The 286,747-nt window shown below is 47.7% G+C and overlaps 7 protein-coding genes and 1 pseudogene across 11 annotated transcripts; 3 read left to right on the top strand and 5 right to left on the bottom strand.

Moving 5' to 3' along the window:
• Nucleotides 1–4,830, bottom strand: part of LOC147002336 (translation machinery-associated protein 7 pseudogene) — a 5,584-nt pseudogene extending 754 nt beyond the window's left edge.
• Nucleotides 4,831–56,798: 51,968 nt separating this feature from the next.
• On the bottom strand, nt 56,799–79,898 carry Cmc2 (C-X9-C motif containing 2). Its single transcript, XM_021169832.3, has 4 exons — nt 79,787–79,898; nt 70,012–70,118; nt 61,984–62,055; nt 56,799–57,140 (listed from the first exon to the last, which is right to left on the bottom strand). Exons 2-4 carry the CDS (start codon nt 70,090–70,092, stop codon nt 57,054–57,056), a joined length of 240 nt encoding a protein of 79 aa, XP_021025491.1. The 5' UTR covers nt 70,093–70,118; nt 79,787–79,898; the 3' UTR covers nt 56,799–57,053.
• A 244-nt stretch (nt 79,899–80,142) lies between these two features.
• Cenpn (centromere protein N) lies at nt 80,143–100,647 on the top strand. Its single transcript, XM_021169831.3, has 12 exons — nt 80,143–80,222; nt 80,770–80,879; nt 84,506–84,686; nt 87,344–87,389; nt 89,884–89,943; nt 90,393–90,469; nt 92,414–92,590; nt 93,472–93,573; nt 95,022–95,079; nt 95,991–96,103; nt 99,562–99,688; nt 99,948–100,647. Exons 3-12 carry the CDS (start codon nt 84,516–84,518, stop codon nt 100,028–100,030), a joined length of 1,014 nt encoding a protein of 337 aa, XP_021025490.1. The 5' UTR covers nt 80,143–80,222; nt 80,770–80,879; nt 84,506–84,515; the 3' UTR covers nt 100,031–100,647.
• Nucleotides 100,648–102,500: 1,853 nt separating this feature from the next.
• Atmin (ATM interactor) lies at nt 102,501–118,811 on the top strand. The gene is made up of 4 exons (XM_021170704.2): nt 102,501–102,859; nt 111,251–111,376; nt 113,084–113,283; nt 114,622–118,811. Exons 1-4 carry the CDS (start codon nt 102,536–102,538, stop codon nt 116,426–116,428), a joined length of 2,457 nt encoding a protein of 818 aa, XP_021026363.1. The 5' UTR covers nt 102,501–102,535; the 3' UTR covers nt 116,429–118,811.
• Nucleotides 118,812–127,975: 9,164 nt separating this feature from the next.
• Nucleotides 127,976–137,148, bottom strand: CUNH16orf46 (chromosome unknown C16orf46 homolog). 5 transcript variants are annotated; one of them, XM_021171006.3, is made up of 4 exons: nt 136,951–137,148; nt 136,021–136,120; nt 131,755–132,002; nt 127,976–130,511 (listed from the first exon to the last, which is right to left on the bottom strand). In XM_021171006.3, exons 3-4 carry the CDS (start codon nt 131,962–131,964, stop codon nt 129,492–129,494), a joined length of 1,230 nt encoding a protein of 409 aa, XP_021026665.1. In that variant the 5' UTR covers nt 131,965–132,002; nt 136,021–136,120; nt 136,951–137,148; the 3' UTR covers nt 127,976–129,491. The 5 variants fall into 5 exon arrangements, with proteins under 5 accessions (XP_021026665.1, XP_021026666.1, XP_021026667.1 ...); XM_021171007.3 differs by having other exon boundaries at nt 136,955–137,148; XM_021171008.3 differs by lacking the exon at nt 136,951–137,148 and adding an exon at nt 136,780–136,852.
• Nucleotides 137,149–140,336: 3,188 nt separating this feature from the next.
• Nucleotides 140,337–151,709, bottom strand: Gcsh (glycine cleavage system protein H). The gene is made up of 5 exons (XM_021170307.3): nt 151,464–151,709; nt 147,361–147,440; nt 145,553–145,616; nt 142,238–142,369; nt 140,337–141,091 (listed from the first exon to the last, which is right to left on the bottom strand). Exons 1-5 carry the CDS (start codon nt 151,600–151,602, stop codon nt 140,994–140,996), a joined length of 513 nt encoding a protein of 170 aa, XP_021025966.1. The 5' UTR covers nt 151,603–151,709; the 3' UTR covers nt 140,337–140,993.
• A 2,522-nt stretch (nt 151,710–154,231) lies between these two features.
• LOC110300494 (polycystin-1-like protein 2) lies at nt 154,232–235,549 on the bottom strand. Its single transcript, XM_085844258.1, is given in 44 exon segments — nt 154,232–154,282; nt 154,284–154,394; nt 156,106–156,237; nt 156,651–156,752; nt 158,356–158,566; nt 162,960–163,120; nt 164,933–165,060; nt 167,229–167,362; nt 168,222–168,549; nt 170,144–170,329; nt 172,733–172,870; nt 174,314–174,407; nt 176,036–176,240; nt 178,101–178,329; nt 180,956–181,172; nt 182,231–182,445; nt 183,273–183,472; nt 185,611–185,757; nt 187,971–188,149; nt 188,718–188,819; nt 190,994–191,224; nt 193,644–193,837; nt 195,162–195,381; nt 196,383–196,514; nt 197,634–197,760; nt 199,191–199,315; nt 200,424–200,606; nt 202,819–202,950; nt 203,907–204,098; nt 204,522–204,667; nt 207,768–207,944; nt 209,255–209,396; nt 210,237–210,357; nt 212,283–212,490; nt 213,279–213,396; nt 215,772–215,821; nt 216,593–216,670; nt 218,041–218,448; nt 220,592–220,821; nt 225,254–225,401; nt 228,901–229,011; nt 233,732–233,917; nt 234,403–234,567; nt 235,249–235,549. Coding segments are annotated over 44 exon segments (7,395 nt in total).
• Nucleotides 235,550–248,740: 13,191 nt separating this feature from the next.
• Nucleotides 248,741–286,286, top strand: Bco1 (beta-carotene oxygenase 1). Its single transcript, XM_029481013.2, has 11 exons — nt 248,741–248,978; nt 250,424–250,552; nt 258,096–258,225; nt 261,102–261,249; nt 263,282–263,429; nt 265,819–266,042; nt 269,824–270,081; nt 279,912–280,017; nt 281,629–281,723; nt 283,008–283,119; nt 285,368–286,286. The coding sequence occupies exons 1-11, from the start codon at nt 248,915–248,917 to the stop codon at nt 285,652–285,654; spliced, it is 1,701 nt and encodes a 566-aa protein (XP_029336873.1). The 5' UTR covers nt 248,741–248,914; the 3' UTR covers nt 285,655–286,286.
• The last annotated feature ends 461 nt before the right edge of the window (nt 286,287–286,747 follow it).

The raw sequence follows: 286,747 nt of genomic DNA, 5'->3' as shown, positions 1-286,747 counted from the left end.
TTGATTCACACATCTCAACCATCTGCTATTCCTACAAATGTAGGCAGCATTTCTCACTGTCTAACAGTTCAGTCATGTGTGTTCTGGCTGGGGCTGCCCTGAATACTGTAGGTGATACCATTGTGATTTGGATGTCAAATGTCCAACAGGCTCATGTCTTTGAATACTTGGTCTTCAGCTGGCACTATTGTTTCAGAAGGTTGTGTAACCTCTTGGAGACTCATTGGAAGAAGAGGGGAGGGGTCACTGAGTGGACAGTTGGTTTTGCAGACCACACCGACTTTCTGTCTAATTTCTGCTTCCTAGCTTTGGACACTGGTCCAGACTCCTAATGTTTCTGCCATTCTCTGCCACAATAGGATATCTTCCATTTAGGATAAGTTACAAATAAACCTTTCTAGGACAGGAGAGATTGGTCAGCAGTTAAGAACACTGGCTGCTCTTCCAGAGGACCCTAGTTCAATTCCCAGCAACCACACAGGCACTTACAACTGTCTATAAGCCATCTCCAAGCTATTTAACACCCTCATACAGACATACATGCAAGCAAAACACCAATGCACATAAAACAAAAATGAATAAACCATTAAAAAAAAAATAAACCCTTCACTGGACCAAAGAGACAGTTCCACAGTTAAGAATAGTTGCTGCTCTTGTAGAGGGCCAGAGTTCAGTCCCCGGCACATAAGTTGGATGGCTCACAACCATCTATTATCTCAGCTCCAGAGAATCCAACCTCCTCTTCTGACCTCTTCAGGCATCTGGACCCATATGCTTATACATGCACACAGACATAGACATGCACATAAATAGGTAATTTATTTTTTCTAATAAGTCCTTCTGGTTGGGTATTCGGTCACAGCAGTGAGAAAAGTAACTGAATGGAGATGTTTGTATCTCTGCTGGTAGGGTGCTCACCTAGCATGTGAGAAGCCTTTGGTTCAATACCAGGCAGGACTGCTGAAATGGACAGGATAGCACATACCTGGTCAGGAGGTAGAAGTACAGGCAGGATGACCACCTTTAAGGTCACCTTCGGCTGCCATTCTATCCGGTGCTTAAACTAAAAGTCTGTGACTTCAAGGACACCTCAGTCTCAGAGCCCTGAAGTATATGTTCATCTTGAAGCACTCATTCCCTGGGTTCTGAGGAGTCCATATACCACTGCAAAGCCCCAGATTTCTCTTGGTACCCAGGTCTAGAGGGAGGCTATGAAGAGCACCCTGAAGTGGAGCTATGCATAAGTCTTTGAGACATTCCACCCAAGGAGTCCAGGAAGGTGTGAGCACCCACCCTAGCACAGTGTGAGTTCCATAAGGGCAGACTGACAATACCCCAGAATCCATCATAAAAACCTGTGATATGTGATCAAGAAGTATTTTCTAAGTGTGTGGTGGAGGTAGACAGATAATCCAATAGACAAACAGGTGGTTAAATGGACAAATGAATAGCAGAGACAACACCTAAGGAACTGCAGTTGGGTTACCCAGCCTTTCAAAGTTCCAGCATTACCACACATATAGACTGTGGATAGCAAGCCCTTCTGCACAGGCTGATGGAAAGATTAAATGGGAGACTGAAGTGCTGTGTATAGCTTCCAGCATGAAAAATGTTTAATGAAGTGTCTGGCACACAGCAAACGCTGGCTCCCTTCTGTCTTTTCCAGGGTCCAGAGAACAAATTAAATTTAATTAAATGGTTCTAAGATATGGAGAAAGATAGGAGAGGTTCTCACAACGCTCCCAATGCAGACAGGCAGGAGCAAGGAATTATAAACACTCATATCTTTCTGCCTGCCTCATAGTCATAACTTCACATTATCCCTAACTCAGATAATGGATGCAATAAATTGAGATGCCACAGTGCCTTGCCAAGCACTCTGTCTGTGTGCCCTGGCACCTGGGAACCTTCAGTAAGCATCCCTCTATATATTAGGCTCTTCTGCCTCTGAGCCATTCACTCTTGACACGTGGGTCTCAGTGTTAACACAAAAGCCAGAGGATGAGGAATACAGAAGGAGACAACATCACAGCCTTTACTTAACACTATAAACCCAGAGAGTCTTCCTTGGCTCAGGTGTCCCTGGTGTTGATCAACACTAGCAGATGTGAGTGCTGGGAACTGAACTCAGGTCCTCTGTAAGAACATCAAGTGCCCTTACCCACAGAGCCACCTCTCCAGCCTTTCATACTGCATTAACTTTTAAGCTCTACTCTTTTCAGTCTTGGCAGTCTATACCCGTTGCCCCAATCCTTGGAGGAAAGGGTAAACTGAGGTAGAAGGATCTTGAGTTGGAAGCCAGCCTGGGCTACAGAGCACTTTGAAAAAAAAAAAAGGCCTATTTTCAGTTTCAAGAACACAGTAAAGTTTTATTAACTCTGTTTTCCATGACGTCACTCGATCTCCAGAGCTGACCTTGTCTACATGACTGAAATGTCACAGCCTTGTATCATCACCCCCCCCAGTCCCGAATCCCCTTCCTTAGAGCAGAGAGGGAGAAGGAGACATCATCAGAAAGATTTTTATGGAGTTGTCAAACGTGAATTTAAAAAGAACTTCAATGAGCCTCAACTCCTAGTACTTAAGGAGACAGAACAAGGTCATATCCAGATGGAGACATCTCTCGTGAGAGCTTGAGACATTATAAGTCAAAGCTTCCCTTTCCCACGCATGCAATAGCACAACTAGTACTTGCTGGATGAGTGAATGAATGAATGAATGGTCATCCTTGGCTGATCCTTCTCTCCCACACCTTCTTTTGCTATCAAGGGGAACAGACAGAAATGGCTTATATGCTCCTGTTTGGGGATCATGCAGTCTTCAACAATTTATACCGTATTAGTGGGGGGGGACGACAAAAGAGCCAAATCCTATGGCCTGCTCCAAAGCCATCTGGAGAGATTTCCAAATTTAGACTGAGAAAGACACTGGCCTCGGGTACCTGTCGCTAAAGCAGGTACTCCATGTCTGCTCCACATAATTACCTTCCGAAATGGCCAGATTCCCTCCTGGGAGACCAGAAACCTGAGCCTCTCCCACTGCCTGTTCTTTAAAGGGTAGGCACACATGTGGTTGGGGGTGCTGCTGCACACATGTATGTGCCCATGCATGTGGTGGCCAGGCTAAGCTCTGCGTTTCTTCAGGAGCCACCCACCTTGTTTCTGGAGTTGCTCTTCCAAAGGCTTTGTAGCTCATTGAGTAGGGTGGGCTTCCTGGTCACCAAGCCCCAGGAATCCTCCTGCCTCTTCAGCACTGGGATAATTTCTATATGGGTTCTGGTGATCGGGCTCTACTTGTAAGCATTTTGTGAACCGAGCCACCTCTCCTGCCTTAGTACCCATTCTTTCAACACGTTATGAAGACACATTTTCTTACCAGGTTGGGGCAAAGGCCATTCAGGGACTGAGAATTTGGTGGCCACAGTACAGCATGGCCCGGTTCTCCTGTGTGAGAACAGCTGACTGAAGCTGCGCTTACTTCTCTCAGATGCCTCCCCACACCCTCAGTGGTTGGGCACAGGCAAGGCACAGAGCCAGAAGCCCCTTCCCATAGGCCTCTTCTACAGAGTGACTTTGGCAGGCACACCCCTAGTCAAGCACAATCCGCTCTGTGGCTTCTCCATGCACCAGCCCTCATTTCCCACCCTCCTTCAACAGGCATCAGACTTGTCTCTGACAAGATGACTTGTCCCGTCCCTTCCCTTTTTTCTTCCCCTGTAACTGGCTTCCACAGCCAAGTCTCCTAACATATCCTTTGCTCCTTTGCATGTCTGATCCTATCTGGGCGCCTTCTTCCTGGAGTGCTGGCCTGGCCCAGACAGCCTGGCTGTTTAACACATCAGAAAGGCTGTTGATGCTGTTTGATGCTGTTTGTTTTTAGTTTGCATGTTACCAAATGCAAGCAGGCTTTGATCAGCTTGTTATTTTTATTGTGTTGTTGTTGTTGAAAAGAGACTGGTGGGATTTAGAGTTTGGAGAGCAGAGAGAGCAGGCAGATGGAGGGTTGCCATGGCAACTGTCTCCTTGACCAGCAAACGGTAGGGAAGACAGTGTACAAGTTATGTGGGAGATGGGGATAATGACCAAAGTTGAAAAAAGTGAATTCAAAAGAGACAGCATGAGAAGTTATCCATGCCCAAATGTGACAGAGAGTTAGGAAAGCCAGCAGTCATCCTCATCACTGACCACAGAAGCAGCTTTGCCCTGTAGAATCTCCTTCGCCGATGATTGTGCCAGCTAGCTTCCGCTGTGTAACAAATTTGCCTCAGACTTAGAACAGCTCATCACTGTTCATATGTCTACACAGCAGCCTGACTTTGGCTGATCTAGGCTGAGCTTCACTGAGGCATCTTTGCTCTATACATCCCTCATCCTTCGCTTTGAACTACCTGGTTCTCCTGGGAATGTTCCTTTCATGGTGACAGTAGAATAGAGGAGGGGAAAGAAAAGAAAGAAATGTGTAAGATCCAATGTGTATCATTGCGCCCAAAGGAAATCATCTGCTCACGGGTTCCATTAAAAACCCTTCACCGCTAAGGAGGCCTTGCAAAGATCATGGGGAAGGAACAAATGTGAAGGTTCCCTCACTAAGGTACCAGCAAGGAAGAAAGGATCCATGAGGGAAAGTCAACCAAGAAAATTCACGACAGTTGTTTGATCCTCTACAATGGGAAACTTTGCCTCTCACCAACTCTGAAGATGTGCGTCGAAGCCTTACCTTTAACATAGCTTTACTACGTGGTAAGAATCGCCCTGCCTCAGTCTCTCCATGGTGCTCGCAGTGATACCTTCTTTTGAACATCAGCTCTGTCCTCTTGTTAACTATCATCATGGTGAAGAGATGGCTGCAGGCAGATCAGAAGACACGCCCCCAACCATCCAATAAAGATTCGGCGTTGCCTTTTAGAAAGGCCAACTAAAAGGCTTGAAGGACAGACCAGAAGGAGCCAGGTTTAATGCCCAGCACCCACATGGAAGCTCACAATTGACTGTAACTCCATGTCAAGATGTCTGACACCCTCTTCTGGCACACATGGTGCATGGACATGTTTGAAGGCAAACAGTCATATGCATAAAATAAAACATTTTAAATCAACCATGCATGACCAGGAAAAGAGCACCTCAAAATGCACTATACCATATTCCCGACAGTGCCAGCCACTGTGACAAGGACAAGAGTTCCTGTTAGCCATACAAAAGGGCAGAGTTGATCTCACAAAGGAAATGATGGCTGCTCTTAGAAAGGGCCAGGGGACCGGGCGTGGTGGCGCACGCCTTTAATCCCAGCACTCGGGAGGCAGAGGCAGGCGGATTTCTGAGTTCGAGGCCAGCCTGGTCTACAAAGTGAGCTCCAGGACAGCCAGAGCTATAAAGAGAAACCCTGTCTCAAAAAACCAAAAAAAAAAAAAAAAAAAGAAAGAAAGAAAGGGCCAGGGGGGAAAGAAATGGGGAAGTCAGGTAACCAGCATTCACTAGAAGCAGCCAGCGCGTGCATCTTTGTCCTCACGGAAGGCAGAGAGGCAGGTCAGAGGATTGCAGAAGTGTATCATTGCAAACTGCTATGTCCCACACAGGGAAGGGATAATGGTGACATTGACACAGATGACTGGGAGACTCCTGATACCTACAGAAGGATTATTTGAAAAAGTAGGCATGGTAAATTAGACAAAAGAGGTTGGGGGTTGGGGGGAGGGGTGCAGAAGAGAGGTATGGTTAGAACATCCCATGTAGAGGAATATGGTATGGGACCAAAGGGATAGTGACATAGGAAGGCCGAAAAGAGTCCAGGGTGGCTAGAAGTCAAAGATAAAGAGGAGAGATGTGAGTTCCAGGGCTACAGAGAGGAGACAGCAGAGAGGCAAAGTATGCATGGCACCATACTTTGCAGGGGATTTGCTTTTGACTCCAAAGGAGGATGGGATTTTTGGAAGTTTCTGAGTGAGTATGGGGGTATGGTTCAGTGGTAGAACAGAGTTTGTCTAATATAGTATTGCCAAAAAGAAAGAGGGGGGGGAGAAATAGAAATAAAGAGGGAGGAAGAAAAGGCAGGAGGAGGAGAGGTGTTAGATAAACAAAAAGGGGGGGGGGAGATCCAGTTTATATTCACTTTGCTCCCACACACTGAGAAGGGAGTGTTGGAGGAGTTGGGGCTGCAGATCTGGAGCCAGGGTGCTTGCCTAATGTGCACAAGGCCCTGGGTTCTAGCCTGAGCAAAGCATAAACCAGGTGTGGCACCTCACAGATATAATCCCAGCACTCAAAGGAGGGAGGTAGCAGGATCAGTGTTCATCCTTGACTCCCTAGTGAGTTCGAGGCCAGCCTGAGCTACATGAGACCCTGTTCCCTCCTCACTGAATAAAGAACGAGAAAGTGGGATGCAGTTGGCAAGAGTGGCAGCAGAGAGGGCTGTGGAGACATGCCATTCATGGTCCGTGAAAACAAGAAACAGAGTTTGGAGATGAAACCAAATAGTCAGACCTGAAGGGAAAGATAGAATCAGCAAGGGTTGAAGAGCCATGGAGGGAGAGCAAGTGGTGGTCTTTAGCTCTTGGCACCATATCCTGCATTGCGGGGACTCTGGCTTGACTACGAATCTTATTTGGGGGCCCACAGATGCCACAGGGATGACCTTGATGTATATAAACTGGACTTCTGAATCAAAGTCCACCTAACTCTGCTACAAACACTCGCACTGCTGTGTTTTATAAAAAACAGAGAGAAGGAGTATGTTTGGTGGAGGTGCAGTCAGGTGTAGGGGAAGAGGGTGCCTCTGCAGGCCCATGCTGAGGTATCCCTTCCCCCTGAGGGACAGGTATAGTATAGAATAGAGTTTATTCAGGGCATGGTGAGGAGAGTTGAGGGAGTAGTAGAGGCAGAGAAATGCAGAGAGAGGGGGGAGAAGAAGAAGAGGAAGAAGAAGAAGAAGAAGAAGAAGAAGAAGAAGAAGAAGAAGAAGAAGAAGAAGAAGAAGAAGAAGAAGAAGAAGAAGAAGAAGGAGGAGGAGGAGGAGGTGGAGGAGGAGGAGGAGGAGAGGAGGAGGAGAGGGAGAAGGAGAAGAAGAAGGAGAAGAAGAAGAAGAAGAAGATTAAGAAGAAGAAGAAGAAGAAATAGAAGAAGAAGAAATAGAAGAAGGAGAAGAAGAAGAAGAAGAAGAAATAGAAGAAGAAGAAATAGAAGAAGAAGAAGAAGAAGAAGAAGAAGAAGAAGAAGAAGAAGAAGAAGAAGAAGAAGAAGAAGAAGAAGAAGAAAAAAAAAGAAGAAGAAAGAGGAAGAGGCTGTGAGCACATGGAGAGGGAGAGGAAGGGAAATGGGGAGAGAGGGAGAGGAGAAAGGGGACAGAGCAAGAAGGAGAGGGAGAGAGAGAGAGAGAGAGGAGAGAGAGAAGGAGGAGGAGGAGGAGGAGGAGGAGGCAAGCAGCCCCTTTTATAGTGAGTCAGGCACACTATTGCCAGGTGAACTGGTTGGTTTTGTGTCAACTTGACACAAGCTGGAGTTATCACAGAGAAAGGAGCTTCAGTTGAGGAAGTGCCTCCATGAGATCCAGCTGTGGGGCATTTTCTCAATTAGTGATCTAGAGGAGAAGGCTCCTAGCAGGTGGTACCATCCCTGAGCTGGTAATCCTGGGTTCTATAAGAAAGCAAGCTGAGCAAGCCAGGGGAAACAAGCCAGTAAGCAACATCCCTCCATGGCCTTTGCATTCAGCTCCTGTTTCCTGACCTGCTTGAGTTCCGGTCCTGACTTCCTTTGGTGATGAACAGCAGTGTGGAAATGTAAGCTGAATAAACCTTTTCCTCCCCAACTTGTTTCTTGGTCATGTTTGTGCAGGAATAGAAACCCTGACTAAGGCACCAGGTAACTGTGGGGCAGAGCCTAGACAAAATGACAACACTCACTCTGCCTTCAGGGGATTCTCAATAAAAGAAAGCCACAAGCTGGGGCTTGATCCATCTCATTACATGTCCGTTTCTAGATCCATAGAAGAGGGGGACACACATCTCTGTGGTGGACCTAACCTGGGAGAGTTCAGTTAGATGATGTATAGGAAAACCTCATGTCTCTTCCATGGTCAGGTGAGGTGTTTGGCTAAAGCCCAATCTCTCTCCCTCCACTCACAGGTTTGAGTGAGATCCAAACCAGAGATCATCATTATGTCTTTGAGGCGAAACAGGCAGTTAGAGAATTTAACTTGTAGGGCTGGGGATATAGCTCAGTTGGTATAAAATACTTGCTTCAGTTCTATCTCCCGGAACTCATGGGATAAAATCAAAATAAAACATCCAGGTGTGTCTGTTTCCTTTCTGTTTCTGGGATAAAATGCCCTGATCAAGGCAGCTCGAGAGATTTTTCTTTTGGCTCACAGTCGCAGAGGGATACAGTCCATCCTGGTTTAAGAAAAAAATAGGGGGAGAGGAGTTAGGCTACCGATATCTGAAATCAATTTATATCAGCAATCAAGAGGTGAATCAGGCTATGAAGCCTCTAAGACCCAGTTTGCCAAGGGTAGAGGATTCTGATGTAGTGATTAGTTTTATATAATCCTAAGTGAAGTCACTGTCTCACAAGCACATTCACCCAACACATGGGATGCTGGAAACAACCGGTCTTGTAATTGTTCATCCCCCAAAAGGGAAAATTGTTTCACAGGCCTTTGTTTCTATGCCGTGCCCCTACAAACTCCGGGGCTGAAGCCTCTCGGTGTGGCTTGACAATGAAGGATTTCAAATGGAAAAATACAAAGTGTGCTATTTTGGGCAGAGCTCAGGAAAACCTGTCGCCAGTGATCTGTCACCTGTGTCTAAAGCCCTCTTTGATAAATTACACAGGTGTTAAAGCCACAGGCAAGCAAATGTTCAAGGCACAATGGGGGTCAAAGAGATCAAGCAAGGGGTTGGGTTGGGTTTCCGCAAAGACCTTAAATCATTTTAGCAAAAAAAGAAAAAGAAAAGGAACTCTTTAACATGAGATGGTAAAACTCGGGGTGTGCAGGAGATTGAAAGAGGATGGTTCTGGGAGTTACACAACGCCAACAGCTGCTCTCTATCTCTCAGGTCTGCTTGTATCACCTGCTGCCCATCTTCCCCGCCCATGCCCCCAGGTTCAACTCCAACAGAAAAAAGAGAGAGAAATTTCCTTTCCGGGAGTTCTTGGGTTAAGCCCTAGGTTTCAGTCTGATTAAACTAACTTGAGTCACATTTTCATTCTTGAAAGGGGGTGGGGGTGAGGTTGCACTTGTGTATCTGGGTATGGGAGCCTATATAGCCCATATTCTCAAGCTCCACCCACCTTACCTTGTTCTTTGAGACAGAGTCTCTCCCTAGCCTGAAACTTAACCAGATGGGCTAGGTTGGCAGGCCAGCAAGTTCCAAATCCATATTAAAGTTTACCTGATTGTACTCTGTGGTGTGGTCTGAGTGTAAAGTGGGCCCCTATAGACTCATGTTTGAACAGTTGGTCCCCAGGTGGTGACGGTGTTTAGGGGGAAAACTATGGAATCTTTAGAAGGAATCTTTAGATTACAAAACCCTGCTGGAGAAAGTATGTCACCACCAGAGTAGCTTTTGGGGTTTTGTAGCCTTGGCCCGGCTTCCTGCTCATTCTCTCGCTCTGGCTCCCCACCCCATTCCCCACCCCTGACAGCCAATGCGATGCGACTGAGCTGGCTTCACATTCCCGGCACCATGCCTTCCCACCACAGTGGAATTTCCCTCAGGAACTGTGAGTCAAAATAAACTCCTTATCCCCCAAGCTGCTCCTGTCGTGTGTCTTATCGCAGTGACAGAAATAAAATCTTTGCACCAATTGTTTTTAACAGAGGTTCTGGGTAATCAGACTGGAGCAAGCAGTTGACACCAAGTACGCTATTGCCTCAGGCCCAACATGTCCCACCCCCCACCCACCCACCACGCCCCCAAAGTCATTTGGCCTAGAAAGAATGGTTCTGACTGTTTTGGATCTCAGGACCCGAGTGGAGGGAGAGAGAGAGAGAAGGCTCTAGCCACAAACATGAGCTTGGGAGAGAGAGATGTGGCCATCACACCACCCAGAGATGACTGCAGAGGAATGGTGTGGAGACTCTCACCCAAGACAGGTGTGGGGACCCTCACCCATCCTCACCGGGGCCTCTCCTTTCATCTTTGTTCCCATTCTGGCCTCGTGTCTTTGGGCTATGCCAAAATTAACTTTATCCCATAATGATAATTTTACATGGCGGCGATACTTCCTTTCAGCCCTCAGGGTCTGTCACATTTCCTCTTCCCCTCGCCCTGTACTTCTTTACTAAATAAGTGTATCAGACCTCGGGTAGAACAGACACAGCACTCGGAACTGCTTGCCTCTTCTGATTGCTTTCTTCTCCCAGAAAGCTTTGACAGCTCCCTCTCTGAAGGTCATCCAGAACATCGTGTCTCAGACTCCCCAGGTCTCCAGCCTCTCTGTGACTTCTCTACTTCCTGAGTCTGAAATATAGAATTTCACCCGCATGTGGTCCAGGCCTCTGTCTGCTCCTTATACACTCTAGGCTCCTGATGGATGATCCTGTCCTGCCTTCCACCTCCGTGCATCTCACCATCTGCTGGCTCCAGACCCCTTGAAGCTCTGGATTCCTGTCTACATCTGGACAGGACCCAGAAGGGTCATCTTCACTTGGACAACCCATGGGCAGCTTCCAACACATCCCACCTGGAACCTGAGCTTGTCAGGAAGGACCCCCACTAACCAGAAGTAATAATCTTAGGGTTACGGAGGCCAGCAAGTCCCACAGCTTGCTTTCTGTAAGCTGAGATCCAGGAACACTGGTGATATAATTAAATTTGAGGCCAAAATTCAGAGAATTAAATACAAATTGAGTCGTGACGTCAAAGACCTGAAAACCAGGGCTTCTCACATCCAAGGTGAGGAAGGATGGATGCCCCAGCTCAAGAGGACAGAACCCGTTCTTCTCCTGACTTTTTGTTTCATTCAACCTTCAACAAAGTGGTCAGTACCGGCCTGGATTGACGGGGGTTGATCTTCACTCGGTCCATGGACTCAAATTCTAACATTTTCTGGAAAGACCCTCACAAACACCCCAGAAACACCATGCTACTGTAAAGTTCTCAGGCACCTTTATCCCTGCTACACAACAGAATTTCTGTCCACCACTGTCTTAGTCAGAATTTCTATTGCTGGGATGAAACGCTATGACCAAGAAGCAAGTTGGGGAGGAAAGGGTATATGTACCATGTTGCTGTTCATCACAGAAGAAAGTCTGGGCAAGAACTCACACAGGGCAGGAACCTGGAGGCCATGGAGGAATGCTGCTTACTGGCTTGCTTCCCCTGGCTTGCTCAGCCTGCTTTCTTATAGAACCCAGGCCCACCAGCCCCTGGGATGGCACTACTCACAGTGGCCTGGGCCCTCCCGCCTTGATCCCTAATTGAGAAAATGCCTTACAGTTGGATCTCATGGGGGCATTTCCACAATGAGGCTCCGTGATGACTCCAGCTGGTGTCAAGTTGACACTCAAAACCAGCCAGTACACCCACCACCTCCATTCCTCTGTCCATGTTGCCAGCTTCCATCTGAGACATTCCCGCTATCTCATGGGTATGGTTCCATGAGGCCAATGTCCAGGGTGGCATGGCTTCACCCCTGCCTTCTCTGCCTGCTCTATGGGTATGCACTGTCCTGGTGATGCTCAGACAATGTGTAAACCTGTCCTTTCCAAACCTAACAGGCCAAACTGACCAAGAGTACTAAAATCATGGATCACTAGGCCTCACCCAGCCACTGCTAAGTAGATCCAGGGGTGAAACCTATGTTTATGTTTTTGCATATATATATATGCAAAATATATATTTATAATTTATATATACACAACATATACACTATATATATACACAATATATATATATATACAATATATATACTATATATATGCTATATATATGCCATATTCAATACCATTACCCTCTTTTGCGGATTTCCTTCTGTGGATTTCCCTTCCCCTTCTCAGCTAATGCCTCTTCAACTTCCACAGGTTTTACTTGTGGGTTATGTTTTGTTTTATTTTTTGGTGACCCGATGACTTTAATTAGGGTTGCTTAGAGCAGCGTGGGCAATGTACTAGGAGACACATTTTTTGTTTTGTTTTGTTTTGTTTTGTTTTGTTTTGTTTTGTTTTGTTGAGACAGGGTTTCTCTGTGTAGCCCTAGAACTCACTCTGTAGACCAGGCTCGCCTCAAACTCAGAAATCTGCCTGCCTCTGCCTCCCAAGTGCTGGGATTAAAGGCCTGCGCCAGAGACACATTGCTGAAGAAAATGGTTCCCTCTTACTTAACAACCATAAACTGACTACAGATCTTGAAAGAAGAGAGGCGGGAAAGGTGGGGTCATCCTATTCTACAATGGAATGCTCCCTGCCTGATATTGTGCAGGTAATCACTGCCAGAAGGCCCTGTTTTCTAACACTGGGCCCATTCCTTTGGCTCTGACATTCTTCCTACCCTTTCTCCCAAGCCTTGGAGGTGATACAGATGACCCACTTATAGCTGAGCATCCAACCACTTAGTCTCATCCCATTGACTTCACAGGAGTCTCCACAGTATCTAGGAGTCACCTAGTACAAAAAGGTACTTCTCTGAAGTTGACAGCATCACTAATTTGGGGGCATAAATGCAAATAGTTTGCAGGCAGTCTGGCAGGCATATCATGTAAATTTAGCAAAATAACAATAGAAGCTTCCCCCTCAAGAGCCCAAAAGCTGCCGTCTTTTGACCAGTTTTATAACAGAAGATGGGCGCTCTCACCAGTGAAGCAGACCCCATCCAGCTAAAAAGTGATTGGTTACCACCAAATCAGCCATGCCACTATTGTACCAAAAGCTCACCTTGCTCCAAAGCTTCTAACTTTAAGGCAGAGCTTCACCAATGGTAAATGAGAACTTATGTAGGGTACTATGGCATTCCTGACTAAACCTGTGGGCAACAAGATAGGAGAGAGAGAGAGAGAGAGAGAGAGAGAGAGAGAGAGAGAGAGAGAGAGAGTTATGCTGGGGGAGGGGAAGAAAAGAAATAAGGAATAGGAAGACTTCATAATATAGAATACTAAACCACTCATCTTTTAATCAAGACAAACAACTGTAGCACTTACTAAGATGAGGTGAATTGAGAGGCCAAGATGTCAAGATCTATGAACAGGTCGGCCAGCCACTTCTCTAAATAGACATCCGTGGCTCTCAATGCGTTTAGCCTGCTTCTGTTTTTGTTTTCCCATGATTTACCAGATGCAATTTCCCCTTGTGAGCCACTCAGAGCTTGAGAGCGTTCTTAGGCTGGCACACAACATCTTGGAGCTAACGCTCACCGTCCGTTTTTGAAGCACTCGGTCTAAACTGTTCTCTCTAAAAATAACTTAAGTGGACTTTGGTACCTGCTTTCAGCCTCTCGAAAGGAATATTCCATTTTTCTTCCTAATTTCCATAATTATTCTTCCTCCAGGACTCAGACAAAGGAGAATGGGGCCTCTTGAGGCAATTGTACCTGCAACCTCTGCTTTGAAATCTACCAAACACTGTATCCCCTCAGAACAGCAGCTGAGATCACTGTCCCAAGCTGGCTAGTACAGAAGTCGATCCTCCTGCCTCCAAGGCCCTAGACCATTTAGGCACTGTCTACCTAAGGGCCTGGAATCACTGTTGGGTTGGAATTCTATCTCTAAGCAGTAACATACACTCAAGGCTCTTATACCTCAGCCTGAGGAAGCACAAATGAGCTCATGAATCTGCATGTTGCTGGGAGCTCGCCCTTCCATGTCCTATTTCAGACCAGACCCGAAAAGAATTCTGGGAAGCTGGAGGACTGTCTAATCTCCTCAGCAAAGTCTAGGCAGCACTAGGCTCCCATCCAGCTTCCCTATTATTGTATTTGCCCTTTCCTTGCAATGGGTAAAAGGCACTGCTCTGACGGAATCTAACCTGGCTCACTAGTAACAGATAGGAATTGCTACACACTCAAGGAAGACCTGTTGACCTGGTGAAGTTCAACCTCCTTTCCCCTGATGTCTCCTCCCCCTTGAATGTGTTCTCTCTGGTGCAAGCTACGAAAGGTTGGTGAGTTTAGATGGGGCTTCAAAGGCATCTCCAGCAAGGGACAGAGGCAAAGCCAGAGTTCCTAGCTCTCAGCTTAGTAGTGAGCATCTTGTATTAGTCAAGGTTCTCCAGAAAAATAGGTGTGGATAAAATTAGTCATCGGTGGGGATGACTCAGGAGCTCTGTTCAGGTTGGCGTCTCTGTAAACCAGCCATCTGGTGAAGCTGTAGATTCCCAAGTGGAGTTTAAAGAAGACATAGAAATCAGGGTGTAGCAGAGTGGCCTGCGGGGACAAAGGACTGGATAAGATCATCTAAAAGAAGACAGTACCTACAGAGAAGAGACCCGAGGCCTGAGCCAGGAGGGCCTCAGCATTATAGAGCTAAAGAATGGCAAAGGTCAACAAGACTGACTACCCAGAAACGGGAGGAGGACCAAGGGGAGGAGGCTATCCCAGAAGCAAAGAAGAGAACATGAATGACTGTTTCAAATACTACATACAGAATTTAGCCACAAGGATGTTACTGGAGCCTGGGCAAGTGCAGTTGCAGGGAGTGGAGGCATGCAAGCTTGATGGGGGTGAGATAAGAATGGATGAGCAGAAGAGAGAGATTTGAGGCAGCCAGTCCGAACAAGCCTTGCAGAAATCCTCTGAAGTCATGGGGTTTGTATTTTTCCTTAGCATACTATGCATTAACTTTCTTTTAAAATTTCTTTCATTTTCAAAAATTTTAGGTGTATAAGTGTTTTTCCTTAAACGCACATATATGTACTATGTGTGTGTGCCCAGTACCTTCGAGGATCAGAGAAAGGCACCAGATCCCCCTGGAACTAGAGTTAAAGGTGGTTGTGAGCCACCATGATGCTTGGAATTAAACCTGTGTCCTCTGCAAGAGCAGCCAGTGCTCTTAACCTCTGAGCTATGTGTCCAGCACCTGAATTAACTTTCCAGTATTCATAATCCGATCCCTCACCCCAAAATCCAGACCTATAGAGGAGGAAGGCGGGAGGTGGACCAAGGATGCTATATCTATTGAGTGTTTCCTGTGTGCCGGGAATTTCATATGCACCACCTCATTTAATTTTTACTTAATTATACTCATGTCCCAAGCATTACAGGTAAGGAAACCGAGGCTCACGGAAATGAGCGACTTTTGCTTCTCAGTTTGCATCCAGACTCAGAATTCCACAGCATAAGCACTGCACACTGAACGAGACTAAGAGAACCGAGCCCCCATTTTTACCCGGATCCACGGCAGCTACCCTCAGAAACATCTGGAGAAAGTGTAAAACACAGACCGGGGGCTGGGAGGATGTCAGTGCTTACCACGTGTCCCTGTGGCTGAGATGAAAACCATGAGCAACTTGGCGAGCTGAGGGTTTACTTCAGGTTCCAAATCTTAGGTCTCACTCCATCACTGAGAGCAGTCAGGGCAGGAACCTTGAGGCAGGAACTGAAGCAGAACTGTGGATGGATGCTGCTTACTGGCTTGCTCCTCCTGGCTTTCTCAGCCTGCTTTCTTATACAACCCTGGACCACCCATCTAGGGGTGGCTTCACCAATGGTGGGATTTATCCTCCTCACATTAATTATTTGTCAGGCCAATCTGTTGGGGCATTTTTCCCAGTTGAAGTTCCTTCTTCTCCAATGACTCCATCTGTGTCAAGTCAACAAAAAGCTAAACGGGACTTTACATAGGCATAAGGACCAGAGTTTGGATTTCTGAGTGTGTGTGTGTGTGTGTGTGTGTGAGTGTGAGTGTGTGAGAGTGTGTTTATGTGTGAGTGTGTGTGTGTATGTGTGTGTGTGTGTGTGAGAGAGAGAGAGAGAGAGAGTAGTGCCAGGTAGTATAGCTGACCACCAGTCTCTGAAGGTGGAGGAGAAGCTCTGAGCAAGGTTGCCAGGGAAACTATGCATATCTGTGAGTTCAGAATCCGGTTGAGAGACGCTGCCTCAACAGAGTTGAGGATGGTTCCTGACTTTCAACCACAACCAGCCAAAAATAATGATATCACTCTACAGTAAACAAAGTGAACTAGGGTCCTGGAGGGAAGGTTGCACTATTAAATAGGAAGATCAGGCCCGGATGCGCAGAGTTGAGCAAAGACTGGAAGAGGAGGAAGTGAACTGGGAAGACTCAGAGCAAATGTCCTTGGGGCAGCAGCAACAGTATGTGCAAAGGCCCTGGGGTGGGGGCTTCTGAAAATGAGCAAAACAGTCACAGGACCCAGTGAAGGAGAGTCGGTTCACAGTGAAATCAGAGCATGATTGTATGAGCTTTATTCCTGGAAGCCAGAAGCCAAAGCATGTCACAAACACTATCTGAGTTGTTTTCCTGTTGCTGTGGGAAAACATCCTGACCAGAAGCAGCTTGTAGAAGGAAGAGTTTATTGGGGGCAGTTCTGTATAGGGTAAGAGTCCATCATGAGGAGGCGGGACACAGACACAGGATCAGGAAGCAGAGAGCTTCCAACCTCAGCCATAAGCACGAAGCAGAGAGGACTGGAAGGGATGAGGCTATAAACCCCCCAAAGCTCACCCCCAAGGACTTTCTTCAGCGAGTCCACGCCTCCTAAACCTTGCCAAATAGCGCCACCAACTGAGGACCCAGTATTCCAGTACCTGAGACAGTGAGGGGCATTTCTCACGCAAACCACCTACAGCGTGTAAGTGAATTTGCCTGGGAACAGCGACCAAATCACAATCTTAATATTCGCAATATTTTTACATAACACTACAGTCTTGGCAAACACAGTTGTGTCGAGTCTGGTTTTCTATTGCCAACTGTAATTTTATAAGAAAGAGAAAAAAAAGCGCAACCTTGACTAATACCAATCAAACCCAGATTCCCAGAGGGAGAAATAGCAAACAAATCTCCATGAATCTGCTCAAGCAGAAGGGCTGCCGGACCTCTGAACACACTCACTGCATGCGTCTTCTTTCTGGAATCCATCGCAGCCCACCAGCTCTCTGGCTGCAAGAGGATGTTGCTTAGCGCTTCTCGCCCTCCTGCCTTGAGAAGGAGCCTCGCTGCTGTTCACTTCCCTGAACACAGTTGGGCTAAGCCTGGAGGGCAGGCTGAAGCTGTCGAGTAAGTACCTGGACAGAACAGAAGCGATGGGAGCGCAGGGACCTATGGGTCACGTGACTGCCTGGGCTACAGTCTCAGGCAGCTTCTCTTCATTTAACAAACCCCGAACAGGGATGGATGTCATGTTAGGCAACATGGATATCCTTTGAACAAACTAGAGACAGCTCTCCCTGTCAGCCATTCCTCTGAGAGAAACAACTTAATAAAGGAAAGATTCATTTTGGCTGACGGTTTCAGGGGTTTCGGCCCCTGGCTAGTGACCACCTCTGCTCCTGGTTCAAAGCAAGGCAAAACGTCACAAACAATCCACGGTAGAACAAAGCTGTCCACCATGTACTGCACGGGAAGCTGAGAAAGAATGGGGGAGGCGGACGGGCACAAGATAAGCCCTCAATTACACACCTTGGCAACCTACTTCCTCCAGTCAGACCCCTTCCTCCCAAAAGCCCCTTCAGTTATGAGGTCATCTGTGGGTTAATTCGTCAATGACTTCAGAGTCCTCTTGATTCTGTTACATCCCCTACTTCTAAACACTGCTTACACCAGGGGCCGAACCCCTCAATACTTGAGTCTTTCGGATTATTAACAAGATTGGCAGATAAACCCAAAGTGGGATAGAGCAATAATGGAAATGAGCATCGGAGCCAGGCAGGGCGATGGGGAAAAGCCACTGAAAGACAACCCTGTAATCTAAGATGAGAAGGACCCAGCCTTGCCAAGATAAAAGGGACCTGTAGGGCAGGCCTGGGTGGAACGGGACCTAGTTGTGTTACAGGCCCTGGGAGGAAGCCAGGAGGCAGCTCAGTGGTAACAGGCAATGGAGATTTATGGGATTTATTTTGGGATATATTCCTAACGTGCAACGGAATGCCACTGGAATCTTGAAGCAGGGGAGCTCCTCATTGACGTGGAATCACCCAACCCATGCGCATGCCCCTTGAATCCACCCCTCCGATCAGCTGTTGTCTGCAGCTGTTCTTCCCCGGTGGAGGAGGGGCCATCCTGACTCTAAGGAGGCTTTCGGCCAATGGTAGCCGCAGGAACTGATCAAAATGAGTAAATGATTAGGAAACTGAGATAGATTCTCAAATACAAGGAAATCGCTCCCTAAGAAGCAAAGAGACACAACCTATAAGAGGAAGGGGGAAAAGATTTGCTAGAGATATGTTTGATTGAAGAGAGGCTAAAATCCCACTTTCCACCACAGAGAGAGGGCAACGTTCTGCATCTGAGTGTAAGCCAAATCAAGACAGAAGGGCCTCAGTCTTGAGGACAAGGGATGGGGCATTACAGACTTCTTCCTCTTGGGACAAATTAGTCTCACCTGTCTCCGGAAGCTCGCAGGTGGAGTAGCTAGCTACCTTCTCATTGTTGTGATCAAGTACACGGAGCAGGTTAAGTGAGGGAGGGTTTCTTTGGCTGTGTTTTGAGGGCTCAATACATCATGGTAGGACAGGCGTGGTAGCGAGGAATCGAAAAGACTCTCAGCTGTGGTAGGGGAGCATCAGGCTGCCTGTTCACATCTGGGTGGGTCAAAAGCAAAGAGAGAAAGTTTTTTACAAGATTAACCATTTAAGGATGAGTGTCTGAGTTGGGGTCTTCATTACTATGAAGAGACACCAAGGCAACTCTCTTTTGGGGAGTGGGGCTGGGGAAAGGGTTTATTTCATCTTATATCTTACAATACATTATGAATGGTAGTCAGGACAGGAAATCGAACATGAACTTGGAGGCAGGCACTGAAGAAGAGGTCATGAAGGAATAGAATTACTCTCTTGTGCAGACTGATTTCTTATTCCAGCTGTTCAGGGATGGCACTTGCAATAGTAAATCATCAGTCAAGAAAATACTCAATGATCTTTTGCCTACTGGACAGTCTGATGGAGACATTTTCTCAACTGAAGTTTCCTTTTCCAGTTTGACACCTGTTAGACTATATTTGATTTTTTAAAAAAATGAAACAAAAAAAAAACAAAGAAAGAAGGAAATAATGGAAGAAAAAACAAAAAGAGAAAAAATATAGAGAAAAAATTGATTGATTGATTTATGATTTTCTCAGAGAACCAGCTCCTGGTTTGGTTGATTCTTTGTATAGTTCTTTTTGTTTCTACTTGGTTGATTTCAGCCCTGGGTTTGATTATTTCCTGCCGTCTACTCCTCTTGTGTGAATTTGCTTCTTCTTGTTCTAGAACTTTCAGATGTGCTGCTAAGCTGCTAAGTATGCTCTCTCCAGTTTCTTTTTAGAGGCACTCAGAGCTATGAGTTTTCCTCTTAGCACTGCATTCATTGTGTCCCATAAGTTTGGGTATGTTGTGCCTTCATTTCATTAAATTCTAAAGTCTTTAACTTCTTTCTTTATTTCTTCCTTGACCAAGTTATCACTGAGTAAGGGAGTTGTTCACCTTCCATGTGTATGTGGGCTTTCTGTTGTTTTTGTTGTTATTGAAGTCTGGGGTGATCTGATAGGATGCATGGGATTATTTCAATCTTCTTGTATCTGTTGAGTCCTGTTTTGTGACCAATTATATGGTCAGTTTTGGAGAGGGTACCATGAGGTGCTGAGAAGAAGGTACATTCTTTAGTTTTAGGATGGAATGTTCTATAAATATATGTTAACTACATTTGGTTCATAATTTCTGTTAGTTTCACTGTGTCTCTGTTTAGTTTCTGTTTCCGTGATCTGTCCATTGCTGAGAGTGGAGTGTTGGAGCCTCCCACTATTACTGTGTGAGATGTAATGTGTGCTTTGAGCTTTAGTAAAGTTTCTTTTATGAATGTGGATGCCCTGGCATTTGTAGCATAGATGTTCAGAATTGAGAGTTCTTCTTGATAGATTTTTTTCCTTTGATGAGTATGAAGTGTCTTTCCTTATCTTTTTTGCTAACTTTTGGCAGAAAGTTGATTTTATTCGATATTAGAATGGCTACTCCAGCTTTTTGCTTGGGACCATTTGCTTGGATTTCTTTTCCAGCCTTTTACTCTAAGGTAGTGTCTGTCTTTGTCACTGAGGTGCACTTTCTGTATGCAGCAAAATGCTGGGTCCTGTTTACATATCCAGTTAAATCTTGTAACAGTCTCCATTTTCCAGATTTCTTTCTGATAATGAAAATGGGTGTATTCCAGGGAGAGTGAGACTCTACCAAATGTCCTGCTTCTAACTGCTCTTGCACTAGCAAAGAAGCGGCCTCTATTTTCTCTTTTGGTAAAGACCACTGATCTACCCACACCGGAATATCATTACGCCATTGAATTTTTTCTGCGTGGGATGCAGGCAAGATAGTGGTCGCTATTGAAAATACTTTAAACCTCTCAAGTTAGAGTGGGGTTTAAGATCTTTAAAGGTCTTTTTACTGGGGAACTGAGTCCACTGATATTAAGAGATATTAAGGAATAGTGACTGTTGCTTCCTGTTATTTTTGTTGTTAGAGGTGAAATTATTGAAGCAGGGTCAATCATAGCTCACCGATATGGCTAGTCACTTTGCTCTTGAGACCCCCTGTCTCTGCTTTCTGAAGATGGAATTACAGATCGACCACCACACCCACCAGGCATTTACGTGGCTTTTTAGAGATCAAACTCTGGTCCTCATACTCTCATGGCAAGTGCTTTAACTGATGAGCCATCCCCCAGCCTCCGTTTTTGCTTCTGTGGTGTCTCCACCACTAGACTATACACTCTCTGAGTACAGGAACCTTGTCTGTCCTATTCAGTGTGGAAACCACAGGACATACATACACTGTGCCTTTCATGTGATAAAGAGTCAAAAAAAAAAAAAAGCTTATTTGGATGAATTGGATTGGTCAAACACTTTGAAAACACATTTCCACATATACACTGGAAATGGACTCTTCCCTCCTCTGCCTTTCCTGCTTGCTCTGTCAAGAGGCTGGAGTGACAAGGGGGAGCAATGCAGAGATACTACAGTAGCCATGACAGTGTAGAGCCTTGTAGAGGCAAAGTGGGTGGACTCAGGAGTGTGCTGGTGTCAACCCCTGCTCAGCTGGCTAGCTCACAAGAATGTCTGGCTCTGCAATTTTGTGTCCAGTGACATCATACTGATAGTTTAGGTGTCAAGGGTGAAAATAAATTTACAAAATTTTGAGGAAACTGCCTCAAGGTGAGATGAATCATTGAGATCTCAGGAGGGAGAAATGATCCTTTGATGCTTGGTCCCTTCCTATACAGAGGATGTGAGAGGCCCTAGGTGAACAGGTCCACTGGCACTCAACTTCTCCCACATATCTCTCAGGGAACCAAGAAGCTCAATCTTAGCACTGGACATCATTTTTGAGATACTCTAAGTTGACAAGCAGTGCCTGCATTCTCAACTCACCCAAAAACAAACTACTCCATTGAACCTTAAGTTGTAGTCATTGCTGTGTGTGCATCTTGGCATCTTGGCCAGGTGAGATGCCACCTCCCATCTCCCCCTTCTCAGTGGTGCAACATCTTCATGATACCAGGTACTCATCATCGCCTCTGGGACAACATATTTACTTTCAGCATCTTTATTTCTGCCACTAACAAAACTCTATTAAAATCAAGAGCTCACAGCAAGTGTACTCTCAGGGTTGCCTCACATTACCCAGGATGACCCAAATTTGGCCCAAAGTGGCAGAAGATGGGATTCAGACAGTCAGCCACCTTAGGAAAGGACAATGACTAAACATGGCGCTCTCAGGGTTCTCTTATTTGCAAAAGGAGCCGCAGAAGTGATCTCAAACGGGAAAGACCGATGACAGACACAAATACTTAAAACTAGGAAGGAAGATGTCGCAAAGCTAAAACGGTAAGGTTTGGAGAGATGGGGACGCACCATGTGACAGCCACATAGTAACTTAGGCTACAGTGAAGAAAACTCAGAGAATGCTGGGAACAGAGAGGTTCACACTCAGGTGATGCTGCTAGACTCAAAAGGGCTGCATGCTGCCATTTCCATTCCCATAGCATCCTGGGAAGGGGGAGACCATGACACAGAAGCATAGAGCCCTGGATGCCAGGGCCTGAGCTTCGGGATGTGGTTTGGGGGTGGGGGGGAAATCAAGTGTCATGGGGTAGGTGAAACTGTTCTTGGCTGTGTTTTGGTGAAAGGACTGTGTGCATTTGTCAAGACCCTTTAAACGTGAGTTTTTATCATAGGGTTAGGGCTACTGCGCTGATGAAAGGGATATAGGACTAGGTCCTCTGCATATATATCAGCATCCTAATGGAACCAACTGGGCATATCTGCAAGAGTCTCTCAATGAGGTCTTGCCTGTTATAAAAGGAGGCAGTAGAGAGGCCACTAGACTCTAGCCTGGGACTATAGCCATACCTTCCTGAATCCCGCTCTGAGATGTATATAATTCTGTCCCCACTGCATGTGTTCTTGGCGTATGCTACAGAGGTGGAAAGTTAACCAAAGTGAAGACTTCATATATGCAGTCTTGGGGGTGTCATCACAGGTGGGAATTTTCATTGATGCAACTGTGATGGGGTTAATCACTTTCTTGTAAGTAACCCCAATAAACTTGTTGGTTCATCAAGCTAGACTTATAAGGGACTTTCTCTTTGATGTGTCATGGGTGCCCCATCTGGAGTGAGTAGATAGCTGTTCACACCACAAAGATAGAGTAGACAGCTGTTCACACAACAAAGATATTTAGATGACACGTGTCAATTTTTGAGGTAATTCAGAATTGAATAAGCACTTTAAGACCCAATGAATAGAGGCTGGAGAGATGGCTCAGTGGTTAAGAGCACTGTTCTTCCAGAGGTCCTGAGTTGAATTCCCTGCGACCACATGGTGGCTTACGACCATCTGTAATTGGATCCAATGCCATCTTCTGGTGTGTCTGAAGAAAGCTACAGTATACTCACATACAGTTAATAAATAAATAAACAAATAAATAAACAAATAAATATTTAAAAGACCCAGTGAATAGCTACAGCTATAACCTCTAAAAAAATTTTTTTCCCCTATGGGACAATATAAGTTGTTTAGACAGGCATAGGAGGAAAGCTAAACTGTTGAATGTTAGATTTTTATTGTTTGTGTTTATTTATGTGTGTAGGTATATGCATGTCGTGGTGTGTTTGTAGAGGTCAGAGGACAAGTTGCAGGAGCACTTCATACATCATGAATCCTGGGAACTGAACCCAAGTTCTCAAGCTTGACAGCAAGCACCTTTACCCTCTGTTTACTTTCCTGTGACAAAATATCCTGCCAAGGCAATTCATAAAAGAAAGCCTTACATTGTGCTTACTGTTTCAGGGGGTTAGGGTCCATGGTGGTGGAGCTGAGGCATGGTGGTAGGCACAGCTGAGAATGAATATCTTGATCCATAATCACGAGGCAGAGAGAACTCACTGAGAACTTTGTCTTTTGAAACATCAAACCTCAGTGCCAGTGACATACCTCTAACAAGGCCACGCCTCCTCATCCTTCCCAAACAGTTCTACCAACTGAGCGCCACGATTCAGACAAACCGGCCTGTGGAGGCCATTTTTATCCACACAACCACACTGTGGTGATTCTTGCTGGAGAAAGCATGTCATGGGGGTGAGCTTTAGGAGATGATAGCCTTAGCTCAGGTCCAGTTCACTCTCTTGGTGTCCTGGTGACAAGATGTCCTGATGACTGGCTTTCTGCCCAGCTACCTGCTGCCATGGTTTCCCCACTAGTGTATAGTCTAACTGTCTGGAATTGTTAAGTTGCTTCTGGTCTTGGTATTTTATCACAGCAACAGGGAAGTAACTAATACAAGCTCTGAGCGACCACCTGATCCCCGTTAAGTCTCAGTGCGGTGCCAAGGAAACCTGGACAAGTCACTTACAAACTCCCCGATTTGGTGAAATTTCACAAAATAACCAATATGCTTAGCAGGCCGGGTGATAATAAAAAGAAGACCTACGTTCATTACAGGTATTGAACATCTCCCATAATTTCAGCCTTGGGAATGTATTCTAAAAGAAATAATTCAGCAAAAATCAAAACGCCACGTGTCACAAATATGCTCATTACATTGTCAGCTAATACAGAAAAATAACAATGACTAGAAATTGGATATCTAACACCAGTAAAATGGGATGATAAATTATGGCATATCCACTAGAAATGACACCTGAAAAGCTGAAGAGACTATAAAAATGCTAATGAGTATTGCTGGGTTTAAAAAATAATACAAATTTCATGTGCAATAGCTTTTCACTGCAAACAAGAACGGAATTTTATTGTCTGTAAACAAGAACAGCCTATATATTTCAAGATAACAGAAGCCAGCAGCATTTGAAAAACAAGAATAGGATGGCATCCAATTCCATTTCTGCCGGGCTCCCTTTCCCTATCAGCTGTGTAGGAGAGTCACACCCCTTGAGTGTCTGCTCCTGGCTTGTAACCTAGGTAAATTGCAAGTGTGGAGGTGGAGAAAGGTAAAGGAGAACCCTTCCTGTCAGGGATGAGGGCACAGGGACACAGCTCATTGTTAGCAACCTGAGGAGCCCCCCCCCCAATCTTTTAAGACCCTCAATGCTGATAAACCCAGATTTGCATCTTTTTTTTTTTTTTTGGTTTTTCCAGACAGGGTTTCTCTGTGTAGTCCTGGCTGTCCTGGAACTCACTTTGTAGACCAGGCTGGCCTCGAACTCAGAAATCTGCCTGCCTCTGCCTCCCAAGTGCTGGGATTAAAGGCGTGCGCCACCACGCCCAGCTTGCATCTTTGATACAGAAAAGAAATGCAGGGCTGGGCCATGTGAGACAGACTTGGATATTTAATGAAGGAGATTTTAATATAGGCTTTCAGCGTGAGAGTTAGATGAAGAGGTGTGCGGAGAAGGAACAGCATCCCTCAGACCAGGGCATAGGCTTCCAGAGAGCTACCAAAAGTAAGGCAGGCTCAAGTGTGGGTACCACTCAAAGAAGAGTACAACTGTCTTCAGCAGGACTGTTGGGTGAGGCGCTCCTTTCACTTCTCCCTGTGGCCTGCTTCTAACCTGTAATGTACTATACAAGAAGAGAGTGTAAATGACCAGGAAATTCAAAAAGTTAAGAGTTCAGCATGAAGGTGGAAGCTGAACCACGGCTTACTGATGATGGAAGTTCTAAAAGCCTCAAGAGAGCCCTGGTGCATGTGTGTGTGCCTGTGTGTGTCTGTGTGCAAGTGTGTGTGTGTGCACGTGTACATGTGTGTGTGTGCCTGTGTGTGTGTGTGCATGTGTATGTGTGTGTGTGTGCATGCGCATGTGTGCATGTACATGTGTGCATGTCTATGTATGTGCAAGTCTCTGTATGCTTACATGTGCACAGGTGCCTTTGGAGGCCAGAGAGGGTATTGGATCAGGGTCCTAGAGCTGGAGATATAAGTCATTGTCCTGTGGGTGCTGCAAACCAAACCCTGGTCCTCTGCAAGAGCAGCAAGCACTCTTAAGCACTGAGTCATCTCTTCCTACCCCAAAGAGAGTAGTGACACCTGTGTCTCAGGGTTTCTATTGCTGTGAAGAGATACCATGACCACAGCAACTCTTAGAAAAGACATCATTTAATTGGAGCTGGCTTATAGCTTCAGAGATTCAGTCCATTATCATCATGGTGGTATGCATGAGGGCACACAGGCAGACATGGTGCTGCAGAGGCAGCTGAGAGTTCTACATTCAGATTGGCAGGAAGAGAGAGTGATACTGGTCCTGGCTTGAGCATCTGAAACCTCAAAGTCCACCCCCAGTGACACACTTCTTCCAACACGGCCACACCTACTCCAACAAGACCATACCTCCTAATAGTGTTACTCCCTATGAGCCTACAGGGGCCATTTTTATTCAAACCACCACAACCAGCAAAAGAAAATGTTATCCATATCAAGGAAGGATGATCTAAGCTATAAAGTTAAAAAAAAATCAATTACAAAGAAAAAAATCAGGAGGGCTGGGAGGAGGATGGATCAATGGGTCAAGCACTTGGCACTCATGCCAACTGAGCAAAGTTTGGATCCCCAGAACTCACACAAAAGCCTGGCACAGTAGTGCAAGGGTCTGTAACCCCTTCACTACTGTGACAAAGTGGGAGGCAGACACAAGAACATCTCCATAAGCTCCCAGGCAGCTAAGCTAGGGAGATCCTGTCTCAAAGCACGGTGAGAAGGGACCAAGGCTGGTCTCTGACTTCTCACTCTATGGTGTGCATGCACCCATACCTGCACTCATCACACACACACACACACACACACACACACACACACACCTCTGAAGTAAAACAAAAAGAATCACATGACCTTGCTTGCAAGCCACCCTCTCCCTGATTAAGTCTTGACAGTAAATCAACAGTTTCCACGCATGCCTTATGTATCAAAAGCTAACTCATCTTGTCACTGATATAGAAACAGAAGAAATGTTTGCTGGGAAGAAATAGAGAGAGGGTGAGGAACACGAGAGAAAAAAAGAATAGATAGAGATGAAATTTGGAGGAAGGAAAGAGAAGGGAGAAGTGATATAATTTTATTATAATCTCCAAAAGCAGAATCTTAAAAAGAAAAGAAATAAAGGTTCCAAATGAAGATGCTGACTGGACTCCCCACCCTCCCCACCTTCACCCACTCTGGTCCCACCCACTCCAGTCCCACCCACTCCAGTCCCAACCTTATCTGCCTATCCAACTGCCCAGGTTCAGTCCTGCTGCCTCTGCCAACCCCACCTCAGGAACCCATACAGAGTCACCCAGCTGAGTGGCATACTCTTGATGACTGGAGGTGTCTGGCAACCTCTGATGTCTCTCTCTCTCCCCGCCCACCATCTCCCCAGGCCACAGACCAGTGGTTGGAACAAACACCTCGTACTCAAAACACAGTCCTCAGAAGAAACAGCTGGTTTTGTGGAAGGGTAGGAAGAGAGTCCAGAAAATGTTCAGTATATGATCACAAAGCTGGATCCATTTCCAAAGCATGAGCCAGCATAAGACAGGAAAGAAAAGAGTGATGTGGAGATGGAGTCAGGGAAGAGGTGTGGAGGAAGGGAGGGAGGGAGGGAGGGAGGGAGGGAGGGAGGGAGACGGAGGGGGACGGAGGGGGACGAAAGGAAGGAGGGAAGGAGGGAGCAAGTTCAGACTACAGAACAACAAATACAAGTACAAATCTCAATTTTAAAAAATAAATTCCAAAGAAGTGGATAAAAACAACACTATGCTTTTTTTTTTAAATTGAGGTAGAGTTTTGATAAATAAGTTTAGCTTGACCTCGAACTTGTGTGGTCCTCCTGTCTCAGCCTCTTGGTTACAGGTGTGTACATCAGGCCCCGCTAAGATGGTTTTTAATGGAGATTTTAGGAAACACGTTGAGGATTCACACAACAGCACTCTGGAAGTAATAAATTACAGAGGCCAACAACGAAAAGATCTGTATTACAATTAAAATGCGAAGTAGGTTAGAACTGTTAGAGAAGTTAACAGAAACAATAGAGAAAACGTCTACTGTGTTTGAATGATTTTTTTTTTAGATAGACAATCCAACAGATATAAGATATACCTGGAGATACACATATTATTTTCCTAAAATGTAAACAAAAGAAAAAAAAAGAACCCATACTAGGATAACGGTCACAAAGGTCTAAGTACGGGAAGCGGGAGGTTAACTTGAAAATATTATACCCAGCCCAATATTCCTTCCTCAAGATAAACAAGATTCATGGATCATTACTGAACAATTTTAAAATGTAATCCAGGTATTAGGAGATGGCAATTCACTGGGCAGTGGTGGGGCACGCCTTTAATCCCAGCACTTGGGAGGCAAAGGCAGGCAGATTTCTGAATTCGAGGCCAGCCTGGTCTACAGAGTGAGTTCCAGGACATCCAGGCCTATACAGAGAAACTCTGTCTTCGAAGACAGAGAGAGAGAGAGAGAGAGAGAGAGACTCTCAGGAATACAAACCGAGGAAACCTGGGATGCTGATAAACACCCAGAATTCCAGCACTCAGAGGTGGAAGGATTAGAAGTTCCAGGTCCTCCTTAGCTATATAGCAAATCTAAAACCAGCCTGGGCTTCACGAGAGCCTGTTTTGCAAACCACGACAGTATCCACCTCACAAAACAAAAACTGAGGGTGAGTGATAAGGAGTGTGTCTAAACACAGATTATGGAGCTCTTGGCATGGCTCAGGTAGGTAAAAGCCCTTGCCAACAAGTCTGTGCCAACTTGTCCTTTGACCTCTAAAACCAAGCAGCAGGAGAGCAAGAGAACCAGAGAGGGAGAGAGAGAGGGAGGGAAGGGAGAGAGGAAGAGGAGAGGGAGAGGACACGGTGGTCTATAACTTTAGTTCCAGGGTATCCAATACCCTCTTCTAGCCTCTGCTGGCACCAGACAAATGCATGGTGCACAGACATATGTGCAGGCAAGACGCCCATACACATAAAATAAAAATAATAATTAAAAGAAAATTTAAGTGGAGGCAAAAGGACAGAGGTTCAAGGCCAGCCTGTCTTTTTAAAAATACAGATAAGTAAATAACCAACAGTAAAGAAGGATGGGAAATACATTTATGAAACTCAACATTGATGTTATAAAAGTGAAAAATTAAAAGTAACCATAATATAACTTACAAATCAAGAAGCAAAAGAAGGGGAAGGAGGAAAGATTCGTGCTAAATGCTTTCTCGTCCCCTAGCAGGAATTAATTAACTAGCTAAAATTGAAACCCTGAGCTTTAAAAAAAAAAAAATCTCCAGCCACTTAATTCACCCCTTTCTGTCTCCTCCCCCTTCTCAATTTTCTTTTTGAGTCCTTCTCAAAGGAATAAAGAATATTTTATTGTACATCCTGTAGTAAAATTAATTTACTTAAAATTCAACAATTCTCATTTCACTGTAGTTTCTTGGATCCAAATAAAATCTCTAAAGTGATTCCTTTTTTTTTTTTTTTCATCTTAAAAGCACCTATTTTAAGTCTCGTTTTAATAAGATAGTTATTCTTTTCCTCTAACTGCATATACCCATACAATAAGATACACCTGCTTGATGTCCGTTCTCTGTTAACTATGGTACTTCCTCCTCCGTAGTGAGATTTTTGGTTTTCTCCAGTGTGAAGTTTATTGCATCTTTTGATTTTTCTTTACACAAGCGCTTTGCCTCCCCAAAGGTGGTGACTGGCTGCCTGGGGTTGATGGAGCCGAGGCGGGAGGGAACAGCAGAGGAGGAGGCTTGGCAGGGGAGGGAGCCCGGGCTCCGGAGAGGCAGGAACCTGTCCAGGAGGCTGCTGGCCGCAGGCTGACCTACTTTCTCGGTCGGGTTTGCAGCCAGCGCTACCGCGCAGCCTGAAGCGGAGCAGGAGCCGCGGAGGGAGCCAGGCGGGCTGCGCGCCAGGGTTTTCTGCGGGCGCCAAGGGCTGTGGGCTCCTTCCAACCCGCTTGCTTCCTGGCGGGACATCCCCTGAAGATGGAGGCCAGGCTTCGAGAAAGAGGAACAACCATCTTCCTCCCGCCTACTGCGGTAGCCCCACGGACCTCTCCTTTCACCTCGGAGAAGACTAGACTCTCGCGGAGACTCTGGGGCCCTGACCTCTTCAGTCCAGGTCCCCTCTGATTTCCATGGCCTAAGGACATCCTCATGGCCACAGCACAAGCCCAGGTCCTTCCGGGTCGGGTGGCTCAGAGCACCTGCTACAAGACTAGGAAGCTGCTGGACTTGTCCCAAAGGTGCTGGCTCTTTCCAGCCCTTGTCCTTGGACGAATCAGTGGCACCTGGGAGTCTCTGTTTGTTTCTTCCTTCCTTTCTTTCTTTCTTTTTTTTTTTTACTCCTTCTTGCAGTATTCCTTATGAGATACTTTGGCCTCCTGTCCAGTGCCTAAAGATGTATGTTGTGGGTTATTGGTATCGAAATAAAAAATAAAAGGCCAGCTGGCCTGACAACCTGAGTTCCAACACCTTTAAGGTGCCTAGCATGGAATGTGCCCATAAGAAAGAAAGGTTGGTCACAAATGGGTGATAGGCAGAGAAGGGACCATACAAGAAGAGTGGGTAGTGGCCATCCACACACCCCACATGGCAGTGGATGCTGGTCTGGGTTTTCTTGGCAAGATGACATATTTAATGTTCGAGAGCTGAACCTAGTGTTCCATGGATGGTTTCCTAGAGCTCCGTGAACCTCCCCAAAGAGTATGTGTGATAGAACACATTTCTGAAGAACAGTGCCCGTACCTTCACTGAGATTTCCAGAGGGACTCATTGTGCCAAAGGCTGAAAGCTGTTAACAGCATGATTTCAAGTAAGCCTGGGAAGTCTTAGTATATCCCAGCATCACTGCCAGGACACTAGCCTCTGGTTATATGGTTTCCCATCTGGCTTGCCTCTAGGAAGAGAACACAGGAAGCTGTTTATAAGGGTCATTCGGGCCTCATGAGAGCTGTATTTCTCACTGCAAAGAGAAAGAGAGATAAGAGACAGTCAGATATGGAGACAGAAACAGAATCAGAAACGGAGACAGAGAGAAACAGGGAGAGAAACAGAGACAGAGAGACAGAGAGGGGCAGAGAGAGACAGAGTCAGAGACAGAGACAGAGTCAGAAATGGAGACAGAGAGAGAAATGGAGACAGAGAGAGAAAGGGAGAGAAACAGAGAGACAGAGAGACAGAGATAGACAGAGAGGGGGGCAGAGAGAGACAGAGACAGAGATGGAGATGGAGATGGAGACCCAGAGGAAAGAAACTACATAGCCCTAGGTAAAGAGCAGCAAAACCCGGGGTAATAACTAACCACCTAAGTGTGTGTTCTGAGGTGTTCCTGTAAGGTAGAAAAGCTATGTTCTCAGGGACTCGAGATTTATTGAGATAAAATTACCTCATTCCCATGGCTGCCTTCCCTCCAATACAGTGAGCTCTTCACACTGACACCAAGCATTGCAAATGCCACCTGTTCCAGTAGCTGTGGGTATTGGGATACAATCTAGATGCCCCCTCCCATGATCCTGGCAAGAACCCCGCCTCCACATCTGACCACATCAAGTGAGTACAGAATCAACTTCTTGGAAGACCCCTCTGGACAGAGAGGTTAGGCATAGAAGTACAAACCACATCAGATCCACCATCATTGCAAATGATGATGACAACATAGGAGTGAACAGAGACTCGAGTCACAGAAGCTGGAAGAGGTAAGGGGTGAACAGCGGGGTCTCCAGACCCTCGTTAAGTTCTTCTCCACATTCTGTGAACATCCGTCACCACATCCTCGGCGGCGTTAGCAAGGCACTTAGAGCGAAGCTAAAGACCTGAGATCCACCTCAGAGCCTCAAATAGTGGGAGGAGAAAACCAACTCACACAGAGAGAAACCTACACAGAGAGAGAGAGATATACAAAATAAATAAATATAACTGTATTTTGTTGTTAATTTTATTTTATTAGACAAGACGCGTATGGGCGTCTTGTCTGCTTTGATGTACTCCACATGTATGCAGTACCGGACATGGCCAGAAGGGGGCGTCAGAGACCCTGGAACTGCAAACAGTTGTGCCTGCCGATTCAACCCAGATGTTCCATAAGAATACAAAGTGCTCTTAACCACCAAGCTAAACTAGCTATCTCTTCAGCCCCTAGATTTGCTTGAAAGCTTATTTCTTGCACTTAAGTTAGCTGCTGAGGTAGGTATGTTCAGCATGGCTCCGGGAGCCTCTTACTCCGGGACTCAGATAGAAAGAAGGTAGAAGGAACAGCCACACTGTGGCTTACTAATCTTGTAAAACAGGATAAGGCTGAAGACAGGCTAGCAAGAGACAGACAGAGCTTGACTCTGCAGGGAAAGCAAGAGACAGACAGCCCAGCTCTGCAAGCTCACGGAAGATTCTGCTCGGGCCCTGAGTAAACCATACCCACTGAAATGCCGTTGGCCCAGATATACAGATGGACGGTCCACCTACTGGAATTACTCCTGAAAGAAATCATGTCTGCTTCCGGGAGTATTCTGTAATGGCTCCAGGTAACCACAGGACAAAGTGAGAGAGAAAAAAAGGAGGGAGGAGGGAGGAGGGAGAAGAGAAGAGCAGACAATGGCATTGCAGATTAAACACAAACAGCACGTGGGCAAAGACTCCATATCCTCAAGAAGTCTAGCCAGCGGGACTGGTGGAGGGAGAACAGAGGAAACTCCCAGATCCTGGAACAGAGTCCTGGCTGCGGACAGGGTGGGTTCCACTGGCAAAAACAAGATCTTGAGCACTAGAGATTTCAACATCTGGGGCCCAACTGGGGATCTAAGGATCCATCCGAACGCAAGGACCCCAGTCGGTGCATGAGTGTATCGGGCACCGTTAAAGAGTAATTTCCCCCTGTGCTCTATTGTGCTACTTTCATAATTGTTATATTAAAGGAGGAGGAGGAGGAGGGAGGAGGGAGGAGGGAGGAGCAGCTCCAAGGTTGTTATTGTTTTTAAACCACATGCCCTTCCTGAAGCTCCGAACGTGACCCAGCCACCAAAGGTGGCTGCTTTTCTCTGCCAGACCTGGGGATAGAGAAGGTTTCCCTTTCAAATGAGGCAATGAGGCGCCCATTTCAGTCGCAAACGGTCCTGCCCAGCACACCTGACAATGGGACTGGCAACAACAGGGTAACAGGTTCCTCTGTGTTTTTGGTGTTTTTGTTAACTTGCTTACTTTGGTAGCTGGGTTTTTTTTTTGGGGGGGGGGTGATAAACAAATTAGATTTTACTCCCCAGTCAAGACTTTCCTGGAATTTTCCACGTGCAGATTCTGCCTGGGGTTGAAGGAAGAGCAAGGCCACCATGAGTTCATTATCCAGGATATCCTGAATCTTTTCCGGGCCCGCGGCAGATTAGGGAACAGGGACTTTTAAGTGTCCTGGCTGGCAGGGAACCTGTGGCCAGTCAGCCCTGTGGCTTTGTTAAACATCAGCCAGAATTAAGATGAACAGTGACTTGAGCCCTGGGCTTTTAGTTACGCAGACCTTTGACACTTGGTCTTTTCTCATAGCTCTGCAACTTTGGGCAAATGATTTAACTCTTTGAGCCTCCATTTTCTCCTTTAAAAATGGGATGCTAGGGTTGGGGATACAGCTCAACTGCAGAATGCCTGCCTAGGAGGCATGAGGGCCCTAAATTCAATCCCCTAGAATCAGCAAGAGAAAGAGAGGCAGGAGGGAGAGAAGGAGAAAGGGAAGGAGAGAAACACTGGGGTCGGGATTTTAGAATAAAATACAGACTTACATTGAGGACATTGGCAGTTTTGATACTAAGTCGTAATAGGGAAAAAAACTTGACTCATGGATGAATGTTTGTGGTGTTCCCTCCCCCACTTAAAAAAAAAAAGTTAACATTAATTATGCTTCCTTTCTCCCGCACATCATCCTTGCTCCTGGAGTCTTACTAGGGAGATCAGACAATGATTGGAAGAGCCAGAGAACTAAGAACAGGGATTTGCAATAGAATAAGCTAAACAGAATAAAAATAAGGGGCTGGTGAAATGGCTCAGTGGTTAAGAGCACTGACTGCTCTACCGAAGGTCGTGAGTTCAAATCCTAACAACCACATGGTAGCTCACCACCATCCATAATGAGATCTGACGCCCTCTTCTGGTAAGTCTGAAATCAGCTACAGTGTGCTTACATATAATAAATAAATAATTAAAAAAAAAAAGAATAAAAGTAAGAAGAGCTTAGGGAGGGGGCGTGGATACAGTGGGAGTGAGGGGTGGGGGAGTCTGGGAAAGCAGCAGGGGCAGGAAACAAGCTGATAGACTGAGGACAATTCCATAGGGTGAGGAAAGCTAAATCAGAGAAGGAGACAGACTTGGTCATCTGCAGCTGCAAAGCCACCCCAAGACTAAGACAATGAGGATTTATTATCTCCTGCTTCCTGCAGATCAGGGGCTTCAGAGAAGCTTAGCTCAGTTTCTGTGGCTCTAGGTGTCTTGTCCTTAGTCCTTAGGCTCAGGATGCCTTCCTGTGGGACTGGAGGCCGTGGAGAGCTTGACTGACAGATCATCTCAGAAGGTGGCTCACCCAGGGCCTCATCTCTAACCACACAGGCTCTCTCTCCACTGGTGAGGGTTAGAGGAGAGGTATTAGTGAGGGCTGGACCGGCCACTTGCTGGTTAAGAGCCACTGCTGTGCTACCAATGAAGATCCAGTGGATCTGATGCCCTCTGCTGGACTGCGTGGGCACACATGTACATATGTGTGCACAGGCAAGTAAAGATAAATCTTTGGAGGAAAAACAGGATGAGTGTTATTGAGTTCGCCGCATACTGAAGGAGAAGGAAAATATCCTTCATTTTTGTTGGGGCAGACATAGTGGGTGGATGGATGGATGGATGGATGGTTGTACAGCATTTAAATCTCTTTGGGAATTTTAGGGAACATGGCTATAGGTTATAAATTTACTTCCCTTGAGTATTTTTAGGAGGCCACATATAAAGCTCCGGATTGTATCTAGTTCCAGTTCTGCAGTTGTCCTGGCCGAGTTGTTGTGACCCTTAGGTTGGTCTACCTCCAGCCCGCGGATCCATCCTAGAAATATTAATATTAATAAGTTTCAATGTCACTGCTACAGATGAACGCACAAAAGGAGAGAACCCGGTACCTGGGAACTTGCAACAGAGGAGAAAGTGGCCAATCTTTCCCCCTCACGGAATGTGCTGTCAGAAACAAGGTAAAGAAAATAAGTCCCCAGCAGGGTTGGGAGAGTGGTGTCCAGTCCGCCCAGGAACAACTCACTGTTTAAAGTGACTGCCAGCTTGCTACCTTCACCCCGTTCCTTCCTACATATACTGGCCCCTCTGCCCAGAATCCTCCTGCCTCCAACCTTCCCATCCGGATTTCTAAAGACACAGTCTCACAAAAGTGGTCCCTGATCTGGGGTTAGAAGCTCATCCCTTCCATCACCTGTTTGCTGTTGCTTTTTTTAACTTTAACATTGTGTCTTTAATCCCAGGATTTGGGAGGCAGAGGCTACGTGGATCTCTGTCAGATCAAAGCCGGTTTAGCCTGCAGAGTAATCTCTGGAGTACTCGGGGCTACATTGTGAGACCCTGTCTCAAAAAGCAAAGCAAAACAAACCAACAAAAGAACCCAAGCTTTAACTTTTAAGATTATATTTATTTGCTGGTTGCAGTAATGCATGGCTTTAAAACCAGAACTCGGGAAGCAGAGGCAGGTGGATTTCTGAGTTCCAGACCAGCCTGGTCTAGGACAGCAAGAGCTATATAATGAGATCCTGTTTCATATATGAGTGATATATATATAGATATATAGATATAGATATAGATATAGATATAGATATAGATATAGATATAGATATAGATATAGATATAGATATAGATATAGATATAGATATAGATATAGATATAGATATAAAATCAGAGTGCATGTTGGGAGAGCAGGAATTGGTTCTCTCCTTCCACCTTGTGGGTTCCAGGGATCACACTCAGGCTGTCAGGCTTGGCAGCAGGCACCTTTACCCACTAACCCATCTTGCCAATCCAAAGAAACCCCGTCGTTACTATTACAATTACTACAAAGGATGATATTCGGTTGAATGACTGCTGATGCGCAGACAAGATGATCTGTACCTAGATCTCTGGAAGCTGGCAATAAACATATCTATGTTTGGAAATCAGTGCTTGAAAACCAAGAGCAAAGTAAGGTCCTTATGGGGTCATCCTGGATTGTCCAGGTGGATCTACATCCACAACAAGTGTCCTGCATCAGACAGAAGAGGAAAGGGGCTGGAGAGATGGCTCAGTGGTTAAGAGCACTGACTGTTCTTCCAGAGGTCCTGAATTCAATTCCCAGCAACCACATGGGCTCACAACCATCTGTAACAGGATCCCATGCCCTCTTCTGGTCTGTCTGAAGACAGTGAGAGTGTACCCACATATATAAAATAAATAAATCTTAAAAGAAAAAAAACAGAAGAGGAAAAGACAGTGGGAAATGGAGGCAAAGGGGGCAGGCTTCTGGGGCTGGTGGGGGAAGGAGTTGTGATACCGACAGCCACCAAGGAGCTGAGGAAACCAAAGAACGGACTCTTTGGAGGGAATGGGCCTGCTAGTCTCTCATCAGACTTGTAGTCTCCAAAACAGAGAGAGAATAGATTCTACTCAGCAAAGCTACCTAGTTGGGGATCATTTGTTGCAGCAGATAGATACAAATGAAGAGCAAGGGAAGAACACCTGTTCTCAGAAGACAAGCTGATCTTGGTCTCTCCAACAAGGTCTAGTTTCCTTTGTGCTCATGAGTCTCAGTGACTAACTCCTGTTAGTACTTACCTACTCCTTAGGGGTCTGTCCCCCAGTGTCACGTACTGGAAACGTGGTCCACAATGTGATAGTATTGAGAAGAGGCGAAGCTAGGTGGAATGAGCGTTGTTTACAGGATCACAGGATTGATGCGGGTCTGGTGCAGGCAGGAGAGAGCTTGTTGTTACAAAAGAGTAGTTTGGAGACAGTAAGATGGCTCTGTGAGGAAAGGCTCCTGCAGCTAAGCCTGATGATCTGATTTCCATCTCCAGAACTGCAGATGAAAGAAGTGTGAGCTCCTACAAGTTGTAATCTGACCTACATGTGAACATGTTTTGAGCTCACTCACACACACACACACACACGTAAAAATAAATGAGTAAGCTTGAGTATCTCTCTGACTTTCTGTCTTGCCAGGATCACTCCTCCTCACCCCCATTTTCATCTTTATCCCACCCGCCATGTTCAGAGGCCACCAAAGGAGCCCTCACCAGAAGCCAAACAGATGGGGCTGCCTAATTTGAGGCTTCATATATAACTTGAACAAACTTCTTTATTTTGCAAAGCACCTAGCTTCTAGTATTCTGTTACAGAAACAGAAAACAGACTAATACAAAGATAAACATTTAAGTTAAAAAAAAAAAAAACAAGGAATAATTACAAGGCCAAGTACCTTCAGCCTCAAGAATATTTCCTTCCAGAAAAGCATAAATGGCCTGGGCTTGGGGCGATACATTAGCACAGGCTTGCCCTCTTGCTTACAGTGTCTTGTCCGCTGCTTCCTAGGTCTGTCCCCATGAGGGAGCAGAGCTGCATGTAGCTCCAGCAAGTTGAGAAAGGAGGCTGAGAAGGACCGGTGGCTGGGCGGTGCTTGGGCTTTGTTTCTGCTGCTCTGACTTGGAAACCTACCGAACTCTCTGTCTCTTGTCCTTGTGTGTGTTTGTATCTCCCCTTCTGCTCATCTCTCTAGTGCTTATCTGTTTAAGATTACTAGGACTGCGGCAGCCTGGGCTCTGTCCTGACAGCTCTGGTCACACAGGCATTCTGGGATAGTCACTGAAGGGCTTTAACCAGCCCAAGTATGACAAACACGGCAGACATGTTGATGGCAAGTTTTACCTTTTGCCCTTCTACCATATCCCCTCTGCCTTGGCCACTTCCTTCTCCTAAGGCTGATTACCAAGGTTCAGCTATCAAAGCATTGAAGTCCAGCAATCAAAAGCCCCCTTTGGCTCACCTAATTAACACGCCCAATTAAAATTAAACAGCTCATCCGAACACAAGATTTCCTCTTTTATCTTTATAAACTGCCATTCGCCTATGGGCCGTGTCTGTCTCATCTCTATCCAGAGGCAGTTCTTTGTCCATCCAGTGCAAATATCCCTTCTGCCTCCCTTGTTCCCTTCCCCTTCTCCCTCATCTTCTATCTCCTGTCTTTGTCTCTTAATACCCATCCTCTGTCCCTCTGGAGCAAATCAATCTCCTTTGTGCTGAGAACTTGGTCTTAGGGCGGGGAGGGGGGGTGTGGTCTTGTGCCCAATTCAAGGTCCTTACATCACCTGTTAGGAAGGCCAAAAGAGGGCATCAGATAGCCCAGAACCGGAGCTATGAATGGTTGTGAGCCACCTTCTGGATGCTGGGAATTGAGCCTGGGTGCTCTGCAAGAGCAACAAGTGCTCTAAGCTGCTGAGCCATCTCCAGCCCCGCACATCTAGCTTTTTATGAAAATGCTGGGTATTTAAACTCTTCATGTTTCTTCATCAAGCACTTTGCCACTGAGCCACCTCTCCAATTCTTTTCAAACTCCTTCTTACACTGTCCTAGGCATGGGACAAATCCCTAGAGTAAAGACCAACACCCACCCTACCCAAGACAGAACCTGATGTTGACTCCACCCACACATAATCTGTTAAAAGGCCAACTCTCTTTTGTGTTTTTCAATGAGGGACTGTAGTGCCCCCTGGAGGACATAGAGATGTGTGGCGACATTTGCTTGGGAACTTTCAAGGGGTAGAGGGTGGACAGGTTAGCAGGGTGGTGTCCAGCTCGAATATTGAATAGACTGCAGTGGAGGAGCTGCCTGGCTTAAAAACTAGACAATAGGACTGGAGAGGTGGCTCAGTGGTTAAGAACACTGACTGCTCTTCCAGAGGTCCTGAGTTCAATTCCCAGAAACCACATGGTGGCTCATAAGCATCTGAAATGAGATCTGGTGCCCTCTTCTGGCCTGCAGGCATGTATGCAGGCCAAATATGTGTAATAATAAGTAAATGAATCTTTTAAAAAAGAAAGAAATTAGACAATAACCTTTCTGAACCCTGTCAATGGTGGAAGGCCAAGGACATAGCCTGATATCTTCAGAGCTGTGGTTCCAGGCCTGGACTGGACCCTGGCAGGGAGAGGTTCCATAGATCTTTATTGAAGAAACAACAGGGAATATAGAACTCTATGTACTGTCTCGGGGAACTAGGGCACCTGCTGCACACACACTGTAAAATGGAGGTGTTAATATATCAGTGAGAACCTGAAGGGGAAAACCGTATCTTGTTAGGAAACAAGCTGGAACTCCCTTTACGTGTGTGGATAATATACTGCTCTCTCTTCCTAGGAAGCTACTGGACGCTGTCCTGAAGCCTCACTTAGAAATATGAAAGAGTTGAAGAGAGGCAGGCAGTGAGAAACTCATAAATACCCACTGCCACTCGACAGCTCAGCTCTGCACATGGATCCTTTCCCCTGAGGCTGATCCCCATTGCTGTGGCCAGACGGATTCTGCCACAGCAGTTTGTAACTGGGGTGGGGAGGAGAAGGGGGTGAGTCTCACCCGACAGGACAATAAGGCAAGTGATTGACAGCTGAACTCATGGTCACGGCTCATGACACCTACGGGCTGAGACTGACTTCAGGTAGGAGGCCAAGCTTCCTAATCTTCAGCCTCCTCGTCTCTAATACGGAGAGAATTACACTTTTCTTAAGGGTAACAGGGGGATGAACCAAGTCAAGGAGAGCTCAGTGCTTGGTGCCCGGCCCTTAGTGGGCATTATGAGTGTCGTTAATACATTGAAAAGGAGCCTCAGACAAACGGCAAGTCATAAAGCCTGTGGCCACCTCAGACCAGAACTGACACTTGGCCTTTTACCCCAAGGGCACAAGCAGACAGAGAACATCATGTGCTTAAGAGCTACAAATGAAATAACTTTATTCTGCCTCGAAGTCACTTGGTTCTCTGGTTGAACAAGAGGGTGGTGACTCACGCTTCCCATTATAACTGTGTTTCTGTATCCCTCTGGTGATAAATAGATCATTTTGTAGCCACTTTTGCTAAAATGAAAGTCTTCCCCAACGGCAAACTGCGCACAGGCTTTACAGATTCCCATTTCCCATCCCACTGCCTCCCCCCTCTCCCTGGCCTTCCTAGGCATCTTGGCTCTACCAAGGAGTGGGTTTGTGTTTTGTTCCGATGACTCTGAACAGCCCCACTAATGGGGATGCCTGGCATCTGTTTCCTATTGAAACGTAAATGCTTTGGAGCAATATTTACCAAACCCACTTGCCAACCGCTGCTCCTAGATTCGACAAAGTGGCAATAAAGGCTGCCATTGCACACCAGAGCTCTCCTCAGGCCATGCTGGGCAGAATCTTTAGGTTCTCAAATGAATGAGTCCATTGCTTAAGAGATAATCGCTTGTCCAGCTGAGGGGGCAAAGGCGCCCTTGTCTGGTTTCCATGCTGTATTGTTCGGGTTCTCCTGGCTCAAACCCAGAGCCCTTCTATTCAGTCTGGAGGTCAAGAGTGAGTCAAATATTAGTAGAGTGTGCCCTGGAACATACCCACAAGTTGGCCTTTTAGTGAAAAATGATCTGATATTAAACAAATCAAGATAATTCACAGTAGGACCGAGATGAGGAGCAGCTCACCTCTCTCTCTCTCTCTCTCTCTCTCTCTCTCTCTCTCTCTCTCTCTCTCTCTCATGCTCTCTGATCAAATTCTCAGTATCCATTCAGAATGCTAAGTAAATGCTTTCCCTGGTAGGCAGGCCGGCCGGCCAGCAGACAAGCAGGCAGCAGGGTCCACACAAGCAGCAACAGCAGTCACTGTCTGCCCACTTTTGAGAACGCGCTATTACGATGTGGCAGGCTGGGTAGGAGCCTTCAGAGATTCAGTTCCCAGAACCCATCTGTTGGAGCGGAATAAGAAAAGGATCTCTGTAGGTATAAACTCAGGATCTTATGCTGAGGCCATGGGTTGTCTCCAAGGGGACCATCACAAGGGTTTCACATGAGAGATGGAGTGCAAGAGAGGTCAAAGTTGGCTAAGGCAAAGGCCACAGACTCGGAGGGACCAGTTGCTATACAGATCCCCAACAGGCAGACAGGTAAGAAAAGGGTCACAGACAGGTAAGGAAGATGGTGAACTTCTGGCTTCTTCCTCGCCCACCAGGAGATTTGGATTTTGGTACCCTCTCTGCCCTGGGTAGGTGAGAGTGGGGGACATTTTTCTCTGTGTGCGCTTTTGTTTTGCAAGTGAGTGTGTGTGTGTTGTATGTGTGCATGCACCATCATTCCACATGAGCACTACTTCATTTGTAATAATGTCTGTTAGTACCTGCTGTGTCCGAATTTTTTTCCAGAGATTTAATTGGTGGAGAAAATGAACCCAATCAAGATCCTAGACGGTCACAAATGACTGTCCCGTTAGCCAAGGAGCACCAGCCACCATCAGAATAGGAAGAAGCCAGAATGGATCCCCAGATCCTCTAGGGAACACAGCCTCTGAATGCATTTCAACCGTTAACATCCTCTTCAGAGTTAAAAAAAAAAAAAAAAAAACGAACTGTAGTTTCAAGGCCAACCACAATTGTGGTGATGTTACAGATGTCACAGGACCAGAACACACTGTACAGGCATGGCGTCTCACACCAGTGACTTTCCTTTACAGCGCACATGTCCCAGGCCGTCTTGAGCACACGTCTGGCAGTGCTTGCTTCAACCGTCTGCACACATTACCTCCAGAGGAGTAATTCCTCACACTGAAACAGTTCTGTGTCTTAGCTGGGGTTTATGGGAAGACAGAAGGCGTGTGGCAACTGCCAACGGTTCATGTGTGTGCTTCCAGTACATTCTGTGTGTCTCTGTGTGCACACACACACACTTAGGCTTCCAGAAAAACTATGCTAAGCAATTTAAACCTCACCGCGTATGAACCACGATTGAAGTAGTTCTCATCACGAGCCAATGAAGCAGATGCTGTTAACTAATGACTCCTGTGTCCGTGGAAGAAACTCAGGTTCAGAGTTTACGTTTGTTTTCTATCACACTAGCTAGCTCATAGGTGAGAGCTAAGACCTGGATATAGATCTGTTTCCAACTCTCTAGCCGATCCCTGAAGAAAATCTGAGGGCCAATGAGATGACCCGGTCTGTAAATGTGCTCGCTGCCAAGCCTAAGTACCTGTAGTTAAGCCCCAGGAACTACATGGCAGAATGAAAAAACTGACTCTTCTTTTTTTTTTTTTTGAAATTAATCCCCTTTCATTAAACCCAAAGACTTAGTTTCATTTTTTTTTATTTATTTATTATATGTAAGTACACTGTAGCTGTCTTCAGACATTCCAGAAGAGGGCGCCAGATCTCGTTACGGATGGTTGTGAGCCACCATGTGGTTGCTGGGATTTGAACTCTGGACCTTCGGAAGAGCAGTCGGGTGCTCTTACCCACTGAGCCATCTCACCAGCCCCAAAACTGACTCTTCTGATTGACATATGTGCAGCATGATGGATGGGCATGTACACACACGTGCGCGCACAATCATACACGGAGAGAAATAAACTCAATTTAAGATTTAAAAAAAAAAACAAAAAGAACATCTGGGAGAAAAAAAGAAAGAGGAAATTTAGATCCATTTTTAAAATATGGATCCCTGGAGTGGACAAACATCTTCAAGGAAGTTTTGAGTATGTCTTCATGTAGGAGGAATACACGTTCATATTTGACCGTCTTCATTTTCCATGCTGGCATTTTCATTGCTAACAATTGTTTTGGTTTTCTTTGGTGTGTGTGTAGGGGGGAGGGGAGGTATTTGAATGTCTGTCTTTGTCTTTAGCAAAAGACCCCAGAACTTTTCAGAGTCAAAAAGACCAAAACAAATCTTAACAATTTTTTTTTTTTTTTTTTTTTTTTTTTTTTTTTTTTTTGGTTTTTCGAGACAGGGTTTCTCTTTATAGCTCTGGCTGTCCTGGAGCTCACTCTGTAGACCAGGCTGGCTTCGAACTCAGAAATCCGCCTGCCTCTGCCTCCCGAGTGCTGGGATTAAAATCTTAACAATTTAAGAAAGGGGGGAAAATCAGTTAAAAATTTATTTTTCTCAGAAAAGTGTATCCTTCTGACAAGCTGTATTTCTATATAAAATTGCTTGTGGACCTCACAAACCTCAGATGGTTGAGGTTTGTTTTATTTTTATGTATATGGGTGTGTGCTTGCATGTATGTAATTGCACTGTGTGTGTGTGCACTGCCCATGGAGGCCAGGAGAGGGCATCTGATTCCATAGTACTGTCGCAGGCAATCGTAAGATGCCACGTAGGTGCTGCGAACTGGATCCAGGTCCTCTGCAAGAACTTCAGATGCTCTCAACCACTGAGCCAATACTCCGATCTCTTGATATTTTGCTGTTGTTGTTGCTGGTGGTGGTGGTGGTGGTGGTGGTGGTGGTGGTGGTGGTGGTGGTGGAGGTGGTGGTGGTGGTGGTGGTGGAGGTGGTGGTGGTGGTGGTGGTGGTGGAGGTGGTGGTGGTGGTGGTGGTGGTGGTGGTGGTGGAGGTGGTGGTGGTGGTGGTGGTGGTGGTGGAGGTGGTGGTGGTGGTGGTGGAGGTGGTGGTGGTGGTGGTGGAGGTGGTGGTGGTGGTGGTGGTGGTGGTGGAGGTGGTGGTGGTGGTGGTGGTGGTGGAGGTGGTGGTGGTGGTAGTGGAGGTGGTGGTGGTGGTGTGGTGGTGGTGGTGGTGGTGGTGGTGGTGGTGGTGGTGGTGGTGGTGGTGGTGGTGGAGGAGGAGGAGGTGGTGGTGGTGGTGGTGGTGGTGGTGGTGGTGGTGGTGGTGGTGGTGGAGGTGGTGGTGGTGGTGGTGGTGGTGGAGGTGGTGGTGGTGGTGGTGGAGGTGGTGGTGGTGGTGGTGGAGGTGGTGGTGGTGGTGGTGGTGGTGGTGGTGGTGGTGGTGGTGGTTTCCCTGAGACAGGGTTTCTCTGTGTAGCCCTGGCCATCCTCAGAGATCCACCTGCCTCTGCCTCCCGAGGCAGGGATTAAAGGTGTGCACCACCACACCTGGCTGTTTTTTTTTTTTTTTTTTTTAAGAAACTGTCATGGAAATTTCGAGCATTCCTTATAGAAAAGTGTATAGAAAAGCCTTCTCAGTTTCACAGTATTAAGAGCCATCTCCTTGAGACCAGCCTTGCTGCCTCTAATCCCTCTCTAGCAGCTTCATTTGCAGAACCACACACATCTATCACACGCACACACACACACACGCACACACACACACACACACACACACACACACACACATCTATCACACACACACACACACACCGCCATGAGTACCTTAGTGTATCTTCAGTAACGAGACCACTTTGCTGAACATAACTGAAAAGTCATTATCACTCTAACACAATTACAGCCATTGCTTAACATCACCCCGTAGGGGCGGGTCTGTTGCTAAGGTCCTGTTCCCCAATTGGTTCTTGATCTGTCAGTTAAGAAAGTCATGGGCCAAACGCTGGGTGGAAAGGATAGGTGGGACTTCCGAGAGTTCTCTGTACTACTGATGAAGAAAAGTCAAAAAAATTTGAAATGGAATGGCCGCATAGGCCGCTCCTACAGGGGGTGTTTAGCAGGGACTAGATTCAACTGAACAACTAGAGTTAGGGCAGGTGGGAGGTGCAGAGCCAAGAGTAGTAATGAAGGCTGGCTTTTCCAGGCGGGATATAGTAGCACCCAGCAAGTGTGCCTAGAAGACAAGTTGGAAATGAAAAACCGTGTGTCTGTGTCTTTTATCTGTGGGCAAAGGGAACCTGGGTGGTAGTTGGTAGTGCGGCCCATTCCCAGAGCTAAGACAGGATAACGAAACAACATCACCCAAAACCCTATCATGCTCAGATTTTTCCAACAGTCTCAAAAAAAAGCTTTTTTCTTGTCAGTTTGTTTCCATCAGAACCCATATTCATATTGCATTTGGTTCTTTTTTTAAAAAATTAAAAATAAATTTATTATTAGTGTGTCAGTTTGGGTATTCATCAGGGGAGTCAGGAGACAACCTTCAGGAATCAGGTCTCTCTTTCCACTGTGGGTCCTAGAGACCAAATTCAGGTTGTCAGACCTACACAGCAGGTGCCTTTACCTGGTGATCCATCCCACTGGCCCACCCTCATCCTTTAAGTGTTGAGAGCTTTTGGTGCCACTTCTAGGAATTTGGCATTTGTCACGGAGCTCCAACAAGGAAGTAGGCTCAGGTAAGAATGTCAGAAACAGTGACCATGGGGCTCTGTTTACTACTTTGCTTGACTCCTTTGTCTTTGATCTAAGAACTGACCATGTATTTTGGATGTGCCTAGGATGATATAAAAGCAGGCTGGAGAGACATAGAGCTGCGTCAGCCTCAGGTCTGATGGAGTCAGGCTATCATTTTTGTCTAATTGGTTTTCTTTTTCGATCCTCCCTCCCTCCCTTGAGAACCGGTTGACCGACTGAGCTGGCTTGGTCATCTAAGCCAAGCCTCACCCCCTCTGTTCTATACCATATCTTTACTATATAGCACTACTGTACAGTGACTCCTGTGGCAGCTGCAGAGCCTGCTGCCCCCAGCTCCTGAATTCCTAAGTGGGAAACTAAACCCAGACAGAGGCTGATCAGATTTTGGAAACTATGGCCGGCAATTCATCCTTTTAAAGAATGCACACAGCTCACCTCTCTGTCGTCGGTGACGTACGGAACACAGGACTGATCCACGTGCTTAGGATTCACTGGTCTGATGCGCTCATTTTTCATTTACCCACTAATATTTCTCTTTGACCTACCGGTTCCAATCACACCGGTTTTAAACATCACTGATCTTGTTACTGTATTAAGGCGCTGCAAAGTGGTACTTTTCTGTCAGTCACTCTTTGTTTATAACTGAGAATCTTCAAGAATGAGCTTTGACACTATTCAGCAATATAAATAGAATGAAGAGCCGACCGCACATGGATGAACCTTGAGAAGGTTGGGCTAGCTGAAAAAACCTCACAAAGGAATATATATTATTTGCATTTTTTTTTAAATTTAAGGGCCTGGAAAAGGAAACCCACAGCCAGAGCAGAGATTGGTGGATACTGTAACTAGAGAGATGGAGAATGACTACTTACAGGTTCAGAGCATCTTCTAAGGATGGCAATATTCTAGAAGTGGGATATGGTAAATGCTCGTAACAGCTTTATTGTGAGGCTCCCTTCTCCCTGGGTCCTTAGCCACTGGCCCACAGGGACAAAGGGAACAGAGTCAATAAACAGGGTTTCAGATAGCCCATGAGTATGAAGGGAAATTATGTTATTCTGGGATCAATTTTGGGGAGACAGGTCAACTTTACTGGGGCTGAATCAAGGATTATATACTGTTTGGGGAGGGGCTAGGAACATCCAGGGTGGGCAAAGGTCATTGGCCGAAGGCTAACATACTGAGGTGCCTCGTTCGCACGGGAAGACATTCCAGGAATCTCAGGTGTTTGCTGATCAGGCTATTACTGGAAGAAAGGAAGCTGACCCTGTAACCTAACCAAGAGTAAGGGACATTCCACAGGTGGAGGGTGTGGGGCCTGGGACCCCCAGGTTGAGAAGAGGAAGCCTCATCAATGAACAGAGTCTGACATTCTGCACTGAGCTCAGGGCTTTCCCATAATGTCATATTTTGATTCGCAGGGCATATCTTAGTTCGCAGGGCAACATTTCATGAATATAGCAAAACCATTACGTTAAATGGGTGTGTTTTATGGCATGTGCAGAATTATAGTCCAAGAAACATATAAAACAGCTTTCCTTTTGGGGGCTGGAGCTCAGTGGAAAAGTACTAGCCTAGCCTGCTTGAGGCCCTGGGTTCAATTTCCAATATCAAGGATTTTTTTTTCTTTTGAATATGGCTTATCTAGTAAAGTCAGTATAATTCTTTCTTTCCCTTCCGAGTAATGAGCTGGGTGCTCTCACAGCCCCCTGTGATGTCACTGCCTTTTACAGTATTTCCGCAGCTCAAGGATATTTATTCAATGTATTCAAGTCTCATGTCTGTTATTGTTGGGAGCTCACGATTGTCCGTCCATAGTGAGTGGGTGCTCCTATGTCTGGTGTGACCTCAGTAGTCTTTAACAGGGTCCTCGTTTTCTGGTCCAAGAGAGCCAGATGTTGCTGCCCAGGACCTGGACTAGCCTTTCTCAGAGGCCTGGTGTCTTCTAGGGACAGAACTTTGCAAAGCATCGCCTGAGGTCTGAAGGTGGTAATCACTGCTCTTGGGACTGCACACACCACTTTAGTGGGCTGAACGGCTGAATTGGGGAAAGTGTGTTTTAGGAAGAGAGAAATCATCAATCCAAAGTCCTATTTCCAATTCAAATGGATGATTACAGTGTTCTGACTTGGGTTTCATTCTTGTTCTTTGTTTTGTATTTGGCTGGAAACCCTGGTTTCTACTGATACTACCATGGTCATTATTTTCTGATATGTTTTATAGAAATGATATAAAATAAAAGTATCCAAAAAGCCGGGAGCTCCATTTATTTTTTTTTTTTTAGATTTTATTAATTATATGTGTCACTGTGTAGATATGCCATGCACATACAGATGCATACAGAGCCTGGATCTCTGGGTCCCCAGTGGATCCAGATCCCCCGGAGCAGGAGGTACAGGTGACTGTGAACCACCTGGCATGGATGCTGGGAACCAAAGTCCCGTCCTCAGCAAGAACAGTGCTTGTTCTTTGTGGCTGAGCTGTCTCTCTAGTGCTAGCAGGATCATTATTATAAGTGAATAATCTCAGATTATGCTGGCTTTTTGCTCTCAGAATGGCTTTTTATCTCCTAGAATGTATCTCCTAGGGATGGGTAGTCAAGACTGTTTGAACACCAAATAATCCTCTGTGGTTGCTTTCAAAACTAGGCAATTTATTTTTTACATAGTTGCTACTACTATGTAACCAAACCCACACAGGAGCACACAGAAAAGGGCCGTTCCTTTTACACCTTTGCACTAAACTTACTTTTTTTTTTTTTTTTTTTTTTTTTTACTTTTTAGAGACAGGGTTTCTCCGTGTAGCCTTGGCTGTCCTGGAACTCACTCTGTAGACCAGGCTGGCCTCGAACTCAGAAATCCGCCTGCCTCTGCCTCCCGAGTGCTGGGACTAAAGGCATGCGCCACCACGCCCGGCTGCACTACACTTCTGTGTAAATGTGATGCTTAGGGTTTTTTGTTTGACGCAGTCTCACTACAAACTCGCCAGACAGTGACCTCCAACTCTTGGTCCTCTTGCCTGCACATCGTGCATCCCAAGCGTGTGCCTCGGTGCCTGGCTGAACGATCGCACCATTGTTTCCTTACTCCCCTAGAAGCACACAAAGGGAGCCCTTCTCACTTTGACTGTAAAATACCCCAAAATGTGCCTATCCAGTAATCTACAGGAGAGTAAAAGAATTGTAAGGTTCTCCAGGCTCATTCAATATTTCATTCCTCTGTCTATTAAGACTTTAACCCAGATATTAAGAAGACTTGTGCCAGGCGTGGTGGCACACGCCTTTAATCCCAGCACTCGGGAGGCAGAGGCAGGCGGATTTCTGAGTTCGAGGCCAGCCTGGTCTACAAAGTGAGTTCCAGGACAGCCAGGGCTATACAGAGAAACCCTGTCTCGAAAAAACAAGAAGGAGGAGGAGGAGGAGGAAGAGGAGGAGGAGGAAGAGGAGGAAGAGGAGGAGGGGAGGAGTAGGAGGAAGAGGGGAGGAGGAGGAGGGAGGACTTGCTGCTTGTGGTGGTTTGACTAAGAATGGCTCCCATAGAGTCAGATATTTGAGTACTTAGTCACCAGGGAGTAGCACTATTTGAAAGGAGGCATGGTTTTGTTCAGGAAAGTGTGTCACTGGGAGTGGACTTTGAGGGGTCAAAAATCACATGCAAGATCCAGGTGCATCTCTCTCTCCCCCCCCCCCCTTCTCTCTTTCTTCCATATCAGGATGTTGCTCTCAACTACACCTCCAGCAACACACCTGGCTTGTCTGGTGATAATGGACTAAGCTTCTTAAACTGTAAGCAAGCCCCAATTTAATGCTTGCCTTGGTCACGGTGTCTCTTCACCACAGTAGCACTTCATCGTCCAGCTCCTAGCACCCGCATCAGAGGACTCACAAGTGCCTATAGCTGCAGTTCCTGGGGATCTAGTGACGCCCTCTTCCTCCTTCCATGGGCATTTGAATCACGTGACGGGACATGCTCACAGAAATATACATAAACCTTTTAAGACAACTTACGTCATCAGCATCAGTGTGGCAAGCATGGCAAGTTACAGGTACGGCTTCTCTATGAACAGAGAAGACGCAGGCACACTGCCACAGAGCTTTCTAGTCTAGAGTTCATCTCAACTTCAAAGACCCCAGTCATACCAAATTACCTGCAAATGGGAGTAAATTACAATTTCGGCAGATGAGGCCAACACAGCATCTTAGATCGTCCCTATGGTGATTTTCTGATCTGCTTTATTATATTATCTTTCCATATTTTTGGAATATTGCTTGTAAGTCTAACGGAACAGACCAACAGTCGAGGGATGGGGTATACATGGATATCCATTGAAATGGTCTATCTAAAGCAAGCACCTTTAATTAAAAACATTTTTTTTTTAGAGGCACAAGTGCATACAAAGACCAGAAGAGGGCATTGGATCGATTGGGTTACAGGCATTTGTGAGCCAGCATGGATGCTGGGATCCAGAGTCAGGTCCTCCTGATGGAACAGTGAGCCCTCTTAGCCACTGAGCCATCTCTTCAGCCCCAAGGCCTACACTTTGTGTATGGAAGTCTGTACGGCTCTACCTCTCGGTTCTCTGCTTTCTGTAGGTGAGAGATGATGGCCCAAGAACTTCAGAATGGTTTTGGATCTCTAGGAAGACTTTTGCTATCCCATTCAATGTGAGCAATATAATATATCACTACAAAGAACTTTTCTCCAAAACACTTGATATGAACACTGTCCCCTACATATAAAAGCCTTGGCCATCTCAATCAAAAACAGCTGTAACGGTTCACTAGAGACCTTCAACAAGTTGGGTGTATGGATGGATGCTCCCTCATAGGAGGGAGTGGTGGAATAGTGTGTGTGTGTGTGTACTTAGAGACATAGATTTGGTTAAAATGAGTAATTGACAAAAGTAAGCTATAAATACTATACTACATATAGTGTGTTGCCTAAATAAAATGTTCTTTAATGTAAAATAATACTCTGCTTATGAAAACTCAGATATGTAATAAGGTAAAACCATACATGAAAACGAGCTACATCTGTGTCTATCAGCTGTCTCTGACAAGAGCAGACATGGGATAGGAGACACAGGGGATTCACTCACATTTGCAAAGTATTATGTCTTCAAAAAGAAAGAAAACCTGGACGAGGAAGACGGTTTAGCAACAGGTAAGAGCACGCAAGTCTTGTGGAGGACCCGTTTGGTTCCCAGCACCTGTGTCAGGCAGCTCACAACCGCCCACAACTCTTAATTTCAGGGGAACTGATGCCTCCGGCTCCAGGTGCACATACTTGAGACACATGCACATCATAATAATAATTAATAATAATAATAGCTAGGCTGAGGATATGCCTCTGTTGGTAAAGTGCTTGCTATGAACTGAGTTCAATTTCCAAACTCCTTCAGACAGGTGTGGCAGTGCGTGCTTGCAATCGCAGAGCAGGGAGGTGGGGAGGTGAATCTCAGGGCTCTCTCGCCAGCCCATGTAGCCAGCAGCACCTCAGGCCAGCTGAGGGCGTTCTCCGGCTCCATCAGCACAGAGGGAATGTAATGTATGTTCTCGGTTGTCAACTTGACTATATCTAGGATTATCTACGGGGCTGGGCACAACTCCGAGGACTCTTTCTTAAATCTTTTGAGGTAGAAAGAGACACCTTTAATCTGTATCTTTTGAGATGGGAAGACCCACTTTAAATCTGCAACACACCTTCTGGTAGCAGCACATATAACGGACATAGAAGAAGGAAGCTTTTCCTTTTTGCCTGGTGCTTGCCCTTGCTCTTTCTGGCAAGCCTATTCCTTCACTGGTATTACAGCCATTTTTGTTTTTCTCTCGAGACAAGGGTTTCTCTGTGTAGCCATAGCTGACCTGGAACTCGCTCTGTAGACCAAGCTGGCCTCAAATTCACAGAGATCCGACTGCCTCTGCCGCCCGGGTACTAGGATTAAAGGTGTGTGCCATCATCCCGGGCTAAAGCCTACTTTTATTTGGGAAACTGGCATATATTGAAGACTAGTGGAGACATCCACTATTGTGGACTGAACAACTACTGGATTCTTAGGCTTTCTGTTGGTAGACAGACATCGTTGGACTATCTGGGCTACAGCTTGTAAGCCACTCTAATAAATCTCCTTTTACATACATATTAGGTAGATTAGATTAGATGGGTGGGTGGATGGATGGATGGATGGATGGATTCATTCATTCATTCACTCATTCACTCATCCATTCATTCATATCTCCCTAAAAACAAAGCATTTTATCTTTAAAGGGCAATATTCATGTAAAAAGGTCTATTGCAAGGGGTAGCATTTCCTCCTCTCTTGCTGATTCAGAAAGGAAAGACACCCTGAGCTAACTTCCACGACTAGCCCACTCACCCCACTCTCTCTTGTCTACTAACACCCTCCTGTTTAGTCTCCCATCTCCCCATGTACCAACTGTTAGTGAGATCAGGCTTGGGTCCAGCAGAAGAGTGCCCTGGCCAGCAGACCACAGTTTATCTCCATCCTCAATACAGTGAGACAGGCGATGGGGACGACCAAGCATCAGTATTAGTTTCTTTCATAGCACTGTGATAAAAAAAAAAAAAAAAAAAAAAAAAACACTTATAGAAGAAGGCTTATTTGGGCTTATAGTTTTCGAGTATTAGAGTCCACTTTGGCAGAGCAGAGGGAGCAGGCAGCAGGCATGGAGGCTGGAGCAGCGAGCCAAGGGCTCACATTTTACATCATAAGTGTGAAGCAGAGCACAAATAAGAAATGGCAGGAGTCCTTGACACTCCCAAAGCCGATCTCCAGTGTCCAACTTGCTCCAACATGGCCACAACTTCTGACGCTCTCCACCACCAGCAGCAGCTGAGGTCGAAGAATGTAAATGCCTGAGATCCATCTCATTCAAACCATCACCGCATTTTCACATCTCTTCCCATGGGTCCTCAGTGCCTTCAGTGAACTCTCTCAGGGAGTAACAGGCTACGGATTGAGGAAGCACTGGGGCAAATCTAAGCTAAGGGATTGGAGACTTAGCTTGGTGGTAGCAAGCACAACGCCTTGAATTCATTCTCTGTCCCCAGCACCAGAAAATGAAGAAGGGGGGTATGTGATACAAATGAAGGGAGGGAGGGAGGGAGGGAGGGAGGGAGGGAGGGAGGGAGGGAGGGAGGGAGGGAGGGAGGGAAGAAAGGAAGGAAAATGGGCCATTCAGCAGACCCCAACTTGTTTCAGGCTGTGGCAGAAAAGGCAGTGCCTTCATGCCTGTGAGACATGTTTTGTCTGTCTTTGCAAAGTACAAAATGAACAGTCTAGCAGGCAAGTCAGGGGCACAGTTGATTTGGTTCATGCCAAGATTTGTCAGGAAAACTTTGTGCATTCAGCTAAAACCTCGGGAGATTAACCCGATTTTAAACTCCATTTACAAAAGGTCGGAAACAGCTCAGCGTTCTGTCTTCACTCTTAAATAAAAGTCTTTCTGTTTCTTGCAATAAGAGTTAGGAAATCTTTTATGAGTAGAGCATCAGGGTTCAATGTTCAACAAAATTAGATTTCTCAGGAAAGCCTTGGCCTGAGCCCTTCAACTTCCAAGAGATTGTACCTTATGACCGAAAGGGGCAGAAGGTCAAAAAGTCAATCTATTCACCTATTGCATCCCGCAGACCAAACATTTCTGCAGCTCCCAAGAAGGAACAGCTAAACCCCGGAAGCTGACTTGGTCGCACTTGCAGTCACCCCTCACATCCTCCCTGTCCCTCTTCCCTTCTCTGCAGCATCCAGCAGTACCAAAGGCACTGTTCCCCAAAGGCCAGAAGATGGATCTGCTCTTTTTCCACCAAGAGGAAAAAAAAAAATCAGCTCTTGTTTACTCTACGTAGAGTAACAGGGAGACTCCAATTTCATCTACATGATGCTGAAGAAAATCGGGGAAGTACAGATATGGTATAAGCCAGAGGTCACGGTGTGATTGTGGATGGAGGGAGTCAAGGAGCTGGGGAAGAAGGTTAGGTTGGGGTATGTGGGGTTTTCGACTTGACCAAAGCTTGAGTAACGGATGTATTCATTGCTGTGATAAAACGCCATGACCAGAGCAACTTATAGAAGGGTTTATTTGGGGTTTCGTTTCAGAGGGTCAGTACCAAATAGGAGTGCAAACTAGGCATGAGCTTTTGAGACGTCCAAGTTCACCCCTGCCACGGCATACCTCCTCCACCGAGGCTACACCTCCTTCACCGAGGCCACACCTCCTCCTCTGAGGCCACACCTCCTTCACCGAGGCCACACCTCCTCCTCCGAGGCCACACCTCCTAAAGAGGCCCCCAAGAGCACCACCAACTGCAGACCACATATTCAAATGCCCAAGAACATGGGGGCCAACTCATTCAAACCACATTTGGTAAGATGGAACCTCAGCTGAGAAAATTCCTATAGGCAAATCTGTGGCGCATTTTCTTGGTTCAGGATTGATGTGGGAACGATCCAGGATGAGTGCTGTCCCCCTTGGGCAGGGGGTACTTACTGAGTTGTATAAGAAAGCAGGTTGAGAAAGCCATGAGGAGGACAGACAGTGAACAGCAGCGTTACTCCATGGCTTCTGCTTCGGTTCCTGCCTCCAGGTTACTGTCCTGACGTTCCTGCGTGATACACTGTGCCTGCAAGGTGAAATGAAGTCTGTCTTCCCTAAGTTACATTGGTGTTTTGTCAAAGCAATAGAAAGCAAACGTGATCAGAGTGGGTTGCCCCAGGAACAGTGGGTTCCTGTCCAATATACCCAAGTGGTATAGTGTACACCACAGACATGGGGGGAACTGTTTCTGACAACCTACTTTGTATGCAGTTATAAGAACAACAATGTTGACACAACAATGTTGCTCTTCTACACATGTCAATGAAGCCTCACTTTAACTCTTTACGGCAGGCACTGTCACTGGCTTGAGTTCCTTCACCTCTCACCATGCTTTCCCAGAAGGCATAAAGATAAGAGTCTAAGGAAGGTCAAGGTGAAAAGCATTCCACACAATAGTGTGTAATAAATAATATCTATGTTGCATGCTGTGGTTCCTAAGACCTGGGCAGCATGGCTCCACCCCCTCCCTTTGTCTCACCTGGCCTTGTTCACACTGCTCAACCCTATGGTATTTTCTCCTCCTCAAGCTCCAAGACTGACAGAACCCATGCTGCCAAGGCCTTGAGTCCTTTACTTCACAGGGATTGAGAATGGCTGGGAGACCTTACCCATGGCTTATGAGCTGTCAAAGGATTCCCCGGGGCAGCACTGCAGACAGCCCAGACGGAACCCTGACGAGAGCAGAGTCATCCTGCATAGGACTCAACCTCTCTGCAGAACCTTAATATTAATACTACGATGACAACAATAAATTCGGATTGGTAAAGTGGCTCCGACTCGCTGAGGGATCAGAAGGGAAATAAGACAAAACAAACAGAACCCTGACCAAACTGCTCCTGATGACAAACCTCATTAGGTTAACTCAGCCTGAGAGGAAACGGGGCGGATCGTAGTGCTTGCCTGTGGGAAGCCACATGTGCCCTTGCAGAGTGGCGCAGGCTACTGCTGGCCACCACACATAAGTTTGGGCAAACGACCAATGCTTACTTATGCAGTAAAGTTTTTCGCCAAAACACTGCCTGGCCCTGGCATGATAATGAGGCTCTGCAAAGTACTGAGAGAATAACCAATCAGATGTGAGACATGCAAATGAGGTATGTTAATGAGGTACTGTGAGATACTGAGAGTAACCAATCAGATGAGGAACATGCAAATGAGGTATAGTGCATAACCAATCCGGGTGTGAGACACACCTCTCCTAGGCCTATATAAGCAGCACCAGTTCTGGGCTCGGGGTCTCTTTGCCTCTACAATCAAGCTCTCCCAATAAACGTGTGCAGAAGGATCCTGTTGCAGTGTCGTTCTTGCTGGTCTAGTCGGATGCGCTCAAGACTTGCCTATCTTGTACAAGACACTGGGCACATGGATGCACACACAGAAAGCTCCCTCCTGCTTCTCTCTACTCATGATGTAGCACCCAGGCTTAAAGTGCTTTGGAGTCTGCCAACATCTGGTCTCTATATACATAAACACACATATGTACGTGTAGCTTTACACGAGGTGTATACACACATGCATATGCCTCGCCCCTCAAAAACCAAAACCCTCACCAACATGAGAGTTGAGCCTGAGGCTGAAGTGGCATAATTTATGAACTTAGAGATAGCCAATGGCCACTTGTAGGACTTAGCCGGAGCTGGAGCTGCTAATCGAATGTGATCACGAAAAGTTAGGCTTAGGACTAGGAGCCTCTGAGTCCTTGCTCCTAGGCCACAAACCCAGGCAGGTCTAACAAGACCTCAACCCACTTAGCATGTCTCAGCCTTCAACAAGATGTCTTGCCCAAGGAGCCTTTTAGGACTGAGAGAGAGCAGCAGGGATACCCCTGGGGTTGTGAGCAGGTGTTACAGTTAGTGCTAACTGCAAGTTCTGTCAGCTCCCATCACCAGCACTCCTCTGACGTGCATTTCCTGTAATCGGGCAGATCCTGGGAGCAGGCCAGGACAGCTGCCCCCTTAGCACCACTGGACTCTCTCTTGCTGTTCTGGCTGCCTTGAGCAAGAGGATAGATTTTTTTTTTTTGTCCCTGAAACTATAATAATAATAAAAAAAAATCTCATTAAGACACAAACTGAAACAGCTCACTCTTGCAACTCTCTCCACAAGTCCCTGCAGACAAACATAGAATTCAGAGCTTTCTAAGACCTTCGTTCTTCACCATTAGGTCCATCCCCCAGTGACACTGATGCCCTGCTGGTGTCATGGTGGTGTCCCAGTTTACCTTGCCAAAAGTCACCTTCACCACATAGCCTTCCTGTAATGATTCCATGAACCTGGAGTACAAGTTCTCTTGCTGTGTTTTCTTTAAAGCCTCCCTGATCACGGGGCTTCTGTGATGATAGCTGACTATGGTTGAGCCAGTTTATTGGTTTGCTACAAGATTCTACTAGTAAAATTTCTTGTTTTGATAGACTGTATAAAATGTATTCGCCGTGGTTCTGGCTCCGCCCCTTTCATCAGCCGTTATCCTGTTAAGTCACTCTATAAATTGAATTGATTAGCTTCTCCTGCAATAGGAAAATCATTTATTAAACACCAATGGGGTCTCATACATACATTATATACACCAAACACTACGAGAAGCTTATAGCTTCGTCTGTCTTGCGGCTCCTGAGAAGGCCCGAGACACCCTGATGTGGCTCCGGCTGAAGCTGCTGGGTTTCTAACTGTCACAGGTCTCAGAAACCATGGGGAGTAGTATTTGTGAGGTGGGGATGGTGTGTGTGTGTGTGTGTGTGTGTGTGTGTGTGTGTACCTCTAGGTTAGAGCCCAGGAGTTAACTGGTACCTGTGGTATTTAACCAAACGATGGGGCCCTAGCTGGATGCGATCTTACCTACATCATTAGTCATCACTCCAGAGGGTCAGGCAGTGCTGCTTCTTGAACCCTCTCTCCTCAAATCTTAAAAGCAAAGTATCTGCATAAAACCTACACACTTCCACCCATGGCCACACTAGCTCTAGCTTAGTTAATGCCTAATAGATGGACTGTAAAGTGATAGCTGTGCTGTGTTATTTAAAGAATGGTAAGGAACACGTACGTGGTCACTACAGGTTTGTTGAGTTTTTTTTTTTTTCAAATAATTTCCATCCAGAATTTGAAAGCTAACTAACAATATCTGACCTTTCAGAAAGTGGCTCTTTAAAACAATAAAATAGGGAACTTTGGTATAGTTGACTCTGCTGGAATGTCCCTGGAATTCCCATGTTAGTTTGTGTCTTCACTGCATAACCTTCAACCACCATGTTCTCAGACAGAGGAACCTACAGGCGTCACTTCCGCTCCAGCCCTGAGGAGGTTAAAGAAAGGGAGGCCCACGCTGTCCAGTGACTTTATTGCAGGAGGCGAGTCAGGACTGGGTGGATGCAGATTCAGGGCAGCAGCAGAGGAAACTCTCCCTGGCACAGCGCATGGCACTCAAGTTCAGCAGGTACTGAGAAGCCATTCTCCTGATTCTCTATGGTTCCGTTCTTCAGGGCACTTTTCATACAAAGAGTCCTAGAGCCCAAAAAGAAAGGATATTCTTCGGCCACCAGCCACCTTCAGGTCTCCCAGCCGAGGCCCCAGTAAGCCTATCTCCCAACTTCCTCTGGAGGATCAGAAAGCCTCCGTCGCATGGCGGCACCGTGCTCCCTGCTCCTGGTCCTCCTCTCTGAGTACTGGAAGGAGGAAGAGATGAGACAACAGGTCAGCACTGGATCAGCTAAGCTACAATGCACTCAAGGACACTCTGCTCTTTCGCTCACTGAGATCAGAGGCAGGGTCCCGAGGAACTTGTGGCACTTGCTTGTTCAACACACTTGTCAACAGCCACATTGAGCTCCTCCCAAAGAAGTCAGGGGGTGTTTGGACAGATGCATTCTGTCCCTGTCCCCAGCAGCTCCTCTGTCTAATCTACCTTGAGAGCAGCCTCTTCAGCTGCTGGGTGGCTCTGCTTATCCAAAGTTGTGGCAGTGAACCGAATACCGGCAAACACCCCTCCTGCCTTCTATTATTCTTGCTTTAAGCAACTTTAAAGTAACCTTCAGGTACCTGATGACCAATGGTGGCCCTCTTTCCCTCATTTCTAGCCCAAATGTTTCTCCAATTGTTTAGAGGGCTTGGCCCCTTTCTTCTGACCCTGCAAATTGGCATGTCTTGCAGGCCACTTTAATAGCAACACCTTTATTAAAAGTTCAGAATGGGGCTGGCGAGATGGCTCAGCGGGTAAGAGCACTGACTGCTCTTCCAAAGGTCCTGAGTTCAAATCCCAGCAACCACACGGTGGCTCACAACCATCCGTAATGAGATCTGACGCCCTCTTCTGGAATGTCTGAAGACAGCTACAGTGTACTTACATATGATAAATAAATAAATCCTTTAAAAAAAAAAAGTTCAGAACAAGAATTGAACAAACTACTCAAGCCAGTGGCTGACAGATGGGTGAGGGAGCCTACTCCTCATGTGTCTCTCTAACATTATCAAGAGTACACAGCCCTTTGTCATAACCCTCCCCCTACCACCCCCGTTGAAAGAGCACTTAGATTTTCTCAAATGCTTATTAACCTATATTCAAAACAGAATGTCTTAATACACATATCATCAATAGACAAATATGGACATATTTTAAAAATAAATTATTCTTCTCTAGGGAGGGGACAAGACGGAAAGTAAATTAAAATGTGACCGTAAGAGAACAATGGGACTTTTTTTAGGGGCCATAGACACGGAAAGAACAAACACAAAAATAGAAGATTTAGTAGCATTCAACTGGAACCTGACTGGGATTCCTCCCCAACTTCTAAAGAAAAAATGTGTACATTTTTCAACCTCTGAACTCCTCTGTTCATCTGGGACACAAACAGAAAGAGCCACGCCACATGATCGTTATGAAGTTTCAATCAATACAATTTCAAACTAAAGATGTTGGTTGAGGAGCTGTATAAATCTTTGAATGGCAGTTTTTAAAATTGACATTTATTGTCAGGCGTAGTGGCACACACCAGCGCTTGAAAGGCAGAAGCATGTGGGTCACTGTGAGTTAGAGGCCAGCCTGGTCTACAGAGTGAATTCTAAGTCAGCCAGAGCTGCACAGTGAGACCCTGTGTCAAGTACACACATATACACATTTGTTTTATGTCTATGTGTTTTAGGACTTCTCTCCTCCACCATGTGTGTCCCAGGGATGGAGCTGAGGTGGTCCACTTGGCCTCAAGCATCCTCACCAGATGAGCCATGTTCTCAGGCCTTAAATAACAGTTTCCTATTATTCTTCATCAAAACACTACTCCAGCCTGGGTACGGTAGATCACACTGTTAATTCTGCTGAGTCTGGGTATGGTAGATCACACTGTTAATTCTGCTGAGACTGGGTATGGTAGATCACACTGTTAATTCTGCTGAGTCTGGGTATGGTAGATCACACTGTTAATTCTGCTGAGTCTGGGTATGGTAGATCACACTGTTAATTCTGCTGAGTCTGGGTATGGTAGATCACACTGTTAATTCTGCTGAGTCTGGGTATGGTAGATCACACTGTTAATTCTGCTGAGCCTGGGTATGGTAGATCACACTGTTAATTCTGCTGAGTCTGGGTATGGTAGATCACATTGTTAATTCTGCTGAGTCTGGGTATGGTAGATCACACTGTTAATTCTGCTGAGTCTGGGTATGGTAGATCACATTGTTAATTCTGCTGAGTCTGGGTATGGTAGATCACACTGTTAATTCTGCTGAGTCTGGGTATGGTAGATCACACTGTTAATTCTGCTGAGTCTGGGTATGGTAGATCACACTGTTAATTCTGCTGAGTATGGGTATGGTAGATCACACTGTTAATTCTGCTGAGTCTGGGTATGGTAGATCACACTGTTAATTCTGGCTGAATAGAGAGGGCTGTGAGTCCTAGGATAACCTGGGCAACACAGCAAAAACAAAACAATAAACAAACCAAAACCAACACCAGGGAAGAGGTGAGGAAGGACAGGCACAGGGGCTCTTCAAACAAATCTGTGGATGCAGGAGGCCACGATGGGGGCCGTGTGAGACCCTGTCTCAAAGACCAAACAGAGCAAAAGGACCACCTGGGAGAAACGATATGAAGCACTGCTCCGGAAAGCGGAGTGATGTGTGCTCTAGGGAGGAAGAGCTGACCCTGGATGGTCCATGACAACCACAAGACGAGGGGTCAAAGGTGATGTGTGGCAGGCATGAGAATGAATCATAGAGCACACTGAGCCAAGTCTGTGCTGACGGAGGAAGTCGAGATGGCCTTGAACACAAGGGAAAGATTGACGGTGAAGTCACTGACAAAGACGTCATCTAACAGCACAGACTAGAGGACAGCTAACTCCACAATGAAGGGACTGGACACAGGATGTGCAAGGGCAGTGCCTGCAAAGGAGAAGGCAGCAGAGAGGGGCAGACACAAGCAGACGCCTTAAAGTGGCGAGCAATATTCCAACACACTGGGGCTGAGGATGGCTCACACATGGTACAGAGCCTGTGCAGCTCTTGCAGAGGACCCAATCTCAGTCCCCAGCACCCATGTGAGGCACAGCTCCAGCTCCAGGGAATCCACCACCTGCAACACATCCACACGTGTGCACACACCACACACATACACACATGGGAGGCAGGGTCAGGGGAATCGGACTTAGAGGCCAGCCTGGTCTACAGAGCAAGTTCTAGGACAGCCAGGGCGACACAGAGAAACCTTGTCTTGGAAAAAAAATACCCAAACCACCAAAATAAATAAATAAATAAACCAAAGCCAAAACCAAAAGTAAAACCAAAACCAAAAGAACAGGAAATGTAAAAAGAGCAGAGCAGACTTGGGAGTGGAGAAATCAGGGGGAGCCTTCATAAGCTGCAGAAGTGAAGCAACATTAAACATGGGGAGGTGCGCTGGCTAGTTTTATGTCAACTTGACACAAGCTAGAGTTATCAGAGAGAAAGGAGCTTCAATTGAGAAAATCTCTATGAGATCAGATACAGATGAGCCTGCAAAAATTTTCTCAATTAGTGATTAGAGGTGGTGGGCCCAGCCCATTATGGGTAGTGCCATCCCTGGGCTGGTGGCCTTTGGTTTCTATAAGAAAGACGGCCAAGAGAGCCAGCAAGCAGCACTTCTCCATGGCCTCTGCATCAGACCCTGCCTCCAGGTTCCTGCCTGAATTCAGCTCCTGTCCTGACTTCTTTCACTGATGAACTGTGGTGTGGAAGTGTAAGCCAAATAAACCCTCTCCTCCCCAAGTTGCTCTGTCATGGTGCTTCATCACAGCGATGGAAACCCTAACTGAGACAGAAGGAAACAGGAAATCTTAGGAAAACAAATACGGACAGGAAGTTGCTAGGGCAGCCGCTGACGAGTCACTAACAACATTCAGGACCGTCTGGGAAGAAGAGATCATGGGAGGTTTTAGTCATCAAAACAATGGCAAAATTACTCAACTACACAGGGACAATACATCTAAACATAAGCAAAAATCTATAAATTTGAATATATGGAAACAAAAAGGTTTGTTTTCTGCAAGCATATCCCGAAGCACTAGGTTTAGTGGCCACACAAGCCAGCCCCTGAACATGATGGAAAAACACTTTTCAGGAATCATCTCTAAATCCTAACATATACATTTGTTATCACAAAGACAATCACCCTGGATACAGCCCCTGGGTGTGGCAGCACATGCCTTTCTTTATTCAGCAAGCTGAGATGGGAGAATTGAGAGTTTAAAACTCAGACTGGGCTATTTAAAAATGGGTCACACCCCCTATATAGAGTTATTCAAATAATAACTGAAATTAATGAAGGGTGGAGAGGCACTTCAAACATACACACACACACACACAATTAAAATTGGAAAATGGATCTTTCAGTCCACACAGAAAAAAAAATATATATATATATACACACACACACATATGCACATAGACATGTAATCATTATTTACTTTAAAAGGCTCTGGATATAAAGTAGACAATCTATAAAACAGAAATATTAGTACCTTATTTTCAAACGTTTAAAGTGAATCTGCTTGGTTAGTACCTGGAAAGAGACAATGCCTGGTACTTTAGCTCTTGGCCCATGTCCCGGTCCATGGTGCAGCCTACACCAGTGTCATGTGATCACACAAGATCCCTGTTGCTGTTCACAGCACAAAGACTCTAAGCGTCTCACTAAAGATGGAACAGGCCTAAGTTATCCCCCTCCCTTTACTTAAGGAAACTGTGGCTCAAAGACTCTTGGTCACCTAAGAAGCAGTTCATCAATGTCACCAAAGCACCTGCTTGAGGCCAGGGGCTAGATTTCTCAATGAAAGCAAAGATGCTTTCTCCCCTTGTGTCCAAGGAAGAAAGGGGACAACATTCTAAAACTGCTCCCTCAGCAAGCTCGGTCCTTTTGGTTTTAAAGAGAATACATGTAAAGTTGATTTGCTCTTAGACCAAAAGTATAGGAAACCTCACAACAACAACAACAGAATATCCACAAAGGCTCTGCTTAACTCTGGACACCGGGCTCACCTCATTCTTCAAGCACTTCCTCATTTCCCGATCGAGGTCGTTGCAATGACCAAAAAACTTCAGAATGTTGTGCTAAAGGGAAGAGAAAGGGGGAAACAGTTCAGCTCTCTATCTGCCAACGTCTCTGAAACACAGACTGTAAGAGGATGCTGCTGTAGAGATGTCGCCGACTGGGTTGCTCTGTGAGTAATAAGTTAAACAAGATTCCTAAAGAAGCCTCGCTCATCCTTTAAAAATGTCTGCAGGACAGAATCCAAACAAATCTGAATGATGAGATGACGTGACAGGTCATCTTGTAATACGTGTGAGGTCAAAGACCCAAGCTACACCTCCAGGATCCACATCAAAGCCAGGCAGGCAGCCCGGGAAGAGGGGACTGGAAGACCCCAGGACCGCTGATCAGCCCACCCAGCTGAATCCACGAGCTCCACAGTCAGTGAGAGATTTGTCTCAGAACAAGACTGCAATGATTGAAAAAGACATCCAACACTGACCTCTGGCCTCCACACTCACGTACACACACACACACACAAATGAACACACAAACACACAATACACATTTTTCTTAGTTTGAAAACACAAAATAGCCTCCTAACCCATTAAAACCTTACCTAGTGAAAGAGTAGAAAAGTTTAACCGCAAAGCAGGAGAGAAGACTCGGCAGTTAAGAGCACTTGCTACTCTTCCAGGACCCAGGTTCAGTTCTTAGCACACACACACACACACACACACACACAGACACACACAGACACACATACACACACAGACACAGACACACACATACACACACACACACACACACAGACACAGACACACACAGACACAAACACACACACACACACAGACACAGACACACAGAGACACAGACACAGACACAGACACACACAGACACACACAGACACCCCCCTCTGCTGAGAGCTTTGGGTGCCACTTCTCATTTGTCACTGGGCTCAGACAAGGAAGTAGGCTCAGGTAAGAATGTCAGAAACACTGACCGTGGGGCTCTGTTTACAGCTTTACTTAATTATTATCCTGTGTGATCTCCTGTTCCCAGCACCCACATAGCAGCTAAGGAGCTGTAACTCCAGTTTCAAGGAATATAACAGCCTTGTCTGGACTCTGCAGGCACTGCATGCCTATGGTACACACATACATACAGGCAAAACCCCCATACACATAAATAAACCTCAAAATAAAGATAAACAAACCTCAAAAATGTAAAAAAAAAATGTGTCTCAAGTTCAAAGTCTGCTTCATTGGAAAAGCAAAAGTAAAAATCTCATCTGTGTTTCTAACCCTGCTGCCAAAACTATGGCTGCTGCTTGGCAGATGCCCAGGCTGGCACTAAGGAGAGCTTGCGCATCTCAGGGTTTAAGGTGGGCCGGGCAGCACAGTGATCCGCTCTAAACGCTGAACCTGTGGCTGTAATAGGCAGGCTTCTCCTTCTCTTGCTAATTATAGTTTTCACGGGAACCAGACAACACATGATTAGTAAGCTACTCCTTGCTGTATTTCTCTGGTCTCCAGGGCCGCTGTAGAGGCACTTGTCAGGGTCACACTGAATAAACGGTCTGAGTTGTTTCAATAAACACTTCCAACAGTCCGGGATTTCCTCTGTCACCCACTGGCCTTCCTCTCTGTCACCCACTGGCCTTCCTCTCTGTCACCCACTGGCCTTCCTCTCTGTCACCCACTGGCCTTCCTCTCTGTCACCCACTGGCCTTCCCAGAACAAGCACTCCCTGCGTTTTCCCTAAATGATTTCTGTGACGGCAAACGAACAGGAACAAGGCATGTTCACTCTTTCTAAAAAAATAGAAGACGGCACTTTAGAAATCACAGCACAGTACTCAGTGCCTACAGCACTTGGCCCCCCACACATACATACATACATACAGACAGACAGACAGACAGACATACCCACCCACCCTAATATGTGCACAGGTGTGGCTATGATGTTGTATGTACCCGTGTGTAGAGACCAGAGGTTGATGTTGGTGTTTTCTTCCATCTCTTGCTGCCTCATTTTTTGAGTCAGGGTCTCTCCTGAACCTGGAAATTTCCAATTGAGCCACACTGGCTGGCTAGCAAGCACCAGGGCTCCTCCTGTCTGTGCCTCCCTGGGCCAATTACAGCCCACACCGCTGTGCCCAGCTCTTACACAGGTGCTTGCATTAGAACCCAGCCCTCACACATGCAGTTAGCTCCAGCTGCCCCATTTATACTCTTGTTCTTTTTAAAACCTAAGATAAAAGCTAACGTTTGTCCTTTCACCTCCATGTCAGCTAAGCCCAAATGAGAGTGACACTTTATGAAGCCCAACTACCCAAGGGGAACTGGACAAAGCACGCAGACTGCGTTCCTTGCACTGCAAGCACTAACTGCATTACGAGCTGGTATCTGAGCACCTTTTACATGGAGAACAGCGCACCAAGCACTGGGTGTCAGCAGCGAACGAAGTGACCTTGGCTCTGCTTTCAGTGCAGAACAAGGACAAAATTCACCATTTCCATGTAACAGTACTGTAGTCCACAGACACTCTGGGGTGGGGGGCAAGAATTTGTCATTGGGAGATGCTCATGGGCAGTCCTGGTTAAAATCAGTAGTGGTAAACAAAACAAAAAGGCATAAATGTGGGGAAGGGATCAGCCAGGAGGGATGACGAAGGCTGTAGGAGATGAGAGGAGGGATGATGGAGGGATGGAGGAGATGAGAGGAGGGATGATGGAGGAATGGAGGGATATATAAGGAAGGATGACAGAGGGATGGAGGGATGACAGAGGAGGGATGACAGAGGATGAAGGAGATGAGAGAATGATGAGAATAAACAGAAAGCTCTGTACACGTGCCTGAAACTGTCAAAGAACTTAATAATAGACACAGAACTGTGATATAAATTTAAATACATGAAAACTCCTTTCCAATAACTCCAAGTACTTATCAGTTCTGCCCACTCTCACCTTCCCACGAGAGTGACAGCAGACGTCTCCAGAGGCTGATGAGAAGTGGAGCAGAAGAAATTAGGGACTAGTGTCTGGCTCTGACAAGTAGATGTCACTAAGACAGAAAGGGGAGATGGCTTCAGAAGAGCTAAGTCTGTCTGGACAACTTGAGTTTGCTTGTGGAACAGCTAAGTCCATGGAGTTGATAGAAAGCAGAGATAAATAGAATTTAGGGGAAAAGTCTGAGCTAGAGATTTCAGTTGCTGAAATGACAAGAGAATTTCTCAGGAGGTAGAGCGGACAAACAGGCTTAGGGTAGAGGTAAGACAGCCAAACTGACCAAGAGAGAGTAGTCAAGAGTAAATTGAAGAATTGAAATTGAAGAATTTAAAGGTTAAAGAATCAAGGTTAGGGGATGGCTCAGTGGATAAGAGCACTGACTGCTCTTCCGAATGTCCTGAGTTCTAATCCCAGCAACCACATGGTGACTTACAATCACCTGTAATGAGATCTGACACTCTCTTCTGATGCATCTGAAGACAGCTACAGTGTACTTATTTATAATAATAAATAAATCTTTGGACCAGAGAATAATAAATATAATAAATAAATAAATCTTTGGGGCCAACCGAAGCAAGCAGGGTCTACCAGAGTGAGCAGAGGTCCCAAATTCAATTCCCAACAACCAGATGAAGGCTCACAACTATCTGTACAGCTATAGTGTGTACTCATATATACATAAAATAAATAAATAAATCTTTAAAAAAAAAGAGGATCAAGGTTAAAGAATGGAACAAATGCTGGCTGGCGATGCCCCGAGCTTAAAAATGCACTTGGCCATGACCTTGGCTGGCAGCGACCTTGCTGGCTACAGAAAACTGAGAGAGGAGAAAACACACGCTCTTTCAAGTCTGCTCCGAGGCCTGGGAACACTGCAGTTCTGTGTTTGTGTTCTCAGGATGGGAAAGATGTAAGTCTTTTAAAACACTAATAGGAAGACACTCCACACACCCCCTCCCACAAAGGGAAACCACAAAGACAAGAGAAAGCCCAGGAAAGCCTCCTCTCAGTGACGTCCTTTCTGATGGCAAAGGAACAGGAGCTCCTGTTTCCTTGATGCTTCCCTGGGCTTCTCGTGTCTGCAATGACAGGTGTTACTTCAATATTGCCTTTCTAAACCAGAAAAATGTAACAGTAAGGCCTTCCAGTGGCTTCGCGGAAGCAGCTGCTTTCCTTTCCTTGTATTTTAAGTGTAGATGGTTTGAGTCTTGCTGACAAACGTAGGCAAGACAACCAGTAGATCAAAAGCAGCCTATGGATGCTGCGGGCTACAGAGACGACTCGTGGCTGCCAAACCACAGGAGGAACACACAGAGCATGGGAAGAAGGAGGAGAGCACAGCAGGGCTGACTGGCGAGGAGGAGGACCACAGAGCACTGCAGAGTCCCTCATGGAAGAGGATATCCAGAGTGAGTGACACAGCCTCCTAACAGAGACTAAAACAGCTATACAAACTGGGGGCAGAAGCTAAATGACTTGGTCTACCATCCGGTCAATTAAATTACCAAGGCAGTGTGTGGTACACACCCAGTGTCCTCCAAGGGTGCTGGAAACGGCAGGAAGTTGCAGCTTTAGCAAAATTCTACAGACATGCACATATGGCCTCTTCCTGCTTACAGACTTGAAGCTCCGTTCTACTGTGAGCTCGAGGGGTGTCAGGCCCAGTGATGCTACTTTAGTGAGATGAGATTCTGAGAGCAGTCTCTCACCGATCGCTCACCTCTGGGGCATACAGAACACACAGAAGGCATTTCTCAAACGGCTGACCCCACCACTGCTGGAGTCGCATTCTACCATAGGAATGCCACCCTTAGCCTGTGTTCAACTTCACTTTGGTCACCCTTCCCTCTAGTGTGGCTAGATGACTCATCTGGAATAAAGTTAGAATTGTGGTTTTACTCATGACACACTTCTGAGTCCAGGGATTAAAGGTATGGGCCACCACGCCCAGCTAAAGGTGTAACCTGGGCTGGCCTTGAGTTCCTGGTCTTCCTGTCTCTGCCTCTTAGGCACATCCTACCTGAGTGAGGCCGGAGCTACCACTAGCTTCTCTACAGAGCACACTGAAAGACATCTAGGGCCCAAAGATGAAACGGCCCGGGCAACAAAGCCTGTATTAGATCCTAACCCTGACATGCACGAGTCCACACTGATAGCAGAAAATCACTAAGACAGCTCGATAGCCCAGACCTTAAAATTAAGTAACTCCATAGCTACTGCACCATCAAGGAGAACTTAATTCACTGGTGTTTAAATGTGCACAGTGACTTCCTGTCACAGAACCATGGAAGGGAGGAAAGGAACACTTACAGCAGACACTAGACCCGTGACCTGTGGCCAGTCTGTCCTCCACACAGGCTACAAACACGGTTTCTTACCATGTGTGTGTGGCTTTTTTTTTTTTTTTGACATTTAACCCCTGACCCACCAGACGTCACTCATAGGCCTAGTATAAAGAAAAGTATAACCTTAAGTTTTCCAAGGACTATGAATTGTTCTAGTGTCAGCCATTAAAACTCCATATGAAATCCTTGGGAAAGAACTGGTCTCCCAACACCCAGAAGCATGGGCAGAACACAGGAGAAAACCACAGATGGTAAAGGTCTGTGGCATTTGGGAAGAGGCAGAACAAGGCAGGCCCTGCGTTTACCTGCCTTCTATCTCGCAGGACAGGGAGCTAAGGAGTACAGCTCTGGGGGGTTGGCTTTGTCAGCGAAGGGTACCACACAGGACTGCCACACCTATTGGCTGACATGTCTCAGGGCTGCAGAACCTACAGAGAACTACAGAACCAAAGGCTCAAAAGCAGCCAAGACTCCATAGAGTTCTTTCAAGCCAAAACAGACACCTTACTCAACACTCGAGCAGCAGAGGACCTAGGATCAAAACTAATTAAGCTACTCCAGACAGCCCTTAAAATTCTCAATGACATGCCTATCCAGCAGAGGATTTCAATCAGCAAATTGTGGGTGGGGTGTGGGGGGGGGGGGGGCGAGGGGGGGGCTAAAACCCAAGTGTTCAGCACCAAATGAGAAACAGTAAGATTTTGTTTTTTAAGCGACAGGCTAATTCTAAAACATCTGAGGAATTAAAAATGTTCTAGAACAGCCAAAAACATGGTTGTGCTGGGCATAGTGGCACATGCCTCTAATCCCAGCATTAGGAGGCAGAGGTGGGTAGATCTGTGAGTTCAAGGCCAGCCAGCACAACAGTGTGAGACCCTGTCTCAAAAAAAAAAGGCACAGTTGGAGGAGTGCTGGTCTGAGACAACACAAGGCAACAGCATCCATGCCGTGTGGCCTGAGGACAGACAGACTCATGGCTAAGGAGCCAGCGCAGAGCAGCAGCATAAAGTGCTTACCTCACAAGTCTGACAGATTGAACTTGGTGCCCTAAGCCTTACAAGGAGCGGAGTCTGTAATCCCAGCATTACTAGCTCAGTCTGGTCCTGAACTTATCATGTTGCTAAGGATCATTGAGAATCTGATCCTCCTGCCTCCACATCCTCCAAATCAGTGGTTCTCAACCTGTGGGTCTCACCCCCTTTGGGGTAGACCATCAGATTCCCTGCATTTCAGATACTTACATTACAATTCACAGCAGTAGCAACACTACACTTACGAACAGGAACAAACATAATTCTACAGTTGGGGGTCACCACAGCATGAGGAAGTGTAGGAAGGCTGAGAACCACTGCTCTCAGTGCTGTGCTTACAGGCGTGCAGTACTGGGTATTGAACTCAGAGCCCTCTGGCAACTGAGCTCCAGTCTACATCCTCAACCCTTAAGAAGCTCAAAAAGAGAAGCAAGTTTTAAAATGGAAGCCATTAAATTTAAGGATGAGTGGGCAGGCTGCAGAGCCAGGAACACACCTCCCTACTCTCGTAGAGTCAGGTGATTTCTGAAGATAAACTGGAGGATGGAGAGGCAAGACGGTCTCCTCAACAAATGATGTCAGGACAATTAAGTATCTATAAGCAAAACAATGAACTTCAAAAACCACACCTCATACCACACATGAAACTTAACTTCATCCACCAGAGACCTATATACAGCTTACTATACACAGCGTGGAAATGGCCTGTACTAAGCAGACACAATTGACTCTGTTTAAAACAAGACTTTACAGTTTTACTTTAAAAACCCTGAAGCTGTATTTCACTTATATCACTTGACTCATTGTCCAGTTAGATACAGTGTGTGCAAGAGTGCCTAATTCTTTGTTTCTTTTTCAAGGCAGGGTTTCTCCGTGTAGCCCTGGCTATCTTGGAAGTCACTCTGTAGATCAGGCTGGCCTTGAAATCCACCAGCCTCTGCCTCCCAAGTGCTGGGATTAAAGGTATGAGTCACCAGGATCCTGCATAAGAGCATGTATTCTTAACCCATATATATACATACATACACACACACACACACACGAGTGTGTGAACTGTCTGCCCAAAGTGTGTTGTATCAATAGCATTCTGTGACCCACTAAATGCATCTGCCAAGGCTGCAGGCGTTCCTTATTACCATTCTTTGGTCCCACCTCTTATTCACCCAAGTGGCAGTCACTATTACTAAGTGTGATATATCTATAGTTTACAGCATCAGGAGGTAAACAGAAGCACAAAGTTAAAGAAATATCACTAATGCTTCATAGAACTGTAAAAACGAACCAAGTATTCAATATCCACAAAAAACGTTAACTTGATTTGCAGCAGTCCCCACCTGGCTCATTTTCAACTTTCCATTTCACCAAGACTTAAGTAAACCCATCAAATCTGGCCATCCAAAAGCTGCAGGTCGTTCACACACACTTCCATAAAGGTGACTACCAAGGGACAAGCCTGAATTATGCCAGTGTCCTTCACTAGGACGTGTGAGGACATGCACTGCGGCTTCTGCGCAGGACCACACAGACTCTCTACCTTGACACTTGTCACACATGCCCTGCCACTGTCCCTTTGCACTAACAGAGAACACGTCTCATCAGTCCTGTACCTAAGTTTCATTTGTGCCTTGCAGTCACTCTTCTGGATTCTTACATTTTTGTGACATTCCTTTAGCAAGTTAATCAGGATGTTGCATTCTTCGGTGTGTAAGTGTGGAGACAAGTCGGGATGCATCGTTAGGAGGGCGAGTAGGCGCAGACCTGCGGACACAAGAGTGCATTGAGTACGCAAGAACACACTTGTAATTTCAAGAGTCAGCAATGGCCTCTATCAGAAGACAGTGCTAGGTGTGAGCAGCCACAATGGACGAGCTGTCAGGCTGGTAGGAGCCCCTGCTTTAAGGACTTTGCAGACCCCTGGGGTTGGGTTACTAGTCACTCTATTCAGGTAAAAGTTTACCAATTAGAAGAACTGGCTTATTGCTTCTTTTAAATTGTATATCCCTCGAAGAGGTATAAAGGGCCATAAGTCAGTCTCACATTAGTGTGAATTAATGCAGACTGCTTTCTTGTCTGGCTGAGACACTTAGCTAATGAAAGTAGCTTTCAAATTTAACAGATCTATGCACAAAAGTAATTACTGTACTGAAAACAGAAATCCAAGCTCCCAGGATTAGTTTAATGGGTCAACTACAAATAAGAAAATTAGTGACCAAGGTTAAGAAAATAATTATTTTGAAGTGTCTACAATAGTATTACTCTGCTATTTTTTTAATCTACATTTTCTAATTCAGAAACATGACCAAAAGAACCACTTCATTGTTTTAATCTTAAAAGCTCCCAAAAAAGAAAACATTAAGAATTACCTCAGACCTATTAAGAAAGCTACTGTTGCCAGGCATAGTGGCCCACGCCTTTAATCCCAACACTTGGGAGGCAGAGGCAGAGGCATGCAGATGTCTGAATTTGCAACTAGCCTGGTCTACAAAGCAAATTCCAGGAAAGCCAGGGCTACAGAGAAACTCTGGCTTTCTCAAACAACCAAACAAACAAACAAAAAGAAAGCTGAGGGGTGGGGAGGGAGGAGGGTGCTGAGAGATGGCTCAGTAGTCAGAGGTAAGAGGTAAGAGCTTGCTGTCCCCCTCCAGAACTGGAGTTCCTTCCCAGCACCATACCAGGCAGCTCCCAACCCCACAACTACAGCACCTCTTCTGTCCGCCAAGGCACCTGCATAGATAGACACACACACAGATATACAGATACACACACACACAGGCACACACACACACACACACACACACATCTCATCTTTCCTTTCCTGTTTTGAAAAGGTTACCAGCCCCTGCTGCTCTGGACTTGTTTTGTAGACCAGGCTGTCTTCTAACTTGCAGAGACCGCCTGCCTCTGCCTCCTCTGTGCTGGGATTAAAGGCGTGCGCCACCACTGCCAGGCTAAATCATCTTTTCAACGTAAAAGACAATACAAGTATTGGAGGGACTGCAAAGAAACTGGGAGAGTAGAGGCCTTGTGCACCACTGATGTCCTGCAAAATGGTGCGGCCACGTGAGAACAGTGAGTCATGTAGCCATTCCGACTACACCACAGGGGCCCGGTCCTGCCACCTCAGCACTCAGGAGGCAGAGGCAGGAGAAACAAGCTGAAGGCCAGTCTGACATAGTTCATGACAAATCTGAGGAAAACCTAGGCCACATAGCAGGACTGTCTCAAAACGGGAGAGAGAAGAGCCAGCAGTTCACTTACCTGCTCTTGCAGAGGACCCAGAACCCACAGGGCAGCTCACAAGCACCTAACACTAGGTCTGGGGGCTCCAATGCCAGCTTCTGTCCTCTGCAAGCACTGCACAAGCCTTACGCAGGGAAATCCCTCATTCACAGAAAAGAAATGTTTTAAGGGAAAATTTAAAATAATTACTATATGACCTAGTAATTCCACACTTAGAACTACCCTTCAAAGAAGTGCAGGCAGGGTCTTGAGGAGAGACCAAGATACCCACATGCATAGGTCACTCCCAAGAGCAGAACAAAAACCAAATGTCCAGCCAAACAGACAAGCTCTCCTTCGACCACAACACTGGCCTACCATTGAGCCTTATGAGGAGAGTCACTACCTGCCTCGACAGGGATGGGGTTGGGGATATAATGCTGAAGAAAACATTCTCAAAACAGAACCAAACCACATCCCACAGTGACAATCGTGTCACCTGAAATCCTTCATCCACATGCAGACATAAAGTAGGAACTGATAGGCTGAGGACGTGGGAGCTGTGGAAGAGGCAGTCTCTTTGCAGACACACACAGAAAGGTGCCGTGGAAAACGGTGGTGGCCGCCGTACTACATGCACCTGGTTTTTGGTTTTTTATGTATATGAGTACACTGTAGCTGTCTTCAGACACACCAGAAGAGGGTGTTAGATCCCACTACAGATAGCTGTGAGCCACCATGTGGTTCCTGGGATTTGCACTCAGGACCTCTGGAAGAGCAGTCAGTGTTCTAAGCCCCCATTCACCTGGTCAATACCATTCCTGGAAATGGGTCAGATGGCACATTCTACGTTAAGCATATTTCACTACACTGAAGGAAAGGAAAGAAAAAAAAAAGAGCAAGACATTTCATTAGGCAAAGAGTTCTTAGATGAATCAAAGGATCATCCATGTAAAAAGATTTTGATTATCTCACCAAAATTAAAATCTTTTGCACTGTAGAGAACCCAGTTAAGAAGATAAAAAGTCCCAGGCTGGCAAGATGTCTCGGCAGATAAAAGCACTAGCTGCCAAGCCTGCCGACCTGAGTTTCAATCCCCCGGACTCATACGTGGCTAACTCTCAGAAGCCACACAAGCACCACAGCACACACGTGCCCACACACATACACACACTGTAGCAAGCAGAAGAAGCCTTGAGTGAGTTGAGTCCCAGGTAAATGTGTTTTACTGACATAGTCACAGCCATATCAGGACTCCAGACCCTCAGACCCATGGAGAAAATGGCAAAGCCTTCCCCTCTGGTCTGTGTGTGGATATTGCTGATGTGTGAAGAAATGTTCACCACAGCTTTCTCCTCTACCCCACCTCCCCTACAGACAGTGCTCCTACAGAGATGAGCTAAACCTGTCTCCTGGATCCAGCTGTCGTCTATTAACTCCGTCTCCTTATCTGCATGCAGTAACCCACTGTCTTCCTTGATTCAGCTGTAGGCAATAACCCCACTGCCCTGTTCAACTATGCACAATAAGCAAGCTGAGTTGGGGAGGGTGCTATCTCTCCAGCTAAAAGCCCAGACCACCTGACCCAGCTTTCCTGTCTGTGTGTCGTCTGTCTTTTCCTCAGCCCCTAATTTCCCCAGTCAGGTCTGTCCCTGGAGCTGTCCTGGATGTGGCAACATAAAAAAATAAATAAATATAATTTTAAAACATTAAATCTTGATTCCCCACCCACACACACACTGGGGTGGTGTGATGGTTTATATATGCTTGGCCCAAGGAGTGGCACTACTAGGAGGTGTGGCCTTGTTGGAGTAGGTGTGTCACTGTGGGCGTGGGCTTTAATACCCTCATCCTAGCTGCCTGGAAGCCAGTCTTCTAGGCTCCTTCAGATGAAGATGTAGAATTCTCAGCAGCTCCAACACCATGCCTGCCTGGATGCTACCAAGTTCCCGTCTAGATGATAATGGACCGAATCTTTGAACCTGTGAGCCAGCCCCAATTAAATGTTGTCCTTATAAGAGTTGCCCTGGTCATAGTGTCTGTTCACAGAAATAAAACCCTAACACAGGTGGTAATGGTGTGACAGTGTCATCAGCTAGAGCACACTTACAGCTCTAGGTTCCAGACTCTGACAGCTCTGCACAGGGTGAGGAAACACAGGGTACAGGTAGAATCTCTGTCATTTCTGATCAGTTTCATCACAAACCTAAAGCTACACTAGAAACTACAATCTATTCAAACAAAGAAACCACAGAGAGACTTGTAGACTGTTATCTAAGAATGCAAAAAGGTCTACAATTCAGTAAAACAACCCAATCTGTAAGATTCGCTAGAGGGGCAAGACCTGAAGAAATATTCTACGATATAAGAATAGTGAACTTTATGAAGTCCATAAAAATACACTCAGCACAAGAGCCCATACTCTTCCGAGGTCCTGGGTTCAGTTCCCAGCATCCACATGAGGTGGATCCCAACCATAGGAAGTTCAGCTTCAGAAGATCTGATGTCTTCCCTGGTCTCCACAGACCCTACATTCAAACATACACACAACAACACAGGTATGTGCACATTTACATAAAAGTAAAAACTTAATGCAGTACCGATTACCTCAAGTACCGCTGAAGGTTGTACTGACAGTGAAAACACAAAGGCTTTGTGGATGCTCACCACTAACATAGACACGCAAGCCCACTGAGCTTGCTTACAGCAGAGTCTGCAGCACTGAACTGTGGAATTGAGAGGCTCAAGATAAGCCTGTGGAAGGCTGAGGCAATGACGTGTGCTGGCTTAGTAAACATCATATTTTCCAGGAAAATGCCAAGTTATGACTTCCCACTTTCTGGGTTTTGTGATGTATTTCTCTCCAGCACACAAGAGCATCCTGTATCAGCCTGTCCTGGCAGCATTCACAAATCTCTCACGATGGTTGTCCGCGTCTTCTAGCATCTGCGTGACCCGGCTAGTAGCAGATGCTCCTGCCAGTTCCCTGGCTGTGAACTTTTTTGGTGCCTTAGACATGATAACTTCTTCCTCCACTTCAACCGATTTCCTTCCTTCTTCCTGCAGGTCCATCAGCTCTTCGTCCTGACGATCTCATGAATCTCTTCCTCATTGATGTCCAATCCCAGCAGCTTCCCTAGAGCTAACGTCTTGTTACTGACGATATCAACAGCATCGTCATCAAAGCCTTTCAGTGGACTCACATACATCTTCAGAACGCTCTTCCAGAGGCCGTTCATGTACTGCTGGGTGACTTCTCCCCACGCAGCAGCAATATTCCAGATAGCATACTGGATAGTGATACCTTTCCAAAACCCTAGGAGTATTTGGAAAAACTCCACGGCTTCCTCAGTCTTAGCAAATGCCTGGTATGAACTGTGTGCTTCAAAAGTAGCTATCGCACCATAGTCCACTGGTGGGAACAGCATGATGGTGTTCAGTGGCAGGCACAACACTCTCCCATCAGGACGCATGTCAACCATATGCCATCGATGTCGGGAGCATCGTCTGGGACCAGAAGGACCGTGAACGGGATGCTGCTTTGCCTATGATACCTCTGGCTTGTAGAATGAAACAGTTCAGGAAGCAATCCTCCAACACAGCTCATGTCATCTGCTTTCTTGTGATGGCAATAGAGTTACCTGGTCTTTGAATCCCAGGATTATCCTGCACTCCGGGTGAGTATATGCACACCCTGGAATATGTCTCCAGAACGAGCTGGTTTCATCAACATGAAATATCTGTTCTGGGAAGTATTTCTCATCCACAATTACCCTATGCAACGCTTCCTTGAAAGCTTCAGCAGTCAACATCAGCAGCTACTGCCTCACCACGGACCTTAAGAGTATGAAAACTGTGTTGCTTTTGGAAGCACAGGAATCGCCCATGTCCTGCTGTAAACATCTGGGTATATGTAGGAGCAGTGTGGAAGGCTCAGCCCGGCTCCTCAGCAGGCTGAGTGGCAGGCGCTTCACATGTCCTTCTGTCCAGCCCACAAGTTGTTTCTCTGCATCGGCTCTCTTAGTGGCAATGGCAGACTTAACAACGTGAACACTGATTTTACAGCCCCACTGATCCCCTCATCCTTCAAGATGGCTGAGACTATAGACTGGGAAACTCCTGGCTCATGGGGAATGACCGTCACTGGCTGGCCACCTTCATGCTGGGCAATTATTTTGAGTTTCATCTTTGGAGTAATCACCTTCCTTGTTTTCTTCCCACCAGGAGCAGGACACCATAGAAGGACATTTTGTCGACATGATGGGATACAAAACCACAATATCCAAAAACACAGGCAACAGGGATAATGTAAAGTTTTCCCTGTGTCCCTGAGCTATGGCCAGGCGCTGTAACCTGCCATCAAGACACCACACCTTCAGCCAGGGAGAGGACGAAGGCAACATCCAGCAGCAGTGGGTTTCTACGGCAGTTTCTGTAGCACTCTAAGGTGAACTACCTCTGTATCAGAAGCCAGGGTTAGGGGGAGGAGAGACGATCTAGATAAAGTGGGACACACCCTTCTGCAGCTCAGCGGCTGCTGCATACTGGGGTATCTACCCAAGAAAGGAAAGCCTGACCTCACACTAAGCCCTATGAGAACATATGCAAAAGCATTATTCTTTTATTATTACAATGTTCTTTTTACATAGGGTCTTACCAGGCAGCCCTGGCTGGTTTGAAACTCACAATGTAGACCAGACTGGCCTTGATCTGAGAGATCTGCAGGCCTCAGCCTCCAAAGGCTGGGATTAAAGGCCTCTGGCTGGGAGCATTATCTTCAGAGTTATGGCTGGGAATGTAAAGCCACCCAGTTTCTAATTAACCAGGTAAACATATAAACCAATGTGGCCTAACTGTATACTAGAGACTCACTAGCTACGTGCTCTAGTCATGATGGAAAGCCCTATCCTGGAGGAAAGTGGACACCAGAGACTACACGTTGAGACAATGTTTACAAAAGGTCACATTCGTGTTCACAGAAACAGACACCAAACCACTAGCTGAGTAGGAATAAAGGTGAAAATGGGGGTTAGTTTGTAAGTGGACACAAACAAACTTCTTAAAGTGATTAAAATGTTCTAAAACTAGGTCCTGGTAATGGCTTCACAATTCTACAAATGGACTAAAATCGCTAAACTCACTTCAGTGGGCAAATCTGGTATGCACATTATATTTCAGTTTTTTTCTATTTAAAAAAAAAAGCTGAGAAATATGTATTTATTTATTCACAAACTGCCCACTTCAATTCCAACAAATACCAAAGAAAGCCTATATAAATAATTCCCAAGGACTAATGCAAAGCCACTACCTTGAGGTGCAATTTCAACCACTACCTTCAGAATCTACCAAACATACACCTATACCACAGCTAGAGACCATAAATCAACCTGTTCCACCCAGCTAAGCATTTGAAATGGAAAATGCAAACGCATCCAAGTTCAGATTTTGTTTGCTCTGCACTGACTACAGGTTATATTATTATTATTATTATTATTATTTACTTTATGTATATGAGCGCTCTGTTTTCATGAACTCCAGAAGAAGAAATCAGATTCCATTACAGATGGTTGTGAGCTGCCATGTGGTTGCTGGGAATTGAACTCAAGACCTCTGGAAGAGCAGTCGGTGCTCTTAACCACTGAGCCATCTCGAGCCCTACAGGTTCTTTCAATGACACAAATATGTGCCTCAGAAGCATGAAGCTTGATATCATTCATCCACGTAAGCTATCAGCCACTGTTATGGCAGTGAGCGCCAACATCTACCGTGTGCTATAAGTTAACAGAACGTAGAATGTAGTTAAATTTGTCTCCATCTCACTTACTGTATTTTCTGAAAATACAGATTTGCCACCTAGAAAATGACTTGAATATTTCACTTCAGAAACGTACTTGTCAAAATATTTTTGTACATTTTGATCAAGCAGCCCTCAAATTTGTTCCTTTATAGGTCAAACACAAACTTAAGATGTTCTGAGCTATTTAATTAGCAAAGCAGACATATGGTCTCCAACTTCTGATGGCCCACCTTATCATTTCTCGGTATCATTATCATAGAATGATGAAATGCATTTAGGACCTGTTGTTCAAATCTTAAGTTTTTCATAAACTAGCAATGCAGGCCAATGCTTTCTCACAGTGCTGGGTACTGGTGACCAGTCCTGGCTCATGAGTCCCACAACGTAGAGAAATGTGTGCACTACAGCACACTGGATGGCTATTATCCCTTGAAGCACTGTGTTTTCTGTTTCCACATTCTTTTTACATCTGGAAAAATGCATATCTATGTATCATAATATATGCGATATTTTATTTAAAAAGAGGGTTTGTGTTAGAAGATTCTGCTCCACCTTAAACATTCTGGACATGGTGACATAAACCAAGGAAAGCTATGGTGTTCAGTCCATAAGGTATACCAAAATACATTTCTTCAGAGCTGAGGGTCAAATCAGGGCCATGTCTAGCCAAGCATCGGCCATTGCAATTTGGCCTTACCATGCCCTTTAAATGAAGTTTTGAACTTACAGTGCATTTATCCGGACATAATCCTACCATAATTTAATGAGTATCTGTACTGGAGAAAGCATTTGGCCAATAATCTATATATGTGTATCATAGACAAACATAAACACACATAATCACATATATTTTCTTCCCATCATGACAAAAAATTTTAAACTTTGTATATTACTACAGTGCTAGCCAGAAAAATTATTTTCATTTTATTTTTAACTGAAAAACAAAAATGGGCTTTTCTCATTGCTTATCCTGGATGGCTGTTTCAAAGAATAAAATGTTAATTTTGTTTTCTTCCACTCTTGGCAAGAAGTCTATTTAACCTAAGTCCTAAACACTCAACCTTATGGAACAAATCCCTTGCTTTAGCGCCAGGAAGCACATTTTTAAATAGAGAGACTCTAGTATGAGGAAATGCGTGCTGATAACAGAGGGTATTATAAGAGGTGACATCCCTATATTTTAATGCCATCTGTATTTCTTTTAGAGAGATTTTGCTACTCTGGCTGCCCAAGAAAGAAATTTACACAAAAGTTGCCATTTCTAATAGTTTAAAATAAGCAAGGAGCTGGAGAGATGTTTGGTGGGTAAAGCTCTTGCTGTGCCTTAGGTGTCTGCACCCCTTATTGAGGAGACCGGGTCAGGCAGACCCCAAGAAGGTTCTCATGGCTAGCCAACCTAGCCAAAACATCAAGCTAACACAGTTAAGGAGAAACCAGGTCTCAAATCCGTAAGGCAGAGAGAGATAGAGCATGAGGGTTGGCTGGACTGAGGTCAGCCCCAATCCCAAAACAGACACATACAAATACACACTATTTAAGGCCAGCAAGTGCATGAGGACTTGAATTCAATCTTCAAAACATATGGTGGAAGGAGAAAACTAACTCCAGTGAGCATCTTCTGACAGACACACACACAATCATTTCTCAACTATCGCCTTAAAAAAGATAACAGTCACATTTTTTTACTGCTTTTTGAATTCCACTAAACTGCTTCTCAAAAGAATAGGCCTCCTCTGCATCATTCTGGAACAATCTCCTACTAGTGCCAGGTAGGCAGGTAAGTAGTCTGCTAAGACCAGGGAAATTTTTGAGAAAAAAAGAGATAAATGTCTGCTGAATGTTGGCATTTAACACTGAAAATGGAGAGGCGTATTTTCACTTCGATCAACCAAATACCAGGGCCTGGATGTACAAGACAGAAAAGAAGTTGTAACAGAGGCTTCTAATACATCTATTGTGAAGACACTCACAGTCGTCCGCGAAGCCTATCTAACCGACCCTAAACATTGCTTTCCTTGCCAAGGGTACCGTGGGGGATCTTTACAGATATCCACATCATCAGCCAGTCCAGTGACTTTTCAGTAAACAAACTTTTGACGGCAGCTCCCTAGATTAGTTATCAGCCAGAACAGCTAGCTCAATGCGCCCTCAGTGTCACGCATCTCCAAAGTTTTGCGGCAGGGTACGCGCACTCGACCAGGCGCGCGCCCAAGGTCGTAATGCCAGCGAGCGGCGGGCAGATCTCAGCAGTGTGACAGCTCATGCCCGCGCTCACCAAGAAGAGTGTTCCTAGTAAAGATCCAAGGACAGGGACATGGGTGCACCTAGCGCGGCGTGGGAAGCTAAAGAGCCGCGTCCTCCCGCCACAGGCAACCAGACGCCCGGAGGCTGAAGGACACCCGACACTCACCGTCACTCAGCCCCTACAAGAAGCACAGAAAGAGAAGTCACGGACACGGAGCCCGCAGCTCCCTTAGGAGGACGTGCAAGCACCGACTCTCCGCGCATGCGCCATCCTGCATGCATCGCTCCGCCTGGACCGGTCCACTGTCCCATGCTGAGGGGGATCTAGGGCCATCCCACCGGGGCTCGGCGGGGAAAGCACACAGCGATGACTGCCATGTGGAATTCAAGACGGAGGACACTTATATTTACCTGATCCTGTCTCTGAGTACAGCGACTCTGAGGATCCAAAGCGTTTTCCATCGGGCGTCCACAGCCGCGTCCCCCCGTGCAGCCGGAGCAGTGCGGAGGACTTGCCAGGTGGGCGGGGCCCGAGCGGCCATTGGCGGCTTCAAAAGCGCCTCGGCGGGAACCGCTGCAGAGACGGCGGGCGATGCGGACTGGTAAGGCAGGCCTCAGCGACACCGAGTTGGACTCGGAGGCGGCGGGAGGACAATGGGAGCCAGGCCCCAGACATCTACGGGGGCCTTGCCACGGCGCAGTTCCGCCACGGGATCTTAGCCTAGGAGTGACACTAGTGGAGCCCGGGTCCGGGCTAAGAGGGCGAGGATGAGCGTCCGTGGCGTCATATCCGCCCGGAGTGGGGCGGGGTTTTATGTGTCCCTGGCGTTTGCGCCGTGGAGGGTCCGGGTTGCCAGCTCAAGAGCTGCTTTACTTTGATCCTTAGGTTCCGTCCAGCCTGGGTGTCAGCTCTCTTAATTCCTAGCCTTGCCTCAGTTTTTGTCCATGCCTCCTGTTGCTAGACTCCTTGTGCTCCATGCGGGTCTACCGGATCGTTATTGTCACTTGTACATTCAACAGCCTTGTCTTAGCTGCTACCATGAATAAAGCGCTAGAAAATAGAAATTGAAATAGTAACAGGGCAAAAAGTTCACTCAAAGGCTTGCTAACTTTGTTGATGTGTTACGCCCTTTCTGTCATTTCTTTTAGGAAGGGCATGGTGCAGATCACTCAGAATTAAGAATCTTCGGAAGTGCTAAGGATTGGGCACCCCACCCCGAAGGCCCTGATCTCTGAAGCTTATAGCCGCATCTGGCCTGGTCAGTACTAGGATAGAAGAAATGCCTGCTTTGCATACACCCTCCTCTAATTTACCTCACCGAGGACCAGGAAAACCCTCTCAGATGTTGTCACAAACAAGGTGTTGGTTTAATAGTTGACAGACAGTGGAACCATATCCTTCCCTTATGCACACTGCTTAGGGTGGGTATCCAGTCACTCTTCCTTCAGGCATTAGTCAAGTGCATATGAGATTGTTCTTGGGTGACCAGACTCACTGTGTGATTTGACTCATGGTGACTGAAATTGCTAGGATCAGAACACCCCCAGCCCTGGCAGCCCTACCAAGCTAAGCTCTGTAGGCCACTTAAAAGGACAAGTCTTTTTTTTTTTTTTTTTGCTTTGTTTTGTTTTGTTTTGTTTTTCAAGACAGGGTTTCTCTGTGTAGCCCTGTCTGTCCTGGAACTCACCTAGTAGACCAGGCTGGCCTTGAACTCAGAAATCCGCCTGCCTCTGCCTCCCAAGTGCTGGGATTAAAGGCTTGCGCCAACAATGCCTGCCTAAAAGGACAAGTCTTAAATGAGATGCAGAAAAGAGACATGTATTCAGTGTGGCCACACTGGGAAGAGCAAAGAGGTCTAGTGACCCACACACCAAGTGTTGAGTCCTGAAACAAAAGATTCAACAGAAAGCAGAGGGTATACACAAATAAGCAACTCTAGTCACGGTGTGGTCCTTCCATCTCTGAGACATCGTTGCCCTGGTGTTGCAGTCCTTTCTGCGAGAGTGTCTGACAAGGAGACAGAAAAGCTCCCTCTGACTGGCACCAGGTGTCAGCCTTACCTTCCCCATCAGATCCTCCATGTCTCTGTGTCTGGTGTCTCAAAGGGGAAGCTCACAAGTGACTCTCCTAAGAATGACTTTGCTCCTGCCAGGACAGTTATAAAATGGCTATAGAGTTTAAAAACATGGTCGTGAATAAGATCAACATAGTCCCTGTCTTGAGCAGAGAAAAAAAATGTAGCTATGATAAAATTATAAAGCCAATTGCAGGTGGTTCTGTAAAAATAATAAACGATGGAAGATTGGAAAAAAAAAAAAAAACACTATTGGATGATTGCAGTAAGTTTCCTGGGGAGCCAGGCTGTGGTGGTGCACACCTTTTTAAATGAACTCAGCTGGGACTAGAGAGGTAGCTCCGTTGGTGGAATGCTTGCCTCCGCATGCAGTAAGCCTTGGGTTCATCTCCCAAACCACATGAAACCGGATGTGGTAGCTCACACGTGTAATAGCAGTGCCTGGGAGATGGGGACAGGAAGATCAGAAGTTCACGCCAACCTGGTTTGTGTGAGACCCTGTCTCAGGAGATAAAGATAAGGAGCTAGAGAGCAACACGTGTTGCTCTTGCAGAGGACCTCAGTGGAGGTCCCAGCAGCCATATCAAGGGCTCACCACTGCCTCTATCTCCAGTTCCGGGACCAAACACTGGCCTGAAGGGGGATGCCGGCACACCTATGTTATAATGTTCACACGGTCACATGCTCCTATCTAAGAAAGAAAGGAAGTACAGTCGGTCACATATCCTTAGCCAACAGGAAGTCACATGCAGCATTCAAGAAGCTTTTGTCATATTAGATGTCAGGCCCAGCCATGCCTCTCATGAGGAATAGCCGTCCATTTACTCTTGAGTCCTTGGGTATGAGGGAAGCGACGTGAGTGACAGGGCTGCCTTTCATCTTAAACATGGATGCCAAAGGCCTTGCTCCTTTCTAGAAGACAAGCTGGTCAAGGAAATTTTAAAAAGTCACAGAGACTTTGTTTAGTCTTCAAGTGGAAATCATGCCTGTTTGTCAGGCACGGTGGCGTATGCTTTTAGCTCCTCCAGCACGTGGGAGGCAGACACAGGTGGATCTCTAAATTAGATGCCAACCTGGTCCATATGGTGAGTACCAGTATAACCAGAGCTATGTAGAAAGATCCTGTCTCAAAAAAAAAAAAAAAAGAAAAGAAAAGAAAAGAAAAGCAATTATGCTTGTTTGCATTTTACCTCCTGAACTGGTATCCAATTGAGGCAACAGTAGGATGAGCCATGCCTTTTAAAGGCTCTAAAGAAAGATAAAAGGCTCAGGCTCTCCCTTCCCTGTACCACAGCTTTAGTACGCCTGAGTATCACCTGCTGCCGAGGGAACTCTCCCATGGTCGGGGCTCAGGACAAAGTGGGCACTCGATGAAGTTGCTTGCAGACACAGCCCAGGACAGTATGGCCAATTGGCAGTGCGCAGGTGTCCACACTTACTGGTTCACATATCATAGGGAGTCAGCCACTGCCTAATGTATTACCTGGAGAAGTCCAGGAGTAAGTGTCTAAGTAACTCTCACTCTACTAGGTGTGCCTCAGTATGGCAGAGGGCTTTATTGCAGGATCATGTGTGAGGGGCAGGCTGAGAAGGCAGCAAAGAGAGTGGGGAAAGCCCTCTAGTGCAGCACTGCCCTAGGCAGCCTCCTTGTAGCTAAGTTACAGTCCTGTATCCCCATGACAAGATTAACACATCCTGTCACTTTCCACCTTATATTTTGAGACAGACTCACTGAATCTGCAGCCCGCCAGTTCTGCTAGACTGCCTGGCCAGCAAGCCTCCACACCTCAAGGCTTCTGCCCCCCCAAACACACACACTGTGCTCCGCCACCAGGATTTGTACAAGAATTGTAAGACTATGAATGTGTAACAAGATCTTTACTGACTCCATCATCTCCTGTGCTCCTAAAAGAAGAAAACCCTTGTAGGAAACTAATCCAAGTCCCACTAGACCTAACTTCCCATGAGAGTGCATTAATCCCCTCCGAGGGTTGTACCCCTGTGACCTTCCTAATCACAGTCCACTAGGCTTCTTAAAGAACTAGCACATCTCAGTACCATTAAGTTGGTATTCAGTACAGACTTGTGGAGTACAAACCCTATCCATATTATAGCAGTACTAATTGTCATACTTCTAATTTCAGCTCTTAGGTTGAGGCAGGAGACCAGATTTGGCTTCATAGAAGATTCCAGGCTAACCCTGTCTCTGGGGAAATGAAGGAAATAAAATCTGGAGGCTGGTGATGTAGATGTAGCTTAGTGGGTAGAGGATTGGCCTGACACAGGAAGCCCGGGCTTAGCCCACCACTGACGACTGGAACGCAGCACACTGACTCCCTCCACAATCCCACGCCTGGAAAGTGAGGCAGAAGGATCAGAAGTTGAAGGGTCAGGCGGGAGAGGTAGCTTAGCAGTTAAGAGCACTTGGTGTTCCTTTTGGAGGACTCAAGTTCAATTCCCAGCATCCATGTCAGGTGGCTCCTAACCAGCTTCAACTTCAGGTCCAGAGAGTCTGGTACCTTTAGCCTCCTTGGACACCTGCATTCATGTGCAAGGCATGCTGGCACACCAAGAAATGAGGGGTAAATATGTATATTTCTTTATTGGTTTAAAGTGATCCTTGGCCACATAATGAGTTTGAGTCCAGTCTAAGGCTACTTGAGATCATATGTATATGCATGCATATAATTATGTATATATGTGTGTGTGTGTATATGTGTGTGTATATACACACACATATATACATAATTATGTTCACACATGCAGCTTAAAGAGGAATACACTACTGTGTTCTTTTTGTTTTGTCCAAGGGCTGAAGAGATGAAGGAGAATGTTGCCGAGTTTCTCCGTAGGACCATCCTGAAAATCCCTCTGAGTGAGATGAAGAGCATCCTAGAAGCCTGGGACTTTTTGTCTGAAGACCAACTGCAGACCATAAACCTGAAGCAGAGAAAGGAATATCTAGCCCAGGAAGTGATTCTGCTATGTGAGGTAACAGTGTTCAAAATTATCAACCAAATACATTGATACAATAGACTATAGTTAGAGCAGTATGCACATATAGTTATAGGGTTTTGGTTTGTTTTTTAAAGCAAAGCTACAAAGAACAATTCTGGGTGGGAAGAACAGCCTTTCCAGCAGACGGGCTACAGCAGTTAGCTGCTCGCATGCAAAACACCTTTGCTGCTCAAGGCAGCCGATGACGTGTTCAGTCCCAGAAGTGTCGATGCTGAGGCGGGGATATTTAGAGTTCAGATATAAAGCCTGGGATAAATAGTGAATTCGAGGTCAACAGCATAGCAGGACTGTCTCAAAAACAAATAAGACAAGGCCATTCCATTTCATCACCTCTACTGTTTAAAAAAGAAAGTTGGACTCAAATTAGATCCATGATCTAAATGCAATACCTAAGACTATCAGATATGTAGGGAAATCAAGAGGAAAATCCTTGTGATACTGGACTAGGCAGAGTTTCTTAGGGCACCAAAAAGATGGTTCATAAAAGAAAAAGCAATTGGTAAACTGATAGAATTAACCACTTCTTTTTTTTTCTTTGAAAAATACTGTTAAGAAAAGCCACAGAGGCCGGGCGAGGTGGCTCACGCCTTTAATCCCAGCACTCGGGAGGCAGAGGCAGGCAGATTTCTGAGTTCGAGGCCAGCCTGGTCTACAAAGTGAGTTCCAGGACAGCCAGGGCTATGCAGAGAAACCCTGTCTCGAAACCCCCCGCTCCCCCCCCCCCAAAAAAGCCACAGACTGAAGGAAAGTTTGTAAATGCTGGCCGGTCAGGGACCTGCATCTAGCATGTTAGAATGTCTCAAGAGTCATTAATACAAAAAGAGAATCAAAATAATTAATAATAATAATAATAATGGTAGGAAGGATGGCTTGGTGGTCAAGAGTGCCAGCTGCTTTTCCAGAATACCTGATTCTACTGCCAGCTCCAAAGTGGCAGCTCACAACGATCTGTAATCCCAGTTCCAGGGGATCTTACACCCTCTTCTGGCCTCCAGGGCACCCAGGGACACACATGGTACATAGACATATATGCAGGCAAAACACTCATAGTAAATTTTTGAACATTTGGCTAGACGCTTCCCGACAGAAGACCATAAATAAGCATAGGAAGAAGTGTTCAGAATCACTAGTCATCAGATAAATGCAAATAAAAACCGCAAAATACGGTGGCTGGCATGACCAGGATTGAAAAGACTGAGCATCCTGTTTGGAATAGATGGGATTCTGTTCCTTCTGGTGCTGGGCACTGGACCCAGGGCCTGGAGCATGCTAAGTAGGGGCTGCCTGCTGAGCTGTTTGTACCTCAAGCCCAGCATTCATTTTGAGTTTTAGTGCTTGGGGTGGAGGCCAGGGTCTCAGATCTGCTGAGTTAGTGTCTTACCCGAGCTGTATTTCTAGCCCTTAACAGTTCTCTAAAAGTCTAAACATTTGCCACTGTAGATTGAGCCATCCCACTGCCAGACATTTCCTCAGGAGAAATGAAAACACAGGCATATCCACAGAAAGGCACATATGTTAGCACAGTGTTCAAGTCTAAAACCTAGAGGCAGCCAAAGTCCATCTACAGGTAACTGTGTCTATTCACATAACAGACAACTGCTAGCAATAAAAGGAATCGAGCTATAGATGCAGAAATGTGGCTAAGTGTCAAAATAATTATGCTGAGTTAAGGAAGCCAGATCAAAAAAGAATCCAACCTTATGTTAACGTTCGTATAAAACTGGGAAATACAAATATTATGACAGCACAAGGATCCGTAGTTGTCTGAGCACCAAGGACTGGGACGAAGGGAATTGGGGACAGGAAAGGATAGGAGAGAGAGAGCCACAGGGACACTGGACATAGAGGTTGCTGGGCATGTGTGCCACATTGATATGACAGTGGCCACATCTGAAAATGTGGCTCTGAGGAAATGCCCTGACAGAAGCAGCCCCAGCAAACCCAGGTTTGCTCTGGCTCCCATTCCTGGGGACTCGGTCGGTCACGACTCAGAAAGCACAGCAGCCTTGGAGGAGCAAAGGCAGCAGGAGTACCCTGGCCAGTCAGGCTGCGTGCACCCCCAGGGAGCGGGAAGTACGGCGGGCTCCACAGCCTCATGGCCCCACTTTCTGTGACCAGCCTCCAGTGAGGCTCCACCACCACCACCACCACCACCACCACCACCACCACCACGCAAACAGCACCTCCTGCTGGTGACCAGGTGCTCACATGTGAGCCTCTGGGGACATTTCACATGCAAACCACAGCAGGTATGCAACTTCATGTATGTTCAAGCGTGGTTTTTTGTTTTGTTTTGAGGCAGTCTCTGTAGTCCTGACTGACCTCAGACTCATCACAGCCCTTCTGCCTTAGCGTCCCAAGCAGTAGGATTTCAGCCTGAGACCCCATACCCGGCTTTTTCCTGTTTAAAATGTACATGTTAAGAGATACGTGTGAAGTGAGTTTCAGGAGAGTGTGGACTGAGGTAAGAACTGGAGGGGTGTCTGTTGGTTCCGAAGACGCTAAAGACTGGCGATAGATGGCTAGGACAGTAAGCACTTCAGGCATGCTGATGGGATGCTCTGGCTAGCCCTAAAATAGGCCTGAGGGGCTAGTGCCTCATTTCCTAACTGGTCCACCCTCTCTTCCAGGAAAAGCATGCAAGTCTTGATGACGTGGTCCTTTTAGACATCGTGTGTAAGTTTTGGGGATTTGTCATTACTTTGGAATGTTGTTTCATCAGAGGGAATTTCTTATGTTAATACAGATCCCAGGGTCAAAAGAACTGGCTCAGCAGTTAAAGAGCACCAGCTGCTCTTGCAGAGAGAGGTCCTGAGTTCAGTTCCCAGCATCCACGCAGTACTCAGAACCACCTGTAACTCTGGTTCCAGGAATCTGATGTTCTCTGTGGCCTCTGTGGGCACTGCATGCACATGGTACACAGACACATTGAGGCAAAACATACATATAAAAACAAACAAATCTTTAAGGATGCGGATTCTAGAGTCCAGAGGCCTGCTCTCTCACTGACGGGTCTAGCGTCCTTTGTTGAGTTATATCTCCACTCTTACCCTCAGAGTCAGTGGACATGGAACAGTCAGACCCTGTCTTTAGGACTGTGGAAGCTCAGGATCTCAGGAAGCAGGAACTGGCCCATCATGAGCGAGCATAAAGTATCAGTTGTTCGGCTTTGTTACTCATTGGAAATGCACCACTGAGAGTTTGTCATGGGTGCTGCCTCTCACGTTTTGCTACTTCTTAGGTTTTATTTTCTTCAAAATTCACTTACTAGAATTTCAGAACATAGACCCTAAGACCAGCTTGCTTGGGTTGTTGGTTTCAGGACTCTATCATTGCTTGCCGGGGGGAGGGGGGGGGTGGCTCACACACTTGTCTTGCTACTTCCTTTTGGCAAATGTGTATAATAACGATAATAATCAAGTCAGACTGCGGTGAGATCAGATGAAACTGCAGGTCAAGCCCTTGGAACAGAAGGAGTCTCTCTGGGTATGGGGGTTTGCTTCTTACATTTGATTTATTGAATGTGGCACACAAGCGGCACACCTGTGGACATTGGGACAGGTAGCTGAGAAAGCTCTGTCTCTCCTTGAGGGCCCCAGGGATCAAACGGCTGAACTGTCTCTGACCCAGAGCCCATTTTTCTTAAAACTAATTTGTTGTCTTTATATGTGGGGCTATGGGGTGTCCTGCATCTGCTCGGGGCTCGGGAGGTAGGATGCGGGAGTTTTGACTGTGGTTAACCCACACCAGCATAGGGCACAGGGCAGGTGTCGGGCTATGGGAAGTCCTGGGACCCTGTGTTCTATCCACCACCCAGACAGCGGCTCACATCAGTCTCAAACCCTAGTCACAAAGGCTCCGATAACCTCTTCTTGCCACCTTAGGCACCAAGCCCACACATCCTGGACTTACATGCACGTAGACATAAACACATAAAATGAAAATGATTAGGTCCTCAAAAAAAAAAAAAAAAAAAAGGTGGGTCCACAGAACACTGGTGAGCAGAGCAGGTGACACACAAGCTTGTAGATACTGACTGGGGTTTATCTGAGGAGAAAGGTTACCTATCTCAGAGATACCTAGTGTGTGAAGGGGAATTACCTTACAGGACCACACTGGGACTTCTTTTTCAGTGGTCACGTGAGGAAGAGATACCTTGAGAGACGGTATTCGAGTTAGAGCCAAAAGCTGAGTTCGCACTAGCCAGGCAGAGCAGGGAAGCTGAGGAGGGGAAGCTGCCAGGGGTGGGGTGGGAGAAGAGTACCTGAGATGCAAGAGCAGAGGCAAGCTGGGTTCCAGTGGAGGGGAACCTGAAGATAACTCAGAGACTTGGAAGCCACTAGAAGGGTCTCAGTATCTCTCCTAATGATGTCAGCCCTGGATGGGTTCTGAGCCAAAACAATTAGGAGCCTGGTTTGGTTTTGTTTGTTTGTTTGTTTGTGGTTGGTTTGTTTGTTTGTTTGTTTTTTGGGGGGTTATTTTGTTTTGTTTGGTTTTGGTTTTGGTTTTTTGAGACAGGGTTTCTCTGTGTAGCCCTGGCTGTCCTGGAACTCACTCTGTAGACCAGGCTGGCCTTGAACTTAGAAATCCACCTGCCTCTGCCTCCCAAGTGCTGGGATTAAAGGCGTGCGCCATCACTGCCCAGCTAGGTGCATGGTTTTGGAGAGATCATGCTGGTTACAGCAGAAGAGACCGGGATGGGGGTGTGAGGATTCAGACACCAGTGGGATCTTCTGGAGAAGTATAAGCCAGAGAGGAAGGCAGCCCACGTGAGGTGATCGTCAGGAGAGAGAGGAGGGTGAGGGCCAAGGCGGAGGAGGGACCTTACACCCAGCCCAGGGACAAAGGCAAGCGGGGCGAGCTTTCAGGATTCTTTGCATCTACACATGAGCTAGGGGCCTCCCCTTTATTCTGTGGAAGCTGCAGAGGCGGATCTATCAGATACCTCAGGGGTGGGGTAGGCTAGCATGTGCCTATTGCAGGTACATTTGATCTAAGTCTCCATTTGATCTAAGTCCTCCGTGGTCACCTTTTGGGGGATGCGCAGCTTTTGACAAGAGTTCTGACTTTCTGCTATACCAGTCTTACTCGGGCCAGTTAGCAAGTCTTGCCAACTGTAAACACAGAGTCGACGCTAAGACAACACTAACTGTAAGCCCTTCTCTCTCAGATACTCAGTTTCACGGGCACCAGAAGCTTTGGAATGTCTTTCAGATGAGTAAGGAACCAGGTAAAGTTTTCTGCTTTAAATTAAACATCTATATTGCTGTTTTGGTAGTTTGGAAGTGAGTACCAAATGTTGTCTTTTTTGTCAGGATTTTATTTTGTTTTTCTTTTTCTGAGACATTGTATCCCTGTATGTCATAGGCTAGTCTAGACTTCACTCCGTAGGCAAGGCTGGCTTTGAACTCACTGTGTAGACTAGGCTAGTCTGGACTTGTGGTGGTTTTCCTGCCTTTACCTCCAGAGGGATGAGATTGCAGGTGTGTGCTACCACACCCAGCCTAGCCCTCTGCTCTCCTAGGCTTTTGGAAAGCTGTGACTGTTCCTCATGTGTGTCCCCTGGCACTTATCGGGAGCATGTGTGTAGTATGGTCGTTACTGCTCTGCGGTGCAGGGGACAAAGACATTGTACCGCTCTTGACTTTTCTTACTTAATATATTCCTGTGTTTTGACAGGTGAAGATGTCGACCTTTTTGATATGGAACAGTTCCAAAGTTCCTTTAAGAGAATTCTTCAGAGAGCATTAAAAAATGTAAGAATCCAAGTCTTCTTGGATTTCTATGAAATTCAGTTTAATGATATCGGGGGTGGGGGGGTGGAGATAGGTCATTTTACCTAAACCAACTGAAGTATTACTTCCATCTCTCACCTGCCCATCCCACCCAGAACATCTTAGGAGCAACACTTAGTGGAACTCTCCTGTGGCAGAAGCACCCTCAGTTAACAGTGTCCATTTCATAGCTGGCTGCCACGTGAGGACTTGATAGGTGGCTGAAATGACCAAGCAAATGAATCTTTAAGCTTACTTAATGAATTCCCATTAGATGGTCCGCATGCGGCTGATGGCTCTTCTATTGGTCATCGGTCACTCTTGCCTAGAGTGAGACGCTTTGCTGTTCCAACCAGTAGGGGCCACAGAGGAGCCCCCAAAAAGGAGCACACGCTTTGCTGCTCACCAAGGGACAACGCATGATCCTGCAAACCCACAGCCCAGACAGGGAGAGTTCCTCACCACTGCACCAGAGGATCAGGAAAGGCAGCCTAGCAGGCAGCATAGCCACCTGCTCTTCCTGCAGTAAGATCCCAGAGGGAAGGAGGAGCGAGCTGGCTGCTCTTCAGGTTCTCCTTTCCTGGGTCAGCGTCCTGAGGTGGACTGGAGCTAGCTGACAACCTAGCAGTGGCCGTTGAATTATTCCAGAGCGAGTCCAGTCATGGCTGCAAGGTTAGAAAGACTAATGGCTGGCTGTGAAATGGATACCATACAACCTCCTGTGCCGCCACATTCCTAAATGGCTCTGGCTGCTGAAACCCATGGGTCAGGATCAGTGTATTCAGAGCTCATTGCCACACAGGAATCCTGCTGTAAACAAAGAGACAAACTAAGTGTGTGACCCTGCAGTGCCAAAAGGGCTTCTAGAAAAGCCACCCCCTCCCGCTTTGATTTGTTTTGGTTTTGAGATAGGATCTCACTGCCCGGCCAGAACTCACAAAGATCTGCCTGCCTCTGCCTCTGCCTCTGCCTCTGCCTCTGCCTCTGCCTCTGCCTCTGCCTCTGCCTCTGCCTCTGCCTCTGCCTCTGCCTCTGCCTCCTCTGCCTCCTCTGCCTCCTCTGCCTCCTCTGCCTCCTCTGCCTCCTCTGCCTCCTCTGCCGCCTCTGCCTCTGCCTCTGCCTCTGCCTCTGCCTCTGCCTCTGCCTCTGCCTCTGCCTCTGCCGCCTCTGCCTCTGCCTCTGCCTCCTCTGCCTCTGCCTCTGCCTCCTCTGCCTCTGCCTCTGCCTCTGCCTCTGCCGCCTCTGCCTCTGCCTCTGCCTCCTCTGCCTCTGCCTCCTCTGCCTCTGCCTCTGCCTCTGCCTCTGCCTCTGCCTCCGCCTCCCAAGGCTGAGATTAAAGGTGTGCCCCGTCAGATACCTCATTTTTCAAAATGTCTTTTATTACTTTATGTGTATTAATGTTTCTCTGCATATATTTCTGTGTACTAAGTACAGGTCTGGTGCCTGCAGAAGCCAGAAGAGAGGCTCCCATGCCCTGGAACTGTAGTTACAGATGGTTGGGAGCCACCCCATTGGTGCTAGGAACCAAACTGTAATCCTCTGCAAAAAGCAGCAAACGCTCTTAACCTATGCACCATCTCTCCTGCCAGATTATAAGGTTTCTTTAAGGGATTTCCTTTCTCGGATATACTTTACAAGGTGTAAATAGATCTTCATAAGATAATCACAAAATGTTCTCCCAAACAGTTCCAAAACGGTATCATAAGAAGTAGAAAAAGAGCCAAGTGTGACCCGAGCTGGCCTCCATGCATCTTGTGGCAATGTGCGCACTAACATACTTATAAAGAAGCTTAATTTCTAAGTAGAAAAAAAGACTGGCAGGTGCCCACAGTGCATGAAAAATTGTTCTAACACTGATTGTGTCTCAGATGCCCGTAGTTGGTGCCATGGTGAGATTTAACCAGGAAGGGATCTTTTCTTTATAAGGTTACGGTCAGCTTCAGAGTCTATGAGAAGAATTCGGTATGGATCCGGGTTGCCTGGGGAACACAGTATTCACAGCCAAACCAGTACAAGCCCACGTTCGTGGTGTATTATCCCCAGACTCCGTATGCCTTCATTTCTTCCTGCCATCTGAAGAACACTGTGCCCCTTCTCCATCAGGTAGGAACAGGGTACAGCAGCTAGAGTGCCCAGGAGCTAGAAACCACATACCTAGATAAATGCCTACCTCCCGTTCTAAGGAGAGCGTTTCTCCATCGGCTATGTGACAGAAGATATTACCTTGATCTAGTCTTTATTGTCAGTGTGAAGGTAAAGCGTTGCTTAGTATTAAATCCAGCAAGTTCCTAAAGGCAAGAGATGAGTTGTCGAAGCTCTCCGCCCCTTCTTTATACTCTATCCACCCCAAACTCTTTGTCACTTTGCTGTCTCATGTCAGGATTAGTGCTATCTATATCTCTACAGTCTGCCTATTGATGGCAACTGACATTTATGACCACTTTCTACATGTAATGTACACAAAAATACTGCCATATCAGAAGTAGCCTCTCTCTTAGGGGCCATTCTTACTTGACCCACAGTTCTGTGCTCTGGGGGTCCTGGCTTCTTTCCCAAAAAGAATAACTCATCCCAAATTTGTGCTAGTCATTATGCCTCCCCTGTTAGCATCTCCTGCGCTCTCAGAGTCCAGCGTGAGCTGGGTGCAGGTGAGCAGCTCTGCAGCTGGCTGCACGGCTCCCCACACACCTTCTGTCTGGTAGTGCAGCTCACACTCCACTGTCAGCAGCAGGCCTTAGGGTCCCACAAGTGAGTAAGGAGATAGGGTTACATTTCTTCTCACTTGCAAGAGTTGGGGGGTGAGTGAGGGGGTTGTCTTGCAACAGGGCTCACCCCTACGCTCAGCCTCCCTAGCGCCAGGGTCTCAGTGTGTACTGCACCCCACTCAGGGCTCTTCCCGTTCTCAGTTGCAGCGCCTGCATTTCACCGAGCAGTCTGTATAGACCCACGCACAACCCTAACAGTCTCGCTCCTCTCCCTCCAAGGCACTGAAAGTCGCTAGCAACCACCATCAGATTGTGCATTTGGATCTGAGAAGCAGGCACCTGGACTCACTCAAGGCAATTGTTTTTAGAGAGTATAATCAGGTGAGCCAACTCTTTACAGTAGAGTTTTCCTTTCCTCTTGCACACAGGAAGGGTGGAGGCCGCTCCCAGCCCATCCCTGCAGGCGAGCGAGTGGATGAAGCTTTTAGTCACCTCATTTTGTTCAGTTTCATACAGTGTACTGTGATCACATTGGCCCCTGGTATCCTCTCTTATCCCTGTCCTCATTCTGCCAACCCCCTTCTTCCCATCAGGACCCCTTCCTATCTTCATGGGGTGGAGGGAAGGCTGAAGGCAGGCAGGGGCCTTTGGAGGTTGCTGCATTTAATTAGGGCTCCTTGCATGAGCTGGGGGTAGAGCATGACTCCTCCCCCCAGTGGCCATCAGCTGCCTGGAGCACCTCAGAAAGGGGCGGGGCCTCGTGAGCCCCTCCTCCTACGGATGATGAATTGTTTGGATGCTGGAATTTCCATTTAATGACAAGGGCAGGTCTTCCCCTATGGTCTGAAGGTTTGGACTTAGGTGGATGGACTTCCTTAAGGAGGCTGTGCTGTATCTTCTGTCCTAGCTAGAGAGAGGTGGTGGCTATCTGCAAACCACTCCTTAAGCGGGGAGGGGGGAACAGGGTGTTTTTGCCTCTGTGACTTCAGCCACTATAAACGGGAGCCCCTAACTGTGAACCACAATAAATGCTTCTTCCCTTTAAAAAGGAAAATAATTTTTACTTTTATTGTTGTTGGGAGCTTTAAGATGGGATCTTGTATACCCCAGGCTGGCCTAAAACATATTACTTAGCTGAGGTCTCTGCCTCCCAAGTGCTGGGATTACAGGCATGGGCTGCCATGCTGGCAGAAGTTAGATGATGGCTTTCTCCCTGACTGCTCCTTCTTTGTCTGCCCTCTGCCCTCCTGCCAGGCAGATGTCAACTGCTGCCCTGCAGTGCAGCCAGACCATTATTAGGAGAAGTCACATGTCAGCTGCCACACTGGGAAACTGTCACTCACTCCAGTGCAATTCAATAGAAAGGATGCAAGAAATGTGGGCTCTGGTAGCAGTTATTTTTCCTAAAAGGCCCCTGAGCAATTTTCCAGGATGAGAAGACATGGTGCTGACGCCAGGGTGTCAGCTGCTGTCCTCACTCCTCTGGAGTTCCTGTGGCCCCTGCACCTTGGCGTGGTTTGGTTTGGTTTAGTGCTATGGTGAACCCACAGCCTCTCATTGGCCAGGCAGACACTCTAACATCCTTTGCCCAAGAAACATTGTTACACTGGTTCCTCAAACAGCCATGCTGCAAGGCTTGCTGTCCTAGGAGCCTTGCTCAATCTAGCCAGCCTGTGGCCAAGCCACCGCTGCTTTCTATTTAGTACGAATAGAAAACACAAGACTGCTTCTTAAAAACATAAGATTTAACACATTTTACAACTTAGAACCAATTCATGTCTTAACCCAACATGTTCAAATCAGTAACGTGTTCTTTTTCTTCCTCCCAGACCTTTGAAAATTACAACTCCACCACGTCTCTGCAGGAAGCAAGCCTTTCTATGTGTTGTATGTATGCTCTGAGACAGAGTTGGGCTTGGGGCAGCTGTGCGGTAAAGCATCTGTGCTAGGATCTCATTGCAGAGCTGGCTCATACTTCCCAAAAAAACAAGAATTAAGTATTCAGAGGCAGAAAACCAAGCTACCACAGGTGTCCTTCAGAATTTGCTAAAATGGCTGACAGTCACTGAGAGTGCATTCATACTGAGCAACATACCTCAGTGTTTGCATGTGAATGATAGCTGTCCTACAAAGAAGCACTGTCCACTGGGAAAGCAGGTTTCGGGAAGGCCTGGTAACTCAAAGCAGGATCACGGAGCTAGGTTGTCCAAGGTGGATCCCACGCTCCTGATGAGCTGAACGTGCTGGTTCTAGAATAATAACCTGAGTCTCGCCCTAGAAAAGCTAAACTCAAAAGCCGGGCAGTGGTGGCGCATGCCTTTAATCCCAGCACTTGGGAGGCAGAGGTGGGCAGATTTCTGAGTTCGAGGCAAGCCAGGGCTACACAGATAAAAACCTGTCTCAAAAAAAAACAAAGCAAAGAAAGAAAAACCTAAACTCTAGATTAGCAGTGGAAGGAAATAAAACTGATGTTGGGAACAGAGACTCCAAAGGCAGAAGACCTACCAGTGGTCCTATGCTAAGTAAAGAAACATGGTACAGATTTATTCACGGTAACTGTAAGGAAGTTACACAGGAAGGGTATTAGAACCTACTCAGGGATGGCTCTATTGGGATTTCTTACTCCCTGTGTCAGCCTGTGCTTTCCAGCTGTTCTGTCATATCATTATTTCAGTGAAAAAAGAAGGCACTGGACACATCTGAGCTCCACAAACCATCTGCGGGTTTAGGAATGGGAAGACTGCTATATCAGGCGAAGTGTATTCCTAACGGCACTCTTAATCTGATCTCCTCCACAGTGGATTCAAAGATCACTCACGAAAACACAGAAGAGAAAGTGAGGGTCCACCGAGTCACTCAAGAGACCTTTGGGGCCTACCCTCAGCCACAGCTAGAGTTCGCACAGTATAAGGTAGGATGGCACAGCGGACGTCCCCAGCAAGCTAGGTACAAGACCTGTCAATCAGTTACCTAGATGTTTTCATTATATTTCTTGTTTGTTTGGTTGGTTGGTTGGTTTTTCTAAACAGAGTTTCTCTGTGTTGCCCTGGCTGCCCTGGAACTCACTTTGTAGACCAGGCTGGCCTCAAACTCAGAAATTCGCCTGCCTCTGCCTCCCAAGTGCTAGGATTAAAGGCGTGCGCCACCACGCCCGGCTTCATTATATTTCTTAATTCTCTTGTTAGCAAAGGAGACATCATGAAATTCTGCATTTTCTTTTGCATTTTGTCTTCATGATAATTCTGTTGTATATCTCCAGCTGTGGGGAGGTCTACACCCCACTAGCTTATCCACACATAGAACAGTATTTAGCACGTAGTAAATGCTCATAAATACTCAAATGAGCTGGCTATGGTGGCGAACACCAGTAACCCCAGCATTTAGGAAACTGAGGCAGGAAGATCTCAAGTTTAAGGCTAGCCTAGGCTACTTTGTAACTTGGAGGCAAACCTGACTGACTGACTCAGAAACCCAAAACAAGAAAAGAGAAAACACATATCCTACTTAGCTGATTGGCGTCCAATGAAGAAAGATCAGTCGTGTAAATATACTGTAAATTAAACTTGCTCCAAAGAGTTGCTGCCTGTCCTATGGCTGTGTAGACACAGAGGTGCACAAGTCCATAGCCACCATTAGAGGAGTGTCACAGGCGCCCTAGCAGGAGCCCATGCTCCTACTCACACTACCTTCCTTCCCGAGCCCCAACAAGAATGTTTCCGTGGAGTTGTCTTATGGCTACAGGACACGCTTCAGGTCTGCCGTTGGTCTGCTCATTTAGGCCCAAAGACTGTTTGGTCGGACTTGTTTTCAAAGAGAGAAGTGGAGATTTTCAAGAGGGTTTTGAGAGGTGGCATGTTTATCAAGTCGTAAGCACGCACAGCTTTGTTCACATAAGCTAACAGTTATGAATGCCAAAGGCCAATGCTGGATCTCTCTTTACCTTGCTCATTGGTACAGAGTCTGTCACTGAGCCTGGAGCATTATTTCAGTTGGACTGGCTGCAGGGAGCCCCAACTTCCTCCCGTCTCTGCCTTCCTCCCAAGTGCTGGGTTACACATACATGCCACCACACCTAGCTTTTACATGGGTTCTGGGGACCCTAACTCAGGCTCTGCTGTCCAGGCACAAGCACTTTACCTGCTGAGCCATCTTTCCAGTCACGTGGCTTGTTTTTCAGATAAGGTCTTGTAGTCTAGGAAAGCCTCACATTCACTGTGTAGCCAAGGTGGCCTCGACTTTCTGACACCCCTGCTTCCTTTCTGTCACTGGTGTGGCCACCACTCTTAGGTGGACAGTAGCTCTCAGTGTGTGCTCTCTGGAGCGGTGGAACCAGTCACTTGGGAACGGGGAGGAAGCATAGCTCCTAGCTCCATCCTGTTCCTCCTGGTTCAGGAGAGGTGTACCCAGCCAGCCATTTTTTTGCATGCTCCTGGCTGCTCTCGACCGGCTGTACACTAAAGCTGGAGAGCCACTGGTTTGCAAGATAGACTGCTTGTTCACATCTTAGAGTGGTTAAGTTCTGTTAGCCTAGGCGCACGGTCATTTCCTCTCACCTGATGTTCTCCAACCTCAGAAAACGGCTTAGAAGACCACTGAGCGATTTGTCCACTTTAACTCACCGTGGCTACAGGTTGAATTGATTGCAAACATTAAGCATCCTGCAGATGTTTCAGCACAGGACCTCAGGATTTAAGAATCACTTAAGTTGGGGATGTTGTTTTGTAACAGGAGAACCCAGAGCTATAGGTAACAGGTTCACCTGGGTGATACGCACGTGGGACCCACAGTGTGTGCCTTCTGGGTGATGTGTGTGATTGGGTTGGGAGGCTCTGGGGTACATTTGGCTGTTGAGATAGTGTCTGCCTCCCTCAAACGTGGAGCCGTCCTTGACTCATCCTCCTGGGAGCTAGGACTATAAGAATGTGCAACTACATCTAGGGATGTCTGAGTCTTCCTTAATAAAAACCTAAGTTGTTTTTTTTTTTCTGTGTATAAGTGTTTTGCCTGGATGTGTGTGTGTGTCCAGTGCAGAGTCCAGAAGTCAGTGTAGAAGCCCTGTAACTGGAGTTAGGGACAGACAGTTGAAAGCCACCTTACGGAACCTAACTCAGGTCCTCGACAAGAACAGCAAGTGCTCATAACCACTGAGCCCTTTCTCCAGCCCTGAGATTTAGTGCCTTTATTTGAATGCAGAATGTAATGGTTGGGCGCCTGAGGGCAGCACAGGCTTTGGCTTCTCCCACAGCTGGGGTGCTATGCTGAGGGACGTGTGGACACAGAGCTTCCCCTGTAGATTGTGGGGCATTAGGCTATACACAGACAGTCTGGTTTCCAGTCGAGCTGAGGTCTGAACCCTGGGACCTGGTGGTGTTAATTTACCTACATGGGACCCAAGGAGTTCTCTCATGTCTCCTGGAACTCTGGCTCCTGTCGAAGTTACCTTTGCCCCCCCCCCCAGCCCCCACAGGAAAAGTGTGTGGCTAGCAGTCACATAGGCTGTGTCCCAAGCTTCTGATCTTTAGGCTAGACTCCTCCCCAGTTTCCTAGCAACAGAAAAGGTAGCAACATACTTTAAAGGGGGCTGTTTGGCCCCTCCTTGCCTTCTCACTCCTCTCTCTTTGTCTTCTCTCCTCTCTCTCCCTCTCCCTCCCTCTTATTCTCTAGCCTTTCTTCCCTCTCTCTCCTTTTCCTCCCTTCTCTCCTCTTAGCCATGGCCTGTCTCTCTCTCTCTTTTCTACCTTTTCTCTTTCCCCCTGCCTTTCTACAATAAAGCTCTAAAACCATAGACCGTCTCTGCTCATCAAGGCCCGCTGTGCAGACTCTCGCCTGTGTGGGAACCTCTCTCCCTCAGCCCTCTCTCCCATATTCCCGGGGCGACAGGGTGTAGCCCCCGGCCCCCAGTCGGGGCTGCCCCTTGTCCACCACACCCACACCCCACTCACACCCCCATCAAGTGGAGTCAGTGGCTTAGATGCCCAGCCAGGGCTGAGTGGAAAGCGTCTGGTAGACCTCCCACACCCAGAGCATAGGTGGAACTCTGGCCAGACATGGGCTATCCTCCCTTCCCCTCTCCCCCCCCCCCCCCGCCCCCGCTTTCCTTCAACCCCTTTTTAGTTCCCACAGTAGATGAGTACCGTGCTGAGGGCTGCTCTGACAGCCTCTGCTATGAGTCAGATACAGCGCTGGCACTTTCTGCTAGACATCCTTCCTATACCAGATGCTTTCTGCCTCTGCAGTTAAGTTAAATGGGCTTTGTGTGTATTAATCCATGTGTAGGAATTAATGAAATACATAATTGGTTCATTATCTCTCACCATCCCAGCTGATCCCAGGACTTAACCATCATTTACAAATACTTGTTTTTGACAGCTGGAAACCAAGTTCAAGAGTAACATAGGTGGGGGCCTCTTGGCCGACAGGAAAGAGCCCTTCCGGTGCCTTGTAAAGTTCTCCAGTCCACATCTTTTGGAAGCATTGAAATCCTTAGCACCAGCCGGTAAGTGGTCAGTTTATGTCACGAGCCAAACAGATATCACCAGTGGCTACTGCTTCTCGGGAGACGGCCATCTGGTTACCTGTAAGCCGGTTGGTTCCCTCTGAGCCTTCCCTCCTCTCCAGTCTGCTTCCCCTCAAGCCCTTTTCCTGTCTGTGCCTATTAGGGGGTAGGAGAAGGTGCCCATAATTCTTTCTGATCCTAGCCATGTTTAGACTGAGTGTCCCCATGATCATTCTTATTTTTGTTTTCTTTTTTTCAGGAATTGCAGATGCACCACTTTCTCCCCTGCTCACCTGCATACCAAGCAAGAAAATGAATTATTTTAAAATTAGAGATAAATGAATACATATGGCTTGGCTTCTGCTGCACATGCAGGTCCAGTTATAACCAACTGGCTTCTGTGTACAGTCTTGTGTCTTAGAAGCCAATCCTTGGTGTTGGACATTCGGTGTTTTTAATGAACTATTGGGACTGCATCTGTCCTTCAAATTTGCATGTACTCTCTCTCCCCGTCAGTACAGCAACTGTGGGCATTTGACAAGTGATAAATATGTGCACGCACATGCATGAGGCTGCAGGTTGACCTCAACCTGGCACGCACAGAAGTCAAGCATGGGCACAGTGCTTGACTCTGTAGGCACCTACTGTCCTTCCTCCCGCTGCTGCTGCTGCTGCTGCTGCTGCTGCTGCTGCTGCTGCTGCTGCTGCTGCTGCTTCTCAGAAGTCTGCTCCTGGGGGATCTCTGTTACACACCCTTGATCACAGAAGAACCAAGAAACTACCCAACCCCAAACTAGGAGAGTCAGAGGGGAGCTGGAGGCTACAACACAAGGCTGCATATCTAACGGCCTCTTTGTGTAAAACAACTTCTCTATTATATGTATACATATGCTTCTCGTGATCTTTTATCCATGGCACACTGAAACTGAGCATCACTGATCTGTGAATAAAGATACTGACAAACGCATTATCAGTTGCTTTGAATGAATACATAAATAGTCGTGAAAGGGCTAAGTAATACTTATACAGTAGTGTGTACAGGCTGTGGGTCATCCGGTATGGATCCATTTTTAGTTTTAGCGTGGTCAGACATGTCAGGCGCTTGCCTTGTGTATTTGGGCTTTGTGCTGACAAGTTCTCACATCAACTTGATACAAGCTAGAGTTGTCTGAGGGGAGGGACCCTCAGTTTCAGGAAATGCCTCCCTAATGTCAGGCTGCAGGCAAGCCTGAAGGGTATTTTCTTAGTTAGTGATTGACTAGAGAGATGGTCCCATCCCTGGGCTGGTGATCCTGGGTTCTGTAAGAAAGCAGGCTGAGCAAGCCAGTAAGCAGCGCCCTTCCATGGCCTCTGCATCGGTTCCTGTCTCCGGATCCCTACCCTGTTTGAGTTCCTGTCTTGATTTCCTCCAGTGATGGACTATGATCTGGAAGTCTAAGCCAAATAAACCCTTTCCTCCCCCAACTTGCTTTTTGGTCATGGTGTTTTATCACAATAGAAACCCTAACTAAGGCTTAAAGACATTTCCTCCATACATACCTTTTTAAGGGGGTGGGGGTGGTTTGATTTGTATGAGTGCTTTGTTTGCATCTGTGTATGTGTACCACATTCGTGCCTGGGAACTGGAGTTATGGATGGTTGTAAACCACCATTTGGGTGCTGGGAATCAAACCTGTCCTTTGTAAGAACATTAAGTGCTCTTAACCACAGAGCCATCCCCCTAGCCCCACTAGCTCCCTTTGACCACTCTCTTGACCAGTCAATCACATACAAAGAAGTCATTCTGCCCACAAGGTTCATGAGTGGCTGAATGGGAACTGCCGAAGCCCTTGCACTTGCTGGGGTATTTATTCTACTTCTAGCTCTTCCTGGTACAGTTGGCAGGAATCTGAACAAGAAAGCCTAACGTCATACTGAACAATTCTCAAAAATGCCTGCTTCAGAATTCCTGAGTATTTCTGAGTATGTTCCCAAGGCAAAGGGACTCTGCAGTTGAGCCATTGGCCCTGTGATACCCAGGTCCAATGTAGTAGGTGGCATGATGACGATAGATGTCGGTTATGAAATGTGACAGACTCAACTTCCCATTCCTGATTTTGGTGCAGAGGAAGGGCCATTGGCAAAGAAATGCAGGTGACCTCTAGACACTGGAAAAGGCAAGATCCTTGGAAGAACAAGCCCAGCTGACACCTTGCTTTCAACCGACTAGATCCACTTCAGACTCGTCCCTCTTCAGAGATAAGAGAGAAATAGTCTGTGGGGGCTGGGCTGTAGCTCAGCTGGCAGAGTACACGTCTAAGGCACTGGGTTCGATCAATCTTTAACGCTACCAGCCAGGCTTAGTAAAACCCCAGGACTACGGAGGTAATGGTAAGAGAATCAGGAGTTCAAGGACTCCTTGATTATATGGGGATTCTGAGGCCAGACGCGGCCTCAAAGAATAAGATAAGTTTGTTTTGTTTTGTTTTTAGTGTGCTGCCGATCAAATCCAGGGCCTTAAGCATGCTAAGCAAATAGTCTACAATATAAAATTAATTCCTAATAACAATAAAGCAACGGTCAAAAAAAAGGTTAAACCTAAAAGCATCTCTTTCTCTTCTATCCAGCTGTTGCCTGAGCTCAGGTCCCTAGGAAGAAGAAAGTGTGGGTTCATGGAACCCATCCAATTCACCTGTTCTCCCAGCACTTGGGACTTTAACCTCCAATACGCGCTCGCCGCGGCCGGCGGGCGGCGCTGCGGCCACCGACCGGCCGGATGCTAATGAGCCCGGAGGCCCCGCCCCCTGCCGGAAGTGGCTGCGGCGGGGGCGGGCACTGCGAGAGGGGCCTGGCGGCCGTGCGGGAGCCATGGCGGCCACGGAGGCGGCGGCGGCCGAGTCTGCGGGTCCGGCCCCGGGTGTCCCGGCCACGCCGGCGAACACGCGGGGAGCCGCCGCCGCCTCTAGCCCGTGGAGGCCGCCCGAGTCGCGACTGCAAGGCAGCCGACCGAGACCGGCCAGGGCTCGGGCCGCGGCCCCGGTGCCACCGGCCCGGGAGCTGATCCAGCCGACTGTGAGCGAGCTGTCCCGGGCTGTGCGCACCAATATTCTGTGCACCGTGCGCGGCTGCGGCAAGATCCTGCCCAACAGCCCTGCGCTCAACATGCACCTCGTCAAGAGCCACCGACTGCAGGTGAGCGGGCCGCGGCGGGGACGCGGGCGCGGGGTGTGCGGGGTTTGCGCGGTGCCCTGCCACCTGCGCCCGACCGAGCACGGCGAGAGCGCGGGGGAGCGCGCACACGCACCGGGCAAGCAGCTTCTCGGTGGCGTGCCCACAACACCTCGGGGAGCCTGCCTGTTTACTCAGGTTGCAAGGATGAGCGACAGGTGATGTCGCCAAGGCATCCAGATGCAACCCCGCAGGCTTTCCGCCCCTCCCACGAAACTGCCGGTGGGTCCTACCTGGTCACTCAGAAGCGGCTGCGGGTTGGACTCTGGGCACTTGAGCTGCAAGTTTCACGGGGTTGCTGAGATCAACTCTGCTCAGGAAGGAGAGGGGAGGGAGGTTTCTCCCGTGGATCTGTAAGGAGGAGGTTCACCGGTAGATGGTATGACGGATGGTATGACCAAGACCTCTCCGTGTTACATAAATGGGGACGATGGCTTTCAAACCTATGGTATACCCTGGAAGCTTGGGGGAGGAAATCAGATGTTAGGGCCCCCATGCCAGACCTGTTAAGTCACAGCTTCTCAGCTTTTACAGTAGGAAGCTTCCTTTCACCATCAGGTCTCTGTGCCCCCCGTGCTCCAACTGGAAAACGCAAGTCACTGAAAGCAGTTTTGTGCGCCTTTCCCCCGGTCAGATTTGAGTCATTACTTGGAGGGTTGCAGGATCTCTCTGACCTTCAGGTAAATTCACCTTGGGCATCCCCCACCCCCACCCCAGAGAACTCCCCAACTGTAACTTTTAGGTTTTACTCTGTAGTAGGGCCAATAAGTGTACTGTTCTTGAAGGGATGCCCTGCCTTTACTTAGCAGCTGGGCACAAGAGGCAACAGTGATCTCAGGGAAAGGTCAGTCCGGAAATGTCAGCAGGGGCAAGCTGAGGAAGTTCTGTGTAAAGGTTTGTTCCAGAACACAACTCACTTCAGGCTCCAACCTGCAGCTTCCTCTTTCATCCTAAATGTTAAATTCTCTTTTCTGTTTTAAATCTTTCTGATTTAGCGGGGTGGAGAGTGAGTGTGCCTGTAATAATTCCATGGCCTAATCCCTCAGTTCCTTACAACTTGCATTCAACAACTGGAACCAGCCTTCAGTGTTGTCCCCCTTGCTGATAGGATAGTTCATGTCCTTGTATAGCCCAAACTGTCCTCAAACTTAACTATGTAGCTGAGGATAACCTTGAACTCTTGATCCTCCTGCCCTAAATGCTCCTGAAGTCTCCTAAATGCTGAGGCTGCCGACATGCATCATCATGCCCATTTTTATTTAGTGCTTGGGATCAAACCCAGGATTTCTAGGCAAGCACTCTTCTGGGCTCCAGCTCCAGCTCCAGCCCCAGCTCCAGCTCCAGCCCCAGCCCCAGCTCCAGCTCCAGCCCCAGCCCCGGCCCCAGCCCCGGGTGATTTCTGATCACAAAACAAAGCTGCTGCTCTGACCAAGGGCATCCTTGGTGTTGGCCACAGTGATTCTAGCCAGCATTTCTTAGCGAAGTGTTTGTTCTTTAATCTGGACCTGCTATTGGGGGAGCCCTGTACCCCCACAACTTGGTTCTGCCTTGGAAGCACAGAGATGCCACTGGCTGTGGTGAAGTGGTGTGATAATGTACATTAGATTGGTGCTCACAGCTCAGAAATACACAGGAGGACAGGTATGACACGTGACAGGAAGAACATGTCTGAGCCAGTACAGGTTTGGTTTGGTTCAGTTCAGTTCTTAGGCAGAGTCTTGCTATGGAGCCCTGTCTAGCCTGAATTCACTCTGTAGACCAGAGTAGCCTAAACTTACCGGGAGTGTTCCTGCCTACCCCCAGGTGCTGGGACTACAGTGTGTACCACCATGGCCCGCTCTAGCAAGTGTGGACATCAGCAGTCAGATGTTTACTCAGATTTGAGTATGTCAGAGTACCAGAGTCCTCTCTGGCCTAGAGCCTGTGTGAAGTATGTCATTCTTCCCAGACTCTTCATGCGCTTTTCAGATTCTCTTATCTAGAGACAGCAGTGAACGGCCTGGCCCACTCCTGAACCCAGATATTGGACAACAGAAAGACGGGCTGTTGGGAGAAGATTCCTGCTTGGTCTCTGGAAGCTTCGTTTAGCAGTATTTAAACTGCCTCAGGGTTTCCTATGGCTGTCGTTTCCCTGTCTGGCAGCTCACTTCCTTGTAACCTCTGCCTTGGTAACCTCAGGGCCCCACAGCTCCTAGGCATCTGTTGTCTGATGGAAAGGGAGTCTGTTTTTGTTTTTGTTTTTGTTTTTTCTAATGCAGGGGCCTGTGTGACATAGCCATACTTTTGTGGTAAGGCCTCAGAGTCGCAGCTCTATGTATCCTCAAGCTGGCCGCTACACAGAGGCTTTTCAGTTCAATTCTTGACATGTGTTATCCTCAAAATATTATGAGGAAAGAAAACAGTGTCATGAGGACACATGGTCCCCAGAAAGAAGGCCCTGTGTGTTTGGGGACCATGATTGATCTCTGCAGCCCCCTGTTAGCTGAGTTTCTTCAACTCAATGGGAATTCTCATTGTCTTGGCTACAGCTACTTGAGTGATTCTGATTGTGTTCCTTGTTTTTCTATTTCCCTGGCTGTGATAGTCTCTCTCTCTCTCTCCCCTACCAGTTGTTGTATGGTCGTTATATTCTAATCTACCACGCAGCCTAATACCCAAGCCCTTCTGAAGCATGGCCAATCAGGCCGAGGGATTGCAGGCCGCCTTTGGTTTGATGCAGGTTCTCAAAATAAATGGCCATGTCCCACGCCCTGAAAGGAAGTGTGGACATGTCATCAGCCAGCCACGCCTGCAGTGGGCTCAGCAGAGAGCGATGATGCAGTGGAGAGCGAGCTAAAATGATCCAGAGGAAGAGTGGGAGGAAGTAGGATCTGCCTGGCTGCTGGAGAGGCATTTGAAAGCAGGGCAGGGCACAGGGGGGCACTTCCAGAACCTGTTATCAAGTGGCATGTGGCTTCTTAAGCCCCGCCAGCATAGTGATCCTGTGTTCTGCTTCAGACAGGGGTATGTGGCCAGTGACTTAGAAAGGTCGCGGCAAGCTGCTCCATAAACCATCTCTTATGACGAATACTGACTTCCGGTTTCGAGTGGGCTGCTAGGGCCGTGAGGTGCTAGGAAGCTTCTGCCTCCATCTTTATGGTCTTCTTGACTCTGCTCTTCAGCCACACACCCTTTGCCCTCCCTTTTCTGCTCTTTATTTTTATTGTCTCATTTGTGTGTGTGTGTGTGTGTGTGTGTGTGTGTGTGCATGTCAAAAGCATGGATGCTTACCGAGGCCAGAAGCCAGCACTGGGTCCCCTGGAGCTGGAGTTACTGTTGGATGTGAGCTTCTAGCTGCCACATGGGTGCTAGACACCAAACTCTGCAGGATCAGCAAATGCTCTTGACCACCGAGCCACCTCCCTGGCCCCTCCTCCTTCTGTCCGGGTCTCTTTTCCAGGCTTGTTTTTTGGAGGCTTAGTTCTGTGGTGCTAAAGATGGAACCTGGGGACTCACTCCTGCTGGCAAGTGCTCATCCCTGAGCTACACCCTTGGTCCCCACCATCTTAGTTTTGGGGACCGTCTTCTCTTCTGCAGATTCTTGAAACATTTAAATATTGTTATTTAAATTTATTACTTTTTTTTTTTTTTTTTTTTGCTTTTTGGAGACAGGGTTTGTCTGTGTAGACTTGGCTGTCCTGGAACTCACTCTGTAGACCAAGCTGGCCTCGCACTCAGAAATCCGCCTGCCTCTGCGTCCCAAGTGCTAGAATTAAAGGTGTGCGCCACCACTGCCCGTCTTAAGTTTATTACATTTAATATTAGTAATGATAATATTATTTTAATAAAATGTTCCCACATTTCCATCTGACAGAGGAATGTTGGCTGGGAGTAGAGCATCCTATGAGCAAAAGGAGCCTACAGCAGTAGGAGAGTCAAGGAATGAGTGAGAGAGTGGACCCTCGTTCCAACCACAGACACAGCGAAGCCCTGAGTCCCCAACTGTCACGTGTCCTTGACTCTGCAGAGGACAGCAGAGGGAATGCTACTCTCCTGCCTTATGTGGTGTGCAGTTCTCTCCCCTCCCCAGCTGACCTTTGAATTCACTGTCTCAGAACAGTAAAAAGAAACCCCAAAGCCCTGTGGGCACCTATGATAAAAGAGGGAAGTGTGGGGTGGTGGTGGGTGGATGCCAGGGTGGAGGGGTTTAGTATCCATTTGAATGAGTGCTGTTGTCTCAGCCCCGCTTAAACTGCACTTCCAGGTCTGGTGGGCCTCCTGCGCACTGCTCACAGAACACAGGCTCACCGGAACATTTCCTGGGTTCACAGTACTCAGAGCCAGTCAGTTACACAAATGAAAAGGCTGGGCAATTAAAACTACAGGCTGAGCACCTGAAATACTCCAAATCCAGAACTCTTTAGCCACCAATCTGAAGCTTGAAGAAAAGCTCCGGTTTAGGAGGGTTTGGGGTTTTCCAACTAGAGACACGGAGACAGTAAAGTCTATGCAAATACTTGAATCTCAGAGTCAGTTCTGGGCCCCAGCACTTTGTAAAGGGCATTTCAGTCTGAGATCCATTAGGTATGAAAGGAAGGCAAGGAAGGCTGGGGACCTGAGTGTCTCGGGCCCTGAAGTGTGGCCATGGGTGGCATCGGGGAGCTGCTGGAAACGGACTGGACAAGGTAGTGGCGTGGTTGAAGGTACATTAAATATCTATCTGGGGGCAAAAATTTAACATTTTAAATTTAATTTTAAAATATTAATTTAAAAAATAGCTCAATGGTTAAGAGCGAGTGCAGCTTTACAGTGGACCGGGTTCAGTTCCCAGCACCCACAGAGATACTCACGACCACATGCAACGCTAGTTCCAGATGACCTGACACCCGCTTCTGGCCTCCACAAGCTCCTGCTTGTTTGTGGCATGCAAAAACTCATGCCTGCACACACAGTGCTTCAGAATAAATCTTTATCTTTATGTTTTTAAAAGATTTATTTATTATATATACAGTGTTCTGACTTCTTGTATACTTACACAGAAGAAGAGGGCACCTTTGGCAGAACAGCCCTTGTTCTTAACCTCTGAGCCATCTCTCCAGCCCCAGAATAAAATTATATATATGGCAAAATATGCAGGATGCCAGTTCAATTTTGGGGCACATTTAACAGCTTAGGACCTGATGAAGGAGACATGTGAATTAAGGAGTTGGGAAGCATCTTTCAGTTGAACACATACCTATGTCTTTCCTCTCATTGATGATACTGGATGGGGAATGCATGTGTTGGTTCAGTCAGTTGTTTTCCATTAAAACAGATGGTAAATTAGTAAATGAAATGAGGTCGGTGATGAGAGACAGTATTGGTTGTCATAACATAGTGAGTGCCAGTGTTCAACAAAAACTGTCACTTAGACCAGTGGTCCTCAACCTGTGGGTCGTGGCCCCTTTGGGGGCAGGGATAGTAGATATTTACATTACAGTACAGATATATACATTCATAACAGTAGTGAAGTTAGAGTTCTAAAGTACCAACAAAATCATTTTATGGTCAGGTTCACCAGAACATGAGGAAATGTATTAAAGGTCGCAGCATCAGGAAGGTTGAGAACCACTGAGTTAGACCTTCACAGGGGAACTCAGATTAGAGGGATCAGGGGGGATTGGAATCACACGCTTTGGTTCAACAGTGATTAAATACTGGAAACAAGAGAAGGGAGACTTCTTTGAGAGACCACTTAAATACTGAAGTGAATATGAGTTTCTAGACCACCAGTTTTCAACCTGTGGGTCCAGAGCCTTTCACAGGGGTCACATACCAGATATCCTGAGTGCACAGCAGACAGAGGAAGCTGGGTCCAGGGCCTGCGGCACCTCTTAGCAGGATGCCAGAGGTATGGGATTCCTAGGTGTTCTGCAGCAGCTGCCACCTGAACCTGCCACTCAGTTCTTTCTCTGATGGCCTGGAGACAAGCAGGCCACGGCCCACCCCTCCTTTGCAGCCAGCTGGGAGGGAGCAGACAAAAATTAGGTCTGAAGCCACCAGTAGTCTGAGGTGTGGGTAGCCACACAGAGGACCTGAATTTGATCCCCCATGGAGCCCAAGTGAGAATGCCTGGTGCGGTAAGGTAGCGTGTGCCTGGAATCCAGGACTAGCAAACTCCAGCCAATGAGAGAGAGACACTGATTCCTGAGGGCGTCACCCAGCGTGCTCTCTGACCTCCACACATAGGACATACACATGCATTTACATTTCTTAAAACTTCCAGTTGATGTCACTTATAGCCTGGTGTGGTGGTATGTGTACGTTCAGAGGCTGAGGGAGAAGGCTAACTTAAGCCTCAGAGCCATCCCCAGCAACATTAAAAGTCATGTCTCTTACAATACTTTATTATTATTATTATTATTATTATTATTATTATTATTATTGGCTGGCTTACTTGTGGTTGTCAGAGAACAACTTTTAAGAAATGGTCCGTGCCTTCTACCGTTAGTTCTGGGGATTGGACTCTGTCCATGGGTAACATGGGGCATCTCCCTGGCCCAGAGTTAAACAAACGAAGAAATCAGATACAGCATTTTAAAAGCTAGACATGGTAACACAAATATTCCAGGCTACTTCTGAGTCTGAGGTAGATGGAGAAGTTCAAGGCCAGCCTAGACTACTTGGTGAGGCATTATAAAGGGAAGTTAGGGAGGAGGAACTGGATATGGTAAAATGCTGGGTTAAGAAAAACTGAGTTGTACTTAGGAAAAACTTAGCAGAATTGGGGAGGTGGCTCAGTGGTTAGTATTGGCAGCTGACAGCCATCTGTAATCTATAACTCCAGTCCAAAGGATCAGATGCTCTCTCCTGGCCTCACTGGGCACCAAACCACGCAAGATGCCCATATACATAAAACAACAGAAGGGTTAATAGGAAGTACATAAGACCTTGTGTTGCTTGCTCATTACACCGCCAACAGCCAGAACCTACATCAGACTATTTTAAATACTTTAGGTAATAGGTTAATAATCAGATCCAAGTCCTAGCTGGGGATACAGCTCAGTGCTTGAACACTTGCCTACTAGCATGTATGTGGACCTAAGTTCAGTCCTCAGTACAATGGGGGCGGGGAGGGGGGTCAGACTAAAGTGCATGTGATGCAGACACGAGGACCCAAGTGTGGGGCCACGCCTACATTAGTGCTGGCTGGGAAGGTAGCCAAGAGGAATGCTGGAACTCCTTAGCCACCAGCCTCACGTTCAGTGAGTATCAGTCAGGGTTCTCCAGTAACTGAGCTTACAGAATGTGTGTGTGTGTGTGTGTGTGTGTGTGTGTGTGTGTGTGTGTGTATGTATATATGATCTATTAGAATGACTTACAGGCTGCAGTCTAGCTAATCTAACAATGACTGGTTGTGAACAGAAAGTTCAAGAATCAAGTAGTGCTCGGTCCACAAGGCTGAAAGTCTCATCTGGTCTTCAGTGTGTGCTGGAATCCCGAGGAAGTAGGCTCCAGTGCCAGTGAAGGGATGCTGTCCTAGCCAGGAGAGGGCAAGCAGGCAAAGAGCAGAAGCTTCCTGCTTCTGTGTTCTTATATAGACTCCAGCAGAAGGTGAGGCGTACATTGAAGGTGTGTCTTCCTACCTCAGATGTCCAGACTGGGAGTGGATGTATCCATTTCAAACCAAGCAGAAGGATCTCTCACAGGGTGACCTCCAGTTATGGATTATAGCTCATTCTAGATGAAGTCAAGTTGACAACCAAGAGTAGCCATCACGGTAAGGGACCATGTCTCCAAAAAATAGGACAGAGGACCAGTGAAATAGCCCACCAGGTCAAGGTGCTGGGCTACCCAGCCTGATCACCTAAGGGCAGTCCCTGGACACATATGACAGAACAAAGGACTTTGACAAGTTGTCCTCTAACTTGCACATGTGTTCTGTGGCATGTGCATACACATACTAACTCAACAAACATAATTCTTGAAAGTAAAGGTAAACTGGAGACTGGTTTAGGCCTGATGCTGACCTCTGATCCTTATACATCTACACACCGTGCATGCTTGTGCAGACTCTTACACAGTAAAAAACGGAAACCACGGTGCTCCCAGCGAGGCCCATATCCTCCTCACAGGAGTCTTCTCAGGGGCGGAGACAGAGTATGGGTGAGGGTGACACCCAGGAACAAGCACCACCTGGGCTGTGGGGCCTGGGAGGGCGGGCTGTGTCTATCAGCAGCCTGGTGTGATGGGTTGGTAAGACAGTGACTGAGCCAGGTGTGGTGCAGCAGAAACCTTTAGTTCCAGGCAAATCTTTGATTTTGAGGCCAGTTTGGGCTACATAGAGAGACCCTACCGTAAAAAAAAAGCTGATGATGCTGGGCTTTACCTTTGCAGGATGGCATAGTAAACCCGACGATAAGGAAAGACTTGAAAACTACACCGAAATTCTACTGTTGTCCAATCAAAGGATGTCCTCGAGGCCCCGACCGACCATTTTCTCAGTTTTCTCTGGTTAAACAGGTAAGTGACTAGCTATACTTTTCCCAAGGTGTATGTGTTCATTACTTTGCTATTACCATGATCAAACGCTACGACCCCGCTGGAGAGACATGGTTAAGGGCATTGGTTGCTCTTCAGAGGGCCTGCATTCAGTTCCCAGCACCCATGTGGCGAAACTTACAAATGTTTCTAGCTACAATTCCCAGAAATCCCACCTTCTCTCCTGGCCTCTGTAGGAACTGCACACATGTTGTACATGCATTGTAAAATACACATAAAATAAAAATAAATGATTTTTTAAAATAAGTAAATGAATGAATGGAAACAGCATGCCTTGAACAGCCTACAGAAGGACTTGGCTGCGAGCACAGCAGCAGGCATAATGGTGGAGCAAAGCTGATGGTCATGGCTTAAACTGCAAGCAGGAGGCCGAAAGAGTAAACTAGGAACAGCTTGTGGCTCTGAAACCTCAAAGGCCAGCCCAGTGCTGTACTTTCACAAACTACACGGAGCCTCCAAACATAACCAAACAGCGGCGCCAGTCCACTGTGGGGCAAGGATTCAAATACCTGAGCCCGGGAAGCCGTCAAACCAGCACAGTGGCATACAGATGGCATCAACTCAGTGTGTGCTGTACCTGCTGAGCAGGCGTAACCAGAGATCCAAGTGTGAGTTGTGTGGAAGTCGCTGGCCAGGTCCCACACAGTGGTTCCTCAGTGTGAAATGCCCATACTCAGGTCTGTAGAGGAAGAAACAGACAATCCAGCCAAGAGGTAGAAAATGGACGCTGCACACCTGTGAGTATACGTGCCGAAGGGCAAGAGCAGACAAGAAGCCAGTAAGGAGGAACCATCGAAGACCTCCCAGAGAGAGGCTGCTGTCCTGTGAGGAGGAGGGGATCCATCTGCTGAGGAAAGAAAGACTGAGGCGGAAGCAATGGAGCCTGAGATGGAGAGATGGCTCAGTGGCTAAAAGCACACACTGCTCCATTCCCAGCACCCATTCCAGGTGGTTCAAAGCCACCCGGAGCTCCATGGAAATCTCATCTGCCCTCTGGCCTCACCAACAGTGGACTCATGTTTGCATGCATGCACACAGATGCACGCAAATAAAAATAAGAATTTAATGAACAAAAATGAAGTGGTTCCTGCCATTCTGCAGTCTTGAGGTCACTGCAGAGACTACATCTTAGTTGGGGTTACTACTGCTGTGATGAAACACCACAATCATAAAAGCAAGTTGGGGAGGCAAGGGTTTATTCAGCTTACACTTCCAGGTCATAGACCATCACTGGAGGAAGTCAGGGTAAGAACTCAAGCATGGCTGGAACCCGGAGCCAATGCAGAGGCCACAGAGGGTGCTGCTGATCATGGTCTGCTCAGCCTGCTTTCTTGTAGAACCCAGGACTATCAGCCCAGGGATGGCACTGCCCACGATGGTCTTACGGAGGCTTCCTCCTTCCAGATAACTCTAGTTTATGTCAAGTTGACATAAATCTAGCCAACTCACTGTATATTCTTGCCCACAGCATTTAAGTGTAGTTGAGAGTCTGGATACATGGGTTGGTTCCAAGGCAGCCTGCCCACTGTGCATAAGGAGAGGCATATGTTAGACTGGGGTTTGTCTACTGGCAAATGCGGTACCTGGTAATCCTGGGGACATTGAGTGTGTGGGCGGATCTCAGTGTGATGCTGTCTCTTGTCTTCATCCCACCCATATTCTCTGCAGCACTTTATGAAAATGCATGCAGAGAAGAAGCACAAATGCAGTAAGTGCAGTAATTCCTATGGCACCGAGTGGGACCTGAAAAGACACGAGGAGGATTGTGGCAAGACCTTCCAGTGTACGTGCGGCTGTCCCTACGCCAGCAGAACTGCACTACAGTCTCACATCTACCGAACTGGCCACGAGATCCCTGCAGAGCACAGGTAAAACAGAGAGATGCGGTTGAATAGCTGTAAATGGGACCTCCTGACAAGCCAGCCACAAAGGGAACGGAAGGAACAGGGGAAGGAACCTGTGGCTTTAACATGGGTGCTTCTGGAATGGCAGCAGAAATAACGGAGGAGCCCCTAGACCAGGCTCCTCTTTATTTTTTTTATTTGAGGCTGGACCTAATGATAACAAGTGTGTCCCCCTGGTGCACCCCCCAGGTGCTGGGGGTACAGGGGTGTGTGTGTCTGTGTGTGTGTGTGTGTGCGCGCTGCAGTGCCCAGCACAGCCTGAGAAGCTGATGCAGGTGCTTTGTGTTTTGAAGATTTCTATTTTTACTTGTGTGTGTGTGTGTCAGTATATGTATGTGAACGACATATGTATGCAGGTTCCTGCAGAGGCTAGAAGAGGGCATTTGGAGCCCCCGGAGCTGGAGTTACTGGTGGTGCTGATGTGGGTGCTGGAAACCAATCAGATCCCCTGGAAAGCAGCAAGTGCCCTTAACCACTGAGCCACCTCCCTTCCTGTTCCCATCTGAAAAGCTCGACTTCCAGCATCTTCTCTAGAGAGAGAGGTTGCTGAGAGCTCAAAGTGAGACTGTGACTGTGTGTTTCATTTGTCTGTATCCTCACATTCTGTGGAGCTGAGGACTGACTCGGGGCCTCAGGAATGCTGGGCAAGGTCCAGCCTTTCTTCTTTAACTCCAGCCCTGGACGCACTCTGTACCTTAGGCTGCTCTTAAATATCCTGCCTCAGTCTCCTGTGTAGCTAGGATTATAATTACAGGCTCAGCCTTAACTTTCATTTTAAAATAACAAATTTATATTTGGTGAAGTGGCTTTCTGCTGTAGGTGTGATGCTTATAAGCTTCTTGGTTTTAAAGTTCCTGATTTTAAAGCTCTGACCTAAGGGACCGGAGAGATGGCTCAGTGAGTAAAGGCTCTTGCCTTCAGGCCTGACAGCCTGAGTCTGAGCCTCAGGACCCACGTGGTAGAAGGAGGGAACCGACTCCTGCGAGTTGTTCTGACCTCTACACAATGAATGTGCTGTGACACACATGCACACACATAATAAATAAATGTAATTTAAACATGGAATTGTTAAAAGCTCCTCCTTGAAAATGAGTGTATTTAACATATGCATGAAATCCCTTAGGAGACAGAGCAAAGAGGTTCCAAAAGTTAAGCCAGAGTTAAGCAGCTCCAAGCCACCCATCACTCTAGCTCCAAGGAGTCTGGTACCCATTTCAGCCTGTCACCATGTACACATAACACAGAGACACATGCACGCACGTCTTAAAATTGAATTTATTTTTGCTTTCTTACTGTTTCCAGAGACCCACCTAGTAAAAAAAGGAAAATGGAAAGCTACCTACAAAACCAAACGTTGTCCAGTAAAACCACTGAACCACTGAGCGACCAAGCAGCCCCGCGCCAAGGTGCTCCTGAAGCAGATGCTCTGGAGGTAAAGCCTGCAGCATCCCTCGAAGACTCCTGTAGCTCCCACACCAAAAAGCAGAGCATCTCGACGCCTCCCAGGTGTCCCCAGAAGTTGCTGTTACCAAAGCCCAAGGTGGCTCTGGTTAAACTTCCGGTCATGCAGTTTTCCCCTGTGCCTGTCTTTGTGCCTACAGCGGATTCCTCGGCCCAGCCTGTGGTGTTAGGTGTGGATCACAGTTCTGCAGCCAGTGCTCTGCACTTAGTACCCTTGTCGGTAGGAACCTTGATCCTCAGCCTGGACTCAGAGGCCTGCTCTCTGAAAGAGAGCCTACCTCTCTCAAAAATTATCAGTCCTGTTGTTGAGCCAATGAATACAGGTGTTCAAGTGAACTTGGGTAAAAGTCTGTGTAGTCCTTTACAAGAGGTAGGGAGTGTGTGTCAGAGGACCAGCATTTCCTCAAGCAACGTGCAGACAGATCTGACCTATGCCTCAGCCAACTTGATACCCTCTGCTCCGTGGCTCGGCCCTGATTCCTCTGTGTCATCCTGTTCTCAGACTGACCTGTCGTTTGATTCTCAAGTGTCCCTTCCTGTTAGTGTCCACACCCAGACGTTGGTGCCCAGCTCTAAGGTCACTTCATCCATAGCTGCTCAGACAGATGCATTTATAGATGCCTGTTTCCAGCCTGGTGGGGTCTCCAGGGAAACCCAGACCAGCAGGATGCAGAACCGCACAAACGACTCAGTGCCAGTGGGCCACACTGGCCTGTGTGGGGACATTTTTGAAAGCGTGCATGCGTCTTACAGTGTGCCCACTGACACCATCATGAGTAGCAGCTTAGTTGCAGAGACAGGGACTCACGGTCTGCCACCTCAGAGTGACCCTAAGATCTTAGGCCAAGTCATGGAAAAGTCTGCACCTGTGTTAAACTTCAGTGCCCAGAACGGCATGCTTCCTGCACAAACCATGACAGATAATCAGACCCAAACCATAGATCTACTGAGTGACTTGGAAAACATCTTGTCAAGTAACCTGCCAGGTCAAACACTGGATAACCGGAGTCTCTTGTCCGACACAAACCCTGGGCCTGACGCCCAGCTCCCGGCTGGCTCAGCGCAGAATTCTGGGATTGATTTTGATATTGAAGAGTTCCTCTCAGCCTCCAATATCCAGACCCAGACTGAGGAGAGTGAGCTCAGCTCCATGAGCACTGAGCCGGTCCTGGAGTCCCTGGACATCGAGACGCAGACTGATGTCTTCCTCTCAGATCCCTCCACACAGCCCTATGGGTTCAGAGCAGGGTCAGGCTTCCTGGGCCTTGAGATGTTTGACACACAGACACAAACAGACTTAAACTTCTTCTTAGACAGTAGTCCTCACCTGCCCCTGGGCAGCATCCTGAAACACTCCAGCTTCTCCATGAGTACCGACTCCTCTGACACAGAGACCCAAACTGAAGGAGCCTCCCCTGCTCAGCACGGACCTGCTCTGGAGAGCAAGGTCCAGTTGAGCAGCACAGAAACACAGACCATGAGTTCTGGCTTCGAGCCCCTGGGGAACTTGTTCCTCACCAGCAACGAAACTCAGACGGCAATGGATGACTTCCTTCTAGCCGATCTGGCCTGGAATACGATGGAGTCCCAGTTCAGCTCCGTGGAAACCCAGACGTGCGCAGAGCTGCATGCTGTCTCCAGCTTCTGAAGGTGCAGCCAGGCATCCCCGCTCCATATGCGTTTAGAATATGGGCTCAAGGACAGCGGCACCAACTGGGGATGTAGTCAGTGGGGCAGCTGTTTAGATTCTCTTCAGTTCTTGGTGTTTTGTACTCGTGACCACAAGATTGGTGTGCAAATGTGAGTGTATTATAAAGTGTAAGTGTTGATCTAAAATGTCGCCTACGTTTGCTCCTGTGTAGCTATTTATCTTTTTAAAAAATGCATTTTACACTGTAAAACTTAGAACTGTTTAGCTAATGCCAAGCTTAGCAGGTGGGAGGGGGCAAGCTTTGTGGCTGCTTTAACTGAGTATAGCACACTTAAATGGCATCTCCGCGTAAAGGGCGCCTCAAATGCTCAGACAATGTTTGTGTGGCCGCTAACTCCTGGATGCCACCACCTTGCCTTGTCATGTCCCTCTGACTTGGAAGCACCAGGGAAGCCACAGCTGTCTTTAGCTTTTATGACAGTTTTGAGTCTCTGCTGTCCCTTTCCTCCTGAGCTGTGACTGCCGCCAGCTTCGTGTGTCATCCTCCCAATGTGAGGTTACTGGCCAGTGTGAGAACAGCAAGCACTCAGTGTCAATGGCAGCCTTAGTATGAGGAAGGTATCCAGCTGTGGAGATACCTGCGCACTGTGGACACCCTCGGTTCTGTTCATCTCGGGCTTATCCCGCTTCATGGACGAGCTCTCCTCTGCTCCCTCCAGAGTGTTGATCAAATCTGTGGGATTGCCACGTGCCAGACGGCAGCCAGCTGTGAGCACACAGTGGCTAGAGGGTAGTTCCTGGTCGACCCCAGAGCTTCTAGCTTTCTATAAATTGGGGCTCCTATGACTCCATACTCTTTGTGCTCGGTGAATTTACTAGAACTCAGGGATACTGTTTCTGTGAAGGGTAGGCTGGGTGCAAAGGGGCAGAGGACTTCCACACCTTCGCTAGGCACAGCACCTACCAAGAGTCTGCCTGTTAGCCTTGTAGGAACCTCCAAACTCAGTCTTGTGGGGTTAGTGGCTGCTTCGTTGTGTGGGTAGAGAGTTGCTTAAACCATTAGAGATCAACTTAACCTTGAGTAGTGTCACCCTTCCTGGTGGGTTGGGAGGTAGGGATGAAGCTGAAAATACCCCAACCTTTCGATCATTACTTATTCCTTGGTCTCTCCTGTGATTTGTCCCCATCCTAATGCTACCCAGACACTACCAGCTACCAATGACCTCATAGCAAGCAAAAGCAAAACATTTTTCTGAAGACTTCGGGGTGGGGGGAAGTTGTGAGCAAATATATACGTTACATCACCTCCCCACAGACATCCTTTCTGCTCCACAGTAGACCCTGGGGCCTACCCGACTGCTCCCCATAATGGACTCAGAGACCCTCTAAGAATTAAAAAGGAAGACGTGGGGTGAGGGAAAGGTTTTCCTGCCCAGCCCCCACCAGTATGCTGCACTTGTTATTTTGACAGGAGAAGCATGGCCCACAATGTCTTTCCTTCCACCCACCCCCATCTTCTCCCTGAAAGAAGCTCTTAGGTCTGGCAAGCATAGTATGTGTACCCTGAGACTAGCAATTGTAGAATAGACCCATCTAAAGTATGCTGATCTAGATTCTGTTGTGATGCATTCTTTAAAGAGGGAAAATCTGGAGAGCAATTGCTTCAACGGTTAAGAACACCCTCACTCTGAGGGAAGAGCGAGGTCAAGCCTGCCTTGGGGGGGCTCTGTGCTAAGTAGGTCATGGGTTCATAGCTGGTGCCCACCTCTGAGGCAAATTAAGAATCAGCCCAGCCAGGGGACCTTTCCAGTCTAGCCTGGATGGAAAAGCCCTGTTCTTTTGGCATACGTTTGTGCTGCCAAAAGCTGAACCTTCAAAAATGAAACCTAAGAGGGCTGGTGATGACTCATTAAAGTTGGTATTGCTGCTGTCCTGTCCCATTCACCCGATGCCAAGGACTCAGGAATGGGCTAATAACACACCTGGCAGATGAATGCAACCCAGGAGCTAAACAGTGGTTGTGGCCACAGTCGCCTGTGAATGTGAGTTTCAGAACAGACATAAAGCCTTAACTTAGATTTTCTGTTGTTTTGGACTCATCCACTGCCTTAACGCTCAAGCATCTATTTAAGCCCTCCGGCTGAAGGAGAAATGCATGTCTGCTCGTGGCTCTTTGTAAATATAAGTGCAGCAATCTATGGCTTTTTAAGTTTTTGTGTCTGTGGAGATGTGTCTTAATAGTTACAAGATAAAGAATGGAGCATGTAATTGTCCTTCATGTGCAAGAACTGTCCCCACAAAAATCTTAGTCACCTGAACTCCCCTAAGGTTGTTTGTTTGTGAACATAAATTTGGTGATTAAAGAGAAGCTAGAATTCTACCTTTCTGTGTGAATTTTGTCCACACTTAGGATGCAAGTTTGTTGTTCTTGTGTATTTCAGAAGATAGTAATGAAATGGTTGTGCCCAGGTACCTTCCCGAAAAGACAGTGACACTTTTCCCTGACTAGATACCCCAAGGGATGAAGAGGTGGCACGGTGGTTCAGACACCTTGCTGCCCTTTCAAAGGACCCAAGTGTGATTGCCAGCACCCATAGCACACCCAGCGGTAACTCTAGCTTCAAGGCATTTGCTGCCTTCTGAACTTGGGAGGGCACCCTAAGACACGTGCATACATAACATTCATAAAGTATAAGCCCAGCATAGTGGTACCTGCCTCAGAGGCAGAAATAGGCTAGTTTCTGTGAGTTCAAGGCCAGCCTAGTCTACTTAGCAAGTTCTCAGGGACAGCCAGGGCTGAGTAGTAAGACCCTTTCTCAAAAATAAGCCTCCCTCTTCCCCCTCCCCCTCCCCCCTCTTTCTCTCCCTCTCCTCAATTACTAGGAAGAACAACAATATAAACTAACCAGTAAGTAACCCTAGAGCTCCCTGGGACTAAACCACCAATCAAAGAAAACACATGGTGGAACTTGTGGCTCTAGCTAGATATGTTGCAGAGGAAGGCCTAGTTGGTCATCAATGGGAGGGGAGGCCCTTGGTCCTGTGAAGGTTCTATGTCCCAGTATAGGGGAATACCAGAGCCAAGAAGCAGGAGTGGGTGGGTTGGGGAGCAGAGGGAGAGGGTAGAGGATAGGGGATTTTCAGAGGGAAAGCTAGGAAAGGGGATAACATTTGAAATGTAAATAAAGAAAATATCTAATAAAAAAGATAATTACTAGCTTGCATTTTGAGATAGATATACCTTAGGAATGTTTTAGGAAAGTTCATTATTGTTACTAATTCTGCCTGCCTTTAATCCAGCACTAGCAGGTGGCTCTCTGAGTTCAAGGCCAGCTTCGCCTACAGAGAGAGTGCCAGGACAGCCAGGGCTGTAATACAGAGAAACCCTGTCTCAAAAAAACAAAATAAAAATTCACTCATTCATGCACTCAGAACACGTGATCCTGGTGTAATGGGCTACCTTCTCTCCCTGAACAGCTTAACCCAATCAGTGGCTTTTTGCTGTCATCTACAGGAAAGTCAAACCCGTGTCTCTGCTCCCTTGGATAAAAAGAAAATTTGAGGCTTTGTAGCCTTATATGAAAGATCCTGGGTCAAATTCAATACTACTTTTTCATTTAGAGAAAATAGCCAGCACTGGTCTGGCTGTGAAATCCCTCTAGAAGCTGATGGGGCCAAGTTCTCACTTTGTGTGGACTCGATTAAAAGATTATAATGTTTATATTCATTTCATCCAAACTTGCACATGCCAACTAGCAGCATGGTAGCTGGGAAGATGGCTTAGTGGATAAATGCCCTGCCATACTCACTGGAGGAATGAATGAAGTGGACCAGAGTGGGCATGGCAGCTCACTAGTATGCAATCCCAGAAAGATAAAGATGGGATCCCCAGGGCAAGCTAGACCAGCCTTGGCAACAAGCTCTGAGTTCAACTGAGAGACCGTGCCTCCATGAGTAAGGTGGAGAGAAATTAAGGACGACTCGCATTATCAACCTCCACGTGAAGATGTTCACCCACATACACATGTGCACATACATAGGAATGTACACGTCTGCACATGCAGACCACACACAGACACATGGAAACACACACACACATTCCCAAAGGACACTTGCTACAGATACTTTTTGTTTGTTTGTAAGACAGGGCCTTGTCATGTAGCCCTGGCTGGCACAGTGTAGCTTTAGGCTCCTAAGGCTCAAGCTGGTACATTTAAATCAATGCCCCGAATGCTTGCACAAGGCCTTTAAAGAAATCACCAATGGAACTTTGGAACCGAGGGCTAGGAAATTGCGTTCTCTCTGGGAGAGGACAACATAGACCCCCTCCATACTCCGTATCCAGATGTGACTCCCATTGTTAAATGGCATGAATTTTTGTCTAGTTTCTTCAGCCAATCGCTGCCCAGTACGGTATTCTTAGGACCAAAGAGAGCCACAGTTGTCTGTGTAGCGCTCAAAGGGCCCTTTCTGTTGTCAGGGCTGTCTCTCTCAGCAGACACACTGGTGCCTTAGTTCACACATCAGGACATATGGGCTATGGGACAAATGGAGAGGGTCTCGGGCTCTGGGTTCTCAAGCAGTTAAGAACATGGGCTACACTGAAAGGGGAGCTTTGGGAAGATACAAGGGCCAAACTGGGTGAATGGACAAAGGACACTGTCTGCTTGAACCACATCAGCAAGGCTCCTTGTTCTTTTCAAAGACTACATTTTATATTATCTTACTAAGTAACAAAATAAAACCACTTGTGACTGTGCTAAATCTACAGATTTCAGAGGCTAGCCTACAATAAGCACATTTGACTCTCAGATTAACCTTCAGTTCTCTGAAGCAAGTGACGATTACAAGATGGAAGGCTACCAAATGAACAACGGCAACAAGATCAACAATTTTGAGAAAATGGTAGTCATAGCCCAGAGAGTCTGTCTAAAAGGAAAGCAAGATTGAAAATACATCTCTGAGCCGGGTGTGGAGGCACACACCTTTAATCCCAGCACTCAGGAGGCAGAGGCAGGCAGATTTCTGAGTTCGAGGCCAGCCTGGTCTACAGAGTGAGCTCCAGGACAGCCAGGGCTACACAGAGAAACCCTGTCTCAAAAAAACAAAACAAAACAAAACAAAAAAAAACCACCACCAACAACAACAAAAAGTACATCTCTGGTGACTTATCTCCCTCAAAGTTCTTTGCTCAACATGGGGGAAGGCCTGTTGGCTCTCGAATGGTGAGCCCTAAAGCCTGCTATACACAAATGAAATCTTGTTCTGAGCATGGTATCATCTTGTTGCTGCCACTACTTGCAGCTATTTGAGCTCCGCTATGTGGTGGTCCCGCGGCTGTTCCAGGCCCCAGGTGAGATGTGGATACATGACTGCCTCTCAAATATGTTGGTTAAGACTGGATTTGAAATGGATCTCTCTTACTTTGTCTTTTTTTTCCTGTGCTAAGCAACTTCAGAAAATGTAGACCCCATGCAAAACAAAACAAAAACAAAAACAACCTTGTCAGAAGTCAGTGCATCCAAATCAACTTGTCATGGCCAGATATGTAACCATTCAAATTCTCCTCAGCAGAGCTGGGCAGATGGCTCACTGTTTTAGAGCACTGGCTGCCCTTGCAGAGGTCCTGGGTTCAGTTCCCAGCACTCACCAGGAAGCTCACAAATACCCATGACTCCAGTTCCAGGGGATGGCTTTTTTTTAATTGGATATTTTATTATATTACATTTCAAATGTTATCCCTGAAAGATCCTGACAGAATGTAAAAGGTCACAGAAGCCCTGAAATTGGCAAAATAGATTTCATTGTTAGCAGAACTAGCTTCACTGATTTAGAAAAATAGAGGTGCACAATGCTCTGGCCACTCCTTGAACCTGTGTGTCTGCCAATGTTCTGACCGTTCCTTGAACCCAGGTGTGTGCCCACCTCTGCACCTCACTGCCAGGTGTTTGTGATATTGGTTGTTAAGATAGAGTCAGAAAATCTCCCCAGCAACCACAGCCAGGGCCAATCCTGAGTTACTACACCTGCATTAGACTCTTTCCTTGTTTCCCTCCCATACCCATTTCTTGAGAAATCAATCACTTTACATTGTTTAGATCTGGATATCCCCTACTCCCCCCTTCTCCTCTCCCCCCTGAGGGTCTATAAAAACTGGGACCCCTTTCCCCTCAGGGTCGACTCCTCTACCCCTGTGTGGGATACAAGTCGTCCCCAGAGCTCTGGCTTTCCTGGAATAAAGCCTTGTCTGGTTTGCATCAAGCTTGGTCTCTCATGAGTTCTTGGGGTTCCGCTATTATCCCGAGGCCTGAGCGAGGGGCTCCTCTCAGAGTCTTTCAATCCCCTTTCCCGGTTTCCCCCCTGGAAACCACCTATCCCATCCTCCCTCCCTCTGCTTCCCCACTCACTCCCACTTCCCCCATCCACCCACCCCACCGATCCACTCACTCCCTGCCCTGGCATTCCTCTACATTGGGGCATCAAGCCTTCACAGGACCAAGGGCCTCTCCTCCCGTTGATGACTGACTAGGCCATCCTCTGCTACATATGCAGCTGGAACCATGGGTCCCTCTATGTGTACTCTTTGGTTGATGGCTTAGTCCCTGGGACCTCTGGGGGTTCTGATTGGTTGATATTGCTGTTCTTCCTATGGGGCTGCAAACCCCTTCAGCTCCTTCAGTCCTTCAGAGGATGTTTTTGATGCCTCCTTCTGACCTCCATGTACATGATACACACATAACATGCAGGCGAAACACTCACGAACATAAATCACTCTAGTCAGTTTTCATTCTCAGTAACTTCTCTCTAGAATTGACATTTTTGTATGCCACCAACCTCGGCAAACTACGTTAGGAATTGTTTACACTGCTTTATTTCTGATCTCAGGAATTATTTTTGTCTCGCTGCTTGGAAGTTTGGCACTGCTAGTAAGTAAACTACCCTGGTTTCAATCCCTTTTTTCCATTTGCAGCTTTTTTATAGAAAGGTGTATTTTTGTGTCTTGTAGACACTGAGCCACACAGAAGACTGCATGTACTGCAAGCAGCAGCCTCTTCCCCTGTCCTGGCTGCTCTCAGGCTCTTGGCCACTTTAACAGTATCCTCTCTCCCTAGCCCAGTTTAGCTTGTATCTCTGTAGATGAAGATAACCCAAACCTTGTTCCAGTTTTGTGGAGATTTTAGGCTACCTACCAGCCCTGTGATAAGCTGAGGGAAAGGCAAAAGGTTACTGGAATTTGAGATCCCATTGGGTTCCCAGCCGCTAACACCAACGGGAAGCCATGTGTTCTGTGTGGAGCATGTTACAATGCATGTGTTCTGCCTTGTACTACCTAGAGGTCATGGCCTCACTTGGGTCTAGTCTCTAGTGCTCTGCAAACCAAGCACAGAAAGCGGCACAGGTGATTCCTTCACTTTTGATAAAAACATTTCTGTTGAAACTGACACACGGAATTCTGGCAGGACCAGGTGGGCTTCCCACATGGTTTGGGGCCACTCAAAAGGCTAAATATATATGACGAGCATGCACCACCATGCTGTTTTGTGTAGTCCTGGAGACTGAACCTAAAGTCTTGTGCATGTTAGGCAAGCACTCTGTCCTCATCAAAGCCTCACCACCACCACCACCTCCACCACCACCACCACCACCACCACCACCACCACCACCACCACCACCTCCACCACCTCCACCACCACCACCACCACCAAGGCTCTGGGTCCTATGCAGAAGTGGAGTCAGAATGACTGTAAGAGCCAGAGGTAAGGGATGACTCTGAAGAAACAGTGTCTTCTAGACACAACAGGGCTGACCGATGCACATAGGAGTTTACAGAGACTGTGGCAGCACGCACATGGACCGCACAGGTTCAAGCCAGAGACAGGATCCCAGCACTGAGAGAAGTAAGTAGACATGGGCACCCAACCCTTAACCAAAGAGCTATTTGCAAGTGGTAGTCACTGACAGAAAGGAAAATCTGTTTTCTCCAATGGAGTGTCACTGGGTATATCAACCCCACTCCCGGGCAGGCCCCATGCCCAGGAGGAGTTACACAACACAAAACAAACTTGATTTTGGGGGAATTTTCTTTTGGTTTGGCTTTTTTGTGTATATCTTTTTGTTTGTTTTTTGGTTTTTCGAGACAGGGTTTCTCTGTGTAGCCCTGGCTGTCCTGGAACTCACTTTGTAGACCAGGCTGGCCTTGAACTCAGAAATCCACCTGCCTCTGCCTCCCTAGTGCTGGGATTAAAGGCGTGCGCCACCACGCCCGGCTTTTTGTGTATATCTTATTGGGCTTTTTCTTGTTTGATTTTTGTCTTTGTGGGGTTTGTTTTGGAAAGTGAGAGATGAAGAACATAAAGTTGGTTTGCAGGGTGGTGGAAGGATATGGGATGAAGAGGTGGGAAGAAACATGACCCAAATATATTGTATGAAAAAAAAAATTAGCTGGGCAGTGGTGGCACACACCTTTAATTCCAGCATTTGGGAGGCATAGGCAGGCAGATTTCTGAGTTCGAGGCCAACCTGGTCTACAGAGTGAGTTCCAGGACAGCCAGGGCTACACAGGGAAACCCTGTCTCAGAAAACAAAACAAAAAATAATTTATTTATTTCCAACATATCCGCTTCAAGAAGTGTAGTGAGACACAAACACTCAGCTGCCCTGAAGCACACTAGAGCTTAGATAATGCTTTTGAAAAGAAATTTATGGGCTGGAGAGATGGCTCAGTGGTTAAGAGCTCTGACTGCTCTTCCAGAGGTCCTGAGTTCAATTCCCAGCAACCACATGCTGGCTCACAACCATCTGCAATGAGATCTGATGCCCTCTTCTGATGTGTCTGAAGAGCTACAGTGTACTCCTGTACGTAAATTAGAAAGAAAAGAAAGAAAAGAAAGGAAGAAGTTTATGTAAGACATGATGGCGCCTGCCTTTAATCCCAGCACTCGAGAGGCAGAGGCAGGAGGATCTCTTGAGTTCAAGGCCAACCTGGTCTACAAAGTGAGTTCCAGGACAGCCAGACTTGGTCTCAAAGTGGGGTTGGGGGAGGCTTTATGAAGAGACTCAAGAGCGTAAAATACCACCGGGCATGGTGGCACGCGGCTTTAATCCCAGCACTTGGGAGGCAGCACTTGGGAGGCAGAGGCAAGAGGATTTCTGAGTTTGAAGTTGCTGGCCTACAGAGTGAGTTCCAGGACGGCCAGGGCTCTACAGAGAAACCCTGTCTCGAAAAAAACAAAACCAAAACCAAAAATAAAACAAAAAACAAAACAAAACAAAACAAAACAAAAGAGCATAAAATACCTCCATGCTTTTGCTCAGCAGTTCTTCAAGTGCCAAAAATAGTCATAAATGTGGACAGATTTATATGAAAACTTCAGTATGAGGGAAAACAAAACCTTTAAAATTTAACTCTGTAACGATTACCAGAATAAAGCATCTCTGACGAACAGAACAGCAGGCAGCCATCCGCAAGTCCATTTATGAAGCATGTTAATAATATGGGAAGGAAAAAAATGATCAAAAACTATTGTATGAATATAATACAATATATTAATTAAATATATTGTATTATCTATATAATTTATATAAGTTAAATTATATATAATTTATATGTAATTTTGCAGATGCTGTATCAGGCACTTAACTATCTGGGCAGGGAAGTGATGAATGCAAAAAGCTCTTCATATGTCCACGGAGGCATCCTTGGGGTATTTTGTCTGATTATCTGGTTAAACACACACACACACACACACACACACACACAGATACCTGCCCATATTTCTCCAAATCCTGAGGATCACCTGTCAAGGCCAGTCTGGATTACACTCTGAGATCGCACTTCAAAGAAACAAGGGAGGAGCTAGGGAGATGGGTCAGTGGGTAAAGGAGCCTGCTGCAAGGCCTGACGACCCAAATCCAAATCCTAGGACCCACTTGGTGGAGAGAACTGACTCCAGTCAGCCGTCCTCTGACCTTCAAACATGTGTCATGTCACATTCACGTGTGTATATACACACGTGCACACACAAATGTAATACATTTGTAAAGGCTACTATAATTTCTATAGGCTTACAGCGGGGCTCCTGAGTTAAGTCAGGGCTTTGTGTATGCTAGCAAAGACTCCATCTCCTGTATCCCCAACAAATCTCAGGAAATGTGAGCCCTCTGTTCAGACTGGTCCTCCTCTCAAGTTATTTTAAGGGACTCAGCAGAACAGTGCTTCCTATCATGTGTCTCCACCAAGATCTATAGAACTTTCCAAGTGTTTTATGTACGTTCGAGAGTATGTGTCCACACGTGTGGAGGTCAGAGGGCCACCTTGGATATTGGCCCTCCCCTTCTCCAGTGAGACAGGGTCTTCTGCATTGCTTGTCCATGGTGTGGACCACCAGCTACCAGGGACAGCCTTTCCTGTCCCTGCTTCCCTCTCCCTGGAAGAGCCCTGGCATTATAGATACCCACACCCAATTTGTCTTTCACGTAGGTGCTAGAGATCTGAACTCAGATCCTCACACTTGCATGACAAACTCTCTAACCCACCGAGGCATCTCTCTAGCCCCTTAACAATTCTTTAAAGTTAGAATACAAAATAATTGTCAGGGGCTACAGCACACATGTTGAGGTTAGAAGACAATTTCCAGAAGTCTATTCCCTCCTACCATGAGATCCAGAGACTGAATTCAGGCCATTAGGTTTGTACACAGGCCTTTGCAGGCTGAGCCATCTCAAAGGCCCAGGAATGGATTTCATAATGGTATTTCATTCATAACCTATCCTAATTTGTCCCTCAGAACTTAACTCTTATCTGAATAGAGCACTTTTTCTAATTTTGAAAAACATTTAATTGCTGGATATGTGCATGTGAACACTCTTCAAACTTATCGATCAGTCTGTGAAGCCCGGGGATCGAACTCAGGTCATCACGCTTAGTGGCAGGGGCCTCGACCTGCTGAGCCATCTCACCAGCCCTCAAAGACTTTCCCTTGTCATAATGAAACCCATTACTTTGCATAATAACTTAAAATTTTATATTGTGTGAGCTAGAGAAAGGGCCTAGTAGTTAAGAGCACTGGCTGCTCTTCCAAAGGACCCAGGTTCGATTTCTAGAACCCACACAATAGCTCACAACCATCTCTAACTCAGGTTCCAAGGGATCTGAGGCCTTTTTCTGATTTGTGTGGGCACCAGACACACACACACACACACACACACACACACACATGGAAATATACATGTAGATAAAACATTATACATAAAATAAACCTAACAAAACTTTTGTGACTTAGCCTAGTCTTTCCAAACTGCCTGAAAAAACTCAAGGCAAAGGACCCTGGGCCAAGCAGGGAAGTCCTGGCCACCCATTCGAGGCAAGTGCTCTGCTAGTCCATGCTTCTTGCCTGCTTTCTATAGGGAGCTGTATTCGCGCTTCTGCTGCTTGGTCAGAGAGCTGGAGAGAGCCCTGGCTCAGGCGGGCAGGCCCAGGGCCTGTGTAGGTCCTACCTCTCTATCTACAAACAGTGAGATAGCCAATTTCTCTTTGGGATAGAATCCAGGTGGTTTATTTGGAAGAGGAAGAGTGGACAAAAGGACTCTACCAAACTCTTCTCGAGCTGCCCCAGCCAGCGCATCCTCTTCTGACCCTGTGCTGTGACCTTTCGCTCCTTTACCTTCGTACTTTGGCTTTGTTTTGTTTTTCTGTGTGTTTTCTGCAGGCTTATACAACCATTCCTGGCTAGCAGTTTAGTTTTTGTTTTTCAGAAGGCTAGACATTGGCACGTGCCTATAATCTAAGCCCTTGGAAGGCTGAGGCAGGAGGAACGGTTCAAAGATACCTCCAGGCCAGTATGAGTTAGAGGAAACCAAGACACCAGAAAAAATGAAAATAAAACAAACCAAAAAGCCTCTGGCTAACAGATGAGATGTTAGAGAGCAATGCTAAACTTAAACTTAAAGCAAGAGAATACAGTCATATTCTGTCATCATCAAGGAGATGGGGAAATCTGAGTTCAAATACAGCCTACTCTAAGCAATTCAAACTAAGCTATTACAAAGCAATTTAATGATTACTAATTACCACAAAATGGTTGAAGCATCTGTCCACCTAGCAACAGCACTGGTAATGTACGGAGCTACACACTGGTGTAACAAGCTGAGGGCGGGGAGAAGGCAGGGATAAAGTAACAACAGCGTTCCCTCTGTGTCTACAGCCCAGGCTTCCCAGAGGCAAGCGAAGGCTGAGGAAGGAAGGGAGGTGAGGTTGGAGCAATCAGTGAGGGGTTCTCCCGACCAACCAATTCCTAACTTCCTCTTCAGGCTTTTGTTACTCTGTGACTAAGCCTTCCAGTCTTCAAAGAGATGCTTAAGGCTGCAATATGAAGATGTGACACCCTAGGCAGGGGAGGTACTGGACAAGGTCTCTGGATGCAAGACAAAGATATGGCACCTCGGACACTGGCATATCCACTTGGAAACAGCTGGGACTTTCCATCCCTCAAGTGTCTTAAATCATTGTTGAGGGAAAGGAAAGCCTGATTCAAATACAAGCCGGTGCCTCTCTAAGCTGAGCATGCACTCAGCTGGGGCTCTGCTGGGAGCAGAAGCCCTGTAGGGAGGCTCTGGGACTGGGGTGAGAGCAGCCATGTGCCTTTCTGATGCTCTGCCTCCCTCCACAGGAGCCACTGTCCAAGAAGGCAGACACAGGCTGACCCACCTTAGAGTTCATAAATGGCTTAGCAGCAGAAGCAGGTAACATGCATACAGTGTCTTGTATAGTCCAGGCTGGCCTTGAATTTGGCATCCTCCTGCTCCAGTCTCCCAAATGCTAGAAATATAGGTGTGTCACCACACCTGCCTACCTGAATATACTGTTTTTGAGAATGAATCCAAACCCACTAAAAAAAGGGGGGGAGGATAAAGGATGGGGTGAGGAGTGGAGAAGATGGGGAGCAGAGGAGAGGGGATGGGAGGGGAGGGGAAGGGAGGTTTGATTGAGGAGAAGGTAAGACAGGAAGGGACAAATGAGTTTCAGGCAGCACTCAGTCCCAGGGAATTATATTGTGGCAAATCAGAGGACTCTGTGGGTGGAGACGGGGATGACAACTCTGCTCACTGTGAGGGATGGCAAGAGAGGTTTGGGGAAGACTTTGCTCTCTAGGACGTGGGGCCTGTTTTGCTGCTTGGCCTCTGTGATAATATGCTTGGGAGTGGTCCTGGGAGGTTTTGTGTCCTTGGCTTTGAGCCTAGTTCTGCAGCTTTGCTTTCCCTGTTGCCCCAAAACCTGCAGGGTGGCAAGGTAGTGGATGTCTGTGGGGTTAGGTGGGAACACAGAGCTTTTCTGGGGCAGGAGGGACCAGTGCAGGCAGCACCTTTGGGACTCGGCTGGCAGCAGGTGGGTCCGGGACACAGTGGGTGGGAAAGGCAGTACGTTGGTGACCTTCAGGTGGCTGGCCAGCTCAAATTGTCTCTTTTCACCTTTCCCGTCTACTACTTTCAGTCCATCTGCACAAGCCATACACTCGTCTTTTTCTACCCTCAGCACCTTTTCTTCCGGCTGCCAGAAAATATTCCTGCTTTTCTTACTCAGGACGTCCAAGTTGTGGGGAGAGCTTTTCAGCGGGGGTAGAACCACAAGAGCCTTGGATGCAAGGGAGTCAGGGGTGGAGAGCCCTTGCTCGGTGTTTCCGCTGGGGTTCCTGCTGGCCTTGCTGCTAACTGTCTCGGGCATAGGCCACTCCTCCATGCACCAGATAAACTCCTTGAGTTGCAGGCTTTTTTTTTCTCCATGCACGTCAGTGGGAATGCAGAGTTTGTTAGGCTGCTCTCTGGAAGCAGTGCCAGGGCCCTGGGAGGGGACGCTCCAGTTCTTCTCAGAGCTCCAGCTCTTCTGGGCGCTCACTTCGGCCTCAGCACCCACCTCCAGTTTTCCAACCTCCAAGAGGGACCTGGGCTCCAGACTCCCTTGGGAAAGACTCATACAGAACAAGCAATCGTTGCCACCATTGGTGCCTTCTCTGACCCTCCCCCTTTTTACTTTCTTCTTTGACCAGATGCAGGCAGTTGGTGAGGTCCTTCCCCAGCCATGGACCTGCAGAGAAAGTAGCAGGTCACCCTCAAGCCAACTACACCAGGCCCTGCTTCCGCCATCTTGGCCACACCCCTAATCTGGTAGCCTTACTTGAGCCACTTTTTTTTTTTCTTAAACTTGACTTATCTTAAATACACACACACACACACACACACACACAGAGAGAGAGAGAGAGAGAGAGAGAGAGAGAGAGAGAGAGAGACATGGTCTTATGTAGCCTCACTGGCCATAAACTCCTGCCTCTGCTTCTGAAACCTTAGCCTCACACAGACAACTATATTATAGCAGAATATGTTAATCTCAGGCACGAGCAGGAGCTGATGTTAACTAAAACCTGGGTGGTGGCACTTGCACTGAGCCCCTAGAGTGCTGACTACAGCTTCCTTCGAGTTCAGCAACGTGGATCAAAACTGTTCATTTCTGACCAAGGGGTTTTCGTACTGTTAGTCAGTCTCCCAAGCACAGGACAGTTCAAAAAGAGAAGCCCTGGGAACCAGGACCCCTGAGAGCCCAAAGTAAAACTATGCCCACCTCCTTCTGAAGCCTCCTGGCTAAGGCTGCCTACTTCAACAACAGCAAAGAAAACTCCACAGGGCTATGTAGGGATCACAATCTGAAATTTAACTAGGGCAACCTGCATCTTCTGTTGTCTAACCTGGGAAGCCCACATTTAATCTTAGGTTTGACAACGTTTCCTTATCACCGTAACTGTTTGGTGTGTGTGAGTGATCTATGCATGGACGAGCGTACCAGGGTGTGAGTGTGACAGTCAAAGGTAAGTCTGTGCAGTCACTCCTCTCCTTCCTCCTGTGTGTGGGCACCAGGTCTACAGGACTTGCACTGCAGGCGTCTCTACACGCTGAGCCAACTTGCTGAGCCCCACATTCCTTATAAAACTGTGCTAGCGAGGCACCTGCCTTAGAGGTTTCAGTGTTGGCTTTCACTCCTGATCTGAGAAACCAGAGGCTCTAGAGAGCCAGGAGAACAGAGCCTGTGAGTCTCTCAGGAGCTTTCCAGCCTGCTGTGCCCAGTTACCAGTCCGTGATCTCTGGGTGCCACGTTTCAGCTCTGGGTGCTCTCCTTCCCAGCACGAGGCCCCAGATGGCTGTGGAGATGTTGACAGACCATCTATGGGTGCCCGTGAGCACACGCTGTGTCACTACAACACTATCAGTAATACAAACTACTTTGGAAAAGCCCCATAGTAGCCACGAAGGCGAAAAAGACCCAAGGTGGCACTCACAGCTTCCTCCCACCCGGTGCTGATGGCACACTCGATGGCCCTCCCATCCTCCTCCAGTGTGAGGTCGCTGACACCAAGAAGGCAGAAGACATGACTCCTTTCACTTTTCTCGTCCGGACATTGTAAAGTCGGTGCCGTCTCTTCCGTAGCTTCAATTTTCTGATTTTCTGTATTTTCTAAAAAAGTCTCGCTTTCCTCACAGACATCCATTACTAGGGTGATTGCTTATGGTTTTTAACATCTTCTTCCTGCAAAGTTCAGTTAAAGCTGGTTTTAATATTTTTTAAATCAGATCAGTAGCTCAAGTGAAATATTTTATCATATACAAGAAAGACTGAGAATAAATAAAATTACCCATTTATAACTGCTGACAAAAAAGATACGGCTAATTTTAGTTAAAAACTAGTGTATTTTTTTTAACATGTTTGTGTGTGTGTGTGATGGGGGAGGTGGAGGGATATGTCACAACACTTTCATGGACGTCAGAGGACAACACTTCTGTAGTTCTGTCCTTTAATCCCCCCCCCCCACACACACACACACACACTCACACTCACACTAGGGATTGAACTCAGGTCACCAGTCTGAGTCACCTGCCAGAGTCACCTACCAGGCCAAGACTACTGAATGCAGTAATGGCCAAAGGGACGAAGAAAAGGTGGGAAGGCACTAGCATCAGCTCTATCTCTGGCTACGATTACAGAGTTCACAAGGGACACGGGTATCCGAATGGCACTACGCTGACATCAGCAGAGGAGAGGGACCACACAGCTTACAGACTCAGGCTTCACTTCTTCCCAGAACCCTCAGAGTCGGCTGGGGGTCACAAACTTCCCAGGACGCCAGTTAGTTACTCTCTTTCCACACTTCCACCTGCTGGCCCACTCAGCTCTACTTCCTCCAAACACAGCCAAGCAGCAAGTGCTGGCAGAGATACAGAGAAATCACAGCCTCAGCCCCCAGGTGGGGCTCCACTGGAAATACTTGGAAAGCAGCATCCAAGTATATCTTTATGGTAACATATAAAGAGGTGAGACAAGACTGTCACGGAACCTGCTAACTCTGCTCTGAGTTCTACACTTAGCAACTGATCCTCACGCCTCTGGCATGGTCTGGACATGGAGTAAGTGCTGGGAAGGGCTTTACAGTGGGGCTGCTGACTGATGAATGCACCATGGGTTGCTTTTGCAACAAAGTCTCCCTAAATTGCCAGACTGGATCCAACTTCCCATCTTAGTCACCAAGTGGCTGGGATTTTGGTGTGGGCCACCACTTATAGCTAAGTGTTGATATATGTGTATGTATTGTTTGGGGTGAATATATATGTTCTACCTTTACATGCATTTCGGGGATTGAACTCAGGTCACCAGGTGCCTTGACAAGTGCCTTTAAGGGCTGAGCCACCTCCATGACCTGAGGTATGGTATTTTTTAAGCCCCGGGTCACTCTAAAGATCCACCAAGCTTGGAGAAGTGCTGCTTTTGGAAAGCTCTTTCTTCCCAATACAGAAGCAACACTGGTTTCTGCACACCAGCAGTATCTTCTAGCCCTGAACACAGAGCAAGACCTTGCAAGGGGAAGTGCACAGCCTAAGCCTGGGGAACCTGAAAATGCCTGCATCTGCTTCACAAAGAGGAACGGATCCTAACCATCCACTCCATAGTTCACAATCTGAGTAGCCCTTTCCAGCTGTGTGTGTCCTGAGAAGAATCTGAAGGTGTCTGTGCAGACTGAGAGTGAGGACCAGCAAAGGATGAAGAGTGTAGTTTGGGGTGAGCCCCACAATGCAGCAGACACTGGACCCCACGAGGGTCTAAGAAGATGGCCCAGCTGCATTCCATTACAGTGCAGCACAGGAAATTCAGGAGTTGTTTATAAACAGCGTTGTTTATATGTACGTTACCCATGACCTGCACTGGCTCCTTTAACGTAGGGGGAACTGGTCAAAGTGTGGTCAGATCACTGCATCGCAATTCATTATACGCCACTTGAGAACACTCAGGTTTCTCAGGCAGAAACTAATGTTCCACAAGCAAGAGAATGTGGCTGCCCTTTTCCTAATTAAAAAAAAAAAAATTCAGGGCCAGTGAGATGACTTGGCAGGTAAAAGCTCTCGCAGTACAAACCTGATGACCCAAGCACAATCCCCAGAGGCCACAGGATTTAATTAAGAGAAAGACAGACAGACAGTCAGACAGAGACAGACAGACACTAAGCTGGGTCTGTAACTCCTCCCACACTCCCAGTGAAATGGAAGGCACTGGCTGTAGAACCTCCTGGAAGCTCATTAGTCAGCCAGCCTAGAATACACAGCACAACAGGAAAAAACAGGAGGTGGAAGGAGAAATCAACTCCAGGAAGCTGTCTTGTGCCCTCCACACGCAAGCCTAGGCACAGTCACGTGATACATGTATGCTAACATATAAATGCCCAATTGCACTAATAATTTTATTATTTTAAGTATATTGTGTGAGTGCGTATGTGTGTGTGTGTGTGTGTACAGAGGGGGGTGGTAATTTGCAAGTGCTGGGCTGTGCGAGCCCATTGAGGCCAGAGACAGTGGTGCTCTGACAACTGGAGTTACAAGCAGTTAAGAGGTACCAGATGGGAACGCAAGGCACCAAACTTGGGTCCTCTGTAAGAGCAGAGGTGGTCTCCTTTCCAGCCTCAAAATTAACAATGAGCGAGTCAGTTAGTTCATGGCTTCAATTTTAAGTTTTCCGGCTATAAACACACCTTCAACTTCTGCTACTGTTCCTTTCATCTAATACACATTAACAGGTGACAAAACACAAGTATCAGCTAGAGCTAGGTATGACAGCGCATGTCTGTCTCCCCATCGTGGGAGGCTGAGGCAGGAGGCAGTCAAGGCCTGTCTCAATCTTCCCTCATCGCCTTCCCCCTGCCTGCACTGCCATAAATAAAAATAAAATCACCAAAGCCAGAGATGTGTGGTTTCATCTTTTTGTTTTGGTTTGGTTTTCTTTTTAAGATTTGTTTCTTTTGCCGGGCATGGTGGCGCACGCCTTGAATCCCAGCACTCGGGAGGCAGAGGCAGGCAGATTTCTGAGTTCGAGGCCAGCCTGGTCTACAGAGTGAGTTCCAGGACAGCCAGGACTACACAGAGAAACCCTGTCTCAAACAAACAAACAAACAAACAAAATACTGTAAAGATTTGTTTGTTTGTCTGTTTATTATTTGGGGGACTGGAGAGGTTCTTCATCAATTAAGAACATTTGTTGCTCTTGCAGAGGACCCACGTTCAGTTCCCAACACCCATATGGCAATTCACAGCTGTCTGTAACTCCAGTTCCAGAGAATCTGATTCCCTCCCTTGGCAGCATTGCATATATGTGGTACACATACACACATACAGGTGAATACTTAAGAAATACAAACAAATTAAAATGTATTAGGTTTATCTGTGTTTTGTGTATGAGTGTTTTGCCTACATATGTACACTCCATGTGTGCCTTGTACTTCAGAGTCCAGAAGACAGCATTAGACTCACAGACAACTGAGAGCCACCACGTAATTGCTGGGAATCAAACCTTGGGTTCTCTGCAAAACAAGTGCTCTTAAGCACTGAGCCATCTCTCCAGCCGCTCTAATGTGTTTTGAGACAGAGCTGGCCTTAAACCTGGAGCGATCCTTCTGGCTCTGCTTCTTTGTTTGTTTGTTTGGTTGGTTGGTTTATTTTTTTTGTTTTTTGAGACAGGGTTTCTCTGTATAGCCCTGGTTGTCCTGGAACTCACTTTGTAGACCAGGCTGGCCTCGAACTCAGAAATCTGCCTGCCTCTGCCTCCCAAGTGCTGGGATTCAAGGCGTGCGCCACAATGCCCAGCTCTGCCTCTGCTTCTTAAGTGCTGGGATTAAGCCAAGTACTTCAATGGCTCGCTTGTGATTTCTCACAAATTATATACCAATTTACTGTTCTGTTAGAATGCAGGAGGTCTGTATTGCTACCTTCCTTTCCTTTTTAAAAAAAATTTTTTTTTGTGTACGGATGTTTTGCCAGCATGTCTGTGTACCGCAGGCGGCGAGCCCTGTATGCTAGGAGACCAAAGAAGAGCATTGGATCCTCTGAACTCGAGTTAGTCATTAGCTACCATGTAGGTGCTGGGTATTGAACCTGGGCCCTCTGCAAGAGCAGCCAGTGCTCTTAAACTCCTTAGCTATCTTTCCAGCCCATATTTTTCCATTTTCTTAAACTCGTGTTTTTACACACATGGTGTGCACATCAGGTACCCCTGCTCTCTTACTCACCTGCTTAGTCCCTTGAGACAGTTTCTCAGAGAGCCTGAAGCTTACCATTTTCAGGTTAGGCTGCCTGGCTTACAAGCCCATGCATTTCTTCTAGAATGGGCTTGGGAAAGAAGATGGCTCCGTCATACAGTGCTTGCCACACAGGTAAAGAAAACAGAGTTAAGGGCCCCAGTACCCACACAAAAAGCCAATTGCTATGATGAATGAAGGCTTTTAATTCCAGCGCCAGGAAGCAGAGACAGGAGGATTCCTAGGGCTTGCCCACTAGCCAGTCTAGCCAAAATCAGTGAACTCTGAGTTCAGCGAGAGAACATGTCTCAAAAAAATAAGGTGGCTGAGGGCTGGAGAAATGGCTCAGCAGTTAAGAACACTTGCTACTCTTGCCAAAGACCCACGTTCGTTCCTGGCACCCACATGGCAACTTACAACAGCCAATAATTCCACTTGCAGGGTAGGGCGTGTGCCATTTCTATATCAACCACTTCCAACTCGTGCCCTTTTTCATTTTTGCCTAGGCTCTAGATTTTTGTTTTGGACGGGGTTACACTCCGCCCCTTTTTTCCGGCTCTCTGAATTCACTAAGGGCCGGGTCCTGAAAGGATGGCCTTCTGAGGGTTCCCAAGGCTCAAGGCAGATGGAATCTCGCGCCCAGGCCTTCCCATCTGGTTTCTCCCTTTTACTAATAGTCCCTGCACACTCCTTCATGCCGCATAAGTTCCTTCCCTCCCTCCCAGAGGCTCCCAACCCGCTACAAGCTACCCTTCCTTCAGAAGATCAAGAGGGCCCCATCAAGCTTCTCTCATTGAAACATCAACCACGCCCCCACAGACCACGCCTATCAAACGGCTCCTCCCCGAGGCCCACGCGGCTCCCTAGGCCCCGCCCAGTCCAGGCTCCCCCAGAACCGTACCCCATCTTCGTCTCGCTTACCCACCCTGAAGGTTGCTTCCTTCCGCGGCTCTGCCGCCCGTGAAGTGTCTAGGGAGTGTTCCCCGGGGTGAGGACGTGGCCACAGCCACTCAGACGCTCCTACGGGGCCGCGAGGCAAGGAAGGTCCGGAGCGGCTAGTCGCGGCCCACAAGAGCCGGACTGTTGCCCTAGGTTACGGCCGCGTCGGAGGCGGGCCTACGTGCAGGCATGCCGGAAGTGACGCAACCCCGCAACAAACCAGCTCAAGGGCGGAGTCCCCTCTGAGGGCGGGGCTAAGGAGCATTTCCGTCGCGCTGTGCGCGGTTGCTAGGTGCCGCGTTGCCAGACGCTTCGAGAGCTTCGCAGGCACCAGCGACGTTGGGCGGCCAAGTTGCGCTGGCAACAGCCTTTTGCCTTCTAGAAGGAATGCCTCAGAGGCCACACAAACAGTGTCTGGAGATTTGGCCACTTCTGCCTTTGGGCAGAATCGTCCCTTCCTTCTTGGGATCCCGTGTGGAAAGCGAAAGCAGAACTTCGCGGGAGGACTCATTCCTGGTTGGCGTAATTTTGAGACCAGGTCTTCCTTGTTTTGTAGCCTGGTGCGGCCTCGAACTCATGGCAACCCTCCTTCCTCCGTGTCCTAAATCAACATTGAGGGGATCGAGGGCGTGGGCTTCCACACCTGCTGACAGGAAGGATTTCTTGTTTTGTTCTTTTTGGTGCTGCCCACTTTAGTGGGGCAGAAGCAGCAGTTTCTCGCGAGGGGGCCCGCCCACTTCTCCACCATGCTGCCCTTGGTGCCCAACTCATGTCTAGTTCCAAGGCCCCTTTGCTTTCTGGTTTAAAAAGTATTAGGAAAACAAGTCTCCAAAAGCAGGGTGAGTCAAAGGCTTTTGGAAAAAATAGCTAAGAATTACTACTTTTTACACTTATAGCATTATATAATATATATATATATATACAGTATAGCATATATACAATTGATAGCATAGATTTATAGCATTAACGGCCACTAAAGATGTGATGTATATGACACATGAAGTTGGAACAAAGTCTTCTTCTAGACTGTGAATATTTGTTATTTCCCCCATATATATGAGGGAAATACTTTAACAAGCATATATGATACATATTGTAATTATATTGCTATCCCAGCGTATCTCATGGGCTATGACACATATTTCTAAAATTTTCTATGTATTTTTGGATTTATGCGTATGAGTGTTCTGCCTGTATATATGTATGTACACCATGTTCGTGCTGGGCAGTCATAAAGACACACTCTTTCATTGTTTTCTAGGTTCACATGCTAGACAGCGAGTCTGTCACCAAGATGTGTCTCCGTCCCTCGGTGTTTTGAGGTAGGCTTTCACTATGCCGTCTGGTCTGGCCTCCAACATCTTCCTTCTGTCTCTGAATGCTGGAATTACAAGCACATGCCACCACACCTGGCCACTCAACCATGATCTTTACAACCGAAGATAGACAAAAGTCTTTTCAACAGACACAGAAAAGCTCAGAAGTGGGGGTGGGGAGGGGGGCAGGTCAAATTTTCCAGTCTGCTGCAGCACTGAGTCTGCTCTTCCTTAGCACTGGTCTTTTTCATACCGGATACTGTGTGGGGCGCCCTCTAGTGGTTCTACTAAAACCCAACATAGTCAGCCTCCAAAGTGGTGTTTTGTTTTGTGGAGTTTTAAGTTTTAATCCCTTGTGAACAATCTCTTTTTTAAACTTTAATTATCTTTAAGTGTACTGGTATTCTGGATGAATGTGTGTCGGTCCACCACTTCCATACCTGGTGCCCATGGCGGTTAAAAGCGGGATCGGATACTTTGGAACTGGTGTTAGAAGCATTCATAAGCATCCATGCAGGCCCTGGGAACTGAACCCAGGTCTTTTGGAAGGGCAGCCAGAGCTTTTAACCACTAAACCATCTCTCCATCCCCAGCCCCCCCCCCCTCCTTACTATATTTCTGAGGTTTGGTTTTGTTTTTTTCCCAAGACAGGGTTTCTCTGTATACCTTGGCTATCCTGGAATTCACTCTGTAGACCAGGCTGGCCTCGAACTCAGAAATCCACCTGCCTCTGCCTCCCAAGTGCTGGGATTAAAGGCGTGCGCCACCACTCCCGGCCTATTTCTGAGGTTTTAATCCTTTGAAAACATTCAAAGATGTTAAGAAAATAGACAAAGACTAAAGAAAAAAATGGCAAAGGAAGAAAGTATGCCAGGTGTGGTGGTGCATGCCTTTAGTCCAGCCCATGGAAGTTGAAAGCAGGAAACTCTGGAGTCAAGGTGGTCCTTGGCTCTCTACCCTCCAGTTCAGCCTGGACTACATGAGAGCCAAGCTAAAGCAAATAAGTATAGAATCACATGCTGTAGTCCGAGGGGATATGCTAGAGCTACTTTCCTTGAGAGGGTGGGGGAAGTCACCGAGGGGTTTGGTTTGGTTTGGTAGTGGAGTTTGTTTTTATTTGAGCTTATCTGAGCCCAGGCTGGCCATGGAACCTGTAGCTAAAAGATGACCTTGGACCTTGAACTCCTGACCTTCTGGTCTCCACCTTCTAAGTGTTAGGAGACACCAAGCCAGTTATACATATCAGTGTGCATATGTAATCCCCAACTCCCCGACAGCATTTTTATAGTTGACGTTAGAATGTGCCATATCAGCTTTCAGAAACTACGTTGGCAGTAAGTGCACTTGAGTTGTAAACAACAGTTTAAGCCAGTATCAGAAAGTTCTAGTGTCTATGGCTACTAAATAGAAACCTGAACAGGACGGAAGTTTGGACACACCGTGTGCACTGACAGACAGTGTGCACTGCTGACCAGCTGTTACCTGTTCCCCTCTCTAAAGGCAAATGCACACAGAGAACCATGGGTAAACCTCGCCCTGAGCTTGAGCATCTCATGTGCCTGTGATACCTTCAGAGATCAGAAGGCATCAGATCCCCTGGAACTGGAGTTAGGGATGGTTTTGAGCTACCACATGGGTGCTGGGAACTGAACCCCAGGTTGTCTGCAAGAGAAGCAGGAACAGCAAGTCCTCCTAACCACTGACCCCTCTAGCCCCTGGCCTAATTCCTTTTTTTTCCTTTTTTTGGTTTTTCGAGACAGGTTTTCTCTGTGTAGCCCTGGCTGTCCTGGAACTCACTCTGTGGGCCAGGCTGGCCTCAAACTCAGAAATCTGCCTGCCTCTGCCTCCTGGATGCTGGAATTAAAGGCGTGTGCCACCACACCAGGCTTCTATTTTTTTTTTTTTCTCTTTAATCATTTCACATGGTTAGGCACAGTACACCCCAGTGGTATCCCCAGCACCAGACACTGGAACATCCTATAATTAAAATCAACCCTTCTAAAAGTAGCAGTCACTAAGTAAAACATTAATATCCAAATAAAAACCACGATCAACAAAGAGGATGAATGTTTTATTTGTTTCGCAGTTGCAAAGCTGGTGCTTCACGGTGGGAAAACAACAGCCAACACAGCACATGGTGAAACAAAGACAGTACTCTCCTGCCTCTGACACTGTACAACACTTCCCTGCATTCCCAATGAGAAGACACTAAGTCTCTGACCCAAATCCAGTGGTGGATATGGGCAAGTAACAAAATTATCTAAGATACACCACTATTATCTTGAATTATGAAAGTCTTATACCCAGTAGGTAGGGTCTCACCATGTAGCTGTGGCTGGTCTAGAACTTGTTGTGTAGAACGACCTTGAACTAACATCTGCCTGTTGAGTGCTGGGATTAGAAGGTGGTCCGTCACCAAAACCAGCCTCATAACCACGTTTCACTGCAGATGATCCTAAGAATTATAAACACCAGGGCTTAACCCCTAGTCTAAATACTTAGTATGGCAATTATCAAAAACCTGTACACTGTGTTTATCTGCATCCTTTAGGATGTTGGGGATGGGTCTTAAGTAGCACTGTCAAGAACAGTTTCTTTCCATCAGTATTGCTAAAAGTTATTTCAAGTCCTCTATTCTCCACTAGTTTAAGACAAGCATGCTGGAGCAGGTCATGTCCAGTTTGATCTGGAAGTAGAGGGGTGCCATGGTCACTCCTCAATGGACTTCACATATTTCTCATAAGCTTCTTCACTCATCAATTCATCCAGCTCTGAAGGGTCACTCAGTGTCATCTTGATCAGCCAACCTGTACCCAAAACAGAACCTCAGTTCACATTGCCTTTTAATGTCAAATTCATTCAAAATTAATACAGTGCCCTCATTTAAGTGATGTTGTTATCCTACCATAAATCCATTCTTTCTTCAATAAATTTAGCTCTAAGACGTTAGTGGGCTGGAGTAAGATGGCTCCGTTTTTAAGAGAGCATACTGCTGTAGCACGGGACCCAAGTTTGGTTCTGAGCATTGGTGTCAGGTGACTCACAACCTATAACTCTAGCTCCAGGGAATTCAGTGTCCTCCTCTGACCGCTAAAGACACCCACACTCAAATATCCCTATATAGAAACAGCTGTCCTGGAACTCACTTTGTAAACCAGGCTGGCCTTGAACTCAGATGTCCACCTGCCTCTGCCTCCCTGCAGAGGGGGAGTGGGATTAAAGGTGTGTGTGCACACCACCGTGCCCAGGTCAAATACTTTCATTAAAGTATTTTAAAATTAAACCTTGGGGCCGAAGAGATGATGGCTAGGCAGTTAAGAGCACCTGCACATACATGTTTTTGGTTTTTTTTATTTTTTTGGTTTATCAAGACAGGGTTTCTCTGTGTAGCCCTGGCTGTCCTGGAACTCACTCTGTAGACCAGGCTGGCCTCGAACTCAGAAATCCCCCTGCCTATGCCTCCCAAGTGCTGGGATTAAAGGCGTGCGCCACCACTGCCCGGCACATACATGTTTTTTTAAAAGGCATACCAAATATTAACTACTAGAGCTAATGGTGGTAGAAAGACTGAAAGCCAGGTATAGTGGTGCACGTCTTTAATCCCAGCACTTAGGAGGCAGAAGCAGGAGGATCTCTGTGAGTTTACGACCAGCAAGAGCTATGTAGAGACCCTGTCTCAAGTCATCCAACTTCAAAGAAAAAGGACAGGGCAGCAAGCCAAAGAGAACCACAGCAAATCTTAATATTGCCACTTATTGGCTATCCAACCCCTGGTGACACTTTAGCAAGCCAAAGAGAACCACAGCAAATCTTAATATTGCCACTTATTGGCTATCCAACCCCTGGTGACACTTTCGAGGTTGTTCATTCATCTAAAACATGGAGAAAACTGCTGTAGGCAAACCTGACTGGGTTAGTTTGCTGTAGGAATGAAATTCTGAGCAACAACTCACCATCTTCGTAACAGGATTTGTTGACTAGCCCTGGGTTTTCGGCAAGAGCTTCATTGACTTGGGTTACTTCTCCTGACAGAGGAGAGTAGAGTTCACTGGCAGCCTTCACACTCTCCAAAGCACCAAACTCCTCTAAAAGGAAGCAGTGAAAGAAGAGAGTTAACATCAAGTCGGTGACTTAAAAATACAAAACGTGTCTAGGCGCGGTGGCGCATGCTTTTAGTCCCAGCGCTTGAGACAGGAGTAGGAGGATCTCTAAGTCTGCAGCCAGCCTGGTCTAGAGTGAGTTCCAGACCAGCCAGGGATACACGGTGAGACCCTGTCTAAACAAACAAGACAAAACCAAAAACAGAAAATACGATAAGCTTGGTAGACAGAGCATTTGCCTAGCATGCATACGCCTTGGTTCAATCCCCAGCACTGCATAAACTGGGTGTGGTGGTGACACCTGTAATCAGTGCTGGGGACAGGGGCAGGTGAATCAGTTCAAGGTCATCCTCAACTACACAGGGAATTAAGCTAGCCTGAGCTAAAGAAGATCCTGCCTCAAACACCACAAACCAAACCACTTAAAACCTCCTGAGATGCGGGAGTGGGGGGGGGGGGGGGCTTTTGGGATAGCATTGGAAATGTAAATGAAGAAAATACCTAATTAAAAACAACAACAACAACAAAAACAAAACAAAAACCCTCCTGAGATGGTTCATTAAGATGCTTGCTGCTAAGCCTGACCTGAGTTCAATCCCCAGGACCAAGGTACAAGGAGAGAGCCATCTCTTGCAAGTTGTCCTCCTGACATTCCCTCAAAACAGTGTTATAAAACAATTTAAAGACAAACTGTAACAAAGTGGTTACCTCCCATTTAGTTAGGCCAAGAAATTCTGAATGTCTTTATTTATAGTCAAAGCTGAGTTCGTACAAGAAAGGCATAGCTTCAAAGTGAACATGCATACTCTGCACATTGTGAATGGCAAACTGGCAGTGTGTCTGAGCACCAGTGTGCCTATGTTCAGTAAAACATACTAGCCATGCATGGTGTCACACATCCTGGCCTGTGAAAGAGCCTCAAACTATGTGTACATAGGACATCACCCAAGGGACTTGGTAAGGCTGAAAGAACTGCGCCAGGATCTGAACTGCAGCAGACCCCAGGGAGTCTACATTTTAGAGTGAGCAAATCACCTAGTAAAATGGACACCAAGACAAAGGCACTAAAGGAAGCATTTAACTGGGGTTTGCTTACAGAGCTCATCTCCTGTAATCACGATGGGGAGCTGAGAGCTCACATCTGGTCAAGTTGTAGGCCCAAAGAGAAGCCTCAAAGCCCAATGACACACATTCTCTAAAAAGGCCACACCTCCCAATCCTACACAGTCAGTTTTACTAACTAGGAACAAGCATTTAAGCACATGAGCTTATGGGGGCCATTGTTCATACCATACCAAGCCTACATCTTAGGAGCCAGGCATCTGATTCCTGAACTAGGGAGCAGAGGCAGGGGGATCTCTGTGAGTTGGAAGTCACTACAGGCAGGACTACAGAGTCAGACCTTTGTTTTGTTTTTTGTTTGTTTTGGTCTGTTTGTTATTCTTTAATTTTTTTTTAATTTATAATTTTTAATTTAATTTAATTTATAATTTTATAATGTATATGGGTGTTTTGCCTACATTTATGCATGTATTCTGTGTGCATGTGCTGATGCCCTCAGAGGCCAAAGGGGGGCATCAGGTGCCCTGAAGCTGGAGGTACAGATTGTTGTGAGCCACCATAAGGATGCTGGGAATCAAAAAAGAGTTCCTTGGGAAGTGGAAGAGCGGTTAGTGCTCTTAACCACTGAACCATCGCTCCAGCCCAGAGACCCTGGTTTTATTTTGTTCTGTAAAAAAGTACCTGTTGCCAAGTCTGGTGACCTAAAGTCAATCCCTAGACCCACATGGTGGTAGGGGAGAGCGAACTGCCCCAAATTACACACATACACACACACACACACACAAAACCACACAGGTGGTAACGGTGCACACCTTTAATTCTAGCAGGTGGATCTCTGTTCTAGGCCAGTCTGGTCTACAGAGTGAGTTCCAGAATTGCCAGGACTACACAGAGAAACCTTGTCTCAAAAAAACAAAAACAAAATCCCAAAACAACCAACCAGCAAACTCAAAAATAAATAAACAAACCAACCAACCAACCAAGGGGAGGTAGGGAGTTGAGTACAATGCAGTCCAGCACAGCACCGAGTCAGTACAAGGCTTGCCTTAGTCACAAGGACCTGAATTCAGTCTACAGAATCTATATTATAGAGAAACTGAAAACCTCACATGAGTACAAGTGGGTATGTATGGGAGAGTCTATTAAAGATACTTAGAAACATTAAAGATACTGCTGAGCAGGACTATCATATATGTCAAGGAATTCATGGTCAATTCTGTAATTTTGCTGACGTCACAGGACTGGTAAATTGTGAGGCTAGGATTTAAAAACCAGGTTCTGGGCTAAGGAATACATACGTGTTGCTTTTACAGAAGACCCACACTGCCTGTAACTACAGCAGCTCCAGTGCCCCTCTGAAGCCTGTGCAGACACCAGGCACACACACTGTGTACATGCAACATGCAGACAAACACTTGCACACATTAAAATAAAAATAAATCTTACCCCACCCCACCCCCAAAAAGCAACAAAAAACTGGCTGACTTTTATGCTGGATTCTCTCTGCTCCATGCAGAGGAAGGCAGATCTTAGCTTTTACTTTTGCAGTGCTGGAGAGCTGGAGCCCAGGGTGCATACGCATGCTAGCAAACACCTTGACCACTGAGCTACACCACCATCTCCCTTTACCTTTACAACCAGAAACCGCAGTATCTTTGTGAGGTGAGGATAGTGTTGACCCTGTGCCCCCTGCCTTTTGTTATAAAGTAGATATTCTCTGTGCTCACGATCCGTGACAGCTAGGTGTGGCAATATAAATAACCCAGAGGCGGGTGGAGAACTGTAAGGAAGCGCTTTCTGAGACTTTCCTTCTCCAGAGACAGTGACAGCCTTCACACACACACATATACACCCTCTGAAGGGGAAAGCAGAGTAAGAAGTGAGGTCCTTCGTCAGTGGCTCTCTGCGGAACACACTTTCCCCACTCGGAGGTCTGGAGACTGCTCGTGGAAGTCGATGAACCAGTAAATGTTCCTTTCACATTTCTGTTTGAAGATTCTCTTTTCCCAAAATTGACCCTGAGTGCAAACAACTTGTCATTCGGTCAGACCGGATCAGAAAATCATATCGTGGACGATGACATTCCAAACTGAGAAGTACACTCACCTTGTTTTTTCAATTTTGTCCCAACTTCAGGCAGACTACAATAAACAACATCTCCCAATGCTTCCTGAAATATAAAAACATTAAAATGTCTAAGAAGTTGACCCCAGCAGAGAGCAGGAAAGAGACAAACTACATCTTGTCTGTGTATAATTTAGTCTATATTTTGGTCTGTATATTTCACACATGAGGAGCTACAGCCTTTGTTTTTCTTTATAGCCCTTTAACCCTGGAAAATGGGCCAGGTGTGCTGGGATAGCTCTCAACCCAGTACTTAGGAGACAGATGTAGGAGGGTTGTAAGTTCAAAGCCAGCCTCAGCTACATAACAAGACTCCATTGCACAAAAAGAATAAAATTAAACGAGACTTGGTAGTAATACTATGTATCAGAGGCTAAGGAGGGGAGAACCTAAGTTCAAGACCTAGCTGGGCTATAGAACAAGTTCAAAGCCAGCTGAGCCACCTTAGTCAGAGCCTGTCTCAAAATGAAAAGGAAGGAAAGGCTAGAGCCATACCTCAGTGGTGGAGAGCCTGCCTCACATGTGAGGACCAGGGCACACTCCACAGTACTTCAAAAGTAATAATTTAAAGTGTTAGGTGTACTGTGGGCACATGTATTCATTTGTTGCATGTACGTACAAAAACACATGGAAGTTTGTGGACAACCTGCAAGAGTCAGTTCCCACTTGTCAACCCTACTACATGCATCCCAAGGATCAAACTTAGGTCGTCAGGCTTTGGCAAGAGCCTTAACTTGTTGAGCTATCTCAGCACCCATAGATAGATAGTTTTGTTTTTTTAATTCAAGAGCTGCACTCCAAAAAATAAGTCACCAGCCAGACTTGACCTCCAGGCTGGAGTAACCCCAGGCACAAACCACACTCTCCAAACAAGATTACAGGCTGTTCTGAGCACCCTGTGCTTTCCACCCCTGCAGCTTCAGGCCATGACCCAACTGCAGTGCCTGAAATCCTACCCACTGATGCAGCAAGCAGTGGTCCTCATGGACCTGCCATACCAGGTGAGTGACCCGCCTTTCCTCACATCACCCAGATGGGCTGTAGTACATGCATTTTGTACTTCGCTGTCAGAGGTGATTCCCCTTGTAGATAAACAACCTGTACTGTGCTGTGTCCTCTCAGGAGGTCTACAGCCACGCCAAAGAAAGTATCAGAGACCCGAAGACCTGAGAATCCAGCATGCCTGAGGAGTTGTGCATTTTCCCCAACATTTCCCCTCTCCTGCCTCACTACACACATGCAGCAGGGTGAGACCACTGAGTGCTACTGCATGGATAGGGTTAGAGAGAATGGGCCAGCTAAACAAAAGGGTTCTCTTTGCATTAGCCGTGTTTATCATTAGCTATGTTTCCCATCCTTGGCCATGTGGCTTCTCACAGTACCTATAATGGCAATGTCCCCTCCCCGCAAGCTCTCGAGCTTGCCCTCACCTGTCCAACACAGAACACTTCTTAAGTAATCTTCCCTACTTTCAAGTACTGTACTTTGCCCCAGTATAGTTGTTTTTCCAAAAAAAGAAACTTCCTGTTTAGCACAGGCTGATCTCAAACTCATGGTGTCCTGCCTCAGCCTAAGTATGAAGTAACAGGTTTGTGCCAACCATGCCAAACACGTTATCCCTTGTAACACATACACTGGCCCTAACTAATGTACATTTGACCTCTTTTACTTCTGACTTTTCCCTAAGGATCTTTAGAAAAACCCAAAGCACAATGCCATTTTCATAAGGTGGAGAGACTCCAACCTACTTGAAAGCAGGCTGTTAGAAACACGTCAAGGCAAGCCAGTACCTGTGCAAAATTGCTGATTCCCACCGTTCCAATACCTTCCTCTGTCGTTATCCACTCATGTTTCTCTGTGAATTTACGCACTAAAACACAAGACCAGTATTTCAGAAAAACAGCAGCAGCGTTTCTTCAAAGCCCTTCAAACGTCATTGCTGTCAAAGGCTAAGACTTCTCCAGGGTTGGTGTTTCCTTTACCTGACATTGCTTGAGTAGCTTGATGCCCAGTAGAATAACAATGCATAAAGATAAGACATTTTAAAACACTGTGTAGCCATAGATGGACTGAGATGAATGTTGTAAGGTGAGGGCCTTACCTGAATATACGTGTGAACACCACATGTGTGCAGAGTTCATTGAGGCCAGCAGATGTCAGGTACCCAGAACTGGAGTTACCCAAACCTAGGTCTTCTGGAACAGCAAGTAGTGCTTTACCCAGAGATAACTCTCCAACGCCAAGGATCATACCTTAGATGGGATCCTTGTACATCTCTGGGCTTATCTGTTTTAACATCAGTCTAAGTCCCCCCAAAATTTCAGAGCACATTTCCTGAGTTTATCCAATGACTATTCTTTTGAAGACAGGCTTGGGGTGATGGCTTTGGGGAGGCAGAATAAAGCCTGCTCACACAGAGAGTAATGCATGCCAGTACACACTGACTCATCAGGAAATATAGGGACTGAGGTGGGAAGGTGTCAGGTTTAGCTGGTCAGTTTAGTTCAGCCATATGCCTGCGACCTAGCACTTAGGAGGTGGTAGGACTGAAAGGTTAAGACCATTAAGATGGCTTTAGAGATGGCTCATCAGTTAAGATTTATGTTGCACGTGTTCAATTCCCAGCACCCACATGGTGGCCCAGTCATTCTTAACTCCAGACTCAGGGGATCTGAGTCCTTGTGGCTTCTACAGGTACTACATGCACATGATGCAGACAGACAACATGGGCATAATACCCATATATATAAAAATAAATAAAATACCATTAAGGCAATCTCAAAACACAAGAATCAATTTTTGAAGGACTAAGAATGTAGCTCAATAGATAACTTGGCTACCATGTGAGGCTCTGGATCAATCCCACCAGTGGGGGAGGGGGATTGATTTACACTGGGCACAATGGCCTGTAACTGTAATACTGAGTGGAGAGGCTGAGAAAGGGGGATTAATTGAGTCTGAGTTCAAGGGAGCTTGGGCAACACAAGACCCTGTCTTAAAAAAAGATTTGAAGCAGAGAGGTGGCTTAGCAGTTAAAAGCCTATGTTGCGCCGGGCGGTGGTGGTGCACGTCTTTGATCCCAGCACTCGGGAGGCAGAGGCAGGCAGATTTCTGAGTTCGAGGCCAGCCTGGTCTACAAAGTGAGTTCCAGGACAGCCAAGGCTATACAGAGAAACCCTGTCTCAAAAAAAAAAAAAAAAAAAGCCTATGTTGCTCTTATATAGGACCATAGGAGTGGCTTCTAGCACTCACAGGGTGGCTTTCAACCATCTGATAGCCTTCTCTGACCTCCAAGGGCACACACGTGGAGCAAAGACACACATGCAAGCAAAACACATGTAGCATAAACCTTTTAAGATATGAAAACCAAGCCGGGCGTGGTGGCGCACACCTTTAATCCCAGCACTTGTGAGGCAGAGGCAGGTGGATTTCTGAATTCAAGGCCAGCCTGGTCTACAGAGTGAGTTCAAGGACAGCCAGGGCTACAGAGAAACCCTGTCTCGAAAAACAAAATAACAACAAAAAAAAGAAATGAAAACCAAAAGATTTAACCTAAAAAAGGGTAATATGAGTCTTTAGGTAGAGTTCTCTAAGGTGACTGCAACTTAGTTCTATGGACTGAAACAGGCTTCCTATAAACAATTATAACTTGGCCAAGTTCTTAAAATTCTGCAATTATTTAAGCCTGTCCTTGAAGAAAGGGCCAAAGCCTTGGCTTCAATCCCCAACCCTGCTAAAAAATAAAGGAAAAGGGATTTGGGTCAAAGATGATGCACAGCTATGTGGCTGTGGCTCTCAACTGCCATTCTCTTACAAGTCTAGAACCCCCTGATTACATTATGACCAGCAATCATCACCTCAACACAGCATCCAACCAGAGGCGGACAGTCACAGATCTGACCCTTTGCGCTATCCTCGGCCACACCGCTGACGGTGTCGCTGCTCTGCCTCAACTTTGCAGCTTCAATTTGAGCCAGCAGCATTCTGAGCTCAGCACACCCAGGTCCACTTGCCCTTCAAGTCCATATTGTCCTTTAGCCCAGGAATGGTACCTAGGCTTAGGCACAGATTACAATTCTCCGCTAACCCTTGACCTCACTAAAGAAAGCAGATTAGGTGAATAATTACTTTCTTCCTAATCCTTGAAAAACACAGTTTGAGGCCTGGGATGTGGCTTTGTGGCATGGGTGCTTGCCTATCACTGAGGTAGCTCTGAGTTCAGTCTACTGGGTTTGGTGGTGCTCGGCAGTCACAGCACTGTCAGAAGGATCTGAAGATAGTCATCCTCGACTACACAGGGGTCTCTCCAGCTGCACAGTGAGATAATATCTCAGAGCAGAAACAAACTGGGGGGTGGTGGTGCACGCCTTTAATCCCAGCACTCAGAGAGGAAGAGGCAGGTAGATTTCTGTGAGTTCTAGGCCAGTCTGATCTACAGAGACAGAGTTCTAGACTAGCGAAGGTTACACAGAGAAACCCTGCCTTGAGAAAATAGAAACAAAACCCCACCATGGTTTGGGGCCTCAGAAAAACTGAGCTGAAACTGAAGATATTGCATTCTCAAATACAATAGCTTACTTAATATGGGTCAGTGTTGCTATCTGGCACTACACACTAATAGTTAATAAAACTATTCACTGTTAATATGTCAAGCTGCAGGTGACAGGACGACTTCCCAGTAACTCTGAGGTAGCTATTGCCTCGCCTCCACTGTTCTAATGCAGGGCACTGGGGTTCTGAGAAGTTGAGAGACTGTGCCCGAGACCACACAGCTGTAAGAGGAAAAACCAGAATTGAATAATGTCTGTGTTTCAACAAACACAGGGCTCTGCACCCTGCATAATAAGCGTGCACAGTTCTGCCAGTTGAAAGAGGGTAAAAATGAAAAGAAGCTGAGTAGTTAAGCAGACCGTGGGAATTGACACATTAGGCAATATTTAACCAAATACCTGGAACTCAGTATGTAGCTCCAGCTGCCCTCGGCCTCACAGCCATCCTCCACCTCAGCAGTGCTGACAGACACGATTACCGGTGGAAGCCACCCACCATGCCTGGTTTGAAACGGACTGCTTATTTGAGCATTTCTTTACCCTTGTACTCCAGTCAGTAACGGTCTGGTGTGTGACAAACTGGAGAAATTTTAGCAAGAAAGGAAGAAACGGGGCACTCCACACTGAGGAATAACGTGATCAACATTTTGAGTTCCACAGATTTCTGATCCACGGCACTCGCTGAGAGCAGCCGTTCCGATTTGTGCTGCCTGAGTAAGGTCTCCACTACTTGCACATAAAACTGTTTCCCAGCTAACTGTGCGAACGCGTACAATGGGCAGGTCTCCCAGTTATTTCCAGTCCATCAAATCAGGCTCGTCTGAACCCCAGTACACATCAATGACTCAGACTCTGAAGTCTAGAACACTTTTCCTGCTGTCTGTAGTTCACGGCTAAAGCTTCCACACTACGCTTGATTGTGCGGGGGGCGGGGGAGAGAGTTAAAAGCTTATTTCTGTTACTGTGACTTTTCATTCATCTGTATATGCATTCTGCTAAATTTTAGTATGTGTTTCTGCTTAACTTCACTTCGCAGTTCCTCGTAATAGTCCACTTAGCAAACCTAAGTGCTCCCCACATTTAGGATCTCAGTGAACCTAAAAGCAAGCTCTGCCCGGCACGAGTGGCCGGTTTACCTGCGGGTCCAGCCGTCCTTCCCTCCCAGCTCCACCTTTCTACCCCGGGTTCAAAGTTTGCTCTTGTACTCTCCCGCCTACTTAGGGAGAAAGGCCGCAGAACCAGGATCCCAAGAGCGAGAAGCGTGGGTAGGGCTATAGGTCGGTCCCGCCAGGAGGCTTGGGAGTAGGGCGGGCAGGAGCGGTGACCACGTGCCCTGCACTTACCCGACAGCAAAGCAGATCCGGTGCGCAGTGAGCGGACGGCGGCGGCGCTCGGCACCCAGGGCCGCGGCGAGCAGAAGGCCAGGGCGGTGCGCAGGCTGTAGGCCACAACCCGCAAGCTCCTCGACACTTGCAGCGACATGATCAGAGGTCGGGAGTGTAACTACGGTTCGCCTCCGCCACCGGGCTGGTGGGGACCGGGTGGGTCCAGAGTAAGCGGAGCACCCAGGCTCGGGGGCGGGGCCCGGGAGAGATGCGCTCTGATTGGACAGCTTGAAGGTTCCACTTCGGATAGGACAACCCGCGCGAGGGGTGTGTGCATGTGGAGGCGCTGAGGCCCGGATGGGGCTGTGTGAGAGGCGCAGATTGGCTGGGCAGGGAGGAGGCGGGGCCTCACTGGAGGGCGGAGCCTCTCCCTAAGAGTAGGATCTTGCGAATAGAAGCTCCAAGTCCGCAATCTATGAGTTGCCCTGAGAACTACATCGCTGCAGGGGCCAGAGAAAGATTCCAGCAAGGATGGCTTTGCTGGGCTAACGCAGTCTCATGCCACTAAGGCAAAAAGTCTTACGGAAGACTAGGTGCCGCCAGGCCCTTAAAGCACACAGTTACGCCTAACTGCACAAGGTCACCCCCAAGGGATCCATTTAAGACCGTTCTAGGCATCAGACAAAGTCACGCTGACACATCATAAGCGATTTAAAATGCTGAAAACAGCCGGAAGTGGTGGCTTACTCCTTTAATCCCAGCACTTGGGAGGCAGAGGCAGGTGGATCTCTAAATTCTAGACCAGCCTTGTCTAACAAGCCAGTTCTAGGACACCCGGAGCTATACAGAGAAACCCTGTTTCAAAGAAAGAAAGAGGGAGGGAGGAAAGAAAAAGGACAGAAAGAAATAGAGAAGGGAGCCGGGCGTGGTGGCACACGCCTTTAATCCCAGCACTCGGGAGGCAGAGGCAGGCGGATTTCTGAGTTCGAGGCCAGCCTGCTCTACAAAGTGAGTTCCAGGACAGCCAGGGCTACACAGAGAAACCCTGTCTCAAAAAAAAACAAACAAAAAAAAAACAAAAAACAAAAAAAAAAGAAAGAGAAAGGGGGAAGGAAAAAGAAAACAATCCAGGAAACCACGTTGATACCCTAGAGATCCCAAAAGGGGCGGAGACTCTAAACCTAACAGACAGAACCACACAATTTATTCGGGTCTGATACATATCTGAATGCAGCACCCGGAGGTAGAGACAGAAGATCAAGAGTTCACAGCCCAAGCCGGGCAGTGGTGCCGCACACCTTTAATCCCAGCACTTGGGAGGCAGAGGCAGGTGAATTTCTGAGTTCAAGGCCAACCTGGTCTATAGTGTGAGTTCCAGGCCAGCCAGGGCTACACAGAGAAACCCTGTCTCAAAAACCAAAAAAAAAAAAAAAAAAAAAAAAAGAGAGAGAGAGAGAGATTGGATTTCTTGGCTTCCCTAGTCACCGCTCTGCTTTGCAGAGGGGTCTGCTGCATGTGTGTGTGTGTGTGTGTATGTGTTTCTTCACCCAATAAAAGCCTCTCTTCATCTGATTATTCTGTCTGCTCCTGTTTACTGTGTACACGCTTTCTCAGATGCTACCTGTAGAGATTTCCCCCTGCCTTTTAATTCTTTAACAGTGAAAACAAACCCAGTCAGGACCCCTAGAGGAGCTGGGCATGCTGGGTTATAGGTGTGCACTACCACCACCATCAACAAAATATTTTCGACTTTTTTGTTTGCTTCGTTTTGGCTTTTGTTGCTGTTTTTGTTGTTTTTAGAGACAGGGTTTCCTCTGTAAAGCCCTTGCTGTCCTGGAACTCTATAGACCAGGCTGACCTCCAACTCAAGAGAGCCATTGTGGAAGTTTGCTCTGTTGCTATGTATTGTAATGCTAAAATCTTTATCCCAAGGTCTAGTAGCCTTTGGAGAGAGAATTCTCCCTCTCCCGCATGCTAACTTTTGTTGAGCAAATATTGCTCCTAAATTTTATCAGTTGAATAAAGATGCCTACAGCTCATACCTGGGCAGAAGAGGGGTAGGCAAGGCTTCAGTTCCCAGGCTTAGGGTCTGAGGTGGGGACCAGGAGGAGGGAGGAAGAAGTCACCATTTGGTAAGTGGGTGGTGATCACATGGTCATGAGGGCTGGCCAGTTGGAGTTAGAGCAGCCTAGACTGAACATGGCAAGTTATATCTTGGAAGTAGACAAAATAACATAGAGGGTTGATATTTGCCCAGCTCTAGTGCTTTAAGGCTTATTATAAATATAAAGGTTCTATGTCTTTTATTTGGGAAGTATCTGATCTATGGTGGGCTAGAAACCCCCAATTAATATTTACCGAAACAATCCGATGCCTCTCCCTCCTGAGTGCTGGGATTAAAGGTGTGTGCCACCAACCACTGATGCTCTTCTGTTCTTTAAGCCTATCAGTTTGTCATTCTTGGTCCCAGCAAGTTAGCAGGATACCTATTAGGGTTTTGAAGTCTTGAGATCCACTCAAGGACAACCGCCAATTACCAAAGCAATGAACTAATTGTTCCATAGAGAATGTTCTCTTCCATGCGCATTTTATTTCAAGGAGAAAATACATCAGAACCAACAGGCTTGCACACTATTAGATATGTATCTATTGTGACTATTTTACCAGTTGGGTTGCAGAATTCCTCTATAGACAGCAAAGCCAGTACTCCAGTGGGACACCAGAGTGACTGGCAAGTGCGGGGCCAGAAGCTCTGGCCTCCCCACCCCCACCTGTGGATAAACAATTTAAACCCGGGACAAAGCTTGTGCTGGCTGAGGAGCCAGAGCCTGGGGGGGGCAACTCTGGCTGCTCACTGCTGCTCCAAGTCTCCTCTCTTTTACATCTGATGCCCAGAAAGCTGAGGATTTTCATCAGGAGCAAGTCCGCAATCTCTCCTTCCTCCGACAACTGCAAGAAGAAAGGACCAGGTGATGTATTCGGAACCATCCTAAGATATCCCGGCCCTGTTTGGTCCAGGAGATGAGGCTAGGGCTTGGTGATAGAGCACGCCTCGAGGATGCTCCAGGCTCTGGGTTTTATCCTCAGCACCACAAAGCAAACAAAAATAGCCTTTTTTTTTTCACCTGCCTAAAGTCACTGGGCTGTCCTAGGCTTGGGATGTCCTTCTACTGGGGCTCTAGCTCCACTAGGGAAGGGCAGGCCTATGCTTCCTGCTATCTGCAATGGGCCCTCTTCCTCTGCTGAGCATGGCTGAGCTGTCCTGGACTTGATATCCCAAACTGGACAGAGAAAGCCTCAGCAGGTTACTGCATGTGAACGTAAGCAGCAGACATCTTTCAGAGGTGACTGTCACCCACCTCACTCAGCCTTGCTACGTCCTCTTCCCCTGTCACTATTACCCTTTTGCTTGCCCCACGCATCCCTCAGTCCCCCACGAGTTCCTCAGTCCAGCCCAGCACGGGAGGGACTGGGATTCCTGGGGAATAAGAAACTAAACTGTTCCTTTCACATACTTAACCATAAATGATTGATTTAGATAGGTAGATAGATAGATAGATAGATAGATAGATAGATAGATAGATAGATCTTTAAAGAAAAAGGCATGGCTCCGCAAACCTGTAATCCCAGCCCTTAGAGGTGAAGACAGGAGAATGTTAAGTTCAAATCCAGCCTGAGCTGGATTTCAAGATCCTGTCTCATTGATAAACAAAGCAAAGCAAAAATACATTGTAGGAAATAAGACCAGCAGGTTAGACTTAAGGCTGTACACAGGGCCACACAGACATGGGGCCACAGGCCTGTAATCCCAGCACTTGGGAGGCAGAGACAGAAGGATAAGGAGTTCAAGGCCAGCCTGATGATCCTCATGAGATCTTGTCTAGAACAAACAGCAGAACTGTACGTCTATTATCAAGAGAGCCAGACTATTGGATTAGGGAGTCACACTGCTCCTGCATAACACCTCTTAACTAATCCTGTCAACAATGGCCCCGTGCTTCAACGTGGTCCGGTATGGAAATAATAAAGCTTAGTTAGAACTCTGACCTGTTTCGTTAGAGGACAATAACAGCCCATAATAACCATACCTCTCCCTCCAAAAAGGTCCTTAGACCATGGACATGTGGGCAATGCTCAATTACAGAGATTCTGTGCACCGGGTGTGCGGCGTATGCCTTTGTCTCCATCACTAAGGAGGCAGAGGCTGTCTAACCTGTGTGGTAAAGACCAACCTGACCTACAGAGAATGCGTTACCAATGGCAGATACTACAGCATGGATAAGCCTCAAAAATACCATCCTCAGGCTGGAGAGATGGCTTAGCAGCTAAGAGTCCTTGCTCCTCTTGCCGAGGACCGAGGTTCGATCCCTAGTACCCACACTGGACAGATCACAACCGTCTGTAACTCCAGTTCCTGGAAATTCTACAAAATTTTCTGGCCTTCACAGGAACTGCACGCAGGTGGTGCACATATAAACACACAGGTACACACACACATACACAGAATTTTTTTTTTATTTAAAAAAAATAGCAAATTAAAAAATTGGTTGTCCTAAGAGGAAGCAGCCAGATGGAAAAATGCATGCAGGTGCAAACACACACACACACACACACACACACACAATCTCATTTATGTGAAGACTAGGTCAAAGGAGTTTACCTGGTCAGACTTTTGCTCCTCGCTGAAGGCCACCAGAATGACAGAGATAAACAGATTCAGTACCACAAATGTCATAAAAACTATGCAGGACCCAATGAGGAGGGAGCCAAGAATTGGGCTGTAGTCCAGGACCTGCAGGGACAAAAGCCAGTCATTCCCCTTTCCCTCGGCAGCAAGTCAGGGTGTCTGAGCTGAGCAGAGTGGGGACAGTGTCCTCTGTCTGGGGCAGGAAGCATGGCCTGAGCTCCCCAGAGCTGCCCCAGAGGGGTATGGGCTGCATCCCGGCCCACCCCTGCTTCCTCTAAAAGCAGGCACCTTATCTAGCCAGGACTGGGCATGTCTACAGCTCAGCATGGCCCTCCAGGGGCTCTGATAGTTCTTCTATAAGCAGGAGCCCCCAGAGTAGGCTGTCTAAGGGTGGTAGCCCCATGCTTGCCAGGCACTGCATTCAAGTTGGCAAAGGGGAAGGTGAGCAGGCACTGATTTTTCAAAGTTTCATTCAGATTTGACACAGATTGCAGTGGACATGCCCCCCCACCCCCTACCTCTTCATAGTTGAAGATCCCCAGCTGAAGGCTGACCATTGTTTCTGCTGCATCAAAGAGGGTTTTGTAGGAACGGAGTTTCCAACCAAATACTAAATTTGACTGTCATGGAAAGAGTATTCGTGAACAGGGTAAGAAAGCACAAAGTGTCCCCCTGCCCCCCACCCCCACTCCCACCACCCTTCCAGTTCTGATGTTTGAGACACTTGGTCTGACCACATTGTGGGCACCTATGTGGTCATATAAGTGAATATTTCCACACACTCAGTTCAATATGAGATGTGGGTCTGTGCATGCATGAATATATATGAATTGTGAGTGTGTGTGTGTTTCTGTGGGCATTGATACATACACATATTCGTTTGTGTATGTGTAGGTTTGTATGTTATGTGCTCTGGAAGTGTCTGACCCAGGACCTTGGCTGTATTCTTAGCCTCCCGATGACAGCTATTTCTGTGCCCACCAGCACAAGAGTATCTGGATATTTCAGGGGCTCAGGTACCCCTTGTCCAACCCTCTGCATCATTTATCAGGTCATGGCTCAAGGACTCAGTGATGGCACTAGCTGTTCTCATGCCCCAGCCTCTTTGGTAGGAGAGGATAGTGGAGCTCCTCCCACCACACTCTCTCTCACTTCCCCAAGACTGTCCCGGGAAAGCTCAGAACCCTGTCTCTTTTTGAGTTGGTGGCTTCTGGCTCCACAAGATTTCTGCTGTGTCCCTGACTTTCAAAAGGAGGGCTGGGTAGACCCAGAAGAGTCAAGGCATTTGCAGGAGAGCGTTTAGGAGAACGCACCCTTTCGCAGACCCTGCACCCTTCTCTCAGTGCACCTCACCGAGTGGGATGCAAGGTGGAAGGAGAGCTGAACGGGCAGAGAAGAGATGGCTAGAACGTACAGTGGGAGTCGGGGATAAGGACAGAGTGCAGACAAAGACTCTCGGGCTGATGCCACACAGGTCCTGAGGGGTGACAGCTGCTGGACTGGACAGAGCTGGGCTGAGGTGAGATCAGGGTAGGGCTGAAGGTCAAAGGCAAATGGGCACCCGGGCCTGTGTTGGGAAGCCATGGGCCTTCTGAGCTTCCCAGAGTTGGAATGTGTATTTGGATAGAGAGCGAGGAGAGGTCAGAAGGAGTCATTGCTCTCCTTATTGCTTGATAACAAGAAAGAGTCAAAGACTCTGTGGTCCACAGTCGTCAAACAGATGTAATTGTCAACATGTAGTGTGGATGGGCTAAATGAAAAAAAAAATGTTGGCACTATGGAGTCCAAGTATTTATGACAGCATGGTCTTACCTTCACCTCCCCACCCCTGGCCTAGCTCAAGGAGAGAGTGGCCTGATTCATCCACGCTGTAGGCACTCACTACTCGTGCCTGGAAAACACCCTGGAGGCTTCTAAGCAACTGGGCCATCAGACCCAGCAGAGTGTGAGAAGGGCTGGCTGCAGAGAGCAGCCTGTCATGAGAGACCATGGGCCTTTTGGTCTCAGATCTCAAGCCGCCTTACCCCCTTTTTACTAAGGTTCCCAGTCTTGGTTCTTGGAGGTGGCAGTTTCATAAGCTCACAGTTAACAGATCCTGGATTCACAAGCTCGGTTGTTTCCTTTGGATTCCCAGTCTCCCCCTAACCCTGACTGGCCGCAGTACCAAGTAGCCTTTACTTCCACTAAGACCTGCGCTGAGGTGTTCTCACAGGAGGCACTCACCGCAAAGGAATACGCCAGGAGCATGATAAGAATGACGGCGACAAAGCCTGAGATGTCACCCCAGGCACGGCGCAGTGCTGATGTAATCATGTTCATTTTGGGATTCAACCTGAGCAGGTGCCAAAGCTTCACTGTGGACAGCAGGACGAGGAAGGCGATGATGTAACCAAGAGCAGCATCGGCCGCTGCTGTCTCGCTGAAACTGATCCCCCTGTGGGGACAAAATGGGAAGAAGGCCCCATCTCAGATACTAGAGGAACATGGCTGGAGTCCACCTGGATAAAGGGATAGATTTACCATGATCTCAGAGGTCATCGTGTCCTGAAAGTGGTCTGGGAGACAAAGAAGTTCCAATTCCCCCCAAGTCAGGTGGTGGTGGTGGCGGTGGCGGTGGTGGTAAGAACAATAGTAGCAGATATTCCAACAAGGTGGTTCAGTGGATAAAAGTAATTTCCATTACTCCTGGCTCCCTGAATTGATTCCCAGACCCCATGTAAATGAGGTACAGGTGGAAGGAGAGAGCTAACTCTTGAAAGTTGTCCTCTAGCTGGGTGTGGTGGCGCACGCCTTTAATCCCAGCACAGAGGCAGGAGGATTTCTGAGTTCAAAGCCAGCCTGGTCCACAGAGTGAGTTCCAGGACAGCCAGGGCTACACAGAGAAACCCTGTCTTGAAAAACCAAAAAAAAAAAAAAAAAAAAAAAAAAAAAGAAAGAAAGAAAGAAAGAAAGAAAGAAAGTTGCCCTCTGCCCTCTACACATGTGCTGTGGCATGTCTGTGCTCCCCAACAAATAATCATAAATATGTTAGGTGTGGTGCTGCACACCTGTAATCCCAGCACCTGGGAGGCAGAGGCAGGCAGATGTCTGTGAGTTCAAATCCAGCCTGGACTACATAGTGAGTTCTGTGATAGCTGTGTACAGATCCCATCTCAAAAACAAACAAAAAATCAAAATAGGACAATAAATCAATTAAAATGAAAGAACGATAGTGGTGGTGGCACTGATGAAGGTGTTGGTGATGATGGAGTGATAGATATGTAACAGTGATGATGAGGATGAAGGTGATGTTGCTGGTGGCCATGATGATGGTGATCATGAGGAGGAGGCAGAAGATGCTGCTGATGGGGATAATGTGGTCTTGAAGATCCAGGGGTTTGTTCCCAGGACCTTTAACCAGTGGTCTTGATCATTAGCTGCAGAGCTATAGAAGGATGGTGAAAGATGACTATGGCTGGGTAGTGGTGGCACATGCCTTTAATCCTAGCACTTGGGAGGCAGAGACAGGCAGATTTCTGAGTTCGAGGCCATCCTGGTCCACAAAGTGAGTTCCAGGACAGCCAAGGATATACAGAGAAACCCTGCCTCAAAAAAAAAAAAAAAAAAAAAGAAAAAAAGAAAAAGAAAAAAGAAAGAAAGATGACTGTTGGGGTGGGGGTTGGGAGGATGGAGAGAAGAGTCTTTTTGGAGCCTTCACCTCCCTGCTTTGGGTCACTTATTTGAGTGTCCGTACCCAGCTGCCCTCATATGGAAGAAGCACGGGGTGTCCCCCTATTTGTTGTGCTAAGTGAGAATCCAATTTGCTTTGTGCCGTTACACTTCAAGATAAAGCAGGTCCTGCTGTCCCTGTCTCACAGATGGCAGAGAGTTGGCACAAGGTGACTCAGCTAGGGATGGACGTGACAACTTCTGAGGGGAGGGGTGAGTTGGAATCCAGGTGCGTCTGACCTCAAAGCCCTCCGGTCTAAATCTGTGCCGTCATATTCAAAATTCCGTATGAATACTAGGGTGGGATTATGTCATGAGCAAATCTGGGAGGCAGTGTGAACCACAGGCCCAGCTAGCTCTCTTCCTTCCAGAATCCTGCTGGGAGCCGGGCTGAGAAGCACTGGGTTCCAGAGACCATGAAACAAATCACTTGGGCTTAAAAGATAGTTTATTAATGGGTGTGAGAGATGGCTCTGAGGTTAAGAACACTAGCTGTTCTTCCACAGGTCTCAGGTTCAATTCCCAATACCCAGAATATATAATTTCACAAAAATATAACTTCAGTTCCAAAGAATCCCACACTGGCTTCTGGCCTCCTTGGGTACTACCAGGCACACATGTGATCCACAGATATACATTCAGGCAAAATACCCATTGTGATGCTTTGAATAAGCTTGGCCCAGAGGGTGGCACTATTAGGAGGTGTGGCCTTGTTGGAGGAAGTGTGTCACTGTGGGCGTGAGCTTTAAGACTCTCATCCTAGCTCCCTGGAAGCCAGTCTTCTCCTAACTGTCTCTGGAACAAGATGTAGAACTCTCAGCTCCTTCAGCACCATGCCTGCCTGAATGCTGCCATGTTCCCACCTTGATGATAATGGACTGAACCTCTGGACCTGTAAGCCAGCCCCAATTACGTGTTGTCCTTATAAGAGTTGCCTTGGCCTTGGTGTCTGTTCACAGCAGTAAAACCCTAAGACTCCCATATAAATAAAAATATTTTTAAAATTAAATAAAAGTATCTTATTAAAATTCAGAACTTGGGATAGGAGGTTGTATCATTAGTAGAGCATGTACTTAGCATACAGCAAGACTCTGGGTTTGATCCTGAGCAAAAGGAAGGGAAAAAGAGAAAGACCCGGGTGGGGGGTTAGAGGGAGTGAGGATGGGATAAATTGGGCCTTTGCTGTAGAAAGACAGCATACCTATTTAAAAAGTTCTAATAGGTTCTGAAGAAGATAAAAACCAAAACCAAACCACCAAGACTCCGTTAAAATGACTGACAGACCTGTAACCCTAGCTATTCGAGGGGCCAAGGCAGGAAGTTCAGAAGTTCAAGACCTGCATGGGCTGCAGAGCAAGTTCAAAGGCAGCCTGGGCGACCCAGTGATACCCTGACCCAGAGGTTTTTTTTCTTTCTTTAAGTAAAACTAAGATTGGGGTGGGGGTATGGTTTCCTGTAAACTAAGATTGGGGTGGGGTATGGTTCCCTGTAAACTAAGATTGGAGTCGGGTGTGGGTCCCTGTAAACTGCTCACCTGGCATGGGTTCAAGCCCTCAAACTGAAAAACAGAACCTAAGACCCCTTGGTCCATAGATTAATAAAGTCATCAAATCCAACTATGGATTTCAAACAAATCTTCAAACTGAAAGCTTAGCTGCTCTTAGGCCTGCTGGGCTCAGAAGAAGGACAGTTACCTAGGATGAGTGAAGCCTGGGGTTTAAGGATTTGGATAGCAGCAGCAGCAGCAACACACACACACAGACACACACACACACACACACACACACACACACACAGACACACACACACACACACACACACACACACACACACACTTACTGGTTTTCTAAGGGACCTGCGTTTGGTTCCCAGCACCTACCTTGTTCAGTTCTTAACTCTCTCTGGGAAGGAGCTGGTGCTCTGTTCTGGCTTCTGCACCCAGACACATTCAACAGGCACTCACACAGACACAATGCGTAAATAAAAGTCTTTTAAAAAGTAAACAAAAATGAACTCAGATGCTACTTAGGTTTCTACAAACATGCAGATTTCTTTTTCTGTTTTCTGACATTCGCTGTATAAAGGGAATTCTTTAAAGTTGGTCCAAGACCCAAGAAAATATCAAGCTAGTCTGTGTGGGTGTCCAGATAGAAGGATAAGGTGACAGGAGGAAGGAATGATTGTGTTGAGACACTGTGGTCCATGGGCAACCTGCTGCAAACTCTCCTCCAAGAACCCAGTCTTTGTGCCCCCACACAGTTATCTCTTTCTGAAAAGGATCAGAGTTCGCACTTGGGGATCCATGGGCCAGAAGGTCTCTGTCTCAGTGACTCAACAGCACCATTGTAGCAGTAAAGCAGCCACAGGCAGCATGTGATCAAACAGGTGTGCCCCACACTGTGATAAAACTTTATTTGTAGTGGGGCACAGAAGCACGCATCTGCAGTCCCAGCACTAGGGGGAGGAAGCAGGAGGACCTGAGTCTCAGGGCCATCTGCATGAGCAGATGCTCCCAGCCACTGAATCGTCTTCCAGCCCTCTCTACCTGGAAGTGGAACAAAAGAGGAGTGTGTGTGTGTGTGCGTGCGAGAGAGAGAGAGAGAGAGAGAGAGAGAGAGAGAGAGAGAGAGAGAGAGAGAGAGAGAGAATATGATCAGAGTATATTAGATGCATGTATGAAAATGCCACAAAGAGGGCTGGAGAGATGGCTCAGTGGTTAAGAGCACTGACTGCTCTTCCGGAGGTCCTGAGTTCAATTCCCAGCAACCACATGGTGGCTCACAACCATCTGTAATGGGATCCGATGCCCTCTTCTGGTGTGTCTGATGACAGCTACAGCACACTCATATAGATTAAATAAATAAATAAGAACATGCTACAACGAAAGCCACTGTTACATATTTATAGCACACATTTATAATTTTGTAGCAATTAATAAACGCTAATTTAAAAACAAAAACAAAAAAATGCAAAAATCCTCTCCAGTGTCGTAAATCTCAGTCAGGCCCTAATGGCAGCTACAGTTATATCTGGGAGGACTACCCTTAAAGCCTCCTTCTGACAGGTGTAGGAAGGAGAGGCAGGGGAGGGCTAGAGAAAGAAGAGAAGTTACTACATACTCGTCACTGTGCTTCCGGTAGTGCTGGAGGTCGCGATCTGCCAGGATAGTTCTCTTTACAAACACCACGAGGGCACTCCAGCTGGCCAGGATGATGGCCAGTTCCAGAAGATTCCACTTGCTGCAAAAGTAACCCCACTTCTGCTTTCTCATGAGCTTGCCCTGGAAAAGGGTACAGAGAGATTCTGCTTAAGGCTGTGGCAATGTCTGCCCCTTCCTGCCTAAGGCCTCTAGAGGATGCTACCCTGGCCCCACCCCACATACATAGACTCCCTGGAGATCTCTCCTCAACCTGCTCCTGATAATTCAGGCTCACCCAGAGGTCCTGAGTTCAATTCCCAACAACTACATGGTGGCTCACAACCATCTGTAATGGGGGCTGATGCCCTCTTCTGGGGTGTGTGAAGACTGTGACAGTGTACTCATATACATAAAATAAAAAAATCTTGAGAGAGAGAGAGAGAGAGAGAGAGAACAGGGATTGAGCCTGGGGTCTTAAGCTTTCTAGGCACGTGGTCTGGCATTGAGTTATTGCTTCAGCCATCTTTTACTTTTTAATATTGAAATAGGCTCTTGATAAGGTGCCCAGCTAAGGGCACTGAACTTGCTCTGTAGCTGAGCCTGCCCTGGCACTAACAATCCCCCTGCCTCTGCTTCCCAAGGTCTGGGATTACAGGTATTTGCCGTAACCATTTGAGTACCCTGCTGTAAGGGGTTGCCTCATGGGAGATTAGGGTGAAGGTCAGATGACAGACTCTGACTTCAAATTCTGGATTTGGGGCCTGAGAGTATAGCTCACCGATAAAACACTTGTCTAGCAAGCAGGTAGCCATAGTAAGTAAGGTAAATAAGGTGTATGGGCTTTTGTGTCTTCCTCTGAAAGCCCGAGCCAAGATGACCTTTCTTTTGTTAAGAAAGCACATAGTATCCTTAGCATAGTACCTGCTTCATAGGCAAACATCAAAAGTTCCATCAAAAAAAAAGTTCCATCCTGATTTTCTTTCTTCATGGTTGGTGCATGCTTGCGTGCGTATATGTGTTATGTGTGTGTGTGTGTGTGTGTGTGTGTGTGTGTGTGTGTGTGTGTGTGTGTGATGTGTCAGATGACAACTTATAGAAGTAAGTTCTCTTCTACCATGTGAAACTCAGATCATCAGGCTCAGTAGCAAGTGTCCTTACCCACTGAGCCATCTCACCAGCCTGTCCTGACTTTAAAGAAGTTGTTAGGTTAGGCCAGGCACCGTGGCTCACACCTGGAATCCCAGAACTTAGGAGGCCAAGACAAGAAGATTGTAGCCTATAAGATACATAGTACATTCCAAATTACCTCAAGTTACAGAGTGAGACCCTGCCTCCCAAACAGAATGACTGAACGGAAAAAAAAAAAAAAAAAGGCAAGGCAAGGCAAGAAATGTACACATTGGTGTAGGCAGTGGTAGGTAACCAGGATGCCCCATTGCCCCATTTAGATATCTCGTGTACATTTGAGGGGAAGGAGAACTCCCCATCCACTTCAGGTAAGGTTGTGACATCTTTAAACTCTCATAGTGCAACATAGTAGTGAAGGTGGTTAAGGGTACTAGGCCCACAGGTGAGGACAGAAGATGCTAAGAAGAAGAACCCCACATGCCAAGTTCAGAGAACCCCCCAGCCTTAGGGGCAGTCACCTCCACTTCCCTTAGACTTTGGAACGTTTCAAGTCAGAAAGCACAGGACCAATGCAGACCCGCCTACCCCTAGCAAGGACCAAGCCTGAGGTGTCAGTTCCTTGGGAATACCTACCCTAGTCCTTCTTACCATAGTCAGGAGCAAGAGGTCTACCAGGCAAGCACCCGGAACAAAAACAAACAGAAAACAGACAAAAAACCCTTTTGCTCCTGCCTCAGACCCCTGCCTCTGGAGGTGGGAAGGCAAAGGGATGAGCCTCCTTATCTCTGCCCCGCCCCCCCCCCCCCCAGCCCTTACCCGCCTCACCTGCACCACCATGTAGTAGAAGAGAAAGAGAAAGTAAGTGAGCTCTGCCGCCACCACGAAGGGATGCCAGCCATCCGTGAAGGGGTACAGGCGCAGGCTCTGCAGGGTCACGTGTGAGAAGAAGGTACCTGGGGAGAAAGGTACCTCCTGTCACCTGTCTACTGGAGTCCCACCTTCTGACCAGACTCAGGACATGTAACTGCAGCCCTCTCAGGTTGGCAAGGGGAAGACAGACGTCCTTAGGACGAGGAGATACAGGGACAAAGTTGGACATGAACAGGAGGCTAAGGACAGCGGACAATCCTTAAGGGAGCTGCCCCAGAAGGCCCAGGAGACCTTCCACCTCTGCGGTAGATGTGTGTGCACAGCGCCTCAAAGAGCCCATCCACCCAGCATCTTCTACCAGCCTCCCTACACTGCCCATTGATGCCATCATCCTCACGGAGTTTCCCTGAAGATCATCAAGTGGTCCATACCGCAAGCCAACCTTCCTGCGAGTTATCTGCCATCCCTGATAAACCTTTCTTTTTTTTAGTTTGAGACATGATCTCACTATACCCCTAGTTGACCTGGAAGTCCCTGTGTAGACGAAGCTGGCCTTGAACTCACAGACATCTGCCTGCCTCTGCTAAATGCTGGGACTAAAGGCGTGAGCCACCATGCCTCAGCCTGTGTCTTTTCCACACGTTCTTTTCAGTTTAGTTTTGGTTTTATTTTTTCCATTAAAATTGAGTGAAAATCTTTTGTTGTTAATTTTGCTTTTTGAGACAGACTCACCTATCTCAAGCTGTCCTTGAACTCAAAGATGACCTTGGGGTTCTGACTCTTCACCTCTGCCTGGTGCTGGAATCTCAGGCTTTTCCTACATGCTGGTTTATGAGATAACATTTTAAGCCGATTTGACTCGTAAGGCTGGCATCAGAACATAAAGCCAGCCCTCACCTCAGTGTGCCAGGAAGATGGGCTGAAAACTGTGCTCTAGGCCAACAAGGGCCTTGTAGCAAAATTCGCTCTCTCTCTCTCTCTCTCTCTCCTCTTTCACACACACACACAAAATGTGTGTGTTTAATGTAGTGGGCATAGTCTGATAAAAATACACCATATGCATCATACTGTATGCATGTGTGAAATTCTAAAAGAATAAAATATATGTTTTTAAAATTTAGGCTGTGTGGTAGCTCCCCAATAATAGTCTCAGTAGTCAGGAAGTAGAGAGTATGATAAGTTTGAAGCCCATCTGGGCTACCTGGGACTCTGTCTCAAAATAGGCAAACAAATAAAATAGCAATTGAATATTTATTAAATGTTCAGTGTTTAACAGAGAGAAAGTTGAGTTCTGGGCAAATTTAGTGTTAGCTGAGAAGGTTTTAGGTTGATTTTTGGTTTTGGTAGCTTGTAAAAAAATTTTAAAAAGATGGCAGATGGGAAAAGAATAAGCAGAAAGGGTTGTGTTCAGGGTAAGAGCACCCGACTGCTCTTCCGAAGGTCCAGAGTTCAAATCCCAGCAACCACATGGTGGCTCACAACCATCCGTAATGAGATCTGGCGCCCTCTTCTGGAGTGTCTGAAGACAGCTACAGTGTACTTACATATAATAAATAAATAAATCTTTAAAAATAAATAAATAAATAAATAAATTTGAAATAATTAAAAAAAAAAAAAGGGTTGTGTTCAAATGTGAAGGGTTAAAAACACGACTCTTAAGCCAGGAGTGGTGGCACACCCTCTCACTCCGCTGGTTTCCCTTAAGATAATGAAAGAAAGAGCCAGTTGTGGTGGTGCATGCCAGTAGGATTTGCTGAAGGAGACAGAGGCAGAAAGATCACGAGGTCAAGACCAGCCTGGGCTACACATTTTGCCAGGCAGTGGTGGTACACGCCTTTAATCCCAGCACTTGGGAGGCAGAGGCAGGTGGATTTCTGAGTTCAAGGCCAGCCTGTTCTACAGAGTGAGTTCCAGGACAGCCAGGGCTACACAGAGAAACCCTGTCTCGAAAAACACACACACACACACAAAAAGGGGTGGGGTGGGGTGGGAGGGAGAGAGGGAATGGGGGGGGGGGAGGGGAGGGTGAGGGGATGGAGAGAGAGACCAGGCTGGAGTAAGAAAGGAGAAAGGATAGTCAGCTGGGGTACCACTGATGCCTTGCTGTCTGGGACCCAGAGATTCAGGACCCATTGTGAGGTGAGCCCAGACCCCCTACCACAACTTCCTGGACCCCAATCCCTGAGGCAGCAGGACCCAGCAATGTGGGTGGGGATCCAGGGTGAGGCTTTCCAGGAGAGGTGGCTCTTACCTAGGCCGCTAGTCTCCAGTGTGAGTGTGACAGTGCAGAACAGATTGACGTTGGCGTTGTAGACAGTGAACTCCACAAACACTGCTCTGGTCAGGGCATCCAGCCAGCTGTTGTCAAAGAGGTACTGGAGAATTCTGCGGAGGGAGGAAGGGAGTGCTTGGGCACCTTCGTTCTCGGGAGGTCCCCTGCCCTTGAACCTTTGGATGAGCTAGGGCTTACTGTCTAAACCTTCTCCTCTGCTCTGATTCCGGGCTAAGTGGCTAGCTTTCGGGGGACAGTCACCATTTGCCAGCCACCAGGTGTGTTAGCTTGTATGGTCTCCTGAACATTAGAACAGAGGTTCTCAAGGAGGGGCCTCCAGCCAACATCTGTAGCATGTTGTGAATACAGGCTCTCAGGCTCTGTCAGCTACATCTGAAAAGCTGGGTGTGCTTGGCTGTGCCCCATCCAGGGAAGTAGAATGCTTCTTTTAAGTCAGAGAGCTATAGTGTTCCAGAGGAACCTCACAAGGCATGGGGACCCAGGCAGTAGCTGCAACTATGGGGGCTCCTCTGGATGGCACCTTACATGGGACTAGGTCCTGGAGAACTCAGCCTGGCATAATAAAAAGAGCAACATGCCCTGGGGCAGCAGAGGGAGGTGAGTTCAAATCCCAACTGCCTCTTGGCTAAGAGACTAACTTCTTCAGAAGTTTGTCTCCTCATTCACAATGGCAGTAGCATCAGTCTCCCTAGGCTGAGAAAATGAAATTACGGGTGTGCACATACATGCATGCTTAGTAGTAATAGCTGCCCTTGCCTCCCAGGTCTGGGGGTGTGCGTGGGATACCTAGGGTCTAGAATACTTCCTGAATGATTCTTGCTCACCCTTCCCCTCCCAGAGTGGCCCGAATGAACTCTGCCTGGCCTTATTTTGGAGGCTGCGTTCTCCAGCCCACCAGGCACTTTTAACAAATAGCATCACTGAGCCAGAAAAGAACCAAGTGTCTCTTACCTTGAGGCGCTTTGGTGATCAGTCCCCAAGGGGACCACATAGCCTCCTCCCCCGTACAGGGTAAGTTTGCCCCACATGGGATAACCGCGGCGTTGGCTCTGGCTCTGGTACCGCCACGCCTGAGGGAAGCCATTGCTGTTATTGTGGGCAGAGGCATTCCAGCCTTCTCCATAGTCTACCAGGTCTTCAACACCCAGGGAATATGGCCCACGGCATCCATCCAGAGAATCCTGTAATTGCTGGGCAACAGCGCAAGAGCTTTTCTGGACCCTTACTTGGCGAATGTGGGCACTGCCAACCAACTTAGAGTTCCCGTCAGTGACAAAGCCTAAAGATGAGAACCAACCAGGAGGGCAAGTGTAGCATCTGAAAGCATTCTAACTCCTCCCAGGCTCCCCCACCCAGAGGCACACGTGGGTGTATCCGTTAGAGAGAGAGAGAAGGGTAGGATGCATTCTGTTAGAACATGGCCCTTCCTCTTTAAGACCCTGGGCACTCTTGAGAAGGGATTAGGTCACACCTCCATGCGGCTCTCTCTGGGATAGATTCGAGCAGTATTTCTGTGCTGTGGTTTTATGGCTCCTGGTTTATGGTCCTAACCTGTACACAGGCTCTTCCATGCTCCTTGTACGCTATTCTGAATGAAATCACATTACACAAAACTTCCCCACCCCCTAAAGCATATAAAAGTCTATGTTCTGGGGATTGTCCTTTAGATTTCTTGGAAGACTCACAGGACTGCCCTGGGGGTTCTCTCTGAAGGCACTTCTCTGGCCTCCTCCTCTCTCCACCGCTCCTCCCATGGTGCTCTTCATGCTCTCTCTCTCTCTCTACCCTAATCTCTCTTCACCACCACCACTACCACCCCCCCATCCACCCCCCCCCCCCCGTGGGCTCTCTCTATAGCCCTGGCTGTCCTAGAACTCACAGAGATTCACCTGCCTCTGCCTCCTGCCTCCCATGTCCTGGGATTAAAGATGCAAGCCGCCTTCCCAACCCCCACCCCATTCTTATCCTTAATGAAGCCCTCTCAGGTTGTAAAAGGAAGTCTTCTTCCCTCGCCTCACGGCCTTGGCTCTCCCATAAGCTGTGCCATTTTCTGTCTAACGTTCTCCCCCAGCCTTGGGGCCCATCATGGTCCTGAGCCCTTTCTCCTAATAAACTGCATCGCTGAAGGGTGGTTATGTGTCAGCTTCCTTTCCTGGGCCAACTACTGCCTCGTTATCATGAAAATATCTAATCCATGCATTACCCCACCATTTCTGCAACTTGAACACTGTATGTTCTACATTCATTCATTCTTTCTTTCTATATCCCAACTCTGTCAGCCTGAACACCATCTGTGTCCTTCCCAACCCTCACTTCCTAACAGGCACCACATCCTAACAGTACTTCCTATCCCCTTCTCCTGTATCCCACATCTGTCCCCATCCTCTCTGTCTCTCTAGCATCCTGACTCCTGCCTCTGCCTACTTCTAGAGTAATGCTTCTTGCCCCACAGGTTTGTGTTGCCTCCTTGTGTAGAAAGCTCCCTGGTGCCTCTTCTCCATGAGGATAAACGTGATCGATAGAGCTCTCCCACAACCTCCCCTCCCTGTCCCTCTCTTCCACACAGCTCCACACCCACCCTTCACACAGGTATCCCACAGTACTCACACCCAACACCTTGCAGTTGCTTGGACTTTGCAGTTCCGTGGTATACTGGCTTTGTCACCTCATGTCCTTTCTCCTGCCTGGACACTGTACTTGCCAAGACAGTTTAGGCTTCCTACCTCTCACGCAAGATGGTCATCAGTTCACACCAGTCTCCTGATATGATCATGCGGCTCTTGTGGTTTTATGCTGTCAGTGACTTATAGCTGTTCCCACACGGTTACATGCACAAGGGGGCCTGACACGCTGTCTCAGGGTTAGGGGACTACCTGGGTGATGACCATATAGGTTCTTCACTAGTGTGGTGTTGGCCCATTCGAAGAACCCTCTGAAGCCCAGGACAGGCGAAAAGCCTTGACTGAAGCTGCGTTCCAGATGTCGGTGGAAGTGGTAAGCATTGGGGTCCCTTTGCCCATAGGCCACCAGCAGCAGCATCCACAGGAAAGCCAGGTAGGCTGGAAAGGATGCACAGCCTGTCAGGCGGGTCCTTGACTCCCACCAAGCTCAAGGAGGAAAGGGACCACACTGGACTTAGAGCCCTGGAGGGCTCACAGCCCAGCTTTTGCTGGAGGGAGATACACAGACAAAGAGATCCTGCTTCTTCCTCTCTACAGGTGCCTCTTTGTGGTTTATTCCTCTTCATTCAGATGATAACTTTAAGGCCTGGGATTGAAGTGGGAGGACCAGCTAATGCTTATAAAGCTTTTAGAACGAGACCCAACCAGGGAGTCTTGCTGTGTTTCTTTTAAGCAGGGTCTCACATCCCAGGCTGGCATTGAACTTGCTACACCTACGATACTAGCCATAAATTCCTGATCCTCCCAGCACTAGAATTATAGGCCCAAACCCGCCATGCTTGACCTTCTCTTCAAAACTATTTGTGTGTTATTCTTGTGTGTACAAGAGTGTGAACGTGTGTATGCCACAGCATGTGCATCGGTTAGAGGGTAGCATGCAGAACCCCATTCCCTACTTCCACGATGGGTTTTAGGGAGTGAAGCCAGACCACCAGGCTTGAGTAGCAAATTGCCTGGCTTTCTAGGAATGAGCTGGGAATTGACTTCTGACTGCGGAGCCTGGGCTTGCTAAAGGAACACTCTCCCACTAAGCTAAACCCCAGAACCAGTTAGCTTCTTTTTCATTTTCAAGTGTGCTGTGTATGCACATACGTGTGGGTGACCAGAGGACAGTGTGGAGTTTCATGTTCTATAACTCTCCACCTTTCCCCTTGGGACGAGGTCTGGCCCTGACCCCAGATCGAGGCTGGCAACCATCATCCTCCATTAGCACCAGGGTTGAAAGTACATGCAACCACATCTGTGTTGTTGTTTTTACACACGTGCTGGGAATCTAAACTAGGGCTTCATGCTTGCAAAGTTTTCAGTCTTACCTACTGAGCCCCCTGCAGACCCCTATCCCTGTATTTAAGACAGAACTGTTAAAACCAGGCCCCTGCCCTGTGGCATTGCTAATGAAAAGGTCAGCTCTGGAACTTTGGGGAGGTCACAGAAAGCTTGCCCCTCCAGAAGGGAGAAGCAGTTAACATTCCTCTGACTACAGGAGGGGAATGACCTGCAGGTGGGGACACATTCCTCAGGACAGACATTGCCCACCTTCAGACAAGGGAAGTCCTTGCCACCTCATTCCCTAAAGACCAATCAGTTTAAAAAGTCACATTGTAGCTGGCCGAGGTGGTGCACGCCTTTAATCCCAGCACTCTGGAGGCAGAGGCAGAGGCAGGTGGATTTCTGAGTTCGAGGCCAGCCTGGTCTACAAAGTGAGTTCCAAGACAACCAGGGCTACACAGAGAAACCCCTGTCTCAAAAAATAAAAAAATAAAAATAAAAAAAAAAGAAAAAAGTCACATTGTTCTGCCAATCACATTGTGCCTAATGGCTGCTGCACTGAAAACTATAAAAAGCTCACTGAACAAACTGCTTGGTGCAGTTCAACCCCAACATGTTGGACCAATAAAATTCCTCTTGCTTTAGTCATCAACTCTGACTCCCCGTGGTTCACTCAGGAAGTCCCCGGTAAGCCAAGGCTTGACAGAGTCTTACACTGCCAATACAGTGATGGAGCAACAAATATGATCCTGTGCTCATGGCGTCCATGGAAGACAGGCAGGGTCTTCTTGTCTTTAGATCAGAAAGTCATACATAACAATCGAGGCAGGGTACAGATTCCTACTGAGCCACACCCTCCAGCCGTGGGCTGGAGATCTGCACCAGGAGGCACCACCACCCAGTCCCCTGCTGGGCCTAGATGGACACCAATAATGATAATGCATAGGAAAATTGGGAGTGGGGGGCTCCCATTCTCCTCACGGTCTCCAGCAGAACTGAACCATCGACCCCTATTTCTTGGCTTCTTTCCTTTCTCTGGGGTACTTCCCCTCCGACCCATCTGCCTGAGATCCCCTTGCTAGTGAACCCTAACCACCCACATCTGCTTTAGGGGAATCAGGAAAACACTGAAAGCTCTGGCGGGGAGCAACGGGGAGGGGAGGGTCCTCTCTAAAGACAAGCTCTAAGAGTTAGAGAATGGGAAGAATTAGCCAGAAGGAAAGGTGGGGAGGAGGGCGGGGACATTCCAGGCAGTGGAAAAGATAGGACAGAACAAAAGACACAGTAGAAGCATTGGATCTCAGGAGCCACAGAAACCATTACACGGGAGAGGGAACCCAAGAGGGTAAGACCACAGTAGGGGACGCAAACTTCAAACCAAGAGCTTAAAAGACTTCAGGCAGAAAAGTCAGGACAAGTAGCTATCTACAGAAACTGAGGCCTAGGGACAGCAAGGGGTTCATCAGAGGGCACTCAGTGTGTCTGGGGCACCAGGCGCGGGAAGTTGCCCACCCAGGATCTCTCTGATGAGAGCAAATGCTTTCTGCTCCTTGAGGCGAGTGGTTTTCATCTTCTCGATTGCAGCCATGGGAGGAGGCTGGTAAGCGCGCTCCATGCTGTGCCTCCGTGATCGGAACAAGACCCAGGGATCTGTGGACGGGAGGACAGGAAACAGTCCCCCATGTGACAGGGAAACCAGGTGTTGCCACCAGCCATTCTGATAGGTGTCTGATGGCCCATCTATTGGGTGTGTTATGTCTGCCTCTCCTATCCCCAGCATTTGTTATCTACCACCCTGCTGGAATCCACACTTCTACTGAAAGAACCCTTCTTGGGGATGAAATGTTTTAAATCACAGTCACAGTTATGTAGTCCTCTGAATTTACTAGAAGCAATGAATTACATCCAACAGTGAGTGAATTTTATGTCGATTATGCTACGGAACCCATCGCTGCCTGAAACAGAGCCAGCTCTTCCTTGAAGACTCGCCAAAAGAATGATGGGAGGAAAATCTGCTAGGCTGGGAAGCTGGCATCTCTTCAGGGAGAAATTACCCTTTCATTGAAAAAGGAGATTTTGGTTGTTGAGAAATGGGATTTTTTTTTTTTTTTTTTTTTTTTTTTTTTGTATGTGCAAAGCCAAAACTCTACCCTGGAATGGAAGCATACAAGCCTGGGACCGGGCGAACCTCGGTGCTCATGAGCAGGGCTTGTAATCTCTGTGTGCTCCTGAGTGCACTGGCTTCTGCTTTATCTTTGCTAATGTCAAGGTTACTTATTGATTCTGTTTTGTTTGCTCATCTGTCTGAGGAAAGCTCTTCTTTCCTTCCTTTGAGAGCTCCATTGGTAAGGAGGGGTGAGGTGGGGGGTTGGGGAGGACTGACCAGGGGCCTCTTAGACCAGCATTGTTCCCATTAATCTTTGTTTACCAAAACCAGCAGGGACAGCCTGGACCCTTGGTTACAGACTGCAGACTTTGTGTCCCAGAAGTCGACTGTGTGGCCTCTCTCTGCAGCCTACCCATGCTGACTGAAGGCTTTCCTTTCCTTTGAAATTTCAGGCATCCACACCTTGGTATCCAGCATACTATATAGAGCTGAGAATGTAGCTCCTTTGGTAGAGTGCCTGTGTTTTGTCCCCAGCACCACATAAACTGGCTTGGTGGCACATGCCTGGAGGTGGCAATGGGTTGGGGACGTCTGAATGCAAATTCATTTTCAGTTATATACCAAGTTCAAGGCCTGGATGTGTAGGTCTGTCTCTAAAAAGAATACAGCCTGCTCTATCCCCAATGACACACCCCTGGTTAAAAGGTTATGCTGGGTTATCAGGAAGAAAGAAAGGAAGGGAAGGAATAAGGCTCCAAGGAAGGAAGGAAGGAAGAAAGGGAGGGAGGGAGGGAGGGAGGGAGGGAGGAAGGAAGGAAGAAAGAAAGAAGGGTATCTCTTGTTTGGCTACTCTGGAATGGCTGATAAGTCCCTTGTAAAGATAATGTCTGAGAGTGCCCAAGGCCCAGGACACCTCAGCTGACCTACTCAGCCTTGTCTGTCACTGGGTGGTTAAGCCCCTGTCTCCACATACCAGGCCCTATTACCTGGGCTAGACAGATGTCCTGGAAATAAGGGCAAGGTCTCTTCATCATCTTCTCTCTTCAAGACCAGCGCAAAGAAAGCAGCAAAGCCCAGCACCTGGAAATCACCTCATGTGAGCCGGAGGCTACAGGGACCTCTTCAAGGCCCAAGACCGAAGGATCAGCCATTCTCACAGAGGGAGGTCAGTATGGACAGAGGGCTACCACCAGTCAAAAGGCTGACAAGCCCTGAAACTTCCCAGAGCTTCCCACTTTGCTGCCCAGCCATCCAGAACATCTCTCACTTCTGACTCCATCTCACCCCATCCCCGAAGCTCTGCATCAGCTGATACAACCTGCAACCCATCTGTCTGTTATGCCCAAGTGAAGGGGACCCTGTGGTTTGATTTGGATCACTGGGGACACACCCCAGCTCTAGTCTTCTAGCCTTGGCTGGTGGAAATTGTCAAGCTTTTGAGTCTTACTGAAAAGACCATTCAGGACTGGGAAGGTAGTTCAGTTGGCAGAGTGCTTGCCTGGCATGCACAAAACCCTGGTTTCATCTCCAGCAACATGAATGGAGTGTCTACATTAACAGACTATGACAGCACACACCTGCAATCCCAGCACTAGGGAGGTGGAGGCTGGAAAATCAGAAGTTTGAGGCCAGCCTCAGCTAAAGAATTTGTGACCACCTTGGGATATTGGTATATATATATATATATATATATATATATATATATATATATATATATGTGTGTGTGTGTGTGTGTGTGTGTGTGTGTGTGTGTGTGTAGATGATCAATACATACATACATACATACATACATACATACATACATACATACAACTTAGGGTAGAATAGCAGGGTAGATAGAGGAAGGATTTGAGATGTTCCACAGGAGTAAAAATTCCAGGGGCTGGGTATGGTAGTAGTACATATTTACAGTTTCAGCACTTGGGTAGCTGACGCAGGAGGACTGCCATCAATTCAGAGAGAGTCTGAGCTACATATTGAGTCCCTGGCTAGCCAGGGCTACAGAGGAAAACCCTGTCTCAAAAACCAAACAAAATCAAGTAAACAGCCGCTTTACTTTTACAATTTTCCTGGTCCCCTGCCCACTGGCAGCTGCCTGGCTCTTTGCAGAGGCAGGTCTGTCCCTGTTCCCTGCCAGTTCTAAGTCTGGGCTTAGTACCCAAGGCTAATATGCTCCCATATAACTGTAACATCTTGGGGAACGGGAGCAAGTTTCTGAAGGGAACAGTCCTTTAAACTGCTATCTTCTCTCATTTAATATTCAGAAGTTTCTAAGGATACATACATACATGCATACACACACATATATATACACACACCCACATACGTATATATATATGTATGTGTGTATATATATACACACATACACTGATTATATATATATATATAGGACCTTGTGCACGCTAGGCAAGCGCTCTGTTTCTGAATTACATTCCCAGCTTTATGAGTTCTCACCTATACATTTTCCCACAATCCTAAGGATGATGATGATACAGAAGTGTTAGCTCTGGTAATGGGGGACAAGTCTTTTTGGGCTATTATGGTACTATCTGATATCCCTGCTCCAGGGTCAGGGCAGAGGTAGTAGCTCACGTGTTTGCCAAATGAACATGAAAAAAATAATAGCTATGCTTGAGAAAGAACTGACCACAGGAGGGTAAAGGTGGATAGCAGGGGTGGGCAGACACTTTGAAGCGGGGAGTTCTGACCTTCAGGGGCTGGGTGATGAACACACTCTCCACAAAGGACACAGCCATGGAGATGAGCCACCTGAGGGAGCTGGCTCTTCCATAGTGCAGGCCGTACAGCATCGTGAAGAAGGCCGCCACCCCGCTGGTGGTCGCCACCAGGAGCCAGCCGACTAGGACACACCACCAGGGCAGGCCACGAGGGGACTTGCTGACCCGAGGCGTGCTATAAAAGAGGTTAGACCGACACAGTTAGGATGCCACCAGAAGACCCATCTGTTCTCATCCTCCAAATGGCCTTGTGCAAGCCACTTGACCTCTGATAATCTATTTCTCCTCTATAATTTGTACCTGCCTGAAAGAGCTGTTCTCTAGGGCTGGAGAGATGGCTCCGCGGTTAAGAGCACTAAGTGCTCTTCCGAAGGTCCTGAGTTCAAATCCCAGCAACCACATGGTGGCTCACAATCACCTGTAATAAGATCTGATGCCCTCTTCTGGAGTGTCTGAAGACAGCTACGGTATATTTACATATAATAAATAAATAAATAAATAAATAAATAAATCTATCTTAAAAAAAAAAAAAAAAGAGCTGCTCTCTAGGCTGCCGTTTGTCCAGTCCTGACTAGGGGGCAGTCTCTACCAGCAAGCCTAGAAGGCTGGTTTTATATCATTAAAAAATCTTTTATTATAAAAGAGTCTCATCATACAAAAGGCATCAAGCCAGCAGCCCCACCCCACCCCCCCTAGCACTTATCAGCTGCTTTCAACAACTCTCTCCATTGTGTCTGGCACACCCCATCTGTCTTACACCACCCCGCTTTCCTTTTGGAGGGGGGAATATTAAAAACACATTCCAGGCATAACACAGGATCATCCTAGACTACCTCAGAAGACCTCCCAAGAAGGGTCATTTTCTGAATAATTAATAACAACGTTTGTATTTGTTGGCTACCAAAAGCTGTGTGAGTGTGAGCTATGGAGAGACAGCCCTTGGGTCTCCAGTCTATTACCACTGATCTATAACACACACACACACACACACACACACACACACACACACACACACACACACAGCTGCTCACCACTGTCTGTAACTCCCAATTCTCTGCAGGCACATAAGCTAGCAGCACAGCCTTAAGTGCAAGCAAAAACAAAAGAACAAGTGTCAACCAACCAACCAAAACACTGGGTAGTTTTAAGTCAACTTGACATTGCTGGAGTCCTCAGAGGAGAGAGCCCCCATTCAGAACATATCTCCCTAATATCGGGCTGTCGGCAAACCTGTAAGGCATTTTCTTAATCAGTCATGGATAGGGGAGCAAGCCACGAGGTGCAAGCCAGTAAGCAGCATCCCCCCTACCCCCATGACTCCTGCATCAGCTCCTGCCTCCAGGTTTCTGCCCTGCTTGAGTTCCTGCCCTGACTTCCTGCAGTGATGAACAGCAAAGCAGAAGCCACACACACCCTTTCCTCCCCAGTTTTCGAAGCAGTAGTAACCGTAATTAAGACACGCAGCTTTGCTTTGAGCTGGCTGTGTAGCTCAAGCTGTTTTTGAACACGTGACCTCCCTGCTTCATCCTCCCTCGTATCTGGGATTATAAGACTATGCATCAGGCCTGGCACACTTAGTTCCACCATCAAATAACCTGTCTTCAAAGTTTACTGATTATAAAAAAAAAACAAATAAACAAAAACACCTCCCTAGCACACACAAGGATGAGGTTCAACCCCCAGCACGTCAACAAACAAAACATCAAATAAATGGAAGAAAACACTCTTTGGGTTTGAATTAGGAGATGTATACTTCAATCAGTGAAACCGAGGCACAGAGAGACAGAGACACTGCTCCTACATGGCAGACTGGATAACAACCATCACAAATAAGGTCATGGACAGCAAAGCTCTGTGCAAAGGGCTAAGTGTCTTCCCGCAAGTACCCCTGTCCCCTTAACCCCTGATGGCTTTGAGGGTACTCAAGGGAACCCCTAGTCCCTTCTGCTTGCATGGTCTGGGTGGACATCTTTCCAAGACTGGACAAGGTGACCTCAGGCTGGAGAGGGCAGGAGCATTCAAGGAAGTGGATTACCTGGGATATGCCAGTGCCGGGGTACCAGGCTGTCCCCAGAGGTGACCCTTCAGGACGCGTAGCTGTCTGAGGGCCTGCGCATGGCTGTGATGATGCAGGAAGCCTTGGGGCCCCAGCAGCTGCAGCTCCCTCTCCACGTGCTCCAGCTGAAGGTAGAGACACCGCCTGTAGACGCTGTCCTTCCAAAGGCCATGCACCGCCAGCTCGGGCTTGGGATGCCACATGTTCTCTGTGAGTCAAAGGGGAAAGTGACCAGGTAGTGACAAGGGACAAGGAACCAGCTTTTAGCTTTTCATCAGGGACAGTTTGAAAATGTGCTCGAGGAGAGCACACTTTCCCGCAATCCTGCTTCTAACCCAGTGACTAACCATTGTCTGGCCATTTCCCTCTGGACTCTTAGATTTTAAAAATGATATCTATTAAAAATTGATATCTATTACCTATTATCTCTGTCTCGCTGTTGCTATTCTATCTCAATCTCTGTCTGTCTCTGACTCTGCGTGTGTGTGTGTGTGTCTGTGCGTATCTGTGTGTGTATGTGTTCATGCGTGGTGCCACAGTACTCATGTAAACGTCAGAGGATAACTTTCAGGACTAAGCTCTCTCCTCCGCCATGTGGGTCTTGGAGATTGAACTCAGGTCATCAGGCTTAGTAGCAAGCCTCTTTTCCCACTGATCCATCTTTCTAGCTGTCCATCTAGACTCTTTAAAGCCAACCCTAGACATGGGAACATCACACCTGCAAATCTTTCTACGTAGTTAGACTTGAATTTAAGTCCAGTCTTGCAGAGTCTTTTTATTTTAAGTACACTCTTGCAGAGTGCCCAAGATAGGGTAAGTCCTTGTCTTCTGTTTTCACTTAAAAAAAAAATTATGTGTACTGAAACCTTCCAAGAGAGCCTGGTGTGTGGAGCTGGCACGCCTGCAATAACAAGTTCAGGGCTAGCCTGGTCTATGTAGTGAGACCTGTCTCACAAAACAAAAGCCATTTCAGATAACCAGAAGGGAAGGCAAAAAGCTGGAGAAGTACATGGCCTCTGCACATGGGTTTACTGTTTGAAATGCTCAGGTTGGCCTGGAACTCAGCACCCTACAGCCTCAGCCTCTTGCGTTTTGGGATTACAGGCAGCAAACCTTAAAGCGCACACCATTTCATTAAGTACATTAGTGCGTTTCTGCCAGAGATGAAGGCTTCAAAAAGCTGCACCCTTAACTTCTAAATAAAAATATATTAAGAAAAAAGCGGCAATAGAATTATGAATGTTTAAGGTTCTTTTTGTGTGTGTGGGGGGGGGGGGGGTTCGAGACAGGATTCCTCTGTGTAGCTGTGGCTGCCCTGGAACTCACTCTGTAGACCAGGCTGGCTTCGAACTCAGAAATCTGCCTGCCTCTGCCTCCCGAGTGCTGGGATTATAGGCGTGTGCCACCACTGCCTGGCCTGAGGACAACTTGTGAGAGCTCTATCTCTGACTGGGCACTGGCTAGGTTTGAACTCAGGTCGTTGGGCATTGAGGTCAGCATCTTTATCCACCCATCACTGTTTTTCTACAGTTGGTTTGTTGAAATTTCAGATTCTCCATATTTCTTCTCAGGGCTGGAGACAGAACCTAGAGATTAGTCACATACTCTGTCTCTATACCCAGCCCCCCTAAAATGTGTTCTTGTGGATGCTATTTTGTCTTTGAGACAGTGATTCATGGATCCCAGGCTGGCCTCAAGCTTTCAGTGTTGCCAAAAATGACCTTGCCTTCCTTTTTGATCCTCCTGAGTGGTAAGACATCCACTGCCATACCAGCCAGCCAAAAGAGATGTTTAAGTATCTCTTTCTGTCGTTGGTTTTAAATCTTTTTTTGTTCTGTTTTGTTTCGTTTTGTTTTTCGAGACAGGGTTTCTCTGTATAGCCCTGGCTGTCTTGGAACTCACTCTGTAGACCAGGCTGGCATCGAACTCAGAAATCTGCCTGCCTCTGCCTCCCGAGTGCTGGGATTAAAGGTGTGCGCCACCACGCCTGGCTTGGTTTTAAATCTTAGAGGTGACATATTTATCATAAGAAACAAAACAAGGGCCAGGGAGATGGCTCAGAGGACACCGACAGTTGCTGCCAAGCTTGATGGCCCACATGGTAGGGGGAAGCCAGCCAGTCACACAAGTTCTTCTCTGACCTCAAAGCATGCTCTTATGTACTCGTATTTTCAAGGAGCATGAAGCTGTGCGGGCTGGTACCCCCTGTGATCCCAGCATCTGGGCGATCCTGGACCACCTGATTCCAAAGAACTCTTCCATGTCCTTTTAAAGGGACTCCGGGCAGCTCCAGTGTGAACATGGCTCTGGCAGGCTTGGCCTTCTCTGAAGTTCCCTCTGCCGTGCTAAACTGTTAGACTGCATTCCTAAAGCTGGCCCCCAAGGTCTACTCCCTTATTTGGCCACTTCCTCCTCCCGAGACTGGCTACCAAGGTCCAGCTATCAAAGTATTGAAGTTCAGCGATCAAAAAACCCCCTTTGGCTCACTTAACATGTTCAATTAAAATTAAACACCTCATCCTAAAAAAATGGGGTTTCCCCCTTGTACCTTTATAGGCCATTTGGCTATGGGCCACATCTGTCTCCTCTCTATCCAGAGGCAGTCCTTTGTCCCCCCAAGACAAATTCCCCTCCCCGATCTCCCTTGCCTCTTTTCTCTCCTCACCTTTGTTCCCTTCCCCTTCTCCCCCATCCTCTTATCTCCTGCCTCTGTCCCTTATCCCTGCCCTCTGTCCCTTTGGGGCAATAAATCTCCTTTGTGCTGAGAACTTGGTCTTGAGGGTCCTGAGCTGGATACTCCTTTCACCTTTGGCACAGACCTGGGAAGGACTTACCTTTCGGTTTCATAGACCCACGCGTGGAGGTGATAGGGTCCTCTCTCCCTTTGGCTTCCTCCCAGAAACCCGGTCCCTCTGTGCTCTCCGGACAGATGATGTCCTCTATTAAAGCGAGGAGGTAGTTAATGTCCACCGGGTTCATAGAGTCCCAGCCTGAGGCTGGGGGTGGCACCTTCAGGGCTTTAAACAGTGAGCTGATGAGACTCTGTATACCCTGCAAGAAAGCCCAACGAGGCGAGGGGACATAAGCCACGGGCAAGGGCACACGGCACAGAGGTCAAGAGCACACATAGGCCCTGAGCTGTGTGATCCACGGTTCAACTACAGTTTCGTCCCCTACCCCAGGCACGATCCGTAACCACTGAATTCCCTCTCGTAGGGCTAAACGGACTCATTCCGGCATCCCAGGCTGCGTTACTCAAGCCACCGCACACAGCAAGGGTCCTATACAAGATTATCAAGCACATGAGTACAGGGAAATGTGTCTCTTTTAGGGGCTTCTAGCCTGGGGCCGGGAGGGCGGGGGGGGGGGGCGGGGGCGGCGCCACAGTCCTTAGAACCAGACTGCTGTCAAAGACAGTGCTTCTGGGCATGCTCACAGAGGAGCCTACCAACTGGTTACCTTCCCTAGAAGGGGCGGGGCAGAGACCTGAAGGGTCTTGAGGCCCTCAACCAACCTTTTGCAATTCTAACACAACTGCATAAGGTCTAGAGCATGTGTGTGTGTGTGTGTGTGTGTGTGTGTGTGTAGGATACGGGCAAGGAAGGAGGAGAGGGGGCTCCATTTACACAGCCATAAAGAAACCATTGTCACTACTGCGTGCTACCCTTCCAAGGCTGCTGCTTTAAGGTCACACATGCTCCTGCCTGTAACCCTTCTCCATTGCTCCGTTAGGAAGCCCCAGTAAACTCACTGGTTTCTCTGGAAGAACTTGGTGGACTCATTTTTTGGGTTGTCCTTGGAGCCTAGGAGGAGCATGGATATTGTTTGTGTCTCCCACCACGGAAATAACTTTACCAACAGAATTTCCAGTGAGGGTCGGATATCTTGCACACAATAGGTACTCAGAAAGCATGCATGTGTGTGTACACGTGTGTCCTATTGGTCTGCATGTGTGTGTACATGTATTGTGTCAGACTGCATGTTTTCAGTTGGCGAATCTCGGCAACTGAGACTATGGTAACCCAGGCCTCCACGCACCACCCTGTACTCCACTCCTGCCAGGTTAGAGCATCCCTCCATCCCTATACAAGCTGAGGCTGAGAACATGCCTTGGTCACTGTTTCAGGTGTCAGAAGTCCCTCCTCCATGGGCTGCGCTGAGGGAGTCAGGTTAAGGGGTCCCTGTTTCTGTCTCCCATCCTTCCCCGTTGGGAGACGAGGTCGGGTGTTCCGGAAGATCTGGACAATCAGGAGGTTGATGGGGAACATAAGGATAGAGCTCTCCAACCCAATCATCACCTCCTGCCAAGTGAACTCAATTTTGCCTAAAGAGAAAGGGAGGGAAGGCGATGTCAGATGGAGGCAGATGCCCCAGAGTCCCCTCTTCCCTCTCAGCAGAAGGCAGCTCACAGTGAAGGACCAACCAAGCACAACTCCTGAAAGGTCATCCATGCGCCTTTAGATGCCCACCCTGCTCCTAAGAGGCCCTTAGCTTACTCTGAGCTATGAGCTAAGCCAGATAGTCCGTGCTAACATGGCAGAGTACCACAAGCCTGGGCCGTGTGGCTCAGCTTCTCTTTGCAGGGCTGGAGGCTAAGGTCAGCTGTGAGGGTACACGGACAAACACATCTTCTTTGTCCCAGTGAAGACTAAGTCAGGGCGCCTAGGAGGCGGCTTGGTCTGTAAAGTGTTTGCCATGCAATCTTGGGGACCTGTAACCCCATGATCCCAAGCATTGTAAAATGTCAGGTGGGGTGGCACCTGCTTATAATCCCAGTGCTAAGAAGAGTGACAGGCAGGATCACGGAGACATTTTGGCCAGCCAGTGTAGCCCAGCTGGTGAGCTTAAGTCTTCAAAAGTGAGGTGACTGACTCCTGAGGAGCAATGCCCAAGGCCAAACCCTGGTTTCCGTATGCATGTGCACATGTGTGTATGCACATATGCACACAAAACATAAAGACCGAGTCAAGTTAGGCATGGTGGCACACACCTTTAATGGTTAGTGATACCTGGTCCACAGAGACCTTGTCTCAGCTTATCAGATTAATCACCAACGAAGCTAAGTAATCTCCTTTAGATTACAGAGGCCTTGCAGGGGTGCTAAGACTGGTACCCACAGCCCCAGACCTCAGAAGTAATCCCGAGATTTACCCAGATCCATCTTCTGCTCGGCTGGGTCCTTAGGGACACCCCAGAACATGATGCTGGTCAGCATGGTGCAGAGAAGCATCGAGAAGCAACAGGACACCCTCTGTACGCGCGTGAAGCTGCTCCGAGTGGCATTGCAGAAGACTGAGTACCAGATGTGCCCGTCCTGGAAGCCCGTGGAGGTTTTAGTGAAAAACAGGTGGCTGTGGACAGACAGACAGGAGGGAGACAGGTGGACAGACAGGAGGGAGACAGGTGGACAGACAGGAGGGAGAGGCGGACAGACAATTTAGAGAAGGAAACAAATCTTCAGGCGGAGGGGGGGGGGCTGGTCTCTTAGAAACAACCCGGAGCGGGGCACGGCCTTTAACCCTAGCACTTTGGAAGGCAGAGACAGATGGAGCTCTGTGACCTCAAAACCAGCCTGGCCTATAGAGCTAGTTCCAGCCAGGACAGCCAGTGCTGATATACAGAGAAACCTTGTCTTGAAAAACAAACAAGCAAACAAACAAACAAAACTCAACAATAACCTGGGATTCAGCTATAAGGTTTAGCATGTTTGAGGACCAGCAAGACGGTTCAGTAGGTAGAACGCCCTTACTACACAACTATAAACTACATTTTTTAAAAAAGCTGGATTAGGTGATTTGTAACCCAAAGCACCATGGGAGGTACAGACAGGAGATGCTCTCAGGTAAGCAGCAGAGACCCTGCCTTAGAAAAAAGGTCAAGCTGGAGAGATATCCCAGTAGCTAAGAGCACCATGCGCTGTTTCATAGTGACTAAGAGCACCCACTATGTGCTGCTTAAGAGTGGCTAAGAGCACCCACTATGTGCTGCTTAAGAGTGGCTAAGAGCACCCACTATGTGCTGCTTAAGAGTGGCTAAGAGCACCCATCATGTGCTGTTTGTTTAAGAGGACCTAAGTTCAAGTCCCAGCACCCACATGACGACAGCTAACAGCTGTTTGTCAGTCCACTTCCAAGAGGTTTGACCCCTTCCCTGGCCCCCTACAGACACTACATGGACATGGTGCACAGATACACATAGAGGCAAAACATGTGTGCACATAAAATCTCAAAAAACTGGAAGGGGAGAACCAATTCTCAAAAAGCTGCCCTCTGACCTCTGCAGAAACGCCACATCACAGACAAGCACACACTCACACCAGATACATCTAGGAAAACTAGCAGATGGTGATTTTTATTTTTGACACGGCCCCCTGTTGCACAGGCTAGTCTTACAATCACTGTTGTAGAATGAGTAACCGTGCACTCCTGGCCCTCCAGCTTCTAGTCTCTAGTGTTGGAACTGCAGGCACTTGCCACCACACCCAGGGGCCCTGGGCTTCGGGCAAGCACTCTAGGAACTGAGCAACATCCACATCACATGTGAAAAGAGAACCCCCTTGGAGTCCTCGCCTGCCTTCCCTCTGCCTTGTGACCTCAGGCAGCTGGTGTCATTCCTCAGGCCTGTTTCCTTGCCTTTAAGATAACAACAGAGGGCTGGTGAGATGGCTCAGTGGTTAAGAGCACCGACTGCTCTTCCAAAGGTCCTGAGTTCAAATTCCAGCAACCACATGGTGGCTCACAACCATCCCTAACAAAAATCTGATGCCCTCTTCTGGAGTGTCTGAAGACAGCTATAGTGTATATACACATATAATAAATAAATTAATTAATTTAAAAAAAAGATAACGACAGAACCTCCTTTCCTGGATGTTTGGAAGGATTTAGAGCCATAGTTGTGACCGACTTGAGACAGGGTCTCTTGTGTAGCTCAGGCTGGCCTCCCACTCACCGAAGCTGGTCTGTACCACTGCGTCAGCAAAATCGCCACCTTTGTGAAGCACTGAGGCAGCGCTAACATGGAGGTAAGTGGTCAGCGTGAGTGGTACCTTTGCTGCAATTTGAATTTAATAAGATAGCTATAATATTATCAGTTTAGGACCCATCACCCCTAGTCCCATCTCGGAGCAGATCTCTAATTCAGAATTTATCCCTTTTGAAGGCCCCACTGGGAGGGGACCAGACCAGTAGACCTTCTGCCCATTGAAGAGAGTGAATAAATTCACCATGCATTCTGGGAGTGCTATGGCAAAGCCCTTAGGAACACTGGGTATGATGGAATATGGCTGCAATCCCAGTACTTCTGACTCTTAGGCTGCAAATCCTGTTAGAGGCCCCATTCCAACAGGACATTTGGACCAACAGTGTCACATACTCAAAGAGCCACTGGTTGAAATGTGCTTTCATTAGTGAGCCTGGGCTCTGAGGCTATTTCCCTAAGATTAAAGATAACAGTGAGTTACATTTGCCAAAAAAAGACAGACAGAAAGTACCTAAACTGCTTCCTGTCCTGCTCTGTGGCCACAGGAAACACCTTATCCAGGACACAGTCTCCAACATCGACGGACAGCCACGAGTTGCAGAGGAAATACCACTTCCGGTCCACCGCAGCGTCATAGACCAGCACCCGGCTCACATACCTGGAGAAGGGAGATACAGCTCTGAGGATAAGAAGTGGGGATAGGACTCCCTGGGACATCCCAGAGGTAAGACCTTCAGAAAAGGGGCCCCAAGACAGGCGCACGTGGAAAATGCATGATGCTCTTCACTTCGAGTAGGGGTGACATTTGGCCTCCTGTGAGGGGGGCATTCAGCAGAGAGAGCCAGCTTAGCTTTGAAGGCAGCTGCTTGTTCTCAGAGAGGCGGCCAGGTGCCGGGAGACACATTTGAAAACTCTGAACCCCTGTGGGTACACCTAGCCATAAACAAAAGAAGCCCGGTGACAAGTGTGCGCCAGCAAACTTCTTCCAAGCCTCAGAAGAGGAGATTGTCTTAGGAGGTGTGGGCTAACAACAGCTTTTCTGTCACTGTCTGGCCAATAGGAAGATGACAGAGCTGAATGCTCAATACGAGTTGTCATTGTGTTGTACACATGTCCCCCGTTTCCATGAGCATAGCTCCATCAGGGATGCAAAGGCCAACTATGTCCAGGCCATGGCCCTCCTGGGAGACCGACATCCAGTGATGCAGGACCTGGACATTTTGATCTAACTTGGGACAGCTTCAGGGATCCATAAGGGTGGGCTGGGCTGTTACTGGGTGGACCATTGTTTGACACCTCCCTCTGCGTATCCCAGCCTGGCCTCCCTCTCCACTTGCTGAGGAGAGGGCTTCTTCAGGAGACACTCAACATGCTCACTTGCCTCTCGGAGCCTGCTTCCTGCGAATGCGGTGAGTTAAAGACAGCAGGAAGCTTGGTGTGGTGACCCATACTTCTGACCCCAGCTCTCATAGGCTGAGACCAGAGACTGACAGAAACTCAAGGCTAGCCTAGGCTACAGAGTGAGAACAAACAGATCTTGTCAAAACAGCTAAAACCTAAGCAGTGAATGTTCTGTCTGTCTGTCTGTCTGTCTGTCTCTTTATCTCTCTCTCTTTCTCTCTGACATTTGTTTTTTGAGAGACAGGCCTTGTCTTAAATTGTCTGTCAGGACAAGAATACTTTTTTTTTTTTTTTGGTTTTTCAAGACAGGGTTTCTTTGGTATCGGTAGCCCCTGGCTGTCCTGGAAATCACTTTGTAGACCAGGCTGGTGTCGAACTCAGAAATCCGCCTGCCTCTGCCTCCCAAGTGCTGGGACTAAAGGTGTGCGCCACTACCGCCCAGCGACGAGAATAACCTTGAACTTCAACCTCCTGCCTTTCAAGTGCTGGGAGTATGGGTATACACTACCCAGTGTATTATTTATTTATTTATTTATTTATTTATTTATTTATTTCTGAAATAGAGTCTTTCTATGTAGTCTGGGCTATCCTAGACCTTGAACTCACAGAGGTCCACCTGCCTCTGCCTCCCAAGAGTTGAGATTAAAAGGCGTGTCCTACCACACCTGGCATGCCCGATGTTTTTTGTCATAAAGTCTCATGCTCTAACCCAGGCTACTACAGTGCTCACTATGTACCCCAGGCTATCCCAGAACTGTCTTATTAAGGCTCTGCATGCTGATACCTGGTCATACTGACACTATTTGTCTGATTCACTCATTTTGATCTCAGGAAGAATGGATAGGGCTTTGCTATGAATGTGTAGCTGTGTGTGATCTTGGACAAGTCTTGAGTTGGCACTAAAGAAAGGCTAGGGGCAGGCCCAGTGCTGGACACCAGGGCTGGACTTCAGCCTGCCTCCCTTCTTGTCTGGTTTCTGTGGACCTTGAGCCAGGGGCCTCTCTGACCCTGTGTGATCGTTTGTATATTCTTAGGCCAGGGAGCGGCACCATTTGGAGGTGTGACCTTGTTCGAATAGGTATGACCTGGTTGGAGTAGGTGTGTCACTGTGGGTGTAGGCTTAAGATCCTCACCCTAGTTGCCTGGTAGTCAATCATCCACTATCAGCTTTTGGATGAAGACATAGAACTCTCAACTCTGCCTGCGCCATGCCTGCCTGGATGCTGCCATGCTCCCACCTTGAAAGTAATGGACTGAACCTCTGAACCTGTAAGCCAGCCCCAAGTAAATGTTGGTTTTTATAAGACTTGCCTTGGTCATGGTGTCTGTTCACAGCAGTAAAACCCTAAGACACCCTGCTTGTCTCACTTGTACCACACGGAGCCATTCTATGTGTTTGTGGAGGTGTGAGGCATTGACTCAGGCATTGAGGCCAGACTGGGCGCTGAAGGTCCTAGTCTCCCAGCTCACCATGACGGCCGGTCCCCAGAGTTGTCATGCCACAGCCTGAGGCTCTGCAGTTCTCCCAGGGGGAACAGAGTGGCAAGCAGGAAGACATCAACCCCTCCTCGCTCAAAAACCGCAGCGTCGGGGTCTGACAGGTGATGTGGCTCACTCTCTCCATCCGAGCCATACAGGGTGAGAGTCACCTAGAATCCAGACACCAGACACCGGGACTGTAGCTCAGCAGGTGCAGCCTTTGCCCAGCCTTCAGAAGTGCTGTGCTTGATCCCAGCACTGCACAAAACTAGGCATGCAGACACAGCACAGACATTCACACTCACACACATACACATACTCATATACAGTTATACTTATTCTCACACACTCATACTCATACACAGACATCCATACACACGGGCACACACATTCATATTCACTCACATACACTTCCAAATACACACTCGTACACTCACACATACACACACTCACACTCATACACTCACATATATGTACACACTCACACATGACACAAACATACTCACGCACATTCATACACTCCCACTCATTCACTCCTATGCACACCTTTACACACTCATGTTCACTCACACACATACACACACACACACACACACACATTTACATACAAGAATATCCTTTCCCCTAAAATACAAAATGGAAGGAGGGCACCAGCAACATAAAACCATGGAATCAAATACACTCCACAATGACAGCCACCTCTGCACCGGGACAGACACACCCACCAACCACAGGTACCTTCGAAGACGTGGCTGCCCCTCGCCGGTGTCCAGTGTAGACTGTCACCAGGTAGTGATACTGGGCAAAGGGGTCATTATCCTCCAGGACTACGACTTTCACCTGGACAGAAGGACAGAGCCAGTGGGACCCTACTCAGTGAGCTCACCCAGCAGCTAAGAACAAGTCAGTCACCCATGACAATAGACATACAAAAGCAAAACTGGGTCCATTACACTCTGATCCAGTGAGAACCGTCCTTTATGAAACAAGGGCTTCAAGAAAAATACCGTCGAAGGCAAGGAAGCATCAAGCGCTTTCATTAATTATGAAGTGTGAACTGTGGAGTTAAGTTGGAAATGGACCGGGCATTAAACTGAGGGTGTTCAGTGTTAGGTATGGCGAGCCAACTGTTTATGCAATCAGATTTGTCCCCCCCGGGAAGTTCAGAAGAAATGAGATGTTCGCATGTTTTAGCGAAAGCGTCAAGTGACCTTGACTTAGCTGGGAGCTGTGGTGACCTCTGGGTCATGCTGTCCTGCTCTGCTTTCCCTCCCATGAAAGTTTTACATCAGCTTCTGAGGAATGGCTTTCAAGGATGTAGAATCATCTCTGTGACAGACATACTCTCTGGGGGCAGCCGAGAGTCAATGACCCAACTGTGAGGTGTCTGCGTGTGACTAGGACCTGTGCATCGCAACCCAGCTCAGCCAGGTCTCCTCGAGGACTGGTGAGCTGTCACTGCAGCACTGCCACCTCCCCAGGGGCTCACCCAAAAAGTTCCTTTTAGAGAACACCCTCAGCCTTAACTCCATTTTAGAGCCTGACTTCCGGGAGCCAACCTGTGGCATTGAAGGTGGATTATGTATTATATATATAGGTGTGTTTCTTTTTTGAGACAAGGTCTCACTATGTAGGCTTGACTGACTAGCCTGGAGTTCTCTATGTAGACCAGCCTGGCCTTGAACTCATAGAAATCTATACACCTCAGCCTCTTGAAATGTGTGTGTGTGTATACATATACATATACATCATAAACATATACACATACACATACACATACATATACATCATATACATATACATATACATATACATATACATCATATACATATACACATACACATACACATACACATACACATACACATACACATACACATACACATACACATACATATACATATACATATACATGTACATATACATATACATGTGTGTGTTGGCCACAATGTCCAAAGAGGCCAGAATAGTGCCCAGATCCCCTGGAACTGGGGTTACACGTGATTGCGAGCTGCCTGATGTGGGTTCTAGGAATGGACCCTGAGCTTGGTCCCTGTGCAACATCAGCATGTGATATTTTAGTTATGTGTTTTGTCTGCATGTGTGTAGATATGTGCATGCATGTGAATCCCCTGGAACTGGAGTTACTGGACTTAGGGATGGTTGTGAGGCCCCGTGTGGGTGCTCGGAACCAAACCCATGTGCTCTGCAAGAGCAACAAGGGCTCTGAATCAGGGAGCCACCTCTCCAGCCCCATTTGTGTAGTTTTGTCTTTGTTAATTTTTTTTACACAAGGTCTCATTATGTTTCTCTGGCTGGCCTAAAACATACTGTGTAGGGCTGGAGAGATGGCTCAGCGGTTAAGAGCACTGACTGCTCTTCCAGAGGTCCAGAGTTCAAATCCCAGCAACCACATGGTGGCTCACAACCATCTGTAGGGGGATCCGATGCCCTCTTCTGGTGCATCTGAAGACAGCAACAGTGTACTCATATACTTAATGAGTAAGTAATTTTTAAAAATTCAAAAGAAATACTGTGTAGGCCAGACTTGCCTTCAACTCAGAGATCCTCCTGCCTCTACCTCCAAGTGCTGGGACAGAAGCCTTGCTCCACTCGACCAGTGTGTGCTCTTAACTGCTGAGCTATCCCTCCAGCCCCAACCCGAGACATTTAGAGATCAAAGTTCGGTCCCATGGAGGAAGCAAAGACCCGTGTGACTGCTGAGTGACACCTTATGACATTTAATTCTGTGATGTCATCCCTAGTGATGGGGAGGGAGGCAGTGATGGGCAGCCTCAAGCTCTGACACACTGGGCCCTCACAGTCCCCTATGCATTCCCTCAGAGATTGTGAACATGAGTGGGGTGGTGCCTTCATGCAGTGAGTACTTAGTTGATGATTGATAGCACAATCTCCCTGGTAATCTGCTGAAAGGGGATGATCTGTAAGCGCATAGGCTGAGGGGCCAACTCCCCGGAAATAACCCTCCCCTTCCCAGGAACCCAAGACCTCACCTTGGCCTGATCCTGTATGTCCTTCCTCCTGGCCCAGATCACCACCAGCACATACAGCAGGCAGAGGCAGCCCACTGTGGTAACCACCACGGGGTTGTCCTCAAAGGTAGCAAAGAGCTCGGCAGTCTGGTGGACGTCGATGGCGTTGGGCATCACCAGGAAGGAGCTTCCGAAGAAGGTGAGGTGGTTGCAAAGGCAGTGTGTCTGGGAGAGGGTGGTTCGCGGGCCCACCTGCAAACCCCAGAGAGACCATATTCGGGAAACGAGTCTGCTTCAGCCTAGCGAAGCAAAATGATAAACACCACCTCAGTGTGGGCGCCCCACAGTCAGCCTTTCGGGTCCATGGATTTAGCCAACCCTCTGGGTAAAATTATATCTTTTTTTAGGGCTCGGGATGTAACTGGGTTGGTAGAGAGGTTGCCTAGAATGCATGAAGCCCAGGGTTGAATCAACATCACATAAACTGTGTGTGGTGGCGCTCACCTGGAATCCCAGAATCAGAATGGGAGGACCAGGTGTTCAAGGTCCTCCCCCGCCCCTACATATTCAAGGCTAACCTGAGCTACACAAGACTCTGGCTGACTGGCTATCTAGACCAGAGGCATCAAATCCCCCTGGAGCTGGAGTCACAAGTGTTTGTGAGCTGCTGATGTGCGTGGTGGGAACTAAACTCGGCTTCTCCGTGAAAGCAGCGAGGATCAGACGGAGTCCAGAGTTCCCAGAACCCAAATGGATGCATAAGGTGGACCTGCTAACCTGCTGGCAATTCCAGCCTCAGAAGGGGGAGGCAGGAGTCCTAGAGAAAGGTTGATACCGTGCCTAGACGTGTCAGCCAGCTATGGGTGTGACTGGGACACCTGCCTCATCCAATGAGGTGGAAAATGGAGGATTAATCCTAGCATCAGTTTCTGGCCGATATACACATGGGCGCACATGCATGTGCACCCACATCTGAACATGCATATACACACACAACGAAAAAAATTCATTTTCGAGAACATGATTTACTTTCATCGTGCTAGGGATCAAACCCTAACCTTCCCAGCAACGTTCTCTCTCTCTCTCTCTCTCTCTCTCTCTCTCTCTCTCTCTCTCGCTCTCTCGCTCTCGCTCTCTCTCTCTCTCTCTCTCTCTCTCGCTCTCTCGCTCTCTCGCTCTCTCGCTCTCTCGCTCTCTCGCTCTCTCTTATTTTGGCTTTCTTGTTTGATCTGCTTGCCAGGCGCTGGGATGAAAGGTGCACATAACCACACTGGGCTTCTGACACAGGGTCGTTCATTGGCCTGGAGTTCACCATCGAGGCCAAACAGTTTGGTCAGGGAGCCCCAGGGAGCCGCTGCATGACTCTGCCTCTCCACGAGTGATGCCTGGCACTGTCACATGTAACCCAGGACCTGTGCTTACAAAGCAGGCACTCTCCAACTGGTCCATCACTCCAACCCCAGAGGAGAGTATTTTAAACGGCATCACAAACATCTGGAAGCTCACTTCTGTACTCAGAGCCTTAGGTTTGGCTGAGTGAATCCCGTGCCTTCTCCCCACCACCACCCTGATCCTGTCCCCTGGCTTCCAGCTTATAGACAGCGTTGCCTTTTACAACCAGAGGGTTTAACACAGTGATTGTCTTTGACAGGTGGAGCCTGCTCTGTAAGTTAGGTATTGTGTAAAGTTGCTTGCACCCCTGCACCCCACTCAGCTTGACCCCGTTTTAGGATGGTAAGGGTCAGAGAGGTGGGGCTACTTGCCCAAATTCATCCAGCGAATATGGACTAAACTCAAATCCATTTGATGGCAGACTGAGTCCTAGGGTACAGGAGCATCCCATGATAGCCATATAAGGTAGTTTTGGGGATTGGGTGGTCTGGGAGGCCACCGTCCTCCCAGGCCTATTCCTAAGATGCAAAGGCTGGTGCTTGGAGCATGGGGACCTTCTATCTCTTAGGACCATCACCATTTTGCTCCTTGGACCTTGATAAAAATTCGATCACAATAAGACCGTTCTGAACCTCAGTAGTTGGGAAAGCTGTGTTGTCATGGTGATGATTTGGCCACGGGCAGACCGGCTCTGAGGCACGGGTCCTCTGTATGAGGTGTGTGGGATTCGGAGGCAGATCCATCCACTTTCCTGATCCATTGTCTCATTGACTGTGAAATGGGGACAACAGCTCTCCTGGGGCTATCTGAAGCACTGATGAGCTAATGCTGGTAAAGTTGAACTTGGGACACAGCTGAGGTCAGTTTCTGGAAAGTGACACCCTGGCTTGCCATGCCTTACACACACACACACACACACACACACACACACACAATGCCCTCTGAATCATGCCTATTTATACTCATGATCCTGTACTTCTGGTTCCTGAGATGGGCTCAGATAAGATGTTGGGGACCACACCACCAAGCAGGGTGAAGTAGGGAGAAGTAGGGAGCGTGCACCAGAGTTTATAGCAGGAAATCTGACCTAGTCGGGGCCATGAAGTTTTCTCAAGGAAAATGGACTTAGCTGAGGGGAAAGAGGACATTCTGAGCACAGGAATGGTGTACGCAGAGCACCTTGGAGAAGCCAGAGACATCATGCCAGAGGCTCCAGAGGGGACGCTACAAGGGTAGACACTCCCACCAAGCCTCCCCAGCTTATTCTTCACGCCCTTACCTGGCACCCAGAGTCGTCCCAGGTCTCCTGGGTTTCATCCCAGAAGACACAATGTGCCAGGAAGGTGGTAATGCCAACTGTGAGGTTCCTGCCAGAGCTAGACTCCAGATCAGCCTCGGGGACCACCCTCAAATAGTAGACTCCTTCTCCGAAGGGCAGGTCCTCTGGGTGCAGGATCCAGGTGGGAAGATCACCTGCAGGGAACAAGGCTCTGGCCTCAATGAAACTAGGGGAGACCAAGGTGACATGGCAGGGATGGAGACCTCGAGGTGGCTCTATCGTCCCAGGAGTACCCTTGCTCACTGTGCAGGGGCAGTCAGGACATGAAGGGCTCATGTCCTTATTGGCTATGTGGTATCAGAGTGGTTATTGAATATCTATGTTCTTTTTTTTTTTTTGTTTGATTTGTAGTTTTGAGCAGAATCTTATGCAGACCAGGCTGGCCTCAAACTTGCTACGTAGCCAAGGTTGGGTCTACTGGTCCTACAGGTCCTCTTGCCTTAGCCTCCCAAGTGCTGGGATTGCTCTGCACCTGGCTTGACCCTCTCTGCTCATATCTGTAACGTAGAGATCTCTACAGCTGCCCTTGGAAAGTTATTTATGGGCTCATCTGCATCTCCATTGCATGCAATAAATGTTTATCTATTGGGGGCAAATAACACCAATAGCGTCAGCCCATGACGGCCACTGAAGAAGGTGGACAGTTTGTTCTTTGCTTTTTCATGAAATAATTCTATGTGTGTGCATGCACATGTGTGTGGCATATGTGTGCATGGTGTGTGTGTGTGTGTGTGTGTGTGTATGTGTATGGTGTGTATGTGTTTGCCTGTGTATGAGTGTGAGTATGTGGTGTGTGTATGCCTGTGCATGAGTGTGTGTGTGTACACACACATGTGCATATGAGGAGACCAAAGGCTGACACTGGGTGTCTTCTTCAATGCTTCTCCACCTTATTTCATGCTTTAAAAAGATTTATTCTTATTATTTTTAATTATGTGCAGTCGGTGAGGGGTATGCGAATGTGGGTATGTGTGGATGCCTATAGAGGCCAGTGGCATGGATCCTCCGTTAGCTGGAGTTACAAGGGGAATTGTGAGCCACCCAGCATGAATGATGGGAACCGAACCAGAATCCTCTACAAGTGCAGTGTGGCCTCTTAACTGTTGAGCCATCTTTCCAGCTTCTTCTTTTGCGGCGGGGGTGGGGGAGTGGAGGGGGTGCGGAGTTGTTGGTTGGTTGGTTGGTTTTCTGTTTTTCATTTTTGAGACAAGTTGTTTCACCAAAACCTGCAACCTCACAGATTGAGCTAGGCCAGTGAACCCCAGAATCCCCCTGTCTCTGATCCTTCCCCACCCTGGATTGTGATCACAGGCATAGGCTTTTTATGTGGTTCCTGAGGGTGGAACTCTGGTCCTTACACTTCAATGACTGAGCCATCTCCCCAGCCTTGTCCTCTGATTTTCCTTTGACACCTTAGTTTGAAGCTGGACACAGCCGGGAGCCCAGGAAGCTAACTACCTGTGGCGGCCACAGGAGGCAGGTGTGTTTGGGCATCATAGCTGGTCTCATTGGGATGGTAGCCATAGCCCAGGCTGAGTGTGAGTGGGACTCCAGGTCCCCAATGAAGCTGAATCCCCAAAGCTGTGTCCCCTGACGTCACATTCACTGACAGAGCTTCACGGGTGGCCAGGCTCAGCATCTTCGGCTGGATGTGTGCTGAAATCCGGGGCAGCAGGATCTGTTTTCAGAAACAAAGAGTTCGGGCCAGGCAGCAGGCAGGTGGGCAGGGAACGTGATGTATGTTCAAAGCCCTGAGGTGTCGGTGTGGAAGGACTGATGGACAGGAAGACCTCTGCCTTGGGGGCAGGGAGGTGTCTTTCCATCTTCCTGTTTCTACAGGCCACCTGTGGTCCTAGGTTTCTGGTCCATCACCCCCCCCCCCCGCCTCACTCAACTGCTCCCTGTGTCATCAACAGTAGTCAGTGTCTCCCCTTAACACTTCACCCCACCTGCTTCTCTCTTCTGAGGCCCCCTTGTACCTCCACTGGTCCCCTGGATAATCTAGTCTCAACAGCCAATCTCCAGATCACCTTCCTGCCAAGTCCCTGGTGGCACATTCACAAGTGCCATGGGTGACAATGGTGTCATCCCTACAAACTGTTAATCATTGAGGGGAAACCACAGACAACTAGAAAAAGTCAGTAAGCTCCTAAAAGAATCTAAGTGCCAAGGAGCCGGGTGTGGTGGCGCACGCCTTTAATCCCAGCACTCGGGAGGCAGAGGCAGGCGGATTTCTGAGTTCGAGGCCAGCCTGCTCTACAGAGTGAGTTCCAGGACAGCCAGGGCTACACAGAGAAACCCTGTCTTGAAAAACCAAAAAAAAAAAAAAAAAAAAAAAAAAAAAAAAAAAAAAAAAGAATCTAAGTGCCCATCGTACATAGAATGTAAGCATTCTTGCTTGACTTTAAGGAAAATCTAACAGCATTTGGAGGCTGCATCACAAACCTTTGAAATGAACATTTGGTTTGTACCATGCTTAGAATTCCACCCAATAGAGTTAGGAGAACTGTCACATACCAAAGATGTGTGAATGGCTATATATGCATGGTTTGAAGCTGAATACAGTGTTTCCTAGTGTAAGGGACATACTTTAACTGTTGTTCTCACATCTGCTCCCAAACCAAGCTGGAGAGAAGGCCACGTGCCACCCAACTGCTGCTAACAGCGCAGTGTGCCTACCTCAATATTCTGTGACAGGTTCTTCACTGGGATGGGATGGCCACTGGAGCTGGTCAGGCGAAGTCCACCAACAGTCCCACTGACATCAAATTGGCTTGGGGAGGAGAAGGGGTTCTGTGAGAAACTCATCATCTGAAAGCCAAGAGCAAGAAGCACTGATGAGAGTCGGGGTGAACACGTCCCTGTGTGAACAGTGAGACCCGCAGGCTGGTGACTGGCCCTCGCTCTATGGGGTGGATGCAGGCTCCTGCATTTAACTGATGGTGCTTTCCAGAGATATCGTTTGCAGAGGCCATCTCCAGGACTCAGCAAGCCTTTCTTCCCCCAGAGTTGATATAATCAGATCTCAACATCTTTAGTTCTATGTCTGTGGACTCAACTAAATGTGGACTGGAATATTTGAAAAAAGATGCATTTGTACTATGGGTACGGATTGTTTTCTTGCCATTCTCCTAAATAACACATTACCATTAACTACTTATCTAGCTTTTACATTGTATCAAAACCGATACAAGCAACCAGGTCTATGCAGCGGTGTAGGCTGAGCATGGTGGTAGTGCCTTCAACCACAGCCCTCAAAAGGCAGAAGTAAGTAGGCAGATCTCTGTGATTTCAAGACCAGCTTGGTTTACAGTGAATTCTGGGTCATCCAAGACTACATAGCGAGTTCTTCCCTCCTTCCCCATCCCCTTTCTGCATATATATGTCTCTGTGTGCATATGTATATGTGTTTGTATATGTATGTGTATATATGTATATGCGAAGCTGAGCATAGGTTTTGCGTGACTGCTATACCACATTCTATAAAGGACTGAGCAGCCACAGATTTGAAACTCACGTTCACAGGCATCCTAAAACCACCCCCCTGGGTACCAGGGGTAGTAAGATGTGTCTAAGAAAAAGATGTTGGTCTATTTTCACCAGCATTCAGGGAAATCAGATATGCCTTAATGTGGGATGGAAGGGGCCCTGGTCTTTTTATGTCTTAGTTATGGACAGAAACCTAGAGAGCTGCACTATCAACTCATGAAGCCAAGGTTGCTGGGGGCACTTGCAACCTGCTAGAAATAGAATGGACTTGGATGTCCAGCGTTGTGGGGTCTGAGTCCCCCTGTGCTCCTGGCTGTGGCTCTGATGAGATACTGAACCTCGGCCGTAATGGATGGGACTGTAGCATCATCAGCGAGCAAATGCAAGGGTCAGTGCTTTGCACACGTAAAGGCTGTCTCCACAGATGCATTGCTGGGTTACCCTTATGTCCACAGGCTCCTGGCTGTCCTCCATAGGGCCGAGGAAGGTGGCGGTAGGCAGGGTGAAGGTCACAGAGTCAGCGGCAGCAGTGTGCACTGAAGAGCCTTGCCAACTCCGTGGCTGTATTCTGACCACAGGGTGAGAATAGGAAGAAAAGACATTGGTGTTTGAGGAAGAACCCCCATTGTGCACTTGAGGAAGAGGGGGTCCCACTTTATTGTCAGAGGTTCCACTGTATTTGTGTTTAGCAGTTTCTGTGTTTCAAACAGAAGCAGCATCAGCAGCTGCTAGTGTCCAGGTGTGTATCAGAAGTCCATGAACAAGCTTGGACCAGAGATGCTTAGAACTGACTCTCAACCCCTGGTGTAGTCCCAGTACTTAACAGGTGCCTGGCAAATCACTTCTCCAAGGTTCTCTCCCCTTACCTGCCTTGACCTTTGATACCATGGGCTTCCAGCCCCATATTTTCTGGCCTTTGTCCTTGTCCCATCTGATGAGACCAGGGACCTGTTTTCAGAGACAGATACTGCTGATAGAATCTGCCACTGGGACCCAAGAGAGCCACCATGGTCCGAAGAGTCAAGGACTAGGCTTAGTGGGATAGACTCCATCCTGCCTACTTTAGTGAGTATCATCAAGCTGTGTGTGATTTTCCTCTGGGATGGAAATGATCTTCACCATCTCCTATCAGAGTAGCAGTGACCAGCTAAGGCCCCTAAGACTGGGCCCATTAACATTATACTCTGGAAGGGACAAGAGAGCTCACAGGGCTTGTGGGGCCAGGGAACACACAGGCTCCTCCCACCACCAAGGATATATAAGCAGGCAATAATTGTTGACAAGTGGGGCTCTTTTCTTCAGTCGTGCACCCACCCACCCATAAGTCGTCTGTAACTAACATCAATAAGTGCCAAGTTAGATAGACTTGGGTGAAGTGATTTCTACGTTTTCGTCTATATATGGATGAGTTAGAATAGCCACCAGGCTACCCATAGTGGCTCAAGTGCTTATAAAACCCAGCCCTGAGGCAGGGGAAGAGTGATCACTGCAATTCTGACACCAGCAGGGTCTACATAAATAATCCCAGGTCAGCCAAGGCTGCGCACACAGCAAGACCTGCTCTCAACAAATAAATACATAACTACACTAGAATAACTTCCCTGGAAAACACACACAACAGAAAGTAGCTTGAAGCTGACACAAACCTTCCTGGGAAAGCTCAAGTGGATGTGTCTGGGATTGCCACAGGCTCTCTACAATAATGGGATAGCCAGGGCTACCCATGACACAGAATCATGTGTGTGAGGAGGTGGTCCCCCTCATTAGCCCCCTTAACTGCACAGCTCAGGTGATTTTAACACTGCCCTTATCTCTCCATAGCTCCCCTGCTGTCCCATACAAACACCTACCATGGTGGAAAGACTCCATTACACCCACACACCAGGTTCAGATCCCAAAACTTCTCTATCCCCAAGACTGGCCTCTAGGCCATGCCTTGGGTAGCTGGGTTGGGTAGGGGCATCAACTTTCTTGGGCATGCATAGCGGAGCTCAGTACCTGTCTGTGTATACAGAGATGGAGGGGGTGACCAGAATGGCTGGAAGGCCTCCTGGCAATGTCCCCAGCAGAAGGGCACTCTGCAAATGGTCTATAACCCGAAGCAGCTGGGCCACAATGTAAGCCTGGAAAGGAAGCAGGACATGACTGTGAACTGTCATCATTGTCCCCAGGTTAGTGTGGGACTCTTAGCAATGGCTGGGAGGTGATAGACAAAGACAGCCCTACAGGTCATAGGCAAAGCAGGCATCTACAGGAGGTGACTTAGGAAAGTCACATATTGGTGAAATGAACCAGGGCGCTCGGAGAACCTGGCTTCAGGATCCATATGAGGAGCCATTGTTCTGTGTGACCCTTTGCTGTGTGACTGTGCTGTGGGTTCATGCGTGTGGCCTAGGTGTTGCTCCAGCAGAGATAAGAACCATAGGCAAGGCTCAGCGCCCTGCCCCATCCAAACCCCCACATCAGACACATCTGGGGCCAGCTAGTTGGTTCACTGGGTAAGATGCTTGAAACTAAACTTGACAACCCGAGTTCCATCCCAGGGACTCATGTGCACACACGGAATTGTGGACATTCCATCCCGTATGTGCGTATGTAGTTGTGAATTGTGTGTATGTATGTGTGTGAGAGGATGAACATGGGAATCTGTTTAGTATCTGAATGTGTGGACACATGTAAGACATCTTTGCATGTGTCTGTCCTTCAGGGTGTGGTAGTTGTTGTTTTGGGTAGGAAAAGTAGCCCATTTGGCTTTGTGGCTTCGCCATGATGCTACCCCCAGAGGAAGTACTCTCAAGGCCCTGCAGTGACTCTTGAGGTCACAGCTGTACTTCATTTCTTGCTCTGGGTGGTTGACTCCTAAAGACATTCTATGTTTTGGTTACAGGAACCAGGACATTGCCCAAACTTGTCAAGTGGTTCATATAACCTGTCCAGTGGACAGCTGACAGGGTGAGGCAGAGTGCTTTCAGGTATAGATGAGGAAAGGAGGCATGGGGTAGCTTGGCTCCCAAGAGACAGGAGGGACTCACTAAGTGCAGGACCCCTGTTCTGTGTGTTGTGTGCTATCCACATTTGCTCTCTAGAGCCTTCCTCTCAGCCTCCAAGAAGCACTGTAGCCTCTGTGCCTATTCCATCATCTGTAGGTTGGCGAGAAGGATCCACCTAGCAACACTAGCATGGGCGGGCGTGCAGCATGCACGAGGCCTGCATCTGGTCCAGGGCACCCACCTGGCTGCTGTTAGCCTCCATGGGCTCTTCTGATCTGTGGCTGAGGGAAGCTTCCAGAACATTCCCCACAGCCTCAAACATGGCCCTGGTGGCCTCCTGGCGTCTCTGATCCTCAGGACGAATCTTGGTACTGGCTACCAACAGGGCTTCAGCGGCACGCTGCAGAGCATGGCTGGCTTCCCACTGTGATCACCCAAAGAAGGAAAGTCAAGATGAGCCCCTTCTTGCCAGGGATGGGTCATTCAGAGGATAAGGAGTATATTGGAAGGGAACCATGGGAGGGCCCAAGCCAGGACAGCTAGATCAGCACATGGCACAAGCAGCCTGACTTAAATCTGGCTCCATTCTCCTTACTAGCATTGAAGTTCTTTTGGGAGAGTAGCCTGGTCTGCCTCTGAATCTTTCCATAGTACTTTTCACAATGTCCTATACACAACAGACATTTGGTAATATTTACTGACTAGGGGGATGTGGTATGAATGCAAGGAGAATGGATAGAGGCTGGAAGGATGGAGGCCAGGTGGAGTATAGATATAAGCATATCAGGTGGACAATAGATAGATTGAGGATCCATGCAAATGGGTGGAGGTCAAAAGGAAAATGGATGGGGGATTTATAGAGAATGGATGGATGGATGGATGGAGGATGGAGGATGGATGGAGAAAGGATACATAGGCAGATGGATGGATGATGGATGGATGGATGATGGATAGATGGATGGGTGATGGATGAATGGGTGGATAAGTGGATAGATGATGGATGGGTGATGGATGGATAGATGGATGGTGGATGATGGATGGATGGGTAGATGGATGGGTAGATGGGTGGATAGATGGGTAGATGGATTGATGGGTAGATGGATGGATGGATGGATGATAGATGAATGGATGATGGATGGATAGATGGTGAATGAGTGATAGATAGATGATGGATGGATGGATGGATGGATAGATGAATGATGGATGGATGGGTGGGTAGATGTGTGGGTTGGTGGGTGGATTATGGATGGATGTATAGGTAGATCGGTCGATAGATGAGTAGAAGGATGAATGGGTAGATGGATGGATGGATGATAGATGAATGGATGGTGGATGGGTGGATGATGAATAGATGATGAATGGATGATGGATGAATGGATGATGAATGGGTGGATAGATGGATAGATAATGGATGGGTGATGGATGGATGATGGATGGATGAATGGGTAGGTGGATGGATGGATGGGTGGATTATGGATGAATGGATAGGTAGATGGGTGGATGATGGATGGGTGAATGGATGATAGATAGTTGGATATAACACTCATCCCAATTTTGTAATTTTATGTGTTTGTGAAATTATTTGTTTAATATCTAGGTGTCCAATACCCTTGAAGTACCACTGTGGCAGGTCCATGTGTGAAGAAGTTCGATACCTGTGCACGGCGTTCTAGAAGCATTTGTAGAATGAGTAAATTAGTGTAATGCACAGAAGGGGGGATAGGAGATGTATAGAGGGGTGTGTATGCATAAAACAGACAGAGGTGCAGATAGAACAGAGGTGCAGACAGGGTGGGAGCAGGAAGTGTCACATCAACAGCATACAGCCCTGGAATAGTTCCAGCCTTTCTGGCTTCATGCTGGGAGTTCTGTGATGGCAGCCCCCTGGCAGAACGGCTGGGCAGGATCAGGGTGCCCCCTCTGGCTTTATGGCTTCATTTTTGACTCTGGTCTGGTACTTGGCTATGAGTCTTCAGGAGGATGATCCTGAAGCAAAAGTTTGCATGTGAGCCATTGATTTGAAGGTGATCCCAGGGAACATTATTTTAGAGAAATGAGGAAGTGAGGATGATGGGAAGGGTCAGAGGTCAATGCAGAAGGTGCTATCAAGCCTATTGAGATTTAATCCGGGACTCAGTCCCGCTCAGGACTTACCCACCAAGAGTGTCCAGGAGCTGAGGTACTTGTGCCCCACCCTCACCAGTCGCTGAGCACTGTGCGAATCCCCTGCCATGTGATCAGGTAGGGGAGCTCTGAGGGCCACGGAGACCCCAGGCTAGAAAGGCAGGAGCCAGCAGCTGCATGTTAGGTTGACACACAGTGGGTCTGCGGCAATATCTGGACACATACTTGGGACCCAAGATGAATAGGATCCAGGTATTCCCGTTGGTACCCACTAGTGGGCAGTAAACATTCAGACCATAAGCCCAGTGCGAGGCACCTGGGCCTGCATGAACCACCTTCCCTTGAACCACCCATGAAGTACTCTTAGGAAGAAGATGGCAAACGTCTCGTCGCCCCAGGACAGTGCCATAACTGAGGGACTTCTTTGATCTATCCTCTAATGAGTTGCCACCCCCACACCATGGAGAGATGTGTGCTGCACATAGCCTGGCTCAGCCAGTGGAAAGTCTTACCTGGGCCACAGGTGTGAGCTCCTCAGCACGGTGAGTCACCTCCCTCAGCACCTCAGCCAAAGCCTGGACCCTCTGCATGTTCTGCAGGCCGGTGGTGACCTCGGACAGTGATCGCAGCATAAGCTCTCTGACCTTGGACAGAGGGAGAAAGGCCAGGAGATGAGCTGTACCTCAAAGGCACTGTGAAGGCATCTCAAGAGAATTCGGGGATCCCAGGAATGACACGGCTCATCCGGCTCTGTAGACCTGCATGTATGGCAGAGGGAACAGCAGCCAAAAGAAACCCACATCTGCACCTTTGAAACCAGAGACCATGGTGCCCCACAGGAAAAAAAAAAAAAAAAAGAAAAGGTGCTTTGGCAAAAGCATCCTGAAGATACAGTTCAGGTTAGCACCTTCAAATGGGGAGCTCTTTCGGCAGCTACAGGTGGGGACGGTGTAATCGCAAGGGTCTCCATAAGAGAGGCAGGAACATTGGGGAAGGAGATGAGGGATGTATTCAGAGGTGAGAAAAGAGAGAGGGTTCAAAAATGTGGTAAGGAGGTGCTGGGGTCATAGCTCAATTAGTAAAGTACTTGGTATAGAAAAATGAAGACCTATGTTTGATCCTCTAGAGCACACAGACATACACACATATGTGTACACACACAGGTGCACACACACATGCACACACAGAGACACGCACACATGTGCACATGCGCACACACACACACACACACACACACACACACATAACATGGAAAAGGGAGTTAGGATCCCAGGACTGGTGATGACCTCTAGAAGCTAGAAAAAGTAAGGAGTAGATTCAATTCTTCCCTACAGTCTCCAGAAGGTTCTCTGCCAGTGTGAGGCTCGCAACCTCTCTTTTGGATTCCAGAAGACTGTGACTCCATGGAGTTGAGCGGAGAAAGCGGGTTACCAATAAAGAAGACATTTCCTTCATTTTTTTTATGTCACTCAGTGGAAGAACAAAAGCAGGAAGTGACCATGACCACTGGGAGAGGGGCACTCAAGGCTTCTCTGACTCACGAGCTCCATCCCCACCCCGAGAAGTCACATGCAGACCTTAAAGGACCCATTTCACGCACCTTTCGCTTGATGTCCATTCCAAGTTGCCCAGAGCCTGGGCTCTGGTCCTCCGAGTTGAGTTCAGAGGACACAGCCTTGGCAAACAGGAGAAGCTGTTCACGGCCACTCTCGTGGTGCAGAGCTGTGGCGATTCTCTCTGACACCATCTCCTGGAATGTCACATCTTCAACACCCGTGTAACCATGTCCCACCTGACAGGGGAACCAGAAACAGGATCAGTGGTCTTTTTGTTCAAGATGCTGGCCCCTAAAGCCATGGGTCTGGGAGCAGAGCAGGCCTGGTAGAGGAGCTCTTGCACTTCCTGAGGCTGGAGGGCACCCAGACACGTTTGTATCAGGCAAGTGATGGCTTCCACCACCACATCTTGGGCAAGCTCACACTCCACCTCTAGCTGCTTCCTTCATCCCATCCCCCCACACCCCCCCACACCTGCTTCTGAGCCTCTGAGCCATGAACTCCTTTTGAGATTTCTCCAGGCTCTGCCCAGAGTACTCCTGGCTGATCATGGCTGCTCACCCGTGCCCTCAGCTGCCTCGGCATGCCCTGTAGTCAGCAGTTCAGCCGGGTGGAGACATTTCCTGGTAAAGAAACCGGAGCTATCAACCACCACCCACCTTAACTGCCACTTGGGTCTGCTCCCTGTCCCCTGCCCGATTGGTGACAGAGATGACTACTGGCAGGACAAAGCCATCCTTTTCTTCTCCGAGTGGTAGGTACACAGCAGGGAGGGCTGGTTCGGGGCCACAGTGGAGGCAGAAACCTGGCAAAACCGGAAATGGAGCGATTAGGAGGGCATAGCCGAACCCCTGGCCACAGGGACAGAGAAGTCCCAGCTATTGAAGGTGTGACAGCCACTCTGGAAATCCACTGAGCTGGTGAGAAGGCAGCCATATAGGTCGCTACACCTTTAGAAACGTTTCCCTAAAGTGTGTGAAAAGTCGAGGAATCGTCTCCCCACTCATAAGTGGGTTTCTGATTTGGGGGGTTTTGTTTTGTTATTTTTTGTTGCCTTGGTTTGGTTTTTAAACTTTTTTTTTTAATTAGATTTATTCTTATTTTATGTATATAGGTGTTTTGCCCACATGTATATCTGTGCACCGCGCACGTGCCTGGTGCCTTAGGGGCCAAAGAGGACGTCGGATCTTCTAGACCAGGAGCTCCAGACGTTGTGAGCCACCATTCCCAGCACGGGAATGGAACCTGGATCCACTGGAAGAGCAACAAATGCTTTTAACTGCTGAGCCATCTCTCCAGCCTGGAGGTGGTTTGTTTTGGCAGTTAGTTTAGTTAGTTAGTTATTAGTTATTTTTTTTCCATCTTATTTTTTTTATTACGTATTTTCCTCAATTACATTTCCAATGCTATCCCAAAAGTCCCCCATACCCCCCCAGTTATTTTTTTTAATGTGGTAAAACAAATTATGACATGAACAAAAGGAAGTTGGGGAGTGGATGGAGAGAAAGGAATAGCAAGAGGAAGAGAATCAGCCTCCTAGATTCCACTTAGACCAGAGCCACACCTCTCCAGGAACCAGCAACCCGAGCTAGGTGGGCTTCTGTTGTCCTTAAATCAATCTCTCTCTCTCTCTCTCTCTCTCTCTCTCTCTCTCTCTGTGTGTGTGTGTGTGTGTGTGTGTGTGTGTGTGTGTGTGTGACAGAGACAGAGAGAGACAGAGACAGAGAGAATCAGAGAGAGACAGATAGAGACAGAGAGAGGAGGGGGATACCCACATGCCGCAGCACACGTATGGAGTGCAGAGGATAGCAGATAGCATCTTCGTGGTGTTGGTTTTCTCCTAATACCTTTATGTGGGTCTGAGGATGAAACTCAGGTCCCAGGCCAGAGCAGCAAGTACCTATACCTACTGAGCTATCTAGTCAGCCCGTTGGCGGGGGTGGGGTGGGGGTGTGTGTGGTTGTTTGTTGGTATTCACTTGGGATTTTGTTGGTTTTGTTTTTGTTGTTGTTTGTTTGTTTTTCTGAGACAACGTCTCACTCTGTAGTTCAGGCTGGTCTAGAACTCACCATGGAGCCCAGGCTGATCTTGAGCTCAAGGCAATCCTCCCGCCCCAGCCTTTCAAGTGCAGGGACTGTCGACATGAGCTAGCACCCCTGGCGTCCACATTAGTTTGGGGATTTGTTTTAACAGTGATGGGAATGGAATCTGGTGCCTCACAGCACCTGCAGAGATGCTCCCCGTTGCTATGTTCAAACAGCGCCCCCCTGTGGGACACATCTTGGTTTACCAGTTGTGTCTGCTCTTAGATGTTAAAGATTGTGAAGGTAGCGATTTCCTCTGCGGTGCTCACTGCAGCATACCTAGCACCCAGAACAAAGCCTGACATCGGGCACCTGTCTGTTATAAACACGAGTGAGCAAATGAGTATCTTTTTTCCTTGAAGGAGCCCCACACATCACGGGAGCCTCCAGTCATTGTGTAGTGCTCAGACAACCGTGAAGCTATTGGCTTGCAAGTGAACAGTCAATGTTGTGTGTGTGGCCACACCTCCTGCCTTCTTGCTGAGCCCCGGGAGATGGGGACAAAGGGGAAACTGGCCACTCCCTTTGGGTGCAGAGGGGAGGTGTTTGGAAATGAAGCCTACTTGCCTTGTGTGTGTGTGTGTTTTCTGTCCACAGTCAGACTGAGTCATTATCATTATCATTATCACTTTAACGGCCTAGCGAACTGCATATTCTTTGACAGAGCACCCCACACAGGCTATACTCCCTCAGAAGGGTTTACACGCACCTCGCCCTGGACAGGGCACACTGTTTATGCCATGTGATGTCTTGCTGAGTATGCCTGCACCACTCATGGTGCCTCAGCTGGGAAGAAAGTTCCACTTGAGCTAAGACCCACACAGAGCTTCTGTGACAGTCCCCAAATGCCCAAGGCCACAGGGGGAAACCTATGGCAACCAAAATGCTATGGTAAAGGGAGTGAGCTGCCCCACACCACCCACCCTCTTCCTATCCACTGCCCGTCTGGGCGTGGTTGTCATGGCTGTCATGGCTTACTGGATGGTTGGCATGCAGCATAGGTAGGGTCTTTGATGGTTTACCCACTGTGAACCTTTGCAAAAATAAAAATGTCCTTTGAGATTTGCTTGTCTTGTGACCCTGCCACTCTCTGCTGCCATTTACAAGTCAGGGTCAGTGGATGTGCGGAAGGGTCTATGAGACAGATCCAGCTCTGCCATTGAGGAAGCTACAACTTCAGATGTTCAAAGAGTCACAGTGCCTCCCTCTCTGTTCTCTCTCTCTCCTCTCTCTCTCTCTCTCTCTCTCTCTCTCTCTCTCTCTCTCTCTCTCTCTCTCTCTCTCTCTCTCCCTCTCTCCCTCTCCCTCTCTCTCTCTCTTTCTCCCTCCCTCCCTCTCCCTCTCTCTCTCTCTCCCCTTTCCTTTTCTTTCTCTTTCTCTCCCCCAACTCTCTCTCTTCCTCTATTTGCCTCTTCCTTTTTCTCTCCTCTCTCTTCTCCCTCTCCCTTAACTCCCCCCTTCACGTGTGTGTGTGTGTGTGTGTGTGTGTGTGTGTGTGTGTGTGTGTGTGTGTTGAGGACTATGACCTGGTATGCCCCTACCCATGGTGTCTCTTTATCCATTTAACCTTTTTATATATCCTACATTGGGAAAAAGTCATTGTGTCGCTGGGTTTGGGCAGGTGCTGCTATTGCATGCTGCCCTTCTGGTCTGATGACTGGGCCAGTGCTTTGGTGATGACAAAGACTTAGGAGTCCCTCAGCCTGCCAACCTCTCTCATTATAGAACATACTCGACTGCATCTCCCTGACACGGACAATCCCCATTCTTAGAGAAGATGAGTCTGGGAGCTGAGGGAAGAGCAGAGCCTCTGGCTGGTACCTGAGTGCAGGCAGAAGCAGTACTCCACAGGGCCCAGGGCTGCGGGAGTGCTGCAGGAGACAGTAAAGCTCGTCAGCACAGAACCTTCCTCCGGGTCAATCGTGCAGGCAGGCACCTTAGGTCGAGGTAGCATGCTGATCACGTACGTGTCCTCCCCGTAGGCGTGGCTGGTCAGTGCTGGGAAGGGAAGATTCATTGGGCTTAGGGGGCTGCGTGTCCAAAACTTTAACCCCTCTTCAGGATGACCTGGGAACTTGTTAAACAGTGATATCTGGCGCTCTACAGACCAGCAAACAGCTTCTGACATATTTAAAGATTCTGGAGTAGGCCCCCAAATACTCCTATCTAACAGTTGTCCCTGATGCAGGCCCCCAGGCTCACTGAGGAAATGGGCAGACGTGGGGCTGGAGTTCTGCTATTTCCTATCTAAGTGGCCTTGGCTTGACCTCTGTCATCTGTAAAAGCGGAACCAATAATATAACTTCCTCATAGGACGACATGAGCAGATTACCCAGAAGTCAGATCACCGGGGAGGAGCCGAGGCTGGAGCTGGGAGCAGGTGGATGCTACCCAGAAGTCATCTGTTTCCAGCCTCATGCCCTCGGCACTGTGAGCCCCTGTCTGTCCTGCAGCAATGAACCACCCCATCTGACACATCCACAGGGTTCCAAAGAGCACTGGCCACAGAGCTGAGCAAAGGGGAATCTTCTTCCCTTTTAATGTTTTTATTTATTTTATTTTATTTTATTTTATTTTATATGTGCATTAGTGCTTCGCCTGCATGTCTATCTATCTGTCTGTCTATGAGAGAGCAACAGATCCTCTGGAGCTGGAGTTATGAACAGTTGTGAGCAGCCATGTAGGCGCTGGGACTTGAACCCAGGACCTCCGGAAGAGCAGCCAGTGCTCTTAACCATTGAGCCATCCCTACACCTCCCACAAAGGAAAAATCTTAATTGGTTACAACTTAAAATCTTGGCCTAACCCGAGTTGAGGAGGTCTGAGGTTGAGCAGGTATGTTCAGCACACAAGTGCCCACCTCGGTTTGTCTGGTTGTGGTTGCTCTGTGGGCTGCGTTAGGAAATACAGAACCAACGGGCACACAGGTAGCACTTGCCTGCAGTCCTGACACTAAGGTAACAGAGTCAAAGAAAGTGTTCTTAGAAAGCATAGCCATCTTTGTTCTGTGACTGTCTGAGCACTGAGTAACCCTGACTTGTGGTGGCACACACAGGTGGACTTAGAATGACCAGCCTGTACCACCAGCATTCTGCCAATCTTCTTGCATGACAATTCCAGGACAGACATTTACATCACCCCAGATGCACACATGGGGAAACTGAGGCAACATGAAGTCAAATCCTTTGCTCAAAGTCTTGTAGGCAGAAAATTCCATACCTTGCTCCATGCCAGACCAAAGCCCCTTATTTTAGTGTTTCCAAGTTTGTCCTGGTCCTGTAACAAGAGATGGGGTGAGCACTCCTCACCTGTGACCCGGATGGGAATAACAGGCCCCCAGCTCTGCAGGAAGCTGCTGTTCAGCAATAACACGGAGGAGTTGCCATGAAGGAGGGTCAACGACCGTGGCCAAAATCCTCGGAGTCTGCAGGCAGCTGGGAGGGGCTCAGCCTGCAAGGGAAGAGCTCTCAGACCCTCAGAGTCTGTTAGGTAGGTCCCTGGACATCCTCAGCCCTGTGGCTTCCAAGTCCCTGGGCCTGTCAGATTTCTTTCTGATGAGCTAATGGCAGCTTATCAGAAAAGTGACCTAAGAGTGCAGGGTGAACTCTCTGGGGAATTGGCTGAGCCAGTAAACAGGGCAGAGAAGAGGGTGAGAGCAAGTGCAGTGTGGTGTGGTGCACGCTTTTAATCCCAGCACTTGGATTAAAGTGTCCCCCAACAAAGAAGACGGAGGAGGAGGAGGAGGAGGAGGAAGGAGGAGGAGGAGGAGGAGGAGGAGGAGGAGGAGGAGGAGGAGGAGAAGGAGAAGGAGAAGGAGAAGGAGAAGGAGAAGGAGAAGGAGAAGGAGAAGAAGAAGAAGAAGAAGAAGAAGAAGAAGAAGAAGAAGAAGAAGAAGAAGAAGAAGAAGAAGAAGAAGAAGAAGAAGAAGAAGAAGGGAAGGAAGGAAGGAAGGAAGGAAGGAAGGAAGGAAGGAAGAAAGAAAGAAAGAAAGAAAGAAAGAAAGAAAGAAAGAAAGAAAGAAAGAAAGAAAGAAAGAAAGAAAGATAGCAGCCGGGGGATGTATGAATCCTGGCAGGGGGCTTGGACCAAGGGCAGCAGTGTCTCTCTCCCCATAGGCTTTGATCCTATGTATTCATTCACCTGTTAGAAATTCCTTCAGGTCCCTAATCTTCCTGACTGCCCCTGCACTGGCTCCAAATGGGATTGGACTGCCCTGGCTCAGGACCCAGCATTCAACACAAGGCCAGTCCTCTCAGAGGACACAGTTTCTTGACAGCTGTGACATCTCACCTCCTCTGGTGCGGTGTCATCTAAGTACCAGCTGAACACGGCCACCGGGGTCTCATCTCCCACGGTGACGGTGAGCAGAACGTCTTGGTCGACTTTCACTGGCCGGCAGTTCTTCTCACAGCTGGAAGGTACAGAGGATAAAGAGAGAAAGCTCCCTCAGGCGTCGTGACCACTTGCCTGGCCTTGGCCCAGTTCTCAAGTCTGTGGAGAAGGTGGGACATTGTCTTTGTCCAAATGAAAGATGGAATAAACCCAGCCATGCTCCAACCTAAGCTGGGACAGAGCCTTGGTCTGCAGGCTAAAGAAGAGTCAGGACATGACCAGATTTCCGTGTCACTCCCCTTGCAGTGATGTTGGGGTAGAGTGGGAGTGCAGGACACCTCCCTGCCTTCCCATCCTGACCCTGTCACTTAGGGAGATTTGCCTTGTATGAGTTGCTTAAAGTCTAAGAATTGGTTTCCTTGGCTGCAAAGGGAGTGGACAAAGCCAGATAACTGCTGAGATCCACTTTAGTGTTGATAAAAGTGACAGTGCTGTGGCTTCATAGCACATATATGATGCGTGATCAGAGTAGCTCTGAGAGTGACATGTCAGAGCCCTGAGAGCCCTTGGGAGTACACCAGGCTCAGAGGACTTGTGGATTGGTCCCAGGTGACACCAGTCCTCAGTGGATGGATAGAACCATGAATCAGGGTCCAAACCTTGGGCCTTCTCTTGTGTTTTTGCTTTGGTGTGTATGTGTCTCTCTGTGTGTTTGTGTACATGTGTGTGTGTGCATGTGTATGCATGCAAGTGTGTGTACACAGGTGTGTGTTCATGCATGTGTGTGTACATGTGTGTGTACATGCATGTGTGTGCATGTGTGTGTGTACACGCCTGTGCATATGTGTGTGTGTGTCTGTGTGTCTGTGTCTGTGCCCACACATGTATATCAGAGGTTGGTATGGGATGCCTTCTCTCATTCTTCATTTTATTGTTTGAGACAAAGTCTCTCACTGAACCTGAAGATTACTTCTTTGGCCACAGCCCCCTGAACCTTCTATATGATGTCCCATCCCTCTCTGGAGCCCCTGACAGGTCACTTTAACATTTGCTGCATGTCAAATGCCTCCTGAGTCCTCTCAGCCTTAACTTCATGAGTCAGGCAAACTTCCTAATTCTCTTATTAGTGTCTCTCCTAGTGCAAGCATGCTGGTGGGTTTCTACAGACCTTCCAGGCTGTTCTCCAGCTCTCCCTGCAGAGACCATGTCTCAGCTCCCACCCTCTGGGCTTCGGTTTAGGTCCAGCCAGTGGAACGCATTGGTAGGGGCCCAGGAGGTTTGAGGAGAGATGGTGGGCTAAGGAGAGCACAAGGTTATTCATTTATTTCTTACCAAAAGGCTAACATGGCAGAGTCAGTGCCCCCCTAGTCAATGCCATGGCTTCTGTCTCTCTCAGGCTATAGTTGAGAGGGGATTCTAGTCATCCCTGCCTTACCTCTGTAGTCCTAGGAGCAATGGCTTGCCCCACCCTCCAGCAGCTCCACGTTGTCACGGGGGTTAGTTCTGTTCACTCACCCCTGAGAGAGGATGTTTATCCATCTGTAATAAGTTTCTGACTACAGTGAGCCATCTGCTTCAGCAGGGACCCAGCTGACAGGCCCAGCTACCTCAAGCTTCCACCATGACTCCTATAAGATGCTAGGCCGACTCTCTGAGAGCAGAATGTTTTGAAGCAAGCTGTGAGCATGTCCCCTCCTGCTCAGGGAGCTCCTGGATGGAAGACTTTACTCTGCTAGGATCTGCAAGGCCCCGCCTCTCCCTTTCTCCTCCTCTTCCCAAGCCCCTCCTCCAGGTCTCTATCAAGCTCCACATCTTATGGATGGGGCCTTTCCTGTTCCCTGGATGAAGTCTCTAGATGGACTTCTGCTGTCCCTTCAGGCCATTTATTGTGGATCCCCAGGTTGCCACCCCTGTGGGAGCACAGGTGAGACTGGTTGACCCACTCTTCCAGTCCCACCTCCGAGTGGTGCCCGCTGATGGTACAACACCCACATGCTGCCTCACCTGATTTGAGGCCCAAGGTTCAAGGGAGCAGACACGTAGAGGCACTGTTCTGTCTCTTTCTCCAGCTCTTGGCCCCTTAGGATCGCCAAATGCAGGGTGACAGCAGAGTTGAGCGGTGGCAGACAGAAGGTATGGAGCACCAGCAACCTCTGGTCTGTGTGGAGCAGCTGCCTCCCCACACAGGCATTCCACTGAGCCCAGCAACGTCCTGCGCAAGATGGGAAGACAGCTGTGCACAGTATCCCTGACCCCAATACACTGTGGACTTTCTGGTTTAGCAAAACTTCTATTAATGGTTTTGAATTTTTGTTTTGTTTTGGTTTTTTGTTATTATTATTATTATTATGGTTTTTCAACACAGGGTTTTTCTGTGTAGTCCTGGCTGTCCTGGAACTCACTCTGTAGACCAGGCTGGCCTCAAACTCAGAAATTTGCCTGCCTCTGCCTCCCAAGTGCTGGGGTTAAAGGCATGCACCTCCACTGCCTGGCCTAATGGTTTTGTTTCATTGAGACCAGGTCTGGCAGCACAGCCCAGACTAGCCTCAAACTCCTGGTCTTCCTGCTCTGCCTCCTGATTGCCATGGTTACAGGGATAAACCACCATACCCAACCTCCAGTTGTCCTATTTTATTTTGGTGAGTGTGTGTGTGTGTGTGTGTGTGTGGTGTTGTATGTTAGGAGGGAATGACCCTCTCAGAGGAGGACTATCTACCTGGTCACGGATTTGCCAGTGGATGGTGTCAATGAACAAAGCAAGCCGGTATTTAGGTTTTGTTACTGCTTGTTAAATCTCCCCATGCCCCTATCACACGCATTCAGGGACACCATCTCTTCTTGGTTTGCTGGTGCCTCTATACACGTGTCTGAGGTTTACACTCCAGCACACACAGGCAGACAGTGTCAGGCTGGAGTTGTGTCCGATGAAGAGAGAACAGACAAGCCTGAGGATGCTCTCTTATCAGTGAAACCGGTGGGCAGGAGAGTCTCGCCACGTACCGCAGGACCAGTGGAAGTTCAAGCCCGGGTCATCATCTGGCCAGCCCAGTGTGACGTTTGTGAAAGGGTCGACGTACAGTTCAGGCTCGGTGACTACCTTCATGTCCCGTTCGTGTCCCTGCAGAGGATGGGATCCCTCAGTGATAGAACAGCTTCGCCATAGAATGCACTCCACCAGTAAGCGTCACTGTAGAGTGCCACCGCCAGCCTACCCCGCACCCCAGAGCAGTGCGTGCTGACAGCGGCCACAGGGTGAAGCTAAGATCAAAGAAAGTTCTGGATGGCAATCTGCTCTCAGGTTTCCCTCGGGAGGCATGGCGTCCCTTCCTGAGACTCACTGGGTACACAGCTTTATCTCCAGTGTAGGCTTAGGACTCACAGTGTGTTTGCCTGCATGGATAGAGACCATTCTGAACCAGGCCCTGTGCCGATGATGGGGGACATGGTAACAGAGACCCAACTGCTATCCTTAAGGGACATTAAGGAACACTTAACACTCAGAGTGCCACCTGTGCTTCCTTCAAGGGGATCCAATTAGTGGCAGCAGGAGAATGTGGAAGGCAGAGGCAATCGGTTAAGAATACAGGCCTCAGCCGGGCGTGGTGGCACACGCCTTTAATCCCAGCACTCAAGAGGCAGAGGCAGGCAGATTTCTGAGTTAGAGGCCAGCCTGGTCTACAAAGTGAGTTCCAGGACAGCCAGGGCTATACAGAGAAACCCTGTCTCGAACACCCCCCCCCCAAAAAAAAAGCATACAGGCCTCGACGGATTCGGGGAGAGGTGACTCGATTAGTGAGGTCTTTGCTTTGCAGGCACAATGATGTGACGTCACCAAGGGTGGTGATGCGTGCTGCAATCCCAGCCTTGGAAAGATTAGATAGTGGATATCTGAGCTCCCGGGTGGGCCAGACTAGACTACTTGGTGAGCTCCAGGATAATGAGAAACCCTGCCTAGAGAACAAGACCAAGGCTCTTAAGGAACATGCACACAGGAGGAAAGGAAAGCTGAAATGAAAGGCTCGGGGCCAGCCGAGTCTCAGAGTGGATCATGAGCCTGTGTCCTCTGGCCATGTTCTGAGTCTCTGGGTGCCTGTCCCTCTGAGGCTTTGCTAGCATCTGACACCCATGGTTGCCATGGAGACAGGGAAGCTTCCCTGTGGGTCCGGCTCCCAGAAGCACCAGAGGGAAGAGGTGACAGAGCTGGCTGGGCAACCATGGAGAGCGTGTCTGCTCTCGAAGAAGAATCAGCAGCCCCTGAGGTGAATTCTGGAAGCAATTACTGATGGGACCAGTTAGCTATGCGTCTTCTTGCTCAAGCCTTGACCCAGACTTACACAAGGCTATAGGGGGACTCAACCTCTGATGGATGGCTTGTGTGTGTGCCAGGAGCTTGTGGAGGTCAGGGGACACCCCAGGTGTCAGTGCTTGCTTTCCGTGGCTCTTATACCACACAGTCTCTTATTCTCCACTGGATATGCCTGGCTAACTGGCCTGTGTGCTCCTGCGGATTTTCAGGCCTCAACTTCCTGTCTTGTCGGGGCGTCGGGATTGATGACAGGCACTCTATCACGCTCAGCTTACACTGCATAGCCAGAGCTCTACCCACTGAGCCACCCTCTCAGTCTTCATGATGCCAGTGAGCACACCTGTGAGCGCACACTCTGATGCTTGCTATCCGTCCACCTGGGTCCTACCAGATACTCAACTCATAGTTCTTTCCTTTCATCTGTTTATCTCTAAGCTTTGTGAAGGCAGAGAGCACAACTGTTTTTTTAACATTAACACCTCAGCCCCTAGACATTAATTCTTGAACACGGCAGGTGCACAGTAGGTCTTTGTTATCAGCAAACACCTGCACAATGATTTGGAAAGGGAACTGAAGACCCTGGCGTAAACACCAAAGAACCTGAGCCTGTTTCCCCAAATTAACGCTAACAGCTATGAATTTCCCTCTGAGCACTGCTTTAGCTGCAGCCCACAGAAGTGGATCAATTGTATTGCCATTATAATTTTAGTTAGAAATATCTTTTAATTTCTCCTATGGTTTCTTTTTTTTAATTTTTAATTTTTTTTAATTTTTTATTTTTTATTTTTGGTTTTTCGAGAGAGGGTTTCTCTGTATAGCCCTGGCTGTCTTGGAACTCACTTTGTAGACCAGGCTGGCTTCAAACTCAGAAATCCACCTGCCTCTGCCTCCCAAGTGCTGGGATTAAAGGCGTGTGCCACCACTGCCCGACTCTCCTATGATTTCTTGTTTTGCCTATTATTATTTTTTACAGAAGTGTGTTACTTACTTCCTAAGGCCTACCTACACACAATCCAGGGTCTTATTGCTTTACAGCCTAACCCTGTGGTGGTTAGAGAACATGCTTTGGGGACTCTTGCCAAAGGGAAGAAAGCTTGGGGACCCTGGCAGTGCCCTAAACTCAAAACATCAAGGAGAGCACTTGGATATTGTTTCCTTGTGAAGTTAAATGTTTTAAAGATGCTCACGCTCTTTGCTTCAGCATTTATCCCAGATGGTCCTTGGAGACTGGAAGGGGCTGTAAACATAATGAGAACAAGGATTAAGCTTTGGTGAAAGGCATTATAAAGCATAAAGGCAGAATCACGTGAGCATCATGGCGGGTACCCAAGGTCACAGCTATGGAGGGGAAGTGGTTGGGAGAGCAGGAGGAACGGGTGAGCCTAGATTTGTGGCAAGTCTAGACAACACAATAAGACCCTTCTCAAACACATAAACAAATATGAAAACCAAAGAGATCACGTTGAAGATATCCCAAGATGTCAGCCATTCAGGCAATAGAGACACAAAAAAAACAAGGTTCCAAGGGTGAGAGATACACAGCTGCCCCACCTGACTCTTGCTAGGGTTCTGACCTCAGGTGCTCACACCTGCACAGCAAGCTCTTGTCCCCCGCAGAGGCATCCCCCAGACCTTCTCTTCTGCATTTTTGTTATTGTTTTTGCAGCACGGGGGTAGAGTCCAGGGATTCTGTATGCTAAGGAAGGACTCTACCACTGAGCCACACCCTCAGCCCACCTTCTACACTCCAGATGGTATAATGTCTAAGATAATGTGAACTGTGGTATGAGTACTGTGCCGTGCAGTTCAGGGATTCATGGCAGGAAGAACATCTGAGCACGTTCAGTGCAGAACTTTAGGGATACTTTCTGCAGCTGTGTCTTCAGAGCACCCAGAAGAGTCTGCGACTGTGGGCCGCGCTCCGTGTTCACAGCCCCATTTGAAGGGCTCCTCCTTAGACCCCAGACAGGCTCAGTATCCTAGACTCCTGAGAGTACAAACACCTTGCCTGTGACCGTGATGTTCCCGATGTCCAAGCTCAGTTCTGAGAAGGCGTTCCGCACATGCACGGTGACCAGGAAGGTGCCTGCAACGCAAAAGGGGTAAGAGTCAACGGCGTTGTCACAAATTCCATGACACAGGGGAGACTGCTCTCCCTAGGTGTGCCTGCCTGGCAGGCAGCCTTGACTGCAGCCCTGGAATCTCTCAGGCTTTGTGCACTTACAAGTCCTACTATATACCAGGCCTGAGGCAAGACTCTGGGAGCACACAGGGGAAGGTATACAACATGGAGTCATAGTGGGCTTGGGGACGGGTATGGTGTGTGAGGCAAAAGTGGAACAGGGTTATCCTTCAAAGGGTGAGAAGGATCTTTGAGGCTTAAGAACTCCATAGGTTGGTTCCTTACTCATGCCCTGTGGGATCAGCCTGGGATGAAGGGTGGTGGAGGTGGGGAATAGAGAGGGCAGGAATAAGCGAATGGATGTCTGTCTGCTTCTGGGAAATACAGTGGACCAAGTGTAGGTAAGAACTATCTATGGACATGGTGTAGGTCTGTAGGAGAGGGATGATGAGGGAGCAGGGTCAGCCAGGGATAGGAAGAGGCTGCATACGTGCAGCCAGCTGAAGGGGAGGTTCAGCCCTCATCATCCTACAGGTTTAGTCTGAGGGGCCCAGCAGATGGTCTCAGGAGCCCACAGAGGCTACTACCAGAGGCAATTTCAAACATGTCCACCAAGGGCAGAGTCCTGACCTGCTTGCTCCCTTTGCATCCACCCTCTTACTGGGAGAGGCCCAGATCATCTGGTCTCAGGGAGAAAAGAAGTCTGTTAATCTAAGAATGAGCAAAAAGCCAATGGACTGGTCCAGATTTTACCAGTTAAAAGGGGATAGACTTCACTGAGTAGTTTCAACAGGAGCAGAAGGAGACAAAAGCCAGCAGGTGCATCCAAACTTAGGGCAAGGGGACATGATGTCATCTACAGAGTTCAACGCAAGAACAGAGCAACTGAGCTACCATGAATAAATCTCATAATGTTTTAAGTAAGTTTGCAAGTTTATGTTGGGCCACATTCACATCTATCCTGGGACACATATGGCTCACGGAGCACAGATACGTCTGCCAGTTGTCACGGGGATTAAAGCCCCAGTGTGGTGTGCATTTTCCCATCCTTTGGCTTCTTCCTATTTCAAGCAAGACTCTTGGGGAAGTGGGTGGGGAAGGAGTCATCAGGACCACGCTGGAGGAGGAGGTTGGGGGTCTTAGGCGGCGCTTAGCAAAGCCCCAGGGCTCTCCTATGCAATCTTTGTTCTCTCAGCATACCTTTGGCAGAAGGCCTGAGACCCTCATACCTGCCTGGTGTCATCTCTTTCCTGGTACCCCTCTGAGCCCCAGGGGAACGAAATCAGAAATATAAAAGGGGGTGGGGTGCCAGGGGAAGCTGCCAGCCTCGGTACCTTCAGCAGGAACCACCACATGGTAGTTCCCAGATGACTGCCCAACACTCTCTTCCTTCTGGGAGAAGTTCACGTTGAGTCCCGCCACCTCGAAGGTCAGCTCCTCCAGGGTGCCACGAGCCACTGAGACATTGACCACCAAGTCCCGCCCAAGCTCCACGAGGTCAGAAGCCCAGGAGGCCCGCAGCCCGGACAGCAGCTCCACAAAGCACACAGTGAAGTTTCCAGAGGGGACTGAGGCGGTGCTGTCGTTGCTGACAGCTTGGATTTTTAGGTGATGCCTCCCAGGGCCCAGCAGTTCCTGGATGTCTCTGTCCAAGGTCAGATTGTAAATCTGTGAGCCCCTCCAGGCGGTGAACTCAGCCAGAGTTCTGTTATCCGAAAGCACAGCGTAAGTCGCCCCGCCTCCTAGCGGGAGTAAGGGAAATTTAGAAAAGCTATTACCAACTGTGCAGCTAGCATTCTAAGATAGTCCAGGCTGAGTTCTGGGTCCAAAGAAATACATGAGGACAGACCACTGTGCTAAATACTAACTGTATTTTTTGAGTTTAGTTTAGTAAGTGATTTTTTTTTCCTTTCTGGATCCTCTCTGATCATTTTTTTTTTTTAAATATTGTTTGTTTTTGAGATAGGGTCTAATGTAGCCCAGGCTGTCCTTGACTTCATTCACTATGTAGCAGAGGTTGGCCTTGAACTTTTGATTTTCCTCTCTGAACCTCTCAAGAATCAGTATTACAGGCCAGCACCACTGTGTTCAGTCTGGAGACCAAACCCGGGGTTTCTTGATCGGCAAATACTCTCCCAACAGCCGCAGCTGCAGCCCCGTTGTTATTTGTTTATGTCCTTGAAGCCAGAAGTTTGTAGCAAATGCTTAGAACATCCTGATGATAGGGACACCCCCCCTCCAGTAAGAAACTGAAAAAGAGGTATGGGGGGGGCACAAGAGTTGTGAAGCAGGAGAATGGACTTCAAGAGTTGTTTTCAGCCAAAATAGGTGAAGGTGTTTCCTCCAACATCCACTGATGACCTAGGACAGGCAAATCTCTATGAAACTCAGCCTGTTCCCCACAAAGTGGCGCCTCCCTTGCAGGCTGCAGATTGCCGTCCTAGCTGGATGCCAAATATTGTAGTGGGTTGAAAATATGTGTGTGTGTAACCAGATGATATTCTTTCCAGTAGAAGCCATGCCAAATACATTTCTTGTTTGGATGCGGATGAAAAGGAAAAAGGGGGGAGGGGAGAGGAGGAGTAGAAGGAAGAGGACGTACTGGTGGTGGTGGTAGTGGTGGTGGTGGTAGTGGTGGTGGTGATGGTGGTGGTGGTGGTGGTGGTGATGGTGGTGGTGGTGGTGGTGATGATGGTGATGGTGGTGATCATTTGGTGATAATGGTGACAGCCCAAAGCCCTACAGGACCAGGGCTCTTCGCTTTCATGTGTATCCCCACCTCCCCCACACCTGGTGAAGAGCTGACATACAATTACATTTGTAGGAAGACTAAATAAATCAACGAAAGATTTTTTTTTTTTTTTTTACTTTACCCCGGGTGCACATACCAGCCCCTGTTAGGCAACAGGCATACAGGAACAGGAAGGAAGCTCACGAGTGCCGTGTCAGAGCCCCATCACAACCCCATTAAGACGACCGAGTGAAGGATGTCATACTGAGTCAGATCCTTGCTCGTTTGATGATTACCACCACCATCATCGCCATCATCACCACCATCGCCATCATCGTTACGCCATCACCGCCAACATCCCCCACACCACCATCACCATCATCCTAGCTCGGCACTGCATAATTTATGTCAAAAGGGCTCCATTAAGCACTCTAACTGGACTGTGCTTTGTGGGGAAAGATTGCTGTGGATAAGGCAGGGGTGTCTCTGTGGGCAAAAAACGGTGCTACTTAAAATATCGATGGGAACTATCCAAGCCCTGGGATGGATGTGCCGAGGAGTAATGGATCGTGTGGGCACAGTTAGAGTGATCTCTGTAATAAATTAGAGCGGAAGCTGTAATCAATCAGCGTAGAAGCCTTGGCTAATCAAGGTAGATGCAGGAACCAATCAGAATGGCCTCTGGCTTAAGTGGAAGACACTGTGTCCAATCAGAGTGTACCCTCGCCAGAACTGTGGATAGGCTTGTATCCATGTGTGAACCGCTGATTGTCAGGCTTCATGGCTACAGGATGGCGCCACGCAAGTGGTCAGCACTGGCTGTGTGCTGTGAGCAGCCCCTCCCAGCCCCACCCCCGGCCCCCAGAGGGAAGTGGTATGGAGGACCGGTGTTTCAGATAGGATTGTGGACTTGGAGAAAGAGACGGGAAGGTGGGGGTTCTCGCCGGCTCACTAACCTAGTTTGGGGTGGATTAACGTGGAGTCTATCCTGAGTGTGCCATCACAAGCCAAGCACTTAGAGCCCTGAAGATGCCACCGGTGTTAAATAAATGAACACAAGGTAGCTAAGATGCTAAAGCCTCAGGTTAGCTGGATAGGTTTGGGAGAGGCAAATCCCACCACGTGCCTCCACCTGCTCCATCCTGCAGACTCACCTCCATCCAGATCCACCTGAACCCACAGGGGTTCCCCAAAGACAGCCTGACAGAGAAGGCCGGCTCCAGCTCCAGACAGGCCAGCGCACCCAGTGATCCGAGGCGTCTCCACCTTCTCGCGAAGGATCACTTGCTTCTGAGCGGTCACGTGCCACTCACTGGTCGTACACTCAGCAAACACTGTGAACTCCCCAGGAGAGCTGAACTGGTGGGTCACGTTGCTGGACACACTGTGGGAGAGCGGGGGTTCAACAATCATGCATGAGTTCACAACTCGCGTGCTCTGCAAAGGCAAGATGGCGGGGGCGGGGGCGGGGGCGGGGACCGCATGTAGCACAGTGGGGAGCGGTCTTGTCTAGCATGGACGCTGTTTAGAATTTGATCTCCAGCCCTCCGTTAATTGGGTGCGACGACGCCTATCTGTGGTCCCAGCACCCGGCAGGAGGAGGCAGAAGATTAGAATTCAAGACCATCCTCTGCTACATAGTGATTTTTGAGGCTAGTCTGGACTGTCTCAGTCAGTCAGTCAGTAAATAAATAAATAAATAAATAAATAAATAAAAGTTTGACAAAGACAAGAAAAAATGTCACTCAGCATGCCCTGTTCTCTATGTTAGGGGAGGTCACACTATGACAACTTAGCATGGGATCAGGAATAGCATGGATCAGCCTTGGAAAATTTCAGCTGCCAACCCTTTCAAAACAATTACTTATTTGGGGGGGGGGAGGAGGGGCAGAGGCCAACCTTGGGTGATGTTCTTCAGGAGTCCAGTGAACTACCGGGATCCTCCGGTCTCAGTCTCCCCAGTCCTGGGATTACAATGCATGCCACCATGCCTGACTTTTTATGAGGGTGCTGAGCATCAAACTCAAGTCTTCATGCTTGCATACAAGCCACCTCTCCAGCCCCTTGGAACAGCACGAGCCTTATAGAACACATGCTTCTGGAGGCTAAAGCGCTGTCTTCTCTCCTTTGTAGCAGATGACCCATGGGCCCCCAAGAACCTCCGTTATGTATCTCTAGGAATCCCTTTAGTTGAAGGGAGCTGCTTCACCCTAAGGACAGGTTGTGCCCCCAGGCACATTCCCCCATCTATTGGTGGCTCAGGGCCAGTGTGTGGGTGACAGTACCCTGATTGAGAGCTACACAAGCTCAGGGACCCTGAGGGATCAGCAGTGTCTCCCATGGCACTCCACTTTGACCTCATCCTTTAGTCTGTCTCCTCCTCCTCCCCTCTTCTTCCTCTTCTTCCTCCTCCTCTCCTTTCTCCTCTTCTTCTTCCTTCTCTTCCTCCTCCTCCTGTTCCCATCAGTATCTGGTCCTCAGTACCTACCCACTTTCCTCTCCCAAGAACAGACTCCTCTAACAGGCAAGCATTAACAGCTTTTCCTGGTCAGAACACCTTTGAGCTTCCCAGAATCTCTCATCTTCCCTCGTACCCACGAGTACAGGGGGATAAGCGTTTTGCAGGGTACGACCTGCTTCTTCAGGTCCAGGCCAGTCCCTCCCCTAGATCAGAGTTTCTCAACTTTTGGGTTGAGACCCCTTTGGAGTGGAACGACCCTTTCAGAGGGGTTGCCTAAGACTATCAGAAAACACAGATATTTACATTGCGACTCATGACAGTAGCAAAATTACAGTTATGAAGTAGCAATGAAAATGATTTTATGTTATGTTCCTCCACAACATGAGGAACTGTATTAAAGGGCCATGAAAATGATTTTATGTTATGTTCCTCCACAACATGAGGAACTGTATTAAGGGGCCTCAGCATTAGGAAGGTTGAGAACCACTGCCCTAGCCTGTCTGCTTCTGCACTAAAATCCAAAAGACTGTAGCTTTAGACTTCTTCACAACCACCAACTCTCTGCCTCCCAGTGGCCTGTGTGCACCTAGTTCCTCCACAAGGCTTATGTTCCCTTGTAATTAACATTTTCCCCAACAAGATTGTCTCCCCAGTACAGCCTAGGTATCCAGGCAACTCCTGATGGGGGGGGGGGGGGCGGGCAGAAAAACAGTCAATCCCCAGTCCTGCCAGTAGGGGGCACATGTCACCCAATTCTGGGCTTTGACAAGGTTGGCTTTATATAAATTGTTCTGTAAGACCCACAATACAATCTCAGATATGCAGAGGCTTTTCCAGGGCAGAGAAATAAAACAGTCCGACTTATGTGTGAACAAGGACATCAAATGCAAGGCGAAAAGGGTGCTTCCAAGGAGAACCCTCTGGTTTATCAGGCTGGTTCTCTACAAGGTCGTGTAGGTATCCATTGGTAGGAGTGGGGTTCAATTTTAAAGTTTCTACCTCTTAGACTAACAAGTGGCTAAGCACTACTAGAAGTCTATAGTTTAGTGGTAGAGCACTAATTTAGCATGCATGAGACCCTAGGTTCAAACCCCAGCATTACAAAAACTCTAACAAGTAAGGGGACTGGGGGTATGGCGGCTCATAGCTATAATCCAAGCCTTCGGTATGAGGCAAGAGAGTAAGAGGTTCAAGGCCAGCCTGGGATATATAGTAAGTATGGAAGGAGATTCTATCTAGGAGAGAGAGAGAGAGAGAGAGAGAGAGAGAGAGAGAGAGAGAGAGAGAGAGAGAGAGAGAGAGGAGAGAGAGAGAGAGAGAGAGAGAGAGAACCAGGCAGACAGACAGATAGGCAGGCAGGCAGGCAGACAGACAGACAGACAAATGGGGGTGACTCAGTGGGTGAGCTTGCTGTCAGGCCTGGTGGTCTGAGTTCCATTCTCAGAGCCCACGTGGGTGGAAGGAGATCTCTGCCTCCTTAAAGTTGTCCTCTGGCCTCTCTACATGTGCATGTGGCAATGTTTTTAGAAAGAAGAAATTAAAACGAAAGAAGGAAGGAGAGCAGGGAAGGTAGGGAATTAAGCACAATGACATTTGCACAGTATGGCACCTGCGTAATTAAAACATTCTGCAAGTTGGGTGCTAACACTGTTGGCAAAAACAAGAGCACATGTATGACAAGGGACCATCCCGAGGTGAATAGAAATGACAGAAGTGGCTGGGTGATTTCAGGGTCCAGTGGATTGTTAAAACAGGGGAAATTGAATCACTCGGGTGGGGTGAGGGTGGAGGGGCATGGTGTCATCTATTTCTCCTGAAAGAGACAAATGCTGGTGACCTTTGCTTAGAGCTGCTGCCCAAAGAGGTGTCAGGGAGAAAGGGTTGCTTATGTGTGCTGCACACACATGTGCATGCATGTGCATGTGTGTATGGGAGCATGTAGAGGTGAGAAGAAAACTTCGGATGTCAAGCCTTGGGTCTTGTCCACCTTTTATTTATTTATTTATTTATTTTTAAAAAGATGTATTTATTTATTTTTATTTTATGTATATGAGTACACTGTGGCTGTACAGATGGTTGCGAGCCACCATGTGGTTGCTGGGATTTGAACTCAGGACCTTTGACAGAACAGTCAGTGCTCTTACCTGCTGAGCCATCTCACCAGCCCTATATTTATTTATTTATTTATTTATTTATTTATTTATTTATTTATTTTTACCACAGGTGTCTCTCCTTAACCTAGAATTCATCACGTAGGCTAGGTGGCTGACCAGTGAGCCCTAGGGGTTCTTGTTTCTGCTTCTACACCACTGGGAAGACAGGTTAGACCACTATGCCTGGTTGGGGGTTGGGGGTTTTGTTTTTTAAATGGGTTCTGGAGAATAAAACTCAGGCCTTTTACCCCTGAGCCAATCTCTCCAGCTGTACTGGCTGCTTGACACAAGCTAGAAATATCAAAGAAGGAGGGAGCCTCAGTTGAGGAAATGCCTTCATGAGATCCAGCTGTAAGGCATTTTCTCAGTTAGTGATCAGTGAGGGAGGGCCCAGCCCAATATGGGTAGTGGTATCCCTAGGCTGGTGGTCCTGGTTTCTATAAGAAAGCAGGCTGAGCAAGCCATGAAGAGCAAGCCAGTAAGCAGCACCCCTCCATGGCCTCTGCATCAGCTCCTGCCTCCAAGTTCCTGCCCTGTTTGAGTTCCTGTGTCCTGACTTCCTCCAATGATAAACCATGCTGTGGAAGTGTGAGCCGAGTAAACCCTTTCCTCCCTGACTGCTTTTTGGTCACGGTGTTTCATTGCAGCAATAGAAACCCTGACTAAGACACCAGCCCTGTCATCTTGTTCTCACGGACAAAGCCACTGAGGCTTAGAGCAGTGTGACATGGTCCAAGGCACACAGACAGGGTGGCTGAACTGTGATGGGAAAGGACTATGTGACAGGGCTCAGGTGGCCAGAGACCAGGTGAAGTGACACAGAATGCAGCACTGGCGCCCGAGCACACGGCCTGGCACCATCCTAGGGCAGAGCTGCCAGTCCACTTTGACAGAAAAAAGCCAATAGCACTCTCTCAAATCTAGAACCCATGTGGAATCCAGCCTGGGCCAGCCTGTGGAATGGTGAACAACACATGCCCTCAGCTGACATCTAGTTAGCCATGGGACATGTGAGAGAGAGGGAGGCCTTCCTTGTCCAGTCACCCACAGGGTCAGCCCAGCCAGGAAATCCAGCCAGCCATCCGTCCCCAGAACCATGAGAAATGAGAAGTACGGTTCCAGCCATCAGGTTTGGGGGTAGCTTGTTATACAGCAAAAGCTGACCGATGCAACCTGCCGTAAGGATCAGAGGTCACTCTTACCTGGGAGGGTAGTAGGGGTCAAAAGTATAGCCGTCTCCCATGCTGAGTACACAGGACAGGTTTCCAGTGTAGGGAGAAAGGAGCCACATCAGGGAGATGGTGACATTGTCAAAGATGAAGCTCCCATTGGGCACCACCAGCCGCAGGCCTGCAGACCCAAGCATGACGTTCTGTGAATTTGTGAACCAATGGTGGTTGTTTCTCTTTAAGACTCACATCCTTCTACCCATGTAGCCATTGCTTTTCTATAAGGCATTTAAAGTTTGTTATAGTTTTACTATTTTATTTTATTTTATTTTATTTTATTTTATTTTATTTTATTTTATTTTGAGACAAGAGTCTCTTTCTATATCCCTGGCTGTCCTGGCACTCACTGTGTAGACCATGCTAGCTTCAAACTCACAGAGATCCGTCTACCTCTGCCTCCTGATTATTTTTACTTTTGAGAGATCTTTTTGTTCGTTTGTTTGTTTACTTACCTATTGTGTGGGGCACATACATGAACATGCATGCATGTGTGTGTGAAGGTTAAAGGACAACCTGGATGAGTCAGTTCTCTCTTTGCACCATGTGGACTTCAGGGATGGATCTCAGGTCACCTGGTCACAAGAGCCTCTACTGCTGAGCCATCTCTCTGACCTTTTAAATGTTTTTCATTTTAATTTTTACTTTTTTTAAAAAACAGGATCTATATATCTCCACCCTCAAACACAAAACATAGTTTCAGAGACCTTGAACTTCTGAGCCTCCAGCCTCTGCCTCGGGAATGATGAGATTACAAGCACGCCTGGATATCTGTGGTGTTGGGCAATCAAAGCCAGGACCTCTCACATACAAGGCTGGTACTCCACCACATCAAGGCCAGCCTCTGAAAGCACACAAACACACACACACACACACACACACACACCCACCTCAAGACCCCTGTTCTGATGACTAGTGGCAGTCATTGTCACCATAGTCCTGGATTGCTTCTTAGAGAGATACAGGCACACAAGCACACCCAAACATGCATGTTCTTCTATTTGCACAGATGGACAGATGGTGTGGGCCGTGTTTGCTACCCAGCACCTTGCATTTTTTAACCTAATGCATCATAGAGATTGGTCTGTGGATGTTCTAGAGTTGTGCTCTTCTGTTTAACAGCTTCATAATACACCTTAATTTACTTACCTAGGACACCAATTATCCAAGTCTATTTAAAAAAAAAGATTTATTTATTATATGTAAGTACACTGTAGCTGTCTTCAGACACAACAGAAGAGGGCATCCAATTTCATTATAGATGGTTGTGAACCACCATGTGGTTGCTGGGATTTGAACTCAAGACTTCCAGAAGAGCAGTCAGTGCTCTTAACTGCTGAGCCATCTCTCCAGTCCCCAAGTCTATTTTATAATGGCTAAAACTACTAACACAAACAACACCCCCGTCCCCCAAAAAACTTCCTTTAAGAATGGCTAAAAGTGCCGGGCATGGCGGCATACGCCTTTAATCCCAGCACTTGGGAGGCAGAGGCAGGCGGATTTCTAAGTTTGAGGCCAGCCTGGTCTACAGAGTGAGTTCCAGGACAGCTAGGACTGTACAGAGAAACCCTGTCTCAAAAAACAAAAACAAAAAACAAACAAACAAAAGAATGGCTAAAAGTGGCAAATGAGTCGCTGTAAACTGGTTCATATTAAACATTGTAAGCCTTGAATTTCAAAAACTGGAGTGGGGTGGGTTGAGACAAGCAGAACTGGCTGGGGCTCCACACAGTCCTGTGCAAACCTGCTTACTGCAGCCTTCCTGTGCCTGGGCGCTAAATTGGAAACAAAAGACCCTCTGGATGGAGGCAGAACACCATCAGACTCTCACCTCAGCTGTGAGGGGGTGCTCAGAGTGCAGCTGGGACCTCTGGTCCCTCTTCATGAGTCAGAGGACAGCTCTAATCAGAACACCCTGGCTCACAGGGACAGGATGAAATGTGGTTGCCACACCCTTCTCTGCCCTAAGCGATACACTTCAGTGATACACTGCGGTTGACAGATCTCCAAAAGACATGCTTTGTTTGCTAGCAAAGCCACCAAAGTCGGGGCCAAGGCATATGACCTGCTCCTCCCAGACAATAAGAGAGGGAGAATCACCCCTGGTTTTGCTTCACCCAGGCACAACCAGCAAACGAGTGGCACGGGTAAAGCCTGTCAGCTGCCACCCTCCCCTTCCTGTACCTGTCCCACAATGTCCTTAGGAGTCTCTCCCTCCTCACACCCCCTCCCCACAATGATTCATCTTTTCCCCTCAGGTCCTTATGGCTCATGCCCTGGGCAGAAGTGGCTCTTCTGAGTCATTTGTCACAGGATGGCACAGAGCTTTGTCTCACCCTTAAGGGAAGTTGGCGTCTGTACTCTTTGTAGGAAAGTGAATTAATGCAACTCTCCGGGAGGGTAATTTAGTGCTGTCTAGTGGCACTTAAGATGCACTTAGCTAACAGCTAGCAATTTCTTCTCTGAAAAGAATGCCAGGTTCGCGTCAAGATAAGTGTGCACTGTGGCTGTTGCTTACACAGTACTGAGGCCAAGCATAAGTCCCCCACAGACTTGGGGGGAGTCTCATAGGGCCCTATCCTTCACTAGGGAGCCATGGGCAGTGCAAATCTGCTGGCTGAGGGGGGTCACTGTCTCCAGTGTGGTGTGGCCACCGCTGCACAATGCCCATGCTTCAGTGGACAGCGCCACAGCCATGCTCACACCCAAGACCCTGGTTAAACTCTGCGTCACAGAGCCAAGCCATTCTTCCCTCCAAAATGTAAGGAAGTGACTTAGAGATGTGTCCTGGGTATATTACAAATGAAAAAGGAAAGATAGGGGTGGAGAGATGGCCCCTGAGGCCACTGACTGCTCTTCCAGAGGCCCTGAGTCCCAACAAACACATGGCGGCTCACAACCATCTGTAATGGGATCCGATGCCCTCTTCTGGTGTGTCTGAAGATAGCTACAGTGTACTTATATATAATAAATCTTTTTTTAAAAAAAGAAAAGACAGGCTTAGATTAATATTGTTCAAATGATTACATTTTAGTTCAGAATGCATATACATTCACTCATAGTCATGTCTGCAAACATGCCGCGACATTTTTACAAGTGGTGGTAGTGTGGGTTATTTCATGACTTTTAGGGTTTTAATCTTCGGGCTGGAGAGATGGTTCAGTGGTTAGGTCCTTGTTGCTCCTGCAGAGGATCTGGGTTCAGTTCCCAGCTCCCTCACGGAGGCTCACAGCATCTGTAACTCCAATTCTAGGGGAGCTGTCACCCTCTTTTCACCTCCGCAGGCACCACGTGTGTGTTTCACCCATACACACAAGCAGGCAAAGCATTCATGCATATAAAATAAAAATATTTTTAAATCAATTTTAAAAGAAATTGTGTGTGTGTGTGTGCATGTGTGTGTGTGTGCACACACAAATGACTCCAAGAGAGCAGGCCAGGAGGCATAGATGTCTATACACACACACACACACACACACACATACATACACACACACCAGGAGACAGAGATGTCTGGCTACAGGGAAGCTGTTGTCGGGGAAGTATCACTTGGGAAGGAGAATTTCAGGCTGACATACAAGAGAAATAAGAAAATTCCCATGCCCACCCAGTTGGAGACTTACCTTCCAGACACTGGTACTGCACCCACAGGTAGCTGCCCCTGGTGGGGCATGGGTCTCCAAAGTAGGTCCCATCTGCCGCAACCTGGCATGCCTGCAGCCCCTGACACTGGCCTAGGAGACAGACAGGAACAGCATGGGAGAGAGGACAGACGCACACTCAGCAGAGCATCACAGTTACCTTATCCACTCATATCCTGAGCCCCCACCCATCAAATGCCTGATGACACCCACAGACCCTGAGCTAAGACGACAGGAAGACCACCCATGCCTGCTCTAAGCTGTGACATAGTTAAATGCCTATGTCGTTGTTTAGCTATCAAGACACATAACATACCCACCCCCAGTCCCCAGACAGCATCCTGAGCATGGATTCCACCTTTCTTCTCTGTTTGCTAGGCTGCTATCAATCTCACGGACCAATGACACTCTCTTCTATAGCTTGTGGAAACAGAAACAGAGACAGATGTTTCCATAAGCCAAGGACACCAAGGGATACCAGAAAACGGCGAGAAGAGGCTGGGAAGCCTTCTCTCACACAGCGTTCAGGCAGTGGGGGAATATAACTCTCCTGATATCTTGATCTTGGGCTCTGACCTCTATAACCGTTAAACAATGGATGTCTGCCAGTCAATACCCCCCAGTTAGAGATCTCTGTTCTGACAAGCCCAGGACACTGCTGTCTCTTTTCTTTCTCCACATGAGGCCCTTCATCTCTCAGTCTCTCTTTCAGCCTTCCAGACCTCGGGAAACAGAGTGGTCCAAGCCAGAGCCATCACAGCATCCTGAACTCTCACCAATGAGCAATACCAGCAGGCTTGCGTCTCTGCCCTCCTCTCTTCCTTTCCTCCTTCCTTTCTTTCCAGTTCCCAAGTGTGCTACCTGCATCTCCCACCTAGGTTTCAGATGCCAGGCTCCCTCTCTGTGTTCCTAGCACACCCAGACACTCACAGCAGCTTGGGTGCCTTGAAAAACCAAATCCAGGTTCCCCCTCTGCCCAGCAGCCTCCATCTCTTCCCAGCAGGAAAAAGTCCTGGCTCCTTGGATGGACGTCCTGTCACCTTGTGTGCTAGAATCACACCATGCATTCTGGAGTTTCCTATACCTCCCAACTCCCTCTTCCTGTAGGACTTTGCCTACCCATTCCCCAAACCCTCACCTGCACATTTCCTGGTGGTCTCCTCACTTCCCATCTCCTCTGGGGAGTCAACCTGTCAATGCACCCCCATGTCCCCTCACCCGACTCTGTCCCACATCACAATCTCATCGCCCAGACAGCCCAGTCCAAGCATGTGTGGAGGATACATGTTCATCTCCAGCTGCTCAAACAGTGGCTCAAAACAGCCCAGGTTCTTGTCCTCCAGTTCTAAAGGACAGAAATCTGGGTAGACTGGACTGGCTGCTTTCTCTTCTCCAGGTTCTGGGAAAGGCTGCCGCCAGTACCACGTCTGAGGCAGAATCCAGTCCTCGGATGCTTTAAGTTTCCCTTCATCCTCAAAAGTGGCTGCTCCAGGCCATGGTGTGCTCACACCGGGGAACCTTGCTGGGAACCTTGCTGGCTTCTCCTCCCCAGCTCCTTTCTGTTTCCTTGAGGAGAGAGTTCCCTGCCTAGAGGGACGCGTGGGGTTACCTTGTTCTCAAATGGACAATCCTGGAGATTGACTTGGGGATGGGGGAAAGGAGGCCTCCATCCCCAAGTCAGGTGACTGGTGACCTTAAGCCACCTGGGATGTCCCTGTGCCTTGTGAGTGGCTTTTTGAGCCCCAGTTCACCACTCCCACAGTTCTAGGGATTAGGGCCCTATAAAGGTTGTATGGTTTCTCAGATCTTCCAGGACTTTAAAAACCAGCTCCCTGGACTGAGCTGCCCTGTTTAATGACTTAACATGATTGACGATTGATGATCGATGGATTGACTGATGGATTATCTCCTCCCCTCCCTTTCCTTTTTCCCCCTTTTCTTCCCCTCTGGTCCTTCCCTCTCCTCTCCCCTCTCTCCTCTCTTCCTTTCCCCCTTCCTTTCTTTATACATTTTTAAATTTTTAAACAAGCCTTCACTAGGTAGCTGAAACAGAACTCTATGTAGATCAGGCTAGTCTTGAACTCGGAGATATCCACCTGCCTCTGCCTTCCAAGGGCTGCGGTTAAAGGGGTAGACCGCTGCTACAGCTGAGTGATTTCTAGTTTTGGAGCCGGGTGGAGTCTCATTCTGCTTTAGGCTGACCTTAATCTTTGACCTCAACCAATCCTCTTGTCTCCACTTCCTGAGTAGCTGGGACTGTTGGTATAGGCCACTGCATCCAACCCAAAACATTAACTCTTTCAATTGTGGCTTTAGGGGTATGGGGGTTTTGGAGAATTAAACCTAAGACCCCCCCACATGCCAGGCAGGCTGTCTGCAGCGAGCTACACCCCCAGCTCTCAGCACAATACCCTAGCACAATGAGGCCTAGTTGGTGACTGCCCTCTGTCTGGTTACATACTCCTAGAGGTATCCACAGCACTAGATGGCAATCTCCGGAGGCTTGGGGAGTATTTTAAACGTTCTGCGCACTGTCACGTAAACACACAGCTAGCACATGGTAAACCTAAAGCACATTTTAATGAGTAAATGCAGTGCCTTTTGTTCTCTCCCATGGCAACATTTATCTGTCTCCTCCCTGGACTCTGAGCTCTTCGAAAGCAGACACTTGATTCATCCTATCTCTACAGATCCCAGGGTGCATAGCGCTATTGGTCTTCAATAAATGTTTATTGGCCACTTGGTGATTGAGTGATCGGGCACTCCGATACAATCAGATGTTGGGGCCCTGCCAGGTTTTCTTACCCTTTCCCAATGGGGTCCAGGTTTCCCTTCCAGTGTGTGCTCTCTAGGGTGGACTGACCCTGTTTCCAAACCTTAAGAGCTGACTGTTGAGGAAGCAGCCAGCCCAGCTCCAGCCTGCTGTGTGTGGGGGGGAAGCCTCCTCCCTCCGCTTCTCCAGCTGAGGTCCTTCCATCTTGGAGAACCCAGCACAGAAGTCTGGAACTCAGAAGAGAGACGTTGAGGACTACAAAGTGATTTCAGTATTTTTGTTTGTTTGTTTGTTTTTTGAGACAGGGTTTCTCTGTACAGCCCTGGCTGTTCTGGAACTCACTCTGTAGACCAGGCTCGCCTTGAACTCAGAAATCTGCCTGCCTCTGCCTCCCAAGTGCTGGGATTTAAGGCGTGCGCCACCACAGCAGCTCCAGGGGGAGCAAGGACACTGTGGTGAACATGTGGGACAGAGAGGAGTGGGGCAAAGAAGAGTTCTGAGGGAAAAGAGACATGTTCTCCCCAGAGGGAGGAGGCACAGAACGTATTCTGCACCCCACAGTTCTCACAGGTCTTTGTTTAGGGACAGATCCTCTAAGAGGAAATGCTAACAGGTACATCAAGGAGGCTGAATCCCGTGGCCCCAGGGTTCCCAGGCTGAATCTCATTAGCTGAGGAGCTGAAAACACCTGTCTTTCCAGGTCCCTGGTGTCTGAACAAACAGACAAAGACAGATTCCCCGACGTCCCAGATCCTGGAAGGTTCTGGAGTCTTCACAGGAGACCCCAGGAAGCCCGACTAGTCCCTGAAACTGAGCTCTTTGATGGAGCAAGGATTGGTCAGAGGAGATTTTAGCTGATTTCAAGGGACGAGGGGAGCAAGGGAAACCACCACATAGGTAGGGAATATCTGCTCTAAGGGCTGGGGAGATAACACAGTCAATAAAGCAAACCATGCCAACACATGGACCCGAGTTCAACTCCCGGAACCCAGGTAGAAAAGCTGGGCACAGTGATATAAATGAATAATCCTAGCACTGGGAAAGTGGAGATAGGCAGATTCGTGAGGCTCACTGGCTAACTAGTCTAGTCTGATCTAGTCTAAGCGAGTTCCACTCCAGTGAGACCCCCTGTCTCAAGAGAACCCTGACTGATGACGTCTAAGGTTGTCTTCTGGCTTACACATATGGGGTGGAGAAGGAAAGGAGGAGCACTGTGTAAGAGGCAAACTAAACAAACCAGAACAGCATGCAGAAAGAAGGACCACACATCCCCCAAACAACGGTAAGCTGAGGGATGACACATAGAAGACTGTCGGTTACGTAAGGAAGATCACACAGGCTTAGGGAAGCCCAGAAAGAAGGCAGAACTGAGGACCAGGTGTGCTGTTCGTAAACACAGTGTTTCCAGCAGTAACGGGCAGGATTGGAGCCCTGTGGTGCCATATTCAGTTCTTTCTGAGCAAATCCGAAGCGAATGCTACAATGTTCCATGGTATTAAAAGCCTGGCGTGGTGGCCCATGCCTTTAATCCCAGCACTCGGAAGGCAGAGGCAGGCAGATTTCTGAGTTCGAGGCCAGCCTGGTCTACAAAGTGAGTTCCGAGCTACACAGAGAAACCCTGTCTCAGAAAAAAAAAAAAAAAAAAAAAAAAAAAAAGAGCTAGCAAAGGTGACTGTTGTCTGGGAGTTTATCACAATAGTCTTTATTCTTGGCTGGCTTGAGACTGGGGCTCGTTTAGCACAGGCTGCTCCCAAACTTGCTAGGTAGCTAAGGGGGGGCCTTGAACTCCTGATCCTCTCTCCTCCATATCCCAAGTGTGAGGATCACAGATATAAACCGCACAGTCCAGCTCTCTTTACTCTTGCCTGCAGACTTGAACTGTTTTGTAATTTTAAAATATGGGTTAACTAAGTTGGCATTCCCTGCACCCAGGAGGGGTAGGAGAATTAGAAGCCTTCCTACCTCAGAAACTGGGTTTGATGGCCTTGGTGAAGGTGCTTCAGTGTCCTATTTAAGGGCTGCAGGGCCCTGGGGTCCTACCTGCCACCTCATCCTTGACGCTGACCCAGCCACATTCTCCCTCCAGGTCTGAGGGAGGCCAGATGCCCCGAGTGCACAAATAGGGGGTCTGGCGCCCGTAGAAAGCATCCTGGACTAGTATGACTTCTCCCGAGTCACAGTGCATGGTGGCGTTGTGGCCCTCACAAGCCAGACTGCGGTCAACCCCTGCAACAAAGGGAAGGTGACAACTTAGGAACACACACTGAGCTGGGAGAATGCTGGGCTAGGACTATGAGACACAAGGATGGAGCGGGGCCAGCTGGAGAGGAGGAGAGAGATACAGAGAGATAGAGAGCTTCACACAAGCAGAGGCTTGGGAGATGGAAAGGGAGAAAGTCCCAAACATGCAAGAAGAAGAAGTCTGCAGGCAAGGCACCTGGACAGGAAGATGAGGGACCCAGAGAGAAGAGAGGAGAAGAGAAGGGAAGGAAGAGACCCACCAAGAGACAGGGAGATACAGAGTTAGGGGAGAAAGAAAGAGCACAGGAAACCTGTAGAGATGGAGGGGATCCATAAAGAGAGACGGTTAGAGAGATGAGGACTGAGGGGGAAGAGGAAGACAGGCAGGAAGGGGAACAGGAAGGAAGGAAAGCAGATAGGCAGGGGAAGATAGAGGGGGCAGGGAGGAAGCCCCCACAGGACCAGCTCACCAAACTCGCAGACGAAGGCAAAGGTCTGTGTGCAGTCCTCTAGGGCAGCCCACTGAGATGAAGGACCACTCCCGATGTAGCCGCAGGTCCCTGGGGCAGGTGTGGCCTGTCCTTCCTGCCAGTTGCTGTAGTTGACATTTGAGGTGTCCAGCCAGGTCGCAGAGCCTGAATGGAAGTAAGGGCAGCAGGGCTTGGCAGGGGTCCTCTCTTACCCTGCCTTACGCAGAGTGTTTGACTGAACTCAGCTCCTCCTACGCCATAGGTGCTCAATTGATGGCTCTCTTTCCCCACACCAGAGAATGGGTGTGTCCTCAGCATTAGTTTCAAATGCTCAGACATAAACTGGACACCGTCTTGGAGCACCCATAAAAGGTAGTGCTACCTAGCCGGGAGTGACAGAAGGTAGAGCCCAGAGCATTCCATGATGCCCATGGGTAGATGACGCAGGGCATCTGCTCAGCCATGTCTAGGCATGAGTGGAGTTCATACTGAAGTGACTTGCATTGCTCCAGAAGTTTCTAGAGCCTGAGAAGGTGGTTGGAAGTGTTCAGGTGCGAGACTTGGCAACCTCCCGGGGGAAGATTTGCCCTCAGAATGTACGGTACAGAGGCACCGCACCACAGAGAACACGGACTCCAGAACTAGAGGAATATAAGCGTGTTTTTAGACCACCCCCTCTACTTGTTACTATTCATGAATTATTTTAGCCAGTGCACCAAACAACTAATGGTGTCTTTGCCATGAAAATTAGAACATGTTAATTTGCCCCCTGGGGTTCTGAGTAAGATGTAGCGATAAGAATTTTTATCACATGCTTCTCATCAGACCCAGCTACACAGCACCTACCTCCCACGGTGCCATTGTGCCCCGAGCCTCCCGTGAGTCCAATCCACCATTCTCTGTCCTGGGTAATGTGTCTTTGCAGGAACTGCTGGGTGTCTTCATCGGGAATGAAGGCCAGATGGCCTCCGTGCCCTTCACACCAGCCCTGGGCGCCGGAGAAGGTGTGTTCCAGTGGCACAAACTCATAGCAAGCGTCTCTGAAGAACACCTGGCTCCTTGAGCAGAGGCTGCCCCCTTCTGACTTAGCTACAGTGGCTCCACTGCTCAGTGCGAGCCCCAGGAACACCAAGCCTGCCATGGTCATCCTAGGACCACTGCCGGGGCTTCAGGGTGGAGATCAGCCCCCACTCCTTTATATGCTGCCATTCCCACAACCACCCACCATCCATCTTCCCTTCCTTCTTTGCATCAAATAACAACTCTTTTGTTTATGGGACAAAATTCACAGGGTGAATGTGTCTGTGTTTTGACTTCACCCAGCAATTGTTCAAAGCCTGTCTGAAAACCAATTCATGTTCAGATTTCTTGTAGAGGAAGATAAGGTTGCTATGATACCTGTCTGACAGATTCGTTACTATTCTATTTTTCTTTTTTGGGGAGCCATTACCTGAATGCCCAGTGTTTCTAGAAAAGCAGTCAGCATGTGGGAGGTATGTGATACAACTCGCATAGAAGGTTAGTTATAGGATGGCACACATTCAGAGTGGTACCCTTATGCAGTCGTATTGTGTGGAATGACATCTGCACCCAGGTGATAACCGTCTTCCCGTCTGGTGGGACAGGCAGGTCCCCTTCCGACACATCATGTCATCATTTATGCTGACCGGAGGATAAAACATCCCTACAAGATTTATCTCATGTCATCAAATAACTTTTATAAACTATCCATCCTCAGCCATCACCCAGGCCATCTGGAGTGTGCCCAGGATCTGTGGTAAAATGAAAAGGTCTTATCTTTATACACAAGGCTCTGTCTAGTCTGGCCCCGGACAATATGTCAGTCCTTCCGGCCCACTTCTTCTCCTTCAAGGCTTACTCAAAACTACTTCTTGAGACTGGGGGATGACTCAGGGTAAAACACAAGCCACACAAGCCTGAGTTTGGTCCCCAGAACCCGGTAATAGTCCAGATGTGGTAGTGTGCGGATATAATCCCAGCACAGCAAGATTGTAGTAAGACATAACAAACAATGCTAATGCAAGGTGGGAGGAAGGGACAAGCGTTCTGCAGGCTCTCTGCTGCCTCAGCTTCCTGCCGTAAAAAGATGTCATTACACCTCTACCTGTGTGTGTGTGAGTGTGTGTGTATGTCCCTGTGTGTGTGTTGTGTGTCTGTGTGTCTGTATCTCTGTGTGTGTCTGTGTGTTTGCGTCAATGTGTATGTCTGTGTCTCTGTGGGTGTCTGTGTCTGTATGTATCTGTGTCTGTATGTGCCTGTGTGTATGTCTCTGTGTGTGTGTCTGTATGTATGTGCCTGTGTGTGTGTCTGTGTTTATGTGTGTGTCTGTGTGTGTCTTTGTGTGTCTATGTCTCTGTGTGTGTCTGTGTCTGTATGTATCTGTGTTTGTGTGTGTGTATATGTGTGTGTCTGTGTCTATGTGTGTATGTGTGTGTCTGTGTCTATGTGTGTATGTGTCTGTGTCTATGTGTGTGTATCTGTGTCTATGTGTGTGTCTCTGTATGTCTGTGTCTATGTGTGTGTGTGTGTGTGGCTCTGTGTATGTCTGTGTGTCTGTGTCTATGTATGTCTCAATGTGTGTCTGTGTGTGTGTGTGTGTGTGTATGTGTGTGGAGGGGTAAGTCCCCCCTCTCCATGGGTTTCAAACTTCACTCCTCAGGCCTGAGCAGAGAACAACTTGGATAAGTCAGCTCTCTCCCTTCCACTGCGGGAGCCTTTACTCCCTGAACTGTCTCTCCAGCCTCCCGCTTCAGTTTCTGAGAGAGGCTCTCTCACTGAACTTGAAACTCACTAGCCAGCTAGTCTGACTGGCCAGTGATGGCCAGGAATCCTCCTGTCTCCCCAGGGCTGGGATTACAGACACACTGTCACTGCCTCGGCTCTGACATGGGTTTGGGGCTAGAGCTCAGGTCCTGTTGCTTCTGTGACAGAGACATTTCCAACCGATCTCTCCCCAGCTCCATCTGCAATTATCACCTTTTATCTCCTTTCTCTTCACCTCTACTGGCGACTACAGATCTACATTTCTGCCTCTAGATTTGCCCCTTCTGGAATCTTCCAGTTTGTCATGAGCTGTGTCTGGCTTGTCTCACCAAGTGTCACGCTCTCTGGACTCACACATGTCCTAGTGTGTACTCATAGGCACATGCGACCTTTTGATGTAACGTGACTCTCTAGTCTACAATGTTCACACTCAGCTGGGGATGGAGAAGGCCCTGAGTTCACTCTCCAGTGCTGTAAAAACAGCAAAAAACCAAAGTTCACAGTACCGGCTTGACAAGTATGTCACAAAAACATTGCCCAAAAAAAAAAAAAGCGTGTAATACCTTAATACTTTAAACAAGGTTACATTTTTTTTAGACTTGTGTACTTTTTTATAGATACTTTCTATCTATTTATTTTATGTGCATTAGTGTTTTGCCTGCTCATGTGTCTGTGTGAGAGTGGTAGATCTTGGAGTTACAGACAGTTCTGAGTTACCATCTGGTTGCTGGGAATTGAACCGGAGTCTTCTGGAAGAGCAGCCAGTGCTCTTAGCTGCTAAGCCATCTCTCCAGCCCCGACTTGTGTACTTTTAATTTTATGTTTATTTACTATGTGCATTGCGTGCACACAGGGGGAGTTGGTTCTCTCCTTTCATCTTGTGAGTCCCGGGGAAATGAACTCAGGTTGTCAGGCTTGGTGGCAAGTTCCCTGGTACTGCGCCATCTTGGAGGCCCCACATTTAGTAGTTGTGGTGGCGGTGGCGGTGGTTATGGTAATGGTGGCAGCAGTGGGTTGTACATGCCACTGCACATATGTAGAGGTCAGAGGACAACTTTGTGAAGTCAGTTCCACCTCTCCAGGGTTCCAGGGAATCAACCTCCTGTCATCAGGCGTGAGCAGCAAACTCCTCTGTCTACTGAACCATCTCACCAGCCCCAAAGCTTATGACTTCATGTTGGGCTATATTCATAGCTAGCCTTGGCCACATGTTGTCCAGACCACTGGCTGGACACACCTAACACTGCTCTTTTTAAGTCCCTGCAACCTTTATGGGGATAAAGCTCACTTTCCCCCTCTTCCTCCACCTAGGAAACATTCAGGCTGTATTTCTGAGTTCCTTAGGGGATGAGACTCGGTCCCTTTAACCATGTCTCTCCCATGACTGGCTCATTGCAGGATTTGATGGGTGTCCACTTGGCCCCGACTTTCAGTTTCTGAGACTGATCCTTTCCCATCCACCCCCATTTCTGCAAACCTCTCAGAGCCCGGAGCAGTGGAGCTGCCAGATAGAAGAGGGACAGAGTCGGGGGCAGGGCAGGATATGGTGTCACTGTGTGATTCAGGGCTGGAATGCAGACGGGGCAGAACTGGCCTGTTATCTGCAGAGGACAAACTTCTAGTGACTTCCATCAGCAAACTATGTGAAAGGCCACACGCAATGATAGCATATCTCCTGGGTAAGGGCTTAGTTTATGCTTCTAATGAGATGAGCTTGGGGACGTCAGATGACACATGAGAATCTGCAGGCTAACTTCCATCTTCGAATTCTTTGAATTCTGATAAAGTGTAAATTGCCAGCCTTGGGATCTGTCTTGGTGAAATCACTGGTTCTCAATGTCCCTTAGCCTCTGTGTCTGTGAGATCCACATATCTAGTAGCCAGGACACAACTGGCTTCATATGAGCATATTGCTATTGACCCGGTCAGCCATCTGAGCCTGTAACTCAGCAAACACAGAGGGCAGAAAGGCAGCTTGTTTGGTCTAAAAAGAGCATGGGTCCTCTAAGGCTCTAAAACGACCTCTAATTAGGCATTGGGGAGATGGCTCAGTTATTTAAGTGCTTTGCCAACAAGCATGAGGACCGAGCTTGGGCCCTAGCGCCTATGTAGAAAAGACAGCCTTGGTGCTACGTGGTATAATCCCAGCCCTGGAGAGAGGCAGGTGCCTGGGGCTCAAGGGCTGGCCAATTTTGTGAGCTCCAGGTCAGTGAGAGAAATTCAACCTGGTCTAAAAAGAAAAAGGAGGGGGGAAGCACCCAAACTTGTTCTCTTGTCTCCACACCCATGTGCATGCACAAACACATGGCACGAAAAGAACTGCTATAATATGTGCACCCTGTGACCCCAGTATTCCACTCTGGGGATGATACCTATTTTAGCTTGGGTTCCCCTGAAGCCAACACAGGCAAGGGTCTACTGCAAGCAATCTATGTGGGAGGAGACCCAGAAACCACTCTCAGACCCTCCACAGACACCTGTTTATCGGTCACAGAATCTCTTGAATTCTTCTATCACCCTAACACGTTTACCTCACAGGAATGGGCCTTGTGACCATGTTCTCTTGAGGGTAGGTGCTATCCAGACACAGTGTGCATGTGTCGCACACTGTGTTCTGCATTCCATCTGGCATAGCCCGAAAGCCATCTCTGTGTTGTTAAGAATTGTGATCATGGTTGTTGCCATGGTGATGCCCAAGCATCTCTCCTACGGACAACCAATGGGGTTCTTGGCCTCCTTCTCACGTGTGGCAGGACCAGAAGTCAGCATTTCTCAGGAGAACTCAAACATGACCAGCCAGAGTCAGTGGGCCTTTGCCTTGTGTGCGATCAATAGTGTCAACTTGACAAGATCTAGAATCACCTAGAAGACAAACTCTGGGTGTGTCTGTGAGGGATCTAAATTAATCGACAGCAGGGAAGACCCACCCTGAATGTCCCAGACCAAATATAAAGGAGAACCAGCGAGCTGAGTGCCAGCATCCATCTCTCTCTGCTTCCTGGCTGTGAGTACCACATGACAGTTGCCTCTTGCTCCTGCCGCCATGCCTTCCCCCACCATGATGGACTATTGTCCCTCCAACTGTGAGCCAACACAAACCCTTCCTCAAGGTAACTTCTGTCATATGGTTTACCTCAGCAGTGAGAAAGGGAACAGATACAATTTGACTTCCTCATACACACCTTGGAGGCAGGGGGCATCCTAACCAGACCAAGTTACTGTATGGGCTTAATACTGTGTCATTCATGTCTTCTTGCCACCGTTCACAACATCTTACCAACAGCATCTAAAGGCCACTTGTACCCATCCCAGTGCCTGCTAGGCATGCCACCATTGTGTTACTGCTAATCCCTTGCCTTGATGAACTTCCTCAGCCCCTGCCAGAATCTCATGAATTCACCTCTGAGGAAATCTTTCTTGGGTCCTACTTTTGGTATACTCTGATTGGGAGTGACTGGTTCACACAGGCATACTCCCAGAACTGGTTTGAACACCCCTGTGATTCTCACTATGAACTCAATGCTCCATTTAAACTAATTAATTCCTTGCCCCCCGACTCCCCCATAGCTTGTGTCTCCAATCTCACCAATTTCCTGGCAGACTGGTCCTAGACTACATGCCCCCCAGATGGGCAATGCTTGGGGCACCTTCCTGTGTTCTTCAAGTCAACATTTGGAAGCCACTGAGGAGAAACTGGCACTAACATAGCCTTTGGAATGGTGAGTGGAATTCTCTTGATTTATTTAAAAGGAGATAGGATTTATTTTATGTGTGTGAGTGCTTTCCTTGCATTCCTGTCTATGTGCCACATGTGAGCCACATGACAAAAGAGAGCATCAGATTTCCTCACACTAGAGTTACAGGCAGTGGTGAGGCACTCTTAACTGATGAGCCATCTCTCCAGTCTTTCAGTGTGTGTTAGTGTGTGTGTATGTGTGTGTACATGTGTCTGCCATAGTGCATGAGGGGTTATCAGAAAACAACTTACAGTTGTTTCTCTCCAGCCTTTCATTTAGTCTCTGTGTGTAACTGTGTGTGTTCATGTATGTACTTGTATGTGCACATGTATGTGCACATGTGTGTGTACGTGTGCATGTTCTAGCACACGAGTGGATGCCAGAAGACCACATGCAGGAGTTGTTTCTCTTCTATCGATCAAGCTCAGACATCAGGCTTGGTGGCTGAGCCATCTCACCAGCCCTCTTGTGATTTTTTTTTTTTTAAGACCCATGTATAGATGAGTCCTCCAGCCTTGCTAGTTTGTGCTTGCTGCCAGATCTCACAGGATAACCTGAACTTTGAAAGACTGATCACACAAAATGAGGCAGGGTTTGGGCGTGGTGAGGATTGCTTGCAATCCCAGTGCCAGGGATACAGAGACAGGCAGACCTCTGGCGCTCGCTGACCAGGCAAGTTTCAGACCAGAGATAGACATGTTTGAAAAAAACCAAATTGTTCATCACCTGGGAAATTACACCCAAGGTTGTCCTCTGGCCTTTACCCATACGCACATATATACAGTGCTCTCTCTCTCAGAGATTGTGACAAAGATGGAGGTTGGCACTGGGGGCAGAACTGATTGGAGGGGTCACCATCTCACAGAGCTGAAGCCTTGCTTCTCATCTGTAGCTCAGCACGCAGAAAACAACACAAAACAAAAACAACCTACAGCCACCCCAGTCACCCTCCACAGAGGTGGAGGTCACACACAATCCCACCTCAGCCTTCGGACATGCTGTTTCTTCAATGAAGATCGTGTCTCTTCAGGGCTTGCTGCCTGTGGGCCCATATGTTTTCCCCTGACAACTCTAACACTGGCCTCTTCCTGCCAGTCTCACAAGAGCTGACTAACTTCTTTCCTTTCCTCCTGTCCTCATAGCAGCAGGATCTCCTCCCATCTTGGCATGGTTTGAAGGGATCAGCAAGCTTCCAAAGAGGGCAGGAGAGAGCTCTGGGGAAGCTAAAAGCAGCTGGTTGCAAGGATCAAGCTGTGGTTGTTGCCTTCACCCAGGTTTACCCTGCCATCCCTCTCTCGGGGTTGTGGGTTGAGTTGTGTCCTTCAGGAAGATCTGCAGCACCTTGAAGTGTGACATTATCTGGGACCAGCTTTGCAATGTGATCAGCTTAAGACGAGACTACACAAGGGTAGATTGACCAGTACCCTGACCGGGGCCCTAGTAGTGAAACTTGGTCATAGCTACACAGAAGGGAGAGTGGAAGAATGTTTCATTGAGGAAATAGCTTGTCCAAACTCGGAGACATGGAGGAGCACCAAGGTCACACGCGCATGATAGAAACTAGGGGAAGCAGAAAGAACAATCTTTCAAACCCTTTGAAAACCAATGGCCCTGTTGACGCTTTGATAGCCAACTTGTGATCTCCAGCACGGAGGGTCGATTCCTGTTTTTAGGCTGACCACTTTGTGGTACTCGGTAAAGGACTCTCAAAGACCCTAGTGCAGTGGCCACGGCATGATGAGCTACAGACATGTGTCTGTGCACCAAGTGTCTACTGACCACAGTGTCACACACACTGTTCTCTTTCCAGAAGGGCCTGGGTGGGGGACTTTGCCTTTCACCTTTAAACCCGAAAACCAAGATGCAGACCTTATCTGCCCAGCTTATCACCCTGGCTAATTAGCAGCACCATCTAGAACTTAACTTAATTGGAAAACTGCAATGTAATTTAGATATGATAACACTATCTCCAACAGGGAGGGTAACATTCACTGGCAGTGGGCAACGACTTCTAGTAAGAGATACAAGGTTGCAAAATAAGACTGTGGAGTTGTTTTATAACACAATGTGTATGGCCTGCTGATTTCAGCTTTTACTTTGTGTATATGTGTGTGTGCATGTGTGTACACACACACATGGGAGAGAAAGAAAGAGAGAGAGGGAGGGAGGGAAGGAGAGAGAGAGAGAGGAGAAAGAGAGAGAGAATATATTTTCTTACAGGCCCAACTTCTGAGCCCAACTGCCACCATCTTCAGGATCAACCTGTTGGCAAAAAGATTATCATAGCTGGGCTTGTTGACTGCCCTTGTCCATTTCAGAAGGAGGGGGCCTGGAGAATTGTGATACCCTCACCGGTATATCCAACCACCTCTCCCAACCAGTTGTATATGGTTTTGCCCTAGCTGCACATGGCCTCAAGGTCTCTAAGAGGGGCAAAAGGATGTGGGTAGGGGTTAGAGTTGGAGAGGGTTGGGGAAAGGGCTCCATCCTCCACACTGAGGGCAGCAGACCTTCCAGGGTGGCTGCTTTAAGGTCACCCACCCTCCTGCCTGTAACTGTAACCTCTTGGCCTGTAAGTCAGCCCTGATAAGTTCATTGGCTCCCCAGAGGGAACTTGGGTAGAATGGCTCCTGGGTTTGCTATTATGGATATTTCCCCTGTCTTAGGATTTTGCCGCTGTGAACAGACACCATGACTAAGGCAACTCTTATAAGAACAACATTTAAATGGGGCTGGCTTACAGGTTCAGAAGTTCAGTCAATTATCATCAAGGCAGGAGCATGGCAGTGTTCAGACAGGCATGGGGCTGGAAGAGCTGAGAGTTCTACATCTTCATCCAAAGGCAAACAGGAGAAGACTAGCTTCCAGGCAACCAGGAGGAGGATCTCCAAACCTGCCCCCATAATGACACACCTCCTCCAACAAGGCCACACTTCCTAATAGAGCCACTCCCTGGGCCAAGTGTATTCAAACCACCACATTCCCCATGAAAGGAATTTTACCCATAAGCATGTGCTCTTGTATGTGTGAGTGTATGCATGTGCAGGCCGGATGCCAATCTTAGGTGATGTTCTGCTTCATTCTCAAGACAGGATCTCACTGGCCTGGAGCTCACCAAGGAGGTCAATCTGGGTTGCCAATGAGCCCCAAGGATCCTCCTATCTCAGCCTCCCAGATATCCTGAAACTCACTATATAAGCCAGGCTGGCCTTGAACTTACAGAGATCTGCCTGCCTCTGCCTCCAGAGTGCTGGGGTTGAAAGTGCATGCCACCATGCCGGGCTTCTCATCTAGCTTTTAAATGTGAATTCGGGGCATTGAATTGGGTCCTCAGGCTTGCATAGTCAGTGCTTGGCTGTGAGCCATCACCCCATCTCTCCCTGTTTACTTGTTAACGTCACGAATCTGTGGCCTGTGGGATAGGTTGTCCCATAAAATGGGAGACAAACACCCCTTCCACTGCCCACATTACCAAGGTACTCCTGTGTTCAAAATTTCCACCCCATCATAGAGTATGATCCCTACTGCAAGTGCATAAATTGGCCAGGCCTCGGTGGCTTCCTCAACAACTCATGGGATGCAGTACTGGCTATGATGGGTCAGAGGTGATATACATTGAGGACAAACATTAGGTCACTGAGTCACTAAGTCACAGACACTAGGTCACTGAGAGTGAATCCCCTTCCATTAGCCCCAGCTCTCACAGTCTTCTTCCCTTCCAAGGGGGGTTGGTAGAAGCTTCTGGCTACCCCTCTAAGTACCTGATGCTCCCAGGGCGAACTGGGGCTTTGTACATGTCAAGCCATTATTCCTCTTGCAGAGGCAGATCCCACCAATGCATCTGTCTGGCCACTAAGGCAGCACTGACTGTTTGTGCTGTGGAGGAAGTCCAACTGCTGGGAATCGCTATCCTCTGAGCATAACAGCCACTGCCACCTTAATCAGAGTAGCTGTGACTGCCTTCGGTCAGTCTTCAACAAGGTCAGGCCTGTGGTCATTCCTTCACAGAGGGTAAGGGAATGACAGACGCTCCCGCTTGAGGTTGCAGTCACTCTCTCCCAATCTCCCTCCCGTACCCTCTTACCAGCGACACGTAATTCTGTTCCAGCTGCATGTGGTCTCTGGTAGTCCCGTAGTATGCAGGAGGTAGACGAGTAACTGTGGTGGGGAACCCGCCTAAGCATGCATGGGGAAACTCTCCTCTGTGCGTCACAGGGATTTTTGGAGATGTAGCAGGGGCTCATCCACATTCCTAAAATCATGGATTTGCCAAGCTAGAATCATAAGTTCTTATCTGGGTTGGATGGACATTTGTTCATGACTCTCGGGAAACTTTTTTTAATATAATGTGTGTGTGTGTGTGTGTGTGTGTGTGTGGTATGTGTGGTGTGTGTGGTATGTGGTGTGTATGTGTGTGTGGTATTGTGGTGAGTGGTGTGGTGTGTGTGTGTGTGTGTGGTGTGGTATGTGAGTGGTGTGGTGTGGTGTGTGTGTGTGGTGTGTGTTTTGGTGTGTGTGTGGTGTGTGAGTGGTATGTGTGTGTGTGTGTATGTGATGTGTTTTGGTGTGTCTGTGGTGTGGTGTGTGAGGGTGTGGTGTGGTGTGTGTGTGTGTGTGTGTGTGTGTATGTGATGTGTTTTGGTGTGTCTGTGGTGTGGTGTGTGAGGGTGGTGTGTGTGTGTGTGTGTGTGTGTGTCTAAGTGTGAGCAGAGGTCAGAGGACAACTTTTGGGGGTCAGTTTTCTCCTTCCATCATCTGGGTCCCAGGGATTGAGCTCCGACTTGGAAGCGAGGGCATTTACCCACTGAGCCATCTTGCTGGTCGACGTAGCTCAGGAATAACTGACTAGATTGCATCAAACAGCCTGCAGAAGGTCCTGGCACGAGGCACTTCTGTGCAAGGCCAATCTCTTCTCATTTTCCTCTTAGCAATTCCAGCCTTCATGCCTTAAGACCCGTGGACAATTCTCCTCTCCCTCCCTTCTTTTCCTGCCAGGCATTCTCTCCTTCAGGCTCCAGCCTGACAGGAAGCAATGCTTAACCCTCTCATGGTCAGAGTCCTCTGCGTGGGGGACGTTCTGGGGGACCTGAGACAGCCCAGTTCTTCCTCTGTTAGGACCTACTTCCTCATCGTCTCTGGTGTGCTGCACATAATCACCCTACAGGTCTTGGCTCAGTGGTGGAAGCCTGCTGTCTTGGCTCCTGTCCTCCCTGAGCACATAGTCTTGAGGATTTCCCATGCCTGTCATTTGCCTGCAGTGTGCAACAGGGGAGACTCACACTCATGGAGTGGATGAATGAGCAACTGAGTGTGTGGACAAATGCACGCTTTTGCCATTATCAGGTTTTGGCTTTTCTGATATCGTACCCTGTATTGGTTATTCTTACATAACACTAAAACTAGAGTCATTTGAAAGGAGAGAACCTCAATGCTTCCATAAGATGCACCTTAATTTTGTTTATTAGTGACTGATGGGGGAGGGGCCATCTCATGTGGGTGCTGCCAACCCTGGCTGATGGTCCTGGGTTCTATGAGAAAGCAGGTTGAGCAAGCCATGGGGAGCAAGCCAGTAAGTAGCACCCCTCCATGGCCTCTGCATCAGCTCCTGACTCCAGGTTCCTGCCCTGTTTGAGTTCCTGTCCTGACTGCCTTTGATAATAAACACGGAACATATCTTTATCAAAACAAACTCTTCCCACCTCAGTTTGCTTTTTGGTCATGGTGTTTTATCGTAACGATTGAACCCTAACTAAGACATGCCCCCTACACTATTTGTTAGTCATAATTGCCTCTGCCCCCTTAGTTACATGTGACATTATTTACTCTTCTGCTAGCTCAGTGCTATTAGCAGAACTGCTATTAGCAGGGGGGGGGGGGGGGAATAGTGTAAGGTGTGGGTGGGGAGTAGTGTAAGTTTTTTTCTTCTGAGCTCTTAGTGTATCCCAGATATACAAGGATGTAGCTTTTCATGGTTTGTAATAAATAATTCTGGCATGGATACATGTGTTTGGACATGACAGCAGCAGGTAGGTTATCCTGGGACTTACTGGAAATATGGAATAGTGAAAAAAAATTCCTCCTTAGTAGAGAGGGAAAAGATCATGGGTCTGGGGATTCTGATATCCATACATCCTGCTTCATAGCTATGGAAAAAAGAGACTCAGAGAGAGTAATGTGGCCCAGGCCTACAGGAACTGCAGCCCCATTTCATTCAAATTCACGGTCTCTTCCCTGGCTATGGGCTCCTCAGCTCCCGCTGTGCACAGTAGAGACATTCCTCAAACACGGGCCTCTGGTTCCACTAAGCTTCTGAGTCAGTGGATCTGGAGCCCAGCCCGGTGACAGCACTTTGCAAACTCTCACCAGGTGATGACAACATGCAGCCAGGGGAGGAAGCACAGCCTGTTCTAGAACGTTCTGAAACCCTGAACGACTCTCCGCTCAGCTCTCACCCTCCTTCCTCCACAGCTGGGCTATGTGAAGGCAAGCCCTGTGGCTCTCTCCTCCCTCTCTCCTCAAACTCTGCCTGTCTATCTGCCTCTCTCTCTCTCTCTCTCTCTCTCTCATGTGTGTGTGTGTGTGTGTGTGTGTGTGTGTGTGTGTGTGTGTGAGCTTGTCTATAGGCCAGAGGACAACTTTGGCAGTTGCCTTTTCTGGTACCATCCATCTTATCTATTTATTTTTGAACTCACCAAGGGGGCTAAGCCAGTTGGCCATCAGCTAAGGAGCTGCCTGCCTCAACCTCCTGACTACTGGGATTGTATACATGCAGCAGGCAGCAGGCAGTACCAGCCTTGGCTCCCCCCTCCCCCTTTCATTTAAACCCTGAATCCTGAGGGTTGAACTCAGGGTCTTGGGCAAGTCTAATATTCTACTGACTGATCCCTGTCTCCAACCCCAAAGCATCTTTAGTTTTATAATTTCTTTAATTACATAAGACAGGGAGATCATACATATTCACGAGGTGTTCTGTGGTGTTTTGATTCCTGTATATGTTGTGGAGTGTGGAAGCCTTCTGCTGCTCTTCTGGCTGAGGGCATCACTGTGAGCAGCAGGAACCAAGAATCCTCCAATTCCCACCCTATGCTCTCAAAAATGCAGTGTGGGTTTTAGTCTTTGGGTCCTCCCTCTTATCAGTCTGAGTTGAACTGAAGGGTTCCGGATGGACTGGCTATGCAGAAGGCCTCAGGGATCCTCCTGTCTCTGCCTCCCAGCTCTGGAATTCATTCAGGTGCTCTGGGCATAATTCAAAGCCTCTCTTGTGCACAGGCCCTGATGTTGTTTTGTGTTTTAATTATTCTTTGGTTCCCGATAAAGCCAAGTCTTTGTTTTCCCCATCTTTGTTTTTGGGCACATGACACATCTTTGAGCCCTCCTTCCAAAAAGAAAACCAATCAAGTGTCCATTGATATGATTTTTTTAAGAGTGGGAACGAACCAAACCCCAGGTTAAAATCAAAGCCTTCTCTGTGTTTGCAGAAGGCAAAGATGTCACCAGCCTACAACTTGCAATAGTGAGGTCAATGCCTTTGATGGTCCCCTCGCTTGAAGAGCCTTTGCTGATCCCAAATGCTGTTCTCTCTGCTCTAACCATAAATGCATCCAGTTCTCAGGATGGGCTAGCTCGGGCAAACTCAGCGGAACACACCAAATCATCTCCTCTGACTCAGAGCGGAGCCTTCCTTGGCTAAGCTAAAAGTGAAATCAGAGCAGAGGAGTTGGAAAAACATAATGGGATTAAAGATTAGCAGTAACACATGGCTTGGGAACTGACCTTTGACCTAACACACACACACTGTATAAACTACCCAGCAGCTTCCGGCAGCAGGCAGAAGCACCGGCCAGCTTGGGAAAGGGACACAGAGGAAGAGACAGAGTGTACAGGGACAGAGGAAGATGTCAAGGAGCAGAGAGCAGGAAGACAGGAGGCTTTGAGCACACGCGGCTTTGTCTATTCCAGTAACAACCTCCTTGCTGCCGCTCACCGGTTCCATGGAGATAATATTTGGCCGGAATAAGAAAGAACAGCTGGAGCCAGTTCAGGCCAAAGTGACAGGTGAGACTTCTGTATTTAGATGGGCATTTTCCCCACCCCCTCCCCCTCCCTTCATCCCCCACCCCCACCTCCACCTCCCCCGCCCCATGTTAGAAATTGCTTTTGGAAACATGGAAATCCATATATGGCAACAGGATGAGCCAGTATCCAGAAACAGTCTCTTTAACCAATAGGGTATGTTTCTACACGGTAACTCAGTGTCCACGGGGAGAGCAATTCTTTCTCACTGTCTCCAGAGGAGTGTTGGGAATGCTCCAATAGCCACGGTGCAAGTGAGGGAGACCAGAGGACAACTTGCAGGAGCTGGTTCTCGCCATCATGTCAGTCCCAGGGATGGAACCCAGGTTGTCAGGCTTGGCTGCAAGCCTCTTTCAGGCACTTATGACTACAGTGGATACTGGGAACTGAACTCAGGCCCTCCGGAACTGGAAGCAGTTAGGTACTGCATCATCTTTCCAAACCCTCTCTCTTTAAGCTTTCGTAAGACAAGATAGATGTCTCTCAGTCAGGGTTACCATCGCTGTAATAAAACACCCCAAACAAAGCAACTTGGGGGAGGAAAGGGCTTATTTGGCTTCCACTCTCTGCATCCTTGTTCATCATCTAAGAAAGTCAGGACAGGAACTCAGGGCAGGAACCTGGAAGCAGGGGCTGATGCAGAGGCCATGGGGAGTGCTTACCAGCTTGCACCCCGTGGCTCTCTCTTCATAGTTGATGGAGAGCGCTCCTGAAAGTGATCCTTCAAACTCAAACACCCTAAGGCTCAGGTGCCACCCTCAAGTCCACAATCACCTCATTATTTGAAGCAAGACCTCTCACCGACCTGGAACTTACCAGTTTGTCTAGACTGACTAACAAGTCCCAGGAATCCTCCTGCCTCTGCCTCCCCAGCACTGGGATAACAAGCCCATGTTATCCATCATGGCTGACCTTTTGTCACATGAGTTTGGAAGGCAAGCTCAGAGCCTCCTGCTTATGTGGTAAGCACTTTATCCACCTAACCATCTCCCCAGCCTCTAGAATATTCTCTCATGCTGTGAAGCATGGGACTCTGCCTGTAACCTCCAGAAAGCCACTGCTTCCCAGCTCTTAGCGGGCAAAGCACTTCTGTTCTGCACAGCTCAGGGCTGCAGCGCTGCTTCCGGCAAAATGTATTTGGAGAGCCTATTTGTCCATATCTTAATGGACAGTGGGCAACTTCAGAGTAGGGACAGCGTCTGTCCTCCTTGGTCCTCTTCAGTGCTAGCAAACTGTCTGCCCTGTTGTACCTTTTCTAGATAGGACCGTGGGATACACAGACAGATGATGAATAGTATATTCCGTGCACTCAGTTCCTTTTTTATGACCCTCCCCCATTCCATCCCCCCCACCCCCCACCCCTTTTTTTCGGAGACTTTTCAGTTTGGCTATGGAATCTGGCAACTAAACAGTTTATCCTTCCACAGGCAGCGTTCCAGCATGGCTGCAGGGGACCCTGCTCCGAAACGGGCCCGGGATGCACACAGTGGGGGAGAGCAAGTACAACCATTGGTTTGATGGCCTGGCCCTTCTCCACAGTTTCTCCATCAGAGATGGTAAGAGCCTGGCATGAGTTTGCTGTTGTCATGGTAACCGATACCAGGCTGAGTCCATGGCCTGAAGCAATAGGAAGTTTTTTGTTTGTTTGTTTGTTTTTTTGTTTTTTTTATCTCTGTCCATTCTGGAGGGTCAGAAGTCTGAAACTGACCTCACCGGGGAGATGCCCTAAGTATTGACCTCACCGGGGAGATGCCCTAAGTATTGGTAGGGTTGCTTTTCTTCTGGAAGCTCTGGGGAGAACACAGTGCCTTGCTTTCACACGACTTCAGACGGTGGCTGTACCCTTGGCTCCTGGCCACCTCCCTGTCTCAAACCAGGATTTACAGTCTTACGAGGACTCTATAATGCCACTGTAACCAGTCACACAACCCCCAAAGCTTTAGCTGAGTAAGGCTTACAAAGTCCCTCCCGTCACACAGATACTGCAGGGTTCAGCTGCAGGTGGATCCCGGTGAAAGAGTCATGCAGCCCCACTGCAAACGATTCTTTGGAAAGGGGCCAGGGTTTCTCATCATTTCATCTTAGGATGAAATCTCCATGGGATGAACAACACCCAGAAAGGGGACAAACTGGGAACTCAGACGTGCCTCTCTAATCAAAACCAGAAAAGGCTAGACTAAGAAGAAGCAAGCTGGGCACACCACTTGCCCTAACCATCATGGCTGTGTGTCTCTCCCATCGACAACCCAGTCCTCTAAGGGTCCTCAGATTGCCAGCCAGGCCTCTCGTCTCCTCTGGGATCCCCAAGGGCTCCCCACTGTGTAACAACGGAGACAGAAACACAGACTATCAAGTTTCTCCTACCTGATTCAGAAGAGACACGTGCAGGGAAACTGGGGTCAAGGGATAAAGAAGAAAATGGGGGGAGATGTTCATTTTGTTTTGAGTACTTTGTGGGGGTCTTTCATTCTTTAGATTTCTGTTTTATTTATTTTAATAACTCTCATACAGGTGTGTATCATGTTGAAGCCATCTTCTATTTTTTACACTCTCCTCTTCTCACCTTTCTCTTTTGTCTCCTAGACAGTTTCACTTCTGCTTTTGTTACATATGTGTGTGTGCATATATATGTATGTATATGTATATGATTTTATGTGACTCTGTGTGTATATCATGTATATATACATATGCATGTACATATATATGTATTGTATGTACATATATGTGTATGTATATGTATATTATTTTATGTGACTCTGTATACTCTATATATGTATGTGTGTACATATGTATGCATGCATGTATGTATATGATTTTATGTTATTCTATAAGATCCAGGGATCACAAATGAGAGGAAACATACAACATTCGTCTTTCTGAGGCTGATTTAAATCACTTAATAAAAGTCCCCCGCCTCCGTCCATCTCTCTGCACTTGACATAACTTCATTCTTTACAACTGAAAAGAAGTTGAATTGTATGAACACACTGTATTTTCCCTACCCATTCCTCAGATGTTGGACACCTAGGTGAGTCCCAGGACAGCTATTGTGAGAGAGCTGCAGTAAACACGGACATGCTGGTGTCCCCGGGGTGTGTAAACAGCCAGGAGGGTGTAGCTGGGTCATGTGGTAGATCTAGTTTTATGAGGTTTTTTTAAGATTTATTTTTAATGATGTGTATGTTCTTAGATCTGTGTGTGGGTATGTGCATGTGGGTGCAGTACCCTAGGCGTCCATAAGAGGGCGCCGGAGTTACAGGTGCTTAGGAACCACCCAACACCCACCTAGCACCGAACTCAGGTCCTCTATAAGAGCACCAAGCATTCTTAAATAAGGATCTACCTCTCCAGCCTTCATTTTTTACTTTTTGAGGAACCTCAAACTGACTTCGAGTGGTCAGACTGGTTTTCATTCCCACAGGAGTGGATCCTGGCCAGCCCTTGTAGGTTTCATGACTGCCGTTTTCTCTGAGGTTAGATGAACTCTCAGTGTAGCTTTGATTTCATTCTTCTGATGGCTAGTGAGGTTAGGCATCTTTTCATTTACAGGCATTTCGTAATGGTTTCCGTGCTTTGAAACTGATTTATTAGCGCATGTTGCTTTTAAGAAATCGAGGGCTAGGATGGTGTGGTGGTGCACACCTTTAATCTCAGCACCTGGGAAGCAGAAGTGTGTAGTGAGGATTTTGGTTTCTTTAAAAACACAGGGATATTATGGGACTATGTTTTTGTTTTAATTCCAGGTGTTGGGATATGAGGCTGTTTCACAGCAGGTGACTATGATTTGTCTGGTGCTATAGCAGGGGCGTGGTTTTACCAGCTGCAGATAATTCTGCAATTGTGTGATGTTTGGAGTTCTGGGAACTCGTCGGAAGGTCTATAAATGCTAGGGTCCTGGCTGTTTGGTTGGTGGTTGGATGCCATTGGTTATGGTTTGTTGAGTTGCCATGCACAAAGAAACAAAAAGAAGTTAGATATCCTGAGATCGGTTAGATATCCTGCCCCAAAGAACTCAATGCTCCTAATCAGCAGAAAGACGTCTAACAGTATTATCACCCCATTTCCCTTCTATCCTTTCTTCTCTCCTACCTAGTGTTACAGGGTTAAAGAGTAGAAGAAGGTGAATGAAAGAACCCACAAAGTAGCCAAAAGTCCAGCTACACAGAAGCAGCTGGGTCTCTGTGAGTTCAAGCCCAGCCTACAAAGTGAGTTCTAGGACAGCCAGGACTACATATCAACACTCTGTGTAAAAACAAAAACAAAACCTAGCAAAGACTAGATAAAGAGAAGCAGCAGAGAGGAGGGAAGGTAGAGAAGGGTAGAGAGTGGGTTCCTCTGTCTAAATCTAAAAGGACGTCAGAATAGAGAGCTTTGCTTAAAGCGGTTGGCAGTGGGTGATGTCAAGTCTCTCTCAGCAAAGAGACTGTTTCTGGGAGACAAAGTCACCCCACTGGGGTTTGAGTGTTGGTGTGCATGTGCAAGAGTGTGTGGTGTGGTGTGATACTCTCATGGGGGGATGTAGTGTATGCGTGTGTGTCTGGATATATGGGTACACACAAGTATATGTAGTGTGTGTTGTGTGTGTATGTGTGTGTACATATGTGTGGTGCATGTTGGGGGCAGTAAGAGGTGCACATGTGTGTGTGTGTGTTAGAAGTATAGGTAGACACTGTATGTGTGGTGTGAGTCAGGGTGTATGGGTGTACACAGCATGTGTGGTGTGTATTGGAGTGTGTTGAGTGAACACAAATGTGTGTGGTGTGTGTCTAAGTATGTGGGTGTATGTGTACGTGTTGGGGAATGTACATGTATGCATGTGTTGTTACATGCTGGGATATGTGGGCATTCACAAGTATGTGTAGTGTGTGTCAGAGTAGGTGAGTGCACACATGTGTGTTTGGTTTTTGTATGTATATACCCACATTCTTGCCTTAATCACAAAGCTTTCAGACTTGACCCCGTTATTGAAGACACCAAGCAGGAGATTTCTGTCTACTGTGTCCCTTCATATGGGGTGTAGGACTTGTGACAGCAGGCTAGCAGTGACTTGGTGACTTTAAGGCTCCAACATCAGCCTTGAGCATTTCCAGAGCTACTTTCTCTCAGGGCTTCCAGTGCTCTGGGATCCCACAGCTCCATGTTTATAGGAAGTGTGTGGTCAGGCCTGAGAGTTTACATTTCAAGTGAAAAGAATTCCTCTCTTATGCCAAGCATCCTGGGGCAGGGGTGCAAAAACCTTAGCCAGTGCCATGTGGATGGTGGCATCTAGAAGGTGTAACCAAAGAAGGACAGACCAGCTCTAAAGTGGGTCCTTGTTCAGGGCAGCGCTTGGCTGAGAACCTACATCAGGCTCAACACTCCCCCCACCCACACACACACAAGTTTCCAGCCTTAAACATCAAGAGTCCTCCTTGACCATCTAGAATTTCTGCAGCCAGCATCCATGTATAAGATATTTCTATCACTGGGACAAAAGCAGCCTACAGTGGAAGAAAGGGTTTATTTGGGGCTCACAGTTTGTCAGGGAAAGCCTGCTGGCAGGAGAGCGAGACACTGGTCATTAGTGCAGCCACAGTTGGGAAGTAGAGAGACGAATGCTCAGCACACTTTCCTCAACATTCCAGTCAAACCCCCAGCCAATAGGATGGCCCTACCCACATTCAGAATGGATCTTTCCTCCTCAGTTAAACCTGTCTGAAAACAGCCTCTGAGATCTGACCAGAGGTCTGTCTCCTAGGGCATTCTGAAGTTGACAGTGACAGAGAACCATCAGAACATGCCTGCTGTGTGCCCTGTGGCCAGACGCCTCATGGCATCTTACCTCATTGAAACTGCCGACTTTAGGAGCGGGAGAGATGGTTGCCTGATGCTGGCTACAATCACGTTAGGCTGGTGTTACTATGACAGGCTTTATCCTCCTTATGTGGAAAATGGACGTGGCTTCCATAGAAATGTACACTCAGTCCTCTGCAGAAAGATATGAAAATACACCCAAAGGTACAGCCATCGATGCTGTTAGAAGTCACCAGAGTGATCACAAGGGAGAGGGCTTGTCATTGCATGAGGCACTCTCATATCCTCCTTATTAACTCAGACACCACCTGTATGAGTGTATTATTAGTAGAGTTCAACTAGCTGTATTGCTGTGTTTGGACCCTGCTTGTGAGTGGCCATTTCTGTGTTCATTACCAGCGTAGGAATCCATTACTGCTCAACAGTAATGCAGTTTACTCGATTGAACCTCTCTGTACCTCAGTTTTATTGGTGAGAATGGTCACATTTGTATTGCATGTGTTAAGAGAGTTTACATTCAAGTGTTTATAACTTCTCTTATGTTGTTGTTGATTGGCAACTTAGGTTTATTTTTAAATATTTATTTGTTTTATTTATATAAGTACACTGTAGCTGTCTTCAGACACACCAGAAGAGAGCATCAAATCCCATTATAGATGGTTATGAGCCACCATGGGATTGCTGGGAATTGAACTCGGGATCTCTGGAAAAGCAGCCAGTGCTTTTAACCATTGAGCCATCTCTTCAACCCCAACACCTTAGGTTTTTTTTCATTCAAAACATTTCTTTATTTTTAACTTTTTATTGATCCTTTGTGAGTTTCACATCATCCACTCCAATCCCACTCACTCATCTTCCCATCTCTTTGTATCTGCCCTCCATACTTGCAACCTCGCCCTCAAAAGATAAAGAAATAATAATCATCTTGCTATGAACGCTACAGTGTGTCATGTGTGTTACATACTGTAGCTTTCATAGCAAGGTTATTACTGTTTTTCTTTTGTGTGTCATGTGTGTGACATAGTATGCCCTTTTGTCCAAACATCGTTACTTGCAAATGTTTATAAATGTATCTTTTATTTGCCTGTATAGTAAGTGTAGTCTCTGAAGCTTACTGCCTCTGTCTGCTAACCTAGGTCTAGTCCTGGGAGCTTCTACCCTCCATACAATCTAATCTAGGCTTAGATTGTTTTCAGCCTCTGAGACTTGCTGCTGAATAAGCTCACCCTTTCTAGCTCTACTTGAACTCTGACTGGCTGGTCAGCTCAGCAGTTCTGGCTCAAAACTCCTCTGCACACTGATTCAATCTGGCTTCTCTCAGCTTTTCCTGAATTTCTCTGCTTAGCCTCATAATAACTTTGTCAATATGTTGTAATCTTCTGGCTCCTTCTCATTCTCTGGCTCATTCTGTCTTCACCTGTATCTAGTTTGCTCTCTCTCACTGCAGCCTGACTCTCTATAACTACTTGTCCTAGTAAAACTGCCTCCTCTTCTCCTTCTCTGCACTGCTCTCTTAAGTAGCTTTCCTTTCCTCTCTCTTCTCAGGAGAGTTGGGCAGATCCTGTTCTGTCAAATCTTTCTCTGATTCACCATTTTGTCTGCCACTCAATTAGAAGTCGCTTTCAAACATGGGTGTTTCCTTCTACAAACTAACTTTGCCTTTAGTGTTTGGGATTAAAGGTGTGTACTAAGAGCTTAGCCACACCCAACTAGAAACATCCTTTCTTCTTCTTCTTCTTCTTCTTCTTCTTCTTCTTCTTCTTCTTCTTCTTCTTCTTCTTCTTCTTCTTCTTCTTCTTCTTCTTCTTTTTTTCCAGTAAATAACATAGGCTCGGGGTCCACAGTGTTGTGATCTAATACCCTGCAACAAATGTTCATTGTAATGAGTTATTGGTCCTGTTCTAGGCTTTTGGCTTCTGTGACACTATCAACACTCCCTAGAACTCCTCTCAGATATCCTGTTGTTGCCCTGTGTCATGTATATTCTGCAGCTTTCAATCTGCAGGACCAGGCCCTCAACTCAAAGCCCTAGATCTGGGCCTGGATGGTAGCTAAGTTGATCAGCCAGCCAGCTCTCCCTTACCCATACCACCAGAGACAGTTCTCCAGCACTGCTCTGGCTAGGTCACCTAATGCCACAACCGGCAAGGGGGCAGGGCCTACTCTCCAGCTCTCATGACCTTGAGGCAAACTCAGCTACATCCCCAACACCAGAGCCAGCTCCACTGTGCTGTGCAGACAAGGGTCAGGGCTGCTATCCTGAGTGCTGCAGTTGGGGAGGGACAGGGCCAGCTCTCCCTCCACCTGTCGAGGGGCAGAGTGGAAGGGGCAGAATATTTCATTTTATATTTCATTTATGTGTGTGTGTGTGTGTGTGTGTGTACAAATACACGTGTGTGTGGGGCGGGGCAGAGGGTGCTTTCCTTCCACCGTGTGGGTTCTAGGGACCAAACTTAGGTCATCAAACTTGACATCAGTGCCTTTATGCACAGAGCCATCTCCCCCACATTCCCTTCTCATCTTTTACTTTATCTTACTCCATCTCTATAACCCACCAAGTCTAGTTAGTGCGGCCCATATATGCAAACGGTCATATGTCATATATGCCAGGTGGTCCTCTGAAGCCTAGGATCACACCTTTAAAGAGAACTGACTCCCTCTCCCTCTCCCTCTTTTTCTCTCCCTCTCCTTGCAGCCCACAACTGCCAATCACTCTTCATCTAGGAGTGGAGGGTTGTGAGCCCATGTCTATGCATGTCGACTGTCTTGATGTCATGCAGGCAAACAGTCACCAAGTCCCTGAGTTCAGCAGTTCTCTTGAGTCTGGAATGCACTGTTTCACTCTGTCCTCCCAGCCTCTGGCTCTTAAAATCAGGGTCATCCTCTCCCTCCCCTCCTACTTTGACTTCCTTCCCATTCCCCTCCCCCTCCTCTTCCCCCTCCCCCACTCCCTTCCCATCTCTCTCTCCCTCTCCCTCTCTCTCTACCTCTACCTTCCACTCCCCTTCCTTCCCCCTCCCCAACTCACTCCCTTCTTGTCTCCCTCTCCCTCCCCTTCCCCTCCATCTCTCCCTCTCCTACCCCTCCCCCTTCTCTCTCTGACACACATCCACTTTTTTAAAATATGTGTGCAAATGAACTTACACTTCAAACGCCCTTCTCACTGTAGTCCACGCTTGCATGAAAGAGGCTGGTCAGGGTCAACCAACCTCCCTCTGGACCCCAGTAAAGCCCCTAGAATGGCTGACATCAATGTCATAGGTCCCCCAAAGGTGTCAGGCTGACAAGTCTCTGCTTCTGTTTCAGGGGAGGTCTTCTACCGGAGCAAATACCTGCAGAGTGACACCTACATCGCCAACATCGAGGCCAACAGAATCGTGGTGTCTGAGTTCGGAACCATGGCCTACCCAGACCCCTGCAAAAACATCTTTTCCAAGTAACAGTCCCTTCTGGATCTTGGCAAATTCATCCTTTATGGATATTTCTAATGCTCAGAACAGCGCACATTTTCTCCCCTATTAGTTTTCTTTGGGGGACAGATTAAAACCCCCAGCTGAAACCACGTGGCCGGCCTGTGACCACAGATGCCGTATGATTCTTGATCAGTGATAGCGAGGGAAGCGAAGAGCACTTGACAAATCATCAGGTGTTCACCTGCCTGGCTGGTGGGAGAGGGTTTGGGCATGATCAGTCAAAGTTACAAATGTGTGTTCCCTTAGGTCTAGAGATATACTTGCTCGAGTCTGAAGTAACAAATAGACAAAGTTATTCCTGGCTATGTCATTTGTTATGATAAAAGCTGCAACCAACCTAAATGTCCTTGCCAGCAGACTGGTTGGACACACAACAGCAAAAGTGTTTAAGAAAGCGCCTCAGTGAGGCTGAAAGGCATGAGGCTGCTAGCTCATGCTACTGTACAAATCAATCCTAAGGTATAGCAAGTTCAACAGTTGTTGATGATGATGAGGATGTTGATGATGTTGATGATGTTGTTTTAAAGCAGGGTAGGGCTGGTATCTTAGGATTTCTATTACTAGGGGGAAAACTGACCATGGCCAAAAAGTAAGTTGAAGAAGAAGCTTACACTTCCACATTGCTGTTTATCACCAAGGAAGTTAGGACAGGAACTCAAACAGGGCAGGAACCTGGACGCAAGGACTGATGCAGAGGTCATGGAGGGATGCTGCCTACTGGCTGGCTCCTCATGGCTTGCTCAACCTGCTTTCTTATAGGACCTAGGACCACCATTCCAGGGATGGCACCACCCACAATGAGCTGGGCCCTCCCCCACTGATCACTAATTGAGAAAATGCCTTACAGCTGGATCTCATGGAAACATTTGCTTAATTGGAGCTCCTTCCTCTCTGAGGACTCTAGCTTGTGACAAGTAGACACACATGAGCAGCCAGGACAGCTGGGGAGATGATCGGTGGGTCAGAGCACTTGTTGAGAGAAAGCACGGAGTCCTGAGTTCAAGTCCCCAGAACTAAGCATGGTCACAACATGCCTGTAGTCTCAGTGCAGCAGTCTGCAGCCAGCCAGCCTAGCTCCGGGTCTAATCAGAGACCTTGCCTCAAGAGAGTGTGAGAGAGAGTGAGAGGCAGAGCAGTGGATGTCTGCTTCTGGTCCTCTGTGCATATGTGCACAGGTACACGGACCTGCACACAAATGAACTATACACACACACAAACATATACACACATATGCACACATTCACAGACACATACACATACACATACACACGTACACACACATACACATATCCACACATACACATATGCACACATACCCCTCTCATACACACATATACATGAACACATACACACATGAACGAACACATACACACATATATACACACACATGCACACACACACACCTCTTTCTCAAAGCAAGGCACATAAGTGCATTCTGGGTTCAGGGAGGGAAAAGGCAGAAGAAGTCTAGATGTATTTTTGCTTGTGCAGGGAGGGCATAAAGAGATCCCAGAGGAGAGTCAAGGGGGTGGGAAGCTGAGGAACAGCAGGGTGGGGAGATTTTTCTGGAACACATCTGAAGTCATCTGGGTTATGAAGCAGATGTGTGTGTGTGTATTACACATTCAACAATTAAATTCTTATCTAGAGAGTCAGGCCTGCTCTCCCTATCTCCCTTCAGATACACTTCAGAGAGCTATGGAAAGATTTAGGGTGGATTGCCAAAGATAGGAAAACTGCTTCTGCTCTTCTGAGGCTGACATCATCTTTCCCTGGAACAGGGCGACTTGCCCTTGCAGATGGGGCTGAGCTGGGGTGTCGTCAACAGAGAGAAGGGAGTGGGCCTGAAGGACTTTCAAAGCCTTACCTGGAGGAGACTCCCTGCAGTGATTTCCTCTGTCGCTAGGGGGAGCACCACTCAACGCTTGCATCCAGTCTTTGCCATTTGTACCACTCAAACCCCCTTGGGTTCTCTTCCTGTTTGCAGTTTGCCATTTGGTGAAACGCACCCCGAGTCTTAACGAACATGAGCTTTTTTCCCTCTTTTTTTGCCAAAAATGAATTACAAGGCTGAGGATGGAGCTCAGTTAGTAGAACGTTCCCACAAAGCCCTGGGTTTGATCGCCAGCACAAGCTTAAACCAGACCAGCGCTCCAGGTCTGGACAGAGTCTCTGATTAAACTTGGAGCTAAGCTCTCTGCCAGCGAGTCCCCAGCAATCCCACTGTCTCTGGTCACACAGCCTTTGGGTTGCTGGCATGTGTGTGACCATGCCTAGTCACACACTCAGAAGGTGGAGGCAGGATAATCAGAAGTTCAAGGATATCCTTGGGTACATAGCAAGTTTGAGGCTAGCCTGGGATGAATGAAACCTTGTTTCAAAAGAAAAAAAAAAAAAAAAGAACAAACAAACAAACCCACAAATAATTTCTTGAACAAATTTTAAATACTCAGCAGGGATTCAGATCTTGCCAGAGCAGAGATTAGCTCTTTTACTAGGTTTGTATTATGGGTACAAGTCTGATATCTATATGGCTACTTAAAATAGTTGGAAGCATCCCGGTTCCTGCTGGCTCTAGCTGAATAGACCCCTGCACTCCTAACACTCAGGAGGAGAGTGGTGTGGCCACACTGCCCCAGCACCTCACTTGCTGCCTGACTCCATGTTGTGGATTGTGCAGGGGACCTCATACCTGGGTCCCCTAGATTCCTCAAGTGACCCATTGATACCTAGAGTCTTCTCTCCGCCGCTGAAGCAGGACATGTTAAATGGTGAGAAGGCAGAACTTCCCAGCCGGCCAGGCACAGCCACGAACGCGGCCTGTTTTCTCTCTTTCCAGAGCTTTCTCCTACTTGTCTCACACCATCCCCGACTTCACAGACAACTGTCTGATCAACATCATGAAATGTGGAGAAGACTTCTATGCGACCACGGAGACCAACTACATCAGGAAAATCGACCCGCAGACCCTAGAGACCTTGGAGAAGGTATGGTAGGCTTACAGTCAGTGTCCATTCCTGACCTGCAAGCTGCCCACAAACCTTCTCTACTGTCTCAGCTGCCTCAGCATGGTGCTCTGCATGGTGTCCATCTTTGTGCCTGCCCTCAATCCCACTGACTCTTATTTACAGCACAGTCATGTGTGGTTTAAGTACATTTCAGTTAACTATAGGACACATGCATGTGTAATGGGGATCCCAAAGATGGTTCTACCTAACGACACTGTAGCTATTTTATCGGATAAACTCCATGATGTCTATGTGGTGAAATCGCCTCATGACAACTTTTTCATATGTTCCCATAGGGCCGAGAGATGGCTCAGTGGTTAAAAACATGTACCGCACTCTTTCAGATGATCTGAGTTCAGCTCTTAGCACCCAGGCTATAACTTGTAACTCCAGCTCCAGGGAAATCCGGTGCCCTCTTCTGGCCTGTGTGGGTACTGCACATGCTCGCACACGCACATACACTTTTTAAAAAATATATAGAAACAAACCTATAGAACATATTCTCGCCAGGCGTGGTGGTGCACGCCTTTAATCCCAGCACTCGGGAGGCAGAGGCAAGCGAATTTCTGAGTTCGAGGCCAGCCTGGTCTACAGAGTGAGTTCCAGGACGTCCAGAACTATACAGAGAAACCCTGTCTCGAAAAGCAGGGGGAAAAAAAAAAACATATCCTCGCCCCTAAAAGTGGTATAGACTTAAGTGGCTTAAAATAACAGAGCCCTATTGTCTTGAATTTATGGAAGACACAATTCTAAATCCAATATGTAGAGCCAGGCTCTGGCAGGTTTTAGAGGGTCTCCTTTCTGTTCCTCCCAGGTCCTGAACTTCTCGCCGGTCCTCGGCGTTCCTCAGCTCATAGACATATCACTTGACCTCAATCCCATGGTGTTCCCTTTGTGTCTGTGTGTTCCAATTCCCCGTGTTCTATAAGCACGCAAGCCCACGTGGTACAGCGTCATCTTGTGGTGATTACATATTCAAAGATGCTACTGTCACGTGAGATCACATTCACAAGCGCTGGGGTTAGGACTTGCTTTTGAATGTTTGAAAGATGGTACAACTCAAAATCCTATCTGTAGTTCTTATTGGACCCAGGGTGTTCTACCCAGGGTGACCTGCAGAGGGAGGTATTACTCAGAGAGCAAGGGCACCAGCAGACAGAACCGCTTCCTGGGAAGCACGGGGCTAACATTCCCCTGAAAATCAATAGATCCCCGGGTCAGTTTGCTCCAGCTAGCTGTTCAAAGCCACAGTGATGTCATTAGGCACTTGAGCGATCTGCTAAATTGAATACCTATCTTAGCCGGGAAATTACGTCCAGTTCCTTGTAAACTAGGTGGCAAGGGTCCAACTGATGCATGCTGGGAAATACCGGAAGGGCCAGAGCCCGACCTAACTCTTGTGTTGTCCTGGAGAAGGGCAAACAGCTAGAGCCGCCATCCCAAGGTTCTCAGGCTGTGGTCCGTTCTGAGCAGGGGTCATCGTTCAATTTGTTAGTAGAATTCCTGCTTTAAGTAAATGGTTTTAGATGCTCTGTTTCCAGAGTATAATCATGAGAGGCATGGAGAGCTGCGTCTCTGTCTCTGTGGACTCCCAACAGGGGTGAATTGAAAGGACTTCATAGGCTCAACACAGAGAAGTAGCTGAGACTGGCTGGAAGTTGGTGATCTAGCTACCTTCACCATGGCTTCCAGCCTTCTTTCGTGAGGCAACCCGTCTCTATGCTGAGGATCCTGACAAACCAGCAAGTGGGATGGGAGCCACAGGCACAAAAACAAACAAAACATTGTGGCTCACTAGCTCCCCACAACCGACTTCTGCCGCAGAAGAAATATAAGCTCATATCCGGTCATGAGACTAGACGTTTCTTAAAAGGTGAATTATGCCTTTTTTCCTCTCAGTCAAGAGATATTCAAAGAGATCTACCCTCGTTCTACACCTAGGCCAAGTAAGGTGTTCACGGGATCCCATCTCCTCGTCTTTACAAAACTGAGTGGCTATTGTATTTTACAGGTTGACTACCGGAAGTATGTGGCGGTAAACCTGGCTACCTCGCACCCTCATTATGACGAGGCTGGGAATGTCCTTAACATGGGCACATCCATCGTGGACAAAGGGAGAACAAAATACGTGATATTTAAGATCCCTGCCACAGTGCCAGGTAAGTCTCACTAGGGATCTAACAAAGGCAGCTGGGCGACCCTGACTGAAGAGTCAGGATTTGTGCTTGTGACACATTTTATAGATTATTCAGATGACCTTTAAGTCAGTTTTGTCATTTAGTCGGAGGCAGAGGTTCTGTGGGGGGAGAACTCAATTTTCTCCTTTAAACATAAAAGAGATATTTCTGAGATTATTTTGGACAAAAGAAAAAATACTGACACTATTTTAACTTAATGACACTATTTTAACTTACTGATTTTTAGGCTCCAATTCATTTTATCTACCCACCCACCCATCCACTCACCTGTGTATCCTTCAGTCTACCTGTTCACCTACTTACCAGCCCTCTCATCCATCCATCCAACTAGTCATTTATCCATCCAACTAGTCATTTATCCATCCATCTATTCATCTATCCATCCATCTATGCATTGATCTACTTGCCTGTCACTCAACCATCCATCTCATTCATCCATTCACCTACCCCCAATCCATCCATCCATCTATCCATCCATCCATCCATCCATCTATCCATCCATCCATCCATCCATCCATTTATCCACCTATCCATCCATCCATACACACAACCACCTATTTACCTATACACAGATCCACACAACCATCCATCCACCTGCCTATGTGTTCAATCATCTATCTATCCACCCATCTATCTAGCCTGTTCTAACCTTTTCCCTAGCTACTAGTTTAGTCATTTTAAAAAGTCTCCTGGCAAACTTTTTTCATATGCCAAGATTGTGCCACCCCCTCTATCCTGCAGCCAGGCTCCCAGGGCTGTTGGGGTGCTCAGCCCTTGCTGGGATCCACTCCAAATCCACACCCTGTTCCCAGAGCCTCTGGACCTCCTCCTCTCAGGGCCGGGTCCTGGAGCAAAGCCCAGGCCAGTGATTGCGTGTTCCCGAGGGGGAAGAGGGTGAGGCTCCCAACCTATGTTTGTCTAGGACCCTCCTGGTTGCCACACCCAGCAGATGAAGCCTTCATGGGTGTTTGACCTGACCTTCTGGCCTAGGGAACACGTTTATTATATCTGTGACCCTGATAGCACCTGCCTGCTCCCTACCCCTACCTGCTGTAGAAAACTATCCAGCTGTGAAAGAAGCTGGGAGCACAGCTCCCCCTAGATCAAAAGGTGCCATGAATATAATTAAGTGAAATTGAAGTTATTTAAGATAAAGAAGGTTCAGTCCAGCATCTTAGAGTTCAGTCTGGGGTCTTCCAGCAGTTTTTTTTTTGCTGCCTTATATCACAGGAGACTGTGAGGCTCAGATTAGGTGACATGGCATTGGTCGCATGGCTTTCCAGAGCTGGGACATCATGCAAGAGAGGGGGCAGGGCATTCTTGCTCTGCATGCCAGACCTGGCTTTGTGTTCCTCTTCATTTTCGGAGAAAACTAGCCCACAGCCCCACGGAGTCCCCTCCCACCAGCCAGCTGTTTACAGTGTGCACAGGTGGCCACAGAGAGGTGGGGACATTGACAAGGAACTCATTATAAACCAGCCCCAGGACTGGGTGGGGAGGCCTTTGGCCTAGGGCTGATTCATGCTTACAAAGGACTGGGAAAACAGAGCACACACACACACACACACACACACACAGAGCCACGACCTTCAGTGCCAGCCGAGGCCCATGAACTGTGGTTAGAACAGAGGTCCAGTATGGACCTCCCACCCCTCCCCCGTGCCCTACCACTTGTTTTTCTGGGTATTCCATCACCCCACCCCCCAATAGCTCAGGAAGAAGTCAGCTATGACTTGTGTCATTGTGATAGGCCATCACCTCATTTGCCCATCTGTGAAATGGACACCATACAGCTTTGCTGAATTGCCATAGTCCATGCAAATAAAGTTCCCCCATCCTTCGATGGAAGCATGGCCCTGTCTGTTTTATTTTATGTATGTGAGTGCACTGTAGCTGTGCAGATGGTTGTGGGCTATCATGTGGTTGTTGGGAGTTGATTTTAGGACCTCTGCTTGCTCCGGTCTACCCCACTCACTTTGGTTCCTGCTTGCTCTGGCCCAAAAATGAATTTATTATTATACATAAGTACACTGTAGCTGTCTTCAGACACACCAGAAGAAGGCGTCAGATCTCATTACAGGTGGTTGTGAGCCACCATGTGGTTGCTGGGAATTGAACTCAGGACCTTTGGAAGAGCAGTCAGTGCTCTTACCTGCTGAGCCATCTCGCCAGTCTCCAAGTCTATTTTATAACGGCTGGAACTCCAGAGTTCACCACAACCTGTGGACTCTAGTGGGAGTCTCTCAGTATCCAGGCCTGTGGGTTCTTTGTTGACAGTTCTCCTGAGAACACAGTCAGGCTGTGGCTGATAGTATTATCCAGCTAGATTTCCACGTTTGCTCTTCTCCAGGCAGCAAGAAGAAAGGGAAGAGTCCCGTGAAGCACGCGGAAGTTTTCTGCTCCATTCCCTCGCGCTCGCTGCTCTCTCCCAGCTACTACCACAGCTTTGGTGTCACGGAGAACTATGTGGTGTTTCTGGAGCAGCCTTTTAAGTTGGATATCCTCAAGATGGCCACCGCATACATGAGGGGAGTGAGCTGGGCTTCCTGTATGTCCTTCGACAGGGAGGACAAGGTGAGGCCTTCCTGCCTGTCTACCCCACCCCCAGAACACTGACAGGGAGGCCACCCTGAGGGATGCATATGGGCTATTGACTGCCGTGTAGCCCCGTTGCAGGCAGCTGCCACCATCTAGAGAGTTCTGCTGTTGGGGTGGATCATTAGAGTGGTCCTGAGTTAGGGCATCCTTACTTCCAAATGCAGACTGTCCTGGGAAACAGATGTGATCTTGGGCAGACAAAATCCCCCAAACTATCCACAGATGCACAGTCACTATGGGTTCAAGTCCTCGTCCATAGCTGGGACCTACATAGCCTCTACCATCCGTTGGGAGGGCTCCTCAGCACCTCTCCCCTCTCATTGTACAGTCTTGGGCGGCTTAGTGAGTCCTGGGTACCAGTGAGCTTACACATCAGGATGACACTGGGCCCATAGATGTGGAGTGAAACCATCTCCTTCAGTCAGAGGCACATGCGTGTTCTATGCACATGCAGATGATCATGTACATGTATGTGCATGCATGGGTGGATGTTAAACACATGTCTATGTATGTCTGTGTGTATTTATTTGCTGTTGCTGCTTTTGACAAATGTCCAGCGATTCTCAGTCTTAACTATTCATATAACACACCAGGATAGAAAGCCACACACAAAATCCCTTTCCTGGGCTGGCGATGTAGCTCAGCTGGTAGGGTGCTGGCTGGCCGAGCATACACGAAGCCTTGGGTTCAATTCCCAGGACTGTATAAATTGGGCGTAGAGGTGCGTGCCTGCAATCCCAGAACGCAGAGGAGGCAGAGACAGGAGAATCAGGAGTTTAAGGTCATCCTTTGCGACACAGCAAGTCCAAGGCCAGCCTGGGCTACCTGGGATCTTATCTCAAAGTAATATTTGTTTAAAAATCCATTTCCCATCAGGCTCCCCACCATCTTCCCTCCCTCTCCTTCCCCTCTCTGCTCCCCATTCTGAAGAAAGTCACCATTATCTATTGGCTGCCCATGTCAGAATTTGTGGATACTCACCCACTTCCATTTATAGGAACCAATATGCTGGCTAGCCACCCTCTTTAACACCACCCTCTGTCTCCCCAGGAGAAGGAGGAGTTAGATGAGGTCCACCACTGATAATACCCTTCTAGAAATTTCTCAGAATAGCATTCAAGGGCTCTGTTGACCATCCTCAGTCCCCTCACATGTCTCTCTCTCACTCCTTGCTTATTCTAGGTGTCTTCTCTGATGTCTGACTGCTGAGGGGCCTCCTGGTGTTTTGTTCTTCTGAGAATAAGATGGCTTCCTCCCTCACTGGTCTAGATCCCCAAGCCTTCTTTCCTGATCCTATCTGTTGTGCTTTATAAAAAAGAAGAAGAAGCCAGGGATATGTTTGGTGAAGGCTCAGGGGAAGGGGGTGTCTTTGCAGGCCCACGCTGAGGCACACTTCCCCCTGAGGTACCCGCCATAAGATAGAGTGGTACAGAGAGAGGCAGAGAGAGAGAGAGAGAGAGAGAGAGAGAGAGAGACTGGCCATGAGCACGCAGAGAAAGAGTTGGGGAGGAAATGGGAAGAGAAGGGACAGAGGGGGAAAAAGCTAAGAGAACAAGAGAAGAGAGGAAAGAGGAGGGGGCAAACAGCCCCTTTTATAGTGAGTCAGGTGGACGTGGCTATTGCCAGGCAACTGTGGGGCGGAGCCTAGAAGATATGCCAACACTAGCTGCAGGAAATCCCTGGCTGGTTTTTTCTAGCTACCAACCCTACTTTGTTTTTCTTGAGAGTGCCCTTCATCTTTAATGTATTCCAGATTTCATATTTCTCGTGGGGTCCATCCTGCTCACATTACAGTCGCTATGGTTCTCAAAGAAGTGCCCAGTATCAGAAGGGCCTTGGTATTTGTAGAGTGAATGAACAGAACAGGGGCGTCAACTCAAGATGAATACACTCTGTAGACATCTTCAGAGATTCTGGGGTTCTCCTACTGCCACGACCTTGGAGATCAGGAACCCTGGGATCTGTAACTGTGGGGAGGCCCCGGACCAGAGGGTCCCAAGCTCCAGAAGTCAACTGGGAGTAAATTCATAGAAATCCAAGTGTCCAGCTTGGGGCTGGAATCACAGCAAAGAAACTGTCTAAACCAATCACTCAAGTGCTTACCTGTCCTCGATGACACGCCCCGCCCCATGACGTCACAGCTCTCCTCCGTGGCCTCTGGGGGAGGGGGAGAAAACAACCAGACCAAAGAAGCCACCTCCACCCTCCTCCCTCAGGAAGGTAGTTTAGCCAGAACTGCCAGAAGAGATAACAGAGAAAGGAGTGGACAGGGAGAGGGAGGAGGGAGAAGGGAGGGGGAGGGAGAAGGAGGGGGGAAAGGTTGTATCAGACAAATATCTGACCTGTAGAAACGGCTCATTATCGCCCAGGATGATATTAGATATTAGCCTGATCACACACAGTCAGGCCACCTGGGGCAGATGCAGCTCCCTAGCCGGTCCTGGGTCCACTCCCCTACAGCCCTGAGGACAGGGTGGGTGGCTTTAGCTAGCAGCCCTGGGAAGCAGGCTCTGCATTGCAGGACACCAGAGAGAGGACCAAAGGACTCCAGCCTCAGCTGGAACCTGGCACCGACCTTCTACCGGCATGACTATTCCCAGGAAACCTATCTGGAACCACAACAATGCTCTCTTGGCGCCCTCCCCAAAGGCTGCCCAGCCACCTTGGTGGCAGAGCTGCCCTCCTGTGGCCTGTATGTCACAGAAATGCTGCTGCAGGCCTGCTCCATTCACAGAAGGCTTTGCCTGCCTGTCAGGATGACAGCATTTTGTTTTGTTTTCATGTTTACTTTCTTGTGTATGTCTGGGTGTATTTGCATGTGGGGTGTGTGTGTGTGTGTGTGTGTGTGTGTGTCTGTCTGTCTGTCTGTCTGTCTGTGCACGCACGCACCCGTGCACATGCGTGTGTGTTCAAGCACAAGCAATGAGGCCAGACATCAATCTCTGGTGCTGTGCCTTGAGACACCGCACACCTTGGTTTTTGGAACAGCGTCTCTACCTGGCCTGTGATCTGCTAATTCAGCTAGGTTATTCAGCCAGAAGGCACCACGGGTCCTCCTGTCTCTGCCCCAGCCCTAAGCACTGGGGATTATAACCACCACTCCCTGCTTCTTCTTCCTGTGTTTGCCAAGGATCAAAGTCAGGCTCTCAAGCTTGAACCATAAACACCTTATCAAGGGAGCCTTCCCTGCAGCCCCTTGTCTTACATTTTTATTAGGAAATACTTATTTAAAGTGGCAGATTCACGATATTTTCATTCCAACGTATCACCTGCTTTATGCTCATCCCTTCTGCCTTCTACTTCCGTTCACATACACCTATACACAAAATATAGAACTTGGGGGTTGGAGAGATGGCTCAGTGGTTAAGAGCACTGGCTGCTGTTCCACAGGGCCTGAATTCAATTCCCAGCAGCCACATGGTGGCTCACAACCATCTATAATGGGATCCAATGCCCTCTTCTGGTCTGCAGAGAACAGTGTATTCACGTACATAAAATAAATAATTCTTTTAAAAAATACATAGACGTTTGAAAGAAGTAAACTTCATCTTTTGCGGGACACCTTGGTTGATTTTGTAGTTTGGCCATTGTGAATAGCACGACCTGGCAGTTTGGGATGGGTACAGAGCTCAGAATGGGGAAAGGGACATCTATATGGCCTAAGCTAAGGCAGGCCTGGTATTGTGATGTCACCATACCAGGTATATCCGAGGGTGAGCTGATCACTGCGTGGGCTGACATGGCCGTCTTCTTTCAGACGTACATTCATATCATCAACCAGAGGACCAGGAAGCCTGTGCCTACCAAGTTCTACACAGATCCCATGGTGGTCTTCCATCATGTCAACGCCTACGAGGAGGACGGCTGTGTGCTGTTTGATGTGATCGCCTATGAGGACAGCAGCCTCTATCAGCTCTTCTACCTGGCCAACCTGAACAAGGACTTCGAAGAGAAGTCCAGGCTGACCTCAGTGCCTACCCTCAGGAGGTTTGCTGTGCCCCTCCATGTGGACAAGGTACCATGTTTGGGGGTAGGGTGGCGGTGGGGGTTCTCTGCTTTCTGAACAGCCCTGAATCTGGGCAGAAATTTCTCTTGATGCTTGTTGACACTGAGTCCCACAATGCACTGGGTTTTCCTTTTCGTTTTGCTTTGCTTTGCTTCGTTTTGCTTTGCTTTGCTTTGCTTTGCTTTGTTCTGCTTGCAAGGATGGAACCCCCAGCCTCACACGTAATTTACCCCTGAGTGACAGATCCCTGCCCCAACCCTGAACTGTACTTTGAAAAAAAATGTTTTTTGTTGTTCTTCTAAAAGCAGCTATGTTCTGTCGAAAGTTTAGGAAGAATAGATAAGTGAGAAAGAAACAAAGAAAGAGGCAAAGGTTTTGTTTTGTTTTGTTTTGAACCAGGCTTGGAGTGGTTACAGGTTGTGTTGCCAGCAATGAGGAGGTTAAGGCCAGCCTGGGCTACATAGCCAGACCTTTGTCTCAAACAAACGAATGATCCCCATTAAACTCACCATGCAAGATGAACACTGTGTTTGTGTTTACTCCGGTCTCCCTGGATACACATTAGATAGATAGATAGATAGATAGATAGATAGATACATACATACATACATACATACATACATACAAAACATGCACACGTGTACATATATATTTTAATTGCACCTTTTAACAGTTATATTGAGATATAATCCACACACTATAGACTTCACCCATTTAAAGCATTCAATTCATTGTCCTTTGTGTAGTCAGAGTTGAGCATCCATCCCCACCCTCAGTTTTGAATTTTTTTTTTTACCAGACTTAGAGAAATCCCATCCTCTTTACCCTTCAGCCACCATGTCCCAGAAACTCTCCTGTTGCCCCAGGCAACCACAGATCTCCTCCAGCCTTAACAATGTCACCTGTCTAAATGCGTGATGTCAGCAGAGCCTTGCAGCATGAAGCCTGGCACTTCTGGCTTCTCCTACTCAAGAGTGTTTTCTCCTTCATGCATATCCCATCGTGTGTCCACACTTCATTTTCTCACATGGCCAAGTGTGCGCGCACTCTCTTGCCTTCCGCCTCGTATACCAACTGCATATCTAAGCCTCCATCGCTCTATGCTCTCATTTAAAATATTCAGCTAATGGTCCAAGGGAGGGATCCAGCACGACCAGCTTCCATGATGTCTCTGCTGTTGAATTATTGTTCTTAGCATTGTGTACAACCCCAGGGCCAAGAGTCCTCCTCAGTCAGGATGCTGCTGTCCTGGGCTCTGAGCAAGAGGAAGCTTCTGGCTCCAGAACTCACTGACTTCATGATATAATTAATTTAAATGGAACCAAATTGAACTCAATTAAGACGTGGCGGCTCCCATTTACTGAAGGAGCCCTGCCTGCCAGGGGCTTTGCTGTGCATTTTGTCTTTGCTTATTTTACATCACATCATGACTACAACAACTTCTGGGGAAAGTTGGGAGGCTCCTTTTATAGTTGAAAAAACAAAACAAAGCAAAACAACAACAACAACAAAAGGAGAGTCAAAGAGGTAAAAGAATGTGTCCCAGGCCACAGAGCAAGACTGGAACCCTGGATTGGTGACTAAAAGTGTATCTGTGAGTGTAGAGGGACAGGAATTCAGATGTTCACCCTACAGGCCTTAAGCCTGGGAAACAGTCCTCTGCAGTCCAGGGGACCTTTTCCCACCCTCATTTCTGAGCTCTGCAGTACAGGGGTTCAGTCTAACCCAGGGAGCAGGAGAGCCAGGCTTGTGACTCTCTTGTCTCCGTAACACTTCTCTATGTGTCTCTGCTGTGGCTTAACCCACATCTTACATCACCCTGACTTCACATCTGTAACATTATTGTTGTCGCTGTTGTTGTTGTTGTTTTAAGTCACGTGAAAGGGGTAGTGATCTTTGCCGGGGGAAAGCAGCATTCCCTGCTGTCCCATGCAGGAGAGACCGCAGTGAAAGAGACCTGAGAGCCCAGCAGAGTTCTGCTGCTCCAGCTAGGGCCGCCTCTTCCCAAGGTCTGACTTTGCAAAATGAATTTAGTCTTGGGGATTGTCCTAGTGAGGGTTTCTATTGCTGTGATGAAACACCGTGGCCAAAAGCAACTTAGGGAGGAAAGGGTTTATTCTGCTTATGTGTCCACATCATAGTCCATCATTTGAAAGAAGCCAGGGCAGGAACTCAAGTAGGGCAGGAACCTGGAGGCAGGAACTGATGCGGAGGCCATGGAGGTACTACTTACTGGTTGTTCCTCATAGCCTGCTTCCTCTCTTTCTTCCTTCCTCTCTCTCTCTTTCTTTCTTTCTTTCTTTCTTTCTTTCTTTCTTTCTTTCTTTCTTTCTCTCTCTCTCTCTCTCTCTTGCCTTAAGATTTATTTATTCATGAATTTATGCATAAAAGTGCTGCGTATGAACATGTACCTGCTTGCCAGAAGAGGGAATCCCATTACAGATGGGTGTGAGCCACTGTGTAGTTTCTGGGATTTGAACTCAGGACCTCTGGAAGACCAGCCAGTGCTCTTAAAAGCTAAGCCATCTCTCCAGCCCCCTAGTCAGCTTCCTTATAGAACTCAGGCCCGCTGGCCCAGGGGTGGCACCACCCTCTGTGATCTGGGCCCTCCCCCATCAATCACTGATTAAGAACATGCCCTACAGCCAGCTCTTTGGAAGCATTTTCTCAATTGAGGTTTCCCTTTTTTCAGACAACTCTTCGTTTTTTTCAGATGACGCTGGGGTTTGTATCGAGTCGATATAAAACTAGCCAGCACAGGAGTATACATCCGGGGGAGAGAAAGGATGCTTAGTACATTGAGACTCAGGGTTTAATCCCTAATATGACCTTGAAGAAAGAAAGGGGTCAACCAGTTGGTCATGTTGGCATGTGCCAACAATCCCAGCACTCGGGAGACTAAGGCAAGAGAAAGGCAAGTAACAGCTAGGTTGGTGGGAGGCCTGGTAAGACCTTAACTGTCATCGTTGTTGTTGTTGTTTTAATTGTTTAAAAAAAAAAAAAAAGAAGACAGGGAGAGAGGAGCTGAAAAGGTAGCCAAGCAGTTAAAAGCACTGGCTGCTCTTCCAAAGGACCCAGGTTCAATTCCCAGCACCCACATGGCAGCTCACTACTGAGTATAACTCCAGTTCCAGGAGTCTGGCACATTCAAAACATACATGCAGGCAAAACACAAAGGCACATAAAATAAAAAGTAAGTAAATCTTTGTTTAAAAAAAAAAGAAATAAAGGATGGAAAGGAAAGGAAAGGGGAAAGGGGGGCAGGGGAAAGGGGAAGGAAAAGGAAAAAAGGGAAGGAAAGGACGGAGGCAAGCTGGTCTCATTGTGCCAGCCTTTAATCCCAACTGCTCAGGAGGCTGAAACAGGAAGATTTGAATATTTTAAGGCCAACCTGGCAACTTAGTGACACCCTGCCTCAAGATAAAAATAAGATCTAGAAGCCAGGACAGGACGACAGGATAGTTCAATGATATTATGTTTGCGTAGCAAACAGGAGGCCCAGCACCCTAGGCTCAATTGTTTCAGTTTTACTGAAAATACTGGGATGTGGGGGAACTGAAAGGACTTAAGCATTAGCTTCCCACCCTCATGAGGGTGACTATGTGATAGCGACACTACTCCATAAAATCACCCCAGCCCTGGCCTCTGCACCCCTTGTCCTGGCAAAGCCCCACAGTGCAGCACTGGGGAGTTTCTTCTGGTCTAAGAAGAAGAGGGTGTCACAGAGCACACAAGGCATGAGTCACAAGCCCAGAGCTGATGCAGGAAGAGGGACAGGCTCCCTCCCTGCCCCCGCTTAAGGTTTTACACCCTTTGATCACATGGGGGAAAGGCTACTTCCTCAAACCCAAGCTTGAATGGGTTGTCTGTGTGTCTTTAAAAGCCACCTTGTAACCGCCAGGTGCTTTGAAATTAGCAAAGGCAAGTGAACCCTTGGATGGGCGGTTCTGGCCACGCTGCTTAATTGTTGTTTATTGTCCCTTAAAGATGGCTTCTTTGCTTTCAAGTCACTCAGCTGCCTGGATGTATACAGATGGGAAACTCGGGTAGGTGGACAGACACGGTCACACACACCCTGCACCAAGGGTCCAGCTCCCTCCTAGCCAGGAAAGTTCTCCCTTCTCAAATGCCCTGTACTCAGGGACGTTTGCCTATCAATGTCCCCTCTGCCTGTCTCAGTGGCCCATTCTGGAGTCCTGTGTCATCTGCAGCACTCCCTAGACGCAGAGCATCCTGAGTGACTGTAATGCATGCTGAGAGCTTCTCTGGGCTTAGAAAGGTCTCCATTTTCAGGTCTCTGTGCCTCCCTCCCTCCCTCCCTTGTCAGGGGTGTGTGTACACCGTGGCACCCTCTAGGGTGACACACACCTCCAGCATGACAAGGTTCTTTAATCCCCTCTTGCTGCTGAGACATAGGCCCCTAGAAGGCAGGGACGCTGTCTTGAGGCAGGTTATCCTTGTAACCAAAAACCCTTGGGGGCTGGAGAGATGGCTCAGCAGCTAAGAGCACTGACTGCTCTTCCAGAGGTCCTGAGTTCAATTCCCAGCAACCACATGGTGGTTCACAACCATCCGTAATGAGATCTGATGCCCTCTTCTGGGGCATCAGCTATAGTATACTTACATATAATAAATAAATAAATATTTTTTTAAAAAGAAACAAAAACAAAAACAAAAAAACCTCTTAAAGGTGGAAATGAATGCATGCATGCATGCATGCATGCATGAATGAATGAATGAATGAATGAATGAACCATGAAGTGAAGTCTCTAAGAGGGCACAGCTCTCCTGTTAGCATTTATACCATGTCCTGGGGAACAGTGCTTTATAGCCAGAGTAGATGGTGGGAGGTTATTCTCAGAGGTCTAGGACCTCCTGATTTCCTATGATGCTCAGCCAGCTGGGGTCAAATGGAGGCAGAGTGGAAGGGCCCCCCCGAACACCCCAGCTGTTTATGTAGTGCTGCCGGTACCTGAGGTGGAGCTCTGCAGGGGTGGAGGAGTGGCAGGGAGGAACCTAGGCATGTCCAGACAGTGGGGCAGCTGCCCTGCCCTCGTCCTGAAGGGCGCCACGGCATGTTAGAGATGGGTTTGTGAGAATTCGTTGTCATGGTTCACAGTCTGCCACGGAAGGAGGCATGCTAGAGCTACATGAGGTGGCTTTGGATCCTGGACTAGCAGATTTGGGGTTTGTCTCCAAAGGCAGACATGAATACCTGATAAGATGAAGTAGTATCCACGGAGGTGGGCTGAGAACTAGGCCCTGTGTTAAATGGCTTTTCTGCTCTGAGACTTTGGCCATAGAATCCCATTCTCTGAGACTGTCACTTTAGAGGCCGCTATCTGTCCCTTCTGTCTCCAGCATGGCCCCTTCTCCACGAGATGAGAAGTTTGAAGGGCCAAGAGGTCATGCCTACCAAGAAAGGCATCTCTCCATCACACCTACCCATACTTCGGATAATCGGGATTCCAACCTGTTTAAGAGACTGCCTCTGTCCCACTAAGAGCAGTGGGTATGACCAGTGTGTCCGTGAGGTATCTGGGACTGACTGGGACTTGGGGTGCTGGGTGGGGCATCTGTGTAGCTCCAGGTTGAGCCTGGAGTGAGAAGTGTTCACTGGCCATTTCGTCTGGCTGAGAACTAAGGAGACTTTTCGATCCATACTCCTTCTGGGTCACCCTTTGAGACGGAACCTGCTCTGCTGCTAGGATGTTCTCCCTGTCCATCACAGTAGCTGCCAACGAGAATGTGGCGGTAAAGCATGGGAGATGTGGCTTCTTCAGGGCCCATGGGAATTTCAATCTTACTTCATCCTTTTTTAAGAGTCTCAGTATCCACACACGTCTCTTGTCTGTGTCTCAGCCTCCTTTAATGAGGGACAGAACGAGGCCAATCTTTAAAGACCCCAGCAATCCAACTACAGAAACACAATAAACTTTCTCTTCTTTCCACAAAAAAAGAAGAAGAAGAAGAAGAAGAGCTGCTACCATTGAAATAGGTTGGCTTTAGTTCTAGTGATTGGCTAGAGCAGTTCCAGATGATAAAAGCCCATGGATCTGGGTAGGAGAGCGATTTGGTCTACTTAATTAGCCTGCTGCATTTGGGCATAGGGCCCGTGGGCCTCAACTCGGGCTGTTGCTCCAGCCCCTGCAGAGTTTTAAGAACGGTTAACTGTTTTTGCCGGTTCACATTGCAACCCTCTGAGTTATTCTTTATCCCAGAGTTTCCAGTTAAGAGGGAAAGTAGCTTGCCCAACATCAAAGAGTCACCATTGGGATTAGGTCAGGATTTGAATCCGTGTCTGTTAACAATGATACCTCTGACCCGGCCCCAGATGCTTATATAACCCTAACTTTCCAAGATCGGGCAGAATCCACTATGCTTCACTCATTACCCCATTTACAGACAGGGAGGCCAACCCAGTGGGGTCAAAGATCTTTTCAAACTCACATAGCAAGTTCTGAATTCTGGTTCCACGCAGAAGCTGGTATTTCCTTGGCAGCCGATAGGCAGTTCCCGAGCTCTCTGCTTAGCCCTGGAAGTTCCCTCGGGCACCAGGACTGCAGAGCAAGACTGTGCTGTGGGATTTTATTTTTCTTTTCTTTTCTTTTCTTTTTTTTTTTTGTTTGTTTGAATTCTGGCTGATCTCTTTTCAATGCTGAGCAGGGTTTGGCTGCTAAAAAGCAGCCGAGTCATGTTAGGTTACTGCTGTGTGTGGAAAATTAAAAGTTTATCCCTTAACCAGTCTGACCAGTTTCAAGCTGGAGCTAAAAGAGTGTCTTGTCAACCAACTCCCTGCGGATCAAGGCTGGACATGCCTTGGGTGGGGAGGGGGCGGTACCCAGCAAGGCACACGGGTACATGGTGAGACACTACAGTGCACCCAGCACGGGGCTACTTAGTTCACAGACTTGGCTCCACTGGGCTCTCCAGCCAAACTGCAAAGCAAGCATGTTCTTTGTCCCTTGACCACTGAAAGAGGGGAAAAGCTTATCAAGTCATGAATTCACTTCCTGGGTGCCATGCACCTCGGGAAACAGTCTCTGACATCCTGGAGCAACTGACCACAAAGAAGGACAAAGAAGCTTCCAGAATAAAATAATTACAGCCCAGGACTGCTGCCTCACAGACTCAGCAGATTCAAACTGGTTAAGGAAGGAGATGTTCAAGTTAAAACCTTCAGGATGGGAAAGGGCCCCTTGCTCTGCCCTCTATCCAAACTGTTGCTCCTGGGAGAATCTCAGTGTGAAGTCATGGGTCCGGGCTCTGCTTCTCTCTGTGTGGCTTTTGACATGTCACTCTCTCCATCTCTGGGCATCAGCTTCCTCTCCTAACCATCAAGGGATCAAACTAGATGAATAATCTCTAAGGGCCCCCTTCAATTCAGCCACCATGAAGTGGTTAGCTTGCTCCCTTTCCCAGAAGGTGAGCTGCTGTCATTAAGATAGGTTGATCTGGGATAGCAGGTTGGAGAGGGGACTCAGTCTATAAAGTGCTTGCTCTGTTCTGGCACAAGGACCTGAGTTTCATCCCCGGCATCCATATGACGTACAAGCATAACCTCATAACCTCAGCGCCAGAAAGGCAGAGACAAGCAGATCTCTAAAGCTCTCTGGCCAGCCGATAGGTGAATCCCAAGTAAAATAAGAGACCCTGTCTCAAAAAAAAAAAAAAAAAAAAAGAGGTGGGGTGGGGTGGGAGGAGTCCTCTCTTTCTCCTTCACTGTTCAAGGACCACCATGAATGATACGGTATCGATCTATGTCCTCACCAAGAAGTTCATGGCTAACAGTTTGCTTCAGAGGAAACACACAGTCATTGATGTCCTTCGCCCCGGGAAAGCAACAGGTACCAAAGACAGACGCAGAGGAAAAGCTAGCCACAAAGTACAAGACGATGCCAGATGTCATCTTTGTATTTGAATTCAGAGCCCACTTTGATGGTGGCAGGACAGGTGGCCTCCTGTGATCCATGAGTCTTTGGCTTATTCGAGGAAATATGAGCCTAAACCCAGACTTGCAAGACTTGGCTTTTGCTAGAGGAAGACTTCCGGGGAAACAATGAAAGGAATGCGGAACCGGATGGGGAAGATGGGGGCCAGGGAACACAGCAAAGCCAAAACTGGTGCTGGGGGAAAGTAGAAATTCTGCAGTGATTCCTTCTGCCGGGATGGTGTGCAATTCTAAGAAGACACACTAAAACCTTGCATGCAATAATAATAATGTGAAACTCTGGCCTTTGCACACAAGCACACATACACACACCAGACACATACACATGCTGCAAGAGAAGAAGCATATTGTTTTTAATGTCAAAAATAATGTTGAAAATTTGGGCAGAGAAGGAGACGTCAGCCATGGTAATAATAATATACGATTATTCCCTCATTTGGCTTCATGTTCTACCCATGCAGTGACTTAGAATCCAGAAAGCTCCAAAAAAATGTTCAGTGAAAGCCCCACCTCTAAAGAAATGCGGTTTGGGTTTTGGTTTTGAGACAGGGTTTCTCTATGTAGCCCTGGCTGCCCTGGAACTCACTCTGTAGACCAGGTCTCCAACTCACAGAGATCCGCCTGCCTCTGCCTCCTGAGTGTTGGAATTAAATGCACCCCTACTGCCTGGCTAAAGAAATTGGTCTTGGGAGTAAAACTGCATGCTGTTCTGATTCACAGTCCAAGACCTCAGACTTACTCAGAACTGGAGCAGTTGTTTTGTACAATGTATCCATTCTCTATATGCTACTCACCTCTTAGTCATTCTGCAGTCGGCTCAGCTATCAGATCAATGCCATGCTGTCCGGTTGCAACACTTACACATTCAGTGTTATCTGTGTTTCAGGGCATCACCGAGGGCTTGGAATGAATCCTCCAAGAGTCAGTGCTATAGCATAGACCTGCTGTGTAGGTCTCCAAAGATGTCATCATCCACCAGAGTGTTTGCCTAGGTCCTATTGCAAACCATTTGGCAGGTGATAGCATTTAATCCTTGTAATCTGCTAAAGATGTGCCTACTATTATCTTCCTTATACAAAGAAGGAAACTGAACCACAGAGAAGCTAACTTCTTGCCCAAAGTCCCACGCTTAAGTATGTGGAAAATAGGGAAGTTTCCACTCTCTGCCCTGATGTCCATATTTGTGAGATTTCTCACACTCTCATCCCAGTGTATTTTATGAGCATATGTGGTTGAGTTCAGACCATGCATACAATTTGTTCCTAGGCTTTCTCTCACTGTTACACCCTAAGCACATGTGTTACTATAGACTCCACAAGCGTCCATTGAATGCTAGAAGCAGCTGTTTACAAGGGAAATCACCCAGCATTTTAAAAGGGAGTCCTTACTCTTTGGAGCATATTATTGCTGTCTTAGAGAGATAACGAGCCTAGATAGGTCCTGACTGTACCTCTTACCAGCTGTGTGGCCTTGGGAGAGTCTGTTCCTGTCGCCAATCCTCATGACTATTGAAGTGATAGTTATGTTTTTAAATTTATTTATTGAATGTACAGGTTCTTTGCATTTTTGCCTGTTCACTTCTATGCGCAGTGCCTCCTGGAGGCCAGGAGAGGCATCAGATGCCCCGAGACTGGAATTAACAGTTTGTGAGCTACCTTGTGGCACTAGGATTCGAACCCAGATCCTCTGGAAAAGCTGCCTCCAGACTCATTCTTTCTAACTGAAAGTAACAGCAATGAAATAGCTGCTTCCTGTGGTTACTGCGAGGCCTAGCGAGGTGATAGTGCGTTGGGACTCTGCTCAGGTGAATATATATGGTAAAGCAATGGCTTGTGGGAATGACCTTTTCTTTTTGTTGTTGGTTTTTTTTTTAATTTATTCTTTTCAGGATGCAGAAGTGGGCTCAAATTTAGTCAAGGTGTCATCTACAACTGCAACAGCCCTGAAGGAGAAAGACGGCCATGTCTACTGCCAGCCCGAGGTCCTCTACGAAGGTAGGAAACATCCTTTCTCACGGAGTGTCCCAAAGCCCCTCTCAGTGATAGCTCCCTTCCATGCAGGGACGGGGAAAAGCAAGGAAGGCTCTTGGAACCCCAGGAAAAGAATTTGGGGATCTTTTAAAAATAGCTTCCAACATTTCTGGTCCTTGGATAGATGACAGGCACAGCTGATGTCTGTGATTGGCTGTGATATATTAAACAGGCATCGTAGGCCCCTATGTCTCCCTCTGCACTGTCACAATTCCTACAAAGTGGGCATTCTTGGTCCACTGGGCCTGAGGATGCTGAGCTGTGTACAGAGTGTCAAGCTACAAGACAGGAGCCACACCCATGGGCCCATGTTCCTCATCCAGGATGGCATGTGGGGCAGGTCTTCTTTGTGGTAGGGCACTGTTGGCACTGGAGGATGCTCAGAAACATCCCTGGGTTCCAAGTAGCCCTCACCCTACGCCAGAGCCTGCCGAAAGCTCTCTGGGAGGTGCCCCTGTCCCACGGGGCTGAGTTTCTGTGCTCAATGTATCATAGGGTGTGGCACAAAGCCCTATGTAGACAGATCTGTATTTCATACTTCTATGTGTACAATGAAGCTGGATGTAGTGGTGCATGCCTGTAAAGCCAACATCAGGAGGCTGAGGCAGGAGGATTGCTGTGAGTACCAGGCTAGCCTGAGCCACATACTCTCTCAAACAAACCAACCAAATCGTATGCCTGTAATCTCAACTCTGGGGAGATGGGGAGGGGAACCTAAGGTCATCTTCAGCTACAAAGCAGCCAGCATGTGTTCTAAGAGATCTTGTCTTGAAATAAACAAACAAAAAACAAGAACACTGACTAGGCAAAGGGTAACAGAAATAACAAAACCTGCAAGATGGAGCTTCGCCCCCCCACCCCCACCCCCGCAGGCAGTGCTGACCCCAGCATCACTTCTAAACTTTCTCTTTGTGACAAAATGGACACACTCTATAACTGCCCTATTTGCACTTACCTTATCATATGGACACGACCTGTGATATGAAAATCCTTTGTAAACATCCTTTTATAAAGATCATAATAGGATTCGCTGAACTTATTTCATTTACTTAAATAAGGGTCTCATTCTGTAGCCCAGGCTGGCTTTGAACTTCTGGCAATCCTGTTGCCTCAGTATCTCCTAGTGCTTTCATAGTGACTGCACCATCCCAGGTACCCCATTTATTTTATATTGTGCATTGGCCCTCATCCCAGTTGGCTTATGAAGTCTTTTTTCATAACCATGCGTGCTTACACACACACTCAAACACAGCATTTTTAGGCAGCCTTTTAAAAAGTGCAGCAGCCTCTGATTTAAATCTGTAATTCCCTGATTTCTATCGTGGATAATTACAGGTACTTAAGCATTTAAAGCCCTCTGGTCTATGTCACCTCACTCCTGAACCTTCTGGCAGGGCCAGCATCACTATCATAGGTCCCTCCCTCCCTGTGACCACCTTTGATGTAATCTGGGTCTGAATCAAGGTTAGGATGGTACTTGGGAACTGCTTCTATGGCATGAGGTCTAGTTTGGCATGAAGAGGGAAGTTCTCCCTCACCAATGATGGGGTTTCATTAGTGTTCTGTTCTCTCAAGGCCTAGAGCTCCCTCGGATAAATTATGCTTACAATGGGAAGCCATATCGCTACATCTTTGCAGCTGAAGTACAGTGGAGTCCAGTCCCAACCAAGGTATGGATCCCTGCATCCTGGGAGTCCCTGTGTATACAGACTGGCTTTCTCTGGACCCAATTTAACGTCTGCAAATCAGACTCTTCAGGGCTTAAGACTGGGAAAAGGGGATGCAGGAGAGAAGTCAGTTGGGATAATCCTGAAGTAAGAGTTCTGTTCCTGTTTGCACTTAGGGAGCCCTGGCTATGTGACACTGTGGTGGGCTCTGAGAACAAATCAATCAGCAGAGAGTGCTGTCTCAAGCACCCACCTCGCCTTCTCTAGCAGGCAGGTGTCACGGCAACTTGGAGAATTAGTTTTGTTTTTTAAGTAACGATTTGTCCGTATTTACTACAGTCCAGCACTGTCCAAAGCATTGGCCAGATACTGTTTTCCTTTCAGATCAACATTTTTATTTGCATTTAAAAATACAGAGCTGACAAAGTAGCTCAGGCGGTGAGGGGATGCGCTATCAAGCTCGCCTACCTGAGTTTGATACCAGGAAGCCACATGGTAGAGGGAGAGAACCAATTTCTGCCCTCTGGCTGCTGTATGCAGGCTGTGATGCATATGATGCAATGATGCAGTGATGCATGCCCCACCCACACACACTGTAAAGATGCAGAGAGCAAAAATAAGATGATAAATTTAAAAATATTTAAATTTCTAAATGCAGAATATTTAAAGCAAAAGTTAAGGTGTACACACACACACACACACACACACACACACACACACACAGAGACAGAGAGAGAGAGAGAGAGAGAGAGAGAGAGAGAGAGAGATGCCCCAAGCCACTCCCATGAATTCTCTATGAATTCTATACCCTACAGGAACAGGTCCATGAGACCTCATGGGAATTTTCCTCTTTTATTTGTTGTTTTGCTTTGTTTTGTGTTTAGGATGCTGGGACTCAAATCATAACTTATTTGTTCTGGGCGGGGGGCTCCACCACCCAGCTCTAGTCTTCGTCCAGGGCTTTTACTTTTAAAGCAACAAAAGAATTGTTATCATATTTTAATTGGTGGCATTAAACACCTTAATTTTATAACGTAAAACATTGTGAGATAGTACCAAACACCAGAACATTTCAGGACTCTGAGGCCTTCTGTAAGCCAGGAGACCTGTGTTGATATTGGGGGAGGAAGTTTGGGTCTTCCCTTCTTGGGGCCGTGCTGCCTGGGACAGATGTCACTTGGGGGTGATGCTGGATCTCCCCTCGGTGGCCTTCATGCCCTCCCACTTCTAGGGAGTCAGCATGGTTGCAGACCCAGGTTCCCACCTTTCTCTTCTCTGCATACACAGATACTGAAATATGACATCCTCACAAAGTCCTCCTTAAAGTGGTCTGAGGAGAGCTGCTGGCCGGCAGAGCCTCTGTTTGTTCCCACGCCAGGTGCGAAGGATGAAGATGATGGTAAGAAGGGAGAAGGGAGGAGCCCATGGACCACACTTACCCATCCAACAGAGGCACCGCCCAGGGGCATCCCACGGTGGGTTGCCTGATGAGACGACCACACTCAATTTTAATGTTGAGTGTAAGGTCAAGGGCTCCTACCACCAGGTTCTGTAATCCACTAGGGCCCCCAGAGCTCCCCGCCATCCCTTCCCAGTGGATTTGGCTGTACTGTTCTCACTTCTGACAACCAAGCATTTCCAGACATGGAAGCTCACCTGAGCCTCTGCATCCAGAGATTTTTACTGTGGCTTCACTCACACGACATTAGGACTACCCTGAGTGGATAACCTTTATTGTTCAGTCCCTTGCAGGCCAAGCAGAGACCGTGGGGTCCAAGGGCTCCATCATAAATCACATTGTCAGCTGAGCATGGCATGTGTGCCCGAGATCTCAGCATTTGGGAGGCAGACAGAAGACAATCAGGGGTCTACAGTCATTCTTAGATATACAGAGAATTTGAACTACTAAGACCTGGTCTCAAAAAAACAACAGCAACAAGGTAGATAGGTAGGTACATAGATAGATAGATAGATAGATAGATAGACAGACAGATGGATGAGTGGGTGATGGATGGATGAAGTTGTTAGAATACACTACCTGACATACCTCACAGCCTCTGAAAACATTCTCATGGGTAAGACTGAACAAACAGATCTTCTTTGGGCACGGTATAAATTCTCTCCTTCTCAAAGTCCATATCCTTTCCACTGAGTGACACATACATTCTTTCAGAACGTGCAGCTTTAGTTTTAGAATTCTTTGCAAGGGCTGGCCCCAGATCTCAAATGACCTCTCTTATAATCATGCAAAGTTTTCACGGCACCTGAGAAATGCAGGTTTCCACTTAGCCAAATTGTCTTATCCCCCTTTTGCTTCAAAAATGCCCTGCCCACAGCCCTCAGGATACCAGGGAAGGTAATAAGCTATGGGTAAGGACACCGCCCAGCCAAGCCAGGGATGGGGCTGCCCACACCTGCAGGGGAGGGCAGGCTGTCCCACTGAGACTGCCAGCTTCTTCCCTCAGGTGGGAGGGAGTGGTTTTCCACCTGGCCTTGGCTTCCTTCTGATTGTGGCCTGGCACACAGGCAGGGGGATCCCATGTCACTGTCATCTCTAAAGCAGGGGACTGTTTGCACCCACTCCTACTGAGGCCAGCCTCTTGCTTGGCTGGGCAGCTGCTTCTCACGCCTTCTCTCCATGGGTGTGGAGTGACACTGTCCTCATTTCATCCAGGGGAGGCACAGAGAGTGAGGCAAATTGACCAAAGTCACGAGCTCCATATGCAGAGGTTGGATTTGAATCCAGGCCAATCTGACATCACCTGTGTTCAGCCACCACAACCCAGATCCCTTGGGCGACATCTTGGGCACTTACTAAAAGTTTCCTGACCCTGCTATACCTTGAAAGTGAGCACAGAGAAGCAAGGACATCCCAATTTACAGGCAAACGTTGGGGGAGGGGGGGTTGCCAACATAACCAGGAGATGAGTTGGATTCATTCCAGCACCACCACAAGCCAGATATGGCAACACATGGCTTGGTTTCCTGGCATCTGAGTGGTAGAGGTAGGCAGATATGAGTTTAAGGCCAGTCTGAGCTACATTACAAGACCTGTCTCAAAACAAAACAAATATGGCAATGCTTTTGAAATTCAAGAAGTCCCTGCTCCACGGAGTAGCACACCTTAGCCCTTAGTCCTCCCTGAATTGCCTGGGTCTTTCCATACTCGGAGGTTTCGAGAAGTTAGGAAAGGAGCCATTGTTCAAAACGCATGAAAACGAACCAAGTGCTTCCATAATCCACCCTGCAGATCACCCCAGCACCCATGAGGTCGGGGTTGGTGGGAATTAGCTTCACTGCAAAGATGAAGAGACGAAGGTTCATCGAGGCAAAGTGTCGCTCCTGGAAGTAGGCTGCTGACTGCAGTTCTGGTTTCTCTTCTGCCAACACAGAATGGCATATCTCCTCTTTCCTGCTGCTTAGATCAAGGATGAGTTAAAAGATCACAGGGAGACACCTCTGAGAAATGTTCTTTCCAGGTACACAAGGTCATGCTTTGAACACTGTTAGATATCTCTTAGGACCAGGGATGGAGCCTACGGGGAAAGCAGCTGTCTAGCCTGCATGAAGGCCTGAGACTACACTCTCAGCATTACAAATGGAAATAAACTGGTTTGGGGGGGGTTTTGTTTTTTCTTTTCTTATAGGAGTCATTTTATCAGCCATCGTCTCTACGGATCCCCAAAAGCTGCCCTTTTTACTCATTCTGGATGCCAAAAGTTTTACGGAATTGGCTCGCGCCTCTGTTGATGCGGACATGCACCTGGACCTTCATGGTTTATTTATCCCAGATGCAGACTGGAATGCAGTGAAGCAGACTCCAACTGAAATGCAAGAGGTTGAAAACTCAGATCATCCCACAGGTCTGACAACACCAGAACTGAGCCACAGTGAAAATGACTTCACAGCAGGTCATGGTGGCTCAAGTCTTTAATCCTAACACTAAAGGCAGAGGCAAGCAGATCTCTGAGTTCACAAGGGACAGCCTGGTCTACAACACAAGTTCCAGGACAGCCGGGGCTTCACAGAGAAATCCTATCTTGAAAATGAAAGGCAGAAAGGAAAGAGAGAGAGAGAGAGAGAGAGAGAGAGAGAGAGAGAGAGAGAGAGAGAGAGAAGGGAGGGAAGGAAGGAAAGAAAGAAAGAAAGAAAGAGAGAGAAGGAAGGAAGGAAAGGAAGGAAAGAAAGGAAGAAAGGAAGAAAGAAAGAGAAAGAAAGAAAGAAAGAAAGAAAGAAAGAAAGAAAGAAAGAAAGAAAGGAAGGAAGGAAGGAAGGAAGGAAGGAAGGAAGGAAGGAAGAAAGAAAGAAAGAAAGAAAGAAAGAAAGAAAGAAAGAAAGAAAGAAAGAAAGAAAGAAAGAAAGACAGACTTCATTGGTAGGACTTAGTTGTTGACATTGTCAACGTGGACAGCATCTAGGATCTCTTAAGAAACAAACTTATGAGCCTGTCTGTGAGAGAGTTTCTTTATTGTGTTAACTGGGCAAGAAAGATCCAACCTGAACATGGACAGCACCATCTCATCCTTTGAACAGAGATCAGGACTGAATAAAAAGGAAAGAACCTGTCGCTGGACTTGCTACTTTGTGGGTTCGTTTTCTTCTACCCTTCTCCATTCCTCTTCATCTACTTATCAACCCCCTTAACACTGGGGAGAAGAGAAAAAGGATAGAGGGGAGAGGGGGCGATGGTATCTTTAGACTACTTCCTGCTGATTAGAGGTACTGATTAGAGGCATTGAGTTCCTTGGGACAAGTTTGATCTTTGCCTTCAGGATATCTAACTTCCTCTTTTCATTTCTTCTCACATGACTACATGACAAACAGCAGCCAACAGCAGTCAACAACCAACCAACAACAACAACTACAAACAACAAACAATAGCCACCAACAACCACCACAATCAACAGCCACTACAACCAACAACCAACGGCAACCAACAATAATCAACAACCAAAAACAGTAAACAACACCAACAAACAACAACTCACCTCTGGGGCCCTAAAACTTCTGGAAAGTCCCCAGAATTC

The sequence above is a fragment of the Mus caroli genome, unplaced genomic scaffold (assembly GCF_978045245.1).
Source record: "Mus caroli unplaced genomic scaffold, Mus_caroli_1 scaffold_10, whole genome shotgun sequence".
Classification (NCBI taxonomy): Eukaryota; Metazoa; Chordata; class Mammalia; order Rodentia; family Muridae; genus Mus; species Mus caroli.
Note: the sequence above shows the minus strand (reverse complement) of the source record. Positions and strands in the feature narration are given on the sequence as shown.

Coding starts and splice junctions, on each gene's coding strand:
- Cmc2 (XM_021169832.3), bottom strand. CDS start 70,092: ATGCATCCCGACTTGTCTCCACACTTACACACCGAAGAATGCAACATC. Junction 62,056..70,011: donor TAAAGGAATGTCACAAAAAT/GTAAGAATCCAG, acceptor TCTTCCCTTTAG/CACAACATTCTGAAGTTTTT. Junction 57,141..61,983: donor GGAAGTGCTTGAAGAATGAG/GTGAGCCCGGTG, acceptor TCCTCCTTCCAG/TACTCAGAGAGGAGGACCAG.
- Cenpn (XM_021169831.3), top strand. CDS start 84,516: ATGAAGGAGAATGTTGCCGAGTTTCTCCGTAGGACCATCCTGAAAATC. Junction 93,574..95,021: donor TTTTTAGAGAGTATAATCAG/GTGAGCCAACTC, acceptor TCTTCCTCCCAG/ACCTTTGAAAATTACAACTC. Junction 95,080..95,990: donor AGCAAGCCTTTCTATGTGTT/GTATGTATGCTC, acceptor TCTCCTCCACAG/TGGATTCAAAGATCACTCAC.
- Atmin (XM_021170704.2), top strand. CDS start 102,536: ATGGCGGCCACGGAGGCGGCGGCGGCCGAGTCTGCGGGTCCGGCCCCG. Junction 102,860..111,250: donor TCAAGAGCCACCGACTGCAG/GTGAGCGGGCCG, acceptor TTACCTTTGCAG/GATGGCATAGTAAACCCGAC. Junction 111,377..113,083: donor AGTTTTCTCTGGTTAAACAG/GTAAGTGACTAG, acceptor TATTCTCTGCAG/CACTTTATGAAAATGCATGC.
- CUNH16orf46 (XM_021171006.3), bottom strand. CDS start 131,964: ATGGATGTCTGTGAGGAAAGCGAGACTTTTTTAGAAAATACAGAAAAT. Junction 130,512..131,754: donor GCACCGGGTGGGAGGAAGCT/GTGAGTGCCACC, acceptor CTTTCTCTGCAG/GTCCATGGCTGGGGAAGGAC.
- Gcsh (XM_021170307.3), bottom strand. CDS start 151,602: ATGTCGCTGCAAGTGTCGAGGAGCTTGCGGGTTGTGGCCTACAGCCTG. Junction 147,441..151,463: donor CGGATCTGCTTTGCTGTCGG/GTAAGTGCAGGG, acceptor CTTGTGTTTTAG/TGCGTAAATTCACAGAGAAA. Junction 141,092..142,237: donor CAAATCCTGTTACGAAGATG/GTGAGTTGTTGC, acceptor TTTTGGGTACAG/GTTGGCTGATCAAGATGACA.
- Bco1 (XM_029481013.2), top strand. CDS start 248,915: ATGGAGATAATATTTGGCCGGAATAAGAAAGAACAGCTGGAGCCAGTT. Junction 250,553..258,095: donor CAGTTTCTCCATCAGAGATG/GTAAGAGCCTGG, acceptor CTTCTGTTTCAG/GGGAGGTCTTCTACCGGAGC. Junction 280,018..281,628: donor GCCCGAGGTCCTCTACGAAG/GTAGGAAACATC, acceptor TGTTCTCTCAAG/GCCTAGAGCTCCCTCGGATA.